General features: G+C 35.0%; 5 protein-coding genes, 2 long non-coding RNA genes and 3 other non-coding genes across 15 annotated transcripts; 7 read left to right on the top strand and 3 right to left on the bottom strand.

The window, feature by feature from the left end:
* Positions 1–1,003: 1,003 nt before the first annotated feature.
* Positions 1,004–7,343, top strand: LOC121409161. 2 transcript variants are annotated; one of them, XM_041601006.1, is made up of 2 exons: positions 1,004–1,171; positions 5,307–7,343. In XM_041601006.1, the coding sequence occupies exon 2, from the start codon at positions 5,319–5,321 to the stop codon at positions 6,240–6,242; it is 924 nt and encodes a 307-aa protein (XP_041456940.1). In that variant the 5' UTR covers positions 1,004–1,171; positions 5,307–5,318; the 3' UTR covers positions 6,243–7,343. The 2 variants fall into 2 exon arrangements, with proteins under 2 accessions (XP_041456940.1, XP_041456941.1); XM_041601007.1 differs by having other exon boundaries at positions 1,004–1,267.
* A 6,910-nt stretch (positions 7,344–14,253) lies between these two features.
* On the top strand, positions 14,254–39,984 carry LOC121409158 (galactosylceramide sulfotransferase-like). Its single transcript, XM_041601003.1, has 2 exons — positions 14,254–15,125; positions 37,492–39,984. The coding sequence occupies exons 1-2, from the start codon at positions 14,971–14,973 to the stop codon at positions 38,525–38,527; spliced, it is 1,191 nt and encodes a 396-aa protein (XP_041456937.1). The 5' UTR covers positions 14,254–14,970; the 3' UTR covers positions 38,528–39,984.
* LOC121409159 lies at positions 21,487–27,470 on the bottom strand. Its single transcript, XR_005969128.1, has 4 exons — positions 27,161–27,470; positions 25,747–25,893; positions 24,660–24,784; positions 21,487–23,280 (listed from the first exon to the last, which is right to left on the bottom strand). It is a non-coding gene; the product is annotated as an uncharacterized LOC121409159 (long non-coding RNA).
* Positions 39,985–44,812: 4,828 nt separating the features above from the next.
* On the top strand, positions 44,813–47,132 carry LOC121409648. The gene is made up of 3 exons (XR_005969191.1): positions 44,813–45,074; positions 46,279–46,405; positions 46,858–47,132. It is a non-coding gene; the product is annotated as an uncharacterized LOC121409648 (long non-coding RNA).
* A 2,508-nt stretch (positions 47,133–49,640) lies between these two features.
* LOC121409156 (DNA excision repair protein ERCC-6-like) lies at positions 49,641–84,620 on the top strand. The gene is made up of 21 exons (XM_041601001.1): positions 49,641–49,721; positions 52,284–52,388; positions 53,214–53,401; positions 53,764–53,951; positions 54,342–54,467; positions 54,831–54,996; positions 55,610–55,735; positions 56,247–56,339; positions 56,757–56,947; positions 57,508–57,619; positions 59,816–59,937; positions 60,222–60,429; positions 62,033–62,195; positions 62,650–62,839; positions 77,550–77,698; positions 78,661–78,764; positions 79,189–79,402; positions 79,612–81,429; positions 82,181–82,243; positions 82,927–83,500; positions 84,024–84,620. The coding sequence occupies exons 2-21, from the start codon at positions 52,358–52,360 to the stop codon at positions 84,151–84,153; spliced, it is 4,956 nt and encodes a 1,651-aa protein (XP_041456935.1). The 5' UTR covers positions 49,641–49,721; positions 52,284–52,357; the 3' UTR covers positions 84,154–84,620.
* LOC121409157 lies at positions 65,188–74,371 on the bottom strand. The gene is made up of 3 exons (XM_041601002.1): positions 74,186–74,371; positions 72,014–72,253; positions 65,188–66,205 (listed from the first exon to the last, which is right to left on the bottom strand). Exons 1-3 carry the CDS (start codon positions 74,292–74,294, stop codon positions 66,009–66,011), a joined length of 546 nt encoding a protein of 181 aa, XP_041456936.1. The 5' UTR covers positions 74,295–74,371; the 3' UTR covers positions 65,188–66,008.
* A 7,985-nt stretch (positions 84,621–92,605) lies between the features above and the next one.
* LOC121409155 (nitric oxide synthase, brain-like) lies at positions 92,606–195,702 on the bottom strand. 5 transcript variants are annotated; one of them, XM_041600997.1, is made up of 31 exons: positions 195,629–195,702; positions 194,645–194,697; positions 168,474–168,608; positions 155,039–157,004; positions 143,709–143,839; positions 143,028–143,190; positions 142,365–142,456; positions 123,774–123,915; positions 123,196–123,335; positions 120,510–120,684; positions 114,226–114,327; positions 113,575–113,769; positions 112,961–113,058; positions 112,376–112,520; positions 110,439–110,543; positions 110,035–110,093; positions 108,643–108,684; positions 107,217–107,318; positions 106,761–106,935; positions 105,647–105,876; positions 105,180–105,373; positions 103,734–103,763; positions 102,106–102,275; positions 101,700–101,910; positions 101,171–101,258; positions 100,378–100,669; positions 99,840–100,031; positions 99,143–99,346; positions 97,318–97,368; positions 96,665–96,807; positions 92,606–94,651 (listed from the first exon to the last, which is right to left on the bottom strand). In XM_041600997.1, the coding sequence occupies exons 4-31, from the start codon at positions 156,767–156,769 to the stop codon at positions 94,591–94,593; spliced, it is 5,463 nt and encodes a 1,820-aa protein (XP_041456931.1). In that variant the 5' UTR covers positions 156,770–157,004; positions 168,474–168,608; positions 194,645–194,697; positions 195,629–195,702; the 3' UTR covers positions 92,606–94,590. The 5 variants fall into 5 exon arrangements, with proteins under 5 accessions (XP_041456931.1, XP_041456930.1, XP_041456934.1 ...); XM_041600996.1 differs by lacking the exons at positions 194,645–194,697; positions 195,629–195,702 and adding an exon at positions 188,881–189,349; XM_041601000.1 differs by lacking the exons at positions 97,318–97,368; positions 194,645–194,697; positions 195,629–195,702 and adding an exon at positions 188,881–189,349.
* Positions 174,976–175,048, top strand: TRNAT-UGU. Its single transcript has one exon. It is a non-coding gene; the product is annotated as a tRNA-Thr (tRNA).
* Positions 175,301–175,373, top strand: TRNAT-UGU. The gene has a single exon. It is a non-coding gene; the product is annotated as a tRNA-Thr (tRNA).
* Positions 176,640–176,712, top strand: TRNAT-UGU. Its single transcript has one exon. It is a non-coding gene; the product is annotated as a tRNA-Thr (tRNA).
* Positions 195,703–204,231: the final 8,529 nt, after the last annotated feature.

The raw sequence follows: 204,231 nt of genomic DNA, 5'->3' as shown, positions 1-204,231 counted from the left end.
TTATATAGGTCAATTTACCGATTAATCTGGATTGCAATTCTTGTATCTCCCCCCGATCTTCTATCTGTTTTCCGTTCGTTCTTCTCTTCCGCCCTGCGCCCTCTACGTTAGAACCTTCAGGCGCTACAATATAAGACGACACTGTACCATATCGTTACATTCAAGATAGGATGGGTCGATGAATTTGAATGGGCTCAGTCAGGCCCGAAACAGACAAGGCAATAAATAGACAAGCTTATTAAAGGACAAGTCCACCCCTACAAAAACTTGATTTGAATAAAAAGAGAAAAAATCAACAAGCATAACACTGAAAATTTCATCAAATCGGATGTAAAATAAGAAAGTTATGGCATTTTAAAGTTTCGCTTCATTTCACAAAACAGTTATATGCACATATCGGTCGGTATGCAAATGAGAAACTGATGACATCACTCACTCACTATTTCTTTTGTAATTTATTATATGAAATACGAAATATTTTTATTTTCTCGTCATTGTCATGTGAAATGAAGTTTCATTCCTCCCTTTAAAAGTGGAATTCCGTTATTTTAACATTTTGTGCTTAATTCAGGCAAGGAGGTCGTAATCGTAAAAATTGAAATATTGTTTAGTTCAAACAATAAAAAAAAAAAAAATAGTAAGTGACATCATCGACTCTCTCATTTGGATGTAACTGGCTCGTTCATATAACTTTTGTTAAAAACAAGCGAAACTTTGAAATGTCATAACTTTCTTATTTTCAGCAATGTGCTTGTCTGATTTTTCCCTTTTGATTTAAATCAACATTTATCTGAGGTGGACTTGACCTTAAAAGACGGTGACGCCATTATTTCTCAACAAAGATATAATGATATATGATATTTGTTATAATTGACATTTGACCAAACCCTTTATTTTTTTCGAAGCAAATTACTATAGCACCGCCCCTTTAAAACTCGATACTGCAGGCTCCGTGCATTCAAAGTACAATTAGGCATAATACAAAGACATTATTGTCATTTTCGGCTGCACGTACATGTAGTTTTATTCGTTAATCTAGCTCTATATGGTTAATCTTCCCACTTCACATACTTCGTACGTACGTAGGCCTCTGGAATTTGGCTCACCCTTAATTGTTGGAACGGAATATTGTGTTCTTATTATCTTAAAGAAACGAATCATCTCATAATAGGTAGGTTCTATAACAGCGTTTGCGTTCCTCTGAATAGTTCCAGCAAAATTTCTCAAGAAATACCAACCTCTGGCCCAGCTCGCACAGGAGAATTGGGTGGGTACCAATTGGGTGTAGTTCCGTAAATACGTGTATATATCCTACCCAGGCTGTAATGGCATCCGAAGGGCATGAACATAATTATTACAGATCGCATCGTTGAGTGTCTTTGAGTAATAGCCAAGAAGATTCTCCTTTTTCAATGTAGGCATATTATTTAGGTGCACTAGCTTGAATGTCGAAGAGATTTTTGAGTTTATATATATTGAAATGTAGGCCTAATTTGCCGATCCCTGCATGCCTTGTATCTTCGACCCTCGGCCTTGATTCATACGGATTCTTCCCATAGGCCTAGCCCTCTCCGTACAGCAAAAATTGTGGTGTTAACCGGTGTACATAGAGGACCACATCAGTTATTTTACACCGGTGTTAAATTGGTGATGTTAGTTTTACACCTATAGGTGTTATTACAACACCTTTTGTTGTTACATTTACACTCTTTGATGTTAGTATGTTTAATCTCTAGGGTGTAATTTTAACACCTCAGGGTGTGGTCTTCTATTAACACCAATTGGTGTCAGTTTTAACACCGCAGTTTTTAGAGTGGCGGGTCCCCTCTCTCTTCAATCTATCCTCTTTTCCTGACATATTTTTCTTCATTGCGATTATGACGATTGATGATTGCTTGGATTGTCCCTTCCAAACTATTTGTATCCTTATTCTATGGTGCAATATGTCTCATTGTATGTAAAAACTGTGATGTTAAAACTGACACCAGTTGGTGTTAATAGAGGACCACACCATGAGGTGTTAAAATTACACACTAGAGATGAACACCTAAGAGTGTAAATGTAGGTGTTTTAATAACAATATAGGTGCTAAGCTAACACTGTCAACACCGGTGTAAAATAGCTAGTGTGGTCCTCTATGTACACCGATTATTGCTGTGTATCTATATTTCTTACATTACCAACATCAATGACCAGTTTTCTCCATAATAGCTGTTTGTATTAAAGTTGCCATATGAATGATAAACATTAAACACTTCCAATAAGATCCAAGCCTTGGGGGAAAAAGAGATTATGTTTGTAAATACGTGTTCGGTTGCAGACACCAATATGCATTTCTGATACGGCTAAATTCAGAATACAGATCAGGGACAGGTACTTAAAATCTACTTTGCTGCATAATACCGCCCTCTCTCAGCTGAAGCAACGTAATGTGTAAAAATAACCAATTGGCCTAGCCTGTTAGCGGAATATGCCCTATTCTTTTAACTTACAGGTACACCCTTTTATGTTTTGTATTTTAACATTACATTTGCTGATGTTCATCAAATAATGATTATAATTTTACGTCTTCCAAATAGGCTACTTGTGACGTCATGGGAAACCTCTAGATACTTGTTGGGGTTATTATTATTATTATTATTTTTTTTTTTTGGGGGGGGTCCAAAGAAGAATTAAAATTCTTTTAAAGATTTCAAAAAGAGTTCGTACAGAGTCAAGTTTAATCATCACCAAAGTGCCTCTGTATGAATAAATTACAAAAATGTGCCAAAGGATGCTGGAAGAAACTAAGCCTGCTAAGAAAATAGCAAAAATTATAAATCGTGTTATTCCTGCCACAAGCCCGAGGCCCAGGGATGCGGGGGAGCAAAGGGATGCTGGGAATTATTCACCATAAACAAAACCCCCTTGGAACGAAAACCTCTCCCATGTCTTCTCTTCTTTTTTGCTTGTCATTTTCTTTTTCAAGACATGCAGTGTATGTTCTGCACTTTTGAGCATATCAACTCCCACTGATCATTCTGACCGGGAAATCTCCACGATCTACACAGGCTCATCAAATCACAACATTGAGCATGTTCAGAAGGGCAACAACAGTGTTTGACAGTTAATTTCATGTTTGATAATGAGAGATGCACAATGACAACAGGTCATGTCTGTTCCATGCTTATTGTTCAAAGAATATTGCATTCCTGTATTCATTACTAGTACCTTCTTCTTTTCTTTTCAAGTTAATTCAATGTACCCTTTTAAATGAAGTCATTTTTTAAATGAAAAGTCTTATCTTTAATGGTAAAGTTCCCTAATGCAGAGTGTATCTTTTGGATTCCCCTGCATTGTTCACCTTATTTTACTCATCGATCATTTCAAATTTCTTTCAAGTTATTGCACTGATTCCCCTTAATCATCAAACTTCGTCCTTCTGAACAGGCCCAAGTTTATGATTTGAGGAGTCTGGATAGGATTAGGGAAGTGTCCATGCTCAGATCCTGGATGTAAAAAATAGGGTTAACATGTCATAAAAATGCAGAAATACAGCAAACTTGGAATGGGCTAAAATGCACCACTGTCATGACTGTAACGTAACAAAGTGTATAAAAACCGCTGAAGCGAGACTGATGAAATCTTCATAGAAGTTAGAATTGAAATGAGCTTTCTACTCATGTACATTTAATTGAGAATACTACCACATTTTGGAATTAATTCAGTCCTCTGTCAGACGGACATTTTTTTGGGACGTTTATGACCATTGTGACAATTTAAGGACTTTCTCCTTTTACTGCATTACTATATTCAGTAGTCTTTAAAGGCTTCTTTCATGTCTATGATCTGCTTAAAGCTAGGGTTACACGAAACCCGAATTCTCCCGAATCATTTCGGACCAAATTGGTCCGGAATAAGTCCCGTATTGGAGCACAAATTCGGCACAATTTTCAAGAATTGACTTCCAAGAATTGCCAAAATGCCTCCCAGAATCCAACCGAATTCCATCCAAAAACATCTCAAATGCGGCCCGAGTAAAATTGTTCGTGGCCACATTCGAGATTATTTTGGAGAGTATTATAGCTGGTTTTGAACGAGCCGAATCCCTCCCGAATTTTCTCCCAGAGTTCGGGGAGGGAGAACAGAATACTCTCGATTTGATTCGGGGAGCTCCCGAATCAGAGACAAATAGGTTCCGAATCCATTCGAATCAGGCTATATTCGGGCAGAATCAGTTCGAATTGATTCGGGAGGATTCGGGTTTGGTGTAACCCTAGCTTAAAAAATCTGGAGGGATTCGGGAACATTCGTGGAGGAATTTGGCTCGTTTTGAAATGTTCTAAACCGGCCGAATAATGTCATTCGGGCGACATTTGGGATGTATTCGCATGACATTCGGTTCGATGGGGAGAGGCATGCGGAGTAGGCCTATTCTGGGCTGATTCGGACCTATTCGTATCATTTGTGGCGTAGTAACGGCCCGAGTTCGGCGCCTTTAGCCATATTTTGTTCTGATTCGGGTCGACATTTGGGTCGTCATCTAGCAATAATCGGAGCAATCGGGCCACATTCGTCTCGATTCTTGCAACTTTTCGGATGGCATTCGGCTTTATTTAATTAGGGATGACCAAAATTGATTCGGGTCCATTCTGGGCAGTTCTGCGCTGAATCTGGACCCATTCGTCTCTACGAAACCATCCGAATCAGGGCGGAGAATCGGTCCGAATGTAATCGGGAGAAATCGGTTCTGGTGTAACCCTGGATTAAAGTATGACTTACCGATTCGGGACCGAAACCTTTCCTGACAGCGACAGCGGCAATGAGAACCAAAAAAACCCAGTGTTATCCAGGGACTCTTTCATTCGCATACGTGAACCCTTGCGTACACCATGTTCTTAGTTTTCATGACATCAAACTATGGCTGATTATTAGCTCACTTCCTGTTCATAAAAACATCTTGAATGATTAATAATACAGTCCATTATAAGTTTCCCAGATTCAATCAAACTATACAGGATAATTATTGATTGCTCGCACATTCAGTTTTCTTGATTTCTTTGTGAACTAGGATTGATTGCTGGTCAACTCCTTGTTCTTGGTTTTTATGACATATTGTAAATATCGACGTATCTATCGTATCGATTATGAGAGAACGTGTCAATGTATAGGGCATAAGTCTATATTACCATTAAGTGTGACGTGTACTCGATTATTTTGTTCAGTACTCCTTTCTCGACCCGTTTAAAGAAGAGGCCCTATAGCCGCCATGTTTCGTGTACTGATCAATGTAGAATGTGACGGATTATTTTCTTGTTTCTTTTTAGATGCCTTAGAGAATGGCTGGATCCACAGATGATACATTGCTGACGTCCGATGAGGCCTTTTACTTCGTCCAAGATGTATTGGGCATGTCTTCGACCAAGCTGAAGGAAAATCCACACGAGTTTCTCAAAGACCTCATCAGAACATATTTGCATCATATCCCGTTTTCGAACGTCCAAAATATGGCGACGCCTCAGCACTCAAGACACGTCCCTACAGTATCCGAGATCAAGAGAGATATCTTCACTAAACTTGGCGGAATCTGCTACCAACACAATGTTGCATTTTATCTTCTACTTAAAGCATTGGGTTACGATGTTTCCCTCATCGCGTGCGACATTCAACACCCCAGTGACCACGCGGCCGTCATCGTCCATAGTTTAACGAGTGAGGGAAGCAGACATTACGTCGATGTTGGTAACGGGAATCCATTGTTTAGCGTGGTTCCTTTCGACTTCGAGGACGAGTCGCCTCCATATCATCACTCTTTCTTGCGTTTCAAGTTTTCCCGCCAGGGTGACATCATATATTGTTTGCATCAGGTTGAAGGTCATCCAGCCAAGCAGACGATGGAAGCTAATCGTATCACCGATGGCTGGTATCGATTTATCACCATGCATTTCAAAGAAGGTGTGGCGATATCACACTTTAAACCCAGTATGACGCCAATTTATGTCGGTTGTTCTGATGCGCCGAAGAGTGTCTTCCTGACGAGTGTAAGATGCATGGCGTTTCCTAACGGTCGTTTCGTTTGTATTAAAGACAATACTTTCTTGATCGAGAATGAACCTGGGCAGATAACCAAATCTTACTTTAGGTCCCTTGAAGAGATCAAAAAAGCATTTGCTCAGTATTTCCCTCAGGTCTCACAGGAAATGTTGGATGTTGCCTTCAATGATGAATTCATAACATTAGACTACAAAAAGGGAATTCTGTAAATTACATGTAATTAAGAGAATTACGTTAGAAGAAATAAGGAGGGGTGGGGTGTTCACACCCTGCTTCCTTAGCCTTATATTATAATGTAAAACTGCGCTTTACATTGGTCTCATAATGTTACTATTCCGGCTGTAGCCGAGCTGCCACATAGATGCTCAAGCATTCGATGAATTTCTTCCTACCGGGTACCAATTTACCTCATTTGGGTTGAGTGCAGCACAATATTGGTAAATTTCTTCCAGAATGAATACACGGTCGTCATGGTTTGGAATCGAATCCACGTCCCTCAGATTGAAAGAGGAGTGTCGTAACCATGCAGTAGACCACGGTGCCACCATGGCTATATACGGGAAAAAAGTGTATTTATTTATGACAAGGTAATTGTCAAAATTCTGGACCAGATCTCCAAGTAAATTAATTTCGGCCCATATAAGTTATTAATAATTGATTTGATAAAAGGTGTGTTTAATCTTAACAATCACACTTCTTTCTAATCATGGTAAAATGTTTTTGCGCTTTCCGTACAACAGCAAGTGGTACAAATACTTTATAAAGTACGTGTAGTAAATATTGACAAAATATATTTGATTGTACAAAAAAAAAGATAATTTTTTTCAAGTGCGCGAGCGGAGAGAGGGTTCTAAGTATACACATAAACATTTTGCTCATTTCATTTGAATTTTATTCAGTTTAATTTGCACATCTCTCATATTTAAAAGAATTTATACATGGCACATAAACTACAGTAACAAAGTAGATTGGGATTGATATAAGGAATCTTGGGTCAATAATACTGATGCTTTCATTTCGAATTTGACTTTACAAAAATATACCCAGTTATTATACCAATAATGTCTATCTTCAAACTCACTATTAGATCAAGGTCAATAAGCTAAATTATTATGATAGTAAATCATAATTAATCATGGCCCCGTTGCATAAAAGTTACCATGATGGTAGCTTTACCATGTGGGTGGTATATTGCATGGAATCTTTTATTTTGATTAGCTGTTGATGATCGTTACCATGCGCATACATTCGTAATTCCGAAGCTTCGTTATTCCGAAGGTTTGGTTATTCCGAAGGTTCGTATTTCCGAAGGTTCGTTAATCCGAAAACAAAATAAGGTTCGTAATTCCGAAGGTTCGTTAATCCGAAAACGAAATGAGGTTCGTAATTCCGAAGGTTCGTTAATCCGAAAACGAAATGAGGTTCGTAATTCCGAAGGTTCGTTAGTCCGAAAACGAAATGATTAACTAACGCTATTTCGTTTTCGGACTAACGAACCTTATTTCATTATCGGATAAACGAACCTTCGGAACAACGAACCTTATTTCGTTTTCGGATTAACGAACCTTCGGAACATCGAACCTTATTTCGTTTTCGGATTATCGAACCTTCGGAATAACGAACCTTCGGAATAACGCCACAAATGTTCGGATTAACGAACCCTTTTACGTTTTCGGATTAACGAACATCGAGGTATAAGCAATTTACGTGTTTCGGAATTACGAACCTTCGGAATAAAGACCCTTCAGAATTACGAACCTTCGGAATTACGAAGTGTAACGGTTACCCTGGTAGTTACAGTTGGATGGCAAAGATACCATAATAGTAATGCAACGGGTCCCTGGATTGTTGATACACTCTTAAAATGATTGGTCAAAGTACATGTAACCAATCTGTTGGTCAAAGTGTCCGACCGATAGTTTCTAACTCATAAATAGGTTTATTATAACAATTTTTATTGTCGGAAGCAATTTTATTCAACAACACACTGGATATTTTGACAAATCCTTGTTTAAGGTTAGTATATTAAAAATTTCAGCTCGCGTTAATTCTTTAGTTAGGTGCACATCGTTTTAGTGATTAAAAAATGCTCGAAATGTTTAATTTTAATGTTTGATACATGAAATTCCCCAAAGTTTGAGCTAACGATTCGCGCTCGCAACGTCTCGTTATGCCCTTTTGACAGTAATTAGCTCCATAATAATTGACCAAAAAAGCGAGTTTTACAACTTCAGATTTGATCCCCTGGACCAATCACTCGCTACGCTCTCTCGCGGAAAAAATAAGGCCTGAATATATATCAATCAGAAATCAATTTAAAGGGCTTGCTCAACTCAATAACTACAAAATATATTTTTTCACGCAGAATTTATATGATCTCATGGTGAAATTGACATGCGGACAAGATCGTTCTATAATTCCATTTAAAAATGGACATGCACGAGGGATACCCTTACCTTGTTTACATTTTACAAAAATGTGAGGTCACTTCTACAGCCATTGATAGGGGAGGGGATGCCATCCCCAACTCTTCCAGATGTAAAAGTACCTTCATGATAATCTCAGTCCACTTCCATCTCTATACTTACAAGGATCTTCCTCCAACTAAACTATTCATTGAAAAGTTCTGTATACCATGGGTGTCGATCGGGGGGGGGGGGTATATCCCCAAAAGATTCAGGTGGAGGGGGATGGCCTATACGATCATCTTCCCAATATTTCGAGGGCATAACAACACAGTATCTCCAGGAAAAAATCAATAAATTAAATTACATAAATTCAATAAAAATTGACAACACAGAAATACAAAAATAGAAAGAAAAACAAAATACAATTAAACGCACTTATCTGTATGTGATAAGTGAACAAGCCGATAAAGGGAAACATCACGAGCAATTAATACATGCAGATGATGTATAGGCCCTAAATTTATAGATTTGACTTTTATATAAACTATTTGACAAGTTTTGTTTTTTGTTTTGTTAAAAATTATGTCAGAATCTGACACGAGATTTAAAATAAAAATCATGTTGTAATCTTTCTCATAGAAATGGCCTTTAACTGTATTTTCATGTTTTTTTACCTTATAAAAGTGATCAATAAAACTGTTCTAACTGGTTGTTTTATTGAAGCGTAACCTATATGCCATTCCGTATTAAAGTAAGCCTACTTTCATTTTTCTTTCAATGTTTTGAGTTGTTCTTTTTCTTGAAATAAAATACTTGTAAAACTTGAAACTTGTATGTTGTGTGGTAATTTGATAGTGAAAGTGGATTTCAATATTAAGGCCTAGAAAGTGATTTTAACATACCCTAAAATGCGATTTTTGAATGTCGATTTTTAAAACATCCCTAGCGTGCTGGGAGGGGGAATACCCCCTCCCACACCCTCGATGAGACTCAGACACCAATCATCCCCCTCCCCCATCATCACAAGAAATCGACACTATGATACCTTGTGTATACGGCCCTAATTGCCAGCGAAAGTTGTTTCCTAACTCTTCTCCCTCTCTCTCAAAAAAGGCCCTGGGTGTTCTCCCCCATCCAAACAATGTTTTTGGTGCGTCTAGTTACAGTGGCGTAACTACGTGGGAGTACGGGGCCAATAGGCTGGCAAAAAACGTGGGAATAGGATAAAAAGAGCGAGAAAGAAAAAGAAAAGTAGTGGAGGAAGAAGAAGTTATTGTTTATATCATATTTATTATAATTTCTTTCATAAATGTAATGAAACATAGGGCCTGTGTGTTCATCATTCCTGGTGCTTGCATTGTCTGTATAATAAAGACATGTAATCCTGTTTTACTAAACATTCCGTTTTCAAGTCAAAATACTAATGCTCTTCGAGTTATTACTGTTTTATGTAATGACATATGCTTCTTTTTTATGACTATTTAAAATGAAAAACATTTCCAGTAAGTTCTTAAGTTTGCATCAGTGGACTAGTTAGATGTTTGCTTTTCATGAATCCCCCCCCAAAAAAAAATGTCCTTAAAATGTCCTTTTTTCTATTCTGAATATCAAAAATTTTCAGCTCGCGCTAATTGGTTATTGAGATACGTATCCTGTTCTTGATTAAAATTACTACAAAAAGTGCTTCATGTGTTTAGGTGCAAGTCTAACAAAATCAGCAAGCGCATGGCGCTCGCATTAGATGACTATGGTGAGATATGTATGCTATTCATGAATAAAAAAATAGTCCTTAATATGTCCCTGTTTGGGGTCAATATATACTAAAAAGTTTCAGCTCGTGCTTCGCGCTCGCATTTTAGTTTAGTGAGACAGCTACGTATCCTAATTACAATAATTTGCTTCTAATGTCCATTTTTAGGTTTCAATATCAAAACTTTTCAGCTCGCGCTTCGCGCTGGCATTATTTTATAAATGAGATACACTTCCGTTTAATGGCACAGTCCTTAATGTTTCTATTATGTCAATATACCTGACAATTTATGGCGCTTCGCGCGCCCACCTAGTGTCTGATGCCCCAAATGCCTTGACCCACGGTACGCCACTGTCTGGGTCTGTATGTGGGTCTTGCATAATCTTGTCTTGTTTCACCTCAATATTCTCCAATCTTGTGAGTTTATACGTGTAAACAATTCAGCTGAACCAGCATAACGCCTTCAAATGAGAATTAGATGTCTGAGACAGATTTTTGTTCGAAATTCAGAAGTGACGGTACCATCTCCAAGGTACACTTTTCAGTTATCAAATATTTTTCATATCTTTAAAAAGTATAGATATTTGGAGAGTTTTCTCATCATCATCCATTTGATTTTACTATAATAATTATATCGGCACTGTACAAATTCACGGAAATAGATCAGTTGTGTTTTTATTGTCATAATAGGTCTATAGGCCTCCTGAAAAAGCCTATATAGGCCAATGTATTTCTGGTTGTCACAACAGTTCCAGAATGAAATAAAACTTCCCCAATCCCTGTCGCTATTTATAGGATCAACAGCCTTGTTGATTCAATGCGCGACCACAGACTACTAATTACTATTAAATTTTAACAGTACTAAGGTCGATTCGATGGTGATTAGAAGAGAATCACTGCAAATAAGGTCAAGGGTGGGTAGAATGGCCTTGCTACTCATAAACAAAGTATTTCTTATACTTTTCTTCGCTCTCTCGCTATCGATTTTTTTTCTAAAGGTTTACGCATCCTGCCCCCCCCCCCCCGGCTACCGGGCAATCCGTCCCGCCACAAAAAAATGTTAGCAAAGAATGAAATCATTGTTAGAAGCCCCAATGACTATTTTTCTTCTCTTAATTTAGTTAAAGAGACAAAATAATCTTAAAGCAATAGGGCACTTTAAAGTACATCATTAGAGAGTGAAGAGAGGGACATTATGTTCCCCCATCAAACTTTTGAATGCCCACATATACCGACATAAGAGGTAACCATCTACCTTCAGCGCCTGAAACGATCAATTCTAACACCTGCAATTTGGGGGCTCGAAGGCCACACCCCACGTCCCCAACATAAAATGCGTGTTTTTTCGCGAAATTAGAGGATATAGTTGGATACAAAAATGTTGAGGAAGTTTAATTGGTCAATAATGTTTACGATTAATAGTGGTAGACTTTTACTTGGATTGTCTGCTATTAAAGTGACAATATTTTGAATCACATTACCAAAATTGTAAACTTACGTTATCTTACGATAAGAGTAATTTACTTGGAAATAATATACCTGCAGAACAAAGTAACAAGTGTAATCCTTTTCGTAAAATAAGATATACATGTACCCATTAATTGATTATATAATTGCTCCTCTGTGAACAGGCTTTTCTTTCTTCTCCATTCTTTCTATTCTTCTTTCTAAAGCGCATAGAGATGATTTTATCATCGTTATATGCGCTATATAAGCAATGTTTTATTATTATTATTATTATTATTTTTACAGTGGGGACTATTGACTAAATGTTTGAACAATGATCGGATGAAAATCACGATTCTATAACAAAAAAGTAGCATACTTCCAATTTGAAATAGTCACCCTGTTCTTAAATATGTCGCGTTTGCAGTTTCAATTCTATTTTGTACAGTCAAATACTCCTGGGAGGCGGTTGCATACTTCCCAATGAAAGTTCGTAGGTGGCGCCAACCTGAACTAAGTTTGTTTTTATTCACTGAATAATTCATTCCAATTCATCAAATTGTTTGGTAACGTATGTTACATCATGTATGTTACATTTGTGGATTAAAATGATTAAGTTAACAACATATTTAATGAATCTTAAGAAGTGAGGTTCTACTTCGTTGGCCTCAACTCTCGCAATGATTCAGAACTATGTACCTTCATACCTGTTAGTTATGTGGTAACGTAATATTACACCTCTTAAATCTACCTATTTCTAATCTCGTTTCTTCATGTTACTAGTCGCGGTACGTATGAAGATGAATTATGGTGAAACAGTATGGACCTTTTTGGTAAATAAAACGATGTAATGGTGCAGTTCTCAGTTTAATTGCATAATAGTCGAATGTGCAGAATAAAAATTTTAACGTATGTTTCAGTAGATCTGGCGACACATTTCCAAGGGGTGTATTTATTTTAAAACAAGTTAGCTTCAATCTTCTTTCATGGAACAGTTTGCTGCCCTTATGAAGCTGTGATTAAGTATATTCTCTGTACTTATATTTTATAACAAAATTGAGAAAACATGTCGAATTTTTACTGACGACATGCACTATTTTCGCCTTCAGCCCAAATTCAACTCTCCACCTACGTCCGTATTCATCTTTTTTTTTATCGTGTAAATTTTTTTTGTCTCGTTTGTTGTCCTTTTTTCTTTCTTTCTGATGTATAATCTATGCTCTAAAATATTGATGTGAATTATATATATTTTGTGAGAACTTAAAAAAAACAGACTGGATGTGCTGATGAAAAAAAAAATAGAAAAACCTCTAAAAGGGGTCCCAAGGGCTGGATAGAGCCTACTGGTCAGGTTTCTCTCATGAAATGAAATCCCCATTTCCTCAACCCATGTTATTTATTTATTTACTTATTTGTCAATTGCTGATGTGGTTTACGGTACACCATGTGGAGAGTTGTAGAAGCAGTGGATAGAAGAAGAGAGGAAGCGGATAGGCGAGAAAGTGGAGATTTGAGAATAGAGTATTCTTTCTTGAGAATAGTCCTGAAAAGGACTGTAAACCAGAAGGAATGTTGAGTGAGAACAGCTTGAGTAGTAGAGCTGATGAGGAGATGCTGGCTTGCGTCGGCGAGTAGAGATGATGAGTAGTAGAGAGACTCGACGTTTCGGACAGGTTGACTGTCCGTCTTCACTCCTGAAGACGGACAGTCAACCTGTCCGAAACGTCGAGTCTCTCTTTATATAACAATAATGTAGTTCGACGAGTATGTGCATTTAGTATCAGATGAGCAGATCGGTTATGAGGCTCCAGGTGACACTTTGCTGAACCGTTCCCATAAAATCATAACATAGGCCTAATCAATATCTGATAAAACTATCATTGGTAACTGTGACTCCCCTGCCCCTCGCCCGGCCGTAGCTACCGTGTAATAACCTCTATAGGTCAAACAGACGATTTGTTTTTTATATGCGATTCCCATAGTTCCAAATAGCATAAATCTTGCACCTTTTTAATATTCAACGTTATCATCCTTTCAATGTGATCAACTATTTTTTTAAAACTCTCATTGAAGTGTTTTCTCAACAATGGAGATTCTGCCTTAACAAAAAATTGTTGCTTCATCAGCGTACAAATTTTTGTACTTTCACAGTTAAACAAATAAAAAGGTCATTAATGAAATTGGAACAAAGGGGACCCTGATGCCGTGGGATTACCATTAACCACGATACATTGTAATCGATCACTTACATAGATTTTAAACCATTCCAATACTTTGTCCTTTAGGCCTATACCCTAATTTTCTTAATTTCTACAGCAACATTTTGTGATTTACTGAGTCTAATACACGTTTTAAGTCCAGGAATAAAGCACCAGTGATAAATCCTATATCAATTCCCCTCAGTAAGTAACTATGTTAAAGAGTCATATCAACCAGTGCTGTTCCTGTCGAGTAAAACGGTCAGAAACCTATGTTACCTGTTACGTGGAATACTAGTAATTAAACTACTGTCCATTCCAAAGCAAACATCTTTTGATTGATACAATAAACACAACGAAGATCTTATCGACGTTTCGTTTAAGCCTCCTTTTGTTTAACTGTTTACTGAATCCGGTTGGACCTGATTTAAGCATCGCAGTCTCTAAATGCTTCATGCATAGCGCATATCATGCGAACGTAGCGCTATGGTACGGGGTGGTGAGGTCGCAAACGTAAACCACGTCCACCTGCACCGGTCACGTCCCGCGGGCACCGCTGGCCCGGCACTACATGCAAGCATGGAGCTGAGCTAGCTATTAGTACATATTCAAGCTAGCAACTTCTCAAATCTACAGTAGATCTTGATAGCGCTAGCGTCGAGCTACACATATATATATGCGCACATGCACAGCGGACGTCAAAAACATCGATGATATGCCTGGATGATTTCTGCTTTTGAATCATTTGATATCGTTGGCTATTGTTTGCTACCAATAATTCTGTGATATAGTGACTAGTCTACAAACACTGACAAGCGGATATTCATCAGTCTTGGCGGCGATAGACGAGAACAAACTGGCTTTTAGGCCTTAATATCCCCCTTATCGATATCGAGCAAGTTTTTTTTTTTCAAAACTTATTTTCATCGATTTTGAATGCCTGCCCATCGCCACCCGGTGCTTGATCATGGGATCAGAGTCAGACGCATGCTAACTTAAGACTTGGAATTGGTAGAATCAAACAACTCGTGCAAACCCTGACTTGATTTAGGCCTAGTCAAAATCGAAGTAAAAAAAAAAACTTGTCTGTTTATGCCATCGGTAACGCGTAACGGAGTACGTATCTGGATCCACAATGTCATTCATATGGACAAGGTTTTCGATTCGGAAAGCTTGCTACGTCATCTTGGCAATTCTTTTCATCTTTTCACTCCATCACAATGGTGTGTTTGACGCTTCCAGATATCACCAAGACGATGAAGTGTATCTTCGAAATTCAGACGATTTTAGGTAACTAACTCCATAGACCCCCTATTTTATATTAGTTTTTAATTAGGATACTATTATTCTATCTAATACGTTCTTTGCTTGTTTTTTTTTTTAGCCGGACTTCTTATGCATGTTAAATATGTTTTTAATGTTCTGACTTGCGTTAGTCCTTTCTTGTTCATACTTAAATTTGGTCTAGTTATATGGTCTCAGTCATAAGTAAATACTAATTCTCCTTGCTTTGGAGCGATTGTTATTTTGGGTGCCTATTTCTTTAATTTAATTGGCTACTGTATTGTACAGTCAATAGGGGAAGGCGGGGTAAGTTGTGACAGTTTTTGCTTTTTGCATGTTAGAATTGATATGATTAATAATCTTGTCGAAATAAGTACCTTACCTTGAAATTTAATTCTTCTGAAATATTTTCCACCTATATATAACTTTCTATCCCCACACTGAAAGTCATCGTGACCTTTGAAAAAAACGATGTCAAATGGCTCAACTTGCCCTAAATATGGGGTAAGTTTGAGCCACCTTCTGGGGTAAGTTGAGCCACAAAAACTATGCACAAAATGTATGAGGGGAGAACCAGCATTTCAATTTTTTGTTTTAAGTCTTTTCACTTGCTAATTCTCTATAAATACTAACATCCTCTAAAAGGAAAAGAGCAGTCATGTAAATTTGCTCCTTTCAGCCAGCATTTCAATCGATTTTTATGGTTTGTTTGTTTTTTAAGATACATTACCATAGGAATTACCATGGCTCAACTTGCCCCATGCTGTTTGGCTCAACTTACCCCAGTCCGAACTTAGTGCGATAATTTAGTATCCACACATTTATTATGCATCCATCCTATAAAAGACTATGACAAGAATGAAGATCCATACCTGGACTAATAATGTTGTTATCATGTCTTTATTATATTTAAAGACGTGTGTGTTTATAAAGCACTTATCTATTTCACACTCTTTTTTTGGCTGAAATTCATATTTTTCCCTCTAAAAAACTACTTTTTGTTTCAAAGTTGAAAACAATGTGGTGGGGTTAGGGATTATGCTATGGGTCATCAATACATGACACCACCACAATGTCTGACTCATTCATTATTGGCCTGGGGCTGGTGGCTCAACTTGCCCCTATGCTCAACTTACCCCGCCTTCCCCTATGCTGTATTACTGTACAAGCATCTCATTACTAGTATTCTGCTGTAGTCTATGGAGAAACTTTATTTTCGAAACTTTCTTGAATATTATTTGCGGCAAATCGTCCTCGATCCTTTGTATTCCATGGCTGTTCCACTATACTACGACTTGTTACACCTCGGTAGGAGGAGAAAGATTTTGTTTTTAAGTTAAAAGTTAAGTTTTATCTTTAATAACTCCTGACAAATTTCAGGTGGAGTGGAGTGCTATAGCCGATCCCCATGATTCTAAAACCTCAATAACTTTTATCTCCAGCTCAAAATGATACAGAAAAATCGAAGAAAATTATTTTAGGACAATCATACATTAATAGAGAGAGGTAGTCAGGTAGATGTGAAGATAAACTTTAAAAACATACTACAAAATTAGAGTTTGCTGTGTTTTTTTTATGAGGACTGGATTGATAAAAAAAGTATCGAAGCCGACGCCATACAATAAAAGAAATATTTTCCCAAACGTACAATAAAAAAATATCTCAAAATGACGTGACAATAATTTATTTTTGTCTTGGGTCCGAGAAAAAAGTTCGCCGGGCCAAATCCAAAATGGCCGCCAACCCCCCCCCCCCTTCTTCGCTTTTTTGTAGGCAGGCAATTTATTTTTCCTAAAATTAGTACCCGGTACTTTTAAACCATTATTTGTAGAGTTAAAATGTGATTTTACCTAGATTTAACAACCCCCTTTCCAGCCAAAAAGAGGATTTCATTGTCTTGTGGTTCTCTGATATTAACTTTTATTTAGGTAAAGGTACGATACGAGTTGAACAATACCAAGCAGCTTCATATAGCTTTATTGCTATCATTCCTCTAAAATGGGGTTTACGGATATTTGCGAAATATATCTTATCAAATAAAACAATGTCATTTATCTATCTATACAATGCACTGTACATACTGCACTACATACAAGCATGGCCACCATGACAGACAACATGTCTGTAAATAAACTACACCTGTGTAGTGTCACAGTACAGAAGCGAGCTCCTGAGGTTTGGAATTAGATGGCTCAGTAATTGAAGATCTATGGTTTGTCTCAGAAATCGTAGACATGTTTAGTGAAATGAAATATGCTTATTCAAGCGGCACAGGGAGGGAAATATTAACAATGGATTACAGTCAACCCTGCATGATTGCATCTATACTGGAACTATTCTGGGCATAAAAGTTAACATTATGGTAACTTTGCCATCCAATGGAATTCTTGATTCTGATTGGCTTTTAATCAGCATTACCTTGGTAGTTACTTGACCCCATGAACATAGGGTTGGACACAACAACCAGGAATAGAAAGAAATCAAAATGAAAAAGACAAGAACTAAAATGTGATGTACGTATAGTGATGTTTATATGTAATTGATGTTACATCGGGTTACATCATGTACTGTATATCAGCTGACAAGCCAGCAATCAGAATTCACAATTCTCAATCTGATTCTAAACATCAAGAGCTCACTTCTAAGACACAGGCATTGTTATATGTCATGGTAGTTAATGCATGGATATATGCAGTGTAGTATGTAGAGTACATTGTATATAATTGACATTTTTATAGACATATTTTGCACATATCCGTAAACCCATTTTAGAGGAATAAAAGAATATATATGAAGCCGCTTGCTATTATTCAACTCGTATCGTCTAATATCTAAAAACCCCAAGACGATGAAACCTACTTTTGGCTGAAAAAGGGGTCTAAAAATATGTAAATTTAGGTAACATCAGCTATTAACTCTATAAATAATGGTGTAAAAGTACTAAATTTAGGGGGAAAAATTATTGTGGCCAAAAATTGTGAATGGAGGGGGCGGCCATTTTGGATTTTGGCCAGGCACACTTTTTTTCTCTGACCCGAGACAAAAATATTGTCATTTCATGTTGAGATAAAGTAAAAGGAACACAAAAACCTAATGCCACAGTAAAACAATAACCACCCATTTATAGCCCATTCCTAATGATAAGACAATAAAATCAAACAATACGAATGAATATTGAATAGGTTTATTGATGGTTACCCATTGAAGTGTGACCTATGAAACCATCATAATCAGGGCGGATGGCTATCTTATGGATGGACAGGTAATGTAGTGCATTCTGCAATGATTTTAAGCATGGTGTTCCTAAGTTTAACGGCGAATTTCACCCTGACGAAGAGTTCATTGCAGAAATCGCAGAAAAAGTAATAAAAAACATTGGTAAAATTTTGAGGAAAGTTATCTTTTTTTTGTGACATCATATGCGATCAGCTTCCCAATATCATGTATGTAAAAAATCAATTAAATGTAATTTTTCTCGAAAAATTGAAAGTGATTTTATTCTACCTTCATGATAATATATCAACATCTTCACCATGAACCTTTCAATAATTGAAATTTCCGCATTTTATATTACTTTAACAAAACAATTATGGAGCACTGAGCTGCTCAATATGACGTCACAAATAAAAACTTAAAATTCTAATATCTTTCTTATTCTTTGATGGATTTTCCTTAAACATTCACCATTGTTTTTATTTTTTTCTCTGGTATTTTTGACAGTAAACCTTTCGTCAGGTTGAACTTCCCCTTGAATTGTTATAGTGTTGTTTGCTTTATAATTCCTTGCCTTTCCATCATGCAGAAATATATGAATTGTCGCCATTTTTTTCGTTTTATCAGACAGCAAATTTAATTTGATATGCAATTAATGTTAATATGCACTTTGGATCGCTTTGTTTGATATGCCTGTTACAGTGATACATTTCGACACCGTTTTTACGAACCGGCCTGGAGGCCCATTTTGCGGATAGAATGAGTTTCGAGATAAATGCGTTTAAAGTTTATACTTTGTTTCTTCGCTATTTTCATCGGGTAAAAGTAAATAATATCTGTTAATTTTGGATTTCAGGAAAGAACACTATCAAAGAATTCATGTGATATGATTTTTTATCGATATAACCCATTTGTTAATGAATAATAATGCCTCATTCGTCCAAGCCCGTTCGTAAAAACGATAAAGTTGAAATCCCCACTGAAGCCCGTTACCACGAACTGGCTTCGCACAGTGCGAAGCCGAGTCTTCACAGTGCAATGTGACAAATGTCGTTTTTACGAACCGGCCTGGATGATGCGCGCTCGACGCACCGTACGCGCTCGTCATATGCTTGTGTAATAAAGATTGCAGCGCGCGCCAAGCGTTGCTTTGAATACCCTTTCCAAAATTAATATTAGACCTACTTCTCATTTTTGCGGCTATTTGGTGTACTATTTCAATCCAATTCATATTGGGAATTAAATACAAACAAAACCAGCCCCGGTTAATGTACAATATAACCTTATTGGCAAGAATAAAATTGAGATAATTATGGTACATTATAAACTATGATGGGTATTAACTAGAAGATGATACATTAATCCAGGTGATTGTCACAAAATGAACTATATTGTCCAATAACCGGGGCTGGTTTTGTTTGTATTTAATTCCCAATATGAATTGGATTGAAATAGTACACCAAATGGTTCCATGACATTTGCTCCGGCGACAATTGTTCCGCTATAAATTCCACACACTAATTGAATAACTAACTTCAACCCTGGATTTAACACTATACCCTATCATAAACCTAACCCTAAATCTAACATAAAACCCTATTGCTACCCTAACCCTATATCTTAGACTAAATAAAACCCGGAGCAATTGTCGCAGGAGCAAATGTCGTTTCACCGCCAATGGTTCCATTCCTGGACAAAATGTCCATCACCCTTTCCATATTCTGCATTATATACACGTTTCCTTTGTGCTCTGCCTTCCATCTGCATATCCTATGTCTCAACTTAATTTCAATTCAGAACTCTACCCCCCCCCCCGCTAATTTCTCCCAATTTTTTTATTCCCTACAGTCATGACAGTAGCTCTTCTCTCTTTACTTAGATGCCCCTTTCTCGACTCTGTAGATGTTTTCTCCCTTTTCTCCTCACCTGTTCACATCCTCTTCCATTCTCTCATGAATCATTTCTATCACCCCTCTTTTTTTCTCATTCCAGTCTTTCCTTTTCTGTCCCGACGGTCAATCACTCCCCATCCCAATTCCTGTGTTTTCTGCTCCCCTCCTCTTCTCCTGTATAACCCCAGTCTTTTCCTATCCTTCACCCTCTTTCCTCTTTTCCTGATATCCCTTGATCCATCTGTCAACCTTTGTTTCAGGACAACTCTCTTCCTCTTCATAGCCCCCTCTATACCTTCTCAACCCCTCTACCTGTTCATTTGCCCTCTCTTTATCACCTTATTCATAATCATCCCCTCTCTTTTTCCTGACTGCTGTGTCCCTCTCCATTTCATTCACCCTCTCTTTTGGTGATGCATAACAACTAAACTATCCTTTTTTTTCTTTCTAAATTTACTATTAGGAAAATTCAAGTAAATTCTAAAACATTTGAATAAAAGATGAAAATACACCTTTAATTGAAATTCCAAACATAGACAACACAAGATCATAGAAATTTGTTTCAATCATATCAAATGTTAGAAAGGATACACAATGAAAATACTCATTAAAAATTCATATAGATAATATACCTGCATTTACAAAAACCATGTCAACATCCACAATGAGACATATAAAAGTACATCTTCATTTTCTTTAACATTAACTAATTCCTCAGTCTCCTATATACCAACTTTACATTAAATGTACTTCAGGAAATTACACCAATTTGGTTAAGTTTTATAACTGAGATTCTTATAAGAAAATTAAAAGAAGCACTTCATATAAACATAAAACACACATCTTATCAATTAGATTAAAAATGCCCCTGCCTAACAAAGAAAAACACCCCACATTATCACCCTCATTGCCATTGACACAAGGATATATCTGTGTACATATTTGAATGTACAACGTATGACAGCGTACTGCATTTGAAAACCTGTTTTTTAATAAATTTGTTTTATAAGTCTATATTATCAAAATGCACTTTTATTATTTGCATACAGTATAAACATTTATGATTTTATTTCTCTTACCTAGATAAAAGTTTATTCTCTTCTGTTTAATGAATATCTTAATAATCGACTGCAGGTTTGATTATTCAAATACAAAAATGGCAACAATCATTTCCATTTATTTTGTAAACTCACTTAAGAAGGTGAAAGATAAACCATTTTATGTACACATATTATTACTAAGATTCCAGTCGAACATTTTTAAACATTAAACACTAATTTTAAAACATTAACCATTTTTAAAAATAAATCAAACTCCATGCATCACTATGACTATGTACAGTAAATTGATCACACTATGTACAGTAAATTGTACATAATACACAAATGCATGATGGTGTCCTAGAATGTTCTCACCATGTTCTGTGTAATCTAAAAGATCTCTTGCCTCTTACTGCCATTTTCTTTTGTGTGTGTTGTAATGTTACAGTGTCTGTTCAAAATTATAAGTTTAGCAGAAAGATTTGCATGCCCATTATTCTATTTTGTTTTCAAATCAAGTTCCAAAGTGGTTCCATATTGAAAAAATGTCTTTTTAATAACCAGTTTAGAATCTTTCAGACGTGTACACCAATTTAATTTACTTCTTGTGTGTGAAAATTACAACTACTGGATTTTGGTCAAAGCAGTTAGATTGACCTTTCACAGAGATGTATATTTAATTTCATTGTACATTTTTAAATGAAGAGTATGTACATTTTTAAATGAAGAGTATGAACATTTTAGCAATGACAAACTGACCATTAATACATGAAACCCAAAGGGTCATAATTTCATTTCTAACAAACAACACTTTTTTTTAAATAAATACAAAACAATAATAGATAATCTCAGAGTTTAACAAATAAAAACAAATGAAAATATTTCATGAATTGCAAACTAGTCTTGAAAGACGGATCGTGAGTAGTCATTATACTATTTGGCAAGTACATGGCAGAGGATAATATATAGAATTTCAAGCATGAATATATTACGATCTGTTCAAAGCACCATAAATAAAATCAAGCAACATCAAGACTGTTAATTGTACTGCAGTGGATTTGATTGCAAATAAAATATGACAAGAAAAATCAGATCTGTAGCAAGTTGTGTCTGCAAAACTTTAATTGTAAAAATGACACTTATTTCATAACCTGAGTTTCAAAATTTGTTGTGAAAAGAAACATGCGATAAAAATATTTGCATGAATTTTTTCCCAACACACATATGCAATTGTGACATTTATTCCTAAATGAGAACATAAACCAGTTTAGGAAATCAAGTAGCTATTTCATCATATTAGGTTAAAACAAAAACCCACACTTCAAGCAAACTGCATTTTGACAGTCTTTCTAACAACATATGTATTCTGATCTAAGCTTTTGTTTAAATATCGGAGTCTTTCATATTTGCTAAATTTAACAAATTTGTACACTTGCTCTGGACAAAAAAATACTTCTTACAGTCTTGACAGAAAATACAATCTTACAGTCTGTTATACATGTATTTTGTTTTAATTTTCCAGAAAATACAATCTCACAGTTAATCTGTTGTACATGTATTGTTTTGAGCTTTGGTCTACCTAAAGTGTCCTTCTTGGTCTCTAAATGCAACAAGAATTTACCAATTGCCCTTGACAGAAATTCACAGTTAATCTGTTATACATGTATTCTGTTTTGAGCTTTGGTCTACCTAACTGTCTTTCTCTGCCATGAAAACATTTTAGACCATATCACGTGCTCTTTACAGACAATACAATATACCAGTCCAAATAAGAACTGATATATTGTGTTTTGAGCTTTGGTCTCTGAAGCAACAAGAGTAGTTATCACATGCTCTTGACAGTAAATACAATATCAGAGTTATTGTGAAGACTGATGTTTACTGTCTTGAGATCTCTCTATCAATATCCCAAAGGAAAACAAGTTCAGTCAAACCACAAGAAATGTATACCTTTATCAGAAGAGATCGTGATTTTCCTTCATCTTCAAAAGTGGAGTCTCCAAAAATCTCCGAAACCTGCAATTGAGTAAGCAAAAAAAAAAGAAAGAATTCAAAGATTATTGAATTTACTTGTTTAGAGCAATACAGTGCAATGTGTCATTAAAACATTATCTACACATATATTATTTCAAAGTTACATTAAAAATCACGTTACATTAAAAATCACAACTCATTAAGCAAGTTGAGGTGCTTAGTGTGGCAGCATACGATAGAAGGCCTGATATTCAGGATGAGCAATGACTGCTGTTTCACCAATGCAGAGGGTCATTAAGTCTGTGTACTTTCCTTGGGAGAGCTTGGGGTTTCCATTTCTGCAGCATTTCATTTACGCCATTTTGAATAGTAATGAAAATGGAGAATACTTGTTTTGCTCAATTTGGATGCAAGCAAAGTTGCCAATATTGATAAATTGACAATTGAATATAATTATGAATAATTTTTAAATTCTATTTTACTATTTACTGTTCTTTTTGCCTTATAAGCTGAACAGCTTGACAAATCAAGTTTGTAAATTTTTACTGATAATCAAAGAGATAGATATGTTCTATTATCAAAAGGTACTTAGACCTATATATAAACATTAATGAAAGCCACTTTTTTGGGGGGAAGGGGGAACTTAATATACATTCGGTATATAAAGTGTAGGAGACTAACATTTCTATATAAAAAAATAAGGTAAATATAACCATTCCAAACCATTCCAAACCTTCCGTCCATCATTCTTCATCCCTTTGTCATCATTTGATAATTGAGGTCAATACAAAACATTTCAAAGATTCATTTTTGGAATATGTTGACTACAACTTCAAACTTAATATCAATACTTGCATGAATGATTCCTCGGGATGGCCTGGGCTATTCACACTTAATAGAGCTTGATTATGCACCATAGACATTTGTTCAGAATCCGCCATTATTCCCCTATACAGTGTGATGTTCTAAAAGACCCTCTTTTAAATCTTTCACTTCTTCCATCTTCATGTGTTCCAGGATGACCTACATACATGTACTTACCACTTCTTATGAAAACTACACTGCCCAACTTTGGCAAAAGGAAGTAAGTGACACATCAGTCAAATTTGAGTTATTGTTGTTTCTGAAACATCCTTTGTATTGCTGCACATTCAGGCAAAATTTGGGGAAGAAATGATTGTTCTATGGAAAGATATTGAAGAAAATATGCTGTTAAATTGCATGGATGCCCATGTAAATGACCAACACACGTTGCTCATTTCCAACAAATAATACTTTTGTAACTTGCTTCCTTTTGCCAAAGTACAGCAGTTCAGATTTCATCAAATCGGCCAACATCCTTCTGGTGAAGATTAGTTTAATGGTTCTCAAATTTAGAAAATCTTGATCAACACAAATGAGTACAAAATAAAATCACTTACATCTTTCACTCCTGGAATGCTTCAATTTATGGAATTTCAGTAGTAGCCCTTCACCAGACAGTCAGACACTGAGCATCTCGTCCCCAGTAGAATGAATAATTGGAATAGAAAGTAACAGTCCACCACTGAAAAGAAATATGAAAAAAAAAAAAAAATTGACAACTTTTCAGCAACTTTCTAATATTACTTAGTCATGGAACATTGGGGGTGTAGTGATTCGGACTCTCGTCTCTCAACCAGAAGGTCATGGGTTTGAATCCCAGCTATTGCATGTTTTTCTTCAGCAAGAAATTAACCCACATTGTGCTGCACTCAATCCAGGTGAGGCGAATGGGTACCCAGCAGGAATACACTGAGTGCTGGAAGGCAGCTCATGCTAAAGCTCAGAAGTGGTATTGGTGCTGTTGGATTTCAGTGCGACAATGGATACAATTGATTACTTTTACAAAGAACGAGGACTTATTTTGTAATCAGAGGAACTGTTATTCCCATATAGTATTGATAAGTAACCGGCAAATGTTTTTCTTTGCATGATCAATTTATAAGTCATGCCTTAAACAGGCTTATTTTTGTTTATATTTTTATACATATTTTTCTCTACTATAAAGCGGATAGAGAAACATGTTTTTTATATAGCATACTACAAAAAAAGAGGAGATTGGTGGGGCTAAGAGGGGCCTTAGCACCACCAATTCCCCGGGATTAAGCTTAGCCCACTTTGGTTTCCCACTGCATTTTATGAAAGAAGGCTAGCATGGTAAAGAATATTGTACTATCTAGCCCTGCTAAAAAGCAGGTTTAGCCTGATTATTGTAGTGCTAAGCAATGCAGTGTGAAACTGAACAGGGCTAAGGAAAACGGTGCTAAGCATTATCATAGATAAACATACAAAAAATGTTCAAAAACAAGTCTGTTATTTCTTCGAGTGAGAGTTTGAATTCTATTCCAAAAGGAAATTTACATTATTTTCCTTTCAAACCCCTACCCCCCCTCCCCCAAGTGTAATTTGGACATTGTACAATGTCAATTCTCCCATATTGATGTGGAAGTAAAGACAATAGCCAAATCTTTGTTGATGAAAACTCACCAGATGCGTTTGAAGAGGTAAGAATCTGTTCACTCTTAAAATCAGGCAACAGCTCTGGAAATCACCAAACAATGAACAGCGAATTAACTGTCGAAGGTATGGTTTGATGAGACACCCATTGGTCTACCTGAAAGCAACAGTTTCCAGCTGAAATACAAAGAGTATTTATAAGCATTTAGGCCTAAACTCTTAGCATTTAGAAGATATATTTATTCCTTTGCTATCTAACTTTAGTCTGTAGATCTCACATTAGACTAATAATGACAGTTAGGCACAACTTTAGGCCTACTATCCCACTCCAAGTACCAATGGGGTCCGAATATACATGTACGGACCTCATAGGTGACAATAGCACATGAACGGGTCGATGAATTCACCCGCGGTAACACACTGTGTTGGCGAGTGGCGACACAGCTTGTGGCGGGGTAAGCTGTCTAACTTAGATCTCTAAATCTACGACTAGTGACTTTATTTTTTTCTCTCTTTTTAGTTCTGCACTTTTTTGAGTGAAATTAGATCTAGTTAATGTCTAGACTGTCTAGATAGATCTATCACAAATTATATCTAAAGTGAAAATTTTGATGAAATATCTCGGTGCTTGAGTGTGAATAGGTCTAACTTAACCATGTTAACTGTTAGATTTTAACTTAAAGTTCGAGAATCTACATGTAGATCTACTACCACTGCCAGCTTTTTTTCTGGACACGAAGCAATGGCAATGTTCCCTAGAATTTATTATCCTACAGAGTGGAGTAGCCTAGATCTAGTGTGAATCATTGCCAGTTAATAATACATAGGCCTACATAAGGTTACATAAGGTTCAGTTCTGGATGCAGGATCTCCTGTTCCAGGGATGCAAACTCTCACTCATTTAGAGTGAGACTCACTCATTTTGGTCTTTTCTCACTCTCAAATTTAGTTCATTTGCATGTGTTTCTATTGATCTCACTCATTTTGACCCCAAAATATATCATTGGCCTATGGGAGTCTCACTCTAAACTATTTTAGTATTTATCCGATGTTGGCAGCCCTGACTAGAGGTCGACGTCTATCGAGTCTAGATCAGCATAATTCTAACAGCAAGTGGATCTTACTTAGTCAGGAGAATTCTAAAGAGTAAAAATCATTCACTAACATGGGCTTACTCTTTAGAAGTCTCCTGACTAAGTAGATCTAGGCTTAGCTCTGTAGACACATTCTACCGTTAGATGCTTAATAGTAACACAGATTAGTACGCATGGGGCTGGACTATAAAAAAACTTAATGTCAGTTATTTAAGTGGTTTAATTTTCGTCTTATTTTGATGATTTTTAAACAGAAAATTGTTTGATTTTGATCACAAGTATTAAAAGATAACTACCAGCTATTTTTCTCCAAATGTTTCCTTTTTAAATAAGAAAAATAAACAACTTACCTGATGCAAGTTTGAACAAGCTGACGCCTCAGGCCAGATCGTAAAAACGAAGTTTCAGCAAACAGACGATGCGAGTCGGCGAGCTAGCTGCGGCGCGCGTATCAAGCCGGTTCGTAAAAACGGCATTCGTCCATTCTCATGAACCCAGAGCGTCTCATGACGTCAAAAATGACGTAACGAAATGGTTTTAAGACCTACAAATTTGTGAAATAAAAGATATTTGACTATTGAGTCGAAATACTGAAAAAAGTCATTTTATATTTTTTCATCGATTTTGGCTTCCAGGCCGGTTCGTAAAAACGGTGACGATTTAATGAGGACATGAAAGATATATGATCTGGTTAATCAATTATAATACTTCCTAATCGTTTCTGCATCTCTCTTGCCTGTTAGCATAGACATCCATCTGAGAACAAATAAATCCATGAAGCTACATTTGTCCATGGTAAATCAGTTTATACATTAGTGTACAATGTACATGTACACAATTCTAACTACCCATGCTTTGTATACTTGTGGTCACCGACTATTTAGCCCCCTTTTCTCGAAACATTATCTGTTATTTCTGCCAACATTTATTTCATAGTTACGACTTCAACTTACTTAAAGGTTTTATATGGGAACTCGTAATATGAGATGAAAGAACATGTACGCATTTAATGACACTTTATCAGCATCCATTTGATACATATTATAGATAAGAAAGAAATTCGTTTAAAAGATACATGTACTATACAAGAACGCCATGTAGAACATAATCACTCTAGTATTAACCACTAGATTGATGAATGCGTTTATAATGGGAGCAAAGATGCGAAAACAATCAAATTTTAGCTGATTGTATTTTTTCGGTATAGAACACATAGTTCACTCATAGATTGGTTATTTTGACCAATCCCCTTTAAATGAGTTATATTAAAGAGTGATGTTTTATAATAATTTTATGGCGATGCGATGTGTTACAGACGACCTTTTATGAAGATTGGTAAACTCTATGTAAATCCCTTTAAGGGAAGTGTCACTTCTCTTTTCCATTTGAAATCAACCGCATAAAGTCTATATTATTTGAGATGATTTCCAAGGTCATAAAAACAAAAATCACGTTTATAATACACGAACCGAAAGATTTAGCTTCCGAACAAAGTTACAATGTTTGTTTGTTCAAGTGGTATTTCTGAATGCCTCGATCCGTGCTTGCTTATGAACACATATTTTGTTATAATTATAATGATGAATAGAAACCTATAAAGTATAAGAGGTCGAAAATAGATAGATAGATGGATGGATGGACGGATAAATAAATGGATGCATATGTAGATAGATTATCTATCTATAGATAGATAGATAGATAGGTTAGAGAGATAGACAAACAGAGAGAGAGAGACTGGATAAGGGGATGGGGTGTGATGGGTTCCATGTTCAACCTCTGATGAGCACAAGCACGTTAAATAAAAAAATAAACAACATCACCAAAACATCAAAGAGCACTGAAATATTCTTTTAGTAGGGAAGAGAAATGACAAAATATATGTATATACATATAAATAACTGCTGCTGTTAAGTACGGGGGCAGCAAAGTCACAAGCCCCCCTTCCCCAACTGCTTAAAAAAATCCACTATCCCACAGTGTGTTCCGCAATGTATACACAGTGTGAAATCATCGTCACACTGTTAAATCATTAAGTGTCACACTTTCACAACCCACTGCTTTCACACTGTGAACACACCCTATATATACGGCCAGGGAGTTAGCTACGACACTGTTCTTTCCAGCAGTCCATCCCCTCCCAGTTGGCATCGGGAGGGGGGGGGGTGAATTGGTTGGATAAAGAGAAAGAAAATCAGCAAATTAAAAGGGAAAAGGGTATCTCTGGAATATCCTATGTACCATCAAGCGAACTGTCTTCTTACACTCACCGTGTACCGATTTTAACAACGTGATTTGAATATTTTGCTCTTGGTGCCCCTCCTCCTTCCCCACTAGTAATGTCATGATCCATGTGATACGCCACTGTATAGACACTGGCGTATAGATGGGGGCTTTTGGGGCTCTCCCCCCAAAAATGAAAAAATAAGTAAATAAATAAATTGATTATATAATTAATAAATTGATAAATAAATGAAAAAATTAAATAAAATCACGACACATTTTTTTTTTGGAAAAAAAATGGAAAGAAAAGGAAAGAGAGAAGGGTGAAATATTTAATTTTATGAATATTATGTTAAAATCTATCACAAAATTTGTTTTTTCAAATAAAAATGTCGAAATTTTTGCTCACTCACTTTGCTTGATCACAATTTCTATTGTCTCACCTGCATAGGCGCCGCTTTTCCGACGGCGGCGGCGTCAACATCAAAATCTTAATCTGAGGTTAAGTTTTTGAAATGTCATCATAACTTAGAAAATATATGGACCTAGTTCATGAAACTTGGACATAAGGTTAATCAAGTATCACTGAATATCCTGCATGAGTTTTATGTCACATGACCAAGGTCAAAGGTCATTTAGGGTCAATGAACTTTGGCCGAATTGGGGGTATCTGTTGAATTCCCATCATAACTTTGAAAGTTTATAGATCTGATTCATGAAACTTGGACATAATAGTAATCAAGCATCACTGAACATTTTGTGCAAGTTTCAGGTCTCATGATTAAGGTCAAAGGTCATTTAGGGTCAATGAACTTTGGCCGAATTGGGGGTATCTGTTGAATTACCATCATAACTTTGAAAGTTTATTGGTCTAGTTCGTTAAAGTTGGACATTAGAGTAATCAAGTATCACTGAACATCCTGTACGAGTTTCAGGTCACATGATCAAGGTCAAAGGTCATTTAGGGTCAATGAACTTTGGCCGAATTGGGGGTATCTGTTGAATTACCATCATAACTTTGAAAGTTTATGGATCTGATTCATGAAACTTGGACATATAAGAGTAATCAAGTATCACTGAACATCCTGTGCGAGTTTCAGGTCACATGATCAAGGTCAAAGGTCATGTAAGGTCAATGAACTTTGGCCATGTTTTTTTTTATTTTGTTGAATAACCATCATATCTCTGTAAGTTTATTGGTCTAGTTCATATAAAGTGGACATAAGAGTAACCATGTATCACTGAACATCTTGTGCGAGTTAGAGTAGTTTTCAAAGTCAGCACTGCTGCTATATTGAACTGCGTGATGCAGGTGAGACGGCCAGAGGCATTCCATTTGTATTAATTTTACGCGATAAGCCATACATGTATCTATAGCCCCCTCAAATTTTGGATCGTTACTCATCGTTATTTGTCATTAAAGCTCTAATAAGCTTACGTATTAAAAAATTATTAATAAAAATCAGATGTGGTGTAGACTTACATATCATTATATTGCGGAGTCATGCCCCAAGGTGTGTAAGCATGTTCATGTATCCTGTATAATATAAGGCATGATTTAGGTATGCACAATCAGAAAGATGATCTGCATCGTCTATACATGACTATTTTTTCCACCCCACTTACTATCACAGTATCATCCATCAATCTGCTTATAAAATTCGAATTCAAGACTTTATGTGATGTGGGTACTTAATGCAGGGTTGGGCTCTTTTACTTTTTTTCAATTACAATTACGCAATTGAAGAAATGTTCAATTGCAATTACTTTTAAATTAAATTACATTTATTCAATTACATTTACCAATTATTTTTGTCATTTACAATCAAAATTTCAATTACTTTCTAGAAAAGTCACACATGAAATCGCTTTGTATTCTGCATGTATTAGCACCACCTATTTAAACATTATTCTACCTGTAAGTTACAGAGAAATTGACAAGATGAAGGTTTAATTATGTTAAAGAGCACACATTCTGCTTATTACACACTTTGATGCTGAAGCAGTTGACATGAAATTGGTCATTAAATCAAATCATAATTAAATACTTTATCGTAAAGTAATTGAATGTAATCAAAAGTAACTGACAGTAATTGAAGTCAATTACAATTACATTCCCTTTCAAAATTTCAAATACAATTACAATTACTAAAAAATGTGATTAATTACGTAATTGATCAATAACCTTGTAATTGAGCCCAACCTTGACATAGTATGATCAATCCGATCTGATATTTAATTAGCATTTACAAGAACGGATCTATAAACAGCCTACATTAGTTTTTTTTAATCGCTTTAATGCACTCACTCCATCTACACCATATAGTTGGTTTACAAGTCCCTTTAGTCGACGCCAATGCACTCTTCACACTTTTACGTTTAAAATATTCAGTGAAACACTGTCTAATAACTCCCTAACGACTCTCATATTAAAAGCACAAAAGAGGAATATGAGATGGTGATCGAAGAAGAAAAATATGGGTAAACATCCCCATATGGTGATATGAAGGCCCTCGCGGGCATGCACATCATGAATAAATTTGTAACGCCACGAGGCACTCGGTCTCCAGGGATATATATTATTTTAAAACAAACTGACATGATGAAGGATAGAGTTTTATACTGTCTTGTCGATGTTCGTTTTCAGAAACTGAAGAGAAAAAATAGATCGGGAATACACCATCACTCTGAAGATAGTAAAGCTTGATGTTTCTTGATTGACTCTATGCATTGGAATTGGAACGGTTTAATGAATTAAACGTATAAAAAGTATAAAAAAATGTGCGCACAAACACAATGTTCCCGAGGCAATTTCCTTATTGAAGAGCATCCACATTAAGGGTTACCTATCCATGCACCGTGCCGAGCATCGAACCTTAGATTTTCGTGTATATGGTCAGGCGCGCTCCCGGACCAGTATAGGCCGAGGCACCTATATACATTATGCATATACATGTACACACACGCATACGACTGTTTTTTTTGGTGGGGGGGGGGGGGGGGTAACAAAAACATCAAGTCTTGCAATTTATAGTTTTTAGGAAAGGCCCATTTTGCACAAGGCACATTTCTATACAGCACTTTTTCAATTTAAATTTATTTACCATCTTTTAAATATAAGTGTTAATAAAAATCTGACATGAAATACAAATACATATTGTTTAAAAATGGAGGGATATCCTTGATAAGCACAGTGCTTGTAAGCAGGGTCCCAAAATATTTAAAGAGGATTCAAAATTATTTCGGCCCAAAAGAGAGACATTGACATTGTCTATCGTTTAATCAATTATTAACCTATACCGTTTATCATACTATCTATGTATCAATTGCACTGATGGCACTGTTGTGTAATTTTCTCACAAATGTCTAAATGTAAATGTAATCACACTTCTTAGGAACATGGTTTTATTTTATTTTATCAATGGATCGTAACAGTATTCAGTTGCTTTTATCGAAACAAGTTTTGTCTCACCTGCATAGCAGAGTGAGACTATAGGCGCCGCTTTTCCGACGGCGGCGGCGTCAACATCAAATCTTAACCTGAGGTTAAGTTTTTGAAATGTCATCATAACTTAGAAATATATGGACCTAGTTCATTAAACTTGGACATAAGGTTAATCAAGTATCACCAAACATTCTGCATGAGTTTCACGTCACATGACCAAGGTCAAAGGTCATTTAGGGTCAATGAACTTTGGCCCATTGGGGGTATCTGTTGAATTACAATCAAAACTTTGAAAGTTTATGAATCTGATTCATGAAACTTGGACATAATAGTAATCAAGCATCACTGAACATTTGTGCAAGTTTTAGGTCACATGATCAAGGTCAAAGGTCATTTAGGGTCAATGAACTTTGGCCGAATTGGGGGGTATTTGTTGAATTACCATCATAACTTCGCAAGTTTATTGATCTGACTTTTGAAACTTGGACATAAGAGTAATCAAGTATCACTGAACATCCTGTGCGCATTTTAGGTCACATGATCAAGGTCAAAGGTCAATGAACTTTGGCCATAATGGGGGTATCTGTTGAATTACCATCATAACTTCGCAAGTTTATTGATCTGACTTTTGAAACTTGGACATAAGAGTAATCAAGTACCACTGAATATCCTGTGCAAGTTTCACTGAAACTTGCACAGGACTTGCACTTGCACTTGATCATGTGACCGGGTCACATGATCAAGGTCAAAGTTCATGTGAGGTCAATGAACTTTGGCCACATTGGGGATATTTGTTGAATTACCATCTCTGTAAAGTGTATTGGTCTAGTTAATAAAACGTGGAAATAAGAGTAACCAAGTATCACTGAACATCTTGTGCGAGTTATAGTAGTTTTCAAAGTCAGCACTGCTGCTATGTTGAATCGCGTGATGCAGGTGAGACGGCCAGAGGCATTCCACTTGTTTTTCTTTGAAATTGAAACATTGTTTTAATACCATTAGCTGTACCAAACCGAGTGTAAAGAAATGGAAAAAAGCAATATACAGGTATATATTTTTAAAAGACATTACTAAGCCCATAAGCTACATCATGGACATACATGGCGATGTGAACATGTATTGGACTGGATCTATATTTCTCCCAGGCCGCCAAGACAGGGGTGCTTTGGAATCGGATAAAGACCCATCTTAACATGCAAGAAAACAGGTAACATGATTTACCATAAGGTAAATTACAGATAAGCTTAAAGTCATTTAGGTGTCAGTTTTCATGAGGAGTGGATTATCATTTACCCATGGTGAAAAAAAACGGTATATATGAAGTATTAAACATGATTTCTTGCCTCGATCTCGGTATATTTTCTTTGAAGAACCATTATTATAGCATAAAGTACGCACCCAGTCAAACGGAATATAAAGTATTTTTATGATCAGATAAAAGTACACTTGCTTATTATGACGTTATATTTTGTATTAATCCTGATAATAGCTAGGCATTTAGCACGGATCTTAGAAATCACTGTGGTAATGAAGCAATAATTCAAAGAAATGCTTTGAAATTTGCATGCATTTGAATTCAGGAATTAACATAATAATTACACGTGGATCAGCTCATGAATGCCAAAAATGTTAAAAGAAGACAGAACGACAATGGTTGTCGGAAGAGTTATTGAAGGCCCCACCCCACCTATCACAAAAATTAAGACTTCGTTTCCAAAAACCCCACAACAACAATGGTTCCATAAAATGAATCACACGACTTATACAAATAATATTAGGATTGGGAAAAATTGGCATTTCATGCTAGGAAGCCTATCGATTTTGAGGTCGAAAGGTCAAATATCAAGGTCACAGTGACATGTTTTCATCTTACACTTCTGTAGTCTAGGCTTATAAAATTTGGTGTGTATTAACTATTATATTAGCATAGATCCTAGGAAGCCTATTGATTTTGCGGTCAAAAGGTCAAAGGTCAAGATCACCGTAACATATTTTCATCTCACCCTTCTGAAGTCCTTGTTGACGCGACAAGTTTAGTTTAACTTAATCTAGGCTCATATAATCTGATACATTATGGTACTAGCATAGATCCCTGAAGGAATTCTATTGATTTTGAGGTCAGAAGTTCAAAGGAGAAGTCGCCACCTTCCACTTTTCTTGCTTAACCAACACAACTCCATTTTCTGCTTTACAGGCGGGCGTATTATTGTGCTCGTCTTAGCGACATTCTTGTTTTTCACTGAACTCTTTGATAAATGGAAATGATGAAGAACTGAAATACATGTCTCTGCACTCTATACCAAAATATTTATTATAGTGTCAACTATGTTTTAACTTATTTCCGCCCATGAACATGAGCCAAAAGTGAAACCATCCGGTTGTTAGAGAAGAAAGGAAATATGCTTCAAATGTTATCTGTTACCATGGGGATCCTGTGAGGATATAAAAAGTTCTATAGAAAGATCATGCCAGGGGCGGATCTAGTTTTTTTTTCTTTCGGGGGGTGGGTGACCAGAAGGAACATCACCTGCGAGCCTCGAAGCGGCGAGCCGATTTTTGTATCACCTGCATAGCAGAGCGATACGATAGGCACCGCTTTTCCGATGTCGGCGGCGTCAACATCGAATTTTAATCTAAGATTAAGTTTTTGAAATGACATAACTTAAAAAGTATATGGACCTAGTTCGTGAAAATCGGACATAAGGGTAATCAAGCATTACTGAACATTGGTTTCAGGTCACAGACGGGGGGGGGGGGGGGGACTTGATCGCTCGTCTATAGATTAAAAAATAATTTGTCTTTGTCATGTTTTCCTCACCCCTTAATTATATCCCAAACTCTATTTTGACATTTGATTCTGTGACATTTGCTCCAGTCTTAATATCTCAGATGACTTGGGGTTAGATTTAGGATTGTAACAAAGTTCAGAATAATGTAAAGATCCGGGGTAAAGATACATGCTAAGAATATGGTCTTACTTAGTTTTGGAGGTTAGATTTTTAGTTTGGATTTTCCATCGGAGCAATTGTCGCCGGAGCAGCTAGTGTCATGAAACCAAATTTTAGATCCTTTTCACGCGACATTCACGAAAGGATTGGACCAAAATTAATGTACATTGACTTTTTTTTAAACTGCAAGGCAAGCTGCGATTAGACAAACTTGTGATTGTGCTTCATACTGTCATTTTCGTTGTGTATTTCCAATTTGTCCAATTGCCAACTCGTCTACTCTCATTTGGTCTACCATCAGTTTATCCACATGGTCTCATTGCCATTTCATCCAATCACTTTTTCGTCTTATAACCTATATTGGTCCATGCAATAGCCATTTAGTCCATATCATTCGGTCTCATTGGACTAAGTGTTAATTGTGCAAAATGAATGAAAATTAAATGGATATTAGACCAACCGGTTATGAGACGAAAGGGTCATAGCCGAAATGGTGATTAGACGAAGTGATGATTGGACCAATTGGTTATTGGACCAAATTGTTAGACTAAATGTTGATGGACGGAATGGCATTAAATGAAAGTAGACAATTTTGTGAGTGTACTAGTTGGCAATATACGAATTAGCAATTTGCCATTTTCGTAGGGTCATTGGCGTAACTACAAGGGGCACGTGCCCCCCCCCACAAAAAACAAAAAAAAACGGGGGAAGTAGGAAAAAGAGGGAGAATGAAAGAAAACGTTGGGGAAGAAGAAGAAATTATTGTATATGATATTGTAATAGATTATTATATTATATTTATTACATAAGATTTTTTTCATAATTTTAGGAAACATAATTAAAGCCAATGTCTTCTCTCACTCCTGGTGCTCGCATTGTCTGTTTAACGAGATAAATAATCCTGTTCAAGGATTAAATGGTCTTAAAACATCGCGTTTTCAAGGTAATATCCACCAAAAAAGACTTTTTTTTTTGCTTTTCTGAATACAAAACATCTCCAGTCCATGCTTACGTTTGCATTAGTGGATTGGTGAGATATGTGTGCCTAAAAGCAGCCCTTAAAATGTCACCTTTTTCTTGTCTGAATGTCAAAAATTTTCAGCTCGCGCGTCGCATCATTTTGTTAATGAAATGCATATGATCTTAATGAATTCCTTCAAACAAGCCTTAGAATGCCCCTCTTCAGGTCTGAATGTCAAAAATTTTCAGCTCTCGCTTCACGCTCGCAATATTTGAAGGTGAGATACGCATCATGTTCATGATTACAATGGCAACAAAAAGTGCTTTATGTGTTTAGGTTAATAAAACGCGTTTTGTGCTCGCATTAAATGAACTATGGTGAGATATGTATGCTTTTCACGAATTCTTAAAAAAATAGTCTTAAAATGTCCCCTTTGAGGTCAATATTGACAAAAATGTTAGCTCGCGCTCGCATTGAACGCTTATTGAGACAGGTACATATCATGATTACAAAAATTTGCTTATTTTCCTTTTTTTAAGGTCTGAACAACAAAAATGTTCAGCTCGTTCAGCTCATTTGATCAGTGAGATACATATCCTTTCAATGGCACAGTCCTTAAAATTACGTTTGTGGTGATAACTGATAAAGCGTACAGACTGTACTATGTTATTACACGTGACAACTTTCACAAAGAAGCTCTGGCTGCTATACCAAGGAGCTTGGAAGCTCATTGGCTATACCAAGATGGCAGTGATTTTGTTGCAGCTAACCTATTAACACAAATTAGTCATCCAATTAATGTCTCTATTAGGTCAGTATACAGTGGCTATTAAGCGCTCCTCGCGTGCCCACTAGGGGCCCGTTGCCATAAAAAACTATGGCAAATACAGTAAGAAAAAACTATGGCAAACAATTTTTTTGCAGGTGCCCCCAAATGCCCTGACCCACGGTACGCCACTGTGTAGGGTGATTTTTTTTTATGCGTATCGAGGCAGTTTGATTAAAATCTTGATGAATGGTGTTCATCTGCCATTCGAATCATGATAAAAATATCTTTTCTAATGTGACCAGAATACTTAAGATTTTTTTTTAATTGCATCTTTACAGATATTCCACCCGAAGAAAATATCGTTGCAATCCCAAGGAGAAGGTCGTCTTCCTCAAGACACACAAGACTGCAAGCAGCACCGCTTCAGCTATCATCGAGCGCTACGGCTTCAATAGAAACTTGACATTTGCAGTATCAAATACAGCCCTGAAGTTCTACCACGGCCCTTTGTTCTCACGTGGTATGGTTCACGAAGCTTCTGACTCTGCCATTGGTTGGAAGAAAGCCGATGGCTATCATATGATTACCAATCATGCACGGTTCAACAAAGCTGAGATGGATGATGTCGTACACAACGCAACATACATTACAATCGTTCGCAACCCGGTCGACCAATTAGAATCTGCATTTGGATACTTCAATCTCGGTAAAGGTATGGGTTTAAAGACAAAGAATCATTTGGAAGAATTCATGCAAGATCCAGAGAAATACTTTGGTTCCGTGAAGAGAGGGTATTGGCAGTTTGCGAAGAACAACCAGCTCTTCGATTTGGGTCTGGATCATACATACCATGATGATGAAGATGCTGTCGCTGAAACCATTCACAAACTCGACAACGATTTCGATCTTGTCATGGTCAGTGAGTACTTTGACGAATCTATGATTCTTATGCGTCGATTGCTTTGTTGGGACATTGAGGATGTTATCTATATCTCAAAAGGTATACGAAGCCCAAGTCATCGTTTACAGATGACTAGCAATTTGCAAGACAAGATCAAAGTATGGAACAAGGCAGATATGCAACTATATCAGCATTTTAACAAAACATTATGGAGAAAGATTAAAGAATATGGACCAAATTTTCAGCGTGATTTAGATTATTACAGAACAAGACTTGGTGAGGTTGCAGAAGAATGCATTGACTTCAGCCGAAAAGGTAGTAAGGATGTACGAGAGGTGAAGTACGTTCTAAAAGAGGGCGCTCCACAGTTTTGCCAGGAACTTCTGTGGGGAGACGTAGAATATACTAGATTCATTCAACGTCGGATGTGGGATAGGGGTATACTTTTGCCAAACCCGAAAGTACGGGGATGATGGCGTTTCTTTCGAGAGTCTTCATTATATTAGCCTAAAAATAATTTATGTACTGTATAAGAGTATTTCCCTAATGAAGAACTTTTCTGAGAGAAAAAGATGGGTGTTATGATCACATACAGACATTCATAATGATTTCAATCAATTCCTTAGTAATGTTTTCTACCCATAGTGTCGCTGTGCAATGTCCATGAGAACAACTCTTCGTATAAACATTTGATGCAGTATTCATCTTTTTTTTTAATGCTATTGGTAACATTGATTATTATTGTTCATGATATAGTAGTCGGATGTTATTCGTTTGTTATGTTTAACGTCAAAGATACAGAAGTTTGAAATGCAGCCTTATTCGTCTGCTGGGTTTGACACCAACAATTATGTATGTTTTCAAGTTTTAAATTCTTATTTTATAGACCTGTTTATACAATGGTTTCTGATGTCAATATTCTAGTGCATTATGTTATTAATCTTTTGAGCAATAAACATACGCCTAAATTTCTATTCCCAAAGGTCCGCTATTCATAATAAAGTGAAAGGAGATCACTATTCATGGAAGTCATGGCCATTATGATCCGTAATTCATAATGTAAGTGATAATTGCGATTTAGGAGGAACCTTGAAGACGGCTTATCAAAATCGGAGAAAGTTTCGTTCTGGGAGAAAATTATAGACCTATAGACACAGAGTCTCACAGTCCTAGAAGGTTACACTTCGTAATTCCGAAGGTGCCGAAACACGTAAATTGCCTATACCTTGATGTTCGTTAATCCGAAAACGAAAAAGGGTTCGTTAATCCGAACATTTGTGGCGTATATCCGAAAGTTCTTTAATCCGAAAAGGAAATGTGAGTCGTAATTCCGAAGGTTCGTTAGTCCGAAAACGAAATGAGGTTCGTAATTCCGAAGGTTCGTTAGTCCGAAAACGAAATGAGGTTCGTAATTCCGAAGGTTCTTTAGTCCGAAGACGAAATGAACAACGAACCTCATTACATTTTCGGATTTTCGAACCTACGGAACAACGAACCTTATTTCGCTTTCGGATTAACGAACCTTCGGAATAACGAAGCTTCGGAATTAAGAATGTATACGGTCCAAGAAGAGGGCTACTAAGTCTGATAAGCTGTCTTCATTGAATCATAGAGCTATTACATGTAATAGCTCTATAATTGAATATTGATCCTTTCATTTAATCACTAGCGACCCCTTCTTCGACTGTGACTTGCGATTTTTGTTTCGATTAAGGACCATCTGACTTGATGAATATTGATGAATAATGATCCTTTCCCAATATGATTATTGGAGACCATTATGATTAACACCTTTATCTTGAAGAAAACACAGATAATCGGACCGTTATGAATGGTTAGCCTCTTCATTTCTTGTAGACAGTTATAGTTGTCCTGTTTTTATTTACGGTTAGCTTTCTTATTTTCCAAAATAAATTCCCCACAAATTCAACATTTTACTCGAGCTTTCATTGTTTTTCTTGTTTTTTTTTTTTTTGCTTTCATGACGTTAAATTTAGCTAAGCATTGAGGTTTTTCACCCATCTATGTAGGAGCGGAAGTGAGGGGTGACCGCCCCTGTAATTTTAAAGTGGGTGTGAGGGATGAGGAGTAGAGGGGATAAAAGGAAGAAAAGGAAAGAAAGAAGAGTATAAAAAAGGGTTTTTGTCGTGCAACATTGAAATACTTTGTTATTTAATTAAGACAAATATGTCAATCATAGGTTGCACCCCCTTAATTAGCGGCGTGGCTCCTGGCTCTAAGAGCAATATTTGCAGATTTCTGAAGACAGAGAACAGTATCATTAGCTATTTACGATGTGTGTGTGTGTGTATGGGTGTGTTTGTTCGTTTATTTCGTTTTTTAAACCTCTCTTTAACTCTGCATATAAGTGATGAACAGAGGATGGGCAAATATTTCTAATTCGCTCAATTTTATTTCTAGATAAGTTTGAAAACACATCCTATTTCATTTGATTTGAATTGTTTATTTTGATTTATCCATAATGAACGATTCTTCGAATGTTAAAACTTGAAATAAAAGCAAATGACTTCATCTTTTTCGGATATAAAAAAAGTCGACCACATTGTGAAGGTACAAAATTGAAGCAAAATTGATTTGCTTTTCTAATGTGATCTATAATGCAAATCGATTTCATGTAAAATTGAACGCAAATATCGCCTGTTCCGATACTACCATTTCGAAATTGCATGGGCAAACAAAGATAACTTTTTTATCATTCAGGAAAACATTGCAAAAGCTTCAAAACAATTATCCATAAGTTACGGCGCAAAAAGGGAAAGCAGGGGCCGATTGCACGAAAGGGTCTTTCCAATGACCGTGTTTCGTCTCGCCCATCTTTTATGATGTGGCTTACCGGGGTGTCTCTGAAATCTATGACAAAAAAATAATTTAGTGAACTTGCTTAAAAGATCAAATTTTATACAATTTCATGAGATATCACATCTTTTTTTTCTAAATGCGTTTCACATGGCGCATCATAATAAAATGGGCGACACGAAAGGAGGTCCTTGCAAAGACCCTTTCGTGCAATCGGCCCCATCACCCGGAGTGTAACGGGGGGGGGGGGGGGGGGGGTAAAAAGAGAAAGGTATGTGAAAGAAAGCGCGGAGGTAAAAAGGAAAATGCTCGGGAGAAAAAGTTTCATGGGGGGGAGTGGCTTAATTAGATCTTAAACCTGTATGGGGAGCCCACGATGTTCAAATTAATTGGGAGATAAGTACCATAATATCTTAAAAATTAGGAGCACCAACTTGATCATAAACTTAATAGTGCGCTAATTTGATCTTAATCTTAATAGGCCATATACTGACTATTCGCATACAATTGAATGTCAAATCTAGCACAATCTGTTCCAAATGCACAAAGGTCGTTTCATGATTTTATGCCAGGCTTTAATCCATTTTCAATGTTTATGTTGCCAATCGACGAGAAAGAAATAACTGATATTGTTCATAATTTAAAAAAATAAGAAAAGCCCTGGCTTTGATAATCTTACGAACGAACTGATTAAAACCATTATCGGTGAAATCATTGTACCGTTAAATCATATATTCAACATGTCAATTTTACAAGGTATCGTACCAGATAAAATGAAGATTGCGAAGGTGATACCTATCTTTAAGAAAGGAGATCCACTTGAGTGTCATAATTATAGACCAATTTCTCTCCTAACTGCTTTTTCAAAATTTTTAGAAAGACTGGTATATAAACGTACAATAGATTTTTTTCATACGCTATGAAATTTTATCTGATAATAAATTTGGATTTCGAGAAAAACACACAACTTCACATGCAATTCTTCATTTTATTAACAAAATTTCATCTGCTATTGACAAACATTGCCATACAATCGGATTATTTTTGGACTTCTCCAAGGCCTTCGATACCATTGATCATAGTATTCTTTTTTATAAACTGCATCATTATGGTGTAAGGGGGAAGGCCTTGGAGTGGTTCAAAAGTTATCTTACAAACAGAAAACAATTTGTCTCAATGAATGGAGTAGAATCTAAACGCCAACCAATTACTTGCGGTATTCCTCAAGGGAGTATCCTTGGCCCCCTGATTTATATCATATATGTAAATGATTTTCAATATTCATCTCCACTTTTGTCTTTTATTCTATATGCAGATGATTCTAGTATATTTTTCTCACATAAAAACCCTCAAATGCTCGTAGATATTTTTAACACCGAGTTGAAAAGTATTTGCGAATGGATATTTGCCAATAGGCTCTCTCTAAATCTTGATAAAACAAATTTTATGTTATTTAGTAACTCTCTTACAAGTTTACCTGACAATATTTTATTGAATGATGTCCAGATCAGTAGGGTAAAATCAACTAAGTTCTTGGGACTTTTTATTGATGACAAAATGACCTGGAAAATTCATACAAACCACATTTGCTCAATTTTATCTAGAAATACTGGTATAATGTATAAACTTAAATCAATGTTTCCACTCAATAGTATGCAAATGTTATATTCCACTTTATTACTTCCGTATTTAAACTATGGTATTCTTGCCTGGGGAAATTCTAGTAAGCTTCAACTTGATAAAATTTTGGTTATTCAAAAGAGAGCAATTCGTATAATCTCCAATGCCCATATACGGGCTCATACAGGTCCTCTCTTTTTAGAAAAGGGTGTTTTAAGAGTTTCTGATATTTTCTTTCTGCAGTTGGGTTCTTTTATGTTTCAACTGAATAATAATGACTTGCCTCCGGCACTTAATTATATGTTCATAAAAAACAACCAGTTGCATGACTATCCAACACGCCAAGCATTTTCATTTCATCTTCCAAAAACCAGAACAAAATTTGCCCACAATACTATTATTTATTCAGGTCCCAAATATTGGAATTCACTCAATATCGATATAAAAAGAGCTGTTAGCTTAACTGCATTTAAAAGAAAATTGAAAACGTCTCTTTTGAGAAAAGATTACTCCTTGTAGAACCCAACTGTAAGCTTTAAATACACAATATATATTTATTAATTTGTACTCAATTGCGTATTACTTTTAAAACGGTCAGAAAGTGGATTGAGCACCTGATGGTAGCCAGTGAAACTCTCTAAAACCACATACCTCTTCTAAGTTTTGCTTCGGTCCTTTGATACTTTTTCTCTCCTAGCAACTATTTTTGTTTTTTTTCTTTTCCTCGTCTGCCTGCAGGTGCTCTATCCCCTCACTATGTCCGTATGTTTACCATTGTAATGAATTACACGTATTCATATTTACAGCTGCAGATACCCTTACAAAGGACCCGTCTACTATTTCACTGGCGTACGATCAATTCTGTCAAAATATTTTACGTCATGCTTAAACGACGCAATCATGAACAGCAATATAATAGACGGGTCTTCTTTCCTTCTTTCTTTCTTGTCTTGTTTTGTCCTCCTTGTCTTGTCTAGTAACCTGTGTGCCCCTGTTCTTTGTAACGTTCTCTGTTTTCGTCCTTGTCCAGTTTCTGTAACTTTCTCCGAGCTCAGCTCTATTTTTTCTATAATTATTTGTAGCTATCAATGATTACACATAAATTATTTGTTAAGGGCCTATCCACAACAAGCTTTTGCTTTACTTTAGGTCCATCCACTTAGAATCTGCTTTTATATTGTAATTATGCATACTATTTCGGAATGAGTTGTATGTTTTTCTTTGTATTTTGATTGATTTGTGGAAAATAAATGAAATAAATAAATAAAATAAATGTCGTTAAGGAGCGCCAAATTCTAGCTTTCATTGTTTCGTTTTATGGAATTATGATTACAAAAAAGTGCTAAAAATGATTGTTCTTTATAGGTCTAAATCTCCAAATATTTGTTCAGCTTGCGCTTCCCGCTCGAAATTTTATTAAGTGATATTTTGTATCCTCTTCATGATTTTCGAAAATACAACCAACTAGTTCTTCTGGTCAGTATACCTATAAAAATTCCAGCTAGCGCTTCGCGTTTGCATTATTAATACCGAGGAATACGGAGGCTTTTTTATAAGTACCGTAGTAAGACTAAAATTCAATCAAACCCTTTAGCCTTAATTTTTTTAAACTGTTTTACATTTTCAGTTATTTTTCGTACTGGTACAATGTCTTGAATTTTCATAATTCTGTCTTTCTCATAAAAAAAAGGAATCAAGATGTTTGTAGGCCTACATTAAAGTGGTCCCACCTTGGACATGTAAAGAAATAACTCTTCACTGTAATAACAATGTTTAAAATTTTAAGCACGTTGTTTAAGCCCGTCACTCTAACAACTACTGCTTAAACTTTTTAAACAACTGTTTAAATTTTTTAAACAAGTTAATTAAACAATTACAAAATAGTTTAAACAACTTGTTGTTAGAGTGACAGGCTTAAAGGTTTGAGCCATTCTTCTTCCGTTGAATACTCTTTGTAGAGTAAAGTCGTACTAGAACTTTACGAATCTTTGATAAATTTTCCTCAAACTTTCACCACTGTTTTGATAATTATTTTTACAATAAACGGTGAACTTCCCAATACTCTTGATCTTGCATTGGAAAGCCTAGGAACATAACCCAGGCCAGGAACTCGAGCCTATACTCAAGCACACAGAGATACGATCTTACGTATACGTAAGCTCCCGAAGGGAGCTAGAGAGGTAACTCTTTTCGCGCGTTTTCTTTTCCCATAGGTTTTGTACACAGCCAACATGGCTGCCTGCGGACAATTTGAAGGTTGATTTTGGAGGGTCAATGTTTAATTCATGAAATGACGTCAAATTACGAAAAATACACTTCCATGATTGGCTAAGACGCTAATGTTTTATTCATATATTATGAATTAAACACGTTTTTTCCTTCCCACAATTCCCCACGAGATCTGTGCGAAGTGTTGTTCTTTTGGACTGTGCGAATTTCCAGTTTCTACAACGAAATAGCTCGACTAATCATCTGTTTATAGAATTTATGTTCGAAATCGTGACTTTTGAGTGAACTTCATTGGAGCAGAAAATCTTGGAGGGAACATCAATAATAATCTACTGACATTCCATGAGAATAAAAGTAAGTTACGTTAATTTTCATGTTTTGATCTCACTTGCAATGGTGGTGTATTTGCCGGGGTTCGGGGCCTATCCCGTATTACTTTACTACGTAAACCTCCATTTCCATACACTCGACTCCCATGTCTTTTGCCTGACTTCCAAATAAATCATCTGTCATTTGAGTTTCTCAAAAAATAGGCCTAACTTACCATTTGTCGTAGATCTAGACCTTCATCGGAATCCTTCATGTAGGCAAAAAGTAAACCTGTATTTCAGTATTATTGTCAATTATCAGGGGTAGATGTGGACTTGTTTCCGACCTCCTGTTTTAGTAACGAGAAACTGTCGATTTTGGTCAGAGCGGGATCCGGTCTTGATATCGCCGGTGCTAGCCGGCTAGCGAGATTGTCGATGTAGTCATGGGGTATGTAAATAGCGGGGACGGACTAGGCCCAAACTTCAAGTTCAAGCTAGAAAGTTGAAGTTTAGGTCTAGTCCGTCTACGCTATTTCATCTTCATATGAATAAGTATAATTCTCAGCAGCTTCTTATATTCAAAAACTTTTTACTTCAGAGTAATCATGAATGAAATCCAATTGATTTAGTGTTAGATTTGAATGAAATGTCTTAGACGCAAATCAAGTTTCCATTTGAACAGGATGCCCTGGGCCTGGCCTGGGGTGGTATTCTGAAAAGTTCTTAGTGTTTACTTCATTCAAATGTGTTGTGATTCTTTAGTTATATACAGGACCAGTATAGACCAGGTCCTGATTCAGCTATACAGCTGGAGCAATATTGGTTGGAATCATTTTACTTTAATAAACAGTTTGGTACCTGGTGGGTGTTTCATAAAGCTGTTCGTAAGTTAAGGGCGACTTTAAGAACGACTGGTGATCCTTTCTTGTGGAAGATGGTACATTCATGGGCAATGGTCAAGCGCGTAAGAAAGGTTCACCAGTCGTTCTTAAAGTTGCTCTTAAGTTGCGAACAGCTTTATGAAACGGTCCCCTGGTAATATGCGTATGCTTCTCTGTGAAACTTTATGCTAGAGAGAGAGATTGAAGTTTTTGGACCAACCAGATAATTAATTTTGGAATATTCATAGGCCAATGATATGGGCAGCTTGAAATTTTTGAAATATTGTTTAAGAAGAGTAGTTATTGGGTTAGTTTATTTATCTCTAATACCGTACTCTCAAACTTTAAAAAAAATGTTTATTGCAGATCCAATAGGACCAAGATTTTAGCAGTTCACACCCGGTCAGAGGGACAAAATTGAGAACCATGCAGATCGGCAAGTGTGGGTTACACTCTAATGAGGAACAGGATATCTGAATTGGAAAATTGCAAGGTATGCTTGTTGTTTTAATAATAATACAGGCTGTATCTAAGCTAAAGTCTAAATCTAAATGAATAAATATTCCCTCTTTTGGGGGGAGGGGGTATGGATAATTGAGCTGAATCAAGATAAGATATCATGTACAATTAAAGCTCCATTGATAGTTAATATTTGCTTGAATTCAGATTCACCAGTATTTCCATTTTCACCAACCATACCTTCTGTCTATTTACATGTACATAAAAAACATGATATTAACAGTTATCTGATAAATATTTGAATTAATTTGGACTCTTTATTATCAAAACATACTGTAAATAGTTATATTGATATATCAATTTATCTGGATGTAGGACAAAAGTATTAAATAGAGTTTAAATCTTCTTAATAAAACTGGACTAGATGAGTAAAAATAATTTACATCAGCAGCTCATTTTGTTCTTTCTCTATTTTTTACAATGCAGGTTTCCCACTGCCCAAGCTGTTTTAGTACTGGTATCACAACAAGTACCAAGATGGAAGATATATGAAGGCCAAGCTAATAAGTAGTTACTTCAAATTAATATGAATAGATATATCAACAAAGCATTGAATGTTCTTTAAACTGCACATCTGTAGAAAAGAGTTAGGTTCATCAGTGGGCAATGACATTAAAGTATACAAAATTTCACACAAAATACAAGAAAGAAATATTTTTTTTCCAATGGGCAAATGTATCACCTTTTATTAATATTTAATATTTCTACTAGTTCTTAGAAGTTTTTGTGAAATTAAATATAATTTCCAGTTTAAAGGACTAGACAAAAATTTATTTTGAAATAAAAATCATGCGTAGATAAATGTTAATAAAGGTGATCAGAGGATTAAGAAATAATTTTAGTATCACTCCTGGACCTCATTCCATAAACAAGTTATTACTATTGTAATCTTGTCACTATGACAATTACCATGGTAACAGAGCTGAGCAAGAAATCAAGGTCTTTATGGTAGCTGCAATGGGCTTGGACAAAGTTAACATAATTGCAAGTCGTCATATAATGGCTCAATAATTATGTAGGGAGATTAAATTGCATTTATTGTTATCTTACTCAAAGTTTTGAAATGGGTTTCCTCTGCAAAAATATATAAATAGACCATATTTTTTGAAAATAGATTGAATTCTACCCACAGCGACAGTAGACAATATCATAGTTAGTGATTCACTGACTTGGAAAGGCACTGTTTAGGGAGATTCTTGAATTATGCCCCCCCCCCCTTTTTATGTGGAGTGCTCTCACATTAGTAGAATATTTCTTGTCAGGAAATTTGGAAGGAATTTACCCCTTTTTTGAGTGACAAACTTGTGTGGAAAGAATAAACAGAATATTTCAGATTTTTATGCTCTTTTTATGAAATCTTGGATGCATCCCTCATATTAATTATTAGGCTCATCAACATCTTTTGAGTAGAATTTTAATAAACATTGTATATTTTGACTTAAGTGTAGAAAATGTACTAAATCCTTTATTTTTTTAAAATCTAATTTAATGCTTGTAGACTCTAGTTATGTTATTTTCAATGTTTCAGAAAATGGATTTCTTAATAAACATGTTGATTTTGAATTAAATTATCTGATCTTGGTCATTTTCATTTATTAATCACCAATTTGTGATGATGTAGTGCTACCAAAATTTTTTATGCACAAATGGCACAAGATGTTGCACCTTGTACTCAAATGTGATACTACTGTGACATCATGAGAGCAAACAGCAGTTAATCAAAATATTCTTCAAGAGAACTAAGGATAAGAGTGGGAAAGTATGTAAAATGACAGGAGAATTATTTGCCTTTATGCATATATTTGTGTGTGTCAGTTTCTGAGAGAGAAAGAAAAAGAGAGAGAAGGGGCAGGAGATGGGGGCAGTTAGAGAAAGTTGTTTGTTTTAAAAGAAGCAATCCCCCTAAAATATTGTACCTAGGTCATGGTTATTGATATGATAATGACATAGAAGTCGCCATTTAAAATTAAGTGCTCCCGACTGCTATTCATAATAGGACCTATATTGGGGACTACAATAATTATGTAAAAGTATTTGATTTGTTCTTATTATTTTTTAAAATTATGAAATAAAGTTTCATTTTGTTTTCTGTAATCAAAAATAAAAAGAAAAGAGTTTGGTTGCAAAAGGAGTTAGGTCCACTTTTTACCATTCCGAGAAAATCCATGTTTTTTATTCTCACCTATTGCATTACTCAACTAAATTGTCATGTACAAGCCTATCATGTGAACATAAAATTGGCCGGGTATAAAAGAAATCTACCTGTTTTCAATTTTTTTCTATATATTCTTTAAAACATCATTTTGGACCTAAAGCCTTCTGCAACTATACTGAAATGAATCCAATCAATTTTGATTTAAAAAGTGATTTTTCTTTGCCACTTTTATTCACGTTTTCATGTGAATTTCACATTTTCTTTGGTACCATCTTATAGAGCTACTAAAAATCTATACATTGCGAAAAAAAAATCAAATTTGATGAATCAAATTTGATGAAAAATGGACCTAACCCCTTTTGCAAGTGAGCTCTTCAAATAAGGGCTTCAGAAACATAGAGATGCCATCGTAATGACATTCAACCATTATTGTCAACCGAGGAACACTTACACAATTTAAGGGGAAAATATTATGGCAACATTTTCTTTGGGATCTTCTTCTGTAATGGTAATAGTGAATGTAATTAGTAGAAAGAAAATTATATGAAAAGAGGGCAAATCAAGCTCAATTAAATTCCCTCCCATAAAGTTTCCAGTTATTGCTTTCGCAAAGATCCTGGCAACTTGCAGCTAAAATAAATCAAAGGTGCAGTAATAATCGTGACAGGCAAGATCAAATAGATCAATAAAAATAAGATTTTATTTACATGTACTTAATAATGAATGAGTGTAATGATGTTATAATCACAAACGATATTAAATCAGGTCGCGCATTATGCTAATTAGTGACCAAATGCTCATTTACATATTTTTACGCCTTGCGCTGGTGTACCAAAGCAGTGGCGGTGTCCATAGGCTTGTACATGCAAAATGGGAGCAGTGTGCACTTTTGACCCTCCAAAATTTTCTTCAATTCTGACCGGATGCAGAAGCGGAGTTTCCACCCCCTGCTCAAGCAAGCAAGGCCCTATATAAACATAACATTATATAGGGCCTTGCAAGCAAGCCCCATGCGCCCTCTCTCGAGACTGTACGGTACTGGCGCTGGCGCGGCGCGCGCGCGGCCGCGGTGAATTTGAATACGACTCCCGGGAGCAACGTTTGATAGATCTAAAAGAAATACGTCAAATTTACTGTAAGTATGAATATTCATAATTAAATACTCTCAGAAACTCCGGCTGCCGTAACTCCTTACATAACAATAATTCATGTGCTTTCTCTTTAGAGTCTTTGTAAGTCTTGATTTTTTTACTAGCAAGATTACAAAACTTCAAAGTTTAGCTGCCAGCACTGGCAGCAGGCAGGTGAGGTGGACACCCGGAGAGCGGAGCAGACCGGAGCTCCCTGGGTCAGGTGGACAGGTCTTGAGGACTCCATGATGCTGTTTTTTTTAATGATATTTTGACATAAGGTTCTATGTACCTCTTAATCATGGGGTCTTGACACGGTCCATCATGTCCATAGACGCATAAGAGACTGACCAAAACAAACAAGACAAAACTCACAATAAGATTGCAAGACTCCACATACCTTTTTTGGTGGTGGCCTGTTCGGGCCACCAAAACCTTCAAATAATTTTTTGGCTTATCTATACCTTTAGAATCCAATGTCATGAATCGATAACAAAAATCTGCAGATTTTAAAATGAGAAAACAATGGATACGACGTACCTGTTTCACTAATTTTTTTTAGAACTTACGTCTTTGAGACAGAAGTGGATACATGGATATTATTATTAAGATACGTGGATACGTACGTGGAAATATACTAAGTGCATGGATGCATGTGGTTAACGGATACGAGGATACGCGGATACGAGGATGTTTACAGGGGGAGGATCCAGCTTTCGCTAAAAGGGGGAAAGGAAGGGAGAGTCGGAAAAATTTCCATCCACATTTCAGTCGGTCGATATGTCGTTAACTAAAAGTAGAATTTGGTTGGTTTATAATTCTTTTCTTGGTTTAACATGGTCCAGTATGCTACTTGTCTTAGTCAGGATTGACAATACAGGCTTTATTATCCGTCCTTGTTTAAATGCATGTTTTTTTCTATACATTTTTTCCCTTTTTTTCTTTTTAATTTTGACAAGAACTATTTTTATGCTAATTTATGCGAAATTAATTTATGCATATTTTTAAAAATTCACATAAAATACTTTTTCTTCTTTAATTGTTGATTGATTTTTACTTTTTTTCTTCTTCCATTTTGTAGAACGAAGGCTTTACGGGTGTCACTAAACTTCTATAACACAGAATTACAAAGAAATGTTTTTATTTACATTTGTTGATCAATTTCAATTTTGCTTGCTTTATATATTAGTTCGAGGTGGTGATATAAAATTTGAACATCGAATTAACTCATTAATTATGCTGATCTTCTTCCATTTTGTAGAACGAAGGCTTTACGGGTGTCACTAAACTTCTATAACACAGAATTACAAAGAATGTTTTTATTTACATTTGTTGATCAATTTCAATTTTGTTTGCTTTATATATTAGTTTGAGCTTTGAGGTGGTGATATAAAATTTGAACATCGAAGTAAGTTAACTCATTAATTATGCTGATTTATTCATATATTTTCAAAATGTACAAAAATTACTTATATTTATTTGTTGATTAACTTTGTTTTTTTGTTCGCTACATTAGGTTCACCAAGGTTCTACACAGAGTTAAGAAACTTTGACTAGATAATTAATAATACTTCATTCATATGAAATTTATTCAAAGATCACAAAGAAATGCTTCTATGTCATTTCTTTATCAATTTCAATTCTACATCCTCGATTTATGCCATCAATATAATTCACATTAATGTCAACTGGGCTGAAATTGAAATTGTTCATTTATGTTGCGAGTTGCTGGATGAGCTCCACATAATTGATGTGCTAGTTTCCTTTTGTTCTTTTGTATAAGCTTATCTATTGTATTTTTTATCAATTATATTCTTGTGATTTGTTACACCCCGTGATTGACTACTGAGGGCGTGCTTGATGAAGACGGGTAAAACTGACAGTTGGTTTTACACTGTTCGGTTGGTACCTCGTTACAAATTCGGAAAGTTTGATGAAGTTTGAACTTTGATATACGGTATTGACAGAGTAAAGATGATTTAAACTTGTTTGCCTTATTTGTGAGGTCTAACAGAGACATATTACTGTTTGTGCATCTTTCCATAACATCAAATTACAGCAACTTTAAAGCTCCGTGGGAAAAGAAGAATCACATGACATTAACCTATTTTAAATATTGCATTTCGGCTTACACAGATATCAAAGTAACGCCATGCAATGTTTGTGGAGATGAAATGAATTTCGTTTCAATGATCGTCCTTAATTCATTGAATCAATTTTTTAACATGCACTTTGTTCTCGCATAATTCGTTTAAAGAAGAAAACTTTTCTAAGTGAAAGTATGGACGCAAAGCAATCTTCAGCATAAAAGCTTAACAATTATGGCAAAATTTTCATAATCATAGGTTTTTATGAAATTGGCCCAAATTCTACTGTACACAGCCCATGTAATGATGATGGAGTGTGGGAGTCCATTTTGTTAGAAACAGCATTGATGAAGGCATTATTAAATTTTCAGTCCACCTTTCTCCACCCAGTCACTAGGTGATTATACATTGCGCCTTAATGAGTGATATTAAATCCTTTGCACCTTATTTCTTCATGGAATTTCTTTATTCTTTTTGTAGAGGATCCTGTACTGTGCTGTTGCTGATAACTGCTGCTTGACTTTGGGCTTGGAGACAGGCAAGGTTACAGCAAGATGCAACAACCAGGAGAAAGGCCCCTTAGAGGTGATATTGCAGAATCAAAATCATAAACCAAGATTATGAACTATGTAGGGAAGATGGGAAAAGGGTCAAATTTCATGTTTTTATGGTGGAGTTTTGCAAAATCTGGAATATACGTTAAGAAAAAAATGTTACTCTCTCTCTGGAGGAGTACAATATTTCATAACAAAAACATTGAGATTGTTTTGTGTTTCGTAAAGTTGTTTGTAAGTTGAGAACAACTTTAAGAATGACTGGTGATCCTTTTGTTAAATATATTCACCATTAAATGTTCATTGGTGATTAGTTAGCATAGGTTCACCAGTCGTTCTCAAAGTCACTCTTAGTTTTATGAAGCGGTCCCTGGTAAAACAGAAAAAAGAATCATTTGATTGATTATTGTTTCCCTTAGTGAGCAAAAATGGTTTACAAGTTTTCAATACTTTTTTGTTTATATAGCTCAGTCACTAACTTGATTTTGAATACATTTATCAGTCATGTGGTAAATTGATAGTGTTTGTATTCTGAGCACATTATTATGTGTATTATTTTCTCAGTATTGTGATCATGATTGAAAAAAGATTTAATTACATGTAGACCCATATAACTATGTTCTCATGCAAATTTCAGATTGATGAATCTTAAGCAACCAAATTCACCCTACCTTATGACATACTTATATAAGAGTACTTTTTGACTAACATCAGTATTCATTGTTAGAAGTTTTGAACCTATATTCCATTTTTCTGTTGTTAACTTTCTCTGAATTGCCCTGAACATCTAATTAAGATGGAAAGTGCACCATAAATCCTGTGTATTGTTAATGTTATTCAACCATTAATCATGTAGAAATACAGCATGGAAACATTGGTATGGGACGAGGTAGTGAGGCTGACCAAGCCAAGGTGGCTGCTTTGATGAAAAAAGCAAAGAGTGCTGTTGAAGAGGGTCACCCAAGAGCAGCTTTGGAAATATTACAGAAGGCAGCTGAGATACAGAAGACAGAGAAAATTCTCAAGAGAATATCTAAATTAGAGGTATAGTTTTGGCAATTCTTTTCTCCAGCATAATCAAGAGTTTTGCATTAGATAAGACAATCCTCTGCAAATATCCTTGTAACAGCAGTAAGCATTGCAATGTGCCATTTCTCCACAAATACAGCATTGATCGAATAGAATCTTGAGGAGGAAAAAGACCGTACTCCTTGATATTGGGTTTATCTTTCTTTTTTGTTTTTGTTTGGGGGAATGAATGGCAAAACAGACTATACCAAGGGACATGTCGCTCTGAACACATCAATATTTATTGATACATACCCTATGAAAACATGTACATAGGACTTAAGAGGTCAGTTTTATTGTACTGGTTCTTGTTTATGTAATTTGGACCTCTGCTGTAGGCATATCTTGCTGAGAATGGATCTGAGGATGAAGATGAAGAAGATGACAACATGGCTCACGTTGGCAAGGGATTCTATATCTACAAAGATCTCTATAACAGATTGTATGAATATCAGAAAGAATCACTTCTTTGGTTTTGGCGTCTCCATCGGAAGCAGAAAGGAGGCATTCTTGGAGATGACATGGGGTGAGTAAGATCATGGATGTATCTTGGAAGTGTTTATCTTCAAGTGGCGAGTGTTTCCTGAAGGAATAGTATGTCACCTTCACTGGAAACTTACAAGGTTTTGTAATCCTTGTAATTTATTGATAGAGCAGTAGGTTTAGAGTAAATACAGTAATAATGAATTTGTCCAGAGTTTTTAACATTATGCCAATTTAGTCTACTGTAAATATACATTCCGATTGAATCATTTCAACTTTAATGATTAGTGTCCTCCTCCATCAGAGGACTAAATTTGGTGATGAAAATGAAATGAAATCAAAGAAAACATCCAAATATGATGTATAAGTATTTTACATCAAATTTTTCCAGCAGGAAAATGATAAATCGTCTCATGGATCTGTTTCGTTTCAGACTTGGCAAGACTGTGCAAGTAGTTGCCTTTCTAAGTGGTCTCTTTGACATGGAGCAGGTTGAAAATGTGCTCATTGTTGTACCTGTAGCCCTCATCATCAACTGGGAAAGAGAATTCAAGAATTGGTAAGAATATTCTAAAGATGATGAAAAATTACCCTTTTTTAGACGGAATTGAAAGGAAATGGTTTCTCTCATCAAATAAAATGGAAAAAGGGTGGTGTCAAAAGAAGCATTTTGACTTTTTCATTCCTACCAAATGATTTCTCGACAATAGTATTTAAGGGAACAAAATGATTTATGCTGTCTTTTGTTGAGAAAAACTTTAAAAAGTGGTAATAAATCACTTCCAACAATATGGTTGCACTATTTATCTTACAAATTTATGACATCACTGTAGTTTTAGGATGTTTCAGTGCATTATCACTGCAGTTTTAGAATGATTCAGTGAATTATTCTCATGTGAATAATTTTCATTTGTGCTTGCAGGGCTCCAGGCATAGGAGTTCATACATTCCATGGTGCAAGCAAGAAAGAAAGGGAACGCTTACTAGAGAGAGTACAGAGGAGAGGTGGTGTTTTGATGGTTAGCTATGGACTGGTTGTAACGTGCTGGGAACAGATTAATCATTATCGATGTAATGATTTTGTCTGGGTAAGTTGAGGCTAGTAGGAGAGAGTAATGGAGATGGAATAACTGACTTCATATTTCTACAGAGAATCCAAATTTCAGCTCATTCTAGTGGATACAAGAGGATTGCTCATATTTTGCTTTCAAACAATGGCAGCATATTCATATATAGGCCTACTGGCTATTTTGTCTTCCACCTTTTGAGGTAGAGAGTGGTATTATTGGATGTCTCAAGTCAGCTAGCATTGGACTAAATTTGGATAAACACAAAGAAATTAATTTTGCTAATGCAAGCTGATTCCAGAGATTCCTTTATAATGTGCTCCACGAGACAGATCTATGGAGGGGGGTTATCGAAATTGATAATGCTGATGGTAATAAAGAAAATGTTACTGATCAAATGATGATATTGATGATGAGATGATGATGATGAGTGATGCTGCTGCAGACAATGCCGTTAATGATATGATTATGACACTGGTGGTGATGATGACAGCAGATATAACAATTGTGATGGTGATGACAATAAATTTGATGATAACTCAATATGATTATGATGATGAAGATGTTGATGATTAGATGATCAGAGTGGATGATAATAATGCAAATAATGACAGTTTTATGATTTTCCCCTCAGGATTATGTAATCCTTGATGAAGGTCATAAGATCAAGAACCCTACAAAGACTACCAAAGCTGTAAATGCCATTGCAGCTAAGCACCGTTTCATCTTGACTGGTACACCCATACAAAACAATCTTAAAGTAAGTCCCTGGCCTTGAGTACATTCAAGTTACTGGGTCAAAAGTCATTTCAGATCAATTGACTTGCATTAGAATTGATGCTTTGTTCATTATTTCAAAATATGTGATGGAATTGATAAAAACTTAAATGACATTGTTATGTGATGTCACTAATAATATGTATAACAAGTTTTTTTCCAGTCAGGGTCAAAGGTCACTGAGTTCAATGTTCAATCTGCATATGTGCACGAAAACGGTCATAAAATAAGCACTTCTTATGTTATAAATATGCATGTTTTGCTCATCAAATGCCCTCACATTAGAAATATATCTAATAACAGCTAAAACTGTTGGGTCAACAAATTCGTGTACTCCTATACATGCATATCTCTGTGCAGTCTATTACAGTTGATATGTACTTTTGTTTTATTGTGATATACACCATGTACCATCCAATGACATTAATACAGTTAATGGCGTTATACAAAATACTATAGACTATCTGTATGAACTCGTTTAAATCCCTTTCCAGGAGCTTTGGTCTCTCTTCAACTTTGTGACACATGGGACTTTGCTGGGTACACTGCAGACCTTCAAATCAGAGTATGATAATCCTATCACAAGGGTGAGACTAACATGCTCTACTTAGAATGTTCAATATGAGATTTGGTTTGAGATTTGGCAACCTATCAGTAATGAAGGAAACACAGAAAACTTCCCCTTTTGTGTCCTCTTGCAATTTTGCTAGTTATGTCAAAAGGAAAGTTAGATTGTAGATATATATACATATCACAAGGACATTTTCAAGCATTTGGTTTTTTTTCTTAATTTTAAGATACAGTCCAACCTCTCTTATGTGGCCATCCCTTATCAGGAATTCTCTTTTATTCGGAAAAGAGAGGTTAGACTGTAGTTTGAAATGCATTATTTAAATCCTGTTTCTTGGATTTAAATGATTTAGAGTTTTTTTAATATTCATATTAAACTGAATCCTTTGATATAGTAAACACAGTCTTACACTTGAACTTTAATATTTTGATAGGCAAGAGAAAAAGATGCCACTGCAAGCGAGAAGCTCCTTGGCAATGAGATGGCAGAGAGCCTGCGCCTCCTTATAGCACCATACTTCTTAAGACGGACCAAGGCAGATGTATTGGAGAACAAGAAGGAGAGTGATCAGGATGATGTAGATAGTGAGGCCAGTGGATCTACACGGGGATCACTATCACCTGAGTTAGTATTGGGGGGGGGGGTATACGGATGAAAGAATTTTTAAATAATATTATTAATGATAATAACGATAAAAGGAATAAAAGTCCACCGTTAATTGCCATAGAACCCTTACTTTGCTATATGGTTATGCTTTTGACACAAATTTAATTTTGGAAAAAACAGAAGTAGAAATAATGATCTAGTACAGAAATTGTTTGTATTTTCCTTGATTGTATCAGAATTGCTCTTTCTGTTGACCATTTGAAACTAATTCGATCAAAACTCTCAGCATCATCAGCATGTGTATTTTTTTCTAATAATATTATATTACTACTAATATTTCCTATCATCTTTTCCTTATTATTGATTAGAAGGATTATATTTAGTGTTTTTTAATCCATTGACTGAGAAACCCTGTGATTAATGTGTAAAACCTATGTGAATAAATGAGTCGGTAGTCATTGATCTAATAATCAAACAACATCTTAATCACCATGACCATTAGATGATTAAATATAACATTATTAAATGTTTGTATTATTTTAAGTATATATTCATTTTTCTTTTTGTATCCATTGCAGTAATGTTATTCCCTCCCTGACAAGGAAGAATGATCTGATAGTTTGGTTATCATTGACTGATACACAGATTAATATCTACAAGGATTTCATTAGTCTAGACAGGGTCAAAGAGGTATGTTGTTTAAAAAAAAATTTTTTTATTGTCATTCAACGTGGAGCGTTGTGGCCCAGTGGATAAGTCTTCTGACTTTGAAACAGAAGGTCGTGGATTCGTATCCCAGCCATGGCGTAATTTCCTTCAGCAAGAAATTTATCCACATTGTGCTGCACTGGACCCAGGTGAGGTGAATGGGTACCTGGCAGGATTGATTCCTTGAATGCACGAGCGCTGAAAGGCAGCTCGAGCTAAAGCAGAGGTAATAATAATAATAACAAAAGCCTCGGAATAGAATATTTCTAGATAGATGGCGCTATACAAATGCCTATTATTATTATTCCAACTATTTGTTACCTGTTTCAGAATGCTACCAATGCATGTGATATTTATTTGATATGATGATGGTAGTGATGATGAGGATGAGGAGAGAAAGAGAAGGATGGTGATGATAATGTTGGTAGTAGTGTTGGTGATGGTGGTGGTGATGATGAATTGATGATGATGCAGAACTGCCAAGTAGTATGGATTTTCCGTATTTAGTACTGAAAAATGAGAAGAATACGGATGGATTCATGCAAAATACTGATTTCTCAAGTTTCATTTTTATGTGTTGTCCTATGGTATTTCTTTGAAAATACTGATTTCCTCGCCAAATACTGATTTTCAGCTTTAAAATAACTGAAATGTTCTTGTTCAGGTTGGCAGCTCTGATGATGATGATAATGATGATTACGATGATGATGATGACGATGATGATGGTGATGATAATGATGATTACGATGATGATGGTGATTACGATGATGATGATGGTGATGATAATGATGATGACGATGATGATGGTGGTGGTGATGATGATAGTGGTGGTGGTGGTAAAGAAGATGTTGAAGATGATGGTGATGGTGGTGGTGAAAAGAGGTTGATGGTGGTGGTGATGTTGATGATGATGATTTGTTAACGATGTTGGTGATGATGATGGTTTTGTTGTCTCACCTGCATAGCAGAGTGAGACTATAGGCACCGCTTTTCTGACGGCGACGGCGGTGGCGTCAACATCAAATCTTAACCTGAGGTTAAGTTTTTGAAATGACATCATAACTTAAAAATTATATGGACCTAGTTCATGAAACTTGGCCATAAGGTTAATCAAGTATTACTGAACATCCTATTAGAGTTTCATGTCACATGACCAAGGTCAAAGGTCATTTAGGGTCAATGAACTTAGACCATGTTGGGGGAATCAACATCAAAATCTTAACCTGAGGTTAAGTTTTTGAAATGTCATCATAACTTAGGAAATATATGGACCTAGGTCATTAAACTTGGACATTAGGTTAATCAAACATCCTGCATGAGTTTCACATCACATGACCAAGGTCAAAGGTCATTTGGGGTCAATGAACTTTGGCCGATTGGGGGTATCTATTGAATTACAATCAAAACTTTAAAAGTTTTTGGATCTGATTCATGAAACTTGGACATATTAGTAATCAAGTATCACTGAACATCCTGTGCAAGTTTCAGGTCACATGATCAAGGTCAAAGGTCATTTAGGGTCAATAAACTTTGGCCGAATGGGGGTATTTGTTGAATTACCATCATAACTTTGAAAGTATGTTGGTCTAGTTCATAAAACTTGGACATAAGAGTAATCAAGTATCACTGAACATCCTGTGGGCATTTTAGGTCACATGACCAAGGTCAAAGGTCAATGAACTTTGGCCATAATGGGGGTATCTGTTGAATTACCATCATAACTTTGCAAGTTTATTGATCTGACTTTTGAAACTTGGACATAAGAGTAATCAAGTATCACTGAATATCCTGTGCAAGTTTCAGGTCACATGATCAAGGTCAAAGGTCATGTGAGGTCAATGAATTTTGGCCGCATTGGGGGTATTTGTTGAATTACCATCCTATCTCTAAGTGTATTGGTCTAGTTCATAAAATGTGGAAATAAGAGTAACCAAGTATCACTGAACATCTTGTGCGAGTTATAGTATTCAAAGTCAGCACTGCTGCTATGTTGAATTGCGTGATGCAGGAGAGACGGCCAGAGGCATTCCACTTGTTAAAGATATAGATGATGCTGATGGTGGTATTTATAATTGTGAGAAGGAAGAGGCCAAAATATATACTGGTCTTTTGTAAATAAGTTCATTTCAAGGAAAGAGATTCAAATAAATTTGTTATTCTATTCATTCATGTTCCTAGTTGCTAATGACCAAGCGATCACCTTTAGCTGAGCTTACGATCCTGAAAAAAATCTGTGATCATCCCAGACTGCTGTCAAACCGGGCTTGTAGACAACTAGGGCTGCAGATGTTTGATGAAGGGTAAGATATTCTGGAAAAAGAGCTGGAGTGCAAAAGAGAACAATACATAATTGTTTATTTGGCCGTTGAAATTCATGGGTTATATAACAAGGCAAAGAGAATATTGCTTTTGACAGAAGTACTTTGATGGAAGAAGATCGGTACTTTTCTACATTATTTCACTGAATTCTTTTCTTTTGTTTTGATATATTTTAATAAAAAATGCTATTTTGGATCTAAAATGATGAGAATGATGAGTGCGGTAAAGTCCAGTTTCTTGTCAAATTCCTCATTTGACCCACTAGGTATGATGAGAATGATGATCCTGATGAAATGGAGTGTGCTGCGAACAGCATCCATGCTATCAGTGAAGAGACGCTTTTCTTAGAGTCTGGTAAACTCCAGTTTCTTGTCAAGTTACTCACCAATCTTAGAGAAGAGGATCACAGATGTCTTGTTTTCAGCCAGTCACGCAAGATGCTTGATATTGTGGAGAAGATCCTCAAAGCAAGGGTAATTTGGAGCATTTCATAAAAAGTTGTCAGTGATTTGCACAGACAAATATTACAATCTTTTGAAAATCATTACATCTAATTGGTTAAGAGCAAATTAGTCTGTTTAAGGGGAAATTCACCCTGACAAAAATCATTGTAAAAATAGTTTTAAAAAATTATCAAAAAGTATTGCCGAAGGTTTGAGAAAAATCATCAAAGAGTAGAAAAGTTATTAGAATTTTATTTGTGACGTCGTATGCGAGCAGTTTTCCTACATTTCGTATAATAATAAAAAATGAATGAAATATCATTTTCTCAAAAAATTGAAAATGATTTTTGCTGTACCTTCAGTATAATAATAGACAAAGCATTTCACCCCTGTTCATCAAAATAAGATAAAAAAATATGTCATCATGAACCATTAAAAAATTGAAATTCTACATAACATAAAGGGCAGCTGCTCGTTTTACAACATATTTTTCTTCAGGATGTACTTCCCCTTCCAACTTGCCAACAGAACTCTTTAATGGTCTAATTCTAGTTTGCCTAATTGCCATATGGTTCAATTGCCATTGTACCCATTTACCATTTAGTCTCATTTCCAGTCAGACGATATCCATTTCATCTAATATCCACTTGGTCTAAAATTATCAGTCCATATGGTTAGATGAACTGGTTATGAACCAAATTTTCATTTGACAAGGAGAAATCGATAAGTAGAAATTAGACCAACTGGACATTAGAAAATTCATCTAAGTGATTATTAGACCAAGCATAGCAAAGACCTAGTGGCAAATAGACTAATTTGATAGTCGACTAAAAAAAGGTTTCAATTGTACCATGGTACAAAACCATTTACTATGCAGAGTTTCATTACACAATCTCGCCTATTTCATTGCATATTCTAAGAAAAATCCAATTGAATGGGCACTTTTGGGAAAGGGCGGTTAAAGAAAACACTTAATATTAGAAATCTGCATAAACTAGGTTTAGTACCATAGTATGAATGGAACCTCTTATTAGAATGTGGGCCAATGGGTTTAACCCATGTGGTATTAGACTATCTTAGAAGTAGACCAAATGAATATTAACCTCCGAAAGAAGCCCTTCTCACCAGCTCTATGCAAACATGAGTATGACACAGTTTGCTAGAACAGCTTTGGGTCTTTATTTTGCTATAAGGTGTATATGAAGACTGTGACTAACGCTGAAGCATGCCCTTACTCTTTTCTCAGTGACTTAACCTTCCTCTACTTCACTTTCTTTAATTGTTGTACAATGTATTTGCTATATTACCAAGTCTTCCCCTCTCTACTTTCTCTCGCTCTTTATCTCTCTTTCTCTTTCTTTCTTCCTCTCTTAAACTCTTCTCTCTTTGATCTTTCAGGTGTGTGTGTGATTGCCTGTATATCTGTATGTCTTGGTGGATGGATAATGCCTAGTTTGTTTACTTGTAGGGAGCTCTCCATACAAGCTCTTGTTTCTTTGGGGCTTCCTTACCAGGCTTACTTTGTACTATGTTTAATTGTATGGCATCTTTGAATACTGTAATTTTGTATGTTGTTGAAAACTAAATAACTAATTAATAAAGTCAGTGAGTGCAATTAATTTTTCTTCTGCAGGGATTCAAGCTGATGCGTCTTGATGGCACCATCACCAAGATGAGTGATAGAGAAGATAGGATCAGTCGTTTCCAAAGAGATCACTCCTACAGTGTGTTCCTACTCACAACTCAAGTTGGAGGGGTGGGGCTGACGTTGACAGGTGCAAACAGGGTTGTCATCAGTGAGTAGATCACAGTCCTGGGGGTGTTTCACAAAGATTTAAGTATGACTTAGAGTCGTACTTAAATGCCGAGTTGCGTACGGTATGAAAGGCTTGACTGAATTGGTCAGATCGTGCCATGAGGACGCGCACTACTGCGTATCTATCAATAAGATTGCGCATTGCATATCATGTACGTGTCTGCATTTAGGTGCGACTTAAGTCATACTTAAATCTTTGTGAAACACCCCCCCCTGGCTCACTCAATGTGTGCTTCATTCAAATCATTCTCCACTATGGAATTTCAATTACCTTATGAATAAAAAATAATAACAACTACAACTATATTCCATAATTTTATAGTGCACATCACATTATTGTCCAACATTTATATGCCTTTTTTAATGAAAATAACAAAGAAAGATCTAGCTTGTATAATGAAAAGGTTATTCCTGTTCATTTCAATTTTCTGCAGTCGATCCTAGCTGGAATCCAGCGACAGATAACCAGGCCGTTGACCGGGCTTACCGTATCGGCCAGACAAGAACAGTGGTCATCTACCGTCTTATTACATGTGGCACAGTGGAGGAGAAGATATACAGAAGACAGATCTTTAAGGAATCCTTGACCAAACAGACCACCGGTAGCTCCAAGAATCCTTATCGGTCAGTGAAAATAACCTTTTCTATTCCATGTCATGCCCATGGTTTTAAACTATTTCTGTTACTTTGTGATCTTTTGTTCTATTTAAAGAAAATGGAAAATCAATGCGATGCTCTTTGCACAATACCAATTAAACACTATTAAACTACCCCTAAATAAACTATTCTACATGTCTGTTTTCAGGATGAAGAGAACTGTCTCTTCAGTGTACAATTTCACTTTAAAACTGTTGTGCTGCATCAGCAATGATGTCACCAATGACAAAAGTTCAATTTGCCAAAACGGGTAAAATTTTGTGATTGCGAAAAAAAACTATCATTACTGATGCACCAATTTTGGGTAAAAATGTAGGAAAGCAATTTTGGGTAAAATGTATGAAAGTGGAGGTCACACTTTAGTGACTGTTTTGATATCTCAGTCAGTTAGGATTGACTTTTCACAGAGATTGCTTACAACCTCCTGTGGTGAAAAAAGTGTTAATAGTATGGCAATGTCCATTTAGAGGGGAAAAAATATGATTGGAATCTGATTGCTTTTGATAGATTGCTTTGTTAAGGCAAAACTACCTCGGGCCTAATACATTCTTTGAATAAAGATTTTAAAATCTTATCAATGTAATCTACGATTGAATTGCGTAAATTCTAAAGAATCATGTAAAAGTGATTTTGTTTCACTTGATTGAAGAATAGAAGTAACTGAGTCTATTGCAAGAGATTAGTGTATCTATTGCAGACATGTACACTCTCGCATAAGTGACTTTTGCTCATCCCTTCAAATCTGTTTTTCACGTATGTATCACACCCTATCCCCGTATACATTATACACAATGCTTGTGATCTCACACAGAGTCACAGAAAATGTCATGCATAGCTTGTCTTTGAACTTGGCATCTGTGCTGCTCATTTTTATCATGTGTTCAAATCAGGGATAAAGTGCAAAGCAATGTGGAACAAGTGGGCTTATGTTTTCAGCAAAATCTTTCAAAAAAGAGTATTCTCTTTTTGACAACTATTTAATTGTATGGCCATACATGTATACATACTTTTTCTACTGTTAATATTTTTCCCCAATATAAATGAATCTCATTTGCTTATCAATTTAGATCTGACAGGTTTTCTTGAATTTGATTGACGGAGAAACACAGATGGCTGACTGTTACTATTTCTTTTTCTTCTTCTTTTCTTCCTCCTTTTGTTCTCCCTTTCTCCTCTTCTTTATCTAGTTTGAATGATATACAGTATGACGAAATATTTGTTTCTCCATATTTTGGATGCATGTGCCGATATTAGAAATTATATCTTTTCATATAAAAGAATATTAGAAATAATGGTTTCATCTGTCATTAAATACTTGTAAAAATACTTAAATGAATTAAAAAAGTCATCCAAATAAACCTTCATGGATGAAAATACCATGGTCACAACCAAAAGTTGCATTTTGATAAGAATTGCCCTTTTAACTATCGCTCTTCCTCATCATTTCTTTGCATCCCTCCTCTTTCCTTCTAACTTATATTCCACTTATTTTTCTCTCTCACCTTCTCTACCGCTTCTTTTCCTCCCAAACCATCCATTTCTTCTGGTCTTTCATCTCCTTTTCTCCCAACTATTTTGTCTTTCCATTTCTCATCATTATACATTATTACATGTATGTAAAATAGATATACACACAAAAAATAACATCACATTGATTTAGTTCTTTCAATGTGGAATTTATTTTAGGAGCTCAGATCAAATGTCATGGCAGCAAAACGCAGCTATCAATTAATTACCCAAGATTCTTGTTTAACCCTAAATAGACTGGGCTATTTCGATGCCTAAGAAGACTGGGGGGAGGGGCTGATTCAGCCCCCCCTTATGATCTCGGCCGTCGATTGCGCAATCGCAACAAAAATTGGCACACGCGTTACCCATGGCATTATCTGCAAAATTATAACATCAAATTCTGCAAAAAACTCATGTCTCATTAATTATGCTAATTTATGCGTAAAATCATAAGTTTGCTCTAATTAATAAAATAATGCCCCTGAAATGCTAATTTTTGTTTCACATACTCTAGATAGGCATCTGATCAAATTTATTTTTAAAAAATTTCAACATCACATTTATTTTTTTATGTATTCTATTGTTTTCTATTTTTCTTATGTATTTCTTTGTTTTTTGACTCTTTGATTTTTATTGTTTTTTCAATGTAAATTGTCAGGGACTTTATTTTGACCATAAAAAGATAAAATTAATTCATTTTAAGCAGTAAAAGGAAAAATAATTATACATTTATGTATTATGGCTTAAAACACTATTTTCATTGGATTTGTACACAAATTCACGTTTTGAGTAATTTTGGGTCTGCATGCACTTACGAAATGTTGCGTGATTTCGGAACTGCATACGCGAGGATCACAATTTTGGTCTCAAAAGTTATTAATAATAATAACTATTACATGTATTTCTATTTGTTATGTCATTTTTTTCAGGTGTTTCTTTCCTCTCTGACAAATGTGTAGAATTAAATTTAAACTTTGGTAATTTCATCAGAGTTGATTTGATAGTGGGATCATTCTCTCGTTACCCTCAAAGTTTCCAAAATGTGGGGGAAAGATCATTTGTTCACTCATCCTCTAAGTTATGGAATAGCCTCCCTGAAAACATTGAACAGTGCTTGACATCTTAAACTTTCAAACAATACCTTAAAACATTTCTCTTCAATTCTTTATTTCTTTTCCTAAAAGCACCTAGAGTGGATTTGGCACGATATAAGTCTAATTATTATTGTTATTATTTAATCATACCATGTATAATGTGCTGACTTCATTTGTCTCATACATGCATCATCATCACTCACTATCATGAATAGCTTGTAGGTCAAGTTGTCAACCACTTTTTCAAAAGGTATACAAGTTAGCATGGGCCTGGTATAAGAATTGAAATTTAAAGAATGTTTGAATGTATGATGCAGGTAATCATACAGATAAATCAATGGAATAAACAGTGAGGGAAGGGCTGAAGTCTTTAAATGAGGGTTAATGTATCACTAAAAAAAACCCCCCAAAAAGATGTACGCTTGGTTTTGCACACCCACTGGTCTACCAATATGAATGACATCGCAATGTTTCATGAAACCCCCAACTTGAAAGCCCCAAATTTTAAGCCACCTGACTACTGCTTATTGCTACTACTGCTCATTAAGAACAATAGAATTGTCCTCATTGGTCACCCTCACTGGGTTGTCATCATTGGTTTGGACCACTGGAGATGGAGCTTTCTCATCACATTGAAAATTATTATTGGTAATAGCTTCAAACTGTGTTGATGAAGAAACAAAGTTGATTCCACAGGAATAGATCTGGAGGTCACTCGGATCAGTCAAACCTGCGTTGCGGAATATAGAACAATTTACAGATTTCATCAATCGTTAAAAAAGCCCTTTTGGGCACAGCATAAGATGAGTAATTGCTCATCTGTTTTTTTCTGAGCTGCAGTGTTTGAGTAAAAGCAAAATTATTACCTAAAAAAGATTGATAAAAGGGGATTGTACAGTGAAGATCGTCTGTATTCAGTAACCATCTTTATTTGGATAAGAATATAGTTACGCTATGAAGAAGTCCATTAAAGAATCAAATTGACTTAACATTAAAATGAAAATGTCTTTGATTGCCTTATAGTCACAACTAATTATAATTTTTGCATGACCAATTGGATCAAGACGTGATGGAATATGATGAGGAGAAAAGGAATTCGGAAAACTGATTTACAATGTTCAAACGAAAATGGTTTGCAACTTTATATAATATATTAGTCAGGGGCCTTAGCAAAATTTTGGGGACAGGATTTACAAAAGCGCCATTTTTTGCATGTGGGACCCTGGTATCAAAAGCAATAATTCTAGATAGGGTGCCCTGAAATCGGTGAAGGGCACCCTATTTTAAAATGCTAATTTATGCAAATTTTATGCAAAAAACTCATAATTCACCTTATCTCACTAAAAATAATTTTCAAATGCCCAATTTTTGTGTGTTTGGGTCTTCTTTTGCTAAATATTTAACTGCAGGTCGATTTTTATAAAATTGGTGAGTATGAATCAACTTTTAAGGTTAATTTATGCAAATTATATGCAAATCACATGTAAAAACACATGTATTACCTTATATCGACATATAGAATTGTCAAAATCACATTTTTTTCCACATGTGTCACTGGTACCAAAAACATTAATTCTTGATAGGATGCCTCGATATCAATGACTTGAATCCTTTTTCATAGGGCTAATTTATGCAAAATTATGCAACATCACACTATTCACCGTGAGTTACTGTATATGTATAGTACAGACCTAAACTTATCTATAGAAGCCTATTTCTTTTCTTTTTTTCGGGGGGTGGGGGTATTTGGGATTTATTTTGACGGGACATCAAATCTAGATTAATTTCTGTACAGCTCCTGAATAAGAATCAATTTTCAATGTTAATGCAAATTTATGCAAAATTTATGCAAATATGTGTAAAACTCATCAACTATCCTATTTTGAGGTTTTAAACCGAGGGACAAGCACAACACTATGCATATGAGACACTGTTACACAATTCATTCATTATGGTGACTTTCCATGCGACCAGAGGAGAGCATCATGTTTAAAATGCAAATTTATGCAAATTATAAATCCTGTGCATACCCCTTTCACAATTAAAAAAAACCCGAAATCATATGGAAAAGATAAACAGTATTTCATCTTTATTTTCAAAGCAATTCAAGAGGTCAGATTTCTTTCCCAAGTAGAGTTTTCCCCTGTCAGAAATAGGAGGGTATATGGATGGTTCTCATGGCAGAAAAAGCTGTCCATGTCTGCCCCTCTGACAACTATGTACATTATTTTTAGAACAGGGACACATAAGATTTGAGCAAAGAGACCTGATCCTTCTTCTTTTTCTGTCGTCCCTTGATTGAAGGTGACTTGAATAATTTCAGTGATTTTTCTTTGTTGGCTTATGAATTGATCTCTATCTCTAAAACTAAGGTAACACCAAGACCAAATTCTCCCAATCAATTTTAGGCGGAATCAGAGTCGAATCTGTCTGGAATAGGTCCCGAATCAGAGCTATCGACTTCCCAAAATAATTGTCCAAATGCCTCCCCAAATTTAATTCAACCGAATTCCATCCAAATACATCCCAAATGTGGATCGAAAAAAAAATGTGTCTTGGCCACATTCTGGAGTATTTTGGAGGATATTCGGCTGGTTTTAAAATTTTCAAGACAAGCAGAATCTCTCCACGAATGTTTCCGTTGGGGAGGGAGAACAGAATAGTCCCCGATCCTTCCGAAGCGATTCTGGGAGCTCCCCGAATCCGAGATGAATAAGTACCGAATCCAGGCCATTTTGGGCAGAACTGATCCGACTTTGTTTGGGAGAATTTGGTTTTGGTGTAACCCTTTGCTTAAAGCTAGGGTTAGAACGGAACCGAATCAGCTGCGAATCCATCCATATACACGTATTCTGGTGGTTTCAGGAATATTCTGTTTTGCCTTCGTAAATGCAAGAAAATTCGGGAACATTCGCTGAAAAATTCAGCTCATTTTGAAATGTTCAAAACCAGCCGAATGCCATCCAGACTATTCCCGAATGTGACCACAACAAAATCCATTCGGGCCACATTCGGGATGTATTCCGATGGAATTCGGTTGGATTTTTGGAGGCATTTTGGGGTATTTTGGGAAGACTCGATTCGTATCAGTCGTAGAGTAATTAAAGGTCCGACTCTTGCCCCCCCCCATATCGTACGAATCATTACTCGAATACAAAGAAGAATATAGACGAATGAGATGAATTGGCCAGAAATTAGAAAAATGGCATCCAAAAAGCTGCCGAATCGGTAAATTATAGCCCATTTCGAAAGAATCTGGCACATTTTCGGGAAATTCTGTGGCGTACTCTGCAAATTCGGGCATAATCGTTCGATTCGGGTCGTTATTCAGGTCGTCATTTGGCGAAAATCAGAGGATTCGGGCTAAATTCGGCTCGATTTTTTTTTTGCCACTGTTCTAGTTGGCATGCGGCTTTATGTAATATATATTAGTCAATGGAATACAGCTTCATACATAAATAATTGTTAATTAACATGATATAACACACTTTTGCATGGAAACAGGATTTTCAATAGCATACAATTGAGTGATAGAGGTACTTCAACAGTTTGGCCCCTTTTCCACTGTTAAACCCACTGGAATGGGACTAATTTACACATATGAAATAATTGCTAATTTACATAAATTAGCATATTTTGCATGAAGACGGGATTTTCAATAGCATGTTTGATAGGGAAAATTAAATCTATGGATCTGATAGAGATTTTCTTTAAGTTTCTTTTTATTCCTTTTTTACTAATTTTTACTATTCATGCATAAATCAACTGCTAATTTACATAAATTAACATATTTTTGCATAAAAACATGATTTCAATATCATGTTTGATAAGGAAATTTAAAGCTATTGACCTAAAAGAGACTTTCTTTGGTTTGGTATCTCTTTATTTACTTTTATTAATCAATTCCTATTGGCATATGGCTTCATGCATAAATTACTGCTAATTTACATAAATTAGCATGTATTTGCATAAAGTTGCAATTTTCAGCACCAGGTTTTTTGGGAAAAATTAAAGCTATTGACCTGATAGAGACTTTCCTAAAGTTTGGTATCTTTTTATTAACTTTTATTAATTCCCATTGGCATATGGCTTCATGCATAAATTACTGCTAATTTACATAAATTAGCATATTTTTGCATGAAGATGCAATTTTCAACACCATGTCCTGTGGGAAAAATTAAAGCTATTGACCTGATAGAAACTTTCCTAAAGTTTGGTATCTTTTTTAAAAAAAAATTATTAATTGATTCCTAATGGCATATGGCTTAATGCATAAAATACTGCTAATTTGCATAAATTAGCATATTTTTGCATGAAGATGAAATTTTCAACACCATGTTCTGTGGGAAAAAATGAAGCTATTGACCAAATAGTGACATAGGGAAAGTTTGGTGCTTTTGTAAACTCTGTCCCCAAAACTTCAAATTTAAGGCCTAAGGCCCCTGACTATATATACATTACATGATACTTTAAGATTGGTATTTTCACATCCAAACAATGTGTATTCCAATTTCATTGACCAAAATTTTACCCAGTCACTTTAAAGGCCAATATCACCCTAATATAAAATTGATTCGATTAATTTCCCTGTAATCAAGGGAGCAAAAATTGTTATGTCATCTAAATCGGTTGTAGTGTAGGAAAGTCATATAGCATATCTATGTTATGCATTTTTTCATGAGAAAATAGTGATACTGACTTGTAAAATATGGGATATGCAAATTAGTGAGAGGATGTTGTCACTGTCACAAACTTTCATTAAAGAACATATGAAATAGTCCTTTCTGATTTTTGCTAATGCTGCTGAGTCTATTAAATCAATATAATTATTGAATCACAATAGGAGATTCAACAATGCAGTTCACTGAGAAATCATGTTTATAAAGAGGAAAACTTGAAAATATTTTGGATTTTTAAGGTCAAGTCCATCCCAGAAAAATGTTTATATGAATAAATAGAGATAAATCAAACAATCATAATGCTGAAAATTTCATCAAAATTGGATGTAAAGTAAGAAAGCTATGGCATTTTAAAGTTTTGCTTATTCTTCACAGAACAGTTAAATACACATTTTAGTGATATGCAAATGAGAGAGTCAGTGATGTCCCTCATACACTATTTCTTTTTTTTTATTGTTTGAATTATACAATATTTCAAATTTTACAGATTTGACAATAAAAACCAACTTGACAGAACCATAACATGACTAAAACAATAGTAATTCCACATGCCAATGAGGAGAAAAGTTGAATAATTCATATGTCACATAATAAAATACAAAAGAAATGGTGAGTGGATGACATCATCACCCTTCGCATTAACATACCGTCAGGATGTGCATATAACTGCTTTGTGAAAAATAAGCGGAAATTCAAATTATCATAACTTTCTTATTTTACATCGGATTTTAATGAAATTTTCAGCATTATGCTTGTTATATTTTTCTCTAAATTAGAGAGTCAAAAGGGGCCTAAGCTTTCGATCCTAGCATAATCTTCGTTGGAGGCAAAATGACAAACATATAAAGTGGAACAACCATAATATAGACCACAGACATGCAACAGCAATACTAGAAACAAGGAGACAAAAAGGGCATTAGAGAGTTGTGATTACCAATCAGGTTAGAGAAGGGGATGAAAGCAAAGGAGTAGGCAGACACAAAGGGAAGTTAGTGTAAGTAAGGCCAGTGAAAGACCTTTTAAAGCTATTAGGGATTAAGATAATGAGGCAGGCAACATCAAACAGGATCTGGAACAAAACAGTGATAGGGGGTATGAGAAAGAGATGAATAACAAGATGATTAGTGAGAGGTGGGTCAAACAGGTCACAAAGAAAGGAATAATAAACTGGTGCATAAGAGTGGGGGAAAAAAGGGGGAAAGAATGGGGAACAACTGATAATGTCCAAAAGAAGTATATAAGATAAAGCATTATACAAACTAAGAGATGAATATAAGTGTAAATATATATCTATAAGTATATATGTATATAAATATATCCAAAAAGGAAATGTGTAGGAAAAAAAATAATGGTGTAACTAGTATTGTAAATCCGCTAGGGGTGAGGGGAAAAACATAATACTATATAGTAGAAATAAAACATGTATATATGAAAAAGGAGAAGCATATTATTGCCTAAAATGGTAAAGCAAATATAGAAGCTGAGGTTGTATGACAGAGGGGGATTGTATATGGTATACATGTAACTTAACAAAATAAATATGTAGTAAATCTGAAAGAGGTGAGTGGAGAAAAAAATTACATATTATATCGCCTGAATGTGGCAGGAAAAATAGGAGCTGAGCTTGTATGAGATATGGGAGGAACGGAGAGGAATAAACTATAATATAACTAATCTAAAAGAGCTGAGGGGAAAAATTATTGAAAGGGGATATATTTTTCTCTCTTTTTATTCAAATCATCCTTTTATTGGGGTGGACTTGACCTTTGAATACAAAAGCAATTTAGTGTGTGTTCTACATTATTGGTACCCTCCCTCACCATTAAACATCATTTTTAAAGTCATAGAATGCTACTTACTTCCACCTAGTATGTATTTCTTCCCTTCCTGAAGATCCACACCACATGCCGCAGAGTTGGATGGTGTTGTAATGTTTGCTATTCCCGTCTTAACCCGATCGTCTCCAGGACGATACACTTGAAGGATACACACTTTATACGTCTTAGGATCCTGGTTGATAGTGAAGATATTGTCGTTTGCTAAGGATTGAATATTGCCACTCACAGGTTCTACAAGCTCGATGATAAAAGCCAAGATGACTGGGGAGATGAACATTAGAATAGTCTAATTAAATGGGGTATGTTTCTTGCAGGGGAGTAAATAGGAGATGTCGTGCTATCCAAGTTGGGGGGGGGGGTAACACATTAGTTCATCCCCTCCCCATGAATGATCAGTTTGATTCTGAAATTTACTCTTGTTCTTTCTTGAGGTGATTATGCATGATAATTCATAGATAAACTGGGAATGAGAATTTAAATCTATCTTTAGTTTTGGTGATTCCCCCTAAAAGTGTCACTATTCCAATTCATTACTAGATTATATTAATGCATGTGCCCTCAAACAGCTTTGTTAAGGATATTTACTAAAAATATATTTTATGGGATAAATTGACAGAGATTTTGCATCAAAATTTAATTTGATTGAGTGCCAGATCAAAATTGAATATATATTTGTCTTGTTAATGTAAAACACATTCTCAAGCATGAAATTGGCTGAAAATTTTAGGACGTGATCTTTGTTGGTAGCTTTCTAATATCTATTTACTAATAGTAAGTGCTGAAATGACTATTATGAATAAAAGTAAAAACATTACTTAGAGAGGCCGCTTGATAAAAGTTGAAATGCTATATTCAAATTCTAATTGGTAGAAATAATTATTACCTTTTTATTACCTTTTTGTAATATTGTAATGTTCAATGATGCATTTATTCACATTACTGACCATTTACCAAAACTTTGAGCAGGAATTAAAAGGCATTCATGAGACAAAATAATAATAGAGCAGAAGGAATTTCACTAATAGGTTTCCATTTTACATGTATCTCATACCCCTTTCTTAAACCCAATTACTATGAATTAGGCGGCTAATAGCAGCATAATTTGGTCGTAAAATTGGAGGAGGACAAGAGTTATCCGCATTACTTTGATGCTGCTATTATCCGCATAATAGCGGCATCGGGATAAGATTTTGAGTTTATGAACGCATTTCCAAATAATGCGGATAATTGCCATGGTGCGGTCACAAGGTCACCCTTTTCCAACACAACCGCATCGGAGGGGGCGTGTCCAGTTGTCATGGCGATTATCCGCCTTTTTCAGGACAGGCGCTCGTAAAAATAATGCGGCTTATTTTCGGAGTTTATGAACGCAATTTTTATTGAATTATCCGCATTACTCTTAGGCAGCTAATTGGAGGATAGGTTTATGAAAAGGGTATAAATTAGTTATTTCATGTAGGAGAGATGATGTTTGTGTTTAAATAAGACAAATGACAGACTAATGAGAATTGCGGATGAAATGAAAGATGAGTTACTTGTAGAGAGAAATGATAGATAGATGAGTTACTTTATAAAGTGAGAAGTGAAAGATGAGTTACTTCATAAAGTGAGAAATGATAGATGAGTTACTTTATAAAGTGAGAAATGAAAGATGAGTTACTTGTAGAGAGAAATGATAGATAGATGAGTTACTTTATAAAGTGAGAAATGAAAGATGAGTTACTTCATAAAGTGAGAAATGATAGATGAGTTACTTTATAAAGTGAGAAATGAAAGATGAGTTACTTCATAAAGTGAGAAATGATAGATGAGTTACTTTATAAAGTGAGAAATGATAGATGAGTTACTTTATAAAGTGAGAAATGAAAGATGAGTTACTTCATAAAGTGAGAAATGAAAGATGAGTAACTTCATAAAGTGAGAAATGATAGATGAGTTACTTTATAAAGTGAGAAATGAAAGATGAGTTACTTCATAAAGTGAGAAATGATAGATGAGTTACTTCATAAAGTGAGAAATGATAGATGAGTTACTTTATAAAGTGAGAAATGATAGATGAGTTACTTCATAAAGTGAGAAATGATAGATGAGTTACTTTATAAAGTGAGAAATGATAGATGAGTTACTTCATAAAGTGAGAAATGATAGATGAGTTACTTCATAAAGTGAGAAATGATAGATGAGTTACCGTACCATAATCGTGACTGCAGAACCTGACTTCAAGGTTTGGTTCAAAGAGACAAGAACAAGCTTTAGAGCCTCCTATCATGAGGGTGACGAGAAGTATTCCAAAGACATACATGTTGAGAATCAATGTGTATTACTCCTTTCAGAAACAGAAAACAGATTGATATGAAATCGTGTACCACACCCAAATATATAGATGATGTGTTTACAATATCATCATTTTTTAACAGCTGGGACAGCCTTTGTTTTAATGTGTGAAATAAATTCCTAAACTGACTGATTAGGAATACAGGTGTTCATAATTCCTCTCTAGGTTAGAATATTTCATCAAAACATTGTAATTTTGTTTACAAGTACACCACTTTGTTATGCATAACTCCTTAAATCCTCAAAACAACTCTGCAACTCAACTTTGAGGGGTAATAATCTTCTGATTGGTCCATCATAATTTCTGAATAGGGAGTCATTAGAAGAGTATTTATTCTCCTTTTCAATGATGTGTCCTTTAAATTCTTTTTCACTATTGTGATCACGGATTGTGTAGTCTGGTTAAATGCAGCAAAGTAAAAAATTAAAAATTAAATGTTGCAAATTTCATTGTTTTCAGTAGAGAATTTGGATTGTGTTTGAATACTGTTGATGTGCTGATATGTGAAAGTTCACATGGAGTATTGTTGATTATACAATGGATTGAATATGTTTTGAATAATATTGAACATTGTCATATTAAAAAAGGTTAAAGGGTTCTAATGATAATGACATTTTCATTTGGTGAAGAAAGATGTTTTATTTGAAGTAGACACTAAAGCATTTTGGGCATTTATAAATCAAAAGAGGTTAAACATCCAAAAGAACATGAAGAATGGAAACTTTGGTTTATAGAAAGCAATGCATTTTGCAACATTTCACTTCTGAATTTCCCTCTATGTGAGGCCAAGTGTATATTCCCAGATTACATCATCACAGAGAATGACTCCTATTTAAAGGACAAGTCCACCCCAACAAAAATTTGATTTGAATAAAAAGAGAAAAATTCAACAAGCATAACACTGAAAATTTCATCAAAATCGGATGTGAATAAGAAAGTTATGGCATTTTAAAGTTTCCCTTCATTTCACAAAACAGTTATGCACATCTCGGTCGGTATACAAATGAGGAACTGATGACATTACTCACTATTTCTTTTGTATTTTATTATATATTTTTATTTTCTCGTCATTGTCTGTCATGTGAAATGAAGTTTCATTCCTCCATGAACACGTGGAATTCCATTATTTTAACATTTTGTGCTTCAGACAAGGAGGTCCTAATCGTCAAATTCGTAAAAATTGAAAATAGTATAATTAAAACAATAAAAAAAAAAATAGTGCGTGGGTGACATCATCGACTCTCTCATTAAGATGTAACCGGCTTGTTCGTTTTGTTAAAAATAAGCATAACTTTGAAATGTCATAACTTATTTTACATCCGATTTTGATGAAATTTTCAGCATTGTGCTTGTCTGATTTTTCTCTATTGATTCAAATTAACATTTTTTCTGAGGTGGACTTGACCTTTAATGTACAGAATGAATCTTCAACCAACAATGAAACCAACATCTAAAGTTTGTTTCATACTTTAAAAGTGTTTACAATGGCCTGTAGGGTTAAAACATTATTCAAAAATAGTCAATCCATTTTGTAAATGAGAATACACCATGTGTGGATGTTAACGTACCAACACATCAACATCATTTAAATTCAGTCCATCCTTGGATTTGCTACTGAAAACAATGAATTGTCATTGTTGACATTGCTGGATATCAAGAGTTTTTTATGATTACATAAGTATAGCATATGACACGTCATTGTAAAGATGAATGATCTACTCTCTGATGATATTACCAGTTTAATATACAAGTATGATTATGGCGCAATAAGAAAATAATTACCCCTCAAGCTTGCAATGCAAAACTTATTTTTGAGAGGTTTATCTTCAAATGCATTATATAATGAGAAACAAATTTCTTTCATATTATGTGACATATTGGAAATTTGCTGGTACTTGATATTTCAAAGTAGATTTTTTTTAATAATCCCTAATTTTGTTATATTATTTGATGATTTTATCTTACCAATATTTTCCTTTTTATCTTTTTTTTTGTCTTTTTGAAAAACACAAGTTATCTACATGGATAAAGTTTTGCTGTTGCAAGATTAATGAAAACACATTTTTTATGTAATTTTTTTGTTATTCTTTTTAAGAAATCAAATTAAAGTTCCAATCTTAGGTAGCTTAATCATGTCTATGTACATCTTGATGACAGCCTCATATGTCATTGTTTGCATTTCTCCTGTTCGTTGAGCTGCTCTTGATTGAGCTTCCAAATTCTAATTCTTCATTCTTTGTATATCAATGTTTCACACCCTAATATTTTGTAAATCGAGTGTAATGAAGTACAAAACAACAGCTGGAACTGTCTTTGTAATATGTGTGAAGTTATCTCTCAATCTGTGCTAGTGACGCATTGAACGGTGTTCACATGATTACTTTCATGGCATTACCAATTGATGATAAAGTACTTTCACACCTCCGTAACAAGAAAACTTGAGAAAAGAGCAATTTTTGTGTGAAAATGATACATGCTTGATATCCCCAAAGGAAATTGTCAGGATATTTGCTATATGAAACAAATTCTAGGCAAACTCATAAATGCATTTGTATGAAGAATCTGTGCATTCTTTTCTACAGAATGAAAATTTCTATGCTCATAATCTGTGTAACAAGTTTGGTTCGGAGAGGCATAGGGGTACAGAATGGTTATCAGGTATTTTGATGCATGAATAAACACTCTTTCCATCATCTACTTCATCATTGTCATTATAATCATCATCATCATCCCCATCAACTTCATTATCATCAATCATAATTGTCATCCTCTTCACCTTCATCCTCATCAATCATCACCATTATTATCATCGTCACCATCATCATCATCATCAGTATCATCATCACCATCATCATGCTCATCTTCTTCATCATCATCATAGTCAACATCATCATCAATCATCACCATTATTATCGTCACCGTCATCAACATCATTCTTAATATCATCATCACCATCAGCACCATCATCATTATGTACATCATCATCATCATCAATTATTATAATTCTCATCTTCATTGTCATCAATCATCATTATCGTCATCACCATCATCACCACCATCATCATCATCACCATCATCATCACCATCATCATCATCATCTGTGTTGTCAGAGACTAGTACAATTCAAGGGATCTTGAATCATCCTTCTTAATGATATTATTACTTGTACCTGCTCATGTATCAATAAGATCTTGAAATATATGATTTTTGTTTATCCTGCAGGTATTTTACAGGTCAGCAGTTGAAGGAGCTGTTTGTGCTTGATAATCCCAAGGTATCAGAGACACAGAAACAGCTTGAAGCAATGCATTCCTCTCATAGGAAGACTGATACAGAACTGGATTCTCATATAGCGTTCTTATATTCTACAGGTTGGTACATGCATCTATAAAATCAGAATGCATCAATAGTACATGGTAGATAGAGGGATCAGTGAAATTTTGTCATAATTCTTTTAGTCAAATAATGACCTGAAATCACTACAATAATGTCATATAGTTTGTGGGAATCAGCAGCCATGATCTTATGTTTATCCCTGAAATGCAATCTTGGTGCTTTCTTGTTTTGAAATGTCATGATCAGTGAGTACATCCTAATGTGTGTAACTTAAATGATGTAATTGCTTGCTTTAAAATATCTAAGGGATCAGTGATCATCATCCAGTTTTGATAAACAAAATGATTGTTACTAGCTTACAAATATCTTCAGGATCAGTGATCATCCAATTTTGTCATGTCATGTTATATCTTGCTTTAAAACATCTGTGGGATTAGTGACCATGATTTGATGTTATTCAGTGAAATGATGTCATGTTATATCTTGCTTTCAGATATCTTTGGGATTAGTGACCATGATTTGATGTTATTCAGTGAAATGATGTCATGTCATATCTTGCTTTCAGATATCTGTGGGATTAGTGACCATGACCTGATGTTATTCAGTGAAATGATGTCATGTTATATCTTGCTTTCAGATATCTTTGGGATTAGTGATCATGATCTGATGTTATTCAGTGAAATGATGTCATGTTATATCTTGCTTTCAGATATCTTTGGGATTAGTGACCATGATCTGATGTTATTCAGTGAAATGATGTCATGTTATATCTTGCTTTCAGATATCTGTGGGATTAGTGACCATGATCTGATGTTATTCAGTGAAATGATGTCATGTTATATCTTGCTTTCAGATATCTTTGGGATTAGTGATCATGATCTGATGTTATTCAGTGAAATGATGTCATGTTATATCTTACTTTCAGATATCTTTGGGATTAGTGATCATGATCTGATGTTATTCAGTGAAATGATGTCATGTTATATCTTACTTTCAGATATCTTTGGGATTAGTGATCATGATCTGATGTTCTCTCAGGAAGCACATGTGGAACCAAACCAGGAGTTTGAAGAAGAAGGAAACCAGTATGTTCAGCAAAGGGTATGTTCAGCCAAAAAAGTTGATTATATTATCCTATAAAATGAAATTCGGAATTCTAGTAGTTGGAAATTGAAGTATTCCTGTCTGATTTGTCTCTATTTTCTAGTTCATGTGGAAAGTTTTAAAGCTCTCAGATTATCTTAGCTTGGACTGTTCTGCCACAAGTTCATTCTGATGTGAATGAACTGTAATTTTTATTGATACATGTAATTTCAGATCAACATTTATATCTCAGATCAACATTTCTGTAAACAATACCTGACCAAATAATTTAAATATGATACGGTAGTTGCATTTGTGGGTTAAATGTGTTTGAGGAAGCTCCCCCTCCCTTCCTTTCAATGCATTAAAAAAGGAAAATCAACCCTAATTTTATTTGAATAATCACATATAATTTCATATATATATATTAAACTTGATTTAGGTTCAGAGGGCACAGGAACTTGTTGCTCAAGAATCTGACCTGACCCGGAAGTTGAATGATCACATCCGACGTGGCACAGAGGGGCCCGGTGGAGCCAAGAAACGCTACTCTATGAATGTCAATCGTGAAAGGCTGCAGAGTGAATGGGCAGAGAAGTCTGGGGAAGGGGTCATCAACCCACCTCTTCAAAATGTACCAAAATATTACAAACCAGGTCAGTTTTGTGTAATGGATCAGTGGTATTTAATGAATCCCCCATGTATTATTAGAAGCGGATATAACTGTAGTGCAAGTGAATTAAATTCATTTCTCAAAATTAAATTAACATGTTAGCCCTTTCATACAATGAAAATCGTCTTCCTTTTGCACCGATGAATTATTCAGAGAAGATTTCAAATCGTGATTTCCTTTTGTTCGTTACAGAGGATAGACAACCTTCAAGAGGAGTAGACACGGCTGTTGAGGATTTAGACCGCACCATGGAAGAGCTCTCCATCAATGTTTCTAGATCTAGCTTTGATGAGGAAGCAGAGGATTTAGCCCAACGTTCTCCTGGTTATCAGAGTAATGCATCTCAAGACATAGGAGGGACGGAGGAGGTTCTGATCATCGATGACTCTCCTCTCGGAAGCGGAGATGAGGGGGGTATTGAAAGCCGACCTGGTAGTGTCTTTGTGGTAGATGATGACTCGAGACCTGGGAGTCGGTCGGAGGAAAGCTGCAGACCTGGCAGCACGGTAGAGGACAAGGCTTTTATAGGTGAATCTTACCTCCCAGAGGATAGCAGCCGTGGTCCTAGTAGGAATGATGATGGCAATATTATACATGATCAGGATGAAGAGATGGAAGATTACATTGATGATCACAGCAGTGGCGGTGACTCCCGAAGTAATGCTGAAGCGCCAAATACCAAGCAGGAGCTGTTTACAAGTGCCAATGAGAGTCTTGAATTGGTGGTTGGTATGACACCACCAAGAGGCCAAAATGGAGATTACCCAGTTGGTTCCAGGGAGTCTAGCAGAGGTACAACTTCCTTTTATACAGGTGAATCGCATGGTGGTATGGCAGATGATAGTGGATCACTGAGAAGCAGGAATGAGGAATCTAAGCAATTGATGCCATCTGATACTGACAGCTATGGGATGATGGAGGTGAGTAGCGGACAGCCATCTGATCTACCACACTTCAATGCCACCAGGAAACTGTCCCTTGAAGATTCAAGATCATTGACGTGTAGTCAGATGACACAAGATGTGGAGGCAGACTTCAGAGCAAATACAATTGATTGGGAGAATGGCAGGTGTTCTTCACAGGATATGAGATCCAGAGAAGGGATGACAGACCAGGATATGAGTGCGAGTGGAGTAGATGATGTTGGACTAGACAGTGAGGATGATGAAGAAGATGGTAGTTATGGAGAAGTGGTGGAAGTGTCTGTCGCAAGTTTTTGTTGTCAGGCTGATGGGGATGTCCGTCAAGACATGGATGTTAGCAACACGGTTGAACCCTTGAATCAGGAGAAACACCATCAGTCTGGATCACCCAGAGAACAAATGCTCATGATTGAAGATAGAAGAGATGATGAGGGCAGTGAGAGCTCTGTGAGAAGAAGCCCACATCCAGATCCTCAGTCAGATGAAGTTGAAGAGGAAAATAGTTATGAAGATGTATCCATGGCCAGCTTCTCGGTGCAAACTGATGATGTTGACAACCTAAAAGAAGTGCAATCAACAAATCTGGATGATAAATCCAGTTCACATTATTCCCACAGCTCAGTACTAAAAGACCAACAATCTTTCCAAAAGGAACTATTCACTAAAGATCTATCCAGTATCAATGTAAGCTCAGCAAGGGAGGGACCTCCAGAAGGCATTGACCTGGATGCAACATCTCGGTTCCTAGGACTCACATCAGAGGAGAGCCCATTCCTTAAAACCTCATCACCTGTTACCAAGGCCCGTCATGTCCGGAGGATAGTATCGGATGATGAGGAGGAGGAAGACGATGGGTCAGTTTTTGAAAGGGACACTAGTAATGGAGGCAGGGCCAGACTCCTTGATGATGAAGGTGTGTATGGAGGGGTTTATAAAGACAATGAACCAAGAGATAAACAACTCAGCACCAAAAGGAAGAAACCATCAAGTGTTCTGGTTGATGATAGTGATGATGAAGAAGTGATAGGTAGATCAAGTAGAAGCACCAAATCTTCTTTGGATACTGAACAAAGTGCAGTTATGCAAGGTAAGGTGGTCTCAAATGATAGAAAAAAAGAAATTCAAGAGCTTAAAGGAATAATGGCAACCAGGGAAGTGTTTCACAAAGATTTAAGTATGACTTAGAAACGCACTTAAATGCCTACGCATATACGATATGCAATGCGCAATCTTATTGATTAAAATACAGTAGTCGCGTCCTCTCAGCATGATCTGACCAATGCGGTCATTCCTTTTATACAGCATGCAACTCGGCAGTCATATGCGACTCTAAGTCATATTAATCTTTGTGAAACACCCCCTTGGTTCCAACTGGCAATGGCTTAATTTGACGCAATCCGTTCTTAAGGAAATCCAATTCCATTTTTGAAATACTATACAAAAGAATTTCATTCATGATACCAAAATTAGTAAGTGCTTATATTGCAGTTGTCCCCTATACCATTTAACTTCTCTACAATACATTGGCCCTCTGCACCATCTCTTTGGCATAGGCAAAGTCAAATGAGTTTTCTTGAAGTAATCACTTGTGTTCATTCAACCAGTAATATGTCATTTAAACTCTGATATTATCACAGAATAATCAATGTTTATAATGAGAGCCAATCTGATTATATTTTGAAGTTAAAGGTCAGGGGTCACAGAAGTACATGTGATTATTTGAAACATAAAGTTAGGTGTGTATTATATTAATGATCAAGCAATTGCAGTGATATAAATTTTGACTATGTAGTAAAAAATCCATCTATTTTTTCCCCTTTCAATCTTTCAAACTACAGAGAGTATGAGTGAGTTCATTGTGGGTGATTCTGATGAAGAGCAGCATTTTGAAGAACCACTGGGTAAGACAATTTCACCCCATTTAAATAACTGTTTAATGAATATGTATTTATGTTTATCCTTCATAGCTGATGATCATCTTTACCCGTAACAATTTGAGGGACAGATATGGTTTGGAAGACTCTTACAGTTACCAGTGTGATTGAGCAAACTTAAATAAAGGGAAAGTTATTTAAAAAAAAACTACAGATAATGTGTAATCATACGCTGTTCAAAGTCTTAGTATGTGGAAACAAGTAACTTGTAAGGTTATATATTCAACAATTTGTGCCCAGGACATTAACCCTATCTTAACTGGGCTATTTCAGACAGACATATACTGGGGTGGGGGGAGGGGGTCAATTTACCGCCACCCCCAGTTTGATTTAAGACAGAAGTATGTGGGTGTGGGTGATTCTGTCCCTAGCATCACCCCCCCCCCTTGTTCTTGGAAATAGCTTGCCTGTTGACTCTCGTAATGTGAAACATAGCTGAAATATACCTGGTGAATGATGAAAAAACAATTTTAAAAAGAAGACTTAGGCCAAATTTGTCACACTTTCTTCAAGATAGTCTACATTTGTTACATTTAACAGTAATGACTCTGACGTTTGAGAGTTTACATTTTTTCAACCAAGATTGTTATCTCATTTTGACTTTCAACAAAAATGATGCAAATGATTTTCTCTTCTTTTTTTCTATCCAGACAAAGATGATGTTGTTGATGAGAGTCTGCTGGATGAATCAGAGGATTCATCCGCCTCAGAAGTAGAAGAAGAAACAGCTGGAAGAAAACGAAGGAAAAAACATGTTATAATCAGTGATGATGAAGAAGAGGAGGAAGAAGAAGAAGAAAAAAAAGAGAAAGAAGAAGAAGAGGAGGAGGAGGATGGTGATAATGATCCCTGCATCTTTAAAACAGATGGACAGTATAATAAAGCAATGAAGAAAACTGACTTAATTACAATGGAAGCTGAGGAAGGGAGATCAACTCATGATACCAGTAGAATATCAGATGAAGAAAGAGATGGAGAAGATAAAGAACTAGATGAAGATGATGAGGAGGAGGAAAATGAAGTACTGAAGGAAGATGAAATGGTGGATGAGGAGGAAGAAGAGGATAGTTATGAACATAGTATAGAAGACGAGGAGGAGGAGGATGAAGCAGAGGAAAACACAGATGAGGAAGAGGAGGATGAAGAAAGTGATGAAAGCAGGAGTGAAGATGAATCAGACATGGAGATGAGAGCAAAGTACAAAGCTCTTGTCAAGAAAGGAATGTGAGTAAATTAATCTCTGTTATATACTACATGTCTTTTTAGGAGTGGTCACACATGCCAACATATTTTCCCCATCCATCATCACAGTAATAGAACTTTTGTGTTTCACTGATTACTTCAGCACGTGGAGTCATTGCTCGTTATCGATTGTTTTGAAGATGAGCAGGATTAAACTGCATTACCTCTCAATTTTTTATTTCCATTTATTCTATTATTTTTTAATTGTACAGAATGAATAGTAAAATCATTTTTGACTTGACAATAACCTTGGTGGAGCAGGATTTACGTACTTTATATACACGATAACACTCTTTTACTTAAGTGCATTTTGAAAGGAAACCTTGTTTTTCATTCCAAAATTTATGTGTTATAAGGGAAGTATACACAGTGCTTTATACACATTGCTTTATCCTTTTTGTTAAATCATTCCATATTTGGATTTCAAGTTTTTTTTTCATGTCTTTATTTTTCACCAATTATCAATTGATTTGCTTGTTTGTTTGTTTGTCTCCTTTTCAATCAGGTCAAAAGTATCCGAGGGTGATAACAAGAGTGCACTACGTGCCTTCCTCCAAGCACTCTATATTGATGGTAGCAGTGAAAAACTCCAGCTCATAGCCCTCAAACTCAAGAAGAAACTAGAGAACCAATGAGATATTACCCAACTGATATAACAAGAGTGTCCTACGTGCCTTCCTCCATACACTTTATATTGATGGTAGCAGTGAAAAACTCCAGCTCATAGCCCTCAAACTCAAGAAGAAACTAGAGAACCAATGAGATATTACCCAACTGAGATAACAAGAGTGTCCTACGTGCCTTCCTCCGAGCACTCTATATTGATGGTAGCAGTGAAAAACTCCAGCTCATAGCCCTCAAACTCAAGAAGAAACTAGAGAACCAATGAGATATTACCCAACTGAGATAACAAGAGTGTCCTACGTGCCTTCCTCCATACACTTTATATTGATGGTAGCAGTGAAAAACTCCAGCTCATAGCCCTCAAACTCAAGAAGAAACTAGAGAACCAATGAGATATTACCCAACTGAGATAACAAGGGTGTCCTACGTGCCTTCCTCCGAGCACTTTATATTGATGGTAGCAATGAAAAACTCCAGCTCATAGACCTCAAACTCAAGAAGAAACTAGAGAACCAATGAGATATTACCCAACTGAGATAACAAGGGTGTCCTACGTGCCTTCCTCCGAGCACTCTATATTGATGGTAGCAGTGAAAAACTCCAGCTCATAGCCCTCAAACTCAAGAAGAAACTAGAGAACCAATGAGATATTACCCAACTGAGATAACAAGGGTGTCCTACGTGCCTTCCTCCAAGCACTCTATATTGATGGTAGCAATGAAAAACTCCAGCTCATAGACCTCAAACTCAAGAAGAAGAAACTAGAAAACCACATGGGTGTTTAACATGTAGACTTATGGATTAATCCACCAAAGTGTCCTAATGCACGTATGCCGAAAGTAGAAACCTAATGGACAGTATTCTCAAAAGAGGTTCCAATTGTACCATGGTTTTAAAGTATGGTTGTACACAGATTTGATGTGCTTTCAATTAGGTGCCCTTTGCCGATAGTGAACATTTCTAATTTGATTTTTCTTACTGTACACAGGCCAGTGAAATAATCATAATTATGTACAGAAATTTGCATAGTCTATAGTTTTATACCATGGTACACTTGAAACAGGCCAATAAGTTCATGCTTTTTAACCCTAAATAGACTGGGCTATTTCGACGCCGAAGAAGACTGAATCAGCCCCCCCCTTATGATCTCAGCCATCGATCGCGACGTAAATTGGCACGCGTGTTACCCATGGCATTATCTACAAAAATATAAATTCTGCGAAAAATCTCATTGCTCATTCATTATGCTAATTTATGCGTAAAATTTTAAGTTTGCTATGGTTAACAAAATAAAATGCTTCTAAAATGCTATTTTTTGTTTCACATACTCTTTATAGGCATCTGAACAAATTTAGTTTTTGAAAATGTCAACATCACATTTATTTTCTTATGTATTTCATTGTTTTCTAAATTTCTTATGTATTTCTTTGTTTTTTTACTTTTTTGTTTTTTATTGTTTTTTCAATGGAAATTGTCAGGGACTTTATTTTGACCATAAACAAGATAGAATTTACTGATTTTAAGCAGTAACAGGTAAAATAATGATACCTTTTATGAATTTCGGCTAAAAACAATATTTGCATTGGATTTGTACACAAATTCATGTTTTTGAGCAATTTCGGGTCTGCTTGCACTTAGGAAATGTTGCATAATTTTGGAACCGCTTACCCACGGGTCACAATTCGGTCTTAAAAGTTGCGCAAGACTTGAAATTAAAAAGTCAGTGAGCGACGTGGTCAAAAAATTTCAAGCGGCGGATTTATCGCGAAAAATGTAGGGGGGGGGGCTGAATCAGCCCTCCCCCCAGTTTTCTTAGGGTTAAAGATAAATTCCAGTTCTGGTAACGATCTCAAAATGACTTTTTACAGAATCTAATATAATGACCACCCAAGTGTCTGTATGAATAAAAAATATGTGCCAAAGGATTCTGGAAGAAATTGTGTAATTGCTGAGAAATAAGCAAAATAAGCGCAGATTCGGTCACTTCTGTCGAGTCCTTATTCCAGCAATAATAATACACTGTCCCACGTGTGCCTATCAATTTTGGCGATCTTCAGTGTGATCGTATTTCAGCTTAGATTTTATGATTTCACAAAGTTCATTTTATGTAACTTTACCAGATCTAGATCCACGATGATATAGTCATACTTAACCTTGGTTTTACAGACTTTCTCATGAAATTAGTGTTTTACTGCAACTGCTATCATTTAGCTTTAAGCCATCAAAGCATGAAAAGAAGTTACATGGGGGCTTTGGATGATTGCTCAAAAGAGCCCTTGAAAATTGAAAATAGTGTTCAGGAAAATCCCCATTCACTGTTAAAGGGGAAGTTCACCCTGACAAAAAGTTTATTGTAAAAATAGCAGAAAAAATAATAAAAAATATTGACAAAGGTTTGAGAAAAATTCATCAAATAATTAAAAAGTTATTAGAATTTCAATTATTTGATTTGTGACGTCATATGCGAGCAGCATTCCTACATAGCGAATGGTAAAAAATCAATGAAATGTCATTTTCTCAGAAAATTAAAAATGGTTTTCATTGTACCTATTGTATATCAATAGACAAATCATTTCACACCCGATCATGAATAGAAAACATAATTAAGTCATCAGGAACCATAAAAAATTTGAAATTCATGCATTTTATATTACATAACACATGAAGCAGCTGCTCGTTTATGACGTCACAAATCCAAAACTTTGAACTCCAATAACTTTCTTATTCTTTAACGGATTTTCCTCAAACCTTCACCAATAATTTTTACTATTTTTTCTGCTATTTTTACAACAAAGTTTTCTTCAGGGTGAACTTCCCCTTTAAAGCTTATCAAATAATCCAGATTTAGGCAGTAAGTTGTGAAGAGTAGCCCCCGAAAGTATAAATAAATTTATGCATCCAGGCCTGTTTGATTAATTGGTGTACCATATTAATGTTGAAATGCACAAATGTAAGGTAGCTATATAGCAAATACTCACCATTTACCTAACATTGATGAAATATTACAAGTGGAAATTAATCAGGTGCTCAATGCTTAATATATGCTTTATAAGAAAGAGTTTATGTAGTTTACAGAATTTCATTATGTACTGTAGATGTAACTTCATAGTTTTGGCAAATATTATGCACAGTGAACTTGAGCTGAAAATTATAAGCTGATTAGAATAGCACAGTTTGCTTAAGCAAGTAATTGTTAAATCATTGAGTTTTGTACGCTTTCTCACTTTCTTTCTTTATGGATTTATTTATATTTTGGGGGGTAAGAAATTATTGACATGGGATTGAAGAAATAAAGAATACTTTCAATACTGTGGTGCTAAAAAGTTAGTGAACCCCAATAGAAAATAAACATATTTAAAAGTGTTCAAATTCTGCCATTTTTCAGATATTTAACTGTGAAGCCGGGTGATATATTACATTCAATAAAGTTTCTTTCTATGGACTCTCTGGACATTGTTGTGTTGTTTACGTTCAACACTCAGCACGAAGGGGTGCATTTTCTGGTTGGGTTCATTAACATTTTAAAAAGAAAAAAGGTGATAACTTTCATGAGCCATCCCTCTTGTTTTCATATGCCTCTTCCCCCACCTTTTCATCTCTCCTTCGTTTTTCCCCCTCTTGTAAGTTTTTTTTTGTCATCACATGCAAATCCCAGGATTGTTGCCAAAGATTCATTGATGAATGATATTGGTATTGAAAGTTAATCATGAACGAGTAACTTTGCACAGTTGAATAAAAAATGCAATATTAAAGGATAATGCTTATTTTGTGATGTATTTGATTTTTCTCTTTTTCTGCAGTGAAATAAATACAATGAGCTCTGCTGCCTATGCTGACATAAAGAAATAAGTATAATTTCCTGTAATAGAGCAAAATGTGTCCATGATTTACGTATACAGCAATGCATTATTCTGGTGAAACAGGTCTAGGCATGTCTTCATGAATATTCATTAGGTGGTCTGATGATGTCACATCCCCACTTTCCTTTTTCTTTTGTTATTACATGAAATCATTATTGTTTCAGTTTTTTTTTATAAACGTGTAAATGATCTGTCTCCATAATGATGAAATAAGTTGCAGCAATAAATTACTAATGCACTTAATCAGTTGTCAATCAATAGTTTTTTTGTTCTTGGTAGAAATTTTTTGAATAAACCTAATTTCATATAATAAAATAAAAAATTGGGATGACATCATCAGCCCACCTAATGAATAGTCATGAAGACATGCCGCGAACTGTTTCACCAGAAAAATGCAAGTTTTTAAAATTCCAATCAGATTTTCAACATTTTGCTCTGTGAATATTACTTTATCTATTTAGATATGAATATCTTCAGCCTGGAGCATCCTTTTATTAGTGAACTTTTGCCCAGGGTTTTATTCTCCTTTAACGTGATAAATATTTGTACTTAGTTGCATAAGTATTTGGGTTAAGGTGCTAGCTTTTTTCATTAAATTTGGTTAGTATTATTCAGTAGAGAGACAGCGACAATCAGAGATAGACAAATAGAGTGAGAAATAAAGTTTAATACTTGTTTTCTTCTTTTCCCTCTTTTCATAACCATGTGCCGAATATTATTGAGGGAAATAGCTCAATGAATTCTCACTGAACTTGAACAAATAAATCAAAAGATAAAGTATTCGTATTAAAATGGATGGTTTATGGTGCCCCCCAGGGTGGATTCAGCCAAATTAGACACAATAGCTTGAAAGGCCGACTATTGAGCGAAAACGGTAAGGCCCCTGAAATGGTATTGTGTTTAACCCATAGAGGTGGATCCACCTCAATGGTTCAACCTGGCTAGATCCGTCACTGGAGGCCCCCATCCCAAGATTTCTTTTGATTGGATTGATTTCCCAGTTCAAGATCACCCAATCGTAAACAAATCTCATATTAGTTGATATGGGTTCATTCCGATTCACCTCTCAGTTTGTTTTTTCATCATGACTCTTAATATGATTTTCAGAGATGGAGATGAGTAACAGGGGAGAGCGAGAGAAAGAGAACGGAGAGAGAAATCCACATTTTTAAGGATTATTTTTCTGCTCACTTTCTCTGATATATTTGATATTGGCTAATCAAAACTGCCTTTATAATCATAACAGAAGATTGTATGAAACACCTGTTTTGAATAAATTTATTCAAAACATCTGTTTTGAAAGAATGGTTTGGAATAATGTTGTTATTATACATTAGTTATATCTAATCATTATTGCATCAAAAGGGAAGTTCCCCGAAGAAAAGTTTGTTTAAAAAAAAAACTTGGAGAAAGATTGAGAAAACCCCATCAAAGATTAAAAAGTTTAGAGCTTGATTTTTCTTTATTTGTGAGTGAGAGTTGGGCCCCGTAACACAAAACTTAACGATAAATAATTAATATGAAGGAACACTTCTCATTAGTTCCTGGTCAGTATTTTGCCCCAAATGCGCATATAATTTTGATTGGTCAAATCATTTTGCGATTAATCGCTAATCTTTGTGTTACGGAGCACAATATCCCCATATAAAGAAACGGGTGTGAAATAAATCCACTTTAGGTCTTTTTCTTGATGTCTAGTTGTTGACTTACACAACTCGTTCAGGATTATCAGCTAGGTATCTTGAAAGGGGGAAGGAGTATATACACGGGTATCACTTCTGATTTGAAAATGAAGACGGTAAAACAAGAAAGAAAAATGAATACTTTATCTTCAGTAGGAGTGTTTTTTCCTTGCACATGAAATTGCAATATGTAATCACACTGTCTCTTGGAAAAAAATACAGATTATCGAGTGTGAAGAGGGTACCTAGTTTTAAACATAATGTTGGAAAATCAGCGAATATGCTGGATGTTTATCCAAGATTCTCGCTAAAACATTTTTGAATTATTAAATTGAGAATGATATCTTTACTTGATGATTAAGATATTTGTTCACTTTTTAAGTAGAAAGTAAAGTTAATGTAATATTACACAAATGAAAACATAATGTATATCTTCTTTTGTATCACAGAACACATTTTTTTTATTAATGATCTCCTCACTGCAGTTACACACGTTGCATTTTACAGAAGTAAATAATGTAGTTTTCCTCCTCTCATTTCGTTTGTACTTTTCTCAATCAACCCATCATCCGATGTGAAACAAAATTTAGGGAAACTCCATGGTAACTATATATGGAAACCGTTAAGATGATAAACAGTGATATTCACGAGAGAAAGGATTAAACGCCATGCATCAATAATGTTCACTAAATAGAATATTCAGAAATGATATAAAAAGAATGATTTTACGAAAATAACTAGTCGTAAGATTGCGAGTTCTATACTGCCCCCTATCGCCCTTTTATAAACAAATCTTCTCGAAGGCATAACATAATCTTTACTATGTTTACACGATACAGTTTCAAAACAAAAAAGGAAAGAAAAAAATCAATTCGCGCATAACATAAATAACCTGTAAACACATAAAATATATATTCAGAAATAGCTTTTGCTTTTTACATATATATAAAACAATAAAAAAATCACTAAGGAAAATAAATGAAAAAAGAATAAAAATGTCAATTTCCTCAGAGAATAAAAAAAAGATACAAGTAACTTTTAAAGAGAAATGAAGCAGAATTACAAAACAAAGAACCAGATTTTCAGCAAATGGAAATATCACCAAATAAAAAACATATCTATCAACTGAACCAAGAAGACTAAAATAAATCTTTAACAGAAAATGTATACATTAGATAGAGTACAGTTTCATGTGTTTCAACTTAACTAATGCACTGTGAACTCGCCATGTTTGATGTATCATATGTGATGCTGGACGTTGCTAGTCATCACTGCCTGCCAAAATATACCTTTTGAAATCTCCCCAAATAAATATTTTTTTACTATTGCAATTTTAATCGAGTGGACATTCACTTTAAACCAATACGAGTTGATAAATAGAGTTGCAAATATTGATTTAAATTTGAGATTGTTACAAGAGCAATAAAGAAAAAGAAAATTGAACTTTGTAAAAATGTAGGATGGGAGGAGACAATCTCTGAAGTCTGAAATCAATGAAATTCTTTCTTGGGAAATTGTTTAAAATCTCGTAAACCACGAGGGCGAATGTCGAAACGACATCTCTATAACTCGACATCATATACAAATTCAAAGTCAAAATACATAACGTATCTGTATACCTTTGCCATATTGTTCATGATATTATTATTGTGAATATGTTTAGAAAAAAAACCTTTGCCGTGTTTGTGGCAAACATTGAAAAAGTGAGTAAACAATATTACTACTATGGGTTGAAAATTGATTATCAAAAAACGTATTTTTTATTAATAGTACATCAGAAGGGCGTGGTAAAACCCAGTCATATACGCGGTGTACCAAATTGAAAAACAGAAAAAGACTTCAAATCTTCAACAAGGGAAAAAACCTTCTGCCATATCCTCACGCTGTACCATTTTCTTAAATCAGCTAACATACTTACTTCTACACGTATGTTGATACAAATCTATTTACAAGTAGCTCAACATAACATATTTTTATTATGTTTGTGATAATTTGATAATTTACCAAAAATTTACTCCCTATTTCTAACCCTATAAAGACATATACTACAATTATTATTTTTTTGATAATTCATGTGATATAATTTGTACATTATCATCTTCCTACTTTAAACATATATCATGAAATGTATGAATAACACCAAAAACAAGCAATAATGTTGGTCCATTTCCCTTTATAAACACTGTATGAAATGAACATTTTGAATAGAGATTAAATCCGAAAACAGGCCAACCAGAATAAGCACTCAAATTTCCTAAAGAAAATAAAGTCATTGATCATTATTTCAATGTTCTTGAAAGACGCGAAATTGATCATTGTTCCACTAGTCAATGCTTCGAGAACCAAGGTGTGGTCCCCATGTAGCAAGATTTACAGTCAACAGTAACTTTAATACAACTATTCTGACTGGTTGATAGTGGGTTTGTAGAACAATAAGCACATGTAGCAAATGATTTTGATTGGACTTTAACTTTTCACGATTGATGCCAAACATTAAGGTCTGGTCTTCAATTAAATTCACATTAATTTTCAGATGAAGGATTGAAATGGTGTCAGTAGTTTTGGTGTCCCAAACAAAACAGCCAAGAAAAAAAAGTAGCATCTGCCGCTACATGCGTAATGGAAATCATTGCAGATGAGGAAAATAAGTAGAATTTACTGAAGTCTGCAGTTCTTATAATCTGCAATAATTCCTCCATATCCCTTCATATTGAATTGATTTGATGCATGGGGGTATAATAACGGAGGAAGACTGCATCATTTGTGTTACATTCACTGAAGTACAAATTCAACCCAATCTAATAAAAAAATGAGAATTTGGTATAGGACCTTTTCATAAAAGCTGGTATTTTATGTCTGTAAGATAAAACACAGCTGAGAAGTTGGCTATTATTTTTCTGAGTTGGAGAGAAATTTCTTCGTCATTCTTGATTGGCCATGTTATTCAGAGTATTTTCCATAAAAGGGAAATATCGTGCTAAAAAAATTCCATCAGAGGTATTATTTAAAAACAAACCACAATATTATAGATGTAATTCCACGGCAAAATGAAAATAAAAAGTTACATCAATAAGCATAGTAACAATACAGTAATATAATCATGATTGTATATAAAATGACAATGTTAAAGATAAAGTCCCGATTATAATATAGGATTATAATGAAGTATACCAAATTTGAAATTAATTATGATCTTCAAAGACATCTTGATGTAGCCTCCTTATTTGATCACCCTATAAATATGAAAAATCACTCATCATAATATTATTCAATGAATATTGCACTTCATTGCTAATTATGAATCCCAATGACAAATTAACTCTGACTATGACATCAATGTCTTTGAAACTCTGCCGAGTACATAACAATATTAAATAAAAGGCAATGATACGTAATATGACACATAAACACATGAATTTGAAAAATCCATAGAATATTTAAATAACGAGAGTTTGTTTAAAACTATTTACACTGGATACATATATATTTTATGATCATAAAGTTTGTTCGTACAACTTGTTTACTAATAATGCCTAGAATAATATAACTATCCAGTCACCGCAAATAAAACATTTCGACTATCATAATTTCAGAAGCACATTTATATACAATTATTAAAGAAAGTTCTAATTACCTCATTTTGTCTCATGAATGACCTCAAACCGTCTCACTTTTCTACTCATTTTTTCTTTTTACTTGTTGCCAAGTGCTAACAGATCGATACGTTTCAATTCGACAATATATTAATCAATCTTGCAAATCGTTACGCAAAAAAGAGAATACACTCGAAATAACAATTGGTAGAACATTTTATAGAATAAAAGATGGCTTATTTGCATGATTAACATTTACTACTTTTAAACGATAATCATCGTGTTTGAATATAATACATTCGTCCTTAAATTACTTTCGCCATCTTCACTGATTGTGTTTGCCTATTTATTTACTTTTCTACAAGATATAATAGATTTATCACATTTTACAGCCGCCGGGAAATTTCACATCGTCAAAGTTTTAGCTGCTACATCCACCAATAATTCTAACTATATATATGATTACACTCTACAGTCAAACGCAATAAATAATACATCGATATAAATTTGTAATCTCTTCGTTTTTCTGAATAATTATTTGATTATAAGCAGGAAATAACACTTATAAAATCCATATACAATAAATAGTTTGATCAGACAATGTACAATGTCTTTGTATGTTACACACTAACACCAAAAACAACGAAAAATTAAAAGAAGGGAGGGGGCACGTGCTTGAAGTGACTTATCAAAAAGGCATTCCATTACATGTGCAAACATAGTAACTCAGGTTTTAGAAAACACCAGAAACTCATTAGTATTTCCAAACTCACATTAGACCGTTCGTTAGGATGCCAAACATGCAACTATCATACAAACACCATCACATACTTGGTATCAAATGCCTAGGATATTGCATGTGCACTGATAATAACTCTCTTGCCAAAGATGTAACGATATAGTCCAGAAAAGTATCATCAAAACATATGAATTTCGAGTCAAAAGTTAGGATGCCGTCCGTTGTTGATGCTCGTCACGCTGATTTAAATCAAGTAGGACTGTTCTGTCATTGCATAATCTGATCCAAAGTCAAGGGTCAAAAGTAAAATACATTTACACGAGCTTCGATTGATGATGTAACTATATATACCGCCCTTCACAAAAATGAGTCTCGTAAAGGCGAGTCTTGAATTCAAAATTTGACGCCGATTCCAAATCAAATTCAAAATCAGTCGACATAAAATAGCTTCGCAAATTTAACATAGTTATATTGACGTATCACTGTCGTATGAAAATGAGTTTAAACTTATCTCCTTTCAAAATTGACAGCAAATGTTTTTATCAGAAATCCAGCTGATGTGGTCTTTGAATTTTCAGTGCTTTGCGGCGTTCCCGTTCGGTATTCCTCCTTCGCTGAGGTTGTCCATATCCTTCCTACAAGGTAACCAAAATGATGCGTTACATTATGTAATATCATCAGAAACAGAATGGGGAAGGGTTTGTTGTTAGGGTGCCTAAAAGAAGAGGGTGAATGAAAATAATGTAGAAAAAAAAGAAAGAAGAAAAAAGGGTATAGAAAAGAGAGGACGGGTTAGTATGGAGTTACAAAAACTATGCAATACCACTTCAGTTTTCAATGACCAAAACACCAATTAATGACGTCACCATTAAGTGCCATTGTCCACTCCCAATCTACATACGTTGTATTGAGGTTGGGAACGATTTAGAATTTTGTAATATTAGGCTACTTCAGTTTCAAAATATCTTCTGGCATTTACCATGCACTGACAGTCTTTTAGACAGTACCTTCATTGGGAAAAAGAGCAAAGAGGATATAAATCATTTTTTGCCTATTATCTTCGCTGTCTGAAACTTGTCAAGGGGCTCGAGAAACGCTGTTCTGAATAAATGGAATAACTGACTATAATATTCGGAAAAAATCTCCCAATTGAAATATGAAAAAATTAAGTAACGACCCCCAAGGATTACCTTTCAAGCTGGTTAATTGTCATGATTGCTGACGATTCAAATTTGGACACAACAATCAAATTCTTCCACAGATGTACCAAAATTGTATTATATTTTTATGCAGCTAAAACGGGTTTCGATCAAGCAACTCATAGGTTATACCCACGTGATCTCTTTATTTGACTAAATACGTACACGAAGATATCTGGAATTTCCCACTTAAATTAGTGAGAATTTGACATAACGTGACAAATATTTACTCCAGACAAGGCAACTGAAGTTTAAAACGTGGAAGTAAAAATATATATACATGTACATATTACATATACTTCCACCCGACAAAAAATAATGTAATGTTGTGTTAAATAAGCATGAGTTTTGCAGTGCTGGTGATATGAAATACATATGTGCAGCTGAAGCAATTTATAACAAAGGAATGCTCTGAGCAAATCATAAATTTGAGGGGTAAGCCATTATGGAAAAAAAATGAATTGCCCCTCAAATTATATATTGATGATCAGAGCAGTCTAGCGCCACTGAAAGGTAAATTCCCTCTCAATTTCATAATGAATAAATGGATGACAGGTCTACAAAAAGAAATATCATTCCCCTTGCCATGGCCATTCGCAGGGGGGGGGGGGGAGAGGGTCAGTTGCCCCACATAAGTTTTTGAAAACTGAAAATTTTCACAAAATTCACCATAAGAATGCACGAAATCCTATGATTTCACGTAACAAAATGCAATAAGCACCCCAATGACCAGCCTGGCCACTTTGCTCCCTCGTCGAGTATTTTTTTTTAAGTTAACGCGTCCTGCCTCCCCCCATCAAACAAATGCTACGTACGTCCCTTGTCCATGGTTATTAAGGAATTATCCAACAAATTTTGGTCTATTCAAAATTTGCGATCATTAATCGAAAGACAATTAAGGGTTGGTGCCTTTCAACCCCCATCTATCATGAGAAAAATATGATGAATTAATGTCGGTGGAAGAATGGTATAACAAAAACATGCATATAATAATGAACACTTATTCCACAAATAGATACATGTTTTGAAGTGACAAACCAGATAAAAAAAAGAACTTTTAAACATAATTATAATAGTTCGTATAATCATCCAATTTTGATGTCTGATTAATTTCAATTCGTATTTTAAAATCATATCATTTCTAGTCTACCATCGAGTATCTTATTTCATGTAATCCCTCACTAATAAAACGTACTTTTTTAAGTCTTATATATTATGCAAGTGATATAATTCTGCTAATATTTTTATATCTATATTTTGTAAGTCCATGACTTTTATTTCTGAGTAGAATTATCCTCAATGAGTTCATATTTTTATGAACATTTACTGGATAGTAGAATACAAAATATATTTTAAAGTTTAATTTTTATGACAGCTAGAATACTTCGGCTTCACAGTCTAATCCCAAGCTTCAAACCGAAAATGTAAATATATTTGTATGCTACTCACCGTGTTTTTTCATCTGCCTCTGCCATTTTCCGTAGATTGGTAAGCTCTTCGTCTGACATGAGTACAGTGGCCGTGATCGATCTCCTTGTCGTTCTCCTGCCCTTCGGTGTTTCACTTTTAGGTGCCGTCAATCCAACATTTTCCTTTCGACAAAAATCATCACGTCCAGTTTTCTTAAATTCTCAAATCTCTTTTTGGGGGTAATATTCCAATACATTAGGACCTATTAGGTCATTACACTGAACAGTATACGTACAGCATGATTCCATTACAGCTTTATTTTGAGATTTGTGATTTATCATGCTTTCCGAAGACGTAAGATGAAAAAAGAGACAATAATGTATATGGCAGAATACTAGATTGTTACAGTAAATGTGAATCTTGATAGGCATGCCATAGCGATGGTGTGTATTCCGTGCAATACGATGAGTAAGAAATCGTGATTCATACATCATAATAGCAGAAAGAATTACAAATACATTTTTTCAAGAGAAATTGTATAAATGCGATTGAGATAAGCAAGTGATTATTACTACGTATACATGCAATTAATCTTTGCCATCATTAAAACGGTTACTTTCTTAGCAGAGTATAACTAGCTACCAGACAATCACCATGGTTACCATCAATTTAAAATACAGATTTATAAATACCTCTTTGTAGCAAGAGCTTATAGAGAGACTAGACGAATATATGCGGGCATGCTAAGAAATTGTTGTTAACAAAATAAAATAAAAGTAAGGAAGAGAACGAAAATCATATTTTAATGTAAAGAATCGGAAAAGATGCAATTATATACATATTAGTAATACAATATACATGGTAAATAGCATAATGTAATATATAGGCTTTTTCTTAATAATCAGACATGAGATGCATTTTTATAATGATCATAATTCTACTACACAGCCAAGATGCATTGTATAATATAATAGAGAGAAATAAGAAAAGTTCTGGATACATTCATCAAGATGCAACATTCATTCCTACATTCAGAAAAAATGCAATTATTTAACACATCAAAAATACCCTCAATCAATTCAACACTAATAATTTTATTTTACATTCAAGGAAATGATCTAAACGTGTTTTTTTATACTTTACATTTCAAGTATTCTTTCAGCAAAGTATTTGTCATCAAACGCTATAGTCTCCACTGAACAGAAAACAAGTCTGACTGATATTATTTTCTGAAATTCTCTCATTTAAAAAAAATATATATTTTGGGCCGTTTTATATTTACATTTGATTTGACGTTTTGATTGAGATATGAACCTTTTGAAGAGAGATTTCTTTCCCGAAATTAATGAACTGGGTCGTCTTAGAAATACTGAAAAAAAACTATTTTCATTTTGAACTTAAAATCGTGAACACTGTAAATATATATAATATACAATTTTACCATTTTCTAAAAGTTATAATTTCCCTTTTTATAAAAGAATTGAACTATCAGAAAGTTCCATGGAATGATATAAATTATGAATTAATTTGTGAACACCATGAGTGAGACATGTGTTACAGAAAAAGCACAAGAGTGTAATACAACCTTTCTTGTGCATGAAAATGAAAAATGCATTTGTTACAGAGAGAAAAGATTGGACATTTCAACAAATCAGCAGTCATGCAAATCTTTAATCGTTCGTTAAACATAAATCGTGCAAACTTACTCTACTAGTCATTTGTCATTTTGTACTCTATTATCATTCGTCTTGTAAAATTTTACCATACAATAAAATGACAGTGACTCTGGAAAATAAAGAAATATTCTATTCCTAAATAACATCTTCACTTTAACATCACTGTAATTTTAAAACCAATTTTTACAAGATATATGATTTTTCTATCATTTGAATATTTATCAGTTTACATTCAAAGTTCTTTAAACATTCAAAGTTCTTTAAACATGTTAAAGCCAGTTGCGAGTGATAATGCAGCGTTAAAGAGTTTTAGTTTGCAGTGTGAGTTTGGTGCATTAAAACATTTTACATGACGGAGAGGGCGCAGTATGTGTACTACCCCCAAATTTATAAAATTTCGAACAAGCAAGACAAGGATAGTTGTACATCCTCCTGCGTATAGAACACAAAAATATTTTGCTTTTATATACACTCTTTCTGGTTTTATCCAAATTGTGTTGAAGTATTTCTGTGAAATCAAGCACCAGTGCATTTCTTAAGAACATATTAAGCAAACCAAATTGATTGAAATGTTTGAAACTTTGCTGCAATCTTGTAATACAACCATGCTACCATAACAGAGACAAGCAACAGACAAAAATAATCACAAAGTATGAACGAATTTTCAACAAGTCCTGTTTATGATCATGCAAGTGAGACGCTACGAAAGTAGACATTCATACTCCTGAGGTTTATTTATCTGTTTCATTGCAATTCCAAGCAAAAGAAAGATAGAGAAAGAGTCTGGGTTGTCAAAGGAGGATGGCTGATCGCTTGATCATCATTTCCTGGCTCCTCCTACCTTATTCAAGGATCTGATATCATCCGTGCTCCTTGCAGAGATCGTCCCGTTTCCGTTCTCGAATGGTTTGACCGCTGGTGTGAGTTTGTTACTACTATCTGTAATCAGCACCTGGGCACGACGAGCTGCTCTCTCCATTTTGGTCTGAATTTCAGCTGTTCTTATTGTCACGCCAAAGATATCTTCGTGGTACCGGTTCGTATCCTGTTGACATTAAAAATTGTGATTTATAATGATCTGCTGCAAGCATATGACTGCAATGAAAAGAATTGCGACAAATCGAAATTGTCTATTCAATGAAAATCGTAAGTCTTTGTGAGATGTTTTAGAGTAACTGAGTTCACACGTTGTGTAAATAATAATAGATACCCTTTTAAACAAACGTCTACAAATTTGTCATAACAGTCATTGCACATTAAGCTCAGGTTTTCCAGATCATATACAGACTTATAATGAAGCAATGGTCTCTTATCGGGGTTAACCATGTCGATTTGGCATTGCCTTTCAGAAGACATTTACTCACCAATCATTATTGTCGAAGAGGACAATCCTTCGGTTATTTATTTTTGTTTCTGTTCCAACAAGCGTCCATGCCTTCTCATAAGTTAATTGAAAAGATTTCGTTTCTAGGTTATAACTTATGCAAACATACCTTAGATTTCTAAATTCTAAGTTATTAAAATTTATTGATCCCTACCTTCATTTTTGCGACGAAATCATGAGCCTCTTCTTGCGACATATCGCTCTGCTCAGCCAGGATGAGCTCAAGCCTTGAACCAACATCAGCTGCCATCGAAACATCTCCACAAACATAGAAATGACCTCCACTCTTGCAGATAGTCTCATAGATCATTTTACCATGTTGCTGCATCATATCTTGTACGTATACCTTGATCACCACAAACAAAGAACGGATAAATGTTGTCAATCCCTGATACATTGACAATACCTGGTCAGTCTAGAGTGTTTATTATAATATAAGATGCCATCGTAAGTCAAAACTATTCTGAGTTCATTCTAGTGTTACCCACGCTGTCAGGATAATTTGTATTCATTTAGTCGATTATATATTCGTTCATAAAGGAAAGTATATCAAATAAGTAATCAATTATTCATTGATAATGTTAAAGTGAAATATACGGTACAATCTAAATATAAGAGAAAGACACCTAGATTTTTTTTGTAATATCATGGAGTTTGTTCAAAATTTCAAATAGGCATTGATTGTAACATACCTTCTTCTTGTTAGGCTCCCGAGAATACGCCGTTAGATTATTGATGATCGCCCTTTCCTTTGTTGCCATCGCCTTCTCTTCTTGATAGATATCATCGACCTTTGACCCCCGACATCCGAAGATAAGTGTGATGTCACCTAGGATCTTACGACCGTCTTCCGCTTCTGGTTTGGTGAAACGAAGCTCGATCTGTCGCTGTTGCCAGAAGCTTCTGAAAGGTGCGATGCCAGTCCCAGGACCAACCATGATAAGAGGCTGGGCTCGGTCCTCAGGCATGTGGAATGTTGGTGCCCTTAAAAAGATAAAGCAAATACTGAATTAGTTATATGATCATTAATCAATTGGCCATACTGCTCTATTTGCGCCATTCATGTCTCCTATGCTCAAATACAGAGTTTGTTTTACATTCTTGGTCACTGTCTTCATCGTCTGTTTTAAAGAGTAATTTGAGCCTTCTCTCTTGCAAAAGGCTTTTCTAAAAGATGGTTACTGAATGTTGAGATGTGCATTGTTTGTTGAGAAATGTCTAGCGTGAAGTTAATCTGTGCAAACTTTTCATAAAACTGAACAAAATCATTACAGTTCAAAATCGCTTCCCTCCATATAACTATGCGGGGTCAGCTACCCTAACCTGTACACGAAGAATGTGTATTGTAGAACCTGCTTTGTTCCCATTGTCTCTGGTCAAAGAAGAAAACGTCTCTCACACTCTAGAATCTAGCCATTCTTTCTCCTTTTTCCCATAACAATAATTACTCAGAGAGACTGATAACTGATTAATATATCAACTTACTGTCTGATGAAGCAAGGCATAGGTTTCTTTAAATCTAGATCATTCATCCATGATGAACACACACCACGGTGGATCGGACCCCTTGGACCTGAAATATCAAACATAATTATGAAATTATAATCAATCATTCTAAATTCCCATGAAGTCACTTTATTTGTAGAGTGCTTAGAGACTTCTGATTTAAGGTACTACATGAAGCGCAATATATATAAGCAAGTATAATTATCCTTATTTTTCTAAGACTACAGAACGATTTTATTGTAATGTCTTGATCAGTAATAGTCATCACCAACCATGAATCATGTTTGGGTGTTTTTATATAGCAACAGTTCTGATTTGAGAGAACTGAGTTCATTTTCCGAGCTTGCATGCTGTGAATATATTCTTCATGAGCTATAACAAAACAAAAATAATTCAAAAACAAATATTTAGAGGTCAATCATTCCCATAACTGGACTTGTTTAACTGAATGCTCATAATAATAATTAGTGAAATAAGATGGTCTAGGACTTGATAGAACATCACATACCTTTGACTCTGTACTCAACAACCGCGACAGTAGCATGGATTTCCCCTGGAAACATCTTAGGACTAGATGAGATGGAGTAATATCTTGCCTTCAGGATGGCCAGCTCGGTCAGAAGGAAGCTAGCACTGACCTTTACCGAAGGGAATTGCTCAAACACTTCTGGAAGGTTCGGGCTGTGTTCGTACTTCCATACCTCATAGTTGCTACCACCCTACAGAAAAGAAGCAAGGAATCACCATGCTCATAGAACATTTTTGTACAAGACTTCAGAGGGTTAGAATATTTTCCAGGTACCAGTGAGACTGCACGAACTACAATTACACTAGCGCGAATAACAAATGCTAGCTGATAAACACTGCTGCAATCGTCTTGGGAAAATAATTTTAAGAAGAGAGCATTGGCTTACCTTGCCCAGAACAGCAAGGGCATTTTCTTCATCCTTGTCGGTAGCTTGGGTTGATAGAAGACGGAGGAAGTCTGGTGTCGGGGGTATGGTGATATCTAGGTAGTTTGTGAGAGCTTCTCGGATGGAACATTTCGGAAGGCGCTCGGTGTCGTGCCATGCCTTGATCACACCTGCAGAAAAGGGGAGAGGAAATGAAAGATTAATTGTATAGCATGATTGACGCAGAATTTGACAATAAATTAGTTGGCAGGCATTCTGAATTTTTTTTATGAACCACGTCACTTGCATGTGTTACACTAACAGAGGATATCAGAGAGAGAGAGATACTAGTATTGCAACATAATGGCCTGCAAAAGTCTTCCACCATGATGAGCCATTATGTACTTGCACATGCGCAGTCAGCATGGTCAGTTTAACATTGTCACCTTCGGCAACCTTCGGTGTTCAGCCTTATTTCCGAGCGATTTTTTAGGCCTATCGATGTAATTTAATTTCCGTTTCGGACTCTTGAAAATTCTTAATTGATCGTGTTAATTATTCATGTGTACAACCAGTTTCGCCTCTGTCATATATGGTGTTTAAATCTTTCTCAGTATTGTTTAACGGAGTCATGTGGGCCCGAAATCTGTGGCTAAAGCTCTGTTTACCGCAATTGGCGATACTAGAAAATCTATCGTAATAATTCAAAAGTTAATTTCTAAAGTGCAGTGTTGAGTATATCATGTGTTAGTACGACTGATGTATGTCCATGACCTTGAGTTGTTAGTGTGCAGATATATGCATGAGCATGAGTGTATATTATGTTGTTTGTACAATACTTGTGTTGATGAAATATTTAAGAAATCTCGAAGCACAATAATGATGCATCGTTTAAATTGACTTCCGATGTACGAAAATGAGCTTGGAAAAACAGATGGACTCGATATTACATTCATAGTAGGTAAGAAGTTATTTTTTTCAATTGAGTTTATAACCATTGCAATCAAGTGTCATCATAAACTTCATTAAGATACGTACAAATCTAAACATCGTATCTCACCAAATTATTACGTAGATGAGAGTGATATTCAATGGCGTACTATAGACCTAGTGTAATTAAAAGCAATCATTATTACTTAAGCCTGCACCGGCGCACTTTTTTCGGGGGGGGGGGGTGCTTTTTTCACCACCAATAAGGACAAAAAGAAGGGTGAACTATGATATTATTTTTCTCAGAAAATATTACTATGACAAAATCTATCCCTAAACTAAATTTTGGTAATAAAAACTTGATTTTTTCTTGCTTTGCTCGCTCGTAACTTTTAGCAAATTTTTGTCCAATATTCCATATCTGCCCCCTCAAAATATTTGGTTAATTACATCACTGCTAGCCTCTATTTGACACATACATCACAAAGAATAGAGAAGAACGAAACATCATGAGTGATGCGAACTCGAAGAAAATTAGATCACCGACCGTTTGTTAATTTCAGAGTGTATACAAGTTAAAATTCTTATAATATGGCAGTCATGAAAGAGTAGCGGATGCGTGAATGAACAAATGAACTTATGGAATATGATTATATTATCTGATTATAAAAAATAGATAATAATATCAAAATGATATTTAGTTTTATTATATAACTCACCATCTTCTATATCTTCGTCGAAAAACATGCCTGTATCGTTCAATATTTGAAATTTAAATAATATCTTCTTCTTAACAAATTAATCTAACAAAATAAGAAACATGCATGGATGAAGACAAAGCATCGGAATATTTGATTTCGGGTTTAATGCATGCAATAACAGCTAGATTTAAAGCAAATATATATTATAAAATAAACTCTTCCAGTTTTTTTTCCTGGCGAGATTTGAGAAAAGCAACAGTAGGACGGTGTTATGGATCACTTATTATATTGAAACCTAAAGAGGAACACTTTCATAAATCATTCAGAGTCAGTATTGTTCCCTTTATGTGTTTGTTCTAGAGTTTCAGAATGTAGTGGTTTAGCGACGTTAAATGTTTCTTTCAATGTTACAGTTGATTTTTTTAATAAATATACATGAAATCTTTTGTGTGTATTCAATGTAATCTAGGAATGTGTGTTATGCCAAATCTAATTCCACTCTCAATTCTAAAATGCAGTGGTTTAGCAATATGAATGTTAAAACTATGTTTGAGTGTACCTAATGTAGTCTAGGTCGTCATGGTCTAGTATATCTGTGGTGTCAAATCTGATTACACTCTATAATATGATTATTTAGCACACGAACTATCAATTAGGAGTTAGTATCGATCCCCATTTTCTACCATCAATGTCAAAATAAAGGAACTACAGTACGCACGTTGTTATTCGCGCTGCCACTGTTGTGAAAGTATAAGCAACAATATCATTATTATTGCATTCTTTTTACAACCAAGCTTTTAACAAAAAGATCATTGGTAAAAAAACCCACACACTGATAAGAAGAATCATACACGAACAGTTCGTAAATAACTAGAATGATTGTATTAACAAAATGAGACAGGAGTGGGTAGGAGAATATTGCTAGCTATTCTCACTCCTTGAGTCTATACTCGAAAGAGTAGATAACTATAATTTGAGACGTAAACGGCTCTCAAGAAGGATGATCAGCCATTATAGAAAATAATATTTTCTGAAATTTTTGGTGATACACTGTCAAACTACTAGTATATATTTCACATAAATTTCAAACTACAAAAACCTCTTGGATATTCACTCTGTTTTATTTGCCACTGTGGATGTAACCACGATATTAATCGAGTAACGCTTATCCTTATTTTGAATCAGTTTTGTTTAAAAAAAACCCCCAATGCATTAGACATTTTTCCGAGGGGGAAAAAGATCTTCACTTTCAAAAGAGGGCACAATTCTGTTTTAACGGCATTTTTAAATTACAAATTTTAATTGTGCCTCTCAAGGGGGGGGGGGGCATTGGCCGATTTTGCCCACCCCTGGATCCGCCAGTGCATTACCGCATTTGGTTAAGTTAAGGGGGGTAATGAGGTAGATTAGAAGGTATATGGGTGATGTAAGAGATAGAGAAGGAATCAGTAAGTATCCACCTACCAAGAGCTGTCTGCTTCTGCTGTTGGAATTCAACCTTAATCACTGTATCCATAGAGTACTCGCAATCAATGTACTTAAGAACACGGTCTACCAAGTCCTTGTTATTGGCTGGACAGATGGCCACGTGATCACCAGGTTCGTAAAGAAGTTCTGAGGCACCTTGGGTATCCAGACGTACGAAGATGGTGGACCGTCTGAAGAGAAAATGTAGAATGATATTGAGTTAAACGATTATCCAAAATTTAATTGCATAAACACAATATTCTTCGTTTACACCACACCGAGAAGTTGCCTCCCCCAGCACACCTACCTCTGCATATGTGATAGCGTTTTGAACTGTATGTCAAAATTTGTTTTACAATGTATCTATAATGTCTGACTCTGGATCACCATAAGAATGAAAAGCACCCTTTTTCGGCAATTTGTCTTTCTATACGGCTATAAAGGAATAAAAAATATAAACTCACTCTGAGTTTTTGGCTTGAAGTTCCATGCGTTCAGTAAGAAGACACGGAAGGACAGTCTTGCCATGTAATACTGAAAGTCCTGCATTGAGTTCATCGCTCTTGAGGGCTGCCTCTTCACCAACGGATACCCGGAATCTCTGAGGGTTCCAACTATTCTCGTTCTTGTTCAGAGCCTCGCTTGCAGCCACTAGGTTGACACCATCCTTGATACAGAACACCTCACATGCGGCCTACACAACATTAATATCAAAGAATCTCAAATATGGTTGGTTATTCAGCAGACACACAAACGAACCGGTTCCAGACCGAATGACTTACCAACGGTCGGTTTGGAGTCGGTTTCGTTAGTGCGAATGTCGTATGATGTTTGAGGTGATAAAAAAGAAACAGTCAATCTTATTAGAGAGATATATACACATCTTTTAATTTTAGAAAATAAGACAGAACAACATCATGGGAACTAGTTCCAATGAAAACCAATCAAGAATACTTGAACAAACTGATTCATTAACCCAAACACTTACAAATTAAGCGCATTTAAAATACCTGTTGGATCTCACCAGAAAATATCTAACTTGGTCAAACAATACTCCAGAAACGAGCCTAAACCTAGATAGGATTTCCATTATTATAAAAAAAAAAAACTCATTTAAGAATCAATAATCGAACGCAGAACATTCCTGACGAAAAAAGTAATGCTTTTCGGTTTGGCGTTCAATTTTTATTTATCGTATTTTGAGATATCCAAACTCTTCAAAGATATTTACTTGACCCCCTTATGAATCGATATACTTATGTCTTTGTAGATTGGTTTATATTTCATATTTTCAAATTATCTAAACATGCTAAACATATCCTGAAATTGTATGTAAATTCTTTTACATTTGACTTTGTAAGAATTATTTTAGATCCCGTCTTCTAGAACTTAAAATTATTACTGTAAATCCGTTTTTATGTTAACCTGCGAAGCAGCATAACCCAGCGTGTGCCACAAGCCCACCACGAACACTTTACCAAACTGGCAAAGTTTAACCACCTAGGCAAATTTAAGAGACAATATCAAGTTGTTTCTATCCAACGGCATCCTGAACATGAGCTTGGCTCGGAGACTCACCTTGAAGACATCTTTGGCCCACCTCCTGAAAGCATCTTCTTGACCACCTAGCTCATCCCCTTCGCCCATTGGGTTGATCCTTTCACCTCCAAGATTACTAATCAACTGATCTACTGTACGAGCATACGCACAGAAGTGAGGATAAGCACGGGATCCCAGACCAAATACTGAGAATCTACAAACGGACATTGAGCAAGCAGAGGGGGGCAAAACAAAAAACATTTGGTTAGCTATTGTCGGATATTCAAATAAACACTACGTACTGAAGAAAGAAAATGCAAGATATCAGAGATATTCCGCAGATATTAATGCATGTACTTATCTTCTAAATGATTATGTAAATGTATATATATCTTCATTACAGAGCTTGGGTGTTATTTTTTGAACAAGTTAAACAAACATTATTGATGGGGAGTCACTCTACCTATATAGATTTTGAATGAAGGATACACTTACCTAACGTTAGCAAGTATTCCTGAGCTCTCGTCAAGTTTAGCCATGGAGCTGGCTCGATGTACTGGCTTGTTTGGTTTATTGTCGAATCGAATAGACCGAAGGCTAAACAAAACAGAAAACATGATGAAATATTCAATACACGTATCATACAATTCCCAGTGTTTGCAAATTAAAATGGTTCCAAGAACACACTTTTTAAAACTTATGTTCTTTTTACAGCAAATCCTTTGTTTGCATTTAGCTAAAATTGGTATAGTAGTCATTACATCGAAAATTGACCAATGTTTTGCTAATAATATCCTGTTAAAACTATGGAGGGAAGAGGGCTATTGATCCCCGATAAATTCGATTTTTGAAAATAAAAGTATATAATATATGATTTGCCACGTGTATATAGTCTACTCAAGATCACTAGCTCATTATTTGTTTTAATATCAACTTATAAATAAGCAGAATGAAGGTTTTGTAACAAGAAATATTGTCTAATGGTCGAGAAGTTGCCAGGCTAAAAAAAATCAGATAGAAACACAGCCTAAGATTAAGCACAAAAGAGGGAAAGAGAGAGAAGAGCAAATTAGATTATTTTGCTTGAAAACATGTCTAATTATTTTCCCACATTGTGGCATTGTACATGTTGTATGAAAGATATGTATGATGTAGGTATATTTATCTCTGCTCGTCAACATAATATCGCACTAATCTATTCAAGTCGATAGAAAATTAAATCTCCTGAACAAAAACGTGTAATACATTATCCATCAAAGAGGAGATATAAGATATTAGTTTTTAGGATTTGATAAGTTAGTAATCCTTAATACGAGTAATGAATAAATTACCACTATGCAACAAAATGTTTACATATCATTATGCAAAGTTAGCAAAAATAAAACGGAAAATAATAAGGAAAATAATCAAAATATCATAAAGCGTTAAGCATTTAGTCCAAAACACCACGAATATTGCGGTAAAAAAAAATAAAAACAAATGTGAAAGCAGACAGAAAACGAAAGCGGTGTTCAAACATTTACAAATAAAAGGTGCAAAATTAATGGTCCATGCAAGTTGTATAACCGCACATGTATATATATTTTTAAATATTCAAACATTTACATGTTAATCATTTTGTGTCTCATATATTGCATGTTATACATTGTCATTAAAGGCCCTACACATTGAAGTTTATTATTAACATGTAATTCGTTTAACATCAAGACATCAAAAGTTGTAATTTTTATGATTATGATAATAATTGATACTTAGCAGTCTTGTTAATACGTAGGCCTATCATTATTCTCCCTTAATGGTGATTAGGAAAGACTTAAGCAAAGCATTTGCATACGTTAGAATAAACCAAGAGAGAACATTGAGTATTGCAAAAGTTAGCATAAACCGAATTCCCAGCTTACAACTCAAACAATAACTTTACCTTCTATTACGGGGATCCTTATCCTCTCCACTTACTGATTCTCTGCGTTTTACATCGTACAATAATTTGTAAACAATAAATTTATAAGCGGTGTGGAAAGGAAAACACAATGGTGACAATACAAATAACTCACACATTAAGAAAAATAACTCCGAAATTCTGGCGCCCAACATTGCGCAAAGATGAAAAATAACTTTCATGCGTATTTGCTGTTTACCAGTTTTGTATCTTTTAGAATAATCGACTGGACAAATTATTTTGTGAGCTTTTTCATTGTTGCGAATAATTCAGTTCTCTCCACTATACTTCAGTTTCCCCATTTTTCTTAATATGTGAGTGCACCATTGAAATGCGATCGATTACTTCTACTGTTGAACAGTGAAGGGAAAACAAGTGGGCGTGGTGCGAGGAGGGGGCTTCTAGATGGTGGTACTGGGACTGGGCTGGTTGTGCGGCAAGTGTCAATTAGGGAATGGCAAACTTTGGAGGGATAAAAAGGGATGGGGGGGGGGGGGTAGCGAGTGTCGATGAAAAGTGAAGGCGGGTATCAAGGCCTTGGATAATGACACTTATTACCAATGATAGGGGGACACTTAGATTTGTGGACGTGTGGGGATATGCCCTACCTCATTTGGTTTACGGGACTGCTTTAATAGCGGTCGTTATGTTTCGCACGTGCAGATAGCGACATCCAGATAATCAAAATCCGTTTTTACTCACATAAGTCTCCATATTTAAAAGGAATATCATTCATATTAAAACTATCTATAAGTAAATTTGCAATAAATAGTATAAAAAATTGTGAGAATAGGATAAATAAACATTGAATCACAGTTTCATAATAGTAAAAGTTTCATTTTTTGCCAATCAAAGTAACATTTCGAAATGTATAACGTTACAAGATTTACTTTGCTTTTCCAGCATCAGATTCGATAAAATAGAGAAAAATAGTAAAAAGATTACAACAAGAGTAGTGAGGCAAATAGAGACCTTAATAATTTAATACAACAATAGAGTTTTCAAAGGCATTATTCTAACATTTATGAAGATATGATACAACTGTTAACTAGATTTTAACTTACATCATTAAAATAATATTCCAATAATTTCAACATTGCAAGCAGTGCTAGCTCAGCTCGTCTTCATGTAATTTTCAAGCAGTGCGATTAATGTGACTATGGGAGGACCTTGTGAGACTAGGCCAGAATGAACAAAAACATCCGTTGTGGCGTCACATAAGTGACGCCATAAAACAAAGGGAGAACAATTACTGGGCTGTGAGGCGGATTCAAAGTAGGAGTGTGATATCAATTAATTCGCTGGCAGGGGAGGAATCATGCATTTTGGTTATAATTTCAAATATTAATTCTTAAGGCGATAAGAACTATTTACCTGCTTGGACCATCTCCTTCACCGTCTCGGGAAAGTTCTAGAAGATAGTTGCCAAATTCCTGATAAAGATAAATAAAGAATATTGGGTAAAAATCGAGAGAGTATTCCATGATTACGGTAAAGAAAATGTAAAATATATACCAAACGGACGTAATGTATATATTTACAAACACACATGTCTCAACTCTGCTGATATCTTAACAATTATATATTTTTTTTAAATGATAACGGTGTCTGTCAGAGGCTTCTAAGGATATTTCATCATGGCATATAATATATGCTAAATTCTATTACGCTTCCTTTTTTATCACAGCAGGTCTGTTTGGTTAAATGGCTATCAAAACTGTGGCATTCTATTTTTTTTTTGATCCAGGTGAATGAACGAGACCGATAGAATACTATACCTCCCCGTTCTCAGGTGGATCTCCGTTACCGAATGTACTCGTGACGACGAGAAGAAGGGACTCGTGTTCGATGTTAGCGACGTCGTATTCTTCCATGTTCATAACCTAATTGTGAATGGAAAATGAAAGATAAACAGACCAATACAAACAGATCTTTATTAGACACACACCTTTCAAAGATGCGATGGTAAATTTGTAAACAATTGGTCTCTATAATATGGGTATCGGTTTACGAACAGTTTCGATTTTCTATCACTTAAAAACCGCGATAGGCCTACTAGGTCCCTCAGATAGGGTCAAAACAATTCGGTCCCATGATTTCTTAACACATTCATAGATGTTAGTCTCCAACCGGGTAACCAAATACCGTCATCAAAACAATTTTTAGCGATGAAAACTTTGATTCAACTACGTGCAAGCAGGAAAATCTGATTTACTCAAAACACTAAATTAAATCAAGACATTTTAAATGCAATTCGGCTTCAAGTCATCAGACTATATCATCGGAGCATCACATGCGTCAGATGTCAGTAAAAAGAACAACAAAATATTTTGATAAGCAAAGATTTTATACCGCTAATATAAACTGAATGAAAATTATTTGGAAGATCCCGTGAGAAAAGAGAAGGAACAAAAAAATAGGTCAGCGTATTAGGTCAAAGCAATATACTGATGGTCAAAAGCAGGTGCCTCGTTATTCTACGATCGAATGGGAAAAAGAGTACACGTATTTTTGTCTGAAATAGCAATAACGCTTAAAATTGTCCAAAATACCACCCCTTTTCCGAATAAAACCCACTACACAAAAAATACATACGTGCAAAGACATAAGGTGTCATTATGCTTAAAATGTCGTTGCATAGATGTTAACACATTCATCATTCCAACGATAGATATAAAAATAAATCATTTTTTTCACATTCATTGATCTGATCTCAGGAATATAGATAGAACAATGGCGTCGTTTGTTAAGCACGCTTGTTGTAACAAACATATTAATTCACATTCACTCGAGGTGTAAAAAAAGGTCATAAGAAGATCGCAATAAACTGGCTCAGCGAGTCTTAGGTCAGGGTGGGGGGGGGGGGGGTGGTATCAAAGAGGAAATAAAGTACAAGAGGAAGTCCTTAAGGGGGAACTACTAGTAATTATTTCTTCATATCGCCTTTCACCCCTTTTCAGATAAAACTCTCTCTCACTCTTTCTTGCTTGAAGAGGGAGGGGGGGGGGGCGAGTAGGGGGCTTCTGACAAAGAAATGTTTCCAAAATGATTATGCTCGTCATTGCTTTGTGATTTAAACAACATGAACCTGTCATCACAAAGAACCTGAAACAGGTGTTATGATCTGTTATCTATCTGACTTCTACCTAAGATCAAAAGTCACAAATATATATCTCTCACAATCGCCTTGTTTGAACGAAGGGTTATCAACATGTATACGTCATATTTTGACATTGGAGAATAAATCATAAATAATACACAAATACATCGTGCATTATCATCACAGACTTTTCTCCCATGACGTCAAAGCAGCGCTGATGTCTGCTCGGATAATTTTCATTTTTTGCAACCATACAATTTTAATATCATTCTGTCATGTCAGTGTTTGTTTCAATAATCTTATCTTGTTCCATTTCCTGATCATATTATATGAGACAATTTAATCTTTAACAGTTAGATTAACCACAGACTTATCCCAGCCGTTTTGAAATATTTGGGTTTTTTGTTTCTCTGTCTTTGTTCTTTGTTGTTGGAGGGGGGGGGGGTGCTTTGGGTGGGCTTAAAGTATCGTAACTTTTCTGGTTCTTGCCTTATATTGAAGGCTGTTTTATCTTCAGATATAGTTAAAAGGGGATGAACTTACTATATCAAGTTTTATTCATGGTTCAAAACCTATATCATGTTCCAAATTACTAAATCATTATCTAGTCCTTACCTTTGCGTCAAAGGCATGTTTGAATATCTCACACAGTGTCTTGGCGTATTTCTCAGACTTGCCAGTCTCTGTGGCATACAATATTGTAGCTTTGATTCGCTTAGCCAAGGCCTTACCCATCATCTTCGTAGAGAACTTCACAGCCCTGTTAACAAACAGACCACATGACTCCATTAAATATTCATTTATTCGGTTTCTATACATTCGAAAATTAAAATCAATGTTATAAGATTAAACCTTTACTTTCCCTTATTTCATTTTGATCAGGTACTTATTTTCTTGTCGTACCTCGCAAATTAAGATGAAAAAAAGAAAAAAAGTAATCACTGCTGAAAAATTCCTCTTCATCATTTTGACAATTTTTGGCAATGGCTCTTTAATACTCTATACAATCGCATTTCAATCAATATTTAGATGTAAATTACAATTAGTTTTCTTTTATAACCAATATAAATAATTTAGAAATTAAAAAAGCACCTATGAAGGTCCAACAACTTCCCTATTGCAACAGGTAAACGTATTCTGATATCTTTTAAGCGATATAACATTGAAAAAATGTAATTTAGGGATGACTTTTTGACTCACTTTGCAACCTCCTTGAAAGTGAGAAGCTTTCTTCTTCTTGGTTTATTCTCAGTTCCTGCGGCGTTGTTCTTCCATACGTGTGAATGCCATGGATCATCCTACGAAATAAAAAACATAAAGCAATTTTCAGATTTTCTTGTTTATATACTATTGTTCTTAATAATTCTTTATTAATGTATTAACACCTTAATAATTAATTAAAACGAGGAATGGTGTAGACAATATAAAAAGGGAGCTTTTAACTCTGTAATATAGATTTGATAAATACCCTTTATTGATGTAAATATCCACGATTTACAATGCATGTTTTTCTACACTAAATCTCCAAAAGGTTTGTTTATATAAATTTTTTCGTATTCTCTTTTGCATAGAACTTCTATTCTTCTGTTTTCATAAGTTTTCTGTCTCCTTTATTCTTCTCAACGTCCTTCTAATCCCAATCTTAATGAAAAAAATACAAACCAGTTACATTATACAAAAGCATGAAAATCTAAAACCGTCATTTTCATTCCAACGCCAAGCTATTTGGTATCACTGTACTACATGGATCCATATCAAGACCCCTCCTCACCCCTCCTCACCCCTCCTCAGTCCCCATGGTAACCGCATCTTACCTGATACTCATATGATGGTTTAAGCTGGTAGTTAAGCATCTCTTGATGAAACACTGGTGTTATACTCCCTGAGATTGGAGGTACAATCCATACCCAATCGGCTGGGCATCCTCCTCGAAGTCTCTGCTCATTTTCCATGTGCTTCATAAACGATTCCGACGCTGAGTGATGGTCCGTGATCGTCACGTTCAGTTTCTATAGCATGATAAAAGATACGACATCGTTGCTAATTGGCATACACGAACGGAAATATAATAGTATAATTACATTCCGATTAATACTACTTAATTCAATACCTATACAACAGCCATAAATAAATATTTGGAACTCAATAAAGATCACACATGAGTATATATTCCAAATGTATTAATCTAAATATCTCAAACTGGCTTCTGTCAGTACACATACTCAACACTGTAGTCTATCAACAAAATAAATCTCAACGTAACGCTATCATAACGTTACAAGAGACATATATAGAACAACCGAGTTCGTAACTAAATCAGTTGTCTATTATTTCTTTGAAAAACAGCGTTCCCAATTGTATCAAGTGACATTACAGGACCATGTTGACACATGGTTAATCATATATCATCCTATTTAATTCTATCATTCCAATTATCATTAAGAATTGTGAGCTCATGATTATACCTGATAACTATATAAGACGGCAACGTTGGCTTCTACAAGAGCTTGGTCTTTCCACAGTGTTGCATTGGTACTAATATCAAGACCCATCTGAACGCCGATGTTCTGTATGATAACAAAAGAATGTGATTTCATGAAGTTTTCATTTCCAACAATTAAAATATACGCCATTTTAGGGTGTAAAACATGAAAGAGATAATCTTTGAAATACATTTTTAACAATAATTTGAAACAAACAAAAATGTAAATCATGAAAGGGATAATCTTTGAAATATATTTTTAACAATAATTGTGCAACAAACAAAAATGTATAACAGAATGCCAACAGATGGGACTGCTAATAAAAGCTTGCTGTAGAAATGATAGGGGAATTTATTGAAGAACAAAGTCAAAATAAAAAGGAGAAAGAGAATATGAGAGGAAGAAGGAGAACATCGGAGATTTACACAGAGGATCAATGAATGAAAGTTGAAACTACAAACTCAAAAAGTTTGAAAATATCATTAATGTTAGTTCTTTGAAAAACGACTGATTCGGTATATTTTAGTAATAAAATGCGCGTTATACACGCACATCCTATTTTTTATGAATCTGCTGAAACCCCTGACATTCATCAAAAAAATATTAACGGTTAAACCGGGGTATCCCAACTTGAACGTGCATTTTGATCATCATAATATCCGGTATTCCGGTTTTAAAAAATGAGATATGTTACGAATATTCACTTAAACGATGACATCACAGCTACACCTAAGAACATAAAGAAATGAAATGACGTTAATATGCGTCATGTACCATCCATATACAAGATCCAAGAACATATCCGTTTTAAGCCAAACCACTAAACGTCCTTCTTTCTGATATTCATAATAAATATTTCATCGTCAATATTTCTAAATTTACGATATAGAAAGACAAACGTGAAATCCGGGTCAATTGCACTTTATTATTATCAACATTGGGTAAAAAGTATTAACAACATTGGGTAAAAAGGAAACATGCATCTTTGTTAAACTGATTAAAATCGTGCATTATTATCATGGTTATTTAATTCATCCTTTATTTTGAAAAATACAATTCACCGAATATAATATCAAACAAAAAATAATTTAAAAACCTTTTAGAGGGTTTTCGTTTCATTTGAATCTTACAAACAATCTTCAAGCGTAAACGACTTTATGGTATCAATCCGTACACATACTTTGGGACAAAATTCATCCCGAAAACATATTCAAAAGAAAATTCTGTATCATACAGCGAATTCAGATAAATTTGAATGTACAGGTCCCCATTGACTTTTATGATGAAACTAAAAAAATGCATTGAAGGTTGACTTTTTTATTATGTCAAAATAATAAGCATTTAGGCTAGCTGAGGTTAGGCATTTCCATTCAACCACAATGAACCGTCCTGGATGGCTATTCATGAGTGACAATTATCGATTCCAGGAGAGTTTACGAACATTAAACTACATGTAATACACCGTGAACACAACAAATATATCCTGCCATAGTTGATTAGGCTCATGATATAACAGAAGGGAAATACTTATCAGCGACAATAACTCTTTAGATAAGTACAGATTACACCCCGGGTTATATCCATCTAATTTAATCTGCTAGAAGGCTTCAAATCTACTTTTAACTTTTAACAATTAATTTGTTAATTGAACACAGTAAGTATGGTCAATATTTACAACCTCTTCATGTGAGGAGTTGATTGATGTCAACAATTGCAAGGAACTTCGAGTACTCCTTGATTTTTTTGCAATAGATTGAAAGAGGGAAGGTTACGAAATACACGGAATTCGTTGAAGCAGTCATTCGACCTGTTGCACTTTAGATTGTTTCCTGATAAAACGTTATTAATATTGGTTTCTTTTTTACAACCAATTCATAATCAATATCTACAACCAAAATAATGCACTGGGTATTTTATAATCGATTTGGAATTGTAGGGTAAACAGGTGAGAAAAAATTTCGGGCTCACCATTTTATAGAAATAGCAACTGAGCAGGGGTTATATTACCAGACGAATTCAAAATAAATAGCTTTTACTTTTATCACGTTGTTTTATACTTTCCTAATTATCGATGCAGAACATGATCACCGCTCGATTTTCCAAAATTAAAATTTAGGATACACACTACTGGACCTGTTAGAATAGTTTCAATTATTTTTAAGAACAGGCCCTTTACCTTGTAAATATTTTATCAGGACCAGTAATGTGTGTCCGTATGGAAAATCAATGATCTTATTTTCATCCTTCTCCATTCTTACCGTCCCGAATATCTCTCTCCTTCCTAGGAAGTGTGACAGGTCTTTTTAATGGTCGCATTTTTATATAAGCCTTCAAATATTACATGGATATGATTTAAAATCAAAGTTTCGAACTCTAGTTCAGCATATTAGTTAGACAACGCAATCGTGTATTACGAAGACTTCGTTATAGCATTTACTAAATGTGGACCAATGCGTCATTCGGACAGAATTCCTTGATCCAACATTCTTAAATTTTAGTCATGACTTGCTGATTTCTATGATAACACAACACATCGCGGTTCACCAAAATAAAACAAAGTGTATACTCAAAGTGTAAATACGAAATAGCATGGTTGCTAGGTTTTATGTCACTTTTATGCAGATTTACGCAGGAGTGATATAGGATTATAACCTTATCATTCTCTTTACGCCTTCTTCTCCTTTTGAAGGTGATGAAACTTAACAATTAAAAACACCATACATGGATTTTAGTTTGAAAAGCTTTAACGGTGTGAAGGAAAAGCAATCTCGGACACACCGAGTGATATTGACGAATGTAAACACACATCAACATTTTGACTGTACTGTATATAAAGAATATGTCAAGGCTCGTGTCTCCGACAACTTTATTTTTATGTTCTTTGAATATCAGAATAGTAATCGATTCGTTTATTTTCTAAACTGTGGTAGAAAATTAAGATAAGTGTGGAATTAATCGAATTTATGATCATTAAAGCGTTGAGGTTAGATATAATGAATACCCACAGAAAAATCACAACACAAATGCAAAACAAGACAAGAGAGAGAAAAAAAATGACTGTGATAGAGATAACTTTCGCAGGGTGTGGCTTATTTTGATAATACAGACAAAAACTCTTAATTTCTAAACATCCGGTGACCTAAATATCAGGTTTTGTTTCAGGTCGAATGGGTAGCATAATAAGCAAATAAATAACATCATATTTCTCAATCATCCATGTCGGTTAGATATGGCTTATGAGTATTACATTGATTCCCAGCAATTAAAATAAACACTCTCCCATCGGTCGATTGCTTGCTAGCAACAAACAACATCGTCTACTTTTCAAAAATGTAATTCTACAAGAAAATAATCAATTTATTCGAAATAATGATGATGCAAAATCGTTCGTTGAAATTATATATCAAATTATTTTGTTCTTGTTTATATGTGTGTGTTTACATAAAAAAAAAACTATGGGAGCATTAAGGTCACACGTCAATCAACTGTTTTCCTCAAGCTATCTATATATGGTTTCTTGAGAAGACAGCATGTGAAAATAAATATCAGTGACCCCTGGGTCTACAATACCAAGACTCCGTGTCTTTGATAGAAATGAATACAATGAACCGAATCTTGAATAAGAAAAAGAAAAGTGTTTCCATAAATACTTTACAATTATTTATTCGGTCATCAGTAGTATACATAGATAATAAGTGTATTGTGTCCGATAACGACAACAAAAAGAACAACTACGTATGATGATGACGATATTGATCCCAGTTCAGAAAACATGATATGCTCAGACACAATTTCTTGTCTTTTTATCCCATAATATCACATATTTCAAGTTTCCTCCATTAATGCATAACCTGGTTTCATTTATCATGAAAAAAATCTCAAGTCATCATCATTTTAGTTTATTTAGGCGCAATGTAGAACTTGATTATTTTTTATTCCTTTGACACCAACAATTAGCTTCCACTTTATATTAAAAAATCGAATAAGATTAAATAGTCTGTACACTGCAAAAACTCCGGTGTTGATTTAACACCAGCCCGGAATCTATATATGTCCACACCAGAGAAGTATTAAACAACACCGGTTTGGTATTAGTCAAACACCAGATAAGTGTTTATACAACACCAATTAGTATTAAAACAGCATCGGTTTGATTCCAAACTGGTGTTGTTTCAATACTTCTCTGGTGTGGATATATATATAGATTCCAGGCTGGTGTTAAATCAACACCAGAGTTTTGCAGTGTAGGCATTTGAATACGTGTTCATTAACAACTTCACAATATAGCAAACCTATACCTAATATCCTAATATGTCTTCCTTTTTACTTGCACGTAAACCAATTAAGCCACAAAATGTTGGTCAAAGTAAAAGCCTTGCTACCTATCTTGTTTTATGGCTCATTAATCCATTTGCCTACATCATGTAGCTGTTGAGTATATCTTGACCATGGTCAGTGTAAATACCTTATCTCTTGAAAGAAGAGCCGTAATGTTTGCTCATTTTAATCTTATTACAAACTATAAGGACGATGAGTAAGATGATGTCTGGTCCTGGATGCACCCAAGTCACCCCCCACACACACCTCAGCACCCTAACACTTCACCTGTGACCACACCTACGAAACTATCCGGGTTTTCCCCCGGATAAGTTCTCTTGAAATGGTAAGGGGACGGCGAAGGCCAGTCATGAACATGATATATTGGACCTATAATTTTCGGTTATTACAATATAAAAAAAACCCCACAATTTTTGATGAAATAAAACCGGAAAATCATGTCATTTTCGCGGTTTACGTGTTCGCACCTTCACGGATGTAAACTGTTGTACTGTTGTCTTTCATGATTAGTGAAATTAGTCAGTATACATTCATGTAAATGATCATTAAAAAAATGAACTTCCGTGCACACAACTAATTTTAAAAAGGTAACCTTGATTTTTTTATCAAATAAAACCTGCCTCTATGGTGAACTTATTACTTAGAATTGGAAATTGAATTTTTTCCATTTCAGTTCCTATGGTTCCTATGGCACACTTCATATTTGTATCGATGTATTGTACAAGTCATTTGGGCAAGACTGATGACCTTTCTCATTTTGTATGTAAGTCTGATGATAACCATTAGGGAAAAAAAACATTTTAAAATAAAAACCACAAAATCAAGTAAGGAATTTTCAAATATAAAGCATTCTTGCATTCTTTCCCGCAGATACCAGTATCTTCACACCTCATTATTAAGTCAATTCGTGACGCGTTTTAGTATGTAAACACAGGGAGGTGTTAAAACTTAGAATTTAAGGTAATTAAATTGGTAGAATTCTAAAGTAATTCCACATGAATTCAAGGCGAGTAGCTATGTGAAGACGTTAGTAAATTTGCCCCTATAATACAAATGACTTCTTAACTGATCGTAGTTCAAAGAATGTGTGTAAAGACATTTTATTGATAATAATAAAAATAAAAGACTGAGCAATGCTGACGAAATAAATTCCCCTGATTAAACGTCTGCATTATTCTCTGTTGGCTCAGCTGGTCGGTGCTGCCATAAGTGAATTGGAAGATCATGGGATCAAATCCCTGCAGTCAGCAGACCCATCAAGGGGACATTAATGGGGGGGGGGGGGGTTAACACGTGTCTACGTTGCTGTCAATAGTAATTTCATTTATTTAAAGCAGATACGAACAAGCAGCCATCTCAAGTCCTGAACTACTCAAATCTGGTCAGGTTTCTAACCCATAATGCATTCTCAGAAGTGTAGTCTTGAAATTCAGGTACATTGGAATGAAAACACACTCACTACTCAGTACATTTATACTGCAATGTTTACGTTACTATGTAGGTAAACAATTAATTATCCTCTCCAAACAATTCAGCACCTCTATACAAGTAAAATTGTACGCTAATTTATTCTCCGTATTATTGATGGTTATCTCACAAGGCTCATTTTAAGACCAGATATATATAACACATAGCGAATGAGAGACCATAAACAGTTTGCTCCCCCTTTAATGTGTGAAATAAAGTGCAATGATAAATAAAAGAAAAGTCGCTCAAAAGGCCCGGTGTAATGCTAAAATCAAAACTCGAGCTAAAATCCCTCTACCAGGTACTTCCACTGTGGAATAATGTTGTTCAATTTTTTTTATTGATTTTACCGTGTATGTTTCAAATCTAATTCTTTATCAAAATAGAATACTCTATCAAAATGCATTACCCTCTGTATAGCTAATTTTCACATTGAAAAGAAAGAATAATCTGGTACATACCTCAATAAGATTGAGCCTGTTGGTATCGCATATATCTCTGGCTCCGATTTCTGTTACCATATACCAACCATTAAACGGACATGCTGTAAACTCTAAGCCACCAAGGTCAAGCATCAGACTAGACACGGCAGGCAAAGCATACCATTTCAAGCCAAGGTCTTTGAACCATGGAAACCTAAATTAATAAAAATTATGATGAATAGATTAAAGATGGCAATAGCAGTAGCGGTGTTAAAATAATGAATGAAAAAAAAACAGTAAAATAGAACACAGAAAAAAAATGCACCTTGTTTATGCCTGTCACTCTAACAACAAGTTGTTTAAACTTTTTCTGTAATAATTGTTTGAAGGGGTGGTCCAGGCTGGATATTCTTATATCTCAATAAATAGAGTAAAATTCACAAAGCAAAATGCTGAAAATCTCATCAAAATCGGATAACAAATATCAAAGTTATTGAATTTCAAAGATTTGCATTATTCAAGTGAAACAGTTCTAGACATGTCTTTATGAATATTCATTAGGTGGGCTGATGATGTCATATCCCCACTTGTTCTTTTGTATTTTATTATATGAAATTAGATTTATTCAGAAATTCTCTACCAAGAACTAAAACAATTGGATTAACAACTGATTAAGTCATTAGTTATTCATTGCCGCAACTTTTTTCATCATAATGAAGACACATCATTTACACATGTATGAAAATATGAAACATTTATGATTTCATGTAATAACATAAGAAAAAGGAAAGTGGGGATGTGACATCATCAGCCCACCTAATGAATATTTATGAAGATGTGCATAATAACTGTTTTCACAAAATATTGATAAACTTTAAAATTCAATAACTTTGTTATATGTTATCCGATTTTGATGAAATTTTCAGCATTTTACTTTGCGAATTTCACTCTATTTATTTAGATAAAAATATTTTCAGCCCGGACCATCCCTTCAAACCTTTAAACTTGTTTAAAAAGTTTAAACAGTTGCTTAAAAAGTTTAAACAGTTGTTTACAAGGTTTAAACAGTAGTTGTTAGAGTGACGGGTTTATAAAACGTGCTTAAAATTTCAAACAGCGTTTTTAAAGTGAAGGTAATACTTCCGGGACGATTAACTTTAGACCAATCAAACAGCAAGGTCCTTGTACGGCATCCTTTATGATGATAACCACAAAGTTATATCAGAATGGCAGTAAAATTCATGATCGATATATATGAAAATATCCATGATTATGCCTTAGCGTTTGAGGTTGATTGTGCGTAAAAATCCATCACTGTACTTATTATCCCGAGCAAAGATAATTAGATTTAATAAAACAGACCAACATATTAATGTGGTCCAATAAATATGCCAAAATATTTTCATCGTTATAATTTATATAAAAATGAATTTGATCAACATTACAATCCCAACAAACAATAAATAATTATTTTGGCGGGTTTCTTTATTATAGAACATAAATTTTCATAATGTTCATTTTAAACGAAAACAGAAATCGATGTGGAAGAATGGACGAAAAATGTATTTCTGAACAGAAAATAAAAAAATCGCTTTAGTGGACCCACCTCATTTCCATATACACTATTTTATAATGCTTTTCTTTAAAATGTCAATCCATTGATTTGTATGTGATTTATATTTCATTACTTTGTATTGTGTAATTGTGTTTGAATAAAAATAAATAAATTGAGAATTGAATTTGAGGCGAGCAGTGTTAGACTTGCCTGGCTAACATTGTTGTATCTTTATTGAGACAAAGAAGTCTTATTGAACAACGAATTGAAAGGAAAAGTCACAATTTATTTCAATCATACATGTGTGACAACTCACAAAAACATGACGCCCAAGAAAAACATGTACAGATATAAGATCTACCTTTTTTGCTTCGGTGTGGATCACACAAGATTGACTTTTAAAAACACAGACCCTTTTTCAAAAACAAACTAATATCTTGTGCGGTAATATATCCCCGGTGACAGATAAATCACATATAATTTTTTCAATCCTCGATTGATGGTTTGCAGTGACTACTAGAAAGTTTGTTGGATAATGAATATCGTATATTCACGATGAATACAAAACCGAGAGGTGAAACGAAATGAACCCATAACAAATAATATAGAATTTGTTTAGGATTGGGCGATCTTCATGATCTTGAACTTTGAAATCAATCCAAACTTTGGACGCTTGTTAATCACACAGCGGTCTTCTCAGCCCATGCCAACATATCAACAACAAAAAGAAGACCCACGTGTCAATAACTTCGGGGCGGGGCACATATTATACCATCTATTCCTCTTCTACTATTTGAAATGACATTTTTTCAAGTTTCAATAGAGATTCATTGAGCTCTTTTCCTTGATAATATTAAGTATGATGTATACATGTACTATACTAGTAGATGAAATTGGTAAAATCAGTATAAAAAAATGGTAATGAAAAGAAGAGAGAAGTATGCTCCGTTCTCTATTTCTCACTCCATTTGGGTCTCTCTCTCTCTCTGTCTTTCCATCTATCTCTCTGTCGCTCTCTTTCCCTTCTGTATCCCTGTCTCTAGACTTAGGGCACAGTCACATCAAGAAACCGACTGTAAACCGACCAATAGTATTCCTTGAAAATAACCTAATAGTTTGGATCATTCTGTGTTCGATTTTCTATAAGTCAATCGACTTCTCTTTACTTACTTTGGATGTTCAAGGGGGACTTCAAGGATGAGACTAGGTGGGATGTCATACATCTCAGGATCTTCGCCATTGGCTTGGAGAACAAGAGGAAGAACATCAAAACGACCACCGCTTCCCTTCCATCCAAGCTTCTGACAAACCTACATCAGGATAACAAAAATTACGGAGGATTATAGAGTAGAAGCCAATGTTGATGTTAGAAGGTTGAAGACCGAAATGAATGCATAGTAGGCATGGTAGGTAGTAAATTGGACAAAACTGATTGCTATTAAATTATTGTTAGAAAACTTGAATGGTTACAGTAATAACGACTAAATAATTGAACAGTCGTGACTTTAAAAAAGTATATAAAGTAATCGAGTGGCAAACGTGTAGTTTGGTAGAAGGGTAGAGGGGTGATGGTAGTGGAATAAACATGATAAATAATATAAGAAAATGAAATGTGAAGGGGGTGAAAGGGAGAATAGCAAGAAACAATAATTCTCTACTAGTGTTCTTGACAACAGAAGTGGCTGAGTTTGCAGGGCCGGGGTACGGGTTGAAATGTGGGTGACTTTATGAAAGCTCTGATGCCTTACCTCAGTGAATTCCACACCAGCTGGATCCCCGATGATCGTACCGTCAGGTTGCTTGTAACCAGCGTAACCAAGTAGCTGTCTGTTCCAAACTCGGAAATCTTTATCCTTCTCCCCTCGCTGAGGGAAGATTGTGATTGCAGATCTGAAATGAGGCAAAGGAATGATAAAAAGAAGATGAATAGTAAACAAATATCTAAATGCTTTTGAAAAGGGTTGTCTATCTTATTATTTTATGCCATATTTCTAAATTTTGGATTTTTCTTCAAGGTGTATATAATCCTAGTTAATGGTAACAGACAAACGATTCATGAAATGAACAGTGTAACAAACTTTTGGACATTTTAATCATCCCATATGAGTAACATCATTTCAATAAAATAATTCTTTACATTGAAGGACCATAATATTGTTTTATTTTCCACAGGTCCAGCAATTTTGTTTACCAGTTTTGCTCAAAACTCGGGAGGGTTTCTCCTGTAGTAATGTACACTTAAATTGGGTACAAAGTATTTTTCTTATTTATCGACATTCCACTATAATTTCCCAACCGAATTTATAGAAATGAATAGGGCGAATATACCAAATGAATAAAATAAAATCACATAGAATACACAGCAAAAACTTTGGGGTTAACCGGTGTATATAGAGGAGCACACCAGTTAGTTTACACCGGTGTTAAATTGGTGGTGTTAGTTTTACACCTGTAGGTGTTATTACAACACCTATGGTTGTTATATTTACACTCTTTGGTGTTATGTTCAATCTCTAGGGTGTTATTTTAACACCTGAGGGTGTGGTCCTCTATTAACACCAATTGGTGTCAGTTTTAACACCACAGTTTTTACAGTGCATTATTTTGTCAAAAGAACTGTTCAAGTAATAAATCTACAGTGACCGATGAGCGATCACGTCATGCTCTGATTATGTTTGTGATGACTTTTCGTTTCCTGAATGTATTTTCTTTCAATATTTCCTAGGACAGCCCTGGCGACAGAATGTTATGGAGAATTCCATTTAAACAAATGTCTCATGAGAAAAGCAAATGGGAAAAAATACTTTCAAGTTGAAATCCTCGTAAATCTTTTCTCGAATATCTTTATTAGACTAATATTATCCTCAATATTCATTATGCGAGTCAACTAACCACGCAATATTTTATTCATCCTCTCAAAATTAAGTTGATACAATGGCACCAATTCATCAGGATTGATAAATGTTTCAGCTATGTAACAAGTAAATGTCTTTATTATAGTTCAACCTTAATTCGATTTCTCTTATTTTAGATCGGACGATTATTCAATTACGATTATGCAATAAAACCGTACTTGCTGGTAATTACAGTGAGATATTTGGCCCTTTCAACAGTAAATAATGACTGGTTTCGATATCAGGCCAAAATAAAACTCATAAAGCTCATGATGCAAAATAATTGATAACCTGATTGAACCCAATCTAGCTATATCAAACGCGCAAATAGTTCATATCAGTTAATGTAACCTCCATAATTAATCGACGTGAAAAAATAAAAGTAATTGATATACACTTAATAAAATGTAGATGATTATATAGGAAACATCTTGGGGAATCAACATAAATGAATTGAGAGGAGAAGTTGATATGTGATCACTAAAATCCCCTTTTCATATAAGTATGTTCTGTTGCATATGCCTAAAACCGTGAGTTGATGAGTTATTGTCACTCGTGGTTCAAGTTCTATAGAAACATGTTTCACAGCGTAGGTCCAAACCCAAGTTCTTAAAGGAAAGTGATATTACCACACTGGGGACTACAGGTGTGTTACTGAGCTTAGGTGATGATAATGTCCCGACATTCGGGACAGCTTAAAGAAAATGAGGCGTGAAATGGATGAGGGAGTGAGCAACTTCTGGGCTTGTAGTCTCCGTGATTGGTGAAAAAAAGGTTCGGAAAATGGTACAAGCATGAACATTGGCACAAAGGTAGAGTAAGTTATCCTAAACATTTTTTGCAGGGGGTGCCAACGTGAGTTTCCCAAATATAGCAACGGTTACTGGGAAACATATTTACCTTAGTAACCGAGCTTTATTGGGCTTGAGGAACAGTTTTACAAGCATTTTATTATGTCACATAATTTTGTTTTCATCTAAAGCATATTTCTTTGTATCACAAGAGTTTTGATCCATTTACCCATAGCAATGGTTTCTAAGGGACCATTTTCGATATCAACAATAATTTGATTAATTTAATTAATCCACAAATCAATCAAAGTACAAAAAACATATAACTCATTCCGAAATAGTATGCATAATTAAAATATAAATGCAGATTCAAAGTGGATGGACCTAAAGTAAAGCAAAAGCTTGTTGTGGATAGGCCCTTAACAAATAATTAATGTGTAATCATTGATAGCTAAAAAATAGTGACAGAAAAAATAAAGCTGAGCTCGGAAACGGTTACAGAACTGGACAAGGGCGAAACACAGAGAACGTTACAAAGAACTGGGACACACGTATTATTAGACAAGAGAAGGAAGACAAGACAAAACATAAAAGAAAGAAAGAAGACCCGTCTATTATATTGCTGTTCACGATTGCGACGTTTAAGGATGACATGAAATATTTGACAGAATTGGTCGTATGCTAATGAAATAGAAAATAGTAGACGGGTCCTTTGTAACGGTATCTGCAGCTGTAAATATGAATACATGTAATTTATTTACAATGACAAACATACGGACATAGTGAGGGGATGGAACACCTGGCAGATGAGTAAAAGAAAAAAATCTTGATAGTTTATACGTGAGAATAAGTATCGAAGGAAACAAAACTTAGAAGAGGTATGCGATTGAGTTTCCTCGACTACCAGGTGCCCAATCCACTCTCCGACCGTCCTAAAAGTAATATACAAATAAGTAAAAGTAGATTAAATATATATATATTGTGTATTCAAAGCGTACGGTTGGGTTCTACGAGAAGTAATGTTGTCTCTAGAGAGACGTTTTCAATTTTCTTTTAAATGCAGTTAAGCTAACAGACCTTTTTATATCGAGACTGAGAGAATTCAAATATTTGGGACCTCAATAAATAATAGTATTGTGGGCAAATTTTGTTCTGCTTTTGGAAGATGAAATGAAAATGTTTGGCGTGTTGGATAGTCATGCAACTGGTTGTTTTTAATGAACACATAATTAATTATAGTTCAGATCATCACAATATACTCAGAAGAGCTCAGAAATCAAGTTTGGCCTACTGAGATTCCTTATGCAATGAATTTTTCCATATGTAGACCCAAAGAGCACCTTAGCTTTCCAAATATTTCCTCAATAACCAATATTTATAGGGTGTTTTTATGATTATAATTTTTGTGAGCCAGCACATATTTTCTATTTAAGAATTGATACATTAATCACAACAACCCAGGAATATGTATACCATGTTTACCCGCCCATGATAAGTACCAGTTACTAAGTAACATGTTTTCTGCAACAGACTGTTAAAGGCCGTATGGTAAGATTATTGATGCGTCTCAGAGGTACTCATACTAGTATATGCTTAAAAACGTAAAACTTTGCACAAATTAAACTACCTCATGATATGGTTTATATTTCCAAAACGATGTCTACGGGGTCTATATGATTGGCATAATGATACTTGTTGCATGTTCACCTTAAAACCAATCTTTCTCCATTTGGAAACCATAATTATTAGGAATTAACCTAAACATGATTATGTAAAAGATCAATCATTGATCAAATTAGTTGGCGTCTTTCATAGTAAAGGGTCATTTGTAAATAATTGTTGTATATAGTTACATGCTTATCAATGAATGATAATAGACCTCATGATTACCTATCTGTGCGATTGACAATAAAGGTAGAATTGATCGACAATTGTATTATCAAGAATAAAAAATCTAGAAACCGTTGACATTTTATAAATTTGTGGCTATCTATTTTCCAAGGAGGCACTACTATCACTTTTAAGACCCTGTATACCTACAAATGCCCTTGGATATAATTCCTCAATATAAACATTTAACGAGAGGTCACTCTTGTAGAAGAACGGTTACAAGAGCTGACCAGGAGGTCATGTGTTCTTACAACATCGCTGATCTTGGAGAGGTGAAAGAATGACCGCCAAGAATTGATTCAGTCAACTAAGTTTAAAATCATTTAACACACCAAAATATCGCCAGAATGTAATTTCCAAATGAGTGCTTGCATGGATACCATATCATATCTTGATAACAGTAGACGGTCGCTTGAAAGACCTTGGTTTTACGTCTCCGTTCCGTAGCCTGCAATGAAGATATTTAATAGTTCTCCTTGCTGTTCCCGGACCTAATGCTACGTGCAGGAGTTGATTTTGACTTGTCATTTTCGTCTCCAGGTGTTTGGACTTGGATCAATCTTGCGCATCTCCGCGGGATCTATCACGAAGTGAAAATCTTTTAGAGTTGATTTGGATCATCGAGTTCCGTTTCCAGGCGTGTTGGCCTTAAACCTGCTGCTACATGATCTATGTATTCTGCAAAAGTTAATTTGGACCTGTTGTTCTGATTCCAAGTTTTTCGACCTGGATCAATCCTGCAGCTCTGGCATCTATCATGACGTGAAAGATCTTGCCAGAGTTGATAGACCGGTCAGTTCCATTTCGAGGCATTTTGGCCTGGATCCTGCAGCTATATGATTGATCTATCACGTCGAAATCCTGCAGAAGTTGATTTAGACATGTCTGTTCTGTTTCCAGGTGTTTTGACCTGGATCAATCCTGCATCTCCCGGATTTATTATCACGTCAAAGATCTCACAAGAGTTGATTTGGAACGGTCAGTTCTGTTTCAGGCGTGTTTGCCTGGATCCAGCAGCTCCGTGATCTATCATGACTTGAAAACTCTTACAGAAGTTGATTTTGACCTGTCAGTTCCGACTGCAGGTGTTTTGACTTAGATCCTGCAGCTTTAAGATCTATCATGACTTTAGAGATTTTGCAGGACTATGCGCAGCTGACTTTGTCACATACATGTGAAGCACTTGTAATATCATGTTGTCTGGACGTGATCCATAATCGGCCACAGAACAGTAGCATTTAGTTCTGATATGCTTTTTCCTTCTATATACCTCCAACACTTCTTGGCATGTCCACTTCATATAGAAATGATTCTGCTGGTGGCACTATCACTTTGTCTCGCAATATAATGTCCTTATATGGAGGGAAATGTTTCTAACACTTCTATTTATGAAAAATTCATCTTCCCATCGATAGGATGATGACTGTAACTTTCTTGATGTATGTCTCTGTTGCCTCTAATATTCTTTGTCAAGCATAATGCATGATTCACAGTGGCTTTGCTTTCCCCTACTTTGACAAAATATATGCCCAAATTCTAGAAAGCATGTGCGACACATTAAATGTACTTGCGATTAATTCGCTACAATCGTACTCGAGGTCCCCAGCTATTGAAAAATGTACAGTTGTACATTATGTATCTTCATCATCTATAAATTACTGTAAGATATCGGTAAATTATGCAAATGACTCTACTGCCAAGCATTATAATCAAATAAAAAAAATATTCACAAAGTGGCAATTGCTTCTAAATCTAATATAGATGCTGAAATATAATGGGATGAAAGAAGTAATCTCAAGCAAATTTGAAGCTAAACTAACACCTTAACACCGCTTTCTATTTACCAATCATACTTTTTGATGACCTGGTACAACATATAATATATTGCAGTCTACTGCTTCATCTACATGATTTGAAGGATGCGGCGTTAGTAATTAATGTCAATAAGGCCTACAGAGATTTTCATTCTCTCAAAAGATTTTGTTGTATATCACCAAATGAACTGCTTTGTTACGTATTTACATTAAGTATAGTCAACGATGCTTGGGCTGGTTCAGGTCTGCTGACAATTCAATACTATACAGGGAACATAGTTTACAGTCCATGATGCTTGAGGCTGTTTCAGGTCTACTGTACATGCTATTCAAGTCAGTGAATAATATAAAAACCCAACTGACAAGTTAGTGTGTGGGCATTACTCGACGTTACATCCCAGTGAAGCGATTATAGTTCATATCAATCAAATTTCAGCTTCCTTTTGCCCTCTAAGTTCAATGTCTTTCCCGATGTCCCATGCAACATCTATTACAATACCCTGTGTCATTTTCATAACAGGAGAGATCTTAAATAATTGTGTGATATTAAGCACATTTAATGACCCAGTAATGATTTTTTTATATGTGTTAGCTGTGTCATGTATGAGTAAAAAAGTATGAAGAAAAATAATGAAATTATGTACACTGAAATTAGGTTGGATACCTATATGCGATTATTATGCAGATAATTTTTTGGACTGCATCTGAATTCTTTTGTATATTATAAGATATTTATTATAATTCCAAGTTTCATACTTTGACCAATGTTCTAACCATATTCTCATTAAAATATTATGTCCTAATGCTGTATTTAGGAATATTATCTATACTTTCTATGGAAATACGTTGCTTAGCAACTGTTGCTATACATGGTTGGAATGTTGATTGATATGTGATTGTGAAATTGGCGCTTAGAAGTCAAAATATAGTTTTAGAATTAAGATAACACCCCAAATTGGTGGTTGCTAGGTGAATAAGTTACCTAGCAATTATTGCTATACAAAGAGAGATCAGGTTCGCACCCCCAGCTAGAAATGTTCAGCACTATCTACCCGTCAGCCAAATTTCATGCTTGTACCATAATCTGAACGATTCTTGCTATTATATCACGGATATATACAATATGAAATGAAAGTCTGTCTTACCCAAGCCAGACTAATATTAGACCCCTACATTTTTTTTACAGCAGCGCCATATGGGTCGATACTAGACCACCTCCTGGTTAAAATATGTATCGGGCAAGGTATGTACACCATGCACAAGTTGGGCAGCTATCGATCTTGTTAAGGTAATGGGCGACTGGTACCAGACTAATCAAAGGTCCAACCAAACGGATCTAATAAACTAGTCTAGCAAGAAGTCCAATACAGATTAAGCAACACATGATTGATTGATTATTGATTTATCGAATAACTTTGACAGGACGGGTCTATAATAAAAGGCTGCAAATGGTCAATAAAGTGGTCAATCCAATTTGCTTAGTTGTGAAGTCATATATAGGAAACGTCTTTTCAATGGATCAATATAAAGAATCCAAACAAAGTCTTTTTTCAACCATCAGCCTATGGTGTGACCGGGTCGTAAAATGGCATGTCTGATTCCTTCAAGCATATGGATTTCACAGTTTAATGGAAATCTTCCGTTCATATGAACCAAACTTGACACGATGACTTTATTGGGCATATTCCTTTTCAACAGGTGTATATAGTGCCGACGTTTTTTTTTTCGAACGAAACAAGCCGAGTTAGCTATTGTCACACTGAACTCTACGCGACCTTATTCTGTGCAGAACGAATGGCGGAAGAACAAAATACATGAATGAACGAATTATGAATGAAAATTGAATTCATTTAAATTACTTGAAATTATGACCAGTTGAAGCCAAATATTAATTGATTCAGTTTCACCGTTCTTTAATACTTTTCGAAATGTTCAGCTTGAGACCTTATATGTTTGTAATGTTTACAATTTTTCATCTCTCGACATTATTAATACATTCCGAGAAGGATGTACCTTAGAGAATTTCTACAAAAAAAAATTGTCAAAATAGTGAAAAATAATATGAAATATGTCTTCTACACTTGACTGAGGATATGAATCGAAATATCTAGTTTCCCAATCGTCATGACATTGCAACGATTATACGGTCACGTAGATGCAGCTTAACAATGTCATAAAAATGTCACTCGGTCTCATCATAACATCACATTTAATACTCCTGAACAAAATATCGTGAATGCGAATGTTGTATATCTCTCAATCCTTTCTCTCGTAAATGTAATAATTGTCCATTTTCGTTTACTTGACGAGAGCGCTGATTGATACCGAATATCTGCACTTTTCACGATTTTCTCTCTATTCAAAGAAATGTGTAACGAATCAGGGTACTAATGGATAATTCGTTTTTCATACCCGTTCAGCGTACAGCGAAAACGGAAAATCAGTACGTGGTTCGGTCTTTGAAAACAAAAAACGAAATCACAGCGTGAAAACCCGTGCTGTGATTTCGTTTTTGTTGATCAAAAACAGAATAGGAAATCAGAAATGTTTTGGGCTCTCTCTGATTTCTCATTTTATATTTGTGTTTTTATGTATCAAAAACAAAACCAGAACACGCTCTCCGCTCCGTGATTCCGTTTGTAAAAACGAAAGCAGCGAAGACGAGATCAGAGACTCCCTTTTCCAGTCCCTGCAACGTGATTTCGTTTTTCGTACAACCTACAGGCATATTAAAGAGCGCCCTCCAGGAGGTGAGGCAAGTTTCAATGGAGATTTTAATAAACTGTACCACACATATTATGTTGAAGCCAGTTTAAAAGGAGGTGAGGCAAGTTTCAATGGAGGTTTTTATAACTACTCTAAATTATGTTGAAGCCAATTTAAATGGAGGTGAGGCATGCAGGTTTCAATGAAGCTCAGTTATTTAAAAAGAATCAACTGTACCACACATTATGGTGAAGCCAGTTTAAAAGGAGGTGAGGCAAGTTTCAATGGAGGTTTTTTTCAAAATAATAAACTATGTAGGCCAACTACACATTATAGTGAAGCCAGCTAGTTTAAAAGATGGTGAGCTAGGCAAGTTTCAATGGAGGTTTTTATAACTGTACTCTAAATTATGGTAAAGCCAATTTAAATGGAGGTGAGGCAGGTTTCAATGGAGGTTTTTTTCGAATAAACTGTACTACACATTATGGTGAAGTGGCACCAGTTTAAATGGAGGCGAGGCAAGTTTCAATGGAGGTTTTTATAACATACTCTAAATTATGGTGAAGCCAATTTGAATGGAGGTGAGGCAAGTTTCAATGGAGGTTTTTTTTCGAATAAACTGTACTACACATTATGGTGAAGCAGCACCAGTTTAAATGGAGGCGAGGCAAGTTTCAATGGAGGTTTTTATAACATACTCTAAATTATGGTGAAGCCAATTTGAATGGAGGTGAGGCAAGTTTCAATGGAGGTTTTTTAAAAAGAATAAACTGCATGTACCACACATTATGGTGAAGCCAGTTTGAAAGGAGGTGAGGCAAGTTTCAATGGAGGTTTTTTAAAAAGAATAAACTGTACCACACATTATGGTGAAGCCAGTTTGAAAGGAGGTGAGGCAAGTTTCAATGGAGGTTTTTTAAAAAGAATAAACTGTACCACACATTATGGTGAAGCCAGTTTAAAAGGAGGTGAGGCAAGTTTCAATGGAGGTTTTTTAAAAAGAATAAACTGTACCACACATTATGGTGAAGCCAGTTTAAAAGGAGGTGAGGCAAGTTTCAGTGGAGTTTTTTTAAAAAGAATAAACTGTATCACACATTATGATGAAGCCATAAAAGGAATTGAGGCAATTAGTTTCAATGGAGGTTTTTTCAAAAGAATAAACTGTACACATTATGGTGAAGCCAGTTTAAATGCAGCTAAGGCAAGTTTCAATGGATTGAGGTTTTTTAAATAGAATAAACTGCACATTATTGTGAAGCCAGTTTGAAAGGAGGTGAGGCAAGTTTCAATGGAGGTTTTTTAAAAAGAATAAACTGTACCACACATATTATGTTGAAGCCAGTTTAAAAGGAGGTGAGGCAAGTTTTAATGGAGGTTTTTATTACTGTACTCTAAATTATGGTGAAGCCAGTTTGAAAGGAGGTGAGGCAAGTTTCAATGGAGGTTTTTTAAAAAGAATAAACTGCATGTACCACAAATTATGGTGAAGCCAATTTAAATGAAGGTGAGGCAGGTTTCAATGGAGGTTTTTATAATTGTACTCTAAATTATGGTGAAGCCGATTTAAATGGAGGTGAGGCAGGTTTCAATGGAGTTTTTTTAAAAAGAATAAACTGTATCACACATTATGATGAAGCCATAAAAGGAATTGAGGCAATTAGTTTCAATGGAGGTTTTTTCAAAAGAATAAACTGTACACATTATGGTGAAGCCAGTTTAAATGCAGCTAAGGCAAGTTTCAATGGAGGTTTTTTAAAAAGAATAAACTGTACCACACATTATGGTGAAGCCAGTTTAAAAGGAGGTGAGGCAAGTTTCAATGGAGGTTTTTTAAAAAGAATAAACTGTACCACACATATTATGTTGAAGCCAGTTTAAAAAAAAGGAGGTGAGGCAAGTTTTAATGGAGGTTTTTATAACTACTCTAAATTATGGTGAAGCCAGTTTGAAAGGAGGTGAGGCAAGTTTCAATGGAGGTTTTTTAAAAAGAATAAACTGTACCACACATATTATGTTGAAGCCAGTTTAAAAGGAGGTGAGGCAAGTTTTAATGGAGGTTTTTATTACTGTACTCTAAATTATGGTGAAGCCAGTTTGAAAGGAGGTGAGGCAAGTTTCAATGGAGGTTTTTTAAAAAGAATAAACTGTACCACACATATTATGTTGAAGCCAGTTTAAAAGGAGGTGAGGCAAGTTTTAATGGAGGTTTTTATTACTGTACTCTAAATTATGGTGAAGCCAGTTTGAAAGGAGGTGAGGCAAGTTTCAATGGAGGTTTTTTAAAAAGAATAAACTGTACCACACATTATGGTGAAGCCAGTTTAAAAGGAGGTGAGGCAAGTTTCAATGGAGATGTTTAAAAAGAAAGAACTGTACCGGTATTATAGTGAAACCAATTTTAAAGGAGGTGAGGCAAGTTTTAAAGGAAGTTTTTTATAACCGTACTCCAAATTATGGTGTAGCCAATTTAAAAGGAGGTGAGGCAAGTGCCAATGGAGTTTTTTATAACTGTACTACACATGAGTGTGAAGCCAATTGAAAAGGAGGTGAGGAAAGTTTCAATGTAGGTTTCTTAAAAGGAATAAACTGTACCACACATTATGGTGCAGACAGTTTAAATGGAGGTTCCACTTCCTGCACCATGATTTGGTTTTTTTGTATGAGCTACAGGCAATATTAAAGAGCACCCTTCACGATAATTATACACGTGAACGCAGCGCTTGCATCGAGTCAGTACATACAGTGCAGGCATTTTTTTATACTACCACGTGCGTGATTGTGAATCAAGAAGTTGACAAGAAGCTACAAGATGGCTTTTTCAAGTGTGTCCATTGAAACTTGCCTCACCTCCTTTTAAATTGGCTTCACCATAATTTGGAGTACGGTTATAAAAAACTTCCTTTAAAACTTGGCTCACCTCCTTTAAAATTGGTTTCACCATCATACCAGTACAGTTTTTTTCTTTTTAAAAATCTCCATTGAAACTTGCCTCACCTCCTTTTAAACTGGCTTCACCATAATGTGTGGTACAGTTTATTCTTTTAAAAAAAACCTCCATTGAAACTTGCCTCACCTCCTTTCAAACTAGCTTCACCATAATGTGTGGTACAGTTTATTCTTTAAAAAAAACCTCCATTGAAACTTGCCTCACCTCCATTTAAACTGGCTTCACCATAATGTGTAGTACAGTTTATTCTCTTGAAAAAACCTCCATTTAAACTTGCCTCACCTCCTTTAAAACTGGCTTCACCATAATGTGTGGTACAGTTTATTCTTTTAAAAAAAAACCTCCATTGAAACTTGCCTCACCTCCTTTCAAACTGGCTTCACCATAATGTGTGGTACAGTTTATTCTTTAAAAAAAACCTCCATTGAAACTTGCCTCACCTCCATTTAAACTGGCTTCACCATAATGTGTAGTACAGTTTATTCTTTTGAAAAAACCTCCATTGAAACTTGCCTCACTTCCTTTTAAACTGGCTTCAACATAATATGTGTGGTACAGTTTATTCTTTAAAAAAAAACTCCATTGAAACTAGCCTCACCTCCTTTTAAACTGGCTTCGACCACCATAAAGTGTGGTACAGTTTATTCTTTTTAAAAAACCTCCATTGAAACTTGCCTCACCTCCTTTTAACTTGGCTACACCATAATTTGGAGTACGGTTAGAAAGAACTTCCTTTAAAACTTGCCTCAACTCCTTTAAAATTGGTTTCACCATAATTTAGAGTACAGTTATAAAAATCTCCATTGAAACTTGCCTCACCTCCTTTTAAAGTGGCTTCACCATAATGTGTGGTACAGTTTATTCTTTTTAAAAAACTGAGCTCCATTGAAACCTGCCTCACCTCCATTTAAATTGGCTTCACCATAATTTAGAGTACAATTATAAAAACCTCCATTGAAACTTGCCTCACCTCCTTTAAAACTGGCTTCAACAGAATTTGTGTGGTACAGTTTATTCTTTTTAAAAAACCTCCATTGAAACTTGCCTCACCTCCTTTTAAACTGGCTTCACCATAATGTGTGGTACAGTTTATTCTTTTTAAAAAACCTCCATTGAAACTTGCCTCACCTCCTTTCAAACTGGCTTCACCATAATGTGTGGTACAGTTTATTCTTTTTAAAAAACTTCCTTTAAAACTTGCCTCACCTCCTTTAAAATTGGTTTCACCATAATATACCGGTACAGTTTTTTCTTTTTAAAAACCTCCATTGAAACCTGCCTCACCTCCATTTAAACTGGATTCACCATCATGTGCAGTACAATATATTCTTTTTAAAAACCTCCATTGAAACTTGCCTCACCTCCTTTTAAATTGGCTTCACCATCATTTGTAGTACAGTTATAAAAACCTCCATTGAAACTTGCCTCACCTCCTTTTAAATTGGCTTCACCATCATTTGTAGTACAGTTATAACAAACTCCATTGGAACTTGCCTCACCTCCTTTTAACTTGGCTACACCATAATTTGGAGTACGGTTAGAAAGAACTTCCTTTAAAACTTGCCTCACCTTTAAAATTGGTTTCACCATAATTTAGAGTACAGTTATAAAAATCTCCATTGAAACTTGCCTCACCTCCTTTTAAAGTGGCTTCACCATAATGTGTGGTACAGTTTATTCTTTTTAAAAAACTCGAGCTCCATTGAAACCTGCCTCACCTCCATTTAAATTGGCTTCAACATAATTTAGAGTACAGTTATAAAAACCTCCATTGAAACTTGCCTCACCTCCTTTTAAACTGGCTTCAACATAATATGTGTACGGTACAGTTCATTAAAACCTCCATTGAAACTTGCCTCACCTCCTGGAGGGCGCTCTTTAATATGCCTGTAGGTTGGAGGTTGTACGAAAAACGAAATCACGTTGCAGGGACTGGAAAAGGGAGTCTCTGATCTCGTCTTCGCTGTTTTCGTTTTTACAAACGGAATCACGGAGCGGAGAGCGTGTTCTGATTTTGTTTTTGATGCATGAAAACACAAGTCACAGAGCGAAAATCGTGTTCTGGTTTTGTTTTTGATACATAAAAACACAAATATAAAATGAGAAATCAGAGAGAGCCCAAAACATTTCTGATTTCAATATTCTGTTTTTGAGCAACAAAAACGAAATCACAGCACGGGTTTTCACGCTGTGATTTCGTTTTTTGTTTTCAAAGACCGAACCACGTACTGATTTTCCGTTTTCGCTGTACGCTGAACGGGTATGAAAAACGAATTATCCATTAGTACCCTGATTGTAACGCTACTGCCGATCTACTTTACAAGCACTTACCCTGATCCTCCGAAGTTAGGGTAAAAAATCAGCCCTTTTATTATTACGTAATTTGAGTCGATTTGAAATCATTTTGTCCACTCTTGTTTTCTTTTACAATTCAGCATAAAATATAGATGATAAACAAATAAAGTTGAAAAAAGGTGAACATGTCGACTTTCTATAAAACAAGGAAGTATTCAGTGATTAAATGCAATAAGTCGGACAAAACAAAAGTGGTGGAACTTAAATTAAAAAAAACAAGGCTTGTATTTATCAGGTCTCTCAAAATACAATTAGTATAAATGCTATTTCTTTTATGAAATAAATAACAAAATTAGCCAAACACTGTCAAGAGTGACTACAGAATTAGACAAGTACAATGTGACAAATAGAATATGACAGGTAACGGATAAGAAATACAAAAGACACACGCAGCGATTAAATAAAATAAAAAATACATTTTTGTTTAAATAACAGTGGACATAAATAAGAATGAAAAAGCTGATGTAAAAGAGTAAATGAAGGAGAGAGCGATGGGGGGTGGGAGGGGAGAGACATAAAAGAGAAAAGGGGTATATGCAATTCGATCAATGTTTAGGTGAAAAGTATTTAGAAAGCAACCTTTTTTCCCATTTTTTAAAGCTATAGTTATTTAAGCTTTGGGGTACTTTTAAGTTGTCATCTAATAATTCTAGAATTTAGTACCAGTAAACGTAACAATCTTATTTACAAAAAAAGGTTCTTGTCAATGAAATTTGTGAAATATTTATTGGTTCCATATTTGCAGTTCCGAAGAGAACATTTGGATCTGGGTCAGATGTACATTTATGTTCGAGTCATCTACAAACAAAATGAAATGAAATAGGCGAGAACAATTTTGATTATCATCTATGTAAATTAAGAAGTTTAAAGGTCCCAGTAAACTTCCTTGCGGAACTCCAAAATAAAGGCTTTTCTTAGGTTTTTGTTTTCATATATTAAGGCCTTACGTAAAATATGCTCATGGCTACGATAGAGTTCATATTTCACTAGATTTCATCCCAGTACATTACTATCTCATCAATGCTAATAACAGCTATTTATCGCTAATATCCGAAGAGCGGAGGATAAAAACAAAGAAAGCGGAGGATCAAAACAGAGAAAGATACATTAAAGAAAAACAAAAATTCCATTTCATTCTTTAAAAATGACGTCCGGTTATATAAGGAGAAAATCTGATCACTGAGAATCCAGGAAAATATCAAGATTTATGAGACATTTTGCCTGTTTATTTGACAGATTTCCCTTTAGTGTTAGTGAAATATTTGTAACAATTTTACTGCACCCGCTATGCCCCCACACTCTAAAAAAGGATTTACCCAATTTGGGGTAAAATGGGAACATGTATGTTGGATAAATATTTTGTAAATTTTACTCAATGTTGCGTTGAAATAGCACAATATGGGGTACAAAAATACCTAGCAAACGTGCATATTCCTTTTTACTCAATATTGGGTAAAATTTTACTCAGTGTTTTTAGAGTGCATCGTTACCCCCATTGATCCTACCACCTTGATTAGATCTAGAACCCCCCACCCTCTTCCTTTCTGTAAATTTTACAAATTCATGTGCGCAATTAGATTTTCAAAAATCACTATTAGGAAATCACTCAACTAAACATTCAAATTGGCAGATAAACTTAATTTTGTTATTGATCTCAACTGACAAAGTTATATTAATAATAAATCTAGCTTTGATTGATCGGTATTCGGGTGGGTGATATAGGTTTTCATTCGATAGGTTTGTTCGATCCTGGTTGAGATCTATATGCTTTCGTCTGCATGGTCTGGTTTGATGCAGACCCTACTCCATGACGTCCCTGTTACATCTGAGAGATTCCCTACCTCGGGCCGGCCCGGGGCCTACCTCGGGTCGGAAAGAAATCAGAACATCCCAAACCTACCTCGGGCCCCCGCTCGGGTCACCTTTTAGCGAACCTACCCGAGACCACATCCAGAGGTAGTCTCTGGTAGGTATCGGGCCGGCCCCGGTCCACCGATTCGTAGATGTAAACGCACACAAGCTTTCGAACCTATCTCGGTCCGTTCGTCAGCTGTCAAATTACGTCATAGCGCGCGCTATCCCCTCCCCAGCCCCGTCGTTCTTCGAATGTTGTGCGACATGTGAATTGTGATTGATAAAGTCTTTGATTTGAGTGGAAAGAAGGGAGCATTTTAAACGTATCCTTTTCAAGTCGATCATATCTTCAACGACTGCTGGGATCATCAGCATTCTTCCAGAATAACGAAATAGAAACAACTTCAATATAAGCGCGCAAATTATTCAGAGCCTAGATCGAGACCGGGATCGAGAGCGCCCTTTGGTGTCAGCATCGGTTACCACTCGAAACCGTACCGATTGGGGAGGGAATGAACGCTGTGATGTAAACAGACCACATTTCGGACTCAGTCCGTTCGCGAAGCTAATCCACCGACTAGTTTTTATCGATCCCTTTGGCATGTATGGCACGGCTAGGAAAAGGGGAATTTCACTCGTCTGACTTGGGTTAGGCAAGACCAAGATATTTTTAAGTAACATTACCATTCCTCGGTACCTTTTTTCTTTGACTTATTTGTAAAATGGCATGGCCTAAGCCTAGTGTTATCTGCGCTATTTGTTTCGGAACAGAATGGCAATGGACTTTTTTCTTTTTGTGTGGTCGTATTGGTATATTTAACGATCAATTTTGTCGTAAATTTGGGAAGGATCCTGCCAGCCTTTTCTCGGTATGTGACCTTCAACTTGACATTCAACCTCAGCTGCTTTTATAAATGATCAAGATTTGCGATCAGTATAGACAGACTGAGAGAGACCTATGTCTGCTGGACATTGGTTATCATAACGATTGTCATAGATATATAAACAATGGGGCTCAGTGGTATTACAGGATTTTTTCTTTTCCGGGTGATTTTTTTAACAGCTTGTTTTCAGTTTGGAATGTTTTAATTGAACATAATAGTAAAAAATCTCAATTCTATGAATTAGTTTTATTAGAGTTCACTCTCATCTTTAAAGGTAAGTTTTTGTAACGAATACGAATACGATATCAAAATGAGTTCGTACAGAATCCAATGAAATGACCACCAAAGTGTCTGTTTATATAAATAAAGAATATGTGCCAAATGATTCTGGAAGAAATTGTGTAATCGCTGAGAAATTAGCAAATAAGCACAAGATTCAGGTCAAGTGTCGGGCGCGACATTCAAAGCAATCATAATACACTGCCCCACGTGCGATTATTTGTGTTGGTGATCTTCAGTGTGAATATTTTTCAGCGTAGATTTCAAGATTTCACAAAGTTCAGTTTATGTGACTGTACCAGACCTAGATCCTCGATGATATACTGACAATTAAGCCTGGTTTTACAGACGTTCTCATGAAATCAGTGTTTATATACTGCAACTACTGGCATTTCTCTTTAATGTTTATTTTTTTCTATTCTGCTTATAAGTACATGTATATACCACCAATTCCAAATCTCTATTTTTCAATCGGAAAGGCACTCCTGCGACTTCTCAAATTTATACGTAATACGCAAATATCTTCATATATTAGACTGTATACAGGTCAACTCGGACCAGTAAATCATGCAAGTATATCACATTTACCACCTGCAGGGTCATACTGAGCAGTGACCCCTGAAAATAATTCTGGTCAAGTTCGACTCTCAAGGCTTCGGGTATAGCTACTACAGTTCATCAACAGGGAGCCCATAAACTCAACCTCTATTACCCTCTTGCCTTTTCAGGTGGAAGAGATGATACTCCTATGACCATGGACTTTAGTTTTATATTCCAAGGTAATGGAAATTTAACCTTTGACCTTAGTCTGCATTCTGAGACCGCGGTAATCACCCCATACAGGTCGTAAGACGGGGGTCAAATTGTTATTGCGCAACTCCCAAAGAGGCACCGAACTTGGAAGAAGGTCGGAGTTTCGATATTTTGAGATAGATATTGGTGCCGAGGAAAGAATTCTCTGACATTATTGACAAATGCATAAGAGTCAGATAAGAGCCATACACCCCCCACAAAAAAAAGGTTCAAAATATTTAAAGGTTTGAAAAAATGTCTAATTTTCCTCTAACTTTACCCGAAATGCTTTTGGAATAGCACACCTTCGTGAGTGAAGACTGTTCTTTCTCAGACTAACTCCAGATTTTACTCCCTTAAAATTAATTTTGTTTTTGGTTTGCCAACTTATATAAATTATAATAGAATTCCATATTTTCAAATTAGCATGAAACATGAAGGAAAATCCCACAAATACTTTGACATCCCAGGAGTAATGCGTTACGTTGGCTATAGGCGTAGGTGGAAAGGTATTAGGACCGACTTTAGGGAGAATATCGGGTAAATCTTCGGCTAAATCCCAGGATGAAAGGTAACTTTTCTTGCGTCAAGATGAGATGATATATTACGATGACATCTCAATTCATATAAAGAGACAGTGATTTCGTTCAATGCTTTTATCTTTTATTCTCTGAAGATGTCATATTATGGTAGGTCGAAAAGAAGAGAGGACTTAAATCGTTAAGTTCATTTAGGTGGAATCATTTCAGAGAAAGCCCAAACAAAGCAATGTAATCAGAAGGAAGTGAAATGTCTATGCAAGTATATATATATATATATATATATATATATATATATATATATATATATATATATATTAATCAGTAAACAGAAAATCTGGACTAAGCCAAAGGGGTTTTCGTTCAATTCCTAAACACATATCCATATCATTGTATGATAAATCATAAAACAATGACAAAAATCCAAGTGTTTTGTCACGGTCTTATTCAAGACGAGAAAATAAGGTTCTCTGAAAGTTTCATCCTTCATAATGAACCGAGGGGTAGGGGACGGGGGGGGGGGTGAAGTGGGAGGGGAGGTGGGAGATGAAAGGTGAGGGGAAGGGGAGGGATAGTGTCGTTTGTTCTTACCTGAGATTGCCTTTGTTTGTGGCATAGCTCATATGATTACAGATAGCCTGGAACATTTCCTGGGGCGTGCTAGCATTGCGGGCATCAAATACCTATCAAGAAGAAAAGATGTAAACCGTTTAGAAATAACAATTTTTTTTAAAATTAAAAACAAGCAAGAACAGAAAGAAGAAATGTGATGATTGATGATCATTCAACAAGGAATGATAAAAAGCCTTTACACCTCACTCTAGAATACAATTAGCACGCAGAAGTGTAAGCAACTCTTCATTGTACTCAAAGCTATATATAAACAAACTTACAATCGGAATTGGAGCATGTAATTGCTTAATATCAGGAAGTGAAGTTCATTGTGCAAAATTACTATGAACAATTGAAATAACAAAAATAACAATTAAACACGATTTCTGTTTCGAACAATAAAATATGGATTTTGAACAGCCAATTCACAGTGTGTAAGTAGTTTTCTACGCGACATTTCAACGTAGCATGTTCTCTTTCTCACAATAAATGTGAATATTTTGCAAAGGTTCGAAGTTTTACCGAATTTGATGGCGATTATGAGTTGAAATTAAGCCAAAAATCACATAAAGCATTTGAATCTATAACTTGACAATAATGTGATGGTAGTAATAAACTGAATCTGTGATTTGTAATCTCTACCTGTAGTTTAGTCCACTGTATTCTTCCAATACATCTCGGAGCATTCCTCCACGCGGTTTTAGCTCCAAGGATAAGCTCAGTCTCAGTTAGCTGGTACGTACCAGTCTTCTCAATGGAATCCAATACAGCCGCCAAACGCTTCTTGTGAGCCGCTGTATCTGCCCTGGTAATACCATAATAAAAATGAAATACAAAAATTAATTAAATGTACCGTGGTCAGGTAGGTGACAGACTTTTGGCATCACATGATTTCAGCACAGAGATAAAACATGTCCATAAGTTGAAGTGGCTTCAGAATCGGGCAATGGAAATTAATAGGTTAATAAGCCCTATGTTGGCAGTCATACCACCGAAACTGACTCCAATTCGAGCCAGGATTATTATTCCAAATAATATTATATTGGTTTAGGGGTCTGTTTTGTTAATGGGATTGTATCATGACCGCACGCAGATTTTTTTTTGGGGGGGAGCGAAGCGATCGAGCTTATCATTTGGATGCTTTTCCATTTTCTACAGTAAATTTGAAGAACTGCCTTCACCCTTTTGTTCAATTTTGTGAAGGTTTGCAGTAAAAAAGTTCTTTTTCAAAATTTCTGTGGGGAGGGGGGGGGGGTAGCTGCCTCCGCTGTTTACGGTTATGGATTTGACTGCGACAGAGGAGTAATGTAAGGACAGACCTACCTCTTGATATGAGTAAAGTATTGATTGATGAAGTCAGTGGCATGTACAGTAAGCTCATCCTTGCTCCTTCTTTTTTCTCGAGGAGGAAACATGATTGAACCCATGCATTTCTTTTCCGAGCAATGAAGATCCTAGGGTAATCGAAAGTATAAAAGAATGATGGATGAATATCGAGCCGTCAAAGCGAAGAAATTTACATTGCGACCTATTCTATCGATTTCAAGGAAAATCAAGATAAGTAAAACATCGGGACTAAAGACGTGAAAGAAGTGCAATATTCATGATTTTTATCATAAAATATTTGACTTAGATTTTGTTTCATCTCATATAACTTAATTATTACTATTTTCAATACAATTTATTTATTCCATTTCCTACTCCATTTCATATCCAGTATGCCTAACAAAAAATAAATCAGGTTTTGTTTGCTGGGGCTACCAGAAAAGTGCAATGATTATGATTGCAGACGGCAGCTGTTACAACTTTATTTGTGAATTGCAAAGAAAGAAAAAAAAATGTTTTAGACCACAAAAAAATTGTTTAAGTTTTATGTCAAAACTAATGAGGTGTGGCAGATAGAGAGAGAGAGAGAGAGAGAGAGACAGCGATAGAGCAGAATCGTTCACATTATGCTTCTTACAATAATTATCTTCTGTGATATTACCTTCATGGAAAAATGTTCTTCATAATACAATTGATCACAACGGTTTGAAGAAGCGACCTTTGTACAAAATATTGTTACATATGAAACAGTGACTCTTGAGAGCCAACTCTTATTTCTCAATTCCATGTGAACCCTAGATTAGTTTGCCAATAATTCATGACACCAAAGTGACTTTTCCTTGATAACTATATGAATTTACGACTCGGCTGGGCCACTTTGCTCCCACCGAAGGCGAAAAGGCCTACTCGAGAATCGGAAAAGCCTCATGGGTAGTTCTCCGGGCTTGTCTCACCCCCCCCCCCTCCAACAAAAGAAATGTGGTACTTAATGCAAATTTCTTATATTCCCTCTTTTCTTGCTTAATTGGGAGTTGAATGTCAAAATAAAACATTTAATATCATTTTGTGACCGGATTGAACACTCGAAGGAGCTGGTGGTTGATCATCCGAAAAGCTATATTGTCACTCTAAAACGAGTACGTTCGATAACGGTTTACGGAGTAAAATAATGTTGGCAGCAGGTAGATTTCAATCAGTGTTGCTTTTCGTAAAAGTTTTACCCAAGGAATGTCCATGTTCCCTATTTATCAAATTTCAAGGCAAGGTTTTACAAAAGCTTTCTTACAGTACAGTGGAGAACTAAGGAAATTATTCTTAAGGGCTGATCGAAGTATTGATCTCTGTCTGAAAGTCAACTTTGTGTGTGTGTCTTTTTCTACACATTGTAATCGGCTATGCTCCAACGTCTATAGTGTACACTTCATTTATGACCAACTTATTCCACCCATTATTTACCAGGATTTTCTTTGTAAAGATATTCATTATGATTTTCTACACATTCTTTTCTCGATGCAATGTTTTTTTTTCTTAAAAATTTTGTTCTTATAAGATTTTCTTAACGGAGTTTGACTAGCAGAGATTGCAATTGGTTTTGTTTATTTTACTATGAGTAATTCTATGTGTTTATATTATGCAGGGCCGTCTTGTAAAATAGTATTTAAATTACTGATGGGGCTACCCTGTTGAAATAAAGCTAAATAACTATTTATTGTGAAGGAATTTTACGGTATATTATGCGCTCATAAGCGAAACAACAATAAGACAAACAATCCAATTTAGGTTACTTTTCAATTGCTTGCCAAAGCGGAATGTAATATCCATGATTGTGTATGTCATGTCATCCTTCTGCCAAAAAATTGCATCAAGACATTAAAATGATTTAATACATGGAATGGGATAACATATTCTTCGATAACTGGGTTACTGCTTTGAACAATAACGTTTAAAAGTTATCAAAACACGGAAATAACGATAGATAGACACCATATATCTTCGAATTTTATCTCCCTTCAACATGTTCAAGTCGTTCAAGGAATTTTTTAATCAAACATGAACTTTCTTTCGAGTTTGTGGGATGTGGTTGAGAATACGAGAAAACACTGTTAATATTCTATTTTCGTTGTTTTACAATACTTTCGAGGAATATAGGGGTATAATTCGTATTCCTGAATTTCATTTCTTTTGGGGTGGGAAATCAACAAGTAAATCAAAGAGCTCGGAAGACATATTTAGAGCAAGATGTTGATCGGATGTGGCGGATTAGAATTAAACACTACATTCTAAAATCAAGATTTGATATGAATCTTTTGAGGTTATTACAGTATATGCAGAGAATAATATCAAGTTTTGAATATTGTTTTTAGGTCAACTGTGTCTCCCGGGTGCAAGAATAATGACACGTAACTTTCATCGCTATGACTCTGATGAAAGAGTTGCTATTATATATTTGTCCACGAGTAAAAATAAGAAGAATTAAAAATGAAATTGGAGAACAAGACGATGGAATTTTTCATGGACGTTTCCTCTGACATAAATAATATCTACACGTTTATTCCAGTTTCATATTGCCTCAAGGGGACTCGAGAAAACTATCTTATCATGCTTATTGTCATGAACTTGCAATGTTGGAAGCGACTGGGTGTAACATTCAAATTTTCAAATTGAAACCGTTAAAGAAAATAATTTAGAAGTGGTGAAGCGTTTTTGATACAAAGATCACTGTGTACCGATCTAAGTTCTTCGTCACTTTACGAACGACAAATGGCCACTAATGTTTAGGTTTGTCTGTATTAAAAAGTGTAGCCATTAAAATGAAATTTTGAAAATAAATTTGCATTTTTTAAAATCTTGACCATACAAGATCAAATATGATCGAGAATTATATTTAGTTTCATCAAATGCGGTACTTTTATTATTAGATTCGTGAAATAGCCCTTAGTTGGTTACGGAACTCTGATGCAATCACTTTGGAAAAAAATGCACTCGTTATGTTAAATCACATTTAGTTTTGCTTATATATGGTATTGGACCGTATGTATAGTTCTTGCTCATATGAAAAGGATTGCATTCATGACAGATAATGATATCAACATCTTGCCCCGCGACACCCACCTCTCCAGTTCCACTAAATGTAAGCAGGGCAAGTGTTTCGTATCTTTTTTCTTCTGTGAATATGTGTTTTACCTTCGTCAGTTTTTGCTGTTCCAACTTATAGGTTCACAGTTCCTTACTGGTATATTCAAATTTATTCTGTATAAGAACTTGATCACAAGCGGAGTAAACTTATATGAATATCTAGAACAAAATCCTCTTAAGGTAATCGCAAAATTTCGTAATTCCGAGTCAGATGACAAGAATGCGGTTATATCCTTTAACGAGTTATCCTAGTACGTGATCTTCTGATCAGATTTTCATTTCATTTAAACACAGAGAACTTTGAAAGATGATATTTAATAATCTCATGGTGAGTCATATTGTCTTCAATCAAATAACACTGTTGGGGAAATCCCGAAGAGAGAGGGAGAGAGAGATGGAAGTTATTTCGATTTTTAATACCACGTGACTCTGACCATGGACCTAGTAGGCATGGGCGGAAATCCCAAGGGGGAACAGGGGGTACATGTCCCCCTACTCAAAATAGTAGGGGACAAATATCAAATGCCCTACTATTTTGGGTCTTTTATGACGGTAAGAAATTCTTCATTCAAAATCGATATAAAATATGTATTTTAGGACGATCTGACCTTACTTTTGCCTGATAACCTTTTTTTTGCATGTCAATTCTATTTTCGTCGAATAGACCTGAAATTTTGGGTGATATCCTTTTTTTCAAATTTTCCAGCTCCTTGTCCCCCTTACCTTTTGGGAAAGATTTCCGCCCCTGCTAGAAGGTCCATGCTCTGACGTAATAATGAAACAGAAATTTTCATGCTACTCATTTTGTAATTCCTCTTTTCCCCTTCCCTTTTGGCTTTAACATTTTGGCAAGTTTGTTACTCTGCCGTTTCGGCACAAATCAAAAGATAATCAATATATTTTTTCAGTGTACAAAGAAATCAATGATCTTAATCCAAAGGTTGAAAAGTAGTAGGATATGGTCAGCTTTTCCCATGCATAGGCCTATTAGATTATTTTTTTATTCATTTTATCACAAAACTAATTGATATTTAAGGTAAATTGTGATGATTCTATTAAATCCATTCATCATGACGAACAACTTTTCGGAATTCTAATGTAAGTCTCTTCCGAAATACTTGTCCAAAAAATCTCTAAAACAAATAATGTGGTGGCTAGATTACACTATCTTAGACAATTACAACTTTGCAGTCAATGAATTCAATTGAAAGTCTTTTTGATTTCTCCAGGTGTAAATCAAGAAAGTATGACGTAGAATGATGTTTATAAACCCTTCAGGATGGGTATTTTGGGGGCTATGCGGAAGACCGGGTCAACAATGTTCTAAATGATGACGACAAACAAGCTTATAGTAAGTAAGGATCAACAAAAAGATCAGAACCAATACCACTTGGAGGAACACGGAACCCTTGGAGATATCTGCCTGCTCACGCGCTCAGACGCACGTAATCATGGGGCTTTTTGGACATTCTTCCACAATCATGACAATTAAATCATCAAAAGTTCCGAAATTCCTGTATCAAAAAGACAGCCAAGTGAGCATATCTAATGAAATATTTTACCGATAATGTTTAGGAAATGGTGCGAGATTTCACATTTCAATAATGACGAAACATGTTTACAAAAATAAAAAGAGCAGCTCACTTGAGCGAAGCGAGTAGTTCGAATATTTTCAAGCTTATTTTGCGAACAATCGATGATGAACGCTTTGATGTACCGTCCAATGTTTCAAAAGGGATAAATTCCGAAAAGACCCCCCCCCCCAAAATGATATTGATTAAGTAAAATACGGGAATATTTTGTCTCCATTTTCCACATTTTATGCGTAATTTTAAGCGATTCATAAGTCTATCACATATCAAATCGAATTATTTGCTATATGATATGATCACAAATTAAATCTTTGAACTCTATCAACTGCACCTGCATTGCACCTACTTGATCATGTTGATTAATGAAGACATTTATGAACCATTTATGAACGAGGCCGCCATCATTTTCAAGCTTAACCACTCACGATGGCGGTCTCCTGCATTCGTTTAAACTGAGATTTTCTTTCAATTGAATAATTCTTATTATATATATATATATATATATTCACTATGACTATTGTTTTATTGTTTTGAAAAATCTAAATGTATCTCCTTTGTAGATGTTAAGTTGCATATTTATCTTGAATGCAGAAATAAATAAAAATCAATCTCGAGATTAATTAAAACACAATCGATGTATTTTGATGAAGAATGTTTATAAAAAAGATAAATAAAAAAAACTTGCTGAAACCGAATGTGAAATCGTGTTTAGGAAATGGTGCGAGATTTCACATTTCAATAATGACAAAACATGTTTACAAAAATAAAAAGATTACAGCTCACTCGAGCGAAGCGAGTAGTTCGAATATTTTCAAGCTTATTTTGCGAACTATCGACGATGAACGCTTTGATGTACCGTCCAATGTTTCAATAGGGATAAATTCCGAAAAGATCCCCCCCCAAAAAAAATAAAAAAATAATATTGATTAAGTAAAATACGGGAATATTTTGTCTCAAATTTCCTAATTCTATGCGTAATTTTAAGCGACTCATAAGTATATCACATATTATATCGAATTATTTGCTATATAATATGATCATAAATTAAAACTTTGAACTCTATCAACTGCACCTGCATGGCACCTACTTGATCAATGAAGAAAGACATTTATGAACCATTTTTACGAGGCCGCCATCATTTTCAAGCTTAACCGCTCACGATGGCGGTCCCCTGCATTCGTTTAAACTGATATTTTCTTTCAATTGAATAATTCTTATTATATATATATTTTTTTTTTCACTATGACTATTGTTTTATTGTTTTGAAAAACCTAAATGTATCACCTTTGTAGATATTAAGTTGCATATTTATCTTGAATGCAGAAATAAATAAAAATCAATCAATCTCGAGATTAATTAAAACACAATCGATGTATTTTGATGAAGAATGTTTATAAAAAAGATAAATAAAAAAAAACTTTCTGAAGCCGAATGTGAAATCGTGCTCTTTCAATCTAATAAGCCTTCAAATATTGCAAAGAAAACGGCTACAAGTTGCTTTCTGATTAAATTCATCATTATCAAGTTCACACTAAGAAATAAAGGTTCAAAATTGAACCCCGAAAGGTTGATGCAAAATAAGCACACTATGGGTGCAAAAATTGAACCCATGATTTGGGGTTTAAATATTGAACCCTGCGGTTGGGGTTCATTTTTGCACCCTGCGGGTTCAAAACTGCACATCAAATTTTAAATTGAACCCCTGGGGGTGTAGTTTTGAACCCGTAGGGTGCAAAAATGGACCACAACCGCAGGGTTCAATTTTTTAATCCAAATCATGGGTTCAATTTTTGAACCCATAGGGTGCTGATTTTGCATCAACCTTTCGGGGTTCAATTTTGAACCTTTATTTTTTTGTGTGTTTGGTAAAAATTGGGGCCTCTATGATTAAAAAAAACTGTTTGTATGATGTTGATAACTAGCATGACTATTTAATAATTACTGTTTATTTATTTACTATTTAATAATTACTAATGCTCCGTGCCAGGCTTTCCTGTCCTTTCCGTATCGAACATATGACATTGATCAGTGTTGGTTCTGAACACAATTTTTAGACCATGATTGAAACTTAACCTTCATTTTCTTTAATGGAGAACTGATCATGCATGTCTTATGAAATACTAGAAATCCCGCCACACAAAACACTTGAAGAAAATCTGTCAACAATTTAGGAATGAAGATATCAAGTCTTTTGATCTCTTGGACAAACTCGACATTTCTGTTTGTTTTTCCTCTTTTGGCGTGTGCGAATCTTCGTGTTTGAGTGTAACGTCTTAATAATGTCCCCATTGCACTCGATCACCCTTTTTGATAGGGGGGGGGGGCTACATTTACAATGTGTGCAGGAACCTTTTGTGCGCAAAGTGGTGTACACTGGTAGGGCATTGAAATAATTGGAAATGGAAACGATGCCCCTATCTATGGACACAAGACGGGTTGAACTTGCGACGAACAGATCGGATCTGGCTAACGTGTGTTTCTAGGCAACGATAAACAAGTTAATGACCTAACATTACAGAAGACATACAGTAAGAATGGGGACCAGACAGTTAAGGTTGGATAGAAAGAGAAAAAGATATCCAACAGGTTTAACACATATTAATTGTCAATTATTGGCCTTATTAGACAATACGAATATTTCTGAGAGGCCACTTTACCATGTTTACCGTCATTGTTAAAAGAGATCAGTGTGACATAACGATGATTTGTTAAAAGAAATTTGAGTTCAATTTCAAATCAAGGATAAAAGTCCCAAATAGACCGTGTGTTATTTGATTAAACACAGATTTTTTTTTTATTTAGTAAACCGTCCCGCAACGCATATACGCTAGAGTTGCCGACTTACGCTTTATTATAAGGTTTATTATAAAGAGGACAATATCCTTGCATGGTTGAATATGTTAAGGTGCAGCAGACCTTGATATTTTTAATTTTGTGTTATATAATTTATAATTCAATTTTGTTTATATATTTCAAATTTTGTACAGTGTAAAGCACTTTGATATGGATCTCATGAAAAGGGCTCTTCCATTTCTGCTTGAAAGTAGGTCATCAATTATATAGCAATGAAATCATTGTGAATTCATACCCACTATTAAAATGAATAGAAATGTCACTTTTAGGTCAGTGTTGGTGACCGGTCAGCAAAGGTCGTACTAGATTGATTGACTTTGCACTCGTTACATGATCATTATACTAGCAAGCATGGCGAGGGCTATCATCACAGATTATGGTGTAGCTGATGTTTTGTTGTTGTTCCTATTCAAATAAAAAAGATATGAATATATCGGTATGTTTTAAGTCGTTTTCAAACTATTTTGATTACAATAGCTCACGTGCATTATAAAAGTTCCGAATACTACAAGCGTTCTCACGCATACATAATAGGCACAAATGCACGGACTATCTTCGAATTCGAGAATAAATGATAATAATAAAATTCTATTTACCCAGGTTAGCCACTTTAGTTAGAAAATTGCTCTACCTTATTACCTTTCTCCAATCTAAATGTTGAGCTCTTAGCAAAAAGGCAGAAGGTCCCATTTTTACAAGTTTATGGAATGACTATCCCGAGGATCGAACCCACGAACTCCAGTTCATGAGGCGAGGCGGACGCGGGGAAAAAAAGGGTGGAATAAAAAGAGTGATATCGAAAGTAGGGATGGTAGTGAAAACTAAACAGATTTTGTTCTTGCTTCTGATCTACGATTTCTTGTTATGTCAAACCTGTGATTGTTATGATGGTTGGAAACAAATTCGAATTTAGCCTAGGCCTATAGGGCCTATCTTCTATTCCATATTTTTTTTCTTAATTTTTATATTTTACTTGTAAATAATACATCTATCGCAGCCAGGTCACAATATTAAAATCACATATTGTATAAACGCAAATCTCTATCACTCTGATGTTTTCTCGTAATATATTTAAGAAAATCTAAACCTTTGGGACACTAGAGTTACCTATATTCCCTGCAGAAGGGAAGCGCCAAAGGAATAATTAAGAAAAAATAGAATAACAAAAATAAAGAATAAAGAAAAAAATATTATATGTTTAACAAAATATGTATGTACATTGATTTGATAAAAAACTATATATATTTTCAATTTCCTTACAAATTCATTCATTTTATTTTTTCTTCGCAAAGTGTATTTTCTCTTCATTCGTGTATGTAATTAGGTATGTACATATTATATTTCTGAAATTCATTTATCTAAACGATAAGTTTGCATATTGTGCTGTTAATTTCTACACTTTTACTAACAATCGTGTACAGAGACAGGGAGAAATAATTTTGATAATAAACGAATAAATCAATGCGTAAATTGTTAAAGAGAGAGAGAGAGAGAGAGGGGGGGGGCAGAGACATAGGCGGCGGAAGCGGGGGGGAAGTGTCCCCCCCTAAATTTTTTTTTTTTTTTTTTTTGCTTGTCAAAGTTTTTTGGAGCACTTGTCCAATTTTTTACATGTGTCCATCCCAAAATTTCAGGTAGACACCCCCAAAATTTTTTTCCTTCCGCCGCCAATGGGCAGAGAACGTTGGAGAGAGAAGGTGGGACGCTCATTCGAAATTGTTACCTATCGTCATTATAGTCATGATAGTTGTCCATCGTCGGCGAAAGGTACCCCAAAAAAGCAAGCCGAGATGTTAAACTACGTCCGATGCATTTTTTGTGCATTGAAAAACTTAATCCTTGCGTGAAAAATATTGGTAGAAATCATTGATTCTGCCGATTCTATTCAGTTTTTATGATTTCTTGTATAACCCCTATATCTATCTAAATCACAATTCCCAACCAAGCTTTAGTGATATTAATTTCTATTCACAAAAAAATTTGTTTAGTTTAGGAGTCGTTAGCACTATATTTTTTTTCCTCGAGAGTGCAGCTCAAATTGAGGTGTGCCGTGACTGTCACGACATTTTATTTTCTTCTTTTCTTTACCCCCTTTTTAAAGTTTTATTTTATTTATCTATTTCATTCTTTGATAAATTTATTTTCTATTTTATTTTATCTTATTATATATTATTTCATTCCATCTTTCTTTTGAAATTTAAATGTTATTATTATTATTTTGTTATTCATTTTTTTGCGGGGGGGGGGGGGTTATATGCCGTGAACAGGTTGATGCTATACAATATATGCGTTTAGAAATATATTTGTTTATGTGTTTAAACATCTATTTTCTATCTATTTTATTCACATTTTAAAAAAATAAATTCGGATGTTGTTGCTGAAATTTTTATTATTTCATTCCATCTTTCTTTTGAAATTTAAATGTTATTATTATTATTTTGTTATTCATTTTTTTGCGGGGGGGGGGGTTATATGCCGTGAACAGGTTGATGCTATACAATATATGCGTTTAGAAATATATTTGTTTATGTGTTTAAACATCTATTTTCTATCTATTTTATTCACATTTTAAAAAAATAAATTCGGATGTTGTTGCTGTAATTTTTTTTCTCAAAAATACATGTATTTCTTTCATTCTTTTCGATATCGCCGGTGATGTTTTTGAATAACAATTGTTGATTCCCATACATGAATATTCATTTGTGCTGTAGGGAAAAAAGTTTAAAAGGCAATAGACACAGGAAGTTGATACTACAGTGAGAACTACAGTACTCAATTTGAGAATTATCATGGATCTATCTATTCCACGTTGAAGGGAAATGTTGCATGTTTTAATTTGATAGTGTCCTGGAAATAAGAATTTGACTTTAAAATGTTTCTTATTTTACTTCCAATTTTTATGGAATTTTCTGTCTTATACTTGTTGAACTTTCCTCTTTTTATTCAAATCAACTTTTTGTTAGGGTGCACTTGTCCTTTAATTCAATTGAAAAAAGGTTGTTTTCGGACAAAATGTCAAAAATGGATGTCAAACCACAATGCCAGCAAAGTTATCTTTTATTAACAAACTTATTGTGAAACGGAACATATACGCTGTTAAAAAAACCCGTGATTTTACAGAAAAATAAAAGATTTTGCAGAAAGAAATAAAAGAATCATTCTGTAAATTCATAAAACAGGATTTTTCTGCAATTTAACAGAACAGGTCTGCTTAAAAAGGTAAAAAGGATGTTTTATTCAAGGTAGTTTGTAAGATTCCATACACCAAATATCAATTTCCTGTAAGATTACGCAATCTGGTAAGATTACAGGTGTTCTTGAGACTCTACTGCAAGAACTTCTTTTATTTTAAGGATAAATTTTCTAACAGTGTAGAGAAAACAATGTTTCCTATTCTAAACACTATTTTTGCTCTTGTGCTAAATCAATATAATTGTGTTCAATCACAGAAATCATGAGATGAGTGGAATATTATTGTATTCATTGATGATGTCGTTTTTTTTGCATTGTGTGCGTTAACAGAGAGACAAAGATCACATTGCTATCGCACAGACTCGAAGAAAGAAAGTTATAAAAAAGAAGGTTCCGAAGCTTGACTAATCTTCCAACTTTAAATGGGTCAGAGGAACACGTAACACAGTCATTTACGTAAGGTCACAAACTGAGGTAATCTTGGACTGGACAAGAGAACCAAACCCTCATTCGAATTTCATCATAAAATCTATATAAAAACAATAATATACTTACAATGAATGCCTTTTGATGCAAGGTATCTGTAAACTGCTTTCCATCTGCGACATTATGAAGTCTGACGTATTTGGCCTGTTTCTTGGTGAAAGGACAGACAGGACCTGCTATTGTAGGACCGTTGCTTGGTGGTGGACTTCCTCCATTCTGCTTTGATTCTGTGTTCTTATTGGAAGAATTATTCTCCTGAGGAGATGGTATTGGATCTGTTTGGATTGATATTTCACTGGTGGAGACATTATGAACTGGAGTTGGTTCTATGAGAACGCCGTTCGATTTGCCGTTGATATTGATATGATTTGTTCTGTTCTGCTTAATTGGGGTAGAAGCGTTCTTGTTGATAGAATAGCTCCCGGCCTGTTTAACCCCCTCAGGCACAGATACAACCCCATTCGCCGAACACCCCGCTCCCATACCGTCTGCTATCCCGTTAACTAAAGTCCCGTTAACCCTCAAGTTCTTGCTATCAGGGGTAATGGTACCGTTGATGCTATTGTTACTCGGACCAATGCCGTTCACGAGTGGTTCTTTGAGCAAGTTCGCGTTTAGTGGTGTTCCTTCTTCGGGCGGTGTTTGTTGACTAAACTCCTGTCGGTCGTGTACTTCTGTCTTGCTTCGCTGCACCCCCGCAGGCTCTGATTCTGAATGGAACTCGCTTTTGACCTCGTTATGGTCACGTGATCCGTTTGCAAAGTTGACGTAAATCTCTCTCGTTTCTTTTTCTGGGGATGAAAAACCCGGACTCCTGACCGTGATGATCCTCTCGGGACATTGGATGCCTTTACTTTCGGATTGATATTCGTGTGATTCCTCAATCAGGGACATTCCCTGATTACGCGCACGTTCTCCGTCTAAGTCGTAGTCTACAGATGTGCGGGGACTGTCGTAGTAAAATTCTTCATGTGGCTGTTGCTGTTGTTGTTGCATGATCTTCAGCTGGTAGACATCACGAGGGTAGGTGCCGTTCCATGCAAACACGTTTTGATATTCAGGGATACCATGGCGGTTGCAGTAGCAAGGGGATGGTTCACGATAGCTGAAATTCCGAACGGGGCTTGTCGGTAGACTACCTCGAGCAGGAGATCTACTACTATCTCGATCACGTCGCGATCTACGCGCAGGACTCCCATAGCGATAAGGACTATTGTCCGGTGTATGAGTCCGTGGTCGAGGTGGTTGATGGCTCCCATGTACGATGATGCCGTTATGGAGTTGAGCTTGGTTGTAGATGGTGTTTTCATAATTTGGTAAATGTGCATTGCGAGGCCATGTCGAAGAAGGGGCACGTGTGGGACTCCTTGAACTGTCTCGACTAGATCGCCGCTGCTTTTTGGGTCCGATACCCGGTGACGTCTTGTTTGGTGTTTCATCTGTCTGTTCCGGTTCGGTTATCCGTACAATATTAACGGCACCATCCGGTGACATGACGGTTTCCAGTCGAGTGCGGTAACCTTCAGGACCTTTCAAAACGATCACACAAGGCGTGTCCATAGGAACGCTTCGAAGTACCTCAAGTGCAGTATTATAAGGCACATCTGTAAGTTGAACGCCGTTAACCGCAAGAAGTATATCCCCTATCCGTACGAGCCCCGAATTCTCAGCCACTCCTCCGGATATCAAATCCGAAATCAGAACAGGCGGATTGCACTTTCTCTTCCTCACCAAGAATCCGAGGCCATGCGGCGGTCTCTTCACTAACCGAATAGAAAATGTGTTTGGATCGTTCTCCATGGTTGAGTCTTTTTATATTTGTTTTTAGAATTTTACTTCGCTTAAAGTTCCAGAGTTTGGAACGCATCAATCACAGATAGCTAACAAATATCCCTTTGAATCCGATTTTCACAAAATTCAAGTTTTTTCTCCTACTTCAAAGATGAGGAATTGACTCTCGATGTATTTAAAGAACTATCGTAAGTGCTGCTATATCCACAACCGAGAGAGTTGAAGTGACGATAAACAGAAGTGCCTGAGGGGAAAACAGAGAAAATATCATATTAATGATTTTAATAGCCAATAATTTGTCACCACGCCTAGGGGTGAAACATTTCAAACACTACCCAATTATGGACGATAATAGCTATTCAACAGACGGGCGGGGATAAATTAGTCCAATTTGTCGCTCCAACCCGCACGGTAGTTAGGATTCAAAACATATTTCCATTTCCTTCAAATACAAAGTTAGTTCCGCCTACGATTTCTTAAATAAATATTTTCCTAACTTGATTTTATACAGGATCGAAGACCATTTAACTTCTTCTTGAAAGTGAGCGGACTTCTCTATGTACTTTTTGTTGAACTTCACACACGAACTTCAACTTGCTTTTGATAATTTGCGGAATAATATTTGTTATGTGTCCGAAATATAAACGGAAATCGAAAATTGCTTTTGCGATTTGATGGACATTTAAATGGTATAATCATCATAATGAAGTGTAATGATGCGGATAATTGAATTTCACCAGAAGATGATCACAATTAAATTCTTAGCGATAAATACGACAACTTTGGTGAAAACGGGAATCAATCATAAACGACCCTATATGGTGGGCGGAGAACACGTTGCATACAAGTCCAAGCTCTGTCCAAACTGTAGCCTACTTATTTCTTGACTACTTTGCAAGTATCATAGACGTTTCCATTGATTACAGTGTCAATTGGATATTCCGGTCTGAAATTATTCATCTAAATAAATAGAATAAATTTCACCGAGCAAAAGGTTGAAAAGTCCATTGAAATCTGATAACAAACAACGACGTTATTGAAATTTAAAGTGTAGCATTTTTTGTGTGAAAACAATTATCATGAATATGTAATAAGTAGGCTGATGATGTATAATGTCCCCACTTTCCTTTTTTCTGTTATATCCTCTTTGTACGAAAGTAGGTTACATTTATTATTTTCTAACACGTTTAACCAGTAGGTAATCCGATTTTTTTATTTTGGAGTAAAAGGGGAATAAATATAATTTATATGGTATAATACAAAAATATGTAATGGAATGACATCATTAGATTAGCTTTTTCATTGTATATTCATATTGATGAACACGTGCCTAGGATTGTTTTACCAAAGTTTAGAATGTTATGATGTTATCATTCTGTGTCCGATTTTGATGAAAATTTCAGTTAGTTGTATGTCTGATTTTACTGTAGGCCCGTATTCTATAGTCAGGTTTAACTTAGACCATTGTCTAACTCTGTGCTATAAATATGGGAAGCCAAAAGTGTCAATTTTTTATTAAGTTGTATGTTTTTTGTATTTACCATGCTCTTTCCTGATTCATCGATGGTGAAGACAATCATCTATCCATACCTCCTAGACAATTATGAATGATTTGTGAGCCAAATTAGCTTAAAATATGATATCTCTACTGATAGTGATTTATGTAACAATTGGCTATCCATACTTAACCACAACTTTATACCAGAGTTTAAGTTAAACCCAACTTCAGAATACGGGCCATACAGATGTACATTAAGGGTGGCGCTATGCACGATATGAAATTAGTCTGTAGTCGAAGCAATGGCCAAGAAGCGAGTACCAAGATTTTTTTCTTGATTGATCATAAGAGGTTTAGATCTCTGTATTTAATTGGATGCCATTTAATGATTAGATAAAATGGGGACAAGCTGAGAAAATTGTTAGCAAACACATAAAAGTTTGTTGTCCTGAGGTTATATTTCAATTTAAAATGAGTGATCTTTTCTTTAATGGGCAGCGAACTAAAACACTTTTGTTGGAAAGTTCAGTTTTTACAATTTATCTGGAGAGTGAGCGTGGTACAACAGTTAGAGCAAAAGGAGGATAGAACAATAAGGGGGTGTAAGAGAGGCAAGGAATATAGAGAGATAAAGGAAGAGAGAGAGGTAAATGGAGAGAGAGAAAAAGTGTGAAAGAAATAAAGACGAAACAGAAAATAAGGGGGAGTGAGAAAGATAGTGCAAGAGATGGGAAGAGCAGATAATGAACTTAATATTCCTTGATCAATTTTATAGCAAGCTTTTGATTTGGCAATATTTCCTTTCATTTGATAATTTCTCTTTTCTGCAAACAATACATTGCTTGAAATCAGAAGCATTTATTTCTTTTTACGACTGGGGCAGTGAAAAGGCGTTAATCCCGGAAAAAATATGATGCCAATCGAGCGTAGCGACCAAGTCTGCTGGGTTTTTTTTTCACATGCATGTAAAAGCATTATTAATTAATGTTCATTATGAGAGGGCATTGTGTACAAGGGAGGGCAACGACCGAACGAGAAGATTATTGATAATTGATATTCAACATTTCTTTTGATATTCCCTTGTAGACTTGTATTGGTGACTTGCATTTGACTGCTTTCAAGGGGGTGTTACTGAACTTTGAAATTCAGTAGCATTGTTGTTTATTGTCTGGTTTTGATGTGATTTTATATGCATTTTGCTTGTCGAATTTTGCTCTGTCTGTGTAGATAGAATAGTTTTCTGCCCGAAATGTCCCTTAAAGCTCATCTTTCGTCATCCTCCATTATTGTATACTAGTTTTGTTGATTACATATTGAAGTACGTCCTGATGCATGTCTTGATGATATGTTTTCCCGCGTCCAAAAGGAAAACAAAGAACTTCACAAGTCTATTCATTCTACAATAACAAATGTAGTTCATAAGGAGTTTGCTACATTGTTCGATAGGCTAGATGAACAACAAACCAGGATAATGGATCTGGAATCGGTTAATAGAAGTCAAGCCCAAGAGATTAGCCGTCTTATGTCTTTATTTGATGAGCAGAAAAATCTTACCGATAAAGGCGGTTTTCCACTAGGGCGCGGACAAGACCAGGAAGGGTTGCGGAAGCAACTTTTGTCATTTCGGCATGCTGTCCGCAACCAAATTCCGTAAAAGATTATGCAAATGATCTTGTCCTAGGACACAACCAGGACTGTCTGCGTATTGTCGTAGGTCACTCCTGGGACTGTCCTAGGACAAGATTATCTAAATAAATTTGTCGGCGTTCGGTGCGGACAGCATGCAGATCGTATTAGGACAGAACCGGAGACATTTAGGACAACGTCACGAGTGGTAAATTCAAGGACTAGGACAATCGGACAACTTGCGAATACTCCATGAAAATTATCATCCATGTATTTTTTTTTATGAATTTAGGGGTGTTATTTTGGTTTTCTTCGACTACAAAGACTGTATAGGATTTTCTTTTATTTCAAATCAAATTGCATACATTGGTGGACATCCCAGGGGGACAGGGGCGACGCGTCCCCTCACTTTTTGGAAGGGGGGCATTTGATATCAAATGCCCCCTCCCCAATATTTGGAAAGAGAACAAAAATAAAAAAATGGAAAGAGAGGGTAAAGAACCAGAAGGGAAAAGAGAAGAGAAAACGAACAGGAAAAACAAGAGGAGAAAGACGAGTGAATTATATAAGATGGGGGGGGGGGGGGGGATTTCATGTCACTATGTTAAATTTTCGCTCACGCTTTGTGCCCGCATTGCCTAATCTGTGAGATGTATAACTTGCTCAATAGACTTATAGAGCTTAAAAGATCAAGTTTTGAAGTAAATATACAAAACATTTCTCAGAAATTAAGTTTTCAATTTGTTTGATTTACAAATAGATTTTATAGTTTTCTATAAGATGACTATATTTTATGGTCTAAATATGAACATTTTCCGCTCGCGCTGCGCGCTAGCATTATTTGATTTGTCAAAAAACTATTCTCTTCGTGTATTCCATATTTTTTTTTAAATATCCCTTTTTAGGATGGTCTGATTGTGAATAGTATCAGCTAAAGCTTCTCGCTTGCATTTTGATTGGGGAGTTATGTATACCTGTATCAATTGTAAAAAATTATGTTAAATTCCTCTTTTATGACAGTTTATTAAAATTTTCGGCTCACAGTTTGCGCTCGCATTATTTTTGTTAAAAATATATCAACCCATGTATCCTATTCATGATTACAAAATGTCCAGTTATCTGACCTTAATATCAATTTCGAGCCCTCATTTGATTAATAAGTCATGTAACAATATTTTCATGATTTCCTAATAATCATTGTCCGTTTTTTTTTTTCAGAATGGAATATCGACAAGTTTCATATCTCGCTTAGGAAGATAGTCATCATAGTCATTTGAAGACAAAAAATGACCTTAAAATGTCCCGGTTGCTACTCAAAATATATGTAATGATAAAAATATAAACTTGAGCTTCGCACTCGCATCATTAAGCGAGATCAATATCCAATTCGTAACTGCGCTTAAATACTTTTCTTTTAGATCTGAAAATCAAATATATTTAGCTCCATCTTCGCGCTCTTATTATTGATATTATAATAAAGAATGTAATTGGAAGTTCCAGATTCTAGGTCCGGATCTAAACACACGCACGCATGTTTATTTAGATACGAATCTTGTGCCTGTTTCAGATTAGATTACCAAATATTATTAATGTAGGAATATTATCCATCTATCCAATTATCCATCCTTTTTCTGATTTACAAAACGTGATATGTCGAATTTCGTTTCGGCTCGCGCTTCGCGCTCACATCAAGTGTATAGTCATACTCCTTTCCTGTTCATGTTTTTAAAAGGTGCTTAGAATGCCCAGTATTTAGGTAGGAATGTAAAAAATGTTCAGCTCGCGCTTCGCGCTCGCATTATTTGATAGTTCAAATATGGAGGATAAAGGATAGTGTGTTAGCGGTGTAATGTAGTATTCACTTTTTGAAAGCAGATTTTGTGCAATTTTATACATAACAATAAATTATCTCGGATCTTGATTTTTTTCAACTAAGGTAACTTTAAAAAGACTGCATATGTTCATAGCAAAGTCGGGGCTCTCTTTATAACATTACTTTCTTATAATTTTTCTACAATTTAATACATAATCATATATTACAACAGAGGAAGAATACAGGAAGTTAGGATGCAAATTGCATTCGACAGGCACATGCGGATCAAGGGGTGAGGTGGTCTTGCTCCCCCTTTAAAAAAATACAAACAGAAGAAAAATAAGTGAAATGGAAAGGGAAACTTAAAAAAATGATATGGTGGAAAAGAAAAAGGGGTGCCGTGCTGATGCGGCCCTCCTCTCCCTGCTGCTGGCTTACCCCTCCCAGTATTAGATAGATATACAAACAGAATCCAGTGTCTAATCGCCTTTGCCTCCTCTTGTACCAATTGAAATAGACTAAGTAAGAAAATGTAAATGGGCAATTCCAGGAGGCCGAATGCGAACGCTACGCCCTATTGACTGCGTAAAAATAGGAAAAATGAAGTAACCAAAGAAGAGGGGGAAAGGAAGAAGAGTGAAGAAATTGACAGACCTGCAGACGGGGAGAATATCTGCATTTCAGCTAGTTCAATTTGTAGAAAATAATGGTCCATTTCACGCTTCATACTTTCAATAGTTTAATCATAAGAAGATTGTGCACGCTGTTCATTTTTTACGAAAAATACTTAGGTCTTTTCTTTTTCGTCCTTGATGTTTGAAAGAAGTGAGTTCGCGCTTCGCGCTCATATTTTATGTTTATGAGAAACATGCTCTGTGCACGACTTTTTTCAGGAAGGCCTATTTTTTTGTAAAGAGTCGTGGTGTAGTGGTTCTGACTCCCGCCTTGTAAACGGAGAGTCGTGTGTTCGATTCTCACCGCGGTCTAAACCGTCCTTTGGCAAGACGTATTGCATACCTTGCCACTCTCCACCCAGGTGCTAAATGGGTACCCGGTTGGAAGCGAAAATTATTGTATGCTTGAATTTACCAGCGCAATATTTAGACCGGGATAAATGCAAGGAATGCTTCCCAGGGTGTGGAAATTGTGCACTTTTCATGCGGGATTGAAATGAATCCTGGGGTAAATCGTTTTGCCCCTGCTGTAAATCGTTTTGAGCCGTTCTGATAAAAGCGATATTTATAAACTTGCTACCATTTATTATTATTTCTTATTAATGACACCTCATTCATGATCAAACAAAGTGCTTAAAATGTAATAGGAATATAAACTTGAATTTCAGTTTGGAATCTACACCTGTATTATTAATTTTGTTATGATATTTGTCCTATTTGTAAAGTCAAGCGCTGCCTATAAGGTCCTTTTTTCAGTCGAGTACATTAAAATAATCTAGTTCATAATCAAACGTTGCATGAAACATCTTTTTATGTTCAGTACAGAATAAAATAATCTGCTCACATCATCATGATCATTGCCAGTTTAACTATTGCAAGAAATATTTTGAAAGTCCACTTTTCAGATCAGTAGAAAATGCTTGAAATATTCCTTCTTCAAAGTGTAACCCCCCCCCCAAAAAAAAAAAAATCAACTCGTGCTTTGCGCTCGCGTAATTATGTTTAAAACACTGCTTGAAATACTAGGTTCTCAGGTTTGTTTAGTAAATACTAATTAGGCCCCTTGACCTTTCTTTACTTTTTGTAATTTTCTTGTCTTGTATTATCCCGTTGCCCCATCTAGTGCTTTTGCAAATGGTTTTTGCTACTTGTGTGCTCGTTCCATACATATTAGCATTGGATCCACACATTCCTGAATTACTCCGCTTGCCTTCCTATTCCAGTCCGAACGTTCCTGAAACAGTCCGCTTGCCTTCTTATTCCTGTCCGCACGTTCCTGAAACTGTCCGCTTGCCTTCCTATTCCAATCCGCATGTTCCTGATAAAATCCGCATGGCTTCTTCTTTCCTTCTTGAAGCTGACCTGATTGCGGATGGTTTCCGGAAGACGCGGAAGGGTTTAGGAAGGGCAGGACATCATCAGGACATCGTCAGGACAGGGTCCCGAAGGTGTCAGGAATTCATTATCCGCGTCCAAATTTTGGTCTCGACCAAAATTTGGATGCGGACAAATTTTGATTTCCCGAACACCAGGAAGGGTTTAGGACAGCGTGCGGACACTCCTAGGAATGTCCGGACAGGTTGCGGAAGGGTCGCGGATTGTAATTATTACATTCCGCGCCTTGTCCTGACGCTGTCCTGGCCCTAGTGGAAAAGGGGTTTAATCTACGACATTCAACGCACGACTTAGAGCAGTATTCCAGGCGCAATTGTCTGCAGTTTTTACTGAAAAGCCGAACGAGTCAACAGATGACCTAATTCGTAAAATAGTCAAAGAAAAGCTGAAGATCGATATATCAATTAACGATATCGATCGGTCGCACCGTAGGCCTATCGGTGACCCCTCCAAACTCCCTACTAAACATTGCTAAAAGAAAAGGGAAGATTTGGCTCCGCCCCACCATTGTTAAATTCGTCTCATACCGAACGCGACATGCAGCGATCTCCCAACGACGCACCCTGAAAGGAACTCATGTTCAGAAAGACTGGCCAATGATAATAAAAAACTTCTTAACGCTGCAATGAAAAAAAAAGGAGCGTGGACGCAGCGTGGTCCAGTGATGGCAGGGTGATAGCTAAAATCAAAGCTACTAACGGAAAAACAATAAACAAAGTGATCCACTGCCTTAAAGACTTAGATGCTTTGTGAACTTTTGTTGCGGCCCCATCCAACTAACTTTCCCTACCGCATAAATATTACCTGATATATCACATAGGACTTTAGATACTTTGAACGATTACTGATTTATTTCAAACTTTCAGCATTCTTTTTATTTTTTTTTCGCCTTCGCTCACATAAATTTCCATAAAAATGGACTCCCTTTCAACGTGGGATTTCGATCCTTCGAAATATCTTTCTGCCACCCTACTTTGATTTGTATCACTTTGTCTTCTTTGCTTTTCCCATACTATACGAGTTTTTCACATAATGGGAACATGCATGCTGGTTGGGTAAAAAAAAATACGCAATGAAAATACGCAATTAAAATAGCTCAATACGGGGTAAAAAAATACCCAGCAAACATGCATGTTCCATTTCTACTCCATATTGGATAGAATTTTACTCAATGTTTTTAGGGTGAACACAGGGTTGATTGAATATGCATTGACCAATATATTAAGAAGCAAAAAGTTGATCGAATGCACATTCTGTTAGCTTTGCTAAGTGTCATTAGGTTTTATGTGACACGTTTTTTTTTTTAAACTCTGTCAATTCATTATTCTGATCTTGACTTCAAGTTGTTTTAGATAAAAGCATCAAACCTTCTTATAACGACGGTTTGGCATACTTCATCAAAGAAGACTATTAAGTTATGAATTTTGAAAATCCGATTTTCTTTTATTGCAAGCAGCTACTTATTTGTCAGTTAATTTATTTTCAAAAAGTGGACTAAATATAATTCATATAATATAATAAAAAAAATTACGTAATGAAATGACACCATTAGCTTGTTCATTGCATATTCATGACCACGTGCATATAGGACTGTTTTGTCAAAATAATGTTTAAGTGTCCGATTTTGATGGAATTTTCCGTTAATTATTGTCTGTCTGATTTTACAAGGGAGAGAGAGAGAGAGAGAGAGAGAGATAGTGCAAAAGATGGGAAGAGCAGATAATGAACATATTCCTTGACTTACTATTTATCCAATTACCCTGGTCATGTTTATGGAAAGCTATCGATGTGGTAATTTTTACTTTCAGAGGATCGTTTGTCTCTTCTTTGCAAACAATACATTGCTTGAAATCAGGAGCATTTATTTCTTTTCACGGCTGGGGCAGTGAATAGACGTTAATCCCGAAAAAAATATGATGCGAATCGAGCGTAGCGACCAAGTGAGAAAAAAAAACAGAACCGGCTTAATTACATTTAGGTGGCTTTTGTCTGCTGTTTTTTCACATGCATGTAAGAGCCTAATTTATTAATGATCATTATGAGATGGCATTGTGTATAAGGGAGGGTATCGACCCGAACGAGAAGATTATCGATTTAATACTGATATTTAACATTTCTTTTGATATTCCCTTGTTGAGTGTCTTGGTGACGTGCATTAATTTGGCTGCTTTCAAGGGGATGTTACTGAACTTTGAAATTCAGTAGCTTTGTTGTTTATTGTCTGGTTTTGATGGGATTTCCCGCCTTTTGCTTTTCGAATTTTGCTCTGTCTGTATAGATAAAATTTTTTTCTTGAAATGTCCCTTAAAGCTCGTTTTCCGTCTCCCTCCATTATTGTAGTTTTGTTGATTACATATTGAAATAAGAAGTTACAGGGGCTTGCCTTTTTTACAAGGTCGATTTTCTTGGCAGACCCTTCCGTTCTATTTTGTTTACTTTTAATAGCCAAAATCATTGTCGTTCACCTCAGTTCCTGTTTAACTCTTCTTATATATTTTTTTTAATTTAATATCATTGAACTGTTTGTAAAAATGATAAATATGTTTTGTGTCTTTTATTGTATTGTGTTTAACGGAAATTTAATAAATCTCTAAATCTAAATCGATGAAACTTAGTATTATTCCTAATTATTGATGTCTTTATTTACTGTGTATATTATTTTCAGTAAATTTCCGAGCACCATGGCCTCCAGCCCCGGGCCAGCCCCCCTCGACAATGACAGATGACAGGTCATATTCTACGTAACAATTGCTACCTTAGTGTCAATATATGATTTAAAGGTTGGAACCATCCTATCATATTATTGTAGCCAACGATTGTGATATTTTCAATTCGCTACACTGAGCATACACGAATGTCAAACTCTGCATGCAAACAATACCTATCTGTGGATCAGTTAGGATATCTACATCTAGCGTTAGTCTAGCGCCAACATGCGGCATCAATGTTTAGATAACTGAAGAGCCTTTTTTTATGTTATTGGGGATGGAGAGGCAATTTTCATAACGACGCGCGTAGAAATATACTGCGACATTATGCGTTGTAACATGTGACGTCATGCGTTAGAAAAGTGACATTACGTTGGTGTGACATTATGGGTTGTAACAGGGCCAACATGCCGCATCAATGTTTAGATAACTGAAGAACTGTGTTTTTTTATGTTATTGGGGATGGGGTGGCAATTTTAATGAAAGTATATTCATAACTTGTTTGAAGAGGATTCCATCCTAGATAGAAAATAGTTTCAGAACCCCCCCCCCCCAAAAAAAAAAAATGACACGTAGGTGAAAGTTTGAACAATGTCACATTAACAATAAGAAAGTAGGTCTAATTATTTTTTTTTATAATTACTGTAATCTGTAAACACTATAATTCGAGACTTAATATTGGTTATGACGTTATAGTGATCACGGTGATGTAGGATAGGGTCAAGTTACTTTTATATTTTCTCCATAAAATGGCTTAAATGAATTATTTTGAAGTATTACATATCTTTTTTTTGCATGAGGATTTGTAAAATACGTTATCTGTGTTATTTATTTGATTATTGCCCAGGTGAAAATATACATATGATGAAACAACAAATGACTGAAATTAAATACACAGTCTACGTGAAAGCTATCTCAAGTCCTAATCTTAACACAGTTGTCAATTTTCTATAAAGAAAAAACAAAGAGCAATGACTTTCTTTTTCCTTGTCCAATTTATTTCAAACTTTCAGCATTCTTTTTTTTTCACTCGCTCTCATACATTTCCATGAAAAATTGGTTTTCCCCTCCAGCATGGTATTTTTAACCTTCGAAATATCTTTCTACCAACCCTATCTTGATTTGTATCACTTAGTCTTCTTTGTCTTTTCACATACTATAAGAGTCTTTCGCATATAAATACAAACACTCTTTAAAAGAAAAGGTTTACCAAATATTGTGTAAAATGGGAACATGCACGTTAGTTGGATACAAAAAAATGAAATAGCCCAATCCGGAGTGAAAAAAAATACCCAACAAACATACATGTTCCATTTCTACCAAATATTGGGTAAGTTTCTACTCAGTGTTTTTAGATAGAACCCAGTTGATTGATAATGCATTGACCCAATATATTAAGAAGCAAAAAGTTAATCGAATGTACATTCTGTTAGCTTTGCTAAGTGTCATTAGGTTTTATGTGACACGTTTTTTTTTAACTCTGTCAATTCATTATTTTGATCTTGACTTCAAGTTGTTTTAGATGAAAGCATCAAACCTTCTTATAACGAGGGTTTGGCATACTCCATCAAAGAAAACTATTAAGTTATGAATTTTGAAAATCTGATTTGTGACATTGCAAGCAGCTCCCAATTTAACAGTTAATATGTTTTCAAAAAGTGAAATGTTTAATGATATATGATAAGGTCATTACTAGGTCCCTCGGAGAGGACCTTAAGCCGTTGGTCCCCTGGTTGCTTGCTCAGAGGCATTTGTGCTTTCTTAGCAGTAAGGTAAACACCTCGGTATAACATAACAACATAATCTACTACATTTTTCTATCATTTTGTCTATCTGTATGTTGTATGACATTTAATGATGAAACAAGGTTGCAGGGGTTGCCACTTAGCTTGAATGCGTGACAATAACCCTGGTCTAGAAGGCAATCTTTCTTAATAATGCAGGTGCATAGGGGGGGGGGGATAATCAATATTGTGCTTGAGTAAGCCCATATACTTACCACACAAGATTAATATTACAATGGGTCAGATCATATTGATGTCCCAAAGCAGAGCTCATCCTGACAGAGTGTTTGGAGAGAGCCCTCTGTAGTCTAGAGGCGAATATCCACGACCCTCTCTAGTGTGATTTGAATCTGGATGTAAAATACAATGTATATAGAACATGCATTAAATGTATATCGGAGAAAATGTACGGACTTACCAAGTACTAAGTAATTATGTTTTTATGCATTTACTTTGTTATGTCTGTATATTGTACTTCATGATTTTTTTATTAAATTGACCCTTTCAACTTGTGCTGCTGGTCAATTTTTATGTGCATATATACCAATAAATGAATAACTATTGATCTATTCGTAACATGTCATGATGAAATCCTAAAATAATATACTTCATCACAAGGACACGAAGCATCATTTAAAATTTAAAAACAAAAACGCAATTATCGTTTTTTTCAATAATTACGAGGTGAAAATAATGTCCATTCACTGTTCATTGCCAATAGATTACATTTATTGTATAGCTTAAACACAAATGATAATTATGATAATTATAAGCAGTAATGATATGCAATAATGATAATGATATGCAACATATATGTAGAGCTCTGAGCGCTCCATTCTATTTTCGTTCTTTGTGCATGTCTACTATAATCAATCAAAATTTGGTGAGTAACTACATTTTTCATGTTTTCTTTAATGTTTACGTTACAGTGCTAATACAAAAACAGTCAAATTGAATTGAAATGGTTTTATTGATAATTCAATTCAATCTTTCTTTTTAACCGTATTGTAAAATTTACAAAGTTGGATCATGTACAAATAAAAATGCTTGACGATTATTATACATTTTATATTACAAAGATTGATAATTTATATATTTGAATTTAATAAACATTATATAAAAAATATCTTCAAAAAATCTTAAGTAAGAAATTATGATTATTATACATTTAAAAAATCAAGAAATACTGTACTGTTTAGAGTTGCATGCCCATGATAATGCCATTAACTCAATCCAAACACAAACAAGGATTTGAAATAAAACATAACTTATCATTGCAAATTATAAAAGCACCAGAGAACTATTTTTGTACCATTTTGTTCTACCGCATTGATATTGTAATTCACAACCAAAAGGCCGAATTGTTGCAAGTTTACATTCATAGTGTACAACTGTTAAAACATTAAACATGAATTAATGACAGGAATATATTGCTACTCAGTACAGAACATACTGAAAGGATCAGGAATACAAATAAAATTAAAGACTGAAAACAATAACGAAACTCGATGAAAATTCGTATTTCGGTTTCAATTGTTTATTAGGTAAAATCACAAGTAGGCCTACATACATTGTAAAATGTGAGGATAAAACACCCAAAGTACAGTATATCGGAACAGGGCTCTGTACATCGGGGCTAACAATGCAATATTATCAACACATTTTGAAACAAATTCTAGCTGGAAAATAGTCATTTACCAAAAAAGGAATATTCGTTAATACACCATTTTCAATGACGATTTACCTCAATGTAATGTCCTAATTAGCTATTACCATTGATAAATAATCACTCTGCTTGATATCATTTGTGAGAGGATTCGATTTCAATTTTCCTATTGATTTAAAGAGTTTGGATTGAATTTATTTCCGTAACAAAAACAAGTAACCATATCATAGAATAATACATGTGAAATTAACAAAATAAAAACTGGAGGATGGCCCTACTCAGCAGCATCAATCATGGTTCTGCTGGTCTACCACTGAGAGGTCATTCTTCCTTGTCAGTATATTGCAAACTCTGTTTCAATCAGAGAAATAATTTGAAATTCACCGGACAGGATGATAGCTCAGTGGTAGATCACCCCTTTGAACGGGAGGTCATGGATTCGATCACCGACTGAGACACTCAAATGACTTAAAATTATCTACCTTCTTGCTACAGTCGCTCAACGGTTAGACTTAATGAGATGGGTGATAATAACATGTAATTTATTAAGGGTCCAGCAGTTTTTTAAATGAAGTGGCTTATTAGACCGTTTCAAAATAACGCTGAAACAGAAGCACTGTTCCTCTGTACAGGGGTATGTATATCCCTGTAATACCAAACTAAATAGTTCACAATCATAATGCTATATCATGGTTCATCAGGTTTCCATGTAAATAATGCACTAATCTCATCGTTGTTTCGATAAGAAGAGTTCACGTGAACTTTTACGCACTGATGGGTCTTGGAAATACGTTCTTAAGAAACCCTTCAATAGAAACAAAAATCAATATCCATTTCTGTGAAATGGAATCTTTTCAACCAAATCTCAGTGACAGAATTACCATCGACCTTAAAGTGTGAATCAATCGTATCAAAGGAATGCCAAATAATAGGCCTTATTTAATACTGGACGATAAATTTGAAGAATATAGGGGACTACAATATTTCCAGGAGACACTAATGGTACAGTACCACCAACTAAACCAAGTACAAACCGACCGATGATGTGCTATTGAAAATAATGAAATATTTTTTATCAGTTTGTAGATGGTTCTGTTGGTGTGACTGGCGATAATATTTGGTCTACAAAATAATAATAATACCCTGCAAAAACTGTGGTGTTAAAACTGACACCAATTGGTGTTAATAGAGGACCACACCCTGAGGTGTTAAAATTACACCCTAAAGATTGAACATAACACCAAAGAGTGTAAATGTAACAACCAAAGGTGTTGTAATAACACCTATAGGTGTAAAACTAACACCACCAATTTAACACCGGTGTAAAATAACGGATGTGGTCCTCTATGTACATCGGTTAACACCACAGTTTTTGCTGTGTATCGTTATTTGCAAGTTTCCATATATATAAATCATTAATTTTTATATGACATTAATTATGAAAACTAAATACATTTTTACATAGCGAATAAAGTATTCCATATAACACTACATACAAGTTTTTCATAATTATAATGAAATTTTGATTTATCACAAGTGCACGAGTATGATAAGTCTTTAACTCCCCCCCCCCTAAAGAATCTCGCAATATGAATAGAAAATTTACGTGTAACCAACCATGCCAACAGGAGTGTCATCAGAACATTTATACACCGAGGACAATTGTGTTAAAGCATCATTGTATAAGCATTTACATGTTGCAGGTTTGTAACCATATTAATACCTGGATCAAATAATATTTTTAAAGAGATTAGCTATGCGATTAAAGGATGCACTTGCAGAATGAAGTAGAACTATGATAAAAAAAAAACAGGCGCTCATAGGGCAGGAAAACAGTGGTTTCTAAGGACAACTATATGAAAAACAGGCACCTATGAGAAGGCAAAGGGGGCACTCGTTAACACATAAACGGGTCCTTCTCAGGTGAAAGGGGCACAGAACACGTTCGTGAGGAGCAGTTGTCCTGGGTAAGAAGGGGCAATTATTCGAGAAAGGGCACCTATAAGAAGGCAAAGAGCACTTGCTAACAGCATAAAACGGGTCCTTCTCGCGTAAAAGGGGCACGGAACACGTTTGAGAGGGGCATTTTTTGTAAAATTGGCTCTGATAGTACGAGAAAAGGCAATTGGTAACACCTAAAACTAGGCCTCCTCAGATGAAAGGGGCACAGTACACGTTCGTTAGGGGGCATTTTGCTTGCGTAGAAAGGGCACTTTTTCAGTGCTCCCTGAAGTGTTGGAGGGGATTGTGCCACCCAGCCCCCAGGATTGCTGCCCCCCCGGGGGGGGGGTGGTTAGTATAAAAACACGCATATTCTGGTGTGCATGACCTTCATGCATGTGTAATATCAAAGTATACATTGCAAGATGCACGGTACATGAATAATGATCATTAAACAGTTATGTTGGTTGACGTTTTATGATATAATTCCCATGCTGAGTTGTATTTATCATGCATGTAAAAATAAGGTATATGTGTGAATAGAGTACTGCCAAGATACTTTTGTATAAAAGCGTGTTTCGAATTGATAAATCATAATATATATTAATGATGCAAGTGATTAAGGTTATTTCTTGACCTGTTTCTTCTTTTACATGTCTATATAAAAACGATAATAAAGCAATAGAATATTTCTATAGAGACTTTTGCGTTTAGAGTTAATATAAACACTTGACTACATGATCTATGTACGTACTTCATCAATATGCTAGCAGTCATTGTTAGTATGGATACATTTGAAAATGATAAAATGTTATGTTTAGATATAGTACAGCATTTTTGTACATTAAAATATTAATTGTTACGTCACGAATTTGTTTGTCCGCGAGTCATATCTGTTCCGCGCATTTGTTACGCACAACTAGCATCTCAAACACCACCACTTTCTCCCTCCATCGGTAACTTTCGATCAATTTCATATTTGATGACGTCACAGATCTGACTGTAATATAGGAGTCCCATTTGGTATTCATGCACGTGAAGACAGAGTGCAATCAAAGCTCAATTTGCTTTCATTTATGAAAACGGCGCCCGAAAATTGGCCTACCGGAAAACGGTATAGAAACATCTTCTATTTCCTCCAGTTTGCAGATACTCTGTTTTTACCCTCTTTTTCTATTCAACTCATTCCATTTTTTCCTCTCCATATCCCTTTTGAATTTCAATCAATCTTCCCGTTCTGATTGTTTTCTGATTTCGGAAAGCAAATCGGAAAGATAAATTGGTCGCATTCAGATATCACAGTGCTTCTCTTTTTTTCGTGGTTTGTAGATGCATGTATCTTTTATCTTAAGCTATTCTTCAGGTGGACTGATATACTTCGCAATATACCCCCTAAATTGATCTCTAAATTGGTAAGAAGATCCACTTTGAGTGTGGATGTGCACAAGTGTCTATAGTTGTCATTGGAATTGTATATTGAGATAAATATTTTCTTCACAAAAAGTCTGTTAATATATCATATTGAAAAATGATACGTTTGTAATTCTCTAAAGAAAATTATTCTAAATGTAACATCAAATTCAATATTAGATTTCAAATCTGATATGCTTTTTCAAATCCTTGCATCTAATTGACTTATTTCAGTGGAAAACACTGACAAATCTTTACATGAAACAACTGCCAGGGCTTAACATCTAGGTGGATATACAGTATAGATTGATAGATAGATAGATAGACAGACACATAAATACAATTGATAATTAAACAATTAGATGGACAGGCCAATAGAGACAACTAGACAAAAGGAAAGTTGGAGGGATTGATAGACTGATGAAAGGGTGAAGCACATGGTCTATCTCTCATTCTCTCCTCATATCAATGAGTTTGCATGCTAAACCACCTGTGAGAGGAGTAAACATCATTACCGCCTTGTCTCCAAACCCCTTGTGCCCAGCTCATTTCCATAGATGCCGACATAATGCTTAGATACCACCGGGCTCGATCAGGAGGACGATACCGTCATCTGCATCATCTTCACCCTTAATCCCTCAACATAAACCCTTTTCTCCAACGGTTATTCTACTTTACTTCATTCTCAATGAATGGACTTGTTTGTAGTCTCTAACATACTGTAGCAGATAGTTCTTCTATATCTTCGTTTTTAAGTATACTAAGATTGATAAAAACTTTAGAAAATCAACCGATGATGATAATACTTTTTACAAAATTTTCATTTTTGTCATTCTAATTTCTGTAATTGTCATTTTTAGACGTTATGTTTATTCATAATTATCATACATAGTACATAAATCTTAATATTCTCAATCTGAAATTTGTTTTATTATGTTAGTATCTGTAATCCTGTCAAATTATTCGACTTCTGCAATTTCTGTTTCGCCAACCTTTCATCATTGTAGTTTTCTGCCTCCTGATTTATAACTTCTAGTTCCTGACATGTTTGTTTTATCTTTATCCCTACAATCTTTCTCTTTCTGCTTCTTTATTAAATTCTTGTAATTATAACTCTAGATGATACAACCAGATGAAGCATTAATCCCTTTCACATTTCAGAGTGTGCATCACAGATTCTATGCTTATTTCTTTAGAAATTCTTCCTCTTTTTGTCGTGTGAAAAACCGACCTACTTAAGCTGGCCACAAGGGAGTTCTTAATGGTTTCCATTATCTTTTCGTTTTCCATTCTATCTTTTCCTTCCGTTTTTTTTTGTTTCTCTGTATTTATCTCTTTCACTATCTCTTCGCTTATGTTCTTTTCTACATTGTCAATGGTTTATATCTATTTCTTCTCATTCCTCTATTCTATGTTCGTCTCCGCTCATAATATCATTCATTTCTATTAACAAATCTCACCTCTTCACTTCTCTGGCTCTTCCTACATAATTCGCTTACACCGTATATCTTTATAATAATCATTAATTTTCATCCATCTGCGGAATGCAGAAAATCACCTATTACCCGCATAGAGATAGAAAACTCGTGTTTGCATAGTCATTGTGCTAGTTTGCACAATCGAATTGTTTTACCATGGAACCGTGTTAATAGATCCATGATTTTACAATACACAATAGTTGACGGCCTGAATTCGTCTAAGCCACCATAGCTCAGTGGTTAGAGCACTGGTCTTGTAAACCAGGGGTCGTGAGTTCAAATCTCACTGGTGGCTACATATTTTATTTGAACGATTTCCTTTAAATTAAAGTATCTAGCTACATATTTTTGGAACTATTTCTTTTTAAAATGAAATTCCGACTCTTGTACCTTACTGACATTTTCAAAATGAATTTTGTATCATCAACTCCTTTGATTTTATATCTACATTTGTCTTTTTTGTGTGTAACTATTTCTTGTACTATAAATCTTTTATTTATAACTCTGGAGTAAAGTGGTTTGCTTTTAATTTTGAAACACTACGTAAGCCACCATAGCTCAGTGGTTAGAGCACTGGTCTTGTAAACCAGGGGTCGTGAGTTCAAATCTCACTGGTGGCTAACTTCCATGCAACATTAATTTTACTCCTAATACATTTTATTCAACGAATTATTTAAGTCTTAATTCTGTATTAATTTGTTGGTTAATATTACCAAAAACAATACTTCCATCTGATTGACAACTTTTCCATCACAAGTAATCCTTGATTTTGATTGGCCGTTGGGCGTTATTGCCTTGGTATCGACGATAATCCCAATTACTACACTGAAATACACAGTACAATACACAGTAGTTAATACTTAATGAATATATGTAGAATTTATAATTTGTAATCATTTTTTATTTTTTAATTAGTTTTACCTTGTCGTTTAATTTACTTGATTTACTGGGTTCAATATACATTTAAGAAAATTCACGTATTGCTGGCTTGCTTTGATTGAGTAAATCTAACTCAATTAGTCAAGGATGATTATTACTTATAAATTCTTGTTGAATGTACTAATATTTTTCAATTAACGCCTTATATAAATAATGCATGAATATTCATTAGACATGTTAAAGCAAGTAAATGTTTTTTTTTTAATCACTGTCATATCTATTTGTGTTTTAATTTTTTCGGATAAGGGTGTGCTATTTTATTATTTTGTTGAATCAAAGAAAGAGCAACACTAAATAGTCATTTAGCAGGAAATTTCAGGTGTCTTTTTAGGTTTTCGGAAAATGATTATATTGTTCTCACTATTTTATTTGTAAGAATGAAACGATCGCATTTAACTATCAATGTAAGTACCTATACATAAAACAGGTAAGTGAAAATGTACAAAGTCTAATATTTGGATAAAAGATATCTATGATGAAAATGATGCCACTAAAGTAAAAGTGGGACAATGGGGAGCGGAATTTCGAATAACGAAAGTCCACTCCCCTATTTGCTTTTTTTCAAACATTCTAGTGATTTTCCTGAAATTGAATTAAGTTATTGTAACTTAATTTTCTTTAGTGAAATGGATGCAAAGAAAATAAATAAAATTTACTAAAAACTGCCAAACTCATAAATACTTGAAAAAATTAAGGCAATTTGTTAAAACAATTTTATTGAGTAATTTCAACTAATTTTTGTTTTGCAGTGTAGCAAGATTTTGATTAATATGACCATTTACTTTAAGTATTCGATTTGATCATTTAGCCTGTACGAAATGGTGTTTCACGATTTTTCACCATTTATTAAGTATAACTGAAGCAGTAAAGTAATAGGATAATACATTATGAAAAAAATACAAGAAGCGGGGCACCAGAGGTCCTTGTTGAGAGGTTATGAACACTAAGCCACCATAGCTCAGTGGTTAGAGCACTGGTCTTGTAAACCAGGGGTCGTGAGTTCAAATCTCACTGGTGGCTAAGACTATAGATAACCATTTTGTTAAGGTCTTTTTGTCTTCAGTCTTGCACATTTGATATCCATTAATGAGATGACATGTTACTAGGTTTATTAAATTAACACAGATGTTAACTGCACTTTGATTAATTCATGTTGACAAAAGTCATTGCTTTGACAGAGTAAAAAAAATAAAATGATGAATATAACATTTTTATAAGTTTCGATAAATCTAAAGAATATTATGATTTGTTGTCAAAATTCGAGTGAATTGTCAAATATATGACTATATCACAAACATTTTTTTTGAAAGATTAGATCCTAAATCTGATAAACGGGAAAAATCTACAATTAAATATTTGTATTTTTTGTTCAAAATTGTCCCATCCTTTTGGCTAACATTCAAATAGAGTGCAAGAATACATCCAAAATTTTTGCATTAAATTTGTTGCATCAAACTTGAGTCCCTATCCTTCGTCTGTGAAATACGTTTCCTTTGAAAATAACTGTTCTTTTTAACATTCACGTCATAATCTTTTGTCTTTATACCACTTTTGTCAAGAGTAAGTAATGATATTATCTATTTTTCATGATATTTTTTTAAAGATATTCCATCAATGAATCAATAAATGAAAACTGAAAACAATTTATTTTTTGGGAAAAATTGAATGTAACAATGCTTCAAATACTGAATATTCGCCACAAATTTAAGGCGCGAAATATCTTCAAGCTATCACAGCCCGAGCCAGTTACTTATTAAAAACCTTGAATCTTTAGAATGAACCGCAGACATCCTGACTAGAGATTGACCGATTGATAACTTGTCTTTTTTACGTTTTGATTTCCATAATATCCCTTTCATTCCTTTAATAAGCTCTTTAACACCATACTCCGTACCAGTGATATCAAATCATTTCTGAATTCATCGTATCAAGGTCTGGTATCATATACTTGACACCATTACAATTCCATTCTAGATACTATACAGTATTAAACTTCGAATTTCCGCAAATTATACATTAAAATGGCCTAACTCGAGAAAATTTCCGAAACGGAAACCCCACTCCTGTAATTCCAGTTGTCATTAATGCCACTACTCATGTATTGAATGCACAATCAATGGTCATATTATGTTATTGTATCTGGACATCCTATATTATGATTGAGTGTTTCGGAAAAGTTCAATGTCGTATTGATGGGTGAATAATGAAGTATAACTTTCTGTTCTTTCGCTACTGTAGTCGTGATCTATATTTCCATCTTTCGTCTGATGTTAAAGTGCTTTGGAAAGGACACATAAAAGACTCTTGAACACGATATAAGCAATACAAATAACTACAGCAACTACACGATTCACTTGAGAGAGTCAATGCAATTTATTAGGGTAGTCAGGGATAACGATTATATATTTTTTTCAATAATTGTGTATGAAAAATCTTATACATGGGACGTCGACATTATTGCACGATTTGCCTGTGTGTATTGTTTCAAAAGAGTTTGTCTAACTGACATTCAGTGAATATAAAAAAATAAATGAATAAATTTGAGAAGATGATTATACCGTAGCAAAAAAGAAGGCATTGTATCTTACTTCAATCAAGTATTAGTTACTTAATTTGTTTATTTATTTACTATTTATTTATTCATTTAATTATTTAAGCATTTCTTCATTTAATCATTTATTCGATTTATCTGTTTTATCAATTCGTAATCATTTATTATCATGATCAATTTATTTTCACAAGCAGACCTTTATTCATGAATTTACCCTTTTATTACCTTATAGTGCATGTTGTTTATTCCCCATTGTTGATTTATCTACCGATATGTATTTGTTCATTGAATTGATGACTATTTCCTATTTTTATACTGATTTACTTTATCAAATATCTGGACCTATTCAATGTTCATTTTGTCCCTCACTGTGAGCTTTAGCCAAAGAATTCGTTCTACTCTGACTCCATTATATATTCCAGCAGAAAGGTGATGGAATATCATTACGAATGGATTGAACCCGCAGAAGTACACAAAGGAAATGGATTGTTTACAAAGTAAAGGTCAAGTCTGCTTGAACAAAGACTATCGATGAATACATACGTAAAGGCTACCGCACACCTTACGACTGGTCCACCACCCGATTCTGGAACAAATCGCATTTTTTGCTAATTTCTGAAAATGTGACTCAAATGTATTATTTTTATGAGGGACATCATCGACTGTCTAATTTGCATGTCACTGAGTTGTGCATACCACTGTTTTGTGATAAATAAACGAAACTTAAAATGTAATAACTTTCTTATTTTACATCCGATTTTGATGAAAGATTCTGCGTTAAGCTAGTTTTATTTTCTCTATTTATTAAAATCTACATTTTTGGGGATGGACTTGACCTTTAATTTGAGGCTCAACTTAACCATGTTAACTGACAGAATACTAATACAATAATTTTCGATTTTGGAGCAAAGGCCAAAGTCGTTTTAAAAATCGTAGACAATCGCACGATTGATATGACGTCATTACATTAAATTCGCTTTTATTCTAATTAGGATGATAACATAGTCACAAATTTGAACACAGGTATTCGGACGATGATTTAGAAAATTACAAAGTACGATATTCTATGTCTCATTATTATCATCAAATTGTACTACGTTTTAGTTGAAAATCGGGTCGCAGACCAATCGTTTGGTGTTTGGTGGCCTTAAAAAGACCATTATGACATTTTGGGCTGTGGAATAAAACGGGCAACTTTTGTGATAATGCAATGTCCAGTGGATAGGCTGCTGGAAAGCAGGCAGCACATTTTATAATTCCAAAGGGCAATATCAAGCTTAACACTGGCGTACAGGTGAGGGGACTGGGGGCACTAGCCCGCACAATTCCTTGACCCCCCCCCAAAAAAAAACTAAAGAAAAAAGAAAGAAAAGTGGTTTAAGTAATACTAATTGTATAGTTCTTAAATACGCATAACACCTACAGGTCTCTATGCGCGAGGAAAGCGAGAAATGTGGTTAGAATAGTAAATTCAAATAAATATACATAACATCAAAGAATATTAAACATGGATTGGACCTACATGTGACTAAATTAAACATTCTGAAAGAGGTGGGTTTTAATTGTACTTCGAATTTCTCAAGCTGGGTAATATTTCGTATTGTCAGTGGTAGAGAATTCCATTGTGCTGGTGCAGCTTTCTGGAAAGCCCGATCCCCATATGATTTGGTCTTGACAGTAATTTCAGAGAAGATTTTGTGAGCCAGAACGGAGATTACGCTTGGGTTTATGAAATTTAGAAAAGTTCTTGAAGACAAGTAGGGGCAATACCATGAACACATTTGAATCTTAATATGAGAAGTTCATATTTGATATTTGATCGAATGGGTAGCCAATGGAGGTCAGATAAGATAGGGTTGATGTGTTTAAACTTTCCTTTTCGAGTTATAAGTCTTGCAGCAGAATTTTGGATATGTTGTAATTTATCGAGAAGTAATTCCTGTATTCCGAATAGTAAACTATTATTGTTATCTAAGTGACTTAAGATGAGGGCATGTACTTACTTTTCTGTTGTTTTCCTATCAAGATATTTTCTCATTTTCCCAATATGATATTACCCTATTTTGTTAATGTTACCAACTACGTCATGTTCCCTGAACATAGTCACCTTATACGTCGCTGAAGCTTATGCATACGAGCGATACAGTGGCTAGAGTGGGTAGGAGGGGATCCGGTAATTATAAGATGGGGGAGGGCGCAATGATATTATTTCGACTTTATTCAGACGACCACATTATTACGGTTTAGAATTTATTTCCACTTTAAGCGAAGTGTAGCCTTGCGGGTAAAGTAAATGACCATTCTGTGGGAAATTATATTGGATTATGATAAATACATCTGTTTTTTTACCTCTATAATTATTCACAATGTGAACAATCAAATCATTCGCCCATAAATGATTTATTGCGTGAAAGCTTTTCTGTCAAAGCGAACTTAAACACGTAAAAAGCCAAAATCAATTAAAAAAAATGAAAATCGATTTTCACACAGCATGAAATAAGCAAAAGCGACAAAACGTAATTCGTACTGTAATTGTAATCGTTTAGAAATCAATTAAAACAGGTTAATTAATCTTTTTAATTTCATCTCTAAATCTCAACTTTAGATGTGTGAATGACCGTCTTTGGCATGTATAGTACCCGGGCATTTCGTCGATCATACCCCCCCCCCCGGTCATGACTGCGATAAATTGGAAAAGAACAAACTAAACCCAGGAGATTGATAATTATGGTGATAGTTTAACAGAAAATTGATCCATTCACAAAGTCGATATCAAAGAAATTGAAGGTCAGGAATCTGGAGCACGTTATGAAATAGAGGACATGGAAGATGCATTGATTGTATCAAAATATACTATTTAGCTCTATGTTCAGTTTGTCTATATTGACAGTTTTAATAATGGTGGTTCTTTTGACAGTTCTGTCAACTTCAGTGTATTAACGACCCATATTACGTGCCGCTGTGGTGTTCGAAGAGTGAATTTGCTCTTCAAATAAGACCCGATAAAGCTGTAGTTTGACTTAAAGCACAGATGGAATTGTGAGTAGAATACTTAAAATATTAAGAATTTTCTTTTTTTATCTAATTTTAAGTAAGAAGGTTTCAGAAGAAAAACTTTCAATCAAAGTTTTTGTTTGATATTACTTTTAATATGAATACATTCAATACATATCAATGCATAAATACACAAATACATGCATTTATACAGGCTTTTGCTCTTAGGGTATACACCTTCTTCTATAAACCTAACATCTTTGTTATGTTCTTCATGAACATGATGATGTTCACGAAAAATGTAATTTATGAATTGGGCGATAATATAATTTTGAGCAACTTGATGACTGTGTTCTATGTAAGCCTAGTTGTTGTGTGTTCAACCATTATTGTTTATAAAATTGATATGTACATAACATAAATTATAAACATATATATATATATATATATATATATATATATATATATATATATATATATATATATATATATATATATATATATATATATATATATATATATATATATATATATATATATATATATATATATATATATATATATATATATATATATATATATATTTGTATGTATGTAAGCACCAGTGGTTACAATCATACCCAAACAAAACTCAAATAAAAAATAGGGATGGGTATTAGGGATTGCACAGTAGTTAATAACTCTAATCACAGAACGTCAGAAATAGAAACGATTACGCTGTGCATTTACCCATGATAAAGATACTCTTTTGCCAAGCAGGGGGCAGGATTGGCGAATAATTCATCATCATTTAGCCCCAATTAAGGTACTAATCACCGACACCGTTAAGCGCCCGTTATGCAGTTAGCATTGATTGTCCTATTAAAGTAAGTCTATCGTCTATTTTGATAGATGGGTTTCTATGTTACGAGCTGAATTCAAATGCATTACGTTTCTTTGTGCGTTTCTATTATATAAATGAAACTGAAATGACGATTAATAGTTCGTGAAATTGGTATATTACCTTCCTGAATGCAAAATAAACGATCTTGAAATTCATGGTATTTGCCACATCTGATCTGAAACGTAATCATCAAATTAATATAACTTTTTTATTGATGTCAGGAACGGTATAATTTACATTTAAAGTACAATGACGAATAATATATCACCATATAATTTACCCAAAGACAAATGCGATGTTAACTCGTACCATGTAGCCTATACAGCCCTCCAGAATTATGAGAATACTGCTACATTAATCCATACATCATTGTATTTCTTTTTAATGATTCAGGTCAAGATGCACAAGAAAACAATTTATATTCGTGAAAATAATATAAACGATTAACCTTCAGAGGAAGGGGAAAATACTTGCAAATTCAATAAGTTATCTATTATTTATAAGAAAAGTATGTGTGGTAAATGCGTAAAGGTTTATTTCCAATTTGTCTAATGAAAATTCTTCAAATTGCCAACTAATCCACTATCCAAATGGTCTACCATCAGTTCGTCCACTATCCAAATTGTCAAATTGCCAATTCGTCCATACATCATTTCGTATCATTTTCGTATAATAACCAGTTGGTCCAATTGCCATGTAGTCCAAAATGAATGAAAATGTTTTGGATATTTAGACCAAATGGTCATAGATGAAATGGTGATTAGAGGAAGCGATGATTGTACCAAATGGTTGTTGATGGACAGAATGGAATAAGACGAAATGAAATAAGACAAAGTGGTGGGTGGACGAGTTGGCAGTAGACGAATTGGCAATTTACCTACGTGAGTCATTATCTCTAGAAAGAATGCCATACAACTCGAGTGCTATTGGATTTCTTTCTCTGCAATATCATTGCATTTCTCCGAATACTCTTTATGAGATGCGATTTGGAGTTGAATTGTCTAAATTCATCAGTCATGAAGGAAAAGATTATGGGTAACCGAAAATCCATATATAGATCTATTTATGAGAAAATTGCACTGAGTACAAGGAAACACTCCAATAAACACGGTGAACATGCTCAATCATGACATGAAAAGTCAGTCCAAGAGACGTGTACAGACTTAAACCGGCTATTTTTTCTGACAGGTATAATGATTAACTAATTATTGTGTTCACGTTTCTATTATATTTTTATAATTTTTTTTATCAATATTAAAAGTCAAGGTCACCCCAGAAAAAAATGTTGATTTGAATCTATAAATATCAAACAAGCATAACGCTAAAAAATTTCAGCAAAATCGGATGTAAAATAAGAAAATCATGACATTTGAAAGTTTTGCTTATTTTGCAGACAGTTATATGATATAAAAAACTCAGTGACATGCAAATTAATGAGATATTCCGTAATGTCCCTTACTATATTTTTGCAATATTTCAATATTTACAGAGTTGACATTAGGGAACAACTTGACTGAACCATAAATTTTTTAATCAATGGTAAAATCACATGTTTGGGGAGGAATAAAACTTTGTTTCACAGGACAATGAAGAAAAAATTACAATATTGCATATTTTGTATAATGAAATGTAAAAGAAATAGTGAGTGGGTTACGTTATCAGTCGTCTCATTTGCATACCGACCCGGATTATAGTGGGCTTTTTGGATTTTCCTCTGTTTAGTCAGATCAACATGTTGTTTTGGTGGACTTGTCCTTAAATATTACCATTATTATCATCCCCCGTTTTTTTGCCTCTCTCTCTCTCCCCCTCTCTGACTGCCACCCACCCCTCCCCCTACACTCCCCCTCTCTTTCTCACTCTCTTACACACTCCTCTGCTTATGATTCTCATCACATCCATCGGGTTATATCTTCAGATTTTTTTTTCTTTCTCTATCTTCGTCTTTCAATCGGTCTGTCTGTCTCTCAATGTCTCTCTGTCTGTTTGTCTCAGTGTGTCTGTCTACCCCTTTCTCTTTTCCTTCCTTTCTCTATTCCTCTCTTTCCAAACTGCTACCCATAATTCCCCAATTCTGATGAGAATAATCAGAGCCTTATTTGACAGTCTGCCGGGACCTATCCTTACTGTGTTGACAGTCCTTGACGGTTTGTTTGCTGTACATGGAATTTATTCCCACATCTACGGTGCTTTCTACCATCACTATCAGGATTTCTTTCATTCTCAAATCGGCAACTTTACTCACCGAGATAAGTTAATCTAATAAATTGACACAATTTAAGACAAATTAGTTAAGCAATTTTTGTTCAAGTGATGTTATTGGCAGACGAAACTTCACGAAAATAAAAGAAATGCAAAAACTTAAGTTAACATTGAAAAACTGGCAATTTTAATTTTTAAGTTTAATCAACATTACTGGGCTTATTAACAAATCATAAAAATAACTAGTTACATAGAAGAGTGCATGCGTGGTGTCAGGGGCGGTACTAGGGTATTTAATCGGGAGCAAGATGAGCTAAACATGATAAAGGTGACGTCATTCATTCACCTTAGCTGATACGTCATAATGTTACTATGAAGAGATTACGTTAATCCATTCTTATATCGAAGTCATAGAATATTTACATAACATCGTTTTACATATTTTACATCAGACGTCATAATAATTCAATCAATAACTCCTACAGATAAACCTTTAGTAGATGTGTGGCTTTACTCTAACCAATATATCATAGGATCACGGAATACCTTATTAATCATTCACGTCAAAGCCTTGTATTGAATTTTGGTTTATATGAAGGCCTTTTTTCGAAAATTGAATTCATTGTCACATAAAATGAAAGAGCAACACTTATCAGAAGGGGGCAGACTTGAATTTCTTTTTTTTTTCATTTAGGTTTTATTTCCACAAATCCAGAACGTTAACAATACTCTCTAATACAATATTCTCTAATAGTCCCTAATCACACTCTTCTCGGAATAAGACGAACTTACTCATTTTCGAGTGAGATTCACATCTTTCTAGAGTAAATTTTACCTATTTTTGGAGTGAATGTGTCTAAAAAGATGCACAGGTCACTCCAGAAGGAAGAAAATACAATTCACTCGAATGGGATTGATCCGTACTTTCACTCCGAGAGGAGTATGATGGACTAGATTAGCTCTTTTGCAGTTAGAGAGTAACATAATATTGCTGAAGAGCATTTATATACAGACGATGAACATGAATGATCAACGGGCATTCAAAATTGATACTCTACATTAATAAGTGCATAAAACGGAAGAGTGGAGGAAAAATTGGAAGGAGAATGCTTTTAGATAAGGTTTCTCTTTTTATGTTCATAACTTTATAAAAACTCTTTGTATGTTGAATATTTTTAACAAGAATTTTCTCTTTTGGCCCCCACTTCCTTCCTTCTTTCCTCTTCTTTCATTATCTATTGTTTATTTCTCAGATGATATATATATTTTTTCTTTCCACATCTTGCCTTACCTCCTTTAAAATTCACGGTCTACCGCCCCCTTTCTCCTGTCGGTGAAACATCTGTTGATTCTGTATTCATGCTCTTGTTCCTTTCCTTCTCCCTTTGTTTCTTAAATTTTCCTGTTAATCTCCCTTGTATGTTGCTAATTTTTCTTTAAGTATACATTATAATCGATTTCCACCTCTACTCTTATTTTTTCTACTGCTGTTATTAGGGTGAAAGGGGATGACACTCTACTGTGTGAAATAGAAAATGGCATATCCCCCGATCACTGTCGATTTATCTGGGGAGCGTTTCATGAAAGGACTTTTCGGACGTTTTATCCGACAGTTACTATAGTAACAGTGCCTCTCAGCCAATCAGAATCACGAAAAGATGTCAGATCTGACAACTTGTGGGATGAAAATATTGATGAAACGCTCCCCTGGTCTTGACAAATGTTATCTCTCGTCAACGAGCGATCATGAAGCCTGATTGGTGGTAAACATTCTCTCCAATCTCCTTCGGAATGACGACAGCCGTTCATTATGAGAACCAGGCTAAAATCAACATTTACGCCAAACCGCGGAGCGCCAAGGGAGGCAATATCAATTATTGATTAACGCAAGATCGACGAGGTGTCTGACGAATCATTTTACAACGCTTCATACAGTGACGGTCGCTCAACTTTATCATGTTTATACGATGATTGACGCAATGACTAACACTTCACTTTACAATGGTCAACACATTGACTGACGCTTTACTTTACAGTGACTTAAAGGTGTCTGACGCCTCATTTAAAAAGATCCACAAGATTATGGTGCTTATTAATGACGCTTCACTTTACATTGATCGATGACGTGACTGACTGCTCCACTTTACAATGATTGACGAAATGACCATTGCTTCTCTTTTCATTAAATGGCCTGGGGTCTAACGCCTAATTCATTTCGATTAACTATATACGCAATGTCGTTCAAAGTACATGTACTTGTTAACTTAAACGATTCAAATCTTGAGGTTTGAAATTTAAAATAGGTACTAAGTAAATATAACGATGGTTTAATAACTGCTTAATAGTTTCTGTCAAAGGTTTCTGCAAATAACGCATGTTAGATGATATATGTTTTTTTATTCACTGAAAATTGTGAAAGTGTTTGTTCTTTGTGTTACCATGCTAACTTAATGTTTTATCCACAATGATGTCTGATATGATTGTTGCATCACTGTATCCCGAGCATCATGAAAAAGGAACACATCTGTATATATAATATATATAAGGGAAATTAATATACATCTCTCTTACTATCCCCCTCTCCCCTATCTCTCTCCCTCTCGCTATCTCTCCCCTTTTTCTCTCTCGCTCTTTTTTTTCTATCTTCTCCTATTTGCCACCCTTTTATACCATCTTCCTCTCTCTATAGCTCCATGGCTGGTTCTAGCCCACTCACCGTCCATCTTTTCTCACCGTCTTATCCCTCTTCTAACTATGAATAGGCCTCCATTGAGTCTTTAATATTTCAGATTCCCCTCTTCTTAAAAGCAGTTTATTAATTAAAAAAAAAACGGGTTGAAGATATGAAGTGGTAAGGTGAGATATTGCATCAAACCAAAACTTGATAAATGATAAAGATCTATGCATTGTTACACTTAAAAAGAAGGTTTATCCAATTTTTGTGTAAAATGGGAACATGCGTAGTGGTGGGGTAAAAATTTGATCCCAAATATTTTGCAAATTTTAAGCAATGTTGCGTTGAAATTTACCCTTAAAAATGCATTAAGCCCAATATGGGGTAAAAAAATACACAGCAAACAGGCATGTTCCCTTTCTACGCAATATTTGTTAAAAATATAATTGTGTTTTTAGGGTGTACTGAGGTGAAAAATAGTGTAAAGTTATAGAGAGGGTACAGTTTGAAGAAAAAATAGGACTCTGGCCTATTCAAAATGCAAATGACATGTAATCACTTTCAAAACAGGTTCCTTTACCGTGCCAAGTACATTGGTATTGAATTACACTTATTCTTTGATTATAATCAGTGCTATCCACTTAACAGTAGAAACAGAATTTCAATTCGGCAAAGTTTAAAAGCTTCAGACATGTCAGAGATGGAGTGAGTGAGAAAACCTACATCAATTTTTGTCTCTTATGTGGTTTCCCTACTGACGTCAGTACTTACAGAAGGAAAGAATTGAAAAGGGAGGTTATTGATGATCATGATGATATGAATACCTTTTTATTCTGATTGTTCGGCATTCTTTCTATGATTCTCTCCATAATACGTAAACTATCATGACTATGTTTATAAAATTCGTTGAAAACGGGATTTTATAGAACATGTTAATGAGTTTACAAATGAACCTATTAGAAATTAATGAGCTTTATAAATTCGTATTTGCAGTTTTATAAGAGAGACAGAGAGAGGGAGATAGAGATGGAGAAGGGATAGTGGCATGTGGGATACAGAGAGAAAGGGGAGTGGGGCAGAGGGGGGGGGGGGTGTACTATGTCATGAACCTGGCCACAGAGGACTATTGTTACTGGGGGTGTTGTGACAATGGTCAGCACTCCCAGTAACAATAGAATAATCCTCCGTGGACAGGACCCTTTACTATGCATAGAAAGAAAAGATTAGAAAAAGGGCTATACGAAGTAAACTCTTAAAAAAAGTTTACCCCATATTGGGTAAAGTGGGAACATGTATGCATGTTTGCTGATTAAAATGAAACAAAACACTTTAATGGTGGAAATAAATGACAACAGGTCCAATTTGAACGAATCGGTTAAGATGTTTATCAATTAATTTTTTGATTTCCTGATTTAACTTAATCTCTTCTTTCACTGAAATAATGCTGATTTGCAAAGTAGAGATGCTCTTGATATGTAATATGATACATTTATTTTTTTTCAAAAAGCAAAAGATGCTTAGTGTACACTTATGATATAATCTTCGATAATATTCCATTATTTTATTAGCGTAACATATACATCTGTTGATTGGAGATTATCACAATATACTATTTTGTAAACCATTATTGTTCTAAAACGAACCAGTAAATAAGCTAAATGTCTTACTGAGAAATGAATTGGCATGTAAGCATGCATTTGAATAAAAACAACATAGACATAGTAATTTCTATTTCCATGAAGGTATCTCTCTGAATATCACTACTAACAGTGTTTCAAAGAGAAGAAGGATAAATAATGAGAATCACAAAAATTGATATCGCTGACAATAGAAAAACTTTTAAACCTTTTTAAAATTTTCCTTAGGAAAAGTGAATATACTTACTTTGTAGTGAATTCAATCCGCGTCAGAGTAAAACCATCCCTTTAGTCCATTTACAAAGTTCCACTCATGATATGGTTTATTAATTTTCCTCTTTCCATTGATATGTTTCCTCTATCTCTCAGATTTTATGTTTGTTGTTAGCGCCGCTGTCACTTCCATCAACAGAAAAAAAGACTTTCATTAACAATCCGTCCAATCTACATGAGAGTAAATTTGCAGATCTTTTACAGATTTTACTCCGCGAGAATTCCTTTCGGTTCCAAAGCGTTTCCAAAGCCATTTACATCAATCTCGGCTTAGAAAATGCCTGAGAATGGGCGAAAACAGTTGAGAATCTGCAAGGCATACACACTCACACACAAAACGGCGCCACCGATGAATTGAACGCGCGTACTTTCTACTTTGGTAACAACTTTTAAACCTTCTCTAATATTGCACACACAGAGACACACACACATTTCTACAGAAGAGAAAAGTACAAAAATACTGGTTTCATTGGCGTTGAGAGCGGAAGAGAGGGAGAGGAAGGGACAGGATCGAAGTAATCATTGTACCAGCCCGGTGCGGGCGAAAAGCAAGCTCTTGGCGGCGGAAAAGCCCCTAGGAGTAATTGCCAGCGCGGAGAGGAAATATTTAGTAGATGGGCGTGGACATGGCTATGTTGTCCACGTATTTTTTGGAGTTTGACTAGACTGGTGAAGACGGTATTGGCTGCTCATGCATGGAAGGAAAATAGGAGGAGAGAGAGATAATGAAAACGCATCTCGCCCAAAGATGGGTTTCAATGCTACTAGAGCGCCACCATCGACTGAACCAATCTCGAGATAGCAAAAAAAAAACATGCATATCTTTGGACAGGTCACTGAATGATGTAAGCAATGAAAGTGGATAGAATATGATTAATTCTTTGTTTCATAACTCCTTCTTTGTCAAGTTACGAAAACCATCCTGGCCAATGGAAATATAAAATGTCAAAGTTGGTGATGTAAATTCCCTTTTGGCAAATCATTTGCCTGGATGATGGCCAATCAACTTTTCTCGGATGTTGTGCAAGGATAATAGCTAATCCTTTTCCGCCCCCCCCCCCCTTAGAAATAATTTACAACATCATTTTATGTATCAAAGTGTATTGGAGAACTAAGAAAGGAAATAATATATTTTTGCGAAGTAAATGAATGCTAGGAGTGCTGTATTGTTCAAAGTTGAATGAAAGAATGAAAGTTTAATAATGGATTCATGAACAACTTTTCTTTGAATAAAATATATTGAAGTGAATCAGTCTGAATTAATCAATATCATTCTACCTGAAAGTCGATTTATAGAAGACTGCCAGTTTACGATTCCAAAAGGCAATAATAATGTTGAAAGGCGACTCATTTATGATTGGGGGTGAGTCATGACACATATAACGACCAAAAATTATCCTTGATCAGTGTTCCAGCGCATTGGCAAATCAACTTAAGAGACTAAAATATATACATGTATTTGCAACTTGGCGATGTGTTCTCTGATACAAAAGTTTACCCAGAAACTGGTCGACCTTTCAAGGAAAGCAAATTATTGTTGATTTATTAACTACGATCATTTTGCCGCACCTGCTCACTTTAAACTTATTATACCATCTTCATTATCTTTTTTTTTCACTTGCAGCTAATTTCTATATCTAATTTCTTTCCTTTCTTAAAAATCACTTAAAGCGAAAGAAGATTTATCTAGACTATATCAATATCCATTTTCTGTGGATGGCGTCTCTTTATTTCTTCACAACATCCAATGACAATACCCCCCTTCCCCCCTCTCTCTTTCTTTCCATTTGTCTCATGACATTATGATTTTTTAAAATATATCGAATATATCAAACTATTGCTTAGACCCAAAACAGTTCTTCTTGCCCGTTCTTCTTGTTATCATTGGATTTCTTAAGAACTATTTTAGGCAGCAAAAACACTAGTTTCCAATTCATTTGAAAGACAGTTGTGTGGGAATAATAATGTACGGATGTATATTCCTTGAATGCTTGAGATTATTTGTGCGCGCGAGCATGGATGTGTTTTATGTGTGAGTGTAAAAAAGGAAGAGTCCACCATTCCCTATACCAATTTAGAAGTAATACAATCCAAAAATTTCAACAACAACAAAAATAGTCTTGAACATTTATCCAAAGAAAAAAAGAAAATTGTAATCATCATCATTAGGCTTTCTCATTAGACTTAATACGGACCTTCAAGACTATACGGCTTCCTAAAGGACACACGTACAAGAATATGTTATAATGAAAAAACGGTTGCTATGGTAATAAAGCCGATTTTTAGGTACAATATATATATATATATATATATATATATATATATATATTGTACCTAAAAATGTCCATTGTCATGTCATTGGTCCTTTTAATATAAATAATAAGTCGTGTATACACACCCCCACATATATATATATATACATATGTATATGCATATATATATATATATATATATATATATGTAACACAAAATCTGATGCTATAGCGTTGTGTGTTAGCCTGCCTCACCACTGTATTCAGTGCAGGTGTGAATGCAGTTGGAAAACACTCCGTCCATCGGAAAGGATGCCAAAGTTGGTCCCGTATATTCGAGAGTCGCAACATATGCACGTTGAAACTAATACACTATTCGTAAAAGAGCAGGGTGTTCACCCGGTGTATTGCACCTGCCGGTCCCGGCAAAATTCAGGTTAAGTCAATCTCGACGTTAATTCATACGCCATAATATTCAATATAATGATTGTGGGCATTAACGGAATGACAAGAAAATCTAGTGTGTAATAGAACTAAGGCACAGAACTGGGTTATTCTATCTTAAATGTAAATGGGTAAGTCGAAGATACGACATTGTCATTGGTTTCTTGATACAGAAAACGGAAGATGATACGAGTGTTTTAACTCGCGGCATCTACGTTCGAGAGGCTGAGATGAACATATCGAGATTCTTCCAAACCTAAAGAAAATCGATCCGAATCAATTTCAGATTCCCGCTTCCAATGAATAGCACACCTGAACTACTGCTGGCAGATGACTTGGAGTAGGCCACAGCAGATAATGAACTTGCAATGGGGGTATGTGTGTGTGTGTGTGTGTGTGTGTGAGTGTGGGTGTTTGTGTGTGTGTGCGTAGGGGTGTTTGTTTATAGTTTAACTAAGTATGTATGCTTTATGTTGGGAGCAACTTTATTCATTGCATTAAAAGCTATTATCTCGCCCACCATATTAATAGTGTTTTTTTTGGCAGATCCGTTTTCATTTTGAGATGACGTTAATGATACAAAATACAGTAAACTTTCCGATTTTTCATTACTGGAAAATCATTTTTTTTTTACTTTGCAAGTTAAAGATTTATTACTTACTAACTATTGTGATTCACTCGCTGCCTTTATTAATCATTGTCCTCCATACATTTCAAGGCAGTAGCTCGTACCTCTATTCACATCAAAAAGCTGTAGTATATTTTCCCCCACAATCTTTTCAGAATCGACTTTTTTTTATTCCTGACATTACATCAGTTTTGTTGCAGTCAGAAGAAGTATGAACAGACGATAAGTATATACGTCATGGCAATAAGGCGCCAAACTCGTGTCATTAAAAGAATGGACAGAGTATGCCTTCGACAGAGTAAGTAATGCCGGTTCAAAAAGGAAACACAGCTCTTTCTAACCGTAGGTTACATCAACAATTTCTGCACTTTGGTAACTGACTCCTAATAATCCACCATTCTTTCCGACTTTCATTTTAATCTCCGTCTGTTTAGTGTTTCCGTTTCCTTGGTTATTATTCACAGTAAGACTATAATTCTCACTCTGCATGTAAAATGATGACAATTAATGACACACCAGACCTGAGCATTACGGTGGTAAAGGTTAAATGCCTGTGTATTTCTTTTCGGAGAAAGGGCTAAAATATCTAGTCGTTGGATTCTTTTGATGTATTGCGTTTACCAAACTCTGATTTATGTATTCTGTGGCGGTCAGATTTCAAGGTAGCCCTGCAATGAGCGAATGATTAGAAGCGACCAGTATTTACACAAAATGGCTTGGTGAATCATGAATCCAATTCTAAAATAAATGATGAATTTGAAAATTCATCTCTGGAAAATTGATCCCCTACTTCTGAATTGTGTAGTGTTTAAAATTTCAATTACAAAAATACTTGTATTTTTTGTTGTTTATAGTGTTTTTATAATGAGAACTTTCTGATGTGTAATAGTGAGTACAAACAATTACTTGCGCATCATCCTGATAATCTAAACATACTAAAAATGGAGAGAGTATATTGGGGTTCTTCCTTACAAAACAAAGATGAAAACAAAATTTTCAATTTCTATCAAGAATATATCATGGACTTTATTAGTATATTTTGCTAATCCTTGCCAGTGAAATGTATGTTTTTAATGAAATGGGTGTAAACAAACACGAGTTCAGATGCTTCTATATTCTTTATTTTTTAATCATATCCTCTTTTTAAAATTGGGAATCGTTGGTCTTTTCAAAACAATCAATTATTATTGCTAATTTCGAAATGCTGAATCCGATAATATAAAGTGATAGTTACCCTCTTGGTGAATAGTAAATTATTCTCTTGCTTCTTTTATCTTTCACGAATCCGGAAGCTTTATGCTTCCTATAGCCAATATACAGACTAAAGGAAGGATTTCAATCATTTCATGTCCGATGTTTTCCGGTAATCCGTGCGTCAGGATAGTGTGTGGGTGAGGGCTAAACACAACTAAAAGAAGTTTATAACAGATGATTCCAAAATATATTTATTTTTTCTACCAGAGACAATATATATGTGTACCCGAAGAAAATATATATGTTATGACAAGGTAGACTGTCGATTTATTTTGCAAAATGTTTTTATCTTCGTGTCTTAAGAAATATCATGACGTATGTCACTGGCGTACTGGGGGCGTGGGGTCGAACCGGTGTGAAAAATGACAGAGGTAATAATTACAATGGTAAAAATGACAGAGGTAATAATGGCAGAGGTAAAAATGGCAGAGGTAAAATGGCAGAGGTAAAAATGTCAGAGGAAAAATGGCGGAGGTAAATATGGCAGATGAAAAAATGGCAAAGGTACACATGACCGGTCTTATATCCCCATGCAAGTATTCCATTTGCTTTTTTTGTCAGCAAAATAATGTTGAATTCATCTATTATTAATCTTAGACAAAGAGTCACCAAATTACACACTCTGGAAAGTATGATCTTTCACCTTAAAACACAATAATGTATTTAACAGAGTTTGTCATTTTAAAGAAGGAACACATATTGTCCTGAGCTATTGATCAATAAATTGAAATTTACTATTGAAAGAAACTACATTTTAAATCATTTTTCTGAATTAATATTAAGCAAAAATTCAGAAAAATGAAGGAAGACAAACTTCAAATCAGGTAGAACTTCTGTCAAGTTGATATCACCATGGATTTAGCTGCCAATGGTGATTTTTTTTAACTCGTCGAAAATGTCAGATTTATACAAGTTTTTCAAAAAGCAAAGGAAAATTCATATCATTACATGTATATTAGTTATTTTTAGGAGATGGTGTATTTAAACTGATAAACCCTCGCGTGTCCTTTATAAACAGTTCTATAGTAATACGGGGAATCTTTATCTCTTTTACATCATCGACGTCAAATATTAGACAAGGTTTATTCGCACGTATGTTTAAACAAAGTAACAACAAACTTGTTTATACATATTACACAATTTCAGTTTATGTTACTTACCCCAAAAAGGGTCCCTTTTCCAACAGAAAGCTAAAGGACTTGTCAGACTCGCACTGTGGGTTAACAAAATTAAAGAGTGATAATTATTATATATTTCACATATCTGGGATGAAAGAAAATGGCAAGGCAATGATTTGGATAAGAATTGAAAAAAATAACAATCAAATGCTATGAAATAGAGCATGATCTAGTTCATACTGAGTTTTTAGAAGAGGATTACATGATTAATCATAACGAAAAACGCTTACCCAAGTATATGGTGAAATGTCATTCATAAGCTGATGTCGATGAACGCATTCAATACTTTCCATTTCACTTGATTAAGCGTTTGATTTATGTCGTAATAAGCATCTATTCTTAATAACGCTTCACTCGTTTATAATGATCAATCTGATATAAAACACCATGATGATTACCGAGTAATCTGAAATTATTGGGAGTATTCTTGTGATTGTGGAAAAAAAACGTGATTGAAATCGAGGAAATTAAGGATTTCGGGATAAATGTTTTCAAATTTTTCCGTCTGAATCAAATGACTGGATCAACAAGCATGGGAAACGTAAAAAAGAGTTGAAATAGTTTAATCTTTTCACATTTGATCAAGTCATATTAGTCGCAACCCAGTTGTTGGATTAGTATTTCAACATTTTCCATGATGACAAAATACTACAAAATCCCCAATCCATTTCGGTACTAAGTTCCTAATCATTTCAGTTAATTTACTATAATATTCAAACCGGTCCAATTCGGCATCACATTTGGTCCCTTCTATAATGCCAACCGACAAAAAAAAAACATCCACCATAAAAGAGAGAAAGGTTTACACTTTAATGTACTTTCCATATAAAAATGAAGATTCAAAACATATAATGTAAAGTGAAATAACATTTTAAGAATACCTAAAACATTTTCATATGAAAAAAATATTTTGAATAGTATATTGTAGAATGATAAAATTCCTGGTGGAATAAATGCAAAACTTACCCTAAGATCGGTAGGGATGTTATAACAAGTGAAATCAGACAAGAATCAAACGAATCACAGGTAAGAAGTGAGAATTTTGTTTGACAGAGCTATGTATAAATACTGGGGAAAATAAGGTGCACAGTAAGAGACACGCTTATAAGTAACAGATCTATAGAGTGTCTTGTAAATCATTTCTGGTTTAGATGAAACGAAAAAGTGACTCAATAAAGAAGAAATGATTAACACAATTGTAGAAAAGATGTCGTCATGTAGTGCAAGAGACTGTAAGCCTTGGGATTAAGTGCTGTATAATTAATCAAAAGACGCCGTTTCACAATACCTCAACAAATTAGTAGATGAGCTCTTAATTAATTGGGTAAAATCAGACGATTCAATTAAGCAGTGACGCCTGCAACCTGAAGCAAGAAAGAGAGATGAATATAACTTTCCATTGCAGCAGTAATTTTTTTTTTGTTTAAGTCAGATGGTTTCCACCCCTTTCATTCCAGTTTATCAATTTTTACTTAACTATACATTTTGTCCTCTTTATTCTATTAATTTCTTCCAACTTTTATTCATACTGTTATTTTGAACGATATCTGATGTTTTTATCTTCCATAAATATTTTCTTCATTCTATTTTTTCACCCACTCCTCCCCCATATCTTTACTTTTTCGTTCTCTGCCATCAATCATATCTCATTCATGTCTGTTGCATGTGCCTTATTTTCTCCAGTCACTGTCTTCTTATATTTTCTCAAACAAAATAATGATGACTGGAACTGGCCTGCTGAAAAAGAACACAATTTATAACGATTTATGGTGTGTTCATAGTGTGCACCTAAGGCCACACTGTTGAAATTCTCAGATTTAACATTGCGATTTTCATATCCACTATTTGAGCAAATTGGAAACATTGTCTTTTACAGGGTCTACTGAGCGAATGCACTGTGAATACACAGTGGTCTTTCCAGTGTGGACATAAGCCATGCATTTCTTTTTCTCGGAGAATTTTTTTCGGACAAATCTAGGGGCGCACAGGGAGGGGCAAAGGGGGTCAAGTAGGAGCCTCGGGAAGTACCTCCATGAGGCACAAAGCAAAACAAATGTAATTAGAAAAAATCAAGAAAAATGAAAGTTTCCATGTTGTGAACAACTAAAGAAACATCAGGATAATGGGCAATCATTATGTAGGATGGGGTGAATTTTGTGCACTTGCCCCGGGTGCTGTTTTCATCGATACGCCACTGTACATGAGCTTAAAATTTATAACAACCCAACATACTGAAGGTATAGGCTGATACAAAGGAGAAGGTGCAAGAAGAACATGTAGCATGAAGGTGCACTATATTTAGAAAGTACGATACATGGATATCATTTGTATAGGCCCTTTCATTCGATCGATAACGATTTCATTACGAAAAACCTTCTTCAAATAATGGACGCAAAATATCACGCAATCTCTATCCGTTTTCGCTCCCCTCTCAAAACGAGTCAGTATTTGAAACAAAAAGTGACACACAGACTGGGAGGGTAAATTTCCTTTTTAATAATAATCTTGAGTTCATTTGATCAAGACATCAAAGTAGATTGCCGTCAACTTAACCCAAGCGATTCATGCAAACACATTATCACTAACACTCAAAGCAAACAACTTGTAACCAAGTTATCATCATGGCTTCTTAATATCCTATCGTCCAGACCAGTCGATTTGAGTTTACTGAGTGCAGCGTAACAGACCCATATCAGTGACTGAAAATTAATAAATTGCATTCTGTCAATAGGCTCTTCTCACATAAGAGCTAGATATTGAGGAGATTAGGTTGCTTTATTGACCAACTTTAGCCTCGGTCAATCGACTATACAGATCAGAGTAGTGCCCATCATAGTTTGGGTCACTTGATTATAATCTGCCTAATTAAGGGGTGGCCTGAATTTTATTGCTTGATACGTAGTCACCAACACTCCTATCCAAGGTTCATTCCTGTATGCTTTGCGGATATACATGAACATACACACGTATGCAGATAGAGTTAACATTTTAAGATATTACTATTATGCAAATGTGAACGTTGATGGGACTCTTATTGACAAAACCAAAGAACAATGGGCCAAATGTGAAATTGATTAAATGGTATTCTACGCTTTTATTCTAATGATAACTAACAAAAAGAAGAAAGAAAAGTAAGTGCTGCAGTCAATGAAGCAAGGGAGTAGATTTTTTTAAAGTCGAAATTCTGGTTTTATGATGTAATTTTTTTAATTAGCTAAATTGGTAGTTTTTTTAGTTAAATGTTTTACGTTTGAAAGGGAGCAAGCTCCACTGCCATCGTATGACTTCTCCATAGACTTACTACACTGCAGAGAGGTTCAGGCTCGAACGTCAACCAGTTTTTAACCAAAGGGCACTAAGCGCCGAACCTCTCTATGCCCCCGGGTTTTGACTTGGTTTTTTACCTATTACTTGCCATTATAGGCCATTGTTTCAATTCCATTGCCCTGGTTTCATAATGGTCACGTCAAATAAGCGAGTTCTTACGCAGAACTATACGTATATTACACAGTTTAAACATGTTTGATGTATTAAGTTGAATTTTTACCAAGGCGGATTAAATCAAAGCTTAATGGTGTATTGTAGATTGATTATTTTACAATGGCTAATCTTAAATGAGAAAGAAAAATAGATAGCAATAGTCAATATTACATTGGATTGTACAAATTCATCTGCTTAAACTGAAAAACCTGACTGAGAAAAAAAATGATTTCGCTATTTTTCAGAGCTTAGAATTATGGTAATTACGTCATTTTGTCAGTTACCATGGTAGGATTGGCTCAGCAGCCAGCAATCAAAATCAAGTTTACCATCGAAGTTATACCATAAAAGCAAAGTTGCCATTTTAAATGAACCGAGGCACAGATCTATGTAGTTTTCATAACATTTACATTTATCTAAACAAACAATTTATTTTGTGGCCTCTCCACTTTCACATATTTTCAATTTATCTCTTACAAACGGAATTTTCCCGGATCAAGTTATAATTGCAAAAGTAATTCCCATATACAAAAAAGAAGACCCTTGGCAAATCGTGAACTAGCGCCCTATTTCATTATTACCAAGCATATCTAAAATTAATTTTTTAAAAATTACAAACGACTATATTATTTTATGGACACAAATAAATCATCAATTACCAATCAATACGATTTAAGGACAAATCACTCAACTGACTATGCAATATTATGATTATACGACTAAGTAACAGATTCACTGTTTACAACAGCAATATTCATTCATGTCCTTCACGCCACTCATCAAAAATTCACCTACAAACCCGACAACAATATTAGCACACAAAACGATCAGACATGACTGCCCAGACATTTTGAATGATTTGCCCAATTTTATCAAACTCACTGCATCTATTTTTCTTCAAAGCTTCATTTTAAAAATATCTTTATCCAAGTATTCTTAATAATAATAATAATAATAGACAGTTCTTGTATAGCGCATAACACATTATAAATAACGTCTCTATGCGCTTCCAAAGGACTTGGATATTATTACCCTGGCTTTAGCCCCGCAGCCTTTTACAGCGCTGTGGCATTTCAAGGAATAAATTCCTGCCAGGTACCCATTCACCTCACCTGGGTTGAGTGCAGCACAATGTGGATAAATTTCTTGCTGAAGGAAACTACGCCATGGCTGGGATTTGAACCCACGACCCTCTGTTTCAAAGTCCGGAGACTAATCCACTGGGCCACAACGCTCCACATCTAATATCACACCTGCACGTTCACCCACTTGCACACACACACGCACACTTTATTTCTTCATTTTTCTTATCTCTCCTTTACTGATGATTTGTGACGTCAGATTATTCTTCCAGACCTATGCAATATAATTGGTTTCCATGTATCCCTTTTCCCTTTCGGCTGCCTTTACTCAAGCATTCATCTTGCTTATATATATAGTTTGCCTCTGCATTTGTTTTTCATTACCCTGTCATATCTTTGAATTGTCAAAAAAAATGTATTACTCTGTTATAAATTTGTCACATTGCAATTGACTTTAATGTCATACTACGATTATGTTTATGTAATGTAAATTTATTTTGACTTTACAATAAATGCAGAAACCCCTTAAAAAAACTAAAATAACGGTAGTCATATCATTGTGTTCATCGTTAGACTACGGTTTATACCGGACTGAAATTAGTAGGCCATAAGTTTTGCTAATTGCTGAAATGCATATTATATACCCATACTAATATCTACTGTTTACGATGTACATGATGAATGTGATTCATAGCAATGTGAAAGAGTCATATAACTATTGGATGTAAACATGTAAACGCATTTTGCTATTCTTAGTCTGTATACATTACGTGACTAAAGTTGCTTGAAACATTGTTATCTAACCCCTTTTTCACTCTGACATATGACGATACCATCATTTATGACGTCATAATATCGTCCAACCAATGACGTAGCATTTAATGGAAAAACCTAATAGATGTATTCCTCTTGTTTACTATAACAAATGCCAAATGCCAAATCGCAACTAAAATTGGATACGATAGTGCAGTTTGATTGAATTTGATCTCGAGATTGGACATGAACTAAACGATATTGCTATGGTACACAATAGGAATGCTACGTGTGGACTTGATGGTTATTTGGTTTAAAATTCAAGTTTTCCAGTTTTATTTGGCTTATAATACTTATATCAACCGGTTACAAAAATGCTGTATCTTATTGATTGATTAATTGATAACGAATTTATTTCATTCCAAAATTTCAACAAGGTTACAAAGTAAAGCAAAATATAATATGATATTATGATATGAAATAGAAAAATTCTGAAAAGCAAAGCTTGTTATTGAAGGTTTCCTTCAATAAATAGGACATATTAATACAAAATACATATATATATATATATATATATATGTATGTATATATATATATATATATATGTATATTTTTTTACATATTCTCCCAAGTAATAGATAATCAAGGCTGGATTATATTACAAGATATGAAGAAAAAGTGAAAAGGACACGCAAAACTTAAACGTTACCAAAACAGGACGTGACAGAACGATACAAGAACAAGGCATGACAAAAGTTATACAAAAACAAGACGTACGAAATAGTATAAGAAAAGACAAATTGAAATAAAAAAAAAAACAACGATCTGTAGCATGTTGTGTTTGTATTGCCGTAAACTAAGCGTGACAAGTTATTCACCATCCATTGTATTACTAATTCCCATATCATAACATTCCAATCACATTAATGTCTCTCTGCATCGAATACTCCTCGACACCCTTGTCTATCAAAACTGATGAGTACCTGTAAATTAACGCTCTATGAGGGTTAAGCACGAGGGGGCTGACATGCACACCACCCTTCGTCGTGTTTTATCTCATATAATTTTTCTGAGGAATCATCATCAACATCATCATCATAATCATGATCATCATTTTAATCATCGTCATCATCATCAACATCATTATGATGATGATGATCATCATCATCATCATCATTATTATCATCATCTACAACATCATCATCATCATCTACATCATCACCATTATTATCATCATCCTCAATCATCGCAATTATTAATCATCATCATCATCAACATCATCATTATCATCATCGTCGTCATCGATAATCATCAACATCATCATCATCATCATCACAAGTGTCATCTGCGTGTCGACAAGAAACATGTTTCGATCACCATCATAACTATCTGTTTGTTTTCCAAATAGTTTCCCTTGAGTTTTAGGTTTCATGAAATAAAATGTCGTATTGATATTATGTTTTTAGGACCCGAATAAAAAATCATTTTGTTTTTTTTGAAAGCTAACCTTTCTGCATGACATTGACAGCCCACCTTGTATAGATTCCTTGTTAACTACCCTTGTCATTCATGACGTAGACCGAATATATTGCTGCATTATTTACCTCCCAATACCTGTAATAAGGAACCCTATCAGTGGTATTAATCACCCATAATCCATAGCAGTATATACTATAAATAACTCGCACGCTATTCCCACAGGAGCATGTTCTACTTTCCCGCTTTAATTTTTAGCTACTATTTCATATAATGTGTATTAAAATTTCTTTCTTTATCGCATGCTCTTTCCCAATTACCTAACCGAAACAGTCAAATTTGTTGTTGTGTTTTTAAATACATTTTTCGAGCTACAAGCAACAACATCAAAATATGGAAATAACTTGCATGGTACTTTTATTCGTAGATGGTATACTTGATAAGTCGAAGCTTTTTGCCATACATCTTCATAAGCTATTTGCAACATCAGCTTAATCATGGTATAACATGAATAAAAAGAAATGATTTGCAAAATTTTTGGTACTGACCAAAGTTACAAAAAAAATGACCACGTATTTGACTTAAAAAAAACACAAAACAAATAAGAATAATAATAATAATAATAAATCATTAAGTTATGTAGGTCCCAAACAATGGAATGAGATTCCCCAAATAATATCTAATTCACAATTTATATCTTCCTTTAGAAAACAGTACAAAAAATTTCTAGTGAATGATTATTAATTTTCGCAGTTGATATCAATGCACTACTTGTACCCTTCCCCCCCCTTTGATTCGTGTCTTTTTGTATTTTTTGTTGTTTTCTCTGTCCCTTTTCCTACATTGTATTCACTACAATGATATGATATTCTGGTTTTTCTTTTTCATTAATATTGTTGTCTTTTTACTATGTTTTGGCGATCCAGCCTTACAGGTTTCTGATAACCTTCATGGAAAGCCACGCAATGTATTATATTATCTAATCACATTATTTGATGTCTCGTTTCAATAAAGTTTTAGTTGTTAGACATAGAGTAGACCCCGTTCAAAAACAATACCGAATAGAATTTCAGACAGGAATGTGATATTCATAGAGGTCTTAGTTTTACGTAACATTCGATATTAAGTACTGCTCTTAATGGCTTGATAGATATAGCCGTTAGACCTAACATTGAATAAACATGATCAAGTGGAAGCATTTCGAGTGTGTCTATTTGTTTTGTTATTTGCTAATCGATTGATAAAGGGTTTGAGCAGGGAAATGAGCACTGATGGTCTCCGGCTACTGCCTAAAAAAATAAATATATAGCTGAAAATTGTATATGAAATAGAAGGTAACATTTTACGTTTTAAATATTCAATGTTATTTAAAAGAACAGGCGAGACAAAACATTCCCTCGGCGATCTGAAACTTCTATTGAGCTAATGTTGATGGGTATAACCTTTTATGTACTTCGACACCAAATGAAAAACTATATCATTGTATCTGTCTTAGGGTTTACTACATGGCCTCTGTTTTTACTAAACCACGGGCTCCGATGCCAAATAATGTTAGCCTCATGATTTCGTATCATTATATGGTCCAGAAAAAGGGATAGGGATATGGGGAGAGGGGGGGGGGGTACCTTAAAGGAGAGTCATCCCGATCGAATGGCGTACGGAGTTTTTCTTGCATAATTGAATTCAACGAATAGTAATAAGCATATATCATTCTGTAATTTTATAACATCTCTACTCTTATTACTTTTATATTTTATTGAGAATGTAAATTTATGTGAATTTATTACAACTTTGCAACGTCTATGTCAGAAAAATCCCCACGGTGCACTTTATGCCCCCGCTATCACATAAATACATGATCAGGGGTACATAGTTTCTATCAAAGACTAATCTTGGTGAAATGTCAGGACTGAAAGTACATGGCAAGACGCAAACAAGTCGTATATTACCTTCCAATTTCCCAAAACACTTTCTATCAAGGTTACTACTTGATCAACTTTAATGAGCCCAATGATACAAGTCTTAGAGGACAGAGTCATTGAACTTTATGCTATAAAAAACACAAGAGCATAATCACGATCATAGTTGGGTAGTTTTCGTAGAAACCACCAAAGCGCTTCTGTATAATCATATTTGAATTAGAACTCAACAACGTCGCCTTTGGCACGGTTGATATTGCAGAAAGAAATCGACCATTTGATATGATTTTATCACCCTCAAACAAACACATTTTTATCAAAAGAGTTCAACCAGAAAATGACTTAATATGCCTTTGCTAAATGACATAGAGATCAAATAAAATAGTGCTTGGTCGTGGTATAATTATTTCCATAAAGTTGCCACCAGTCAACAAACTACTGTAAATTATGATTGCAAATATGAAAATAACGAGGTCAATTAGATGCATCTATTTTATAATCATAATACAACAGGCATTTTACTTTAGTTTTAAGCTTTCGTGATATAACAAATAACACAAAATTCAGTTTACAGTATTAAGTATAAAAAAATATGGAAGAGTACAATGAAAAATGTATAGTTTAGTAAATAAAAGATGAACTATTTGGTTATCTATTCCATTTTGGGGAGGGTTGTCGAATAGAATCTGTTGTCCGGTTCGCATTTTCCACTTTAAAAACTTCGATGTGTAATTGTCCCCAGAAAATCTTAGAAAACTTTCGAATCACTTAATACAATATTAAATGATTATAGAGTAATTACAATTTTAGCTGAAAAGGATACGCTCTAAAGTCTAAAAAGTACCCAGTATATAATAAT

Source organism: Lytechinus variegatus, chromosome 2 (assembly GCF_018143015.1).
Source record: "Lytechinus variegatus isolate NC3 chromosome 2, Lvar_3.0, whole genome shotgun sequence".
Classification (NCBI taxonomy): domain Eukaryota; kingdom Metazoa; phylum Echinodermata; class Echinoidea; order Temnopleuroida; family Toxopneustidae; genus Lytechinus; species Lytechinus variegatus.
This window is presented reverse-complemented; position numbering and strand designations above follow the sequence as displayed.

What these genes read in the sequence shown, in the direction of transcription:
- LOC121409156 (XM_041601001.1), top strand. Translation starts at nt 52,358, where the DNA reads ATGCAACAACCAGGAGAAAGGCCCCTTAGAG. An exon ending in GAAAGAGAATTCAAGAATTG is followed by an intron (nt 54,468 to 54,830) that starts GTAAGAATATTC and finishes TTGTGCTTGCAG; the next exon opens with GGCTCCAGGCATAGGAGTTC. An exon ending in CGGGGATCACTATCACCTGA is followed by an intron (nt 56,948 to 57,507) that starts GTTAGTATTGGG and finishes TATCCATTGCAG; the next exon opens with TAATGTTATTCCCTCCCTGA.
- LOC121409158 (XM_041601003.1), top strand. Translation starts at nt 14,971, where the DNA reads ATGTCATTCATATGGACAAGGTTTTCGATTCGGAAAGCTTGCTACGTC. An exon ending in CGAAATTCAGACGATTTTAG is followed by an intron (nt 15,126 to 37,491) that starts GTAACTAACTCC and finishes GCATCTTTACAG; the next exon opens with ATATTCCACCCGAAGAAAAT.
- LOC121409155 (XM_041600997.1), bottom strand. Translation starts at nt 156,769, where the DNA reads ATGGAGAACGATCCAAACACATTTTCTATTCGGTTAGTGAAGAGACCG. An exon ending in GGGCCAAAGATGTCTTCAAG is followed by an intron (nt 105,877 to 106,760) that starts GTGAGTCTCCGA and finishes AATGTTGTGTAG; the next exon opens with GCCGCATGTGAGGTGTTCTG. An exon ending in ATATCAGATCCTTGAATAAG is followed by an intron (nt 97,369 to 99,142) that starts GTAGGAGGAGCC and finishes ACAATTTCTTAG; the next exon opens with CATGCCCGCATATATTCGTC.
- LOC121409157 (XM_041601002.1), bottom strand. Translation starts at nt 74,294, where the DNA reads ATGTATGTCTTTGGAATACTTCTCGTCACCCTCATGATAGGAGGCTCT. An exon ending in GTTCTGCAGTCACGATTATG is followed by an intron (nt 72,254 to 74,185) that starts GTACGGTAACTC and finishes TCATCTCCCCAG; the next exon opens with TCATCTTGGCTTTTATCATC. An exon ending in GAAATACATACTAGGTGGAA is followed by an intron (nt 66,206 to 72,013) that starts GTAAGTAGCATT and finishes TCCGCAACGCAG; the next exon opens with GTTTGACTGATCCGAGTGAC.
- LOC121409161 (XM_041601006.1), top strand. Translation starts at nt 5,319, where the DNA reads ATGGCTGGATCCACAGATGATACATTGCTGACGTCCGATGAGGCCTTT.